Genomic DNA, 288358 nt, shown 5'->3' with positions numbered 1-288358 from the left:
ACCAACTTCAGTGCTGCAACTGAAGTTCTTGTGACCAAGAAATCTAACTGTCATACTTAGATTAGGAGATCTTACAATGCCATCTCTCAGTTTTGGGGAGGCTGGTGATATCTACATTTTAAAGTAATGCTAGCATTTGAAGTGACTTTGATATGAAATTCTGCCCTCAGGGGCAACCATATTTCTCCATTTGTAGTGTCTGAAGGACTGGGCCTTTCATCTTTCTGATTCATCTCTCCTTAACACATGGCTCTGAAGCAGTTAAAGTCTCAGTCTAGCAAAGAGTGAGTTCTTGCCAATCCCTCTTTTTTTTTTTTTTTTTGCAAGCTGCCAGACATAAAAATAAAGGAGATGTATCAGCACACTTCCTTAGAAATTGAGCTTCCTGATTAAGAATAAATGCAGGATATACAGTGTATTTCATGCTGAAATGCATCCCCCTCTAGAATTGCATGAATACAATTAGCCATTAGCAACATCTTTACACTCAGGGAGGATTTAGATCAGGAAATAATAGAAACAGCCACATACTGCTAGAATGTGGAGAGGGAAAAACAAAACAAACAAAACAAACAAACAAACAAACAAAATCCAGAAAAACAAGAGCCAACTGTTGAGTAAGTCCTGTCCTGATGCTGCTCCATTTCTGTCTCTAGTCAGGCTGAGGAGAATGAATGAACAATCATGTTGTAAAATGCACAGCAGGACTATGATGCAGTGGTTTTCTCTTCATTATTACTGTGCAGTAGTGATGTTTAATCCCAAAACACTGCAGTTTACCAGCTTAACCCAGGGTATCTGCACACCACTACTTCACATTAATTCAAATTATTTCAGTGACAGGAAATCCTTTTATTTTTTTGATGTCCAAGTGTAATGAGTACCAGTGACAAGCCCAAGCACCTATGTGTTAAATTTAATCTGAAGGTCCTCTACATTTGGTGCTGGCAGGGGCCATCTCAGTGTAAAGGAAACTTTTCTGTTTTGTTTTGTGATGCTAAAGATTTCTTTTCCCTTTTAGCATTTCCTTGTTGGGTGTAAGTCTTCCATTTGATTGGCAAATGCAGCTTTTGCATCTGTGTCTGGTTCTGAGCTTCCCACATCCGTTGTGTGCGGTACAATGAACCATGTACTGTCTTAGCAGAATCTTTACAGTTATGGTGTATAGGGAACCTAGCTGCTACTGGAATTAAGAAAAAAATTAAAGTAACCAAGCATTACTCATCTTTCCTCTACAAGTGGGATTAGCTTGGGGTTACCTCAGTTTGGGTCTTGAGAAAAAAAAAATTGCAATGTTTTCCATTTTAATACATAACAGAAGTACAAATTGTCTCATCTAACAGTACTTTCAGGTATTTCTGACACCCTGGTTAGGAGCCAGATTCTGTGATGTTGCAGCCAAAATGAGTTGAAACAGACATTGGGTCTGTGTCTTTGGTGGCTGGATCTGTGAGGTAACATCATAGCTTGAACTGAGTACTGTAAAAGGAAAGCTGTGACCACTTATGCCCAGAAACTGATGTGAAGCATCCACTCCATTTATTTCAGGTTCAAAGAGGGTAGTTCCAGAGGTCTTTCTGATGGGCAAATAAAGACCAATCCTCACAGGCCTATCACACTCATGCCCTAAGCTTCAATAAAACACCTCCCCACATACTTATGATTTTTATTTATTTATTTTTAAACCAGGAATTGATATTATTGTCCACATCTTAGTTGTAGCAGTTGGTTCTTATGGATGAGGAAGTTTTTTCATCCCTCACCAAGCTGAATTTCCTCAAAACTGAAAAAAATCGTGCTGCAATGATGTCATGTTTATTTTAATCTTCTCTTGAACAATGCATATTAAATAGTGAATATGGTAAGATTATTGAATTTAGACTTAATTGACAATCTGAAACCTACTTTTTTCTTTTTTTCTTTTTCTTTTTTTTACCATTCATTGTAGTGGCTTCAAGGTGTACAGTGCCTAAATGTTGGGTTCAGTCAAGTAAGGAACAGGGTATAGCTCTAAGAAAAGAGAGAGGCCTAAGGAGAAAAGTAAAATCTCAAGGTAGAACCTGTTTGAGATCCAGCCATGTTCCTATGATGAGGCAAGACTGGGAAGTTTAATCCCCAGTAACTAATTGCTATGCACAGTCCTGAAGAGATCTCTGGTGGACAGATCAGCTGAACAGACATTGCAAATATCTGGGAGAGTTTGTGGATTTTACCAAGAAGGGAAAAAAAACCTGCCATGCTGCAGAGTAGAAATGTAATGTGACCATATATTCTGAATGTGTCTTTTCTTTCTCCTTTCCTTGGTGAATGGGAAACCACAAAACTTTAACCCCGCTTTCATAGTCTAATATCAACTAAAGAGAGATCAACTATGCCATCTGTGCTAAGAAAGCTGTCAACAGGCTAGTAGTGCCATGCCAATATGCACAAGAAAAAACAAACAAACAAACAAACAAACATTAAATAGGATGTGAATTTCTCTGTGGAAAACCTCTACATTTGAATTGTGCTTTAGCCCCTTCTGCCAGAATTAGCCCCCACTGACTTTTCTGACTCCTTTCCAGAGCTGAATACTGTGCTTTACATGCCCACTCCTGCCCAGATCACATTATTGCCTTTGACCATGGGGCTCCCAATCTGATGCTCTCTCCATACCAGAAAATACAGAGCTCAAGGTCACTGTGCAAAGCAGTTATGATTACATCTTGAATAGGAACATCTCCTTGTTTAAATGTTCAAAACATTGTATAAATATGCAAAACTGGGAAATTGCCTCTCCCGCCTCTCCCCACAGAGATCAATGCACACCAGACTGGAGAAAACACTGTTGTTGTTGTTTTTTTTAAAAAAAAAAAGTTCAGAATTTATGCTGAAGTTTACTTCAATGTCTTAATTATCCTGGTCTTGGAATACCAAATCCCTCCTTGGTTCGTTCATTTGACAGTAACATAAATTCTCTCTGAGGATTTCTGAAATATATATATGTATAATGCGGTACATATACATACTTAAATGAAAGAGAGAAGAGACAAAATATCTGATTTAAGCTGGCCTAAAGTAAAGTCATTGTGCTACCTACAGGTTAATTTGTACAATGCCAATATATATGCATTTAATGTTTTACTATACTCCAAGACTCGGAGTCTTATCAGCTTCCTTTGTCCAGCAGCATTTGCCTAACTTTATGAGAACTACTCAAAAGCTGAAAAGAGCATCAGGGGTTAGAGAAATCTGAAATTCATCATCTACAGCTCCTCAAGTGTGAATTTAATATGAGAGTAAAGATGACAGTATTATTGCTGCCAGGGTGCATGGATCTGAAACCATTCAGCAGGGCCAGAATGAATTAGGTTTCTATCTGAAAAGGATGTCTATTGACAAAAATGCTTCAGCCCATTTCTCAAGGGAAAATCAAAACCATTCTTTTCCAGGATTCACATACAGAGCTTTGGAAAGCATTTACTTTAAAAACAAAACCAGACATATTGCTTCCTCTCTGTGCTACACTCATCAGCTTAATATTCTAATAGATTTAACAAGAAACACTAATAAAAACCATGGTTTAAGCTGAGAAAATGATTTATAATGAATAACTTACAAACTAGATTAATTTAGTCTGATCCCTGTTAAATAAACTAGTTTCCCATTCCCTATGGTAATGTTTCACCTTACTTTGTAAGTGGTCCCATGCTAACAATAAAAAGCTGCCTTTCAGGGTAGCTATGAGTGATCATCTCCACCAGAGTCATGATCAGGTAAGAGGTATTCATCACACTGCTTCCTTCTTCTCCGTTCTCCTATCGGAGTAGTTACCTTAAAGTACTTGGGATTTTATTATCTGAACTATGGGATCAGTTAAAACTCATGTGAAACTGTTTGTTTCCTGGCACGATGGTGCCATGTCTGAGGATGTGGGTAGACTGATTGCAATGACTGTGTTTCTCCCTTTGGATGAGGAAAAGTTGGAAGTAAAGCCGAGGAAGCCGCATACACTTTGGTTTTCGCAGTAAATGATGGCAGTGTAAAGCCAAGTAGCAGAAAGAGTTACAAAGCTTAAACTAATAATATTGATTTTCATTTCTGGAACACAGAGTCCCTCTCCAAAGCATTGTTCTGAGAAAAATATTAGGCATCTACCTCTATATCTGGGCTTAGCAGAAGTGTTCGTGCTACTCGTATATTGAATTAAGCAGGGTGATATGTAGCAAATACATAGTAATGATTATGCAGTTTACTAATTTTCAGCATCACTACAGTTATTCCTGTCATCTTATGCATGCTGAAATTGCAGCGATTTAGCCTTAGTATTGTCTTTTGAGCTTTTATAAGCTACTCTTCCTTGTCTCACAGTCAGTTGGCATAGTTACATATATACATGTGCATATACTCGTATGTTGTAACTAGAAGTTTATGTATTTTAAAGAAAATGGATGAAAGAATAGTATAGCAAAGAAGGACCCAATGTCTTTTTGCATTTAAGGGGATACTGTCAGAACTTACGGAGCTGTAATGTGGGTCAAAAGCAACTGCAGAATTGCATGTAAGCCAGGGATCACAGTTCCAAGGACTGACATCTTTTACCTTCTTTTATCTTCTCTGAGTTAAGTTGAGGAGTACCCAGAACAGTGTACTTACTCTCAGTGTGCTCCCTCAGCAAGTTTGCAATGCCACAGAACTGGGGCAGAGGGCCACTTTGCCATCCAGAGAGACCAGGACAGGCTGGAGAAGTGGGCTGACAAGAACCTCATGAAGTTCCACAAGAAGTGCAGAGTCCTGCACCTGGGAAGCAACAACCCCAGGCCCCAGTACATGGTGGGGGCCACCCAGTTGGAAAGTAGCTCTGGAGTAAAGGATCTGGGGGTCCTGGTGGACACCAAGCTGAACATGAGCCAGCAGTGTGCTCTTGCAGCAAATAGGCCTAATGGTATCCCAAGCTGCATTAGGCTCAGTGTTGCCAGCAGGTGGAGAGAGGTGATCCCTGAGCACTGCTGAAGCCACACCTGGAGCGCTGGGTCCAGTTCTGGTTTCTGCTGTGCGAGAGAGATGCAGACATACGGGAGCGCGTCCAGTGAAGAGCCACTGAAATGATGAAGGGACTCATCACTCACCTCTCCTGTGAGGAAAGGCTGAGAGAGCTGGGACTGCTCAGCATGGAGAAGAGGAGGCTCAGAAGGGATCTCATCAATGTCTATAAATACTTGAAGGGAGGGTGAAAAGACAGAGCCAGGCTCTTTTCAGTGAAGCCCAGTGGCAGGACAAGAGACAGTGAACACGGGCAGTTCCCTCTGAACATCAGGAAGTACTTCTGTGCTGTGCGAGTGACTGAGCACTGGCACAGGTTGCCCAGAGAGGTGGTGGAGTCTTCCACCTTGGAGATCTTCAAAAGCCGTCTGCACATGGTCCTGGGCAGCCTGCTCTAGGTGGCCCTGCTTGAACAGGGGGGTAGGACAATGGAGGACACTGACCTCCAGAGGTCCCTTCCAACATTAGCCATTCTGTAATTCTCTGAGGAACACTGTCCGGACTGACCCTGTTAGGGTGACAAGAGGGCCCCTTGGATACCATCTCATTTCACCAGGTGAATTCTGATTGAGGACCCAGAGACAGAGACAGAATGGGAGAGAGGAGGAGATCATTCTTTGCATGAATGTCTCTATGTTCGAGACACTAAATGGTGATTCTAGGAGTGAGTAAAAGAAAGAAGTAAGATCCTAAAGAAAAGAGTAAGATCCTGGGAGATATCACAGCCAGCAGCTCTAAAGAGACAATAAAAAGAACTGGTAGAGTGTGCCCCAAAGGCTTATTTCTAAATTATATTCTCTTATGTGGATGGCTCATTGAAATCAGACACCTATCCAAACAGCACTATCTTGCTGCTTATATTGTCCCTACTTGAGTGATCTCTTTGGGCTCACTGCCTTTACAGTTACCATTTCTTCACTATATAGATTATTGGAGAGGAATAAAGGGAGCAGCAAGTGCCAGAGAAAAGACGAGACTCGTGGGTCATGTTGTAGAAGCACTACTTGAAGGAGGAGACAGCAGCTTGTACACCTTGAAAACACGATGAAGGAGATACAAGATTTTCTTTTGATTAAAAAAACAGCGATGTACCGGTTGGACTGAGGATTAAAAACAAACAAACAAACAAAAAGATCCAATTCCAGGACCCCTCAAGGCAGTTGTTTTATGCTGATCCGAAACCATGTTTAACAACACCAGATTTCAAAGGGTCAATGATATGAGGGTTTCATAAAAAAAAGGTTCTACAAACACACGAGAAGACCTGTTTCAGTGAGGTGATTAAGAAGAGTAAAACAAGAGGAGAAAAATGAAGCTTTTATATTTATCGTGATATGGAAAGAAAAATTTTGCTGCAAACTTTCACTACTTGGTACTTTATTTGCTTGGGTTAGGCTTAGATGTCTGGTAAAACATGTGATTTGTGTTTCCACGGTTATCTAGTATTGCTACAACTAGGGGGGAAGTTCCTTGGTGAAAGTATTAACAGTGCAGAATATAGATCAAGCTTACCTTCGTCATTGATGCCTGTGTAGAAAGCTGTCCCATCAGAACTGCATCTTTTATATCCAATTCTATTGATATTAATATATCAAAGGGGAAAATGTATATTTGAATTCTGACACACCAATGTTAGTATTGAAATTAGGACGTAGTCTGACATTACAACATTCTTTCAGTGTTCGTACATTTACCCTTGGTGTAATAGACGATATTGCTAGTCACAACATAAAGATTCTGCAAGATTCTTCTAATTGGTGGAACAGAAAACATGCCAGTAACAGTCTTGCAGCCCATGAACTTTGGGAGAGAGGTGAAGGGAATTGGAGAGGGCCTACGAACTGCCTTTGGCAATTTAAGATTAAATGAAGACACATGTCTTAATTCTGTATAGATTTTATCAGTTTACAGGATAGCCCAGCAGACTGCATTTTCCACATTTTCACCACTCTTACACATCTTTTTGCAATTAACACATAGTTCAAAGATTGGAATAAAAAATCATTGATATTTTACGTTTATGTCAACTGGCATTCATCCATGATTTCTCACTAAGCTATTCCATGTTGGCTGGGAACAGTATTTGACAAAAGCGGTCTTCAAAGGGTTAATGCTGCAGGAGCTGCGTAAAGTAGATTCTGCAAACTCTTACATGGGTAGCCCTGGTTTAGTCAGATGGTGATTAGCAGGGAGAGCTGATCCAAAACAATTAAAGTCATGTAATGTCTTTTTAATGATTTCAGGCTGTTAGGCTGAAATACATGGTGTTAAACTCACTGGTGTAATGCCTAAGAGCTAGGTGGCCATCCAACAAAGCAGGATCTGCAGCATGCCAAGCAACCTTTTTACATGTATGCATGCTTGAAAAGCACTTCTACCTAAAAGAGACCCTTCTGCAAAGCTGCAGCACCTGAAGGTGTGGGAATAACGAAAGCTGCAATTTCCTTAATGTCAGTCACAATTAGACTTTCAGTGTGTATGAGCTTTAGAGAAATTTTATCTTCATACCAAATTTTGATTTTTTTTTTCTAATGAGTTTAGGTTTTAACCAATTATAGCAGTGCAGGTTCTGATATTCCTATACCTGTTGAGTCGTACCTTTTTCTAACAGTATTCCCAAATGAAAACATTAAAATAAAATTGAAGAGATTTATATATATGTAATATTTATTTATTTATTTATTTATTAATATTTTATTAAATTAAAAAATAATTTTAAAAAATTTCAGAATATGAGCTACCCATTGAAATAGCAGCAAAATTTTGTTCCTGGAAAAATAAAATAAAATAAAATAAAATAAAATAAAATAAAATAAAATAATAAAATAAAATAAAATAAAATAAAATAAAATAAAATAAAATAATGCACTATTGCATGTTTTTGAGATTATAACATCGTGTTTTTACAAGCAGGAAAGAATTTATGGAAGGTAAAAATCTGGTATAATGATAGTGGCTTGTTAGTACTTTACCTAAAAAACATGGCAAATATAAACAGGACAGGTCCTACATAAGCCACATATAGTCATAATTCAATGTTTATGGAAGCACACTGATTTATATCAGCCTCTGTCAGAGCATGACTGATGTGAATGGCTGCCTCAAAGAGATTAGGCACAGGAGAAAATCTGTGGACTCAATGCCCAAATCTCAACGGCCCAAAGTCCATTGTACAACTCTGCTGAAATTTCATCAGCCAGTTTTGTATGTGTCCTATGACACAAATGTGCTATACTCATTTGGACCCAGACAACTCAACTAACAAAGCTAACTATCAGAAGTCAATCAGCTGTCTGATGATGGTGTACGTTCATGGAGTTATGAGGTTCCATAGGTAGAACCTCACAGACTGCATGAGCATATGCACATCAAACATGCTGATGAAAGCTGCCTTTGAGAGGGTTTTTCAAACTCTGCTAGGAACATGATAGGCCATTCATGACCATTGCTTTACCCCTTGAATGGGACTGAGAATAGACTGCTGTTCTTGGGGCTGGGGACCTGGTAGGGGCAAGTTCATCAGTCCTCATGTAAGATTCACTAGTGAAGAGAATGCCACCAAGATGGTGAAGAGATGAGGTATGTGCAGAGATGAAGTGCATGCATGCTTGGATAAACTGTGACTTTTTCCTTCTCACCTTCTTGCAGCAGAATGTAAGTAAGTATTCTGAAATAAAATGTATTGTGTTCCTATTCTCTGCTACCACCAATTTGAAAATCTTAATGTAGCACACAGAAAATTTAATTCACACTCTTAGTAACTGCAGTGATCACAGAGAGCACATTTTGAAGGCTGAAGGTAAGGTGGTGTTTCCAAAGTAGCTGGGGTGTGAATGTTGCAAACACCTTTTTTTGTGTGTGTGTGGCCATCTGTCCTCTGTGCAACATCTGTAGAGCTATAAGTGTCTCCTTCCATATGGTGAAAGTTCTGGAAGTCCACAGACTAATTTGTACAACCAGAAAGTACCCATATAAATAATATTAGTCTAGGATCTGGGGGCAAGGGAAATTTGCAATGCCATATGTGTTCATTTCTATGCCAAGTACAATGATTTTAATGAATAATCCATTGCAATTGTATGTGCTTTGCCCTGGAAAATGATACTCTTGATATCTTATTCTCTCTGCTGCATTTCTGAACTTCTCAGACAGTGAGAGTACTAATCTCTACTTGAATAAAATCTCGTATATTATGTTAGCCTCCCTGCTTGCTTATTCAATTACATCACATGCTGCATAATCAGCTCTTGTAGTATTTGCTTGTATTTGCTGTTTTCCAGTATTTGCCAAAGAGGATAATGACTTTTTTTTTGGGGGGGGGGGAGGGGTGGGACAGGATTGGATGGCAGATTTGCTATAATTGTAAGTGGAAAGCGATCACAGTTTTGTGTTCCTTGTATAATTTCTGGAAGGAAAGGAAAAAAACAAGGCAGTCAAATCAGCTGACTGCAAATAGTAATGAGTTGTGCTTTTAAAGTAACAAAATGCAACCTGTAAAACATATCAAAACCAGAAGACAAGCAAAATCAGTGGTGTGGTGCCCATCTTATTTTCATTTAATGCTTGTTTCTCCTGATGTGGAGTGGAAACTGTGGAGTGGGTAAGGTCAGTGTCTGCCCAGTGGCAGCTGGTGGAGTTGCCTCTCCTGGGGAGCTAGAGGGAATTCCAGACTCTGACCAGGCTGCACGTGTAGCTGAGCAGGGGTGTGAGGTAGCAGTGAGCTGCAAAGTTCGTCAGTCTCAGTAGACATTTGCAGAGAGGACTGTAGTAACAAGGCTCTCATGCTTGCATAGGCATCATCATCAAAGCAGACATCCAGAACTCTGGGACATCTGAGTGTCAGGACTCACTTAGGACCTTTGTTAGTGGGTATGAAGAATACCCCAGTCCTTCTCCATGGCAAGCATAGCTCCCATTCTTCACATTCTTATCTCATTCTTCTTTAATTCAGTGCTGTTCTCTGGCACCTTTCCAAAAGTGCTATGTTTTCATCTCAGTAACAGTTTCTGGATGAACTACTAGGTAGAATGGCTGGACTTTTGGATTCCAAATATCTGTATAAAGAAATAAATCAGGGTAGTTCTCATGGTAGTTCATCAAAAGACATTGTAAGAAAAATATGCAAATCACAAATCCTGTAACTCTATTAGCTAAATCTACAAACAAACAAACAAACAAACAAAACCCTTAAAGAACAGCTCTAATGGCCATAAAAGTTTAATTTTGAAATTTCCAGTAATTTTCTTGCACGTTTTTCTACATCCCGTGCTGACGTATGAAATGTAAATGCAAGACACTCAGCAGCTGTATCATCTATATTAGTGTGGCCATACTCTACAGTTTATACAGCAAAGACCCCATTCGTTTGTATAAAAATGAATTGTGAAGTCACAGGCAAAGGACTATGAGAGAACAGTTTCAATTGAACAAGAAAGGCATGTTAAATATAGGAGGGCAAATCTTTTATTCCATGAAGTTCTTATTGTAAGGCCCCTCCTGATAGCTGAGCAGATATATGCAGATATTTGGCTATTAGGCTTGACAGGGTATGCTGTAGTCTACAAGATGTTAAGTACAGCATATTCTTGAACATTGTCCACGTCCCTGTAAACAGTTTGAAAGTATTATTGAGGTCAAAATGAGATTTGTGATATGTTTTCCCTCAGACAAATGAAAATGTCTTGACAAAGTCTATTTTGACAGTAAGTGTAAAAGTATCTAAAGTGAAGACTGCCAAGATGGCTGAGACCACCTCTAATTCATTGGTTTGAACAATCTTCTCTCCAGCTGGCCACCTCCAGAAATTCCTCAGCTTGAATGGATTATTTAAACAACATGCTGTTTCCTGACCTGATTTGTTTTTCCATATAGGTGCAAATACAATAAGTTCAAGTACAATGAAATGAACTGGTACTTGAGATTAATGTCAACATCTTCATGCAAATACTCACCACTGCTGGATACTACTATTTGCTGCATATAGTATATTTAGATAGCAGTATTTAGTACTGCACATTTCTCTATGTTGCAGCTGCAGGCTGTTACCCTGCAACAGGAACCCTATTAGCTATTAGTTAAGGCAGTAATAGTAGTGATACAGCTTACAGTGAAGATCCCTTGAGAAAAAAGTGCAGTAATTAAACTCTGTCACTAGAATTTTGTATGTCCTATCATGAAGTCAGTGTATTTATGAAAATTAAATGTTTAAATAAATAAATAGGTGGATACCATGGAGAAGTACTTAGCTAAAGGAATCTCATTTTATGGATTGACTTTTCTCCTAAGTATAAAGATGATATTAAAGGAGTGTGGTAGAGAACAAAAGAAGAGCAAACTCCTATTAGAGTGACCTAGGAGAAAGCAAACCTAGTGCTTTAGGGCACAAACAGATCACCTACATGACTATCATTTGAGCATACATTTTTACCCAGACAGGCTTGGCCAAATATGGAAAGAATCTGTGTATTCTTTCCTGGAAAGATAATTAAAGGCCACTGCCAGAGGGGGGACATGTCAGCATTTAGACTCCTGACCCTTCCCGGCTTGTTGAAACCTACATTCCTATGAGTATTTGAAGATACCATATGCTTCTGTTTGTATACTTGCCCTGGAATTTCTTACAGATTTCTACGCTTTATTTTTCATAATGTTTTTTCAGAATCCAATATCAATTTTGATTAAAAAGTCAATAATGGTATGCGATCATAAAGGATTGTATGTACAATATTTTTCATTTGATATCAAAGTTACAGGTGAATGTATAAGTACATGGGGAGATAAGGCACATACAGACAGGAGGATCAGTTAGCTACAGTTGTAAACATAGTTTCCAGGATCTGGAGCTTAAAAGTGCTAATTAAGGTTAGCTGGTAACTTCTCACATCTGTATCAGCTATTGTAACTGTCAATTATTGCAAATTGGGTATAGATCCCAAGGTGACATTTTTATTAAAGATGTTAAAACTCATTTTCCCTGTTATTCAGGTGAACATGACCCAGGCATAAAAAGATAAAAATTATTGGGTGTAACAATGCACTCTGGACTAAATCATCCATCTCACTCCACCCTCTGAAAGATTCATTGCAATGTTACCGAGAGAGCTGGGAATGCTTATTACAAATAAACAAGGGCAGATCAATTTCAAAGGAGGCAGTGCTGTCAGGAGTAGCATCTATGAGAAGAAAATAGATAAAGGGATGAAATTTAAGTTACATATTCAAACATATTTCTTCAGTTTTTAATTAAACATGCAGGCTTATCTTTCCAGTAGCAGTGTGTGTCAAGCAATTTGGCTGAAAAGAGACAGGAGGCTCTGGAACATGCAGAATATGAAAGGCTCAGAGCCGGTCATGTAAGCTTTATAAAGGTTGCCCTATTTCACCTGAGGACAGACACAGCCACCCACACATATTTAAGCATTCTAATTCAATAAGGGATGGTAATTAGTTATAAGTATGTACACCTCAAGGATGCCTCCCTTCCTCTGAGAGCATAATGTTCTTCAGTTAAACAAATGCCACATGTCCATCCCCACTGCAAACTTGTAGTTAATGCTAAGGCATCCAGCAGATCGCTTGCTTTGTAAGTATCCCCCATCTATTATAGCAGGTATAAAAATAGACAGCAATATATGGTATAATACTTCCATACTGCCTTGTGCCTACATACATACATAACATAGCTAGAGCAGCGTATGGCTGCCTTTAAAACCAGTGAGAAAGCTACTTTCTTTTCCCGGAATAGGAAAAGTTGGAAAAAGAACAGTTTTCTGGTTGATTCTGTAGCTTTCTCATCGCAACATGATTTGCTACTTTCCAAACACTTAAGATGGCTCCCTGAGAACAGCTGCCCTGCAGGGTCCTTTTACCCTTGGCAGCACAGCTCTTGAAGATGCTGTGCTGCTATTTGTGGCTTCCTACCACAGCTGCACATCAAATATACAAAGAAGAAGCCAGACAGGCTTTGGCAGTGGAATTGAAATTATAATATGAGGACTGGGAGAGAAGTGACTAGTTTTTTATTGTTCTGGTAAGAAATTAGTAATCAAATGTACAGAAGAAAGTAATTGCTCGCTGTTTCATTCACTTGTTCCATAGATACGTGCTTGTTACCAGGAGAACAAGGGTCAAGTTCACTAACAGTAGGTTTGTTATTAGCAATAGGCTTAATCTAAGAATGTTTTGAAGTTTCATCCAGGATTTGTTCATCCAGTTTAGCATTGTCCACGTATCTCTTTATCTACCATCAGCACCCCAGAACATTAAGTGACAGAGAGAAAGGGAACTCAGCCAAACAGAAGTGGGAGTGGCAATACTTCAGTTCTCAAGGAGGCTAGAGAAATAGTTTGAGAAGCATTTAAGTGCAGTCTGACTTTGCTTCACTTCTATTTCTCTAGAGATGATTGACTTAGGGTTTAATTAGCTGCAAGCACATAGGTGTTTGATGCCATTTCAAATGTGCTTAGGCATTGTGTTGGATCTCCAGTTACTGCCCCGGAAGGGTACGGGTTTCTTATAGGTCCTGTGGCCTGTCTGCAAGCTGTCTCAGAGGAATGCAATGGTAGTTTGTGTCCAAAGCGCACTGAGTCCAGATAAACACACTTAAAATTTTCACCAAAGTGTCTACCAATTGATCTGCAGCTATTCCTGTCCCAGAGTCTCCCCAAAGTCCAGTATCAGACATGTTTTATTTTTGCAGTTGTAGCAGTCAGTGAATTTTCAAACTGGTTGCAGGACTAACCTGCAGACTATCCTTTTCCTGCATCTGTGTTTCAAAAGGTTCACATATGTGCTTAACACATGCCTTTATCTCTGGAAGAGATTTTATTCTATTCCATGTTCCTGTTCAGGCTGGACAACACACAGTTCACCAGGGAGGGACGGTTAATGAAACGTTAGTTCTGCAGCTCTCGAACGTATTTTGTCCCATTTTTCTTTGCAGCAACTTTGCAGACTCTGAGGGTGAAGCTCTGTCTGCTAGCGAGGACACTCATCTTTAGCTTGCCTTCCTGTACTGAAAGAGACAAGTGCAGTGAAGAAGGTGGGTATCCAATGGATTGGTGCTTCACCCTCAGTGTGCTGGCAGTACATGAATGAAAGAAGTTCAATGAAAGATGACAAATCTTGCCACATGCCAGCTCTGGGTGTTAGTGGTCTGTTAATACTAGTTTTAAAGTCCAAAAGCATTGCAAAGTCATCAATATTATCATGACATAATCTTTCCGCCCCATCATCGGCACAGTTTGTGAAAATATTCCTTCAAATACCACTTCTATAAAAAGGACCCAGCAGTCCTATATACAAATCTCCTTTTCTTAATGATTTCTTCTTTACCAGGAGTTTCACAGAATGTCATAAAGGCCCACATTCGTCTGCATATCTGCAGAGTCTGTAGCAAGTGCTCATGTAGCAGGAAGCAGAGGGGGATAGCTGATTTGTTGACAGTGATTTCCAAATTGAAAAATGATAACTTGCAAGTTAGATAAATGGATCTAGGCAATTATACCTCTGCACACAATCCACGTGGTCCCTCTGAGCAATGGGCTGCTGCTTCTCTGATCCAGTCCTGAGAACAACCACAATCAGGAGAGTTCAATATTAGAGGATGCACCAAAGCCTTGAAGCAGGTGAATCATTATTACATACAGTCTCTAGAGAGGAATTCTCTCTGCGTTTGTAAAATTTCCAGCTCTGCATTACCACCATCAATAGGCACCTCCATGATTCCATCTTCTGTCCTTGCCCTGTCCTACCTTTCTTGCAAAGTATCACAGTGCCATAAATAAAGAATCCTTCCTCAAAATTATCCTTTATTTCTGTGCATAAACCCCTGCTCAACACTCACTTCTAGGACTGACCACTGATGCACATGAAATCCTACATTTCTTTTCCTATAGATTTCAGGCCACAGACTTTGATTAAAGACGTGGCAGCTTCCACCAAAAATAACCATTTCCTTTCTTTTTCCACACCAGATGACATGCCCCTGTATTACCTCACATTTCTTGCGAGTGTCTTCAGAGGAAGAAAACGAAGACAAAAAAACAAACAAACTACAACAAAAAAAACCCACACAGATTTAGCTAACATTTCATTTCAATAAGGTAGTCGTCTGGCAAGACTGTGGGATCAGCAGGAGCGGAGTGTTTACTGTTTCCCCTTTAAGAAGTATAAAAGATGTCACTTCTGGTTTATGTAACTATCTGAAACAAGATAATTTAACTGGCAAGTACAGTAGACTTTATAAGGACTAGAAGACCCTCTTCAGTGATATAACACCTTCCTAATCTAATCCAGCATGGCCTGTGATGACTGCTGTATATTTTCATACAAATTTATCACAAGAAGCAGAATTTTGTCTCTTGATACACACAGACAATTTCATGAAATAGTCCTTTTTATTATTTTTGAGAGGGCTGGTGGGTGGCATGATAGAGAGTACAAAAGATTATTTCATAGTAAACCACATTCAAGCTGAAACCTTGAAATTACAAATTCTGTCTCCAGTTCTTCTATCATCTGACATTAATGTCTTGGCACCCCTAGGAGGCAAAGTTTCACATCTCCAGGAACTGGTCTCTTTTTTCAGCAGATATGTAGCAGATAACTGATAACTTCCACAGATCACTTTCAGTAGAGATGAGAAACTCTCAGTCCAGCAGAGGCAAACCTGGCAGTCTGCATTTTTGCCATGCAGTTTCTGAGAAAACACTTACCAGATTGGGTAATCCTGCAAGCTGCACTGATTCATCATAGCTAGGACACCTTCTGTGACTCAGACCACACAGAGAGGTTTACAACTGCTTTACATCACGGGGAGAAGATCTGGTCGTTAGTCCAAATTACAGGGGCTTGTATTTTTACTTCCAGAATAAGTCTGAGCTCTGAGAGATGAAGCAGTCAAGAACTGCCTACGGTATGTGGAACAACCAGACCAATGCTTCCTCGGCCAGGAATGAGCAACTCAAATCTGGATGCATGCCCTTTTTCTTCCCCCACATATATAACAAAAATATTTCAGCAAAGTAAATATGTAGCTGCCTCCCGTGGTTTGGATTATGAAGAATTATCTCCATGCTTACTAAGTGAGTATCTGATGTCAGTTTTGACACCATGATGTAAGTGTGGCATGCTCCACCTCACCCCTCACAAACTCGCTGTTTTGTTTCCTTCTTGCCTGCAACTACCTAGGGCAAGTTCTCTCTCCTGCCTTCTGTGAACTGAGGTGCCCACCACTTTGGGTCCCAGATCATGGTGGTGTCCCCAGAAGGAGGTTCAGTGGCAGTAGCCAAATTTCACTGCCTTACTACAAGTGTTGGACAGTTTGCAGCTTTTTAAGTTACCAGACATACACTGGCAGTGTACAGAATGGACTAAAAACCAATGGGTAAGGATTTGGGGAGTTGAGGCATTATTTTTGTTGTCTCACCACTACTTTTCAAGAGTTGAGGTTGCCTGTACTACATATTACAGACATTTTGATGCTTATAGATAAGCAAATCCAAGGAAAATGCTTACACACATACACACACACACGTTTATTTTTCTTTTATTTGTAAACAGATTAAAAGTGATCTGTACAGCTGATACAAAAATAAATTCACTTTGGCCTCGCTTTTGTTCATATGACATGTAATGGAAAAGCTAATTGACATTCTGTCATTTCTGCTTCAATAAACTGAACTCAGTGATGCCGTCCTCTAGCATCCATGAATCTATGACAGCTGATCATTTCCAAAATAAACCAAGGATCTAATTTTATTTCTAAACAATGATTACCTCATTCTGGAAGCCATGTTAAGCCTCTTTTTCTGTCTTAACAACTGATACAACAATATTTAAAAAATAAAATAAAATGAAGATTAAAAGCAACAACAAGAACTTCCAAACAATTAAAGATCAAAAGGGAAACTGTATTTCACCGGAAACTATATTTCATGGTGGAGAAAAACTAATCATAGATGCTACCAAATGTTTTAAAAATAAATTAGTGGCTCTGAAGAAAAACAGCATGCTGGCAAATAAGGCAGGAATTCAATAAATAAAACATAGTAATTATGTATGGTATGAGACTACTCCAAGAGGAAAAGTTACATCAAAATAAAAAATTGAAACTTTGGTATCATCAGCCACGCCAGGTTCTGAAAGCACATAAAAACAATTAGTAGGCGAGTGTCCTCAGAAGGCGGGGAGCTGTGAGTCAGGCGGGGGCCGAAGGGCAGAGGTTCAGCTCGAGAGCAGCTCCCACAGCCGAGGCTGGTCCTGCTGTGACTCTCCCATGGTGAGACCTGTGCGTGCCCTCTTCTCAGCCACCAAAGGAAGGAAGGGGACAGCCCGCAGCTCCCTGAGCCACAGGAGCCGGCCCTCCCACAGCGGGGATGCGCTCAGGGCCCCGACGCCAACGGGAAATTCCTGTGGAGTTTTGAGGAAGGAGTATGAGTAGATGCTCTGCCTGGAAGCTTTGGTATTTGGAGATCTATCCATGTGGAGCAACGCTGGGTTGGATAGGAACCTGGGTACATGTTTCCAAAAAAGCAAGAGAGCAATGTAAAAACAAAGATTTTCATGAGACAATAGATTTCTGTATACACGAGATTTTTAATTGCTTGACAGAACTGTAGAAGCTTCAACTGTGGGAAGAGCGTGTGTTCATAACAAAAATCAGTCACATTCAGCGAACAATCAAATAAATACATAGTCACTAGCATTGCTATTAACCATCTGTGCAGATATTTTAGTGTTGTAAAGCGGATCGTGGAAGTTTAACAGATGGGGATATTACTCAGAAGCACATTATGTCTTGATTGAAACATGTAAAACATTAAACTGAAGCATTTGCTTACAGTCAAAATGCTTTATTTTTGTTACAGGTGATGTCCAACACCTGTGGAGAACTTTACTCTGAAACAGACATATACGTGCTATTTAGTAAATGGTATTGTAATGGTTCTGTATTAGTATTTAAATAGATTTAAATTCCTATCTTCTTGGTATTTTGTTTCACATCTAATATACCAGCAATTGCTCTCTTTACTCCTTTGTTAATATTTCAAAACTATATTATATTGTTTCCCTTAGAGATGCAGGAAGTAGCAAAATGGAACAAACCCATAAAAGAGCTGTTCTGTTACTGTATTTACAGTACAGGCTGATGTATCAGGGAGTTTTTGAGAAAAAGGTAGAACAGGAGTTGGTTTCTAATTGTGCAGTAGCACAGTGCTTCCCATATATCTTCAAGTAGTTTGTTACCTATATCCATTATTCCTGTGCAACCAAGATAGAGGAGAGACAACTTTCATTCCCTTGGGGACTGTATTTCTGCCTTTTCCATTGCCTGCTGAAAAAGCAATTCATTTCACTGTCCCCCAGTCTTATTACTTCGCTGTTATTTTTAACCATGTCATTGTTCCTTATTATTTGTGTTGCTATAACTCTTGGATGCTTCGGCCAAGATCAAGACTGTACAAATGCAGCCCGATTCTGCCAGTAAAATATTACAAGTTTTAATGGAAGAGGCGGGAACGAGAACAGAGGGCACAAGCATTATTGCTTCAGTCATGTGCACAGAACAGGACAGCGAGAGACCAAGGGCGACACGCTGACACGCAGGGATCTGGTGCCAGCGGAGGCGTCCTGCTGCCCCAACAAGAGATGTCCACCAGGCAGGGCATGCTGCAGGGTGCCGGTGGTGCCCACTTGAGGTCACTTGCTCCAGGCTGTTCAAGGGGCACGTGGCAAAGCTGTGCTTGCACATAAATCCCGTGAGATGCAGTTCACTGTCTTAATCACAAATTAATTCTTCCTGTTTTCAGCTTCTTTTCCTTCTTCTCCCAACCACCTACACTACTTCTGTTATGAAGCTGAACACCCTTTTCTGCTTAAATTTTTCTTCTTTTTGTTTCAAGCGTTGTTTTTGGCTCTTGTCCCCATCTCTCACTCAGCAGAAGGCTGAATGTTACTTCGGTTGGAGGATGTGTTATATAATGTTCTTCACCCCTTCTGCTCTTTTGTTGGCATCTCCTCCCACCCCTGGCATGCTGAATAACGCTAATATACTCTGAAACATGGGGATCAATAGCCTCTGCAATTTTTTTTTAGCTGGTGTAAGAGTAGCTGTTGAAAGGCAGGCAAACAGGTGATGTATTAAATCTCATGTTTATGAAATACCCACTCACCGTCAACTCTCCAAATTAATCACATATATGTGAAAGAATTGTTCTTCCAATTCATATTGGATGTTTTCCCTTTTACTTTTAAGAGTCACTTTGCACACATATTTTGGGCAAGATTAAGTAGAAAAGACTGACCTTCTTAACACAGTGTATTATTCTCTATAGCCAGATCTTTCTTTCTTATTCTGACATTAAGTCGTCATTCCGTTTCTGCGCTGACATTTTTAACTTCTCTTTACATCCTTTTCAAAAGCTGTGCTATTTACTGAATTTGTCATGACACACAAAGGGAAAGAAAAATGGTATAAAACACCGCATATAACAAATAGCAAGGGCATGCTATTTTTCTCTCATGCAGATGAGTAACTTTTTAGCATTCATTTCTCATTACCTTAGTTTCCCTGTCTTTTCCTCCTGCTTCTCTTTTACTGAGCACTCTGGACTCACCTGTTTGTTCTGAGATTTCCTGTTTCTTCACTGTTTGTGATTGCCCCTTCTTTCTTCAGAATTAATCGATTTGGTTAACACTGTTTCCATCGCCCTTTAGTCTCTCTGGCAACCAGCTCAGGTATGACTTGGTTGTGAGAAAATTAAATGTAGAAGTTCCTAACTCCACAGCATCCTCAGTTCATCAAAATGTCACCGTCGATGTGATATTTTTCTTTTACATCACCAGATCTGGACAAAGCCATGTTACTTACCTACTTAACCACCTCGGAACAAAAGCAATTTAAGGGTTGGGGTACCTTGCCCTAGCCCAAGCTAAATGGCCGGTGTTGGCTTAGCTAATACAGAGCCATCAGAACAAGCATTTTCATGAGGATAGGAACGAGTGGATGACAAGAAAAGCTATAATGATACCTGTTTTTTTCACAAAGGCAGCCTCTGAATATGCACCTTTTTTTAGAGCAAAACTGTAAACAGGTGCCTTGTTCTTTGGCATTGGTGTACCTACCACACAGCCTGTTACAGACACAGTCTATAGGAGGACCGAGAGGGCTGTATCTGTGGCCGGCCCCAATTAGTTTGAATCCCACTCCCCTGCAACACACAACTGCATGGTCCCTACAGACTGCATTTTGCCTGAGCTGGTCTCCAGCCGGGCCAGAAGGCTGGACCAGCTGCTGGTGAATATGCAGCCACTCCAGAAAGTCTGACCCCACACGGTCACCGAGTGAGGAGTGCCGTTTTGGCTCAGAGCACTGCTTCGGCCTCCTAATAAAACGTCCACATCAAGAAATCCGCTACTGACAAAACCCTAGGGCTGCTCAGCACTCCCTCATCTCGGTAGTAAATATGGAGCAGCCAGTGAAGGCTGTAAGGCCCGGTGAGCTCATCACCCATGGAGTCTAAATTTGGCTATAGGAGAGCATATGGCTTCACAATTGTCTTCTGCGGGCTTTTTCTTTCCCCATGCAGACAGTTGCTGGTTTTCTTCACGAGCTGAAACGCTCACTGGTGTTAAGTTTGCTGCTGAAATTCACACACTCTTTCCTTCAGCAACCACCTCCCCCCCAGCTGAAGTTGGAAGAATTTCTACCCAGTGTGGTTGTTGTTCCCCCCCCCCTTTTTTTTTTTTTTTTGAGGAGATATTTGATCGTGATACTTTTAGCAGATTTAATTTTGGAAACAAGGTGATGTAATGAATTTGGGAAAGAATTTAAAAAAAAAAAAAAAGGAAAAAAAGCCAGCCACAGAGGATGAGGTGAACCCCGCGGACAACTGTTGAACGTTCCCGAGCTCTTCCCAGCCCAGCCTTTTGCGGCGGGAGGCCGCTAGAGCCACGGGCTCTGTCAGCGCCCCCAAAAATGTCAGCGCCCCTCAGGAGCCCCGCGGCCAGAGGCGGGCGACAAGAGGGCGACCGCGGCCGACAGCTCGCCACACGGCGGCGGCGGGAAAGGGAGGGGAGGAACACGAGGGGCTTGGGGGCGAGGGGGGGCCCTTGGTGCTGAGGGCGGCGGGCGGGGACGGTGCCGCGGCGGTTGCGGTGGTTGGCTCGGCCCCCCCGGTAACGGTCTTCGGGCGCTGGGGGCGGCGGTTGGCGGCGGGACCCGCGTCGGAGCGGCGCCTCCACCCCTCCCTGCCTCCCTCCCGTCCTTCCCGCTCTGCCTCCCCGCCCCGCCGCCCTCGCACACCCGCACACCCTCACGCACCCGCACACACCCGCACAGACTCACACACCCGCACACGCCGGCGGCAGGGGGTCACCTTGGCGGCCGTCGGGCGCCCTCTCCGCTCTCCCTCCCCGAGCCTCCTCTCGCCTCCCCGCCCCGGCATGAGCCGCGCGGCGGGGAGCGGCGCCCCCCGCCCCGCCGAGCCACCCCTGGAGCACGGCGCCCCGCCGGAGCTGCCGCCCGCCGCCGGGGCAGGGGAGGCGAGCGGCGATCCCCCCGCGGAGCCGGAGAGCTCCGGCCGCGGCCGCTCCCCCAGCGCCGCCGAGGGCCGGAGGGGCGGCTCGGAGAGCGGCCGCGGCTCGGCGGCGGCGGGCGACAAGCCCGAGACCCGCTCGGTGTGCAGCAGCGAGAGCGGCAGCGGCAGCCAGCCCGGCGGGGCCGGCCCCATCTGTAAGATCTGCTTCCAGGGCCCCGAGCAGGTGAGGCGGGACGCGGCGGTAGCGGGCGGGCGGCGGGTGGCGGTCAGCACCAGGGACAGGGCTCGGCGCCGCCGCACCGCACCGCACCGCCGGCACCGGCGGGTGATGAAGGAACATAGGAGCTACCGGGGGAAGCATTCGGCTACGTTATGTTAGGTCCTGTCAGGCAGCTGGCTGGCTGAACGACATAAAGCTCCGCTCGAGGGGGCTCACAGTTCTCTGTGACGACATCCATTTCTTTCCTAGTGATCACTGTCAATGCTGGAGAAATGCATTAGACCGCGCTCGGTACCGTTTGAGGTGCCTGAAAGGGCTGCTGCTGCTGTTGGATGATGCGCGGTAATTTTCTGCTTTTTTTCACATACGTACACATGCCTGCGTAGAGAGTTATCTGGCTTTCTATCACTAGGAGCACTTACATGTTTTTTGAGACAGTTTAGTTTTTGAGCATTATTATAGCCAAAAATACATGTTTAGTATTTCATGGATTGAAATCGAGACCAGTTTGCAGTTACAGACCTGTAAATATTTTGGTAGTGAATATACATATGCATAAAATATTTCTTTAAAATTAATGCTTTTGTGCTGCCTTTTCAGGGCGAACTGTTAAATCCTTGCCGCTGCGATGGGTCAGTACGATACACACATCAACTTTGCCTGTTAAAATGGATAAGTGAAAGAGGGTCGTGGACCTGTGAACTCTGCTGCTACAGATACCATGTTATTGCAATTAAAATGAAGAAGCCTTGCCAGGTAATTTATTTGTTAGTTTGTTTTTAAGAATACACCTTTGCAGTAATTTTTTTAAAACACAAAATAGTACTTGCTTTTGTTTCTAGGTTTTTGGAAAATGCAGAGGAAAACCATATATACTTCACCAGTTTGCACCTGCATCCACTTGAGTTAGGTTTTAAGAGCAGTTACATACTAAAACATGCAGTCATTTGATTCTGGTATGTTCTAGCTTTTGTCTTGCCAGAGGAATAGTCTTCAGAGGTTGTTAAACCCTATAATTAGATATTAGTCATACTGAGACATGGCAGAAAAACTTGGATCTCCCTGCTTCTCTTTCTAAACCTTAAAAATGTTTTTATAGTTCCGTAAAGACTAAGTCAAAGGTTGATTTCATTCATTCTTCAAGCATGGGGTCCACAAATATAAAAGGAGGTGACTTTTCAGTCCTGGCACAATCCAGAGTAGCAGAACAGTGTTTAATATTTGTCCACCGATGGCTGATTCAGAAGTTGAAATGTGCAGTAATGTTTTTCACAGCTCCCTTTTATTAGCATCACAGCCTGCAGCTGGAAGTTACAATACAATAGTGGTAGCATGTTCAGGGAGAGGGGAGGGGAAACTCAGATGAGATCTGTTAGGGAAACCTTAATACCACTTTGCATATCAGAATTCTTTAGAGACTTAAAGTTCCAACCTAGAAACTGTATTTCATACATCTGAGGAACACATTTAGTAAGATAATTGTAGCATTCTTTTGGTTTCGATCTTATGAGCTCAGAGTTGATGAAACTCCTGAGGGCCAAAGCACTCGGATCATTTTTCTGCACCTGAGTTTGATAGGACGTTAATAGAAAAGACATGCTTGGATGGCAACAGCAGTTGTGTGTCAATGATAAGCATTCCTTGGATGTAGGATAGCTGGAATTTGCTTACAGCTGTTCAGATTAGGTGCAGGTACTTTCAGAGCCAGTCGTGACTTCAAGTTTTTCCTTAATGAATCCACAAAGGGAATTTTTGATGAGCTCTCCTGGATGGAACTTCTATGTAGAGCCTCTATGAGTTAAAAAAGTTGTGGATTTATAAAAGCCTCCAGAAATTGAAGGTGGTAGACTCTGTTGCTACATAGACTCTGTTGGGTAGTTTGGCGGCTCAGCATGAGATTCTGTTTGATCCTTTTGGCTTTTTTTAATCTTTTAAAAGTCTGTATTTCCTGTATATCCACGGCAATTATATCATTTTCCTAGCAAGGGTTATATCATTATAAACTGTTTGCAATGACGGTCTCTGAAAATAATAGTTTAACGGCAAGGGCATGGCCGTTCCCTGCAAGCCAGCAACTAGTACAATTTGAGATGCCCAAAGGTAGCCAAAATATCTATACAAGATGTCAGATGTGACACAACTTAGAAGAGACTCTGGAACTGCTGCTGGAGGCCAAGTGGGATACCACAGTACATCTGAAGCATCATTAGACACCTATCTGTGGACAACAGAATCAAGCTCCAGTTTGAAGAACAACTATTCACATTCTGTGAAAAATAGAAAGAAAGGAGAAGGTTTCAGTGGGTTACAATGATGTTTGGCCAAGCTACATGTGAAGTAGATGCAAACTGAAGAACCAAAAGATAATGCCATTCTCTTCATTACTTACGGCAGATTTTTTCTTTCTTTTTTTTTTTTCTTCTCTTTTTTTGGTGCAGGGAGGGAAATAGATTGAGGTTTCTTCTTCAATAGCTTATAAAAATACTTGTCTTATTCTTAACTCTATTTTTTTTATAGAAATGACCTTTTTTAATTCTTGACAATATAGGATACAAAAAGATTTCATGGAGTTGCCTACTCAAATAACAAGTTATATCACATTCCTAGAATCAAATTACTGACACTCAAAAGGTTTCACATCTCTTTGGAGGGACACAGTAGTGCCTTTTTCATATTCCCACACTTAATATTCCTCTTGCAGTTAGAGAATCTAAAAGGAGCCCTCAATATCGCAGTCATCTATGTATTTGGTTAAGGGTGATCAGTCTTAATATGTCCTCACTCCACTCCCACATTAATGACTATGATAGTATGGACCATTTTAAACAGCTGCTCTAGTTTAAGCTTTTGGCCAGGTTCTGGATCATTTGCTTAACTACACAGAACCCTTTTTTAAGGTAACTTTTTGAACAGGTTTTGTAAAAGGCTAAGGGTTAGACCATTTCAATATAAAGGTAGTTTACAACATCTTCATTGAAGCAGTGAATGCAGTTAAAAGTTCTGAAGCAAGCAAGACATTACATTAGATAAAATACTTGGACAGGAGTTATTCACTGTCTCTGGAGCAAGTAGTCTCAGTCCATATCCTCAGAATTGTCTCTACAAGTCTTTTACAGATTAGACCTGTGTAGGCAGTGTCGAAGAGATAAAAAGGTTGCTATCTACCAAAGTAACTTTTTCTCAACTAAATCATCCATGCAGATTTACACCAGCTCCTCAGGTTTCCTTTTACTTCAGCTCTTTATGGAATGTTACAATGCTTAGGGAGTTAAGAAAGAATTTTCTACATGTTCTTCCAGAACATTGGAATAGATGTGAGTCTTCCATTTAGCATGTAACATTTTCCATGGTTTCTGCTGCTTTATGGCAGGGAAGATAATCCCAATGGGGGCCTCTTTGGAGGCAGTACATTCAAGGAATAAAATTTACTATGGTAAGTGACTATTCCAGTAGATTTTCCAGATATTCCAGAGTCGCTTTGTACATTGCAGCAACTATTCGTTAACTCAATTTTAAGAACCCAATCCTGGAAACACATAGAATTTTAATAGAGAAATAAAACTTAAAACATAAAACATAATTAAATTAACCAATGGGCTAACAGCAGAAGATGAGCACACAAACAAATGGGTGACATTTGATATGATGTTTCACAGAGAAATGAAACTTGATCCATTTTTTTCAGCATCCTTCTCAGGATCGTATTGAAGAGACAGATTTACCCTTGCACTAATTCGTTAATGAAAACACATGTTCATGTTGCTGGACTTGCTTCTCACAGCAGAGCAGAATATGATCCAATAATAGGCAAGGTTATGTTAAAAAATAAGTTAAAAAAAAAAAGAGTAATTAGAGGAGATGGAACAAATATTGTTTCGGTCAGGGAATTTTGGATATTTTGTGAGACAGCTTAAAAAGAAGGGAGAAACCTTAAATGTCTGCCTTGGACATTAAACCACTTAGAATTACATTTTAGATTAACAAGCAGAAAGAAAGCACAAGCAGAAATATTGTTGGTGTTTTTTTGTTAAGTGTTATAATTTCTAAGGATTTCCTTCCTAAAGGAAATATAAACAGATTGCTTTATTTTTATTGGAGCTGTATAATTATTAAGCTGTTACTAAATTAGTTCACTAGATTTGCAGTTAAACGTGAATGCATATTGCAGAATGGTAATTCCCTTGTATGATTCAGAAATAATGTTTAAAAGTGGAACAGAGTCATGCAAAGGTTGAGATAATATACATTGGTGCTAAAAACATCATTTCTGTAGAACTTAGTAATTAATGCATTTAGAGAATGGGCTTTTTGTAGACCATTACTGCAGTCTGTCATAAAATACTATTATGTGAGATGTTCAATATACCCTGCATTTGTATTCATGAACACATGTTCTGGTACTTTTGGTGAACTGGACTCGCTGCAGAAGTGATACAGTAAATCTAATTTAATTTAAAGGTTAATTTAAAAGCTAATTGCATGGCAATTCAATATTTATTTATTTTTGAAAACAATGAACGATTATTTTAAAATGTAAATTCCTATTTGTTAGGTCTGATTTTTGAATATAGACACCTCCCCTCAAAAAATGAAGGTGGTAGTTACTATTATTTAAGCAAGTATGTAGTTACTTGAGCAGCAACGTGACTCATGAGTTCTGTACTTTTCAGTGGCCCAAATTGTGATTATTAACATTTGAGATATACAGCATAAAAATTCCTATGTTCAATAGTTCTCATGAATTACACGTTCGATTTTTCAAGTCTTGCTAATGTGAATCGTCCTCACTCATCTGAGGAGCATCAATTAGATGAAAGACTTTGTAGCAGATGTGGGTAGATTCATGTAGGTAGATGTGTGTGCTTTATATTAAAAAAGCAAAAGCTACCAAGGTCTTCAGATACTTCAATATGGAAGCCAGTGTCCAGAAAAAAATGTGTAGTAAATAGAATAGATATGTAGTAAAAGTTATCTCTAATGACTCTGCTCAGCTGGATGAAAGCATTTGTTTTTCATAAGGCGTTAACTAAGAAAGGGAAAGGGAGAGGGCTCAAATCTCCAATTTTGCTTTTCAAACTACACTATCTAACAATAATCTGCTAATATTGCTGCTATTACACTGCCTCTAATGAAGATGCAGAAGGATACACCATGATATTCACTATGTCAGCACACATGAAGAACAAAAAGAATAGTCCCAATCTTGGGCCAGTTAACTTAAGTTAAAATAACAGATAAATCTGTGGGATATATAAAACCTTTCAAATAAGCAGTAGTCCCTCTACAGTAACGATATTTAAATATTGTTGTGGTTTTGGCATCTCAAATAGGATGAGTCTTAAGATGCTGCTTGAAAAGAAAATAATGAGGCTTTGCAGGCACCTTTTGAATGTGAAGGTAGTAAGGAAGGGCTCTTAGAAAATAAATACATGGATGGGATAGTATCATGAACTGAACAGAGATGGGATTCAATGTCTGAGTAGTCATTAGAAGATGAGAAGATAATTAATATGTCAGTAGGTTAAAAATCAAATCTATTTATTTGATGTGATGGGGAAGAGAGGAACCAAGACAGCAGTGATAGAAGGACATTAATATGTTCAAAGTAGTGGACTAAAAAAATCATATCTAAAGCAGTCTCATAGTTGCTGAGAAAATTACATTTGTCAAGAACTTAAAAGCCGTATTACAGCAATTGGGACCTAAGATGAAAATGATAATGAGAAATTAAATTTTTATATACGGATAGTCTTAGATACATCATATAGAAAGCACCTGCAAGTTTTAGAAACATTGTGAACAGAAAGATCCGAACAGATATTTAAAGTTAAGATAATACTTGGGTTACAGAACAGATTCACAGGTTGGAGAACTAATAATCCATTGTGCTTGAGAAAGGCTGGAACACGAAAATCTTGAGATTTTTCATGAAGTTTAGTATATAGGAAGAGCCATACAAAAAGTGGTAGAAACAGGTGATTATTTTAGTTTTGGCAGGGAAGAGAGGTCTGAAACAGAGAAGATTTGTCATTCATGAACATAGACATAGTAGTTGTACTTCTCACACTCTTTTCTTTTCCTAAGCATCTACTTCTAACCACTTCTAGGGAGAAGTTACTAGACTAAGTAGACCTTTTCATTTTTAACCCTCTGAGCAGTTTCAGTGATGTGTGCTGGGTGGAAGCTGCTGATTATCGATACCATTAATACCAGATCTGAAAGTCAGATAATGACAAACAACATGTGAGTAAATGGACTGATTCTATTACAGTGATACCATAGTAGGAAGGGGTAGGGTAAGAATAAAGGTTGGGTAGGCTGAGTAGGAGTAAAGAAGAATTAATGACAAAATACTGGATATAGGCCTAGGAGAAAAGCTAATAATCAAAGCAGTGAATGGCTGGTTGAACACTGAACCATGTTTGTAAGTCCAATGAACAGAAATGATACTCATCTAAGAGGTCAGAGTGGCCATCTGCATGGGATCTGAAGCCATCAGGAAGGAGCATGGGAAATGATCAAAAGAGACAAGAACTGAAAATGGAAGGAGAGGTTGAAAAGGGTTAAGTGAATAGAAAATAGAAGTTTGGAATAGGGGAAGGAGGTTGATTTAGTTCTAGAGAGTCCTATGAGAGAGCTGAGAATTAAGAAGAGGGCAGATTTAGGTCAGAACTGCCAAAACAATGCTAAATCAAATATTTGAAACCTATGATTCATCTCAGAAACTTGCATATTCCTAGTCTAGAAAGGATTTAAAAGGTTTGTGGTGCAAAAATATGCTTTCTTGCTGGTTGGAATGGCTGAAGATTGAAGTGTTGATCCAGAAGGTGTAATTAATATTTGGGATTTTGCTAGAATGGTTGTAGTGCCACCAGCAAACTCCTGAGATCAACTTTCCTGATTCTCTGTGTGCTCATGCTTTGCTAGATGGAACATTTGGTCATAGTTGGCATCTTAACTGATAGAACTCAGGACATCTGTCATTCTTGTCGGAGCACCAGCAATGGCATGCAGGGAGCTAGACAAGCCACTCTGGTGCTTACATCTGTCTATTTAAGATAGGGGATTGGCAGTAAAAAATAGATTAGGCAAAGAAGTGGTGATTATAGCATAGAGAACAATTTTGTACTAACGTGGATAGTGAATTAAGGCTTACCAAATCTAGTTCACTCAGCCAGTTCTGTTGTTATTCTCAAGTCCGCATTATAGCAATCAAGTACCTACACAAAATAAATAAGACATTTTTTAAAAATGGAATTGCATCCAAGCTGTGGGGGTGTGTTCCCCTTCTATGTTACTCTTGTATTTTCAATAGCTTATTAAAAAAGGAATTGTTTTCTCGTTTTATTTTGTGAAATGTGTGAATTGTGCTCAGGGCAGTTTGAATGCTTGCATGGTGTGAAACAGCAGTAAACACTATGTAAACTGCAAACTGTACTTGAAAATAAAGTTCTAATTACAGGTGTCATCCTGATTTAGTGGTAATATATATATGTATGGTGTATTAAATAGTGAGTTAACTACTTCTAGGGAAAATAGTGGATTCCTTTGATACGGCAGTTTACATGGGGCAGGATGTCTAGCATGAGACATGGTGTTAGGTAGTTTTTCAGAGGAAGTATCTTGAATAGAAGTTACTACGGCAATTATAAGCATAAATTACATCTTTTCAAAAGATTTAATTAGAAAAGTATTTCCAAATGTTAGGGGCAATGTGAATGGGAGTCTGCTTACCTACATATAAATAGCTACTGCCATTTTAGGTGATTAGGATAGCTAAGTAAACAATGTAAGACTTAAGGTACGGTGTGGGACCTGTGTTCAGGAATCTTTGAATAACTGTTTTTTGCCTTTTTTTTTTTTTGCCTATTTGATAGAATTCCCAAATAGCTTGATATTCTAGCCTAAAACTGGTGAGATTTATTCAGCGATGAAAAGTTTTCTAAGTTTTTCAAAAACAATTTTTTATCTTTTCTCTCATGTCCCAAATCCTGATCATTTGAGTCTTTAATTCCCATCAACAGGCATTAGTGAAAAAATGTTACAACCAATTCCTGATTGATTGTTTCAGCAGGCTTTTTCTATTTCTTGATGTGGAAACCTGTTAATAAATTACAGTGTACTTCTTTTATACCTCTTGTCTGTGATACCTTAGTTCATGCTTATTTAGTGGTATAAGTAGCCTGTCCTGGGTAAAACCTCTCAAGACCTCCCCTGGGTTCTCTACAACCTTTGCTGTGTCAACTGTGAAATGATACTGTAGTTTTTTTCCACAACAGAAATCTGCTGAAGAAAGTTGGCTTTATTGACTTTGTTTCAAAACTTCCTTATACTGCTTCTCATTTTTGAATATTTGTCATTTCTGCTGAAGTCTTCATGCTGTCACTTTTGTTTACACTTCAATGAAGCCAGTATAGAATGAGTCTTACAGTTTTAGCCACATGCTGTTTTCTTTCCCCTTACTAGTTTTTTTTTTCTTTCTATGTTTTTACATATTTTTCTGGCAGTGTCTTCCCTCCAGGGCACTATTAAACTTTGCCATTTCTGTGACAAGTGTATTCCCAGTACAAGAGTACATTGTACTGATACCCACACAAACTATACTATTGGAAGAAGGCCATATTCTGAGCTAAAGGCTCATTTTTCTGATCTTTTATGCTGAAAGTAATTTCTCAATAGTTTCAGACAGTCGTGAACCTTACCATCAAGATGGTATCACTTGCTGGCTTCATGTGTTTGTAGCTACTCTGCTAACACTGGAAGAAGAGACTTCTAAGCACTACAAGAATATTGAAAAAAGCAAGATGATTAGAGGACTGGAGTATCTGTCGTAGGAGGACAGGCTGAGAGAACTGGGCCTGTTTAGCCTGGAAAAGAGAAGACTGAGGGGAGACCTCATTAATGTGTATAAATATCTGAGGATGGAGCCAGTCTCTTTTCAGTTGAGCCCAGTGAGAGGACGAGAAACAACGGGCACAAACTGAAGCATAGGAGGTTCTGGCTCAATATGAGCACTTCTATGAGCACTTCTGGCACTTCTTTACTGTGAGGGTGACAGAGCATTGGTACAGGTTGCCCAGAGAGGTTGTGGAGTCTCCTTCACTGGAGATATTCAAAACCCACCTGGATGCCGTCCTGCGTAGTGTGCTCTCAGTGATCCTGTTTGGCAGGGGGGTTGGAGTAGATGATCTTCAGAGGTCCCTTCTAACCTTGGCCATTCTGTGATTCTGTGAAGATCCATAAAATTGGCATCCAGGAAACTATCCTGAGAAAATGAGAGCATACTTCAGTATGCCTTCTCTTCTTTGATGCTAAGGAAACTCCCTCTGCTCACCAAGGAAGAACAGACAGGGAGAATCTGCTTCTTAATGGGACACTTTATATATCTCTAATGGCTATTATCTGAGCAGTCTGAAATTTACAGTCAACTATACCTTGTGGTTACTCCCTGTACATTGTGTTCCTCCATGGATGACAAGATTAAGCATCTCAATTTCAGGGCTGCTGTTTCATAGGAGGAAAGCAGTCTGATATATTTTGCTTGGAGGAATCAGCATAACATAGTTGCTGTCTGGCTCCTGCTAGAATAACATGAATATTGGAGTCTTACACATGCAGCCTTTTCCTGCACTTGCAACACTGTCTTCCACATAACCTCTTCTTTAGTGGCCTCAAGAATCATTGGAAGCTCCCATCATTTAACGTCATTTTCCAAAAAGGACACTTTGCCTATATTGAAATGTACAATGATGACTTAAAATCATCATTAAAATAATAATTTTAAATTATCTTAAAATTCCCATGAGATTTAATAAAGAGGGTCACTTTCTCTTCAAACAGCATTTACAGAGTATTGCGATCATCTCATTGCTTTCTGAAAGTTTGTATCAAATAGTAATTTGATTAAGTACTGTCTGCTTTTTGTCAAACTTAAGCGGAAGGTCTTCATGTCATCCACTGCTCAGTATAAGGAGAAGGACCATCAAATGCTTCTTAGGGATTTCAAATTTCTTTACTTCAGTCTTTCTTTTCTGTGGCTTGGAGTAAAAGATTTAGAAATATGTAGAATAGTTGATGATTCTCAGGGAATACATCTACTTCAGAGTTTTTACATCAATAAGAGTTGATACGATTACCAGGTATTTGAATGTGTTTTAAAATTGTAGATTCCCTGGGAAGAGTTTATGGCTGTGGGGGTTTCAGAAGCTCATCTACCTACTGGGGCTTCCGTTCATACTTTTGTAGATCTCACTGATATGATTGCTGTAAACCTAGCCACAGAAATTAGGACCTACAAGATCTAAAAACTTCAGTCTTCTAGACCAGATTATTTCAGAATAGATGCAATCTGTATTTCAGTTACTTGCAGATGTTTTGGTGTTTACTTGACACAAGGGAATCTTTGTCTTCATTGCACAACTCTCATGAACTAGCTCCTCATAATAATCTCCAAGAGATTCCTCTCGTCTTTTTTTGGGGGTTCAGAGGTACAAAAATCAAGTCTGTTTACTTAACAATCACCTAGCATTTCCATGGTGCTATGTGTCTGACCTTGAATTAACATATCTGAAGTGTGAATATTGTCTTTGTCCACGTGTCACTGTCTCCCACTTTTTCATCCTTCCCTAACTTTGCTAATGAATTGGCCAGATTAAGTACTGAGCCATTGTTGCCTCTTACATATGAATCCCTTGGCTATGACACTGAATTTGTCACTCCACTGTTTCTCTACTCCCCTCAGTCACTATGCTGACTACCCCTTTTCCAGGATTCTGACAGAAGTAGGGAAGATTCTTGGGACAGAAATCTCTTTCAGCAGGACTTTAACTGTCTTTTTTTCTTCTGGTAATCAAATGCCTAATTCTCTTTCGGGGAAGAGGATTTTGTAGATTTTGTTTTATGATATGAAAAGGAAAATGAGTTTAGAAAGTCAAATAACTTCCTTTACAAGTTCAAATTCATCTGGGGATTTGCATTGTTCCAAAGGGGCGATTAATTTGCATCTCTTGTATTTATTTTCATTAATCAAGAAAAACACTTTCGGAAAAAATTCTGTATGTGCTGATAGGCCATGATCCTACTGCTTGGTCTGTCTGCAGCACTCATCATCTCTGCAGGGTGATAAGAGATCCCGAGTAGCATTTGCTTAGGTGCCTGCTGGAGAATTCTGCATCTGGACTCAGCATCTTGACTGAGAGACTGAGCTGCTTCCCTTTGTTTGGCCATGAGTAGGCATTGAAAACTGACATTCTAAAAGCTGTTCTTGTGGAAGCTGGAAGGTTTGTTTTCATAGTCATACATGGACACACAAAAAATCAATCTTTTTCTTACAGTGTTAGGGCTGCACAATCATTCCTAGTCCACCTAGTGGAGAAACTAGAAGAAGGATTAATTCCTTCTTCCAGTCTCTTTTCTCCCTTAAAATCCTCTGTGAGTTAAGGCCAGTATGGCAGAAATGGTCCTTTTCACTACATTGCAGAAGCTGTCTGGTGCCAGTGTCAGAATACTGGCCATTTTCCTGATTTTTTCATACAGGTTTTTGGGATATTAGGCCATAGTCAATATTCTCTACTTCAGAGTTGTTCTTATCAGAGTAGCAATAGTTGAAAGAGACCTAAGTAGTTCTTACTGCCTTCATGATTTAGTTGTCTGAACCTGTGAATGCCTTTTTCATTTAGGTTTTATGGTTTTCCGTGGCTATCACCCATGCCATAAAATAAATTCCACTAATGTTCCTGACCAAGGAAATGCCAGATTTCCATCTGACATGCTTTCTTCATCAGTGCTTGTAGGGATGAGTTGCTTACAAGCTTTGGATATCAAGGGTCATTTGAAGATTTTTCTTGTCTGTTTCTATACATTCCAGAGAGGTAAAACAGAGTACCATCCTATGTAGATAAATTTACCAAGTGAATAACAATTTGTCTCAGGACTTCCTGTAGGATCATTAGGGTGTTTTTCCAAGAGCACCCTAAACTATTGTCACCAGCACTCAGATCCTATTGTTAATATTTTTAAGGAAACTGGAAACAGTGCTGACTGTGAGACAGAGCAATTTGACAGTTGCTGATGTGAAAAGAAGACTGACACCTCTGTCATATGTGATTATTGAATTTAAAGAAGGGACTACTGTCTAGAAAATATAATAATTTGAAAAATAATTTGCAGAACAGTAAGTAGTTCTTTGATATGTTTTTTTTTTTTAATGTACAGCATGTGCTTATCCTTCCTTTTTTTTTTAGGTGCTTCTTGATTTGAGAGAAACCAAGGGTATTTTTATGTCCGTATTTGTACTGGAAGAGATGTCACATGGGCTATGTATGAGTCATATAAGCACCATTAAGCCAAGAACAATTTATAGTTTAAGGACTTCCAAGCACAACAATATGAATGGATATTACAGTCTTTGATAATATAACCACTGTTTCTTGTAGTGCTATGAATGCTGATGCATAATATAATGTCAGAAAGCTGTGTATTTTCAGCGGCTATCCCAAAATATTAGAAAAAAATTGTTTACAAATTCAAGCAGCAGCATCTACTAGCTTGTAGCAATGATTATGTAGCAATATCTGTAAAAGCTTACTAAGGCAACTGATTTTTAAAATTTTGCTGTTTATTATATTCTTATATTGAATAAGTTAAAATTTAACATATTACTATTAATAAATGTACCAAGCATAAATTATTATTAATATGTATAATCATAAATGTATTGTGTATCTTTTTATATCAAGTTTTAATTATTACACATTTTACATAATATATAAACCAAAAAGCATCATAATAAATAAGTTAATTCTTCCATTAGGCCAAATTTTCAAGCAGTATGCTGTTTACCATATTAATTTCCACAGTCTAAATTTTATAATTATGACTAAATTGTCTTCAAATGAAGATTTATTGCTAATGTAATTGATTATAGAATCAATCTAATTGACTTGCTAATCTAGTAGATTGCATTCTAATTGAGTTTTAGAGCAGGTTTTAACAGATTTTGTTCAAGCCAGAATCCAGGATTGTCTTCTCCATGATTACATGCTAGTTGATAATACCCTGGTATTTTTATCATCCTGCCTTTTAGCCCTCACCCAAGATACACGTATCTTTTTTGGGGATTAGGCAAGGCAACAACCTTACCTCCGAACTAAGTATATGTTTCTTTCGTCTTGCCCTCAAAATCTGAAGTTTCCTTGTTTTATATCTCACAAGGAAGCACTTGAAAACAGGATTGCGTCTTCCCTTATGCTGCATCTTCCAGATTTTCTGAGGTCACGTGAAAATTCTCATCCTATTCTGTGAATTAGTTTTGGTTAGGACCAAAAGGCCCAAGGTCAATATTTGTACTCAGATGTTTTCTTGTGAGGTACCCTTCACTACTGAAACACATCATTGCCATATAGCAATAGGAAGAAGACTGGACAATAAAGGTACTTCAGATCCTGTGCCTAATTGATGGTAAGGAGTTGCTTTGTGCCAGAAATATTGTGAAAGGCCTGATTCTCAGCTGTGAATAATGTTTCTGTAGGATGCAAAGGAATCCAGTGACAATAGATAAGGATGATATGGATTGATATTGATATGGATTCAGTCAGATTAGCAGCAAATAGTAGAAGGTAGTAAAATGCTGTGTACTTTAAACAAAACAACTTCTTAAACATGCTTTTCCAATTGATTTTGTTTGTACCTCTATGTTTTTTGGCTCCATCATCTAATCATCATCATGTGTTTGGCCTAGATTGGAAAAATACATTAATGCATTAATATAATACTATATTATTATAATACTATAAGATAGACTAGAAGACATCAAAAATGGTCAAGAACAGATGATCCTTCTGTACACTGACAGGTGATCAGGGTGTTTTTGTGAGAGAGGCTTGTTCTGTCCCTCCGTGCTGAGCAATTTTTTACAGACGTTTGGAATTGCATGATATTATCCTCATGGTCAGCATATTTTTTCCTGTTAAAAGTATTCAGTAGTTTTAGCTCAACAGGTTTAGAGAGAAGGAAAATGCATCTCCAGAACCCTTTTTGATACTGTCATTTTGTGTCCAAGGAGAAATAGATTTCCAGGATTTCCAGGCTTCTGGGCACTCAGAAATCTGAGATGCATCCAGTGGAAGGGCAGATGTTCTACTCAATCAGGTATATGCAATAAGCCAACATTTCTAGGAGCTATCAGCTTCTAAGGACTACCAGCTAAATTGCATGTATGCTGCATGGATGGACTGTACCTCCGCAGTGAAGGCTATGCTTTCATGATGTCCCAAGTAAAGTACTGGTATAGCCTTCCAAGCAGACTGAAAAATTACAAGCCAAATTATCTGTATTCATGATCTGACTGATACATAAAAAGAAAATATAATGGAAATTATGACTAGAGGCACTTTGTCTTAATAATTTATCAAAATAGGTAAGCATTAAAGGTGAACAGCAATTTTTGTGGCACCAGTTATTTTTAAAAAGGACATAAAAATGGAAGCCTATGGCCAAAAATGGCATTTCAAATGTTTGCGTGTATGTGCCTGTGCATTTTCTATCCAGGTTGGTCAATAGCTTGACAATATCTGCATATTAAATCACGCAGATTGTGTTCTCTGTGTACTGCAAAACACATTAGAAAAATTAATTATCTGATCATCTAGACTACTAGCAGGAACAGGCACTTTAAAAATGGTTTATTGGACCTAAATCACTGAGTACTTTTGCTTAAGTTTTATTCATAAACAGATTGAAAATCCTGTTATGCATAATGAATGACTGTTTAAGAACTTGTTCCTGTCAAAGCTATCAGATTCTAGCAGCCAGAGCAAGTAGACCAATCTATAATGACTTTTTGAAGTCTTATAATCAATACATCTTTGGGTAAACCATACTATGTTATAATAGGTCACCATCAGGTTTGTTCACTGCCAGCTATTTTTAATTAATTTTATATTAAATGCACCTTCCAGACTGACTAGAAGGAATGAGAGTCTACTGTGAGCAGATTCCATAATAAAATGCGGTTGTAATCCCCAACAGTTCTTGAATTTAAGCAATTTTTTTGGATTACAGACTGAGGCAGTTGAAGCATGTGCACATTTCCTTTTGTTACCTTTGCTACTGTGATTGCAATCGTACAGCATATCTGGAAGAGATAGCGTAGATAGCTGGCGGCAATCATGTCAAACTGACACATCCAAATCTAGTAGAGATTAGGAGTATCTTCAGAGTCTTAAAAAAAAATAAAATTGTCTCAGACCAGACCAGTTCCTCTAGTGTACTTCTATATTTTATTTAGCATTACACCAACATGACACGGTTGATCATGAACAAGTGTTCACATGTATGCTATTCTTACTACGTTTTTAAAGGAGATACATTTTTATAATGACTTTTTATTTGTTCTGGACCTAGAACCTTAGTAGTCACATTGATTTCTGGATTGATATGGATTTAAAGAAAGTGTATGTGGCCTGTTGCTTATGATGACATGCTTGAAAAACTGAGCACTAACTGAGTCACAAATTTAAAAAGTGGTAAAGGCATACATTTGCAAAAGATGTTGTTACCCTAAGAAACATGGGATAATCCTTATGTGTCTTCATAGAATCACAGAGTAGTTTTGGTTGGAAGGGACCTTAAAGATTATCTTGTTCCAACCCCCCTGCCATAGGCATCAACACCTTCCACTAGATCAGGTTGCTCAAGGCCCCATTCAGCCTGGCCTTGAACACTTCCAGGGATGTCTTCTGTCTCATCATCTGCTGCCAGTCTTCCTGAGTTGGTACTACACCAACTCAGTAGGAGAGCTACGCTCTGTCATCTAATGTGGGGAGTGATAAGCAATTTTCATATGTTCTTTATTAAGGATGTAAGAAAACCTGTAGTTTCACTGCAGGCATTTTTCCTATAAAGTATTCTAAGTGCAATTTCATTCTTAATCAGTGCTTTTAAGATCACATTGCTGCCACACGTTTTATAATAATCAATGGGCTTTAACAAGGCATCACTAAAAAAAAGTTAATATTGATTTATCACAAAGACAACAAATCTTTGAATATTGTGTTCATCTTTATGTTAGTAAGGAGCATATATAACATATATATAAGGAGCATATATGCGTATAATGCATATAACTGTATTAACTTTATTTTTTAACAGTTAGCCTTTCAAAGCAGTATATTTCTTTCAACTTCTGGAAGTCTCTACCTCAAAAAAAAAAAAAAAAAAAGAAATTATGCAGTAATTCTCCTTGACAGAGCACTTGGAAGAAAAGGGGAAAAAAGGTTTAGGGGGTCAGAAACAAAACTATAGGGTGCCATTAGTGTATCAGACTTCTGAATGACTCATGAAAGGAAGAGCAATGGTAAATAAAAGATTAAAAGTAAAACATAATAAAGTGTCAGTAAAAGTGAAAGTGTGGGACGTTCTAAAGGGACAAAAAAACAATGTTGTATTAAAATCAGAAGCATGACTTCTATTTTGTTTATGAAAGCACCATCTTCAAGGAAAGTTTTCTTTACTGTATATTAAGGTTAAAAAAAAAGTGTTCTTTTAATGGGCAAGAGGAATGGCATGGTACATTGTAACATTACAGATATGGTGGGAAGGAGCATGAAATGGGATCCTATTTCACAGAAAATTAAAGGATTTTTTTTATGAATCTGTCTGAAAAATAATTATTGTCATTGTTCAGATACAAAATATTTAAAGTTTTCTTTTATTTTTTATTTTTAAGCAAAAATTTTATCACCATATTTATTGTACTTTATAGAGGCTGACACTGAAAGGCTGTATAGATCTTTTCTGATTGGGTCAAACTTAGATAAAAGAACTCTTACTGATTACAGAATGTATAGTCAGCAAAAGACAAAAATGAATTAGGAAGTTATAATTCATAATCTTGAGCAATTAAGAGTTATAAGGCAAGTTATATGAAGAAAATGAGAAATACTTTTATGGAAATAATGGATTTAAATTATGGCATACTACTAATGACACGATTATTCAATTTAAAATGTTAAATAATTCGGACTGTTAAATTCTAAATGCAGTTTCTCAACATTAACTATCACTGATTTATTTTTACTACATTACTTTTGTGACCTCTTTATTGAAAGCAGTAATTTTAACACTAAAAGGTGACATGATTATAACAACATATAGCAGGGCATGCAGTAAGGTGAATGTTTGTAAGAAATCAAATAAAGCTTAAATGGCTTTTGGTACTATAAACAGAATCTTAGTCTTAGAAAAAGGTCTCCTGTTCTTAAGTGTTTGTCAGAGTGTATATTGACATGTATTAGCTAAACTTTGCATGAGAATTTGGACAGTAGAAAGCATTTTAATCACAACTGCTGTTCTTCAATAATCTTGTCATGAAATGCAGTGCCACAAAACAATACAGTCCCATGCAATTCCTCTCATTGCCTGATGGCTAATATTGTCTATGTCTACTTAAAGACCTAAATCTTTTGTACTTATTTACATATGAATATTCTTGTAACTATAGAATACCTTCTTCAGTACGTGAAAGATATGTCTGCCTCAGTCCGACCTGCTTGCTCTTTATAATTCATACCCAACTCAGGAAAAGTTAAGGGAAAAAAATGAAGGCATGTATTTCCCAAGAGACGGCCTCAGAATAAGTTTCTGAACCAAAATTGTTTGGGGGCCAGGGGAAAGGAAGTTTCAATTCTGGTAAGTTAGCCATTAGGAACACGCACAGTCTTGCCACTTGCACTAAGAAGGGACATACACACTAATCAAGGTCCCCAACTTGATCACATGTTAGAGCGTAACACCAATCCATCCCACTGTTACGGTGTTGGATTCTTATGGCAGGCTGCCTAGCGCTAGGAGACGAGTTACTAGTTTTGCATAAAACTCTCTGGACTTCTTGAATACCTTGTATCTTACACACACAATCGTTCTTCTCCTTTTACTGTGGAATCTCACCAATTAGTTTAACTTACAGATTATACTAATAAGAACAATAGGAACATAACTTTTATAAAATATATAATTACTTGGTAACTGCTGACCTTCATATTGAGGAAGGTGGAGGAGTATAGTTTCTTTAGTACAGAAAAAAGGCAGCAGATACCACAAAGGACAAAGTGGCTGAGTAGTAGAAGAAAACATCCAAGTCCTTTTAGAGGTTCTTGGTATTTTTTTTAAAAAAATGTTCTTTGATTTTTAAAGGCAAAGTAGTTAGGAACTACAATCTCTGGAAGGCTTGTGCATTTTCTCAGTAACTGGGGTGGCTCACCTTCCTGGTTGGTAGCATGCTAATATGCTGAATCTTTGGAATTACTGAATTTATAGAGGTTGAGGGATTCAGTTACTTAGATTCTTGACAGACAATTCATCGGATCAGGAGAATAGCAAAGTAACTAGAATACATTATTGAGAACATGCTAGGGTCATATCTATGTCTCTTAGGACTTTTCAAGGTCAAGATTTTCTATAAAGAAAAAGTTTGGGAAAATCAACAGATGCCCTACTGAGATCCTTCTGAGACCTTTTCATGAAAAAAAAGTGGTAGGAGTGGTTGATTCTGGTTTGGAATGGGTGACAGGAATAGAAATTGCATGCCAGACAATACCAGAATAAAGAGTGGGCTTTATATCTAGACTGTACTCTGTTACTCATCCCGCATGTTTGGACTACTTTTCCTTCTGCTATCTTTGAAAAATAATTATGAGTAACCTAAGAAAAAAAATACAAAATTCAAAATAAGCTGAAGTGAAGTGAGCTCAGGAAATTGCACTGTCAAAGATCTGCTATTTATTTTAGTGATAGAACTTTTTTTTTTTCAGTTTATTGTCAGCTTCTCCCATGAACTTGACAGTTTAACATTTTGCATAACAGTTAATGCATAAAACTAAATTTTACTTCATGTAAATATACTTTGATTTCAGGCATTCTGAGCAAATATATTATGGGTTTGTCTCAAACTAATAATGAAAAAAAGATAGAGATTCGTAACCAATAGCATTTTTGACAGTTTTCTGCCAGGTTATACTATGTGGCTTTAGCTGAGAAATGAAAAATAATTTTGTTGAACATATCCCTATGAGAGCTCTATGAATTTCAGTCCTGACATTTAAGTCCCATATACAAGTAATATCTGAGTCATGAGAAGCTCACTCCATTCTGTCATGCATCAGTTGTAATTGACCTTCCTTGACCTTATTTAAAAAAAAAATAAATCCTAGCAAAGGAAATGAGTATCCATAGTTACTCTACTGTAAAAAAGATATTATTGAATATGAATAGTCCCATTTCAACCTTTAAGTTTAATAAAACGGCTAGTATGTGTTTAATAAGTTAATTATAAATGGATAGTATTTCAAGATACATACTTCACAGGTCGTTGTATGGCTATCTTTTTGTACTGTTATATTCAGAAGGCTGCAAGAAGAGAAGGTAAGCAGGACCAGATGTGCAAATTAGGCAACAGCTAAAAAAGTCGATGAGAAAAGCTGAAAGAAATGAAAGGGCACATCGTTCACCCAGGCTCTTCGTAGTGGTACTTGATGGGAGAAAGAGAGCTTAAGTGGTGGGTCAGACTGGATATAAGAAGAAAGTTTTTTGACCTAAGGACAGTCAAGAAGTGGACCAGATTGCTCAGAGAAGTTCAGCTATCTCCATACTTGGAGGTTTTTAAGCCCTGAGCAACCTGGGCTCATCTCATCACTGGCTGTGTGTTAAGCAGCAAGATGAACTAGAGACCTCTCACAGCCCATTGCAACTTGAATTATTCTAGCATCTTACGATCATACACTACTGGGTACCCAACTGCTGGTTAAAAAAGAAAGGTTTTATAAAGTAGCAGAGAAATGAAAAATTATTACTAGATGGGAAAAGAGGTAATAAGTTCAGTAGCTCTTTCTCCACCTGCTCCCTATTGCAACCCTTGAAGTGGGCAGATATGTTCAAAATTAGGAACAAAAAATATGTCAGTCTAAAAATCCTGCCCTCTAGCTCTGGAATAGTTGATGGGTCTACAGTGTGGAGTCTACCAAACTAATTCAGACAAGGAATAGGCCAGGAAAGACCATATATAAAAGGGGCAAGCTAGAATGTTTTTTTTGTTATGCTGTATTTTGCTCTAGTGACTCTTTGTTTTAACAAAATTTCATTTCTGTTCTTATCTTGACAGAATTCAGTAAGCATACTCTTTATATTTAAATCTTTTCACATCATAAATCCGAGTCACCTCACACATAGAGGATACAGCCCTCCCAGGAAAGACAGGCATAATTAAGGTGCACTGGAAAGAAATGTGCATGCTACCTATATTCAGGGCTCTTCCTCAGATGTCAGGTTGCCTACATACTAGGCTGGGGGTGTCTCTTTGTACTGTTAGCATGGGTTTTTGCTGAGAACCCCAGCTCCCTTGGTATGCCTGGAGATAGCCAGGAGCTTCTTTGATGAGCAGCAGGAAAGTGGAAAATGGCTTTAGACTTTGAGGGGAGTGGGATGGAAAGGAAAGGTGCCACTTTCAACTTGTTACGCTAACATAAAACCAACTTAAGGTTGTCTTCCCAACGTTGTTTTTATCCTGCTCATTAGTTTACAAATATGAAAGACTGAGTTCAATTTCTAGGAGTATTTTTTGTTTTGTTTTGTTTATGTGGTCAAAACAAAAAAAAAACTAATAACTCTTCTGAAGTTCACAACTAGATGGTGATGTTAGTGATGCTGGAGGGGATGGGGAAGCAACTATTAGTTTTTACCTTAACTAAAAGTAAAATAGGTAGAAAAAAATATATAAAATGTCAGTGTCAAGAATATTAGTAAAAATCTATGAAGATATGTATAAATTTAAAAATAACTTCTGATTTCAGGAAAAAAAAGTGGCATTGAATGTACAATCAGAAAATAATAACATTTTTATCTTATACAACTTTGTTTCTCTTTTAGTGGCAAAGCATTACTATAACACTGGTTGAGAAAGTGCAGATGGTTGCTGTAATCCTAGGATCTCTGTTCTTAGTAGCAAGTGTGACTTGGCTTCTATGGTCAGCCTTCAGCCCCTATGCAGTATGGCAAAGAAAGGACATCCTTTTTCAAATCTGCTATGGAATGTATGGTTTTATGGATCTAGTGTGCATAGGTAAGCTCAAAAACTTTAAACAGCACAGACTGTGGTTTAAGACTGTGGCTATCTATTTTTCTAATTGGTCACTCTAATTGATCACTCCAGTTCTTTGCAGATTTATTCTCAGCTGGTGCCTTCGGCAAATATTGCTTTTTACAGTGTTACAAATACTGCAAAGAGAAAAGAACCAAAGACACTTTACTCTCAGATTGATCAAAGCATCTTAGTGGTGAGAACAGCATCAGGTTCAACTACTTGAAAATACAGACAGCTAGCAAAGTTCAGAAAGCTAAACAGGTGAAAATAACAATGACATTATTAAGAGAATTAGTAAAATTATGTGCTATCAAGTCTTCTACTGATGCAACTTTGTATTAGATTGTACCACTGTGAAGGACCGGAAAAGCCCGTGAGGATGTCATCAAACTGTGTGTCCAAAATTAATTTGTATGGACTTACATAGGTTGCTGTTCTAGTAATAGAAAAGAATGGAGAAGACAGGCTTGAGTTCTATGTACGTCATAAAAACAGTTATGAAGCACATGATACTACTGACTATAATAACTTACTACACTATTAAAAAGTCTCACATCATTTAGCTTTAGCTAAAATGTTAGAAAGGAAAATACAATTTACTGGAAAGTATTTTGACCAGTTTTGAATTTTCTGATAATATACTTACCCAGAAATATTTAAATAGGATTTTTTTTAGTATTTTGTAAAACAACTTTGAATTGATTGCTGTAATAGCTACAATTAATTGCAGAGAGAGTTTAGTAACTTGGAGTAAACACTAAACCACATTCTTAGAACTGCAGTTCCAAGTAAATGCAGAAGTAAAATGCTATATGATGCTAGCTTTTAGATTTCGGAACAATAAAGGTTGATGTTATCCAATCTCTTATATGGGAATAATGAAGGAGGGGGCTGAATTCAACTCAGTAAAGTGCGAAGAGACAGAGTGATTCCTAAAATCAAGACTTTTGCTCCAACCATAAAGCCATATAATCTTTTATTGACACCATCTCATTACTGTAAGAATATTTATTTATATTTCAGCTGGATCACCATTTCTATTTGTTTTGTAATTTTTATGAGAAGCCCACTCTGGTATATTTTCTGACACAGACTTTCTTCGGTGAACCCAGATCTTCTCAGACAGAGAAACAAAGATAGCGTTGGTCTGGACAGGTGCTCAACTTTTAATTTAAACAAACAAACAAACAAAACTCAGTTACAGGTCCTCCTGCTATGTGCTGATTCTTGAATACTGTTTTTTTCCTGCTGAGCACTTAATTTCTGAGTTTTTTGCCTTTGTTAAAAAGAAAACAAAACTCCAAGTGTAGAGAAAATGTGCTTCAGGTATTCTAAGCTTTTCATTTATATGGAATTCTGTTTTTTCACATAGATTCCAATTTTCAAAATCTACTTTGGTATGCATCAGCCAATTGGAGTAACCAGTTATTTTAAATGATGTTCATGTCTTTCCGTTTCTTTGGTTATTAAAACACCTGAATCAAATCAATCTAAAAATCAGTTGGGAATGTCTGTGGATGAGAAGAAATATTACTGAATTTATCTACAGAAGTAAACTATAGTAAGGTGTGCCTTCAGTAGATTGCTACATGAGCTAGGTGGCTGCCTTTCTAGTCAGTCAGGCTAAAGACACCTCTGGCCAGGAAGCTACTGAGCTAGCATGAACCTCAGACAGCTGCTGAGCGTCTATCTAACGGGCACCATGCAGGAACAAAGTGGATGCATAGCTATCTTCATCCACCAGATAAACTGACCTGCCTGTGAGGACCTAAATGCATCTTTTACAGTCCTATCATAAAGAAATACATGCAAACTTTTACATCACTTCCACTGAAACTGACTATAAGTAAACATATTTGAACACTGGTTTTGTAATTATGAAGTTTAGTGCTGATATGACTTAACAGTTAATTATATATCTGGAAATTCAGAAAGTGGCAGTTTGGTAATTGTAAAATTCTGATAATTCAGATTCATTCAGCCTACTCAATCTGCAAATAATTTAAAGTAATCTGCATTCTGCAGGCTTGTAAAACCAAGAATTCTTGTAACTTTTGAAAATACTTGTTAATATATTCAACTTAATCTTTTCATTTCATCAATAAATGATTTTAGATAGTTTTAATTTAAAATCTTTGAATAAAGTTCTCTAATAGATTAATGTAATTATTATTCGTGAATTATGTAAAAACACAACACTGTTGATTATGCTAATGACTTCCAAAAGGCATTAACATATGCTTTTACCACTGCACAATGCTTATGGCCAGACACAGTTCTTTGTATGTCCTCTGTTCTCATTTGTATTTAGTCATCCATGACATTCTCTCAGTTCAAGCTTAGTCTTACAAAGGACCTGCAATGAGTGGATATCTATACTCCCACTAGAATCTGTTTATTTCAATCAAAATCTGTGCATATATATGGATTTGCCTGTGCAGCACCCATTCCAAGACAAGTGAATGAGAGGTACAACCAAGATTTAGTCCGACTGCCTTCAGCTGCATCTCCTTATAGCTTTGCATTAACAATATTAATTTTTTGGTCATTTTTGAAATCTAAATAGCTCTATTTTTTGAATATATTTTGTTGTCATCATTTAAAAAGTAGTTTGCCCAAAGGTAACGACATATTCACAACCCTTTACACAATCAACTTTTTTTCTTAGCTTTTTTATTTTTCTCTGCCTCCCACTTATTCTTTTCCTCTCACCCTTTTTTAGCCTCGGCCTTTTAATTAACGTTTTTCTCAGCCTTATGACCCTTTTCAGCCTTAAATCCTATTTCAGCATCCTCTTATTCTCAAAGTCCAACTTTATCAGCCCCATACACTTGATTTCTGCTTCTCAGAATGGACCTTTTTCTCAGCCTCCCACTCTGTTTCTCCCACTACTTTTCTCTTATCCTCCCACACTGCTTCAGTCTCCAGTTTTTCTCACACTATGACTTTTTGCCTCCCAACGTTTTATGGCTTCCAATTATTCTCCTTTTGATCCTCCACTTTTTTTGAGTCTCCCATCCCTTTGGGTCCTCCCCTCCTTTTTTGGCCTCCACTTTTCTTTTTTCTTTTTCTCAGACTCCATTTTTTTAAGACTTTCAGCCAATTTCATGCTCTACTTTTTTTTTTTCACCCTCTCACCTCTCTTTGGCCTCCACTTTATTTCAGCTTCTGCTTTTTTTTTTTTTTCCACTATTAACTCTTTCTCAAGATTTATGTTTTCTTAATCCTGCCATTTTTTTTTCTCAGTTTCCCCAGCCTTTTTTGGCCTCCTAACGCTTTTTACCCCCCCACCCTTTTTCAGCCTCCCAATTCTTTCTGTCCCCTCTCCCCTTTTATGCCTCCAACCACTTTTTGACCTCCATGTTTTTTAAACCTCTGCATTTTGTCAGCCTCCCATCCTTTTTTTTTTTTTTTTAAATCTTAACGTGTTCTGGGCTTCCCACCCCCCCTCCATATTCCATTTTTTTCTCAGCTTCTACGTTTTTGTCAACCTCCCACTCCTTTTTGGCCTCCAACCTTTTTCAGCCTCTCACACTTTTTCAGCCTTCACTTTTTCTCGGCTTTAGTTTCTTTGTTTGGCCTCCGCCCCTGTTTTGTTCTCCTACTCCTTATTGGCCTCCCACTCCTTTTTCTGCTTCCAATTTTTCTCGGACTACTTTTCTTTGGCCAATGAAACAGTCCTCTTTCAAGCACTCTTTCAAGCCTCTTTCTCCCTGACTGCCCCAAATACCTTGCAACTCTTGTGTAACTAACTCACTTAGTTGTAAATATGTACAGGCAGAAGTTCTTTGTAATTAATATATTTTTAGAGCAGGCGTTTAACATTTTAACCAATTTATTGTTGTTTTTTTTTTTTTTCTCATTTGTGGACTCTGGCATTTTTGTCCAATGGTTGAAGTTATTTCTCAAGTGTTTTTTATTCCCCAGTAAAAGTTTTTATGCTTCTGGGAGTACCATTTCTAAAACACTGTAAGAGAAATTAGTGTGATAACTAAAACAACATAAGAACCTAATGCCACCCCTGAACAAAGCTGTGCCCTTCTTATACAGACATTCAGTATGAAAAAGCTCAAGTGTTCTTGTGACTTGGGATATGAAACCCTTTGGACAGAGCAAAAGGAAGAATTTCATAGTACTTTGCAATAAAAGAACAAAAATGATGTCCATGCAATCCTGTTGTCTGGCTCCCATCACAATCGCTACATTTTAGAAATAAATTGTGGAGGTAAAGCCTTCTTAGAGCCTTAGCACATTTTGCTAGGTCCCTCATCCCACAGACTCTGTCCCTTGTAGATGTTACTTGGACGGAACATCAGAACAGCTAACAGCACTGAATTCTAACACTTCCTCTTGGGAACGTATAGGTCAAACAAGGTATTCTGCTGATCTGTAATTTTTTCCTCTAGGACTGTACAAATATGTCCTCTGTGCTATTGAAACCATGGTATTTGGAACAAGTTAGTGTAATTCAAGGATGTATCATTTTTTTCTCTTCTACCCCATTCATTGTTGTGGAACTCTTAAGAAAAAGATTCTTTGCCAGTATCTTACACCTTCACTTTAGTGACTAACTGCACATATTCTGAGCATCAGAACTTCTCTGTAACTGGAAAATCACATCCAGCATTTAAACCTTACCCAGATTTCCTCTTGTTTATGCTCTCAGAACTTTTAGTGCAGAGTTTTTTTTGGTTTTCTTTTCCCCTGAAAGTATCTTTCAAAAGAGACAAACAAGTCCTGGCATTCTTTTGCCTCTTTGACATAAGTCTGTTTGAATATGTAGTTTTATCAGATAGGAAAGTAAGTTTTTGAAGAGACAAGTTATGAAAGCGTTTTTTTTTCCACCTTCAGCATTGCCAAATCTGACAGCTTTGTTTCAATCCTTGCAATATTTGCTCCTTTGTTCCTTAGCTCTTTTAGAGCATATGTGAACAACAGCTTCCATTTTAAAGACAATTTCTCTTCTTTACCATTGTTGAGAAAAACCTGAAAATATAATTTCAGTAAATCCTGAAAAACTCAAAAACAGGAAAAAAAGTTCTTAAAGAAACAGACCTGTGACTTTTCTGTCATAATTCTGGGGTGATGCTTCTTAATCTTTAAGTGTCTCAGTGATCCTTCCTCAACTGCTTCCTTCTGTGTTCTGAAATACATTGTTTGGGTTCCAGGGCAGAGTAGGCAGGTATCAGAAATCTTTAGATTGGGGTAAATAGGTTCTCTCAATTTTGCTTCATCACAATCTTGAGAAAGATTGGACTGAAAAATAGTATGATCTAGGGACAGGTAGGGGGAAGCTACAGTTATGCTCTTATCATTCCATAGGAAATCCATCAGGAAAAAAAAAAAAAAAAAAGGAATCTTTGTCACAGCAATAAAACCATGGCTTATTTGGTTTGCAGATTTTGTATGTGATCAAATGTCATTTAGCCTGTATCAGATGCTTCAATGAATTCTAGGCGACTTGAAAGGCTTGGAGGACTACTACATCTGAAATCATGTCCTTCTGCATCTTTGTGTTTATCCATCTTTCAATGTAATGCTCTTTAAAAATGTGTTAGGCTAGGCACTGCAAATCATTGCACTTGAATCTGCAGTTTGCTCTTCATATGCATTTTTTTATCACCCTTTCTGCTTGTGTCATCTTTCTTTGAATGGCTCTTTTCGTGTATCAGTTAGCCCCACTGAGAGACTCAGATGCTTAAATCACGATTTTGTTGTGTAGGAACAGGTAATATACAATCTCTTGTGATAAAGAACTGTAGCCTGTGGCACCACAGATGATAATAAAGATTTTGCAACATATAGGAAAATTTTAGGCAGAAAACACTCTGGACAATTAATTTATAAATGTGTTTGGGTAGGCAGACTGCTCTCCTCTCAAAGCAGAGAGTCAGAGTGAGCATATGACATTGCTCAGAACCATACATGTTGCCAGGCCTGCTGAGGAACAGAGGAAAAAACCAATAAGGCTGAAGCTCCATGGATTTCCTGAGTAAATCCATATTTAAATCACTTATGCACAAATAATGTGCATATAAATATAAAAAAAAGTAAAAATATATGCATACCTATGAAAAAAATAAGAATTTCATTTAAGTAAGCTAATTGCTTGCATGCTTACAGTACGTATTAGCTACACGGAAGCTCAGAAGCAGATTGGTCTATTTAGGAGTCCAGATAAATTATATTTTCCTCGAAAGGACCTTCTAAAACAATTCCTGAATCTCAACAAAAAGGGTGATTCTTGATTTTTGTCTACTGAATTTTGAAGCAAAAGAAGAATTCCCATCATCCTTGCCATGCTCATCATTGTTAATCATAACATGTAATTTCTTCTTGCTCTACTGAAGCAAGAAAGTCATTACTCTTGCAGCTGTTCAAGGTTGTTGCAACTGTTCCATGTTCCCAAATTGAAATAAGACTGTGAACACAGTTACATTTGTTTGTACTGAATTCTAAAAAACACTGTTGAACAAATGTAAGACTATTACAGAAGGTCTGACTTAAAGATCTACTTAAACAAGTAAAAATATCAATAAATAGGACTTACTGTGAACAAGGATAACACCAGCATAAACGATCAATTTACAAATCTGCTGGTCAGGTTGATTTATATTGGTTTACTTAAATCTAGATATATTTTTCAGCTAGGCATGCTCAGATAGTTCCAGTATTGGTCATGTTGAGCTTCCATTCAAAATAATTTTATTTCCTAATTATAATGACTGGGAAGTTTGTGTAAATTTTGGATTTTGGTTAAGTATATAATGGAAGGGTTTAAAATTGCTATAAATATACAAGGACACTAAATACATGCATGCTCCCTTCCCTAATCTTAAACACATTAATATTATATTGCATACGTATAATTTATTTGAATTATGAGAGTTACAAGCAATTTAATGGATTCTGGCAATTGCCAGATTCATTACAACATGGTATTATGAAGTTACAGCTTTATTTGCTCTCGAAATGATATGCAGTGACATTTTGTAAAAACTAATGCTTTCTTTTCTTAATTTCAGGACTTATTGTACATGAAGGTGCATCTGTTTATCGAGTGTTTAAGCGCTGGAGGGCTGTGAATCTACACTGGGATGTGTTAAATTATGATAAAGCTACAGATATAGAAGAGAGCAATCGAGGAGAATCCTCAGCAGGAAGGACATTGTGGTTACCGCTGACTGCATTTAGAAACAGAAATTTAGTTCACCCAACACAGTTAACCTCACCAAGATTTCAGTGTGGCTACGTATTGTTACATCTATTCAACCGCATGAGGCCTCAGGAAGATTCATCAGAGGATAACAGCTCTGGGGAAGTAGTGATGAGAGTGACCTCAGTGTAATGATTACACTCACTGTGCTACACAGATAAGGATAATGTGTCCTGATGTTACAGGGCTTTGGAATGTAGCTACAATGAATGGTGAAACCATTAACACTTGAAAAAAATACACATTTTTTAAAAAACTTAATGCTTTTTATATGATCAGCTAAATCACAAATACATTTTTTCTGAAAAAAACAACAACAACAAACCCTCTTGCTTTTTATATAGTCTGGTTTATTAAATCTTTTGTCACTTTGTTACCTGAGGTATATATGATATAGTTTAGCTCTTAGGTCTTTGAATGCTGAAGAAAGTCATTTTTAAGTAAAATATATATATATATTTAAATGTATTTTCTTAAATTCTGGCTTTAACCCACTATTGTTATTTTTCCCACTTTCATGAGGATTAAACTGGACAACCTCCTTTCAAAAAGGAAAAAAAAATGTTGACAGAAGTCAAGTATGCTTTTTTTTAAATGTCTTTATTTTGTTTCAGTTCAGGTTGATGGAAGTAAGTAAGGGATGTACTGTCCCATGCTGTTAAGTGGGAGGTCCGGCAGGTGTTCTAAAAACATTAGGGAAGATGCATACTCTTTTTTTAGCTCTCCCACAGGGATGTTGATGTCAGACACGAGCGTGACACAGACAGGGGAAGAGCCTTGCATTTCCTTTCAAGACTCCAAGATCTGCAGACTGCTGGAGCTGTGCCTGTGCACAGACATAACACTGTCTTCCAAGCAGCAGTGCTGCATTCAGCAGCCTGTGAGCTTCCAGTAGTATTCTAATGATAGGACATTGTCCACCCATATTCTTTAAAATAAAGAGGAGATTGCAACTTTGTATTGCAACTGCTGAAATAACAAATCCTAACTGAAAATGAAGTAGAATAAATGTAGAGCCTTAATTTTGCCAGGTAACAAAAGAGGATATTAAAAATAAATCAGTATTCATTTTTATCATGATAGCTAATCAGTGCCATGGAGTTTGCTTCTGTTTCTGTCTCATGGCAGAAATTCTAATATCATTCAATCAAGTAGAAATTGAAATAATTTCCAAGTGAATAATTAAGTTTACTGAAGATCAACAACCCTGGCTTGCTTGCAACAGTTTGTGGTGGGTTGATGCTGGGTGGCTGCCCTCTCACTGCCCCTCTTCTGTATGATGGGGAGAAAATAAGGTGGGACATACTCGTGGGTCGAGACAGGGAGATCACTTTCCCATTACCATCACAGGCAAAACAGACTCAACTTGGGGAAAAGTAATTGCTTTTATTACCAACTGAAGTAGAGTTGCAAGGTAAGAAACAAAGCTAAAAACTAAAACACCATCCACCCACTCACCTGTCCTTCCCAGCCCCAGCTGCACCCCTCCACCCCCACTCCTCTGCCTCCTCAGTCCTGTGCAGGGCAGGGGGCTGGGGCCAGCCCTCGCAGCCCCTCTCAGCCTCTCCCTTCCCCAGGCTGTCCCTGAGGCGAGGCGCCACCATCTTGGCTGCTGGGCCCAGCCGTGACCTGTGGCGGGGCTGGCACAGGGCAGCACGCCCATGGGCACTGCTGGGCTCCCACAGCTCATACAAAGTTAAATGTTTTTGTGTTCCAAAATATATTGTAACCAATGGGTGACTAGTTCTAGACATATCTTGTGCAGTACCTGGACTATTGTGCCTGGAAAATTCCCTTTCAGGGATCAAACAGGGTGGTGCTGGAATCGGTGTCAGCCTTGCCTTTGTAAGATGCCCACATACCAAGACCAGACACAGGACACTTCTGCAACTACACTTGAAAGGGAGATAGAAAATAAACACTGGAGTGAAGAGCTCTTTGTTTATTCATAAACATTTAGCTGACGGACTCTACAGAGGGCCCAGCATTCTGCATTAGTCTCACAAGCTCAAATTTACACTTACTGAATCTACAGATGAGTTACTTCTCTTTCAACAGTTAAAGTGAAAAGAAATATATCAGCTGTGATCAGCCAAATGGTATCTCAACAAAAGCCATTTAATATCCTCCATGACAGATTACCAACATTCAACTGGTAATCTCATTGAGAATGAAAACTATGAGAATTCCCTTCCATAGTAGCTTTCAAAAATTTCCCAAAGGAGGAATTTGTGGAGAAACAAGAGAAGCTATGACTGGGGAAGCTTGCTGTATCACCAGAAATTAATTATTCTTAATTACCACTTAAATAATGTCCTATTTCCCAGAAGGACTACAATTCCACATGACCAAGTAGAAATCAGAGTATCTCAAAAGCACTTTTAGTACAAGGCAAATAATTAATTCCTTGCTCAATATACTTAAAAGGTTGTCTCACACCTTTTAGGTATCCATGATCTGTGAGATTTAAGGCATATTTCAGCAGTCTATTTACACTATCCTAAAAACAAAAGTATATGAAAACATTTTGTTATAAAGAAATCTTTTCCATTCACATCCAAATGATTAGGGTGCTGGATGAAAGTGACTCACCAGAAAAGATCAATAGATCTAATTTAAGAGAGGACAAGATTTCTGCGTTACAAATGTTTGAAAGACTCATGTCCATAACACTTAACAGCTTCTGAGGGAAAATGATTCAACTAAGAGTAATGAAAATTAATGAGTTAGAAAAACATTTAGGGCAAATACCAGAAAAACCTTTTTAATAGCAAGATTTGTCATCATTAGTCATTTCTGTAGCACAATAATTTTGCATAAGTCTGAGCTTACATATTTCCATATACAGAAAGTGAGATCAGGAAATGATAAACAGCCACAGGGTTAGTATGGGCAGGACACAGTTGAAAAATAAAATAAGAAAGATCTATGCCAGGACTGTACTGCAGAATGTTTTCAGTAGCAAGTATAGCTACCACAGGATACAAATATTTCTTCACTGACCCTGTATTTGGATTTGTGCAGTACCGCAGTGCTGTAATCACCTACATGCAAGATAAACGAATTCAAATCAGAACAGGTGCAGAGAGGGGGATGCAAAGGGAACAGGGACTGTATTTCACATGAGGAAATTAGAAGAGTGTGGCTTGTTTGGTTTACCAAGTGTTGAGACTGAATGTTATTATTCTTAGTTATTACATTGCAAAATAAAATTTTAGGCAAAGAACAACACTAGGAAGCACAAGAACCCAAGGACACAAATAGATTGCAAATAAATTTAGCTGTAATTTCAAGGTAGTTTTAAAATATTCATAGAATGAATCACGGACAACAATTCAAGCTAGAAGGGCCTATGGGAGGACGTCTAGCCCAACCTCCAGGGTAAGCTCTGAGATCAGACCAGGTTGCTCTGGGGATCCTAGGGCTCTGCAGACAGCTCCCAGGCCCATCACTTCCCCTGAAGCTGTCTCTTCTGCCGGCTGAACGAGACCTCAGCCTTCCCTCACAGGGCAAGTGCTCCAGCCTTCACACAGCTTTGGGGCCTTCTGATGAACTTGCTCCAGTTACTTTATGTCTTTCCTGTACTGGGTTGCCCAGGACAGTGTTGGCCATCCCTACAGCCAGGGCATGCTGCTGGCTCATGCTCAGCTTGTCTGCCTTATCACAGAAATGCTCCCAGCTGGGCTCCTGCCTTTACCCTTGCAACAGAGCTTCCTCACCAGCAGCTGCACTTGATATTTGCCCTTGATTAATTTCATGAAGTTCCTGCTGGCTAGGTCCCTCTGGGCAGCTGCCCTGACTTGATTGTGTGTCACAGCAATCAGGAGTCATCTACAAACTCAAGAACAGCAGTGTCTCACTTCTTGCAGGTCTCTGATGAAGAGAGGCTGTCACATGGGACAGGGCCCAGCACAGACCACTGATTTATTCCATTTATAATTGGCTTACAGACAGCGTAGGTCCCATTACCACCACCTTCTGGACCTGAACATCCAACCAACTTTTTTGCTATCAAATTGTCCAACAATTCAGAGCATAACGTCCTGACTGAAAGAAGATGATTGTGGCAGACAGTGTTGAAAACTTTGCTGGGATTGAGCAAATTATATCCACTATTTTCCTCTTAACCACAAATGCAGTCTTTCAAACACAGAAGGCAAACAGGTAGGTCAGGCATAAGAAGACTTGCTCCATAATTTCTCCAGGGACCAAAGTGAAGAGAACCAGTTTTTAGGTTCCCGTGTTGTCCTCTGGGCTGTTGTCAAAGATGGGTGTGACATTTGCTGCTCTGTCCAGCCACCAGGGACCTCTCTGATCTCCATGAGTTCTTGCACATAATCCCTGCCTCAGTCTACAACCACTGCCAGTCATTCCTCACCTCTCTGAGCCCCTTCACTGAGCCTCAAGGCCTGTGAGACCTTGGTGGTGAAGACTGGTTCAAAGAAGGCATTAAGGACCTCAGCCTTCTCTGTGTCCACTGCCACAAAGTCACCCACCCCAGTAAGCAGTGAGCTCGCATTTCCTTGTTTGGCCTTTTACTGCCCACATAGATACTGAAGCAATTTGTCTTGCCCCTTGATGTCCCTGCCAGTTCAAGCTGAGCTTTGGGTTTCCTAACCCCATCCCTGCGTGCCCAGGCAGTATTTCTAAAGCCCTTCTTTGTAGCCTGGCCCTGCTTCCACCTCCTGTACGTGGCCTTTTTGCAGCACAGCTGCACCATGAGCTCTTGGTGTAGCCAAGCCAGGCTTTGGCTTTTGTCTGCTTGTTTGCCTGGGCATCAGGATGGACCATTCTCCCATCTGCAGGATGTGGTCCATACAGACCTGGCAGCTTCCCTCATCTCCTTTGCCCTTCAGAGCTGCTCCTGGGGGATCCCAGCCTCCTGCTCCCTGGACAAGACACAGGCTGCAGGCCTGACGCCCCACTCCTGGGCTCTGTGATTCTCCTCCCTCCCCTCAGGATCATCACCTTCAGTATTTCACGCTCACCGTGGCCAAGGCTGACACGGACCACATCTCCCCCACCCCAGCAGGGACAGCAGGTCCCTCAGTGGCCCAACCAGGCTCTGTCAAGAAGTTGCCCCTGACCCCCTCAGAAGTCTCCAGGACCGCATGTGCCCAGCCGTGCTGCCCTTCCAGCAGGTGACAGGGAGGTTCACAGAGCCCAGGAGTGCCAGGCTCTGCCATCCTCCGACTTCCTCGAGGGCTTTAAAGAAGGCTTCATCTACTCTTCACCCAGACCCTGAGTTTGGTAACGCCCCACACACACTGCCTCCCTCCCTGTCCTCCTGTTGGTTTGACCCACAAGCTCTCACCAGAACGTTGTCCACACCACAGGAGAGCTCTGCACATCCCAGCTGCTCCTTCACACCAAGGGCATTCCCCCTCCTCTCCCTGTCTGTGTTTTCTGACAGTGCCGCAGTGAGTTACTGGAAAAGCATCCCAATAAAAACAGCAACAACAAAACATCTGATCTGTTTCAGAGGGAGTTGGATGAGTTTATGAAGGTAATTAAGATGTTATCACTTGTGGTAGCAGAAGATTGGAATTCATTCCATTCCCTTTCTATGCTCATTTCTACGTAGACCAAATGCATGTATCCCCCCTTCTGAAGAATTTCAAGTCTCATCTGAACTAAACTTATAAGAAATTAATCAAGTTATGGAAAAAGCATGTATTTAAAGGGCACTGAGAAACACTTTTTTATACAACCACAGAACCAGATTACAGAGTTGGGTGAGGTCTTGCCTTAAATTACAGAGAGCCCTGCCAGGACCATGCTCCAGAGTAACAACACTGCAAATAAACCTCATATACAGCATGTATTTCAGTCACTATCCCGTCTGAATATTGAAACTGCAAGTGGAAGAGAACCAAGGTGTAGTACAAACTGAAGGTTTTGCACCACCCACCTCATCAAAGTCAGTTTTCCATTTGCCTTGCAGTGGTCCCCACTGGCAGAACAACAATGAACTACTGTCAGTGTAAGGACAACTTTTGAGTTTCTGTTGGGACACACTAGAAACAGCAAGACTTCTGCTTGAAATGGCCCGTGCATTCATATCAACTTTAAAGTGAGAAGGAATCAGATTTGGCTCACTGAAGAATAACAGTGTTTTCTGCTTAAACTAAAGGTGACTATCCAAAAAAATGTAAGTGGCGAAGCACAGTCATCCAAGGCTCTCAAGAACAGGGTCATTTCCAGTCACTGCTACACATAAAAGATTTTAAAATGGTTATAGTAAAAAAAAAAATATATATATAACAATCAGATTACTATTAGGGGCATATAGTTTAGTGAGTCAAATTCAGCAGATGTCCCTGGACTAGACACATGCAAGAACACTTCTTGAACATCAGAAATAAAACCAATAAAAAGCCCATTTTTACTTTAAAAATATAGAAACGATTATATGAAATAAAGTTGTTTCATAAACAGTTTTATGACCAGAGAAAACTGATCTGATAGGAGCTGTACCAAGTAGCTCCCTGAATTCTCAGTCCTTTCCTTTAAAATTCAATTCTTTGTTAAAGCAAGTTATGCAATATTTAAAGTAAACTTTTTAACCTATTCCCTTCTCAAAACTGCGTACCATCAGCACTAGCCTGCTCTGGTGCAGATATCAAATGGCGGCAACTCCACCAGCACTGAGATTAAATAGGAAGCATGCTCACTGAGCTCTGGTTATACTCCAGACCAAGCCACAACTGTTTCACAGAATTTTTTTGACTCAATTCATATGGTACCATTGAAACCAACATGATTACTAAGCAAAATGGCATGAGCTACTGAAGAATTGCATTGCAGCTTGAACTAGACTGCAACAGCAACTTTGAGAAAAGAATATACGCAATTTGGTTGTTGACATTTTGTTAACTTTTAATACTAGGTGCTGGATAATATTGTTATCTACAGAATATGTTAGCTTATCACAACTCTATTCTGTAAATGACATATCCATGGGATGATTACCAATATTGAGATCTACCTCAAAAAAATCCTGGGGCAGCACAGGACAAAACAAGCTGGTGCTACTATATGAAGGAAAGTAATCTTTTCACATACACACACACACACACAAAAAAAAAGTCAGAAAAAAAAACCTCATAGAAAAGTACCCTCTAAAACCTTGACAGGTATTTTAAAGATAACTCTAAAGATTTCTACAGGAGTAAATTTGAAAAATTAGTTAGCATCTGTCAGACCTCTGACCCCAATAATCATGTTTTAACAAACATGACAATTTTCTAATGCTTGGAAAATATGAACTGTTAGGAAGTTTTCTGGAGAGAACTGAAGGTACTCTTTAAACCATTTCATCTTTTTTGTTTGCCTTACATAAAAGAATTCATTTTCATATGCCTTGTAACAATTTCAAAATCCCTAGTGAGCTGCCATTTTTTAGAATTACCTCTCAGCTATTATCTAAGAAATAAACCCATCTTTATGGCTGAATTACTACCTTGGAGAGGATACCAGAGAAATCTTTAAAAACTGGTAAGAACTTGTATTTCATTTTCTTAAAATCAAAGATTAGGTTTCAGATCTTTCTGCATTCAGAAATTCATCAGTTGGATACTGACTGTTCTCCTGGATTTAAGAGAGATTTATAATGTGCTGCAGAATGCAACCACAATCTGAGTTAAAGGTGAGGCATATATTAAAACTAATCACATGGCAAAAAAAAAATAAAAAGGAAACACTGGGAGACAGACCCCTAAGAAGCATAAATACCTTTCAAAGATCACCCACAGATAATGGAAAAAGAGCAGTTAGTAGCATAATTTTTTCCTGCTGTGGCCACTCAGCTATCCTGCAGGCATGTGGAAACCCACGATCATCCTCCTACTTAATGTGTTCTCGCCTGACAGACTGAACATCTCCTTTTCCCTGGATCTCAACCCATACTAACTCTAGCCAAAGTTGACCCCAACTTGTTTCCATTCGCTCCCTTAGCTCAGAAGACTAGCAGCTTGAAGGGCTGTTCTTTGAAGGATAAAAGACGTATCAGCTGCCTGAACATGTGTAAAAGCCTCACAAAATGACATACTCAGCGTGAAGCAGCTGACTGGAGCCAAACACAGAACCTGTTTCAACACTAGTCCAAGCAAGCTGCATTGGGTCAGGTCCACCCTGGCGAACCTGTTGGTGCTGTCTGAGCACCAGGGCTCAGAACTGGCCCTGTGCAGAGACCAGAAATGCCACTGCAGTCGCTGCCACAGAAGAGTTAAGGTGAACAGAAGGGGCTCAGACAGTGGTTTCTTGGTAGCCAGGAGAACTTCCTCCAGGTTTCAGACTCCCTTCCTGGCCCCCAAACTAACTTGATCCTACACAGGAGGCTGGAAGAGAAACAGTCAAACTGGTGAAAGCAAAAATTATGTTGAATAACATTAGTCCGTAGGTCCCATTTTCTAGGTCTTGCTACCGCTGTTTGCCAAGAAAAAATTACTTTTCCCCTCCCTTCTTTGCATCTTTTGCCTTGCCAGATTTGAAATAGGAGGAATGGAAAATGCAGCCAAAACCAGTGAATTTTGTTTTTCCAAGGGATCATATCAAAGTTACCACACGCTCTTCATCCAGGCTTTGCTGGAATTCAACATGTTGATCCGGAGCAGCCAACTCTTTAAAGAAGGGAAAACTGGACGCTGCTGCGGGAGACGAATGAGATGTGAGTGGTGTCCCCCTTTCAACGCCCGTGTAGCACGACTTTACCTAAGGCAGCACTTTCTGGTAGCTGCCTGGGAACTGACCCAGTCCTTGGGAAGCCTCAGTGGGCTCCATGGCTGGCTCTGACTCTGCTCTCCATTGCAGGCAAGGGCCTCTTGTAACTCCTCACCTGCGTGCCTGCAGCAGGTCACAGATTTTTTTTTTCAATAATGCAACTAGTCAAAATGAGTAATAGCTAGAGTCCCATGTAAAAACAAAAATTCAGCACCAGCTGCGTTTCTCCTATCAGGGAGCATCCCTGAATGTAACTCTTTCATCTCCCTTATAAAGAAAGCAATTCAATCCAGAAGATGTCCAAACAATGTTGACAGAAGGTGTTTTGTCCACTCACATACAGCTTCCCAACCTGTGCAGTAAGTCCCTGATCACATTAGACAAAGAAATTTATCATCCAGACATAGCCTGGCTCCATCTGGGTAACGTTTCTTGTTAGACTTTGCTGTTCCTTGTCCCACGGAGATTCAGCTTGTATTAATGAACTTCAGAAAAGAATCTACAGAAGCTTTTACACTTTGAAATGGAAACTTTTCTGTGCATGGGCAGATACTCGCAACACATTTCAAGCCAGCACCTCACATTCAGTGTGCATGGGGCGGGGTGTTTGCACCCAGCAAAACACATCTGGGCTATCGCTCTCTCCAGGACATTAAGGTAATTAATCAACATTCCAGTTTGCCACTAATGACAATTTGGCATTTGCCCACGAAACAAGAGTTTCCAGGAGACCTGCTCAACATTTATCCTCACATCAAGTGTTTACCATCTTCATAGGACATTAATTTGGGGTTTACGTATTTAATAAAACACCCATTTATTCCCATGGAGAAAAGTATGCCTCATGTTGTTTGTCTATTAACTCCTCCCCCCACCCTTTTTTAAATGCAAACACAATCCCGTATTAAGTAACAACCTTTACTGACTGATCCACTATTTCCAGTCATTCATAAGGATAAGTTAGTTTTCCTGTCTTCTTCCCAAATTCTTTTTTGTGTGTGTGTGACAGTTTATAATCCATCACCCAAGAAAAAAATAGAGGCACATCATGCCTTACACACATTGGTGTATACTTTGCACAATAAGACAGCTTTAAACTCCATTTAGTTTCACCATTTAGGTGAAACTAGCATTCACCTTGATCTTGATCACCTTGATCTTGAGCCTTCACTTTATTGTGGAAGGGGGAGAGTTCAGAAGGACCCTTCCCAAGAGTCAGCCAGGTTGGCTAAATGCTGCAGTTAAGGACCTGCAAGTCAGGAGCTGCCCATCCTTCCCCAAGAGGCATGGACTTTGCTCATACCACATCAACCTCAAGAGCTGAGACACATCCTGACCTCCAAAAACCATCAGAGGCCAGCAGCTCTCCTCTCATCTGCACACAAAACTTGACAATCCATTACACAATTTAGCAGAATAGCCCTTAATTTGTTTGCCATGTCTTGTTCTGCCCTTCCCTTTCCATCAATACGCCCCATCTTGCACCATGGTGGAAAAATACAGTGGCCACAGCAAAAGGAAAAAGCAAAGCTACTTGTAACCAAATTTTCTGGAGGCTTTCTGTTTCTGAAGCTGTTTACTTCACTGCCCTGGGTCTTCATTACACACTGCCCTTCAGCAGCACAGCAGAGTTGCGATGGCTGGAGTGCTGCATTCTTTTACTGCCATGGTCCGTGAACCCAAAAACTCTCCTTGAGGATGATGCTTCTCAGCAGAGGGACTGCACGTAAAGCCCAGCCCCAGGGACTTTGCTGAATCTGATCGCACCATCGCCTTGCAGGAAGGACAGGCTATGCTCTCTGGCAGTGGATGACTGCTTCACACCTCCTTTTAGTGACTCTGCCACAGGGCAATGCCCCAGACTCCTGCTGCTGCACCACCACCCATCCCCCAGCCCAAACCTTCCTTTGCTGCCTCCATGCTCAGGCCTCCCCTCTGTTGCCAGTGCACCTCATGTCAGCTTCAGACATCTGCAGCCTCCTTGGCTGGCTCTCCACAGCAGGAGAAAAGCTTCACCTCTTCTAGCACAGCTTTCCAGAAAACACAGGCAGCACCTGCCAAATGCCCACCTGGAAACAAGTCTCCATGCAGAAAGGGAGAGGCAGGGGACAGCAGGGGGACCTGAAGTAATCCTAGCAGATGCCACCTCAGACAAGGCTGCAGTAGACTGGGATTAGTCCCAAGAGGAAACAGGTGGCGAAACAGCTTTCATCAGCTATTCCCCTTTAACCTGCTTGCAGGGCATCACAGACATCTTCCACACACATGCATTTGTGAGTATTGGACACTGCCTGCCCTTCCTATCACTTCTGGGTGGGGAAAGCATCAGCCAGTGCTGAGCACAGCATGAATGGCACATTCAGTGTAGTGTCAGAATACGGGCCTGGCATCAGGTCTCAGCCACAGCTTACTGCAGGCACGGTGTCTGGGCCCAGTGCTGTCCTACTAACCCCCTGACCCATTACATTTTTTCTCCCTCCCAGTGCCTCATCAGCATGCCAGCTTAGAGGGCTCCAAAATGCTGAAACACGTGGAATTGTCAGTTGCCGAACTGAGAGACCTCTGGGTACTCAGCATAGCTCTATAGGTATGTATATACACACTCACACATATATGTAGTGTCTTTTACCATTCACTGACCGCTTCCGCTCTTGAGTCCAGGGGAAATTTTACCCCCATGGAGAAAATCCTGGCAAGAGCAAAAGGCATTCCTAAGTGCAGGAATTGTTTCCCTTAAAAGACATCCTCCAGCTGTCTGAAATGGAAAAATTAATATATCTTCCACTCCTCCTTTATTGAATGAAAAATGTGCAAGAAGGCAGGAACAAGCCTCTTCCAGCAACCCATGGGAGGACATGAATTCTCCCATTGTTTGAGGCTTCTTGATTACCAGGAAAAGGGCTGAAGGGGGCAGATCCTGATGAACCTAGCAGACAGCCCTGCCTGACACCCTACCTACCTACCTCTTAACCTTGGGCTCAGCTCCTCCCTACCTGCAGTGAGATTGGAGAGGTTCTCCCGAGGAGCTCCATGCCACTGGCCTTACAGCGCATGGGTACACGGTGCGCCCATTCTTGTCTCTGCGCACAAAATGCAAGAAATCAATTCTCCTGGCATTTTCAATAGCTCTTACCTTAAGTGAAGGAAAGCTTCAGCAGCTTCCTCCACCCCCAGTGGTAACGTTTGCAAGGACATACATTTTGGCACCACTGGCTGCACTCATATGTCTAAGCTGTGATGCTGTTCTATGTTGACAATGCAAATCTCGCAGAATAAGAGGAACTTTAACTGACACAGCTCAAATCAAATTAAGTGTTACTGAGGTAAAATAGATTTAAAAAAATAATAATAAAATTCTTCCTAGGCAGCCATGGGAGGTGTGGAGAGGAGATATGGGAGCAGTGCGTGAGGAGCCCACCTGTGCAGGAGGTGGCTTGAAGAAGGTGGGCCCAAGTGGTGGTGGTAGGCAGTGGGTGCTCCATGGCACAGAGGACGGTGAAAAACCTGGCCTGAGACCTGGGGAAAATGTCCTTCCTGACCCTAAAGGGGTGACAGAGCTTTACACTGTGCATGAGATCAGAAATGGCTACTGGGTCTCCTGAGGGTGGCCTGTGTGTGAGGAGAATCAGGAGAACTGTGGGCTCAAACCAAATATCTCCTGACCATTCATTCAGCCTTGGCATACAAAGCAGCTATCACTTTAACAGGGTCTATTTGTTTACACTGTAATTAATGATCTTTCTTTGGGGGGGGGCACTGGCTATGATCTGAGGTTGCAATTTTGATTCTGAGAACTAACTTTGATTTTCTATCTGCATACATTGCACTTTATACATCATGTTATTTTTTACAACTGTTTCTTTTTCTTTTTCTAGTGTATTGTCCTTACATTTCTCCTCTTCTTATTTCTCCACTACTGCCCACAAGCAACTTCCTAACAACCAGCTTTCCCCTTTCCTTCCCTCAGCCTAATTTACCCCTTCTGTTACTCAGATTCATCCCAGACATGGTGGCTGCCAGCCCTGGCCTACGGGCGCTGCTCTACCCAACATATCTGAGACAGCAGATTTTAGTATGGCAGCTTACAGCCCCTGAGTACTCTCCCACAGCCATTTACCTTCCCCTCCTCACCTACCCTGGATGGCAGGGAGCTGCCTGGCCCATGTCCACCTGCTGCAGTGTCAGGGTTTGTAGGAAAATATCAGGTCTTAAGACTAACTCTTGAGCCTCATCTGTGGTGAAGGTAACCTGATTTGCGCATAGTGAGCTTTGAGAGAGTCTGCTGATTATCTCAGGTACCTAAATACTGCCCTGTTAGGTAGTTAAGTCCTTCCTGTCATTTTAATACCACTCTAAAACATTTCTGTACAGCCATCATGCAAGGGATGTGAGTCACTTCGGTCTTTGCCAGGGAGGTCCCATTGCTGTTGAACATGCTGAGAGTTGCACAGATCTCATCACACATAACAAACAACACAGCAAAGCATACACATAATTCCCACCACAAACTGCAGGTTGCTGTTCCTCTCTCTCCCTCGCACATTGGGCTGGCTGCAGTAAATACTCTCAAAGTCTCTCTGCCAGATTGAGCACGACAGGAAACAGTGAAGGACGAGGCACCCAGCAGCTCCATCATTAGTGCACTCGTCCATGCCATAGGAGGCTGGGATTCAATTCTTTCTTAAACTGACAAGTCTTGAACATGCTGTAAAGCTTTCCCTTTTGCTCTGGAGGTCGCGAGGCCATAAAGAGGATGTGTGCAAATAGTGCAGCTACCAGTATTCAGCCACAAAAAACAAGTCTATGTATGTCATGAAAAAGCTTTGTAACAACTTGTTTATTGCAAAATAATTGTTTTAAAGATTTTTCAATTCATTGCTACCTTCACACTGTATAAAGCTCTTGCTTGTCTCTTTCCAAGTATATCAGAAAGGAAATGAAGCTTTGCTAAGCATTCCACTATAAAAGATTTTTCCACGGCAAACAAATGCAAACTACCAAATCACACCCCTTTATAAACCAGAAATTAGTTTTGAGGTGAGGTTTCCAGAGAAGAATCAGGTTACAAACCTGATTTGCTGTCTGGCCCTAGCTCTCCAACCTGTAGTACACATTAAAACACAGAATTACCTGTAAAACACAGCTTTTTTCATATCAATGGGACATCCATTTCTTTTGAGTAGGATATAAGGCAGCCCACATGAGGAAGCTTCCAGACTTCAAAGATTCTCAGTCCTTTATAGTTGCATTTTGTATTTCTGTATTGACTTCCCCCTCTCCTTTCTTATTTTCTCTGTTTCCTCTTCTTATATGATAAAATAAATCCTTTGGAAGGCAGGGCGATTCATCTTCTAGACTAGTTATAATTCAATTTTTGTCTTCTGATGGTTTCTTTACCTACAATTTATTTGAAACTGAGGAACGTGTGCTAACCACATGGTGAATAATATTTCCTACATATCTTTCTAGATAAGAACATTACCCAGAGGAGCCACATTATTGATTCTGGGTATTTATAGAAATTGTTATAAAGATTCCCAGATGTCAACACCACAGAGCTGGAAACCACTTCTAAAAGCAGTGCCTGAGTGAAAAATACATTGACAGTAGATGGTTTAAAATAGACACTTGGAATGATCAGCACACCCAGTTTTAGAAGATGTATTTTTTGGTGAAGTGAAATATTAATATTTAAGTGTACTATAGAGCATCTTCTTGATTACTTCACTACATACAAAGAATTGGACAGTTTTAGAGATGGCATCCCCATTTCCACTTAGAACTATTGTCTTCAAAATCGGCACATGTAGTTTTCATCAGGGTCCATAATACAGCTTACCCAACACATCCAGGATATGATGCAAGAAAGCATGTGAAATTTCTTAAGCCTGTAGTGTACATGATCTTACCTGCTAGCCATGCAAAAATCCCCCTTGATTACATGAGGGACCAACAGGAGCTAGCTTCTTGGTTATCCTCACCTGAACTCAGAAACTTCCACCACTTTAAATTTGAATCAGCTGAAAGAAAGCAGCAATTTATTGAGGGGAAGGGGGATTTTTATCAGTGCCAGCCTTTCCTTGGAAAAAGACAAGGATGCCTTTTCTGGTTTTCATTCGTTTTGGTTGCAATTTATTTCAGATATACTTTTCATTCGTATTCAAAGATTATTTGATGCCCATCACCTGATGACTCTTTAAAGTATATATAGTTCCATTCTTAAGTTTCCAGTAAGGTTTGTAATTGAATATTTACAAACTAACAACAAAACAAGTATGCCGAGAGTGTGAATCATTAACTAGTTGAAGAAATCACAAATAAAGCCCAAAGTCTCTTCAGTTCTGCTGGTAAGTGGCCAAGGCAGTGCAGGGAAAACAAAGCTATTGATGGAAAGGGACACTGGCAAACAGGAACAGGCTTTCATCCTAGCTTGGCTGACGACTTTTCACTCACTTTGCTTCTCTATGCCTGAATCCCCCTCACCCTTTATGTACTTTGATTAAATTTTAGATTCTTAGACTTTTCTTATTTGAAAATACAGCTTCCTCACTGTGCATATATAGCATATCACAAGGGGCCTCTGCTCTCTAGTAGGGCTTTTTAAAGCCTACCTGAATCTAACAATGTAATTTAGCAGCATCCACACTCCAAAGCCCTGGGATAGTATTGCACTTTTACTAAACAGGGATCTAATATTTGATGCGTGCTTGAATTCAATTAATTCAATAAGCAATTTATGAAGATAGAGTGTAGCGAAACATAAGCAGATCCAGCAGAACAGACTGGCTGCAGGAAGGTTACAGAAACACACTGGTGTGCTGAAATGCTGTTTCTGCTGCACAGATTCAAACATGATTGTTGTGATCAAGGGGGAAATTTACAGCATGTGTGCCTCTCAAAGCTGGCAGGCAGACGGACACCCCGCTGTCAGTGCGGCCCCAGCACTCAGAAGAGCTCAGCCATGGAAGAGAGCAGGAGTTCAGACCAACTGCTCTCCCACGTGTTTCAGAAATGGAGGCAGAGAAATGCACAGCCATATGTGCCAGGTGTCTGAGCTAATAGGATGGCTTGGCAATGGAGTTTTGGCTAGAATCTCTAGCTTCTAGACTGCTAGAGTCAACCCAAGACCTTATATTCAAACCTAAAACTGCCTAAGATTAAGTTATTCCCCTGCTATATATACAGTAACTGTAGCTGTATACAAAGTCTTAAAAAGAAAATATGAAGCCAGTGGTTGTGATTTTGAAGCCAGCTTTGGTAAGGTAAATTTTACATATATATGCCTATAAGTATAGGCATTTTTATAGAGCCTTCTTTTATAAATCAAAATAAGTGTTTCTGAAAAACAGTCATCCAGGTTTTACACAGAAATTTAAGAGCCTGTAGTATTTTAGCTTTTGCTAGCCTGGGCCTCTGTGCTTACAAGAAGCATCTTACAAACTGAGCTGCCAGTTGCTCTTTGGGATTTTTGTTTTTTCCTTTCGTCCTGTTCAACTTGAATTCTCGAGTGGTTTCCCAATGACAAAACAGTTTTACTTAGCCAAAGTGGAGGACAGCCAAAATATCCAGATAAAGAGATTTTCAGATGAGCTAGGGGAAATTCATTATGCTGAAGGTACGTCATTGTTTTCAGTAGCATTTGGTAATGTGGAACAGGTAGTAGGTGATTATTAATCATAGAAACATTAGCACTTTGGCTCCTCTCTGCAACCTTTCATCCTCTCGTAGAAGCTTCCTCTGGAAAACTAAAGTGTGTGATGCTGCTCAGGAACACAAAAGCAAGCCGTAACACTATTTTAACCCACAGCACTGAGTACTACAACCCACAGAGTAGAAGTGTGCTATGATCAAGTATTCTTCTGCTTGCATAAAAGAGAAACCATTCTCACTTACTGATATATAAAATAAAAACAAGTACTTTGGGGAGGGATTATGGACACAATGGAGGAAGGGATGTGCCAATGGATTACTTGCACAAGGTCTGCACCCACGTGAGTGGAAATCAGAGCTTTGATACAAATACTTCTACCTGTTTTAGCAGCTTTATGGCACAGTATTTGCAATGAGTTAAAAGATACACTATGAGAACAATAACTTTCTTTCCTGCAGGGTTATATGAAATGTAACCTTGGTCTCATCTGCAAGATAGATAAATAAACCTTGATGATATCTGGAAAATGGAACAACATTTTTTTTTTTTTTTGTGAGCAGTCACTTTTGTTCTCTTCTGGAGTTCAGAAGTCCACAGATTAATGTCAGTGAACTGCATGCTGTTATTTAAAGGAGAAGTTAGAGCAGAAGAGAGAAATATTGCATAGGAGATACTACTTCCACACACACCCCCCCACCCCCCCAAGAGCTTTTATGAAATCACAGGATATTTAAATGCAAGGTTTATTTGAAGAGGACTAATACAGTAATTCAGCCATGGATACCCGAGCTTAGAGCCACTCTCTGCTTCTGAGCATGACAAAAACGAGTCAAAATGATTGTACTCCAAATTTCTCTGTGTCACCAGTTAACAGTGGACTGTTGTTTTCGGAGGAAGCTAAAGGATTAAAACAAACGAACCTAGAAGATCATAATGGTGACACAAGTGAAAAAGAAAATGACTTTTGGTGGCGATAAGCAGGGCACAGTTGTAGCTTATTTAACCCGGAAAATGCTCCTTTTGTGTTGTCCCTGGTAAAAACCATGTCAACCAGCTCCAATTGTCAGAGAGAGCACCAGTTGTCCCTGTTGCAATGAGTTCAGCAGGTCTTAGCAACTTCTGTAAAAGTCCATCCTTCTGTATGCCAGCCACTTTGGGACAGTAAAATACTTGTGCTACATCAAACACACGGTATTTTTTTAGGCTATTTCAACCTACTTACATTAATTATCTAGAAGTCGAAATTTATGGTTTTGGTCTAATAATGTTTCTCTGCCACTGAAAGTCTGTTCTTTCATAGGCAGTGCTCAGAGCTGCCCCTGCACAGCTTGAGTTTCAGTAGAAGAGAGAAACTAGCACACAGCAAGAGACAACCGTGTCAGAGGCCTAGATGTGTTGCTGCCTTCCTCCCTTTCCCCCAGAGGTCAGCTGCTTTAAATTGACATTTGAGGACTATGTAACATAAATATGAGCCTCACTACAGATAATAGGGGAATGGGTAAGCTCCCACAAAGGAACTCCCTTTGCTGACATTAATTCCAAGCCAAAGTTCAGTCTTTGCAGTCCACCAGCAAATCAGGTTACTTGATGATCATGGAGTTTTCATGAAATCTGGACTGGGATCCCACTGTATATGCACAAATTTGTTTATCCCTGATACCTGAATAAAATCTAACCTCAGTGAACCACAATATCCCCTGCATTCCTGAACCGTTTTGTCTGAAAAGAAGAACTAGATCACTACCGGCAAGGAGAACAATCCTAGGAACAGCAAAATGAAGCAGCACCAGATGAGCTGGTTCATAAAGTAAAATAAAGCACGTGTGTGCTGGGCTGCTGCTTGATAAAGGGGCTGAAACTGAACGTCTGGGATTTAGACTCTCACATCACAGCAGGATTATCTCAGTTGAGACACAGAATTTGTTCTCCCCCACCAAAAAATAAATGAGGAAGAAAGTTTTGGTCCTTTTCAGATGTCACATCTGGATGACAGGTTTGTCTGTGCTCTCCATATGAAGAATGGAGCGATGAGTACTGATGCAAACACCTCCAAGGAACCGGCTGCCCGCTCCCTCTCCCCACTCCCTGCAGCGCATCAATAGCCATGTGCAAAGTGATATCCAATTTTTTTGGATAAGTGTTTTCTCCTCTAGAGCCAGATGTAATTGAATATTGGGCACATAAGCAGTTCCACTACCTAAATTGCCTATAATTTCTTCTTAAAAAAGAACATCCCTTTGATTCCGCTGTTGTGCTGTGCCCTTTTCAAGTTAGGTTAATTAAAGCAGTGCCATTAGCTGCACAGGAAGGCATTTTCAGTATAAGCAGGGCAGGGAGATCTGGGCCTTACACCTTCCTGGGATGATCGGGTAGAAATGTGAGGCAGAGGTGAAAAAAAATAAATAAACAAATGCTGCCCATCACAAGGCAGTTAACGCTCCTCTGCTGTGATTGAATTTAGCTTGACAGCCAGCCAGCCTAATGGTAATGCTCATCATGATAAAAGCAGGGTAATTAATCGGACCACTGCAAGGACGAAAAGTTAACAGTGCTGCAAGCAAGCAAAGGAAACCTTCCTGTATTACAATACATGGTTTTCTTCCCTAGGGAACTTTCGTGATACCTATTATGGAAATGTTTACTTCGGGAACGCTGCAGGGGAAATGGTGCAGTGACCGCTGCTCACAGCGATAGCGTGGATGTTTCACAACATAAGCAAACAGTTATCTATACAGAGGGACAGCAGTTACAGTCTTTCCTACCTCTTGTGAGTCTCAGCATAACCTACAACAGAGGAATATACTGTGTAATTCATGAACTGACATATATTACAACACAGGAAAAAATTTCCTTATTAAAAGGCAGGAGGAATTGGATGTGGCTAATGATTAGGAGACACCTTTTGGTCAGCTGTAGTAATCCCCAGAGTTAAAAGGATTGGTGTTAAGGCACAAAAGCTTCCTTCTAACCCTCCACACAAAAAGCTACCACTTTTCTGCCTTAACCATGGCTGCTTACCAACTCTTTTCAATATCAGCAACACCGTTACGGTATAGAAATTGAAAAAAAATCCTTGTGAAACAAAGGCCTGGGGAACCCAGGTTCAACATCCAGCCCCTGGGCAAGCAACCGGCATACTCAGAGAAATACCTGGCTGGGAACAAACCATGTGCTGAGACCTTTGGTGCACGCCTGGAGGCCAAGCATGACTCAGCTCCTCTGCAGATCGCTGGGGTTCTGCTCCACAGCTGACAAAGCACTGGCAGCATCACCAGGCTGGAGAGAGAGCACCGGTGAGGAAGAAGAGCAGCACAGCTCCCAGCAAGGGTACAGGGGAGAGGAGCAAGCTGGTGATTTCACAGCTGATTTGGCATCTGCCTAGTGGCTGATCCTTCTCAGCTGGCACAGCCCTGAGTAAGAGAGGGTGTGTTTTGAAAATTGAGCACCCTGCATGTATTCAATCAATCATGCTAGCTCTGTTTGGTTTTGTTTGTTTTTGTTTTGTTTTGTTTTGCCTGTGGCTACAAGGATATTTCCTTCCTTGTTAGTTTATTTTTTTTTTCTTCTGCAGAAAGCATACACAGCCCCAGACAGAGCAAGTTTACAGCGGTGGTCGTGTTTCATCCAGAGCCACTGGGCCTTGTGTTCATGCTAAGCAATTCACCAAGCTGTGGGAGGATTCTCATGTGATGAGATGACTGTTACAGATACATAGCCTCCAAGGCCCAAAGGAATTATTTTCACAAGCCTCATGGATATCCTGCAAAGCCCAGACTGCAAAATGCAGTTCCATGTGTGGGGACCTCGAATAAAACCTCCTCTTTTATTAATATGTAACTGAGCTTAGACCTTGCAAAGAACAACAAAAAATGCCATTAGGCCCATCCAGCATGGTAGGACGCAGGAAACTTCACTAGCTGATGACAGAAATAATAGACAACATCTATGGAGAGGAGGCCTCTGTCACAGAAATAAATCACCATCATTTTCACAAGGGCAGAGCAGACCCCAGCTGTCAGTGAGCCACATTTTTCCCTTGCTAAACCAAGACATTGCATCTAGCCCTACCTAAATTCAGATGACAGCTCACAGACAAATTACATTAGGTAATAAATAATGATAATAAAAAATGAATAGGTAACTGTCTGCCTGATTATCATGAGGAAGAGCTGTGACAAATCACTCATCCTGCTAGGTGTTTCCAGAAGCATCACCACTCAGCCCCTCTCCAGGACTGTTGAGGAATGCCAGCTGCTGCCGCAGCCTGATGGCTTTGAACAGGCTTAGGCAAGGGGCACGAGCAAGAGCTGTGTTCCTCCTGACAGGTACAACACTGGATGCTAAAAAGTAAAGAGAGGGAACCCAGGTGGAGTTGGAACAGCACATGCGTGCACACACACACACACGACCACGTACAGGAGCGTTCCCAGTTTGCATGAAATGCTCGGGTGGCCCTTACTGGTTTCGGTTCCAGGCAACCCCTAAAACTGCAGTAACTCAACATAAGAGAAAACAAGACCCTACCCGTCAGTGCCCCCACTCAGCAGCACATGGCTTTCTTTGCTCGGAACTAGCACAGGGACTCACGCGGCCCATTTTCTGTGTGGGTTTACCAGGCACTGCATGTCAGCCACACAGCAATTCGCAAGAAACCTGGAGAAGGAGAAACCCCGGAGGCTTTTTCCCCTCTTCGTACCAAGCCGTGGCATTGCCTCGGGAAGGACTTCAGTCCTTTTCCCTTAGGCGGAGCTCTTGCCCAGCGCAGCAGCCGCGCAGCCCCAGAGGAGGCTTGCTGGACGGCTCCAGCAGCCAAGGCAGAGGCAGGCTTCAGCTGTTCCTGCTGTCGGTCTTATCAGATTGTGATTTTTCACTCCGGGAGATTTATATTAAATGAGCTGGTTTTATTAGCAAATTCCAGGAGAAGCCAGGATAGTTGGAAAATGCAGACTGAGCCCGACAGCTCGCTGCTGACCTGGTAGGGGATCAGGATCACAGTGGGAGTTGAAAAGATATTAAATGTATGTAAGTAGAGTTGTCAAGTAACCATGGGTTTTGCCAGGAAAGGATTATGGTCTACAGGAACCTGTAAAACCTTACAGAGTTTTGATCCAATTTCCTAGCGTTGCTTCTGACTATCGGGACGATTAGCCACTGACCTTTCTGTAAGACTCATTTATAGATGTTCAAATACTTGCAAAGGTGAGTTATGCCTTATAGGTTGCCATCTACACAAGAGGAATGGAGAGTGGTAAAGCTATGTCTCCTGGAAAGAGCCAACGCAAATCTGCAAATGCCATTTTCCCGTTAAAGCACTGTAGGTTTCAAATTTTGTTTTATCCTGAACTAGGAGAAAACAATTTAAAAAGTGTTCACAGAGTGCAACCATACATCCAAATGAATCACGCTAAAAACAGTGAAATGATACATGTTGATGAACTCCAAATGTTTTATTTGGAAGTTTCTATCATCCCATTGAGTTGTTTTTAAGTGTTTTTGTTCAAACAGTGAACTGAAGCATTTTTGGAAGGAGGTGGGGCAGGTTGGGAGGAAGGGAATGTAACACAGGTTGTATCCAACCCAAGATTTAAGAAGGCCAATATTAAAAACAGTTCTAAAATTGTTTTGAAAATACTTTGGTTCTGTGTCAGTGCAATTGATCTCATTTCACAATTCATGGAGATTTAAATAGTTCCATCTAAAAAAAAAAAAAAAAATTTTTTTTTTCAAGAATACAACCAGCAATAGTTTTGATCCCAAAGCACCACATTTCTTGGCTTCCAGTGTAGCAGAGAACTAGATTATAATAACGAGACAGATGTTATCAATAATAGTAGGCCAAGAAATAACTACATGCCTCAGTATGACAGAGTCCTCTGTATTTTGAATCCAGGCAGGCTATAAGGAAATACAACAGCATTCCAGGAAAATCAAGCATTGTGACACTAACTGAGGTTGCTACTTGGATAACTGATGAAGATAAGTGCATGAACTGAATATTCTGCTTTCACACTGGGTGAGCAACGAAGCATGAGTCCCCACAGCCTTAAGACTTTATACAATACAACAAAAATATTCAGTTATTCATGATATAGAACCAGCAACTTTTCATCGATTGGAAGTGAACCTACCTCATCTTGAGTTACCTGTACCAGGGTGTATCTGACAAAAACAGCATGCTCCTTTTCTTTGAGAAATGAAGAATTGAAATGAATTGCTGCATGTCAACAAATCTTCAGCAGAGGAAAGGTTGTTCAGACTGCAAGGACCAGCCCAAGAACCACTGTTTCCAGACACCTGAAGAAGTCTCCTTTGCTCTCATAAAAGCTGTTTTCATTTCAGCAAGATGCAGGTAGCAGAAGCCCGCAGACCAGCTTTGTGAGGTGAAAGAAACACAAACAGCAGAATCTAATTTTTCAGAATTGTCACGAACACTTAGGAGCTATGCAACCAGAATACTTATTATATGTGTTATACATACTATTTTGCATTTGTGCAAGTTGGTATCTTAAACATAAGGTATCTTGTAATGGATGACATGATTTTTCCTAATGATTTAAATTGCCCAATGTGAGAATGGACTGTTACAGGAGCCACAGCTTTTAATCTAACTGCTGTGACAATACGTGGCTTCATTTAGGGTAATTTCTACTACTTAAGTGAAATAGAAATTTGATCTTCTTATTCATTAGGAGGGTTTAATCTTATTAAAAAGGCTGGAGAAGGAGAGAAGGGAAATTTTCTCTGCATAATAAATGCATTAACACCTCCTTCTAACAAAATAAAACCAGATAATCCTCCTGCATGTTACGAGGATACAAAAGGCATCCCTACCTTTTTCTTTTTTTTCCCTTTCCCTTTCCCTTTCCCTTTCCCTTTCCCTTTCCCTTTCCCTTTCCCTTTAATAAGTGTCATTGCTTAGCAACTATAACTGATATTGCTTTCAATGTATCACAAGCACCACAATTCAGCACAAACATTTATCATTTTCACATGAATCATTCACCTTGGGTAATGATCCAGGATGACTGCTTTGCAGGAAAACATGCTCAAAACAGAAGTGAATTAATTTCATGCTGTCATCAGCCACCAGTTTTTTTCCACACAAAACAGCCTTTACTTGTGAAGAATCTATTGACTGTTTAGCTACTGAAAATAATACCATTTAGTGGGTAGTTTTCAGCATTTAATAGTCTGAAATCATGGAAAGCAAGGCTGTTGATCCTCTTTTATGCATGCAGTTAATGCTTTATGGTAACATTTTCCCAGCTTGGCCTGCTGAGGGAAAAAATAAAGAACATCAAAGATTTCTGAGAGACCTTCAGAGCATCTGCTTGGTGGAATAAAAGTATGATGATTTTAAATAAAAAATAAGCACGTAGGATGTGAAAGCCACCGCAGAAGCAGGAAAGGAAAAATGAGGGGGAAAGGGAAAAAAAAAAAAAAAAGGAAAAATAGCTAGGGAACAAATAAACAGAACAAAGTGACTGTTTAATAGTGGATTATTTAGTGCTGAAAAACAGGCAGCAGTGCACGCTGCTATTACCTCGCAGAATGTCCTGCAGGCAAAACAACCTGGGCAACTCTTGTGACACCCAAAGCACCCCGGTGTGCTGCAACCAGGCTTTCTGCAGCAGCGGGCAGCGGAGGCCCTTCAGCACCAGAGCCTGTGCTGCTGATCCCTGCCTCACAAACTCGGCTTCAGGTCTTCATCCCTCCTGTCCTCTGCTCACCGCTCAGACCCGTGATGTGCAGAGAGATGAGAGGAAGAAGGGGACGCGGAGCCCTCCTGGTGCTGGCCCCGTGGAAGTCCCCAGCTCCCCACCCTGAATTAGGACTGCTCTCGCACGAGGCTCTGGGGCTGAAGCCCTGCAGCTCTTGCTTCTCCTCAGCCCCAGCTCGACACCCCATCCCTCGCACCACTCTCAGCAAGGCACACCAAGATAGAAAGTATCTCCTGTGCAGGGCTGCAGAGGAGCCTGAGCCTAATCGCAAGGTGCAACCAGCTCTGCATCCCCTCTGGGACTCAACGTGAGACGCTGTTTCTTCAGCAGCTGAATGACAGAACCTAAAACAGAGCAGAGCTGTATCCTCACAGCTATTTTAGGTGTTAGGATATCCTCAGCGATTCCTAGACTATGACTCAACATCTCCTCCCCTTCAGCTGGGGATGGAGCCAGTGCTATGGTTTCAGATGACTTCTTCACTCAAATCCCAGAGAGGCGCCTACAGACCTCCAGGAGGGGCTAAGATGTCTGACTTTTTTTTTCTTTAAAACATCAGAAACATTTTGGTTTTGAAAAGGAAGCCTGAACTGTCCTTCCTCTAAGAGTAAATATTTGCATAAAAATTGTTGCAGCCAGCTTTCCAAAATGACCAAACACTCATATGATAGTCATTTCTATACTTGCCTGCATAGCCAGTCATTTGTGGCTTTTCTGCGTGCATGTTTGTGGCCCAGTGAGAAGCCTGCCTGACATAAACCACAAAGATCTTCCCTGTAACTTTCAGAAGCATGTTTGTCGAGATAAGGACAGCTCAAGCCATTGAGTTGAGGCACCTGCCTGGGCTCCCTCTGCCAAAGCAAAAGGGCACGAATCTTCCTCAGGGTCTGCCTCAGCCCTGCCAGTCTTCGCGGATGTCTTGGACAACCTACTGGATCTGTAATGGCAATGAATACCCCTGTTTTGACAGATAAATTGAACCCTTGGTCTAACGCTTTTCCTGAAATGCCAGCTCTGGTAGGGAATAAATACAGGCCTACAGATGTGCTGGGAGTCCAAAAATGTGTAGATTCCTTCAGAGTGACAGATCTCCCTGCAGACTGCTGCTCCACACTTCTGTGAGCTCCTGCAATATGAGCCTATGTTTATATTAAGCTGTAAGGGCATTGCAGGAAGAACACCTTATAATAAAAAAATAAATAAATAGAAAAGAAGGACAGGCTGAGAATACATAGCACAGAGTTCTTATTGATGAGCCTGGAGAAGACATAGGGTATATTTAAACATCAGCACTGCTGCTTATACATTTTATCTGTACACTGTGCATTACAGGGCAAATTGTATTAAAGTATTGCAGGGCTGTAGGCACTTCTGTGGAGAACATTAAGTGAAGAACAGGAGCATTTCAAATAGTGTCGCAGTACCCTAAGATCAGCACAGTAATTATGAATGCACTTTTTTTCCTTGCTCTCATCTTAAAGTGTGGGTGATCTCAGCCATCCTCAGAGCAAGGACTTGACCCCACTGTATTATTATATTATTGTCCATCCTCCTCCTTTGCTTTCAAGTATTGCCAATGCTTTGTGCCCCACAGAACAGCACCCTGAACAAATGAGTGTGTATTTTGGCCTCAGAACAGAATGATTAAAAAAAGACATGATTTCCCTATCTTCTTAGATGTATTTTAACTTAGGTCAATAATGGTCTTTCCTTTCCTATTTTTTCTCCAGATTTCCTAAAAACAGTATTAAAGAAAGAGTTAAGTTCTCCAACACTCCAGTCTTGGTCCAGTCTTTCATTTAAGTGAGAGCATTTGGGGCATTTGTCTGAAAACCTTGGTGTACTTTGACATCCAACCGTGAAGAGAATGGACTCATTTTTTCCAATCTTGGCAAGAAAAGCACTCTTAAATCAAAACAACTTAGTCATATTATGAAAGCTAAGACCCTTGTGAGTTTATATTCCTTGCTGTGTTTGGGTATTTGTGTGGGCCCAGGGCCAGTAGTAGGCAAAAAGGTTTTAAGAAGCAGAGGAGTAACTTTACGTTGCTGATTTGGACAGCACCTCCGCCTACTTCAGGCAAGTGTGGGAATCATATAGCCATGAACTGCCATTTGGTGCTTGCAGTTTGTACCAAATTTGTGTTCACTGGCCATGTCCTGGCTTCCAGGCATCTAACTGGGATTAGGTTTTGTTGTTAAGCACCAGAGCCAATTGTTTAATACTGCTAAATACCTGATGGAGCAGTTAAGTGCCCTTATTTGGCCTCTTATGTCTGAAATTAGCAGAGCAACTGAGTTGCCCTTTTAAAAACTGATACAGGAAAACAGAGACGCTTAAACTTCTTTGGCTGAGCAGAGGCTGCAGGCAAATTCTGGTGTCAATTACAAAGATACAGCACAGCCATCTTAAAGAAATCAAGCACTTCAAGGGGTCCCAAGTTCTCCCTGTAGGTGACAGGAGTGAGCGAGACCTGAAAAAGCAGCGTGTCTTTGTGACCAGCTTCCCAAGTCTCATTCCCAACTTGCGCGAGTCCACCAGAGTACAAAATGCTTCAGCCAGTCTCTCTTCTGGGCTGGTGTGAGCAGGGACATATTTGCCAGCTCACACCAGATTTGCCACAAGAGATACCTTTGTTGGAGAAGGGGGAAGGCAAAGTCTAAGACTTACTTTTAATGGCTTTGTTGACTTACTCACACGGGCCCTTAAGCTATGGAGAAGGGTTATGTCTCCATTACATTTGTCTTGAGCTTGGAAACAGGTAGTCTTTCACTATATCAGATTCCTTGATAAATAGCTGGGGGCTATGAAACTGAAAACTAAAATGCATCACTGATATTTTAGTGCATTATCACAGCTTTGCATCTGAAAAGGTAGCAGGGCTCCTCCATAAAGCTATAGGTGTTGTCATGGCATATGCACTGGAAATCATTACAACACTGGCTGGGACACAGAACGTATAGGCAATTTCTTTCACATTCATATTTGTCAGATCACCTCTTCTGCTTGTAATTTTCTTGCCCTTTGTCTGTCTTGTCTCTTTTAGCTATGATTTGACATGAATATTCTGTAACTACATGTTTACAGAGTGTATTTCCATTGGCTTTAAAGACAGACCTTAGCTTGAAAGTACCCCCTGTCCCTGGCTCCACTTTGGGAACCTTGCAGATGACCACCAATTCTGCAAATGGCATTGAAAGAGCAGATCTCCACATGCTGGAGCCCCCATTAGAGATGATCCAGAAGCCCAACTCAGCTTCCTCTTTATTCAGGGGCTAGTAGGTAAGAGATATAAAGAACGTAACATGTACAGGGGAAAACCATACAGAAACATTAAGCCAGCAATGTAATGACTTAGGACACAAAGTACCGGCATCCTTTTTGATCCAAATACAGAGATACTTTTGTTGTGGTCCTGCAGCATTAGGGCCGAAATACGCAGCATACCCAAGCCCTAGGAAAATTTCAAGTGCATGTTTCCATGAAAGTCAGTAGAGGAGGATGTTAGCTCTTGGAAAAGAGCGTGCCAAAAATATTTAATTTGAAGGACCTTGAGCAACTCTGACTAACAGCACGGCAACCAAGAAATAAGCGTGTTCTGCATCAAGGATAGACTGAGACAATACCAGAATATGAAAACAGATGCTGACAAAAGGTCCATGTAGCTGAATGGTCTGTCTGACAGTAGCCAAAAAACAGATGCCTGGAGAGAAGTGTAAGAATAGAGCAAGCATATTTTCCCAGAATAGTCTGCCAGCCTCCAACACTTTGTGCCACAGGCATTTCCTGAGCCAGAGGTTGTCTGTTTTATTTAATAGCTGCACATAGACTTCTCCTCCATGAACTTGTCCAGTCTTTTCTTGAACTGATGTGAACATTAAGCACCCACAATATCCTATGGCAAGAGTCCAAGGCCTTAATAAACGACAGGCAATAAACTACTTTAATTTGCTTTGAATACACAACCTGCTGGCTTCCTGTGATGCGCCCTAGAAGTCATGGCAAACATTCAGTCCCCTTCATCCCTTAAGCTGTCCGTGATTCAATGACCTTCGTCATATCTGTCATATCCTCCCCCAGTTATCTGTTCTCCAGACTGAGGCGTCCCAGCCCACATTGCGATGCTACATGCAGAAGCCATCCTCGAACCTTTTCCAGCTCTGGTGCATCCCCTTCACAGACGGGACACAGCGCACCTGAGATGAGGCCGAGCCATGCAGAGGGACATAGCGATACCCTGCTTTGTTGTCTGTTCTTTCTGAACAAATCCTCATATTTCACCTGGTTTTTTGACTGCTGCTGAGCATTGTGTGAATGTTTTCTGTCAGCACCTCAAGACCTTGATCCTGCCACAATTGTCCAACACAAAGCAAGTGGTTTGTTTTCTCTTTGCAGTGTGGCACCCTGCTTTCACACTGTGTTTAATCTGCCATTTTATCATTCGATCACTCACTTCTGTTTTGCACTGCTGATGCTTCTCTCTACTACCACCGTTGTCAAAAAGCTGCATCTCCTCACTAATCAGTCCCTTTTCCAGCATATTTATGAATATGTTGGAAGGCTGGCGACCTCTCTCCATTGTGATAACTTATCAGTTATGCCTAACTTCTCTTTGTTTGTTTTAACCTGTTGTCTAAGTATCTGTCCATGAAAGGGCTTTCCTTCTTATCCCAGGTTCCCTAGAGCCTTTGCTGAGTCACCTCATTAAAAGTCTTCTTGAAAATCCAAGTAGGCTGATTCAGGTGCCTCCTGTCATGGCCAAAGGGCACCGCCAGCCCCTCCTGTCCCTGCCCAGGCCCAGACCCCACAGCAGCCCCAGGGCCGCCAGCCCCTGCCCCACTGAGGCCGCAGTAGGGCCAGGCTCCAGCTCCCCATAGCCCTGCCCTGCCCGGCTATGGCCCCTGCCCAGCTGGGCCCACCTGCAGGCCCACAGCCGGGCCTGGCCTCGGCCCAGCCCCAGCAAGGCACCAGGGCTGTCCTGGTGCCCCTGGTGCCCTGCTCCTGGTGGGCCCTGCCTGGCTTACCCAGGGAGCTGCCAGACTTCACAGTGCCCTGCCAGGTCACCCCCACATATTTGTTGACTCATTGTGAGGATTTCTTGCAAGAAAGTTCTTTTTATTCTTCCCTATTGTCACATTTACCCATGTGCCCTCTATATATAATCTTTATGATAGCTTTTAATTTACCCTTCAGATTTACTGCAGCACAGTTGAGTCATAAGGGAGTAAATATTTTTTAAGTACAAGGTCACACATTCACACATTACCATTGGCAGCACAGCTTTCAGCCCTGAATTCTTTTACTCTCTTTATTGGGAGTTTTGATACAATTTCCCCTTGCTTTTTCTCACTATTATTATTATTATTATTATTATTATTATTATTATTATTATTTAGCAGTGGAAGGGGAGGCCAGATAATCCTACTCTCCAATTTAACCTGCCAGAGGTTTATGAACTCTGAAGGCTGCAAAGCCTTCTCGTTCCTTCATGAATTTGCATTACAAAAAGAAAACCAATGTTCAGAAATCAGATGCCATTCTGATTTAAAGATTAGCCAGCCTCATAATGTTTTTGAATGAGTTTTACATACAGATTGTAAATAGCAAGCAACTCTAATAGGAAAAGAACAAAACAAAACAAAACAGAAAACAAAACCACCCCATCTTGTGCATTACAAAGAAAAGAGAATTTAAACTGTATGCAATTTTTATACAAGGGAGTCAAGCTGCTGTTAGGGCAGATGAGATTTGCTTGAATTTATAGCTGCATAATATTCATGTTTCTGATGATTTAGCTAAAACCATTAGAACCAAGTACTAGTCCTGGTATTAGTGCGGATGCAGCAAGTCAAAGGAAGATGCATTTGTCCTGAAGGTAGACGTGGAATGGGCATGTGAATGGGGAGAGTGTCAAGCTTTCAGTCACAAAAGGTCACTGGACCTTGAACTTGTACTGTGCACCATGCTCCTTGGATGGTACCCCTGAAAATTTGCAGGACTGCAGGCTAGGCAAGGAGATGTTGACAAGAAAACAACCTTTTTACAACCAGAAGATAGAAGTTGCTAGAACTCAGTACAACACAGGTAAAGGGCTCATTTACTTCATGCCCAGAAAACTTCCATACAGTCTACACAGGGGAAGCCTTGGCTGTTTCTACATATAAAAGTGCATGTGAGGTACATGAGAAACAGCATCACTGTCCTGGCTGGCATAAGAAATGTAAATGTAGTTTCATTGTAAGAGCCTGCTACCTCTTGCTGAAACCTAGGTCACTGTGGACTTCGCTCAAATAACTAAGATGCTAATTCTTAGCATCTTGGTGGCACCAAGATGCCACCACACATTGAAGTTGAGGCTGCTGCTCCTGCTGCTGCTGCAGCAGGGAGAATTTCTGTCAGTTTTGGTAGCTCCAGTACAAGCCGTCTCAAGCTCAGGTTATCACAACATGGTTGTCTCTGCCTTGTCGCAGCTCCCTTCGCTGCTTCTGAGCTGTCTCTGCACAGCATAAACTGGAGAAAATCAGACCCATACAGATGGTGCTGCAAAATGAGCATTTTTCAGAGGAACCCCTGTCACCTTTTTTCCCTCTCTCTCCTTGCCTTAAGATAGAGCTGACAGGCCCAGCAGCGAGGACCCCTCACCCAGCCACACCACACGAAGCAGACTTACCACTCATTTGCAACTCCAATAGCCAACAAATGGCATTTAAGTGGCCCCATCTGTCAGACACCTGACAAGCACCTGAGGCACAGCATGGTCCAGGGCAGGAGGGCCAGAGCTTCCCTCGCCGTCAGACCCAGCTCCACTGGGAAGGACTGCATTCCTTCTCCCTTCTTGCTGATGAGATGCCAGCAGTGGTCTCCTTGCTTTAGGACTCCAGGTCCCTCTGCACATATAACCATGCAAATGCCTTGATGCCATGGTGGAAAGCACATTCTGTTGCAATGCCCTCTCCATGTTTTCATTGCATCCCAGGCAGTTTCAGGCAGCTGCATTGCCAGGACACTCCTTGCTGTCCTGACAGATGAAGTACCTCTCCGCTGCTTCCCTTCCACAGCTGCACAGCTCTCCTGCTAATGTCATACTCCAAATCATGAACTTTCTCTTCCTTCTGGGCTCTGGGAAATGCAGCAGGTCACACCACAGTGGCACTGCTCCTCTGCTGCCAGTGTGAAAAAGGAAGGTTACAGCGGCATGTGTATTTCAAGGAAAAGAAAATGGAGAGGCGGCCACACTTCAGAGGGAATGCTGGTGAGGCTTCAGGTTGAAGCAGCGAGAGAAGCTCTCAGCATGAGTGGGGAGGGGGCAGCAGCTGAGATACATCCTGGCCTGAACCTGCTGAGAGCCCTGTCATGGGCCCCCCCAGTGTCAGCTCGTGAGGGGGAAGGAGCAGGATCGGAGCTGGGTGGGTGGAGATTTAAACGCAAAACACAAAAGCTTGCCTGTCACTTGGGAGGGCAGATATGGAGAAAGAAAGTTTGGATCATTCCTCTGCTCTGGCGGCACAGAAATACATCACCAGAGAGAGCAAAAGCCCTGCCAGCCCTGCCACAGCAGTGTCACTGAGCGATGACATGCAATTTTATAAAAACTCACCAGGAGCTCAATCTTATACTGGACTCAGTGAGAGCTGTTTTGGCTCATCATAGACATGCACCTGATTTTCTACTATGCTACTTTGACAAAGGATTTTAATTATTTGAATATGCAGACCCACCTCTCTGCCCCCACCTGATTCATCCTGTAGTTTTATATCATGATAAGAACAAACATTGGCAAGCATCATATTTACTGACATTCATGCACGTACTTTCTGACTCCACCGGGAAATGTGAACAAGATTTGGCCACTGAATGGTCATGGACTTTCAGTCAATCACCTCAGTCCATCACCTGGACTGCCTGCCAAGCAAATGGTCTTACTCATCTTGTTAGCACTAATCCATTCACCACCTGTATTATCCATGTCTACAGAGGTAGAATATCTCAGACTCTTGCAGGAGCTTGGATTAGTCCCTAAGGCCAGAAGAGAAAAGGAAAGAACATGAAGAAAAGGTCACAACTCTGCTTCTTCATCAGAAGTAGTGTTCAAGTTAGAGTTTATGCCTATAATTTATCTCCAATAAAACAGAAGAAGCTTCACTCAATCAAAGAATGAATCACTATAATGTACTCACGCTGCTGTGGTTGGGCACTTCCAGGGCCCCAGCAGCCAGTTGCACAGGACATCTGAGCTCTGCTGTTAAATGTAGCATATGTATTGCGTTAGGCAATTCTGTTTAAATGCTGAAATGCAGCTAGCCACTCTGCAGACTCGTGAGCTATACAGTATGATTCCCACTTCCCACAGCTGAGGATTTCTTCCTCTTCGTGCAGTGAACACACAGCCTGTCCTGCTCCCCCATATCTCCTCCCTTGCCCATCCTGCCCCGCTGATTGCTCCTCACACTCAGCACAGGGACAAGCACTGGGCATGCCAGGTGGTGAGTGGGGACCAGCAGTTCCTTACCCATGGGACTTACTGGCAGATCGTGCCTCCTGCCACCAGCCTGGTCAGTCTCCGATGCCCCCACAAGCACAGGTGAAAAATGATCACCTCCCTGTCCCCGTAATAGCTGTTGGTGAAGCATTTCCCAGTTATAAACACAGGAAAACAGAGTTCTCTATGAACTTGCCATTTCAGAAGCTGCAGAAGAATATGAAAATAAATACCTACTTTTTCTTCTTTTTTTTTTTTCTTTTTTTCCAGAGAATCTTACTATTTCATAGCAATTGCACTGCTTTTACTCAGTGAAATAACCCACTCTAATCTTCTGCCATACTGAAGATTTCAGTAACACTGTTCTGGATGAAGCCATGGATTCCAGAGTACGACTGGGGTGTTCAAAAACATGACAGCTCACTGCACACGCTGAAAAAAAAATCCATTCAAGTAAAAATTTGCCTTTTTAGTGAAGTCCATCAAGAATTGCCTTCCTAATGCTCATGCCCTTTTCCTCCTTTAGCGCAACTCTGAATTTAAAACAGCGTTATTCATGCCTTCATCCTAATGCAGGAGCATGATGGCATTCTGTGGGTATGTGTACTTCCGATAAGCAACTTCAAAAGAAATTGAGAGGTATCAGGCTATGACTTTAACACAAGGAGAAAACAAGCAAAAGGCACTCCCCCCACCCATCAGGCTGGGCTCTCCACCTGTTTAATTTCCACAGTGCAAGGAAGGCTTAGGATAAGAAATATTTTTCCTGCCTTGGCAGGGGTGAGCTTGTATGCTTCTCTAGAGCTTTTCAGCAGCGCAGGCCCTCTGGGACTCCACGTTCGTCGCACATCTCTACAGACAGAGCAGAGGATACAAACGGGCAGCTCAACTCGGTGTCGGGCTGTAGGGACACACAGCCAGCAGTAGGAAATAAAACCAGTTAAGGACGGACATTTCAGGTTACTAATCTACAAGCAAGAGTTCATCACTTCCAAAAGCCTCATCGTAATTCAAGACCAGAAAAAAAGCTGTTTTCCTCAAAGTATTTTCAAAGCATATATTATGATCAGAAAAACAGAAAAAAATGGGTGTAAAATAAATACAAATTGTGATTAAAATATCAAAATATTTTATCAGCTATTTTATCAGCCTGATAAAGGCTTAGGATATATCTTTCATATGAGACAAGTGATAAAAATGTGAAAACACTCAATAAAGAAGAAAAAAAGTATAAACCATAAGTTATCTATTATTCATTGTAGCTAGAAAATCCAGCCTTCTAAAAATCAGATATATCTATCTGCTGAGGCAATTATATAAATGAAGTATATTCAAGATGTAATGGAAACTTCTCAAGAATGGCCATTTACTTGATTTTTAAAAAATATTTTAGGAACCATCAAAAATAGATAATGCAACATTAAACTGTTAAAAATGTTCATTCCTTTTGGCATAAATCCCTCTTTCCTCCTCTCTCATCTTTTTTGAGATGACTTTTTCCATCTTTACCATTCATGTGAGCTTGAGCCTACAGCATGTAATGTTTCTTTAAAAAAACAAATGAAAACTAATCCATTCTAAACCAAAGAACACAGTATCATTAGTCCCAGAAACAAGGGTTAAGGTTTCTGTTCTGCATTAAAAGTATCAGGGACATTTATACAAGCTGTTTTTTTTTTTCTTTTTGATTTTCCTTTCTTTTTTCTTTTTGATTTTCCTTTCTTTTTTTCTTTTCATTTTATCATTTTTTAGAACAAGATCCCTCCTTCTGGTCTCTTTGGTTCTCTCTCTGGTGTCTGCTTAGTAACTTTTATATTTATAATGGCTTAATTTGATACATCTATGGCCAACTGGATCGTTGCACTCATAATATTTTTTTAAACTTGTATTATCAGAGCCTACTTGGAAAAGATTTCCATTAACTAGTGTAAATCTAATACGCGCCTCCATGATCATCCAGAGGACAAGGGAAGAAATGACCTGATATTTCTGTCCAGTTCTTACAGAAAACAAAAATAGAGGAAAAACCTGCTCTGAAGCATACAGCTATACAGCAGGGGTGCATGAAAATAAACATCCCTCAATAGTTTTATGGAGAAATTGATTTAATCTGTTTAATAGCATGCAGCGATGCACTTCAGATAAATGTATTTTGTTAAGCTAAATTTGAATTCTGATGTCTACTGCCTGGCAGTAACTTGAACCGATTATTATTATGCCCTTTAACAGTCATCAAAAGGACAGGAATTTGACTCCACACTGACGCCTGCACCTTGGCAAAGCAGAACAGCTGGTGTTGCTGAAATACAATGCAAAAGGAAGCACTGAAGTTAAAAATCTGCCTTGCCGTGTTATTCTCAGTGGAAGACCTTGCACAAAGGTATAAAGGCAGCAACAAGACACTGGGATTCACAGTGTTGCAGAACCCAAAATGCATTTGCAAAGGCAGAAGGTCTGCCTATAAAGTTTTTCTGGCTTCATAAAGTATTAAGAAAGGGTAGATATTGGATGCATTAAATCCAAAATTACTATTTAGTTTTTGAAAGACTGTTTCAAATTTGAGACATAGCAACAGAAAGAGTTTGCCTGCCCTTCTCTGAGCCTTCCCTGGAGAGAGTGTACTGTATTTACATAATGTTCAGGCAATTTTCTTCATGTTTCTGCTCCTGCCCCAAACTTCATTCTTCGGTACTTGACTCACATTTTCTCTTGCCCAAATCTCTCTGTCCAACAAGTCATACAAACCCAGATCTCTTAACCCAGCTCCATTTTCTTTACTGAAAATCATTTAATCTCTTTTCATCTCAGTCCCAGTCCCCTGCCTAGGAAATTTCCTTCATCCCTCTTCTTGCTCCAGTTCTCCAAATCTCATTTTTCAACCCTGCCTTGACTTTCCAGGCAGCTTCCATATAATTCAGGTTGTTTCCTCCTTCACACTGCCAGAGTGATAAACGCCTCCTAGCTTTGCCAAATCTCAGCCTTGCCAGACTACAATCTTGGAAAGATCTAACCATGCCCCTCTCCTGATTATGGAGTTGGATATATTTGAAGACATGCAATGTAGCTAAATTTGGGTGAATTTTAATGGGGAGATTAGTAAGACATGTCCTTGTCCCAGAGCTGACCTCCTGGCAAGGCTCACACTTTCACTCCGAAGGCCGTTGAGGAGATGGAGAGCAATGAACCGTTTCCAATGGAAAGGTCACCAAGAGTTCAACATGAGCAAAATGACATTTCCTCCTAGCTTTATTTACAGAACCAGATGAACCATTTCAACTAACACTTTCAAAGCCCAGCATGGGAAGTTTCAGCCTGAACAGCTGAACTGAGAAAACTACAAAAACCTAAAGGCAGGTTACTTTTCTGGGGAAGGCTGGGGAAGAGAAGCTTGCTACCATAGGATTTTTCCCCTTTTAACTAACACTGGTAGTGATGGGGCAGCCAGCCTGCAGTCCAAATGGTCACTATATTTCTTTTTAATGAGACTTTGGACCTGCTTCAAGCCTAGTGCTAAAATTAGTTTTTTTACTAGCTTTTTAGTTTTCCAGTTCAAAGGCTACAAGTTTTCAGAAACCACAACTGAAAGGTTGCAGCCTGGACCAAGGTTTTGAATCCAAGACAACCAACAGAAGCTGTTTCAGATTTTGTAGAAAGCCAAACATGAGTTGAGCATAATTCAAAAAGACAAAAGTGTTGCACTTCAGATCAATCTCAATCCATTACCACAGGGAAAACATAGTTCCACTTTTATGAAAACCAAGGGAATGAGAAGAATAAATGTCTAGATACATAGCTCTGGCTGTAATCACAGTGTATGGTGATTCTGATGTGCCTTTTCTAAGAGACCTCTTTCTACACGACACAAGTTATTCCAGAGTCATACACAACATGCCAGCCTGACTGATGTGATTCATGGTTGCTTGCTTTGATGAGACCACTACATGCTATGGCAGAGCAGAAGAAGCCTCAGTGCCTGAGCCTGAATTTTGTGGTTCAAGAATCAACAATGTTTTTGCTTAGGAAATTTAGTCTTTGCCAACCCCAAACTGGAACGAAAACACATCACTCACGTGTTGCAACCTTTCCAGCAAACTCAGCTCCACGTGCATTATTTCAGTTTCTTTTCTGTTCGTGTCATTTTGCAAGTAGACATTGAAAAAGGTTAAAAGTCAAAACAGGGAAGCCATATCCTTAAGTTAAATTCAAATTTTCTTGAAATAAGTAGCAGTCTCAGAGTAGCAAATCAGACTATGTAAAACTATATACTTAGAAATGTCTGGCTTAAAAAAAAACAACCTTTATTCATTCTCCACTAGTGCCCCCCCGGAGTGGGTTTTTTAGAACATTCACAGGAAACATTGCACTAAGTGCTCTACCCTTGCAGTCATTCCATTTTAATTTTCACATCAACTATGTTAACTTGCTTTTAAAACAGTGCAGAGGTCCTCCTGAACTTTTTATATATGTGCTTTTTATATGCTGTTTTTTCTTTTACTTACACTTCCAGTTACTGATTATGTTTCAGGGTCAAGAAGAATCACATGAGGAAAATCAAATTTTAAAGAGACAGATAGGCAAGGTCATAATCTATAAAATTTCTTTTTTTTTTTTTTTTAAATAGTCATCCACTTACTTGATGTGATGATGCGCTCGTTCACCTGCCTGGTTTCAATAAAACAAAGTTTTACAAGTAGTTAATCTTTTCATTTTCACAAGAAGTTAATCAAACAGTGCAAATGATGATGCATGCTCATCAGTTACCAATATATTGCTTTATTTCTTGGTAGCAAATTAAGGCTTTATAGTGAGATTTGTACAGTACAGGCCAATTTAAACATTAGAAACCTTTAAAACCATGTAGCACTATTCACTCAATTTAGCTTAGCCAGAAAAGTAGCTTTTTTTTTTTAATTATTATTAAAAAGTTAAATGTTACTAATGAGGCCATATATTTCATGAGTGCAAATGGCTCAGAATCCCACCATCCTCAGGAATGGGCTTAACATTACAATTTTTGGGGCCATTTTCAGATAAAGGATAAACAGAGAGTATAGCTGGCTCGGATAAATATACTGTAATACTTGCTGGAGAAGAATCTCTAATTTTAAAAATACAGAAAGGAAAACTAAAGTGATGTTAACTGCTCAAAGGATGATATCACCCCTTACTAGCCACTGGCCAGTAATAGTAGCAATGACAAATTCATTTTCCTTGGCCCTCCTTGCTTTAGGACAACCTTATTTATAATTCAGAGGTGATGACATCCCATAAGTTAAGAAGCTCAAAATTGGAGGAACATAGATACATTACAGGACTCTTTGCACAAGAACGACAAGTTCCCTCTGCAGGGACATGTCCAAAGCACTGCTTTTTTGTAATCTGAGAGAGCATTGCTACAAGTATTTCCTCAGCAATTATGTATTTTTCACGAGCATATGGATTTTCACTTCATATCAATGATTTTATTAGTGTTGTCTGGAGATGATGGAACTACTGCTTATGAAAACCAGACACGGTGCTTCCCTTCTTATGTTCTCTACCAAGACATTTATAACATTTGAGCTGAACGTATGAATTCACCTGTCAGTCACGCACAGGGGGCCTGCCTGAAAATATCATCACCCCTAACATGTCTGGCTTTCAGATCTGAGCATTACATGTGAAAATGCAGAGAAACGGCTGCCAGAAAATTCTGAAGAAAGTAACCATGAAATGACCGCATGCTCTGGGGAAGGAAGCAGCAGATGGGGGAAGCTCCCAGCCATGCGTGCTCTCGCATGAGCGAGAGCAACCATGAGAGTACAATGTGCTTCCAGTGTCACAGGGCAAAGCTGGCTTGTTGAACAGCAGCCATTTCTCCAGCTTATGGGAAAACGCACAGACAAGGATTCACAAAATATAAATCTATGATATGAATAACATTCTAAGCCCCTCTCTCCCCCAGGGTGTTATCTAATGTCAGGCTAACACCTTTGAAGTCTCGAGATCAGCTGTCTATCTGTTAAACTGGAAGGCCACAGAAAAGGGTCAGGTTTCCACGTGTACTAAGGCACGTATTGAACACACCTCAATGCACGTGCCTGGTTTGCTCAGGGAACATCAGCTGCAGTGGTGCCGTGGCTGCTGAAGAGGTACCACGAAGGAATGAAGGCAGACTTTCTGGTGGCAGCAGTACAGTGCAGCGACTGGGACTGCCTTGTGCAAAGCTCTCCACAGCACCTCAAGGTCCCTGGTGTACTACAGCGCTAGCTCAGCCTGCTGCAGAATTACAGTGGCCTCTCAGGCGGATTTGCTGGCTTTTCCCTTTGCCAGGCCATCAATCTCTCTATTTTCCTTCACTAAGGTGAAAAAGTCACTGCTTATCAGACCCTGGAGCCCCTGTCTGCTACCAGAGGGTGGTACTACACACACAGGAGAGGCAGATCTAGAGTTGAAGGCAAGTAGTGATGATGCACGAGTGACCTGGAAGTGAGCTTCCCAGGAGAAACCATGCCTGCGCACAATCTCCAGGTTCACTCCGCAGAGTGCTTGGCAGTGACCAGCAGGTCTTATTCTGCCTCTGTGAAGCGTATTTAAGAACATCACCCAGTATTTCCTGAAGGATTACAATGATTGGCTACCAAGGAGAAACTACTTGGAGATAAGGGGATGCTTTATCAGCCATGTTGGAAGAAGTTGGGGAACACAGACACATATTGCATAGTCAGCTTCAAGAGCACAGCTGGAATTCAGATGTATTTGACACAGCTTGGTAGCCTTTCCAAAGGAGGATTACGTGCTATTTCCTTTGGAGGTAGCTACTTTAGCCTGGGACAAGATCGCGGCTGTTACAGAAATGGCACCCCAATAGGGATGCTGAGCACTCACTGCTTTTGCATTAAGGCAGCCTCTCGACGGAGACCCACCGCACCTTAAAAAGTGATCATACAAAAAGCAAACAAAATAGTCCTCTAGAAACGCCCCCCACCAACAACATACAAAAAAAGCTGACTCCCGTGAGCTATAGAAAAAACAGCATTACTGAATAAGGGAGCATGTGTTTATACATCAGTGTTTTTAATACTGCATTGCAACAACGGGTGTGTGCTATCCTTTCAGAAGAAGGCGGGGTTGGTGTGCTCTATAATACAGCGCTTGCAATGTCGTTTTACAAATCGCAGAGCATCCACGGAAACATCGCAGTCCTGCACATTCAACATCTGCAGGTCAAAACAGTTGGCAGCTACAATCTGCAGGCCTTGCCCAGTGATGCTCTCACATGACTTCAGGCTCAGGCGCTTCAGGTTGAAGCAGTTGAGGGCTAGAAACTCCAGGCCGGTGTCTGAGACCAGAGGGCACTTGCCAATATCTAGCGATTTGAGTTTTGTGCAATTTTTGGCGAGGTACTCCACACCGTGGTCCGTGATGCCCTCGCAGCCCCGCGCGTTGAGGTAGCGCAGCTTGCTGCAGTATTTGGCTATGTAACGGATGCCCACGTCGGTGATCCGGCCGCAGTGAGCGATGCTAAGGTATCGCAGGCGTGACTCCAGCTTGGCAATCTCCCGCATGCCGAAGTCACTGACGAAGCGGCAGTCGCTCACGCTCAGTTCCTTAATGGATGTGCAGTAAATCATCAGGTAGCGGAGACCCTCGTCGGTGATGCGAACACAGCGGCGCAGGTACAGGTGGGTCAGCTGAGTGCAGTGCGCAGCGATGGTGTGCAGGCCTTCGTCCTCCAGGACAAAGCAGTCTGTCATGTCCAAGTAGCGGATGGAGATCTGCTTCCCGTGCAAGGGAGACAGCTTGATGGAGGCTTCGCGAGTCAAACTGATGCATGTTACCTTGGAGCAGCCTAAGTGGAAAAACACAGTCAATTTAAGCAAGCAGTGAAAACAACTCAGACGGCAAGACCAAAAAGGTGGCCATGACATTATGTGCTGAAGATAGCTTCGCATTGCAAGAGTAGATACGTCCTGACTGACTAGTCTGGGTTTGCTGTGATGTGCACCAGGGGAAATAATAAACTCCATGGGAGTGAGTTTGCTTGGGGATTTTGAGCACCAGCAAAGCCGCAGACCAATTTTGTCCACATCCCAAATATAAAATAATGGCCCTAGGTTTACCTAGGGACACTCTACGGTCTATTACTGCAATAGAAACTCGGTGACAATTTGAGAAAACGGTATTACATGACAACCATGCAGCTTTTTGATCCGAGGCAGTCTCATTCCTGACTGGCTGAGTTTGTAAACCAACATCAGAGGCTCTTTCACCATCAAACCCCATTATAAAAGAGAAGGAAAACCCCACCCACCCTCCAAAAAGCATTTGGGGAGCAGATGTGAATCCAGCCCCAAGCCTGCAATGTGGGAATGATGCAAAACCATGGCAAGACGATGCGTTTGCAGAAGGGTGGAGATTTGGGTAACCTAAGGAGAATGGGGAGAATCAGCAGGAGCCTACAGACTTGTAAGGGCATGGGAGGACAAGGACAGACACAGAAAAGGACTATTTCAAGTGAGAAAGTCTGGCCGTGAATGGCTGTAACTAGACCAGTGGAGAAACACCAGACCTTGCAAGGAAAGAAAAAAAGCTAGATTAAAGGGAAAACCACAGTCACAGACTTCCTCCATTTTTGATCTCCACTCTGTGCATGGTGGTGAATGAAAGCTTTTTTGGCAAGTGCTGTTTCTGCTCCATTGCAAACTGTAGTCTCAGGGCTCCTGAAGGGAAATTCTTATCTGTGTCCGGTTTGGCTGGGTACATTGCATTAGCATGGCTAGAAACAGCTGCGAGGATGAAGGAGGGAAGGTTGACCTCCTAGTGATCAAGGCCCAACAGTTTCAGCCATAAATGTCTACCCAGGCAAATTCTGCAGCTTACACCTAAGGAGGTGCCCTCAGGTCAGCATAGAAGGAACTTTTCCGTATTGCTAAAACACTGGCCCCGACAGCAATGAACCGAGCCATGAAAAGCCAGAAAGGTTAGGATGACAACCTTAGACCTCCATGGATCATAAACGCTGCACAAATCCTGTAGTCTGGAAAAAAAGAGCATGCCAATCTTTGTATAAAGTCCACCTCAAAAACTTGGATGACCCAAACCCATACCACTTGATACAACAGGCTCTTATTCAGAGGCTTCCTGGAATGTTTGAATATGCTTCAGAAAAAAAGAAAAAGGAAAAAGGAAAATCCTTCAGATAATCCAGAAGGCCCACACAAATGCCCTAAGAAGCATGAGATATGGACAGCTTACAACCTACGATTAGATTTCTACATTCACCACTTGAGTTTGCAGCTGGAGTTTTAATTTAGACTTCAAATTTATTTGAACAGATGTAAGTTTACCTTAGGCCTCACAAAATGAAACTGGCGAATTGTCCACAGGTCATGCAGAAGCTCTGGGACCTTGAGGCAAAGCACTTTGTTCATAGAACGTCTTCTTAAAACTGAATGCAGCTAATTCCTCTCCAGACTGGGCTGTAGATCCATGCTCTGGTGCAATTTTTGGAAATACGTTTGCCTTCAAATAAATACTATATACACTTTCAAAAATACAAAGTGTTTTTACTAAAGGGAAGCAGTACAATTCAGTATTAATGGTTTAAAATTTCACCCCTAATACGCTCTTTGGAGTAGGTGATGCAAAATGCACAACCCGAGTCCCCATCCTTGAGTTGGGTTTTCACAGAAAAAACTGGCACCTAGGCATAAATCTGTTGGATCTGATATAGCTGTCGTTATTGTGCTAGCACAGAGAGGTTGTTGGACTAAGGAATCAGTCCGGATATTTCACATGCTGACCAGGATTCAGTTTTACAATGTGGTTAAGTGAGAATGAAGGGTTGATGAGGCAGAGGAGAATATTCTGCCTGCTGTGGATCCAAGAAAGGGGAGCACTGTAATGACGGCAATTAAAAAGTGAATAGGTCAGAAGTCTCTTAGCAGGGTTGGAGTCATTGCACAGAAGAGTGTGATCACTGTTTTGACAAGCTCAGCATTGTCTTGTCTAGTTACTTTGGCCACAATGTAAAATATTTCAGGGGGAGGGTATTCAAAATGGTTCCACCGGAGAAAGAGTCCATGTCGATATACAACTGGCTGATTTTTAGCCAAAATGACAGGTTTCTGGGTCTGTAACAATTCTTCTGTCCTAAATAATAAAAAATGTAAAAACAAAGCTCTTGTAGCAGGATTTTCCATAAAGGAAGTATAACTGATTTTTAAATGGGAGACGAAACTTCCAAACAGATTAAAAAATTGTTGGCAGGCATGTTAGATAATAACTTGCAGTCAAGCTCAACCAGCTTCTAGAGATATCTCCGACTTGCCCACAAAGTGGATGCTGAGAGTGACAGAACTTGCATTGTGGAGAACTCTGAAAATTAATACGAACGTCTGGTTCTGACATTAAAGATTTTGGTACGTTATTGCTGCCAAGTAACCATCCAAGGAGGAGAGGGATTCAACTAGATGTACAAATGTGAATTGGGTTTTAACCAACTAGCTGCAAGGACGGCGTTATACCCCAGCACAAGTACCTAATTTTTCTTGCTCAGTGTGAAACCAGATCATCAAACCACCTCAGTGCTGAGATTTACTTGAACATTAAGATGAAAGCCTAGTCCTAATTACTCCCTGGACTTGATTACAGAAGCAATTTTTTCACATGAGATCTCATTTTAGCCTCAAATTTATGCAAGGTCCTAGAGTGCAACCCCATTTCAAACAAGTCCAGGGAGAATCTGTCTGTACAGCAGTCAAAATTGCTGTTTGAAACCTTGTTGGAATTCTTTTCATAAGACACTCAGGTATGAAAACAAGTGTTGTTTTTCTTTCTTTTTCAAGTGTTTTTTTTTTCCCTTTTTTTTTTTTTCCTTTTTTTTTTCCCCTCCCCGGTCTCTTTTCTGGCCTTCCCTGTCCTACCTTCTATTTAACACTCAGTACCCAAGGGGCAGTAGAAGAGCAGCGCTGGCACAGTCTAGTAAGTAAGTAAGTGCTTTCAGCAATTGCCTTCATACCACAGTGCAGACTGGTGAAATCTGGGGCCCTGACCTTTGAAGACGACGACTTACAACCACAGATGCATGGATTGCTTTTCCCAATTTGTTTGTAAGCTCAGGGATCACCTCTTTGAGAAAATGGAGAGTAGAGAAAGAATGAGAGCAAGCAAATTCACTTTATAGGAAACATCCCCAGAGATGGACAAGGTGAGGCTTTAAGAAGCACTTTAAATCTGCCCAACAGCATCACTATATGCTCAGGCAAGGCTTTCTCTTGCTTTGGTCCTTGATGTTCACTAAACCAATTACACTTTTTTTTCTTCCTCAAATCTGTTTCCCCTCTTCACAGAATATCTGCTGGACCTGGCTTTTCCAGGTGCTGTAAGATACCTTTTCCCTGTCAATTCTGCAATTTGTTATTGAGCAGAGGTGCCTTTTTGGTGAGACTCCAAGAGGAGTTCCTCACTAAAGATCAATGCGCTGACAGAGGGGGTGTTCTGCCCTTCCAGCAAGGAAGAAAAAAATGGGGCATAATTGAAAGGATTAAACTAGTTCCTGTGGATAACACAGGTTTTTTTTTCAAAATGGAGAGGTCGGCATTATACACAGAGCAGTCTCCATAGGAGCCAAATCTTGTGAAGGTAATGCAATCATTGGCACACGTACTATGAAGACAGATCAGGCTCACCCTTCATCTGAGTACACTGCTGTGGTGTATTCACCACTGTGGGCTTTGCCACAACTGAGGTCACTCCTAACCCTATCAGATAGTGTTCAGTTTGATTAGAAGGGTTCATTTCCCCTCCCTCCGCCACCAGGTACAGCATTGTGTGTGAAGCACATGAAGAATAAATTTACTCTTGGATCATCACTACATATCCTGACAAAATGCACAACAACCCTTAAAAATGTCAACCCCCTGCCATAGGCAAGGACACCTCCCACCAGACCAGGTTGCCCAAAGCCCCATCCAGCCTGGCCTTGAACACTTCCAGGGATGGGATATCCATAGTTTCCCTGGACAACATGTTCCAGAAGAAGTAAAAAAAAACATCTTTATATATTTTATTTCAGCCAGACAGGAGTGGAAAATGGAATCCTGCTTCCAAAACATTCTCAAAAATTACCCACACCCTGAACGAAAAATGCAGGCTCAAAACAAGACCCCAGAGATTCACTCTCCTCAATTCACATGCAGGCACACGCTGCAAAAGCTGTGTCTGACCGCAAGCACCCTGACCTCTGAGACTGTTCAAAACTAGGATTTCTCTCCCGTTTGTTCCAAAAAGGAAGGAGCTTGTTCAAGAAAAACGTGAGATTAAAATTACTTTCCTCTCCCACTCTGAGACAAAATTTGAGGAAGACAGGTATTTTACACCACCCACATCTTCCCATCCTTGTCCCCTGCCCACACTTTGGGCCAAACCAACTATCCCTTAGGGACAGTCACCATCTTCGAGGTCTAAAAGTAACAGGCTTAGGGGAACCACACAGACAAACCTCCAAACAGAGCATATTTTGAGACTTGGTCTCATATTTTCTTTTCCCCTCTTTTTGCGAAAATAACCTTGCATATGTATCAGTAGAAGCTGTGGACCTAAACAGTCTCAGCCACTCCCATGGAAAGGCTTTGAGCCCACTCTGTGTCAGCTAACAGACTGGTCTGCTGAAGCAGTTCACCCTCAGCTCAGCAATTCTATGTTTCCTGCATCTCCAGGCCCAGAATATTTTGAGCTAGTCAACTCTCCATACGACCCTAGAAGATGATAGTAAGAAAAGCATAAATGTGCACAGGATACAGCCAACCTTCCACGTGATATGTAGCTCCAGGTCTAAATCATAGAGGCATTTACTCCTGATATTGGACACACTTCAACCTGAATATGTTGTAGCAACCCGCAGCTGATGTCTGTATGTACTGACAATAACTAATTCAAATGCAAGGTCACTGTGAATAGATTCCCTGGGGCAGAATTCCTAATCACCTGTCAACTGCGGACAGCGGTCACAAAAAAGTGAGTAATTCTGATTTGATGCTGTTTGTTTTATTGCTATCCATGACATTCTGCCATCCTAGGAAACACTAGGTGAAAGAGTTGGACTAATCAGTTAATAAAAAAGAAGGAAAGAAAGAAGAAAAAAACCCAACAACCCATAAGTAAATCAGTGTGCACCAGCTGGGCAGTCTTGGAAAAATCAGCTTATCTGGGCACAAATGACTCAACAGCATTGCTTCCTATCCCTGCTTTGCCCTGTTTTGTTGTGTAGCCATCAATACCTCTGCAATGGCAAATCTGGTCTAGCTGATTATGATAAACAGACTATTATTAGACTGATAACAAGGTGACATCACAAAATAAGTATTGAACATTAAATTTACTCTGGTGCTCTGCTTGGGTGCATCCTTTAAATTAAATATCTGTGTATTCACAGAGAGGAAAATGCATGTGGCTGACCTTGGGAAAAAAACAAACAAACAAACAAACAACAAAAAAAAAACAAACATCTTCTATCCACAGACACATATGGGAAAAATTGTCTAAAACATTTCAGCTGATCTAAACAGCTGCAGTGATATATTGAAACTGTGGTGAAAGAAAAAGGAGAAAGTCACTAAGCAAGTGTATACACTTTAAAAAAAAAGTCACAGCTAGCTACATCTGGTTAAAATAGGAATGGAAGCAAGAGGATCCTGAAGTTTAGCTAGCAATGACATTTGATATTTTTACCTAGACAAAAGCCTAGGACTGATTCTGAGCTCCTGCTCAAGTCACTCACTAGATTACAGATATACACATCATATATATAGATGATATACATATGTAGAGATGATATCGTCTACATACAAATTATATATATATATATACACAAAAGATTTTAAAACTTTTGCTCTTGCTCCAATAGCTAGCCTTTACCATGCCACATACTACAGACTGCAACATGGACCCCTGTAAGGCTGCTTTATGCAAACACCTATAAGGAGTACTCCTGCTGTTTGAAGGGATCCTCTCTGTCAGCTGGTCTCCATCAGAGGGGGCCAGTCCGCTCAACTGGTGCTGCTGGCATCTGGGGCATGGGGACTGACACGGTGCCTGGCACATCAGCACGGTGGTAGGAGATGAGCGCTCCTACCTTGAAAAACAGCGCAGAAAGGGAAAGAGTGCAGTGTCAGGGAGCAAGGGTTTGACTAGCAGGAGGCGTTTTGATGTCTGTGTTTAAATATTTCCTGTTACCTGACACATCCAGGTGTTCCAGGTTCGGACACAGTGACACAACATCGAAGACCGCCTCATTGGAGATGTTGTAACAGCCGGACACCTCCAGCCTCCTCAGTTCTGGGCAGCACTGGGCAATGGTGTAGAGTCCTCTGTCTGTGAGCCGCCTGCAGCCACTAACAATTACCGTCTCCAACATGAGACATACGTTGGGTGTATCCTGACAAAGCCTCCGGGTCAGCACTTTAAGAGCCCTGTCTACGTTGATCGTCTCGCCGGTCAAGCGTATAGTCCTCCAGAGCCGTGGGTCCCAGGCGAGATTATACCAGCGGCGGCACACGCGGGCACAGCGGCACAGCTGGTTGGTGGGCAGGAAGGAGAAGATCTGGATCATGGAGTGATCGGGCAGTCGGTCTATGTTGGCCTGTTCCTTCTGGTGCTTGGACGCCAGCCGGATGAGGGGATGAGTGAGGCGGGTGGGAGGCGGCGAGTGGACCATGGCAACAGTCTCCCCAGTGACTGAGGATGACGAAGTAGACGAGCCTCGGCCATTCTGGAAACCCTGGGTATTCGGTGGAAATATCAATGCTGGACTAGGCGTGCTGAGTGTCCGCATGCTCAGGTCGGAGTCTGGAAGACAAAACGGAGGGATCAGTAAGCGGCCGGTGGCTGCAGGGCCTATCCCGCTAGCCTGTCTGCTCATGGAGTGAGATAGGCTGTGGGGTTTTGGCAGGGGGGTGAAGCAGTCATTTTTAGCAGGTAGAGTGGGAACACATGCTCCCAGAGCTACCTCCGAGCACGCTCTGAAAACACCATCCCATCCACCCTGGTGCTGCCACACAGCAGTGACAAGCTGCACTAGCAAAGGGCAGGCTATGGGTCTGAGCCCTGCAGTGAAGAGGAGACGGCAGCACAATGCCAGGGATTTTACATCTTTACACCCTCAACTAAACAACACAGGAAACGAGGACAGTTGAATCAGAGGCTTGTTCGGTGGGGAGTATAACCCCCACCTCAGCATATAACCTCAGCAGCATCTGGGAGCTGCTCAGGGAAGAACACCGCGGTCCTTTGCCTCTCCGCTCTTCCAGGCATTCAGCGAGAAGCCAGAGAAAAGGGCAGAAGGCAAATGCTGCTTTGCTCAGCACACCTGGGCAGATGGGAAAAACACAATCCGTTGCACGCATCCTCATTGTGTTGTTAAAGAAGTTCATTTCTCCTGCATGCAAACGGGGACTCAGCAGTTCAACCGAGAGAGAGCCTGGCAACTGGCTCTTGAGGGGTTTGGCTGTGCTGCTTCTTGCAAGGGCACAAAGGCCCAATGGGATAAAGGAACTCCAGTCGGATTTTAAAAAGCAAGCCCAGAAAAGTAAGTGGCAAGGAAACAGCACGCCTGGAAGTTTGTTACAGAGCCGCTGTGCAATATTTACACCATCTTTTTCCTAGTGCTACTGCTAGGTTGAAAGCCATCAATCCAAAAAACACACAAAACTATTTGCTATTTCTTTACCATCTTGCAGGCACAAAAACGAAGGGCATCTGCTGCTAAGAAAGCTTGCCTTTGATGAAAGTTTATTTCAACAGTTTTTCCTTTCTGCTGACATCGCTGCCTAAGAGTCATTTCCAATCCTGCTCCCAGCTCTTCGGCTATGCGGTGTGACAGCAAGTCACAGACCGGAGAGAACAAGGAGGCATTTCTGACTGTCAAACAAGTGCCATGGGTGATACGTTTAGAGACCCTAGGACATTTCAGCAGTATGCTACACAAAATGCAACCACCATGTGAAAGATGGATGCTGGCACAGTTCGCTCATTCCCTCTCTGACCTCTCCATACCAATCTCGACAGAAAAGCTTTATGAAGAAAATCACTGTCCAGATGAACACAGGGACCAAAATGCAGCACCCAGCAGAATAACAAGTACCAGGAATGGAGTAAGAACAGAGGTTTCACAGCATCAAGATTTCCTCCATGCAGCAAATTTTGCTATCACTTTAGTGTTCAGACATTTCAGGGAAGCATGCAAAGCTATCTCCTTCAGTAACGCCAGCTCTACAGCTTTTTAACTGTGGCTGTACAGAAATGGGCTAAGCAGGGTGCACCCAGAAATGCATTCAACACACCTATACAAATCTGGGTTTAGGCAGAGTTTTCAAATAAACTAATTTTTAGATGAACTGGATCAATGTTTTACACATGAATTTTCCCATTTGGCTTTTACTTAGTCCAGCACAGGCATGGTCTCACCTCACTTAGCTGCAACAGCAGCAAACAAAGGGTTGCATTTTCACAGTGGGTCTGCAAGGGAGAGATGCACAACTCCTTAGGTGGAGAAACCAAGGCACAAAGTCCATCAGTTTGCCCAAGACCACCTAGTTCAGGTGAAGACAGATCAAAATCATCATCTCACTCTGTGAAGAAAAAACCCATACTACACAACTCCTTCCCTCTTCCTTTTCTGTATCTTGTTTCACTCAGACAGAAACTCAGTATTTCAGCTAGTGACAGGAAAAAACATTATTTCTTCAAGGCTTTTGAGTCTATTCTATGGCTGTGTGGATCTAACCCAGGGATTTGTAAATTTTTGAGCGAGAACCATATCTTAACACAGAGTGGGTTTTGCAGACACTCTGCTCCCCTTTGAGACCTCCTAATACCCCCCTGGCAGCTACAGCAAATAATTGCACGGAGGAGTGTTATTTGGAGAGCGCCTAGTGTACTTTGGTATTTTAAAAATGAGATTTACAGCTGTAGAGGAAAAAAAAAACACACCAGCAGCAGCCAGGCTCCTGCAGACAAGTACTAACTCCACAGACCACTTAGGCAACAGTCCCCTAGATTAATTCTTGCAAGGCCTTACCATATGTTTGACCTCCCTCACATCATCACCAGTGACAATGCCTGAAGTTAAACATGTGCATAAGATGTGGCAGATCTGGAGTCTTTACTTTTTGTTCTTTTCTTCAGATTTTAAGACAAAGAAGCTTCTAATATAAAAGAACATGCATTTTTTTTTTCAAGTGCTGGATGTACTTCCTACTGCTACATAAATTTGGTATTATGAATTCCTCCCCTTTCCTTTTACTTTTTCATTTGCTTTGGGGTTTATTTTATTGTTGTTTTGTTGTTGTTATTGTTGTTTTTTTCTTAAAGCAGTACAAAAAGGAGAAACAAACCAATAAAAATAAAACCCACATGAGAAACACTTGTTTCTACACAGCAAAATAGATAGATAAAAAATCGAAATCAAAAAGTTTCATTTTTTAATGTTTGCTATAAACAATTTCTACTACTGTGAGAATGTGATTACCTCCTGTAAGACAGTCTCCCAGCACAATTTGAAAACATACATTTTTAGTCTGTGATTGTTGAAAACACCAAAAGATCTCTACAGGGTTACATTCTTCCCTATGCTTATACTTAAGTATAAAAAAGCTTTTAATGCTCCATGATGCTCCCCGCTGTGATCAAAGCATCAAGCTAATATGGATAATCTCCATTCCTTTTGGACCAAAAAATGGCATTCCTTCCTCACTCCTTTGCTAACTGTGCATAATCAATACCTTAGACATTCTGGATGCATAATATATTACTAAAATGTGGTTTTTAACTTAGATCTAGAGCTAAAAAAATGTGACCTTCTGTTTTATGGTAACACTCCGTGCTTGCTTCATGCTCTCCTAATTCTCTCATTAGTATAGCTGTTCCAGATGTGCATCCTGTATTTCCTTTACCTCTAATCCAGAAGGTGCTCCACATGAAATTTGCTCCCCCCACCTTCAGGACATGGACTTCCAAAGGGATACACACACATGTGTATGCACGCACCCTCTCCCCCACCCCTTTTTCTTTTTTTTCCCCTGAAATAGCATTGTCATTATGTTCAAACAAGAGAGGTGAGGGAGCATTAGTGGTCTGCTGAGTCTGTAACGCAGTATGCTCCTAGGCGGGAATTTTGCCAGTAGCTTAGCTGAACTCCTTACAGAGGTATTCCCACTTACTGCTCATCGTACACCCCTGAGGGGAAAAGAAAAAATAGCAGGTGAGTTCAGGAGGTTTTTGCCAGTAAAAACTTGGAAAGTTTTTTGCTAGCATTGAAAACTTCAGCAAAACACTTGGTCTATTGTACATTTTCCAGGCTTTTCAAGTATTGTTGGGAGGGACTTCCTGCATATCCGAGCTTCTAAGACTTTTATTCAAATTTTGTTCTTCACCATTTGCTGAGTGCCAGCTAACAGACAGAGCCGGGCTGAGACAGGGCAACCCACTGACCGCATGCCATCAATAAACACCATCCTGCAACTGCAAACGAAGTTACTGATTGCAGTTCTCAGTACAATCGTTCCAGACACATACTGTATACAAGCACATCTTTTCCTGAAAACAGCAACTGTTTAAAAGCCCAAAATTCAGCTTTACATTTTCGTGATCTTCAAAAGTGAAAAAAAAAATGTACAGAGCAGTCCTGTGCTTCCCTCCCTACAACCTCTTCTACCCCTCTTCCTCTCTGATTACCAATACATTTCTGCAAGATGCTTTTTATTATGGTTTTGTTCAGGCTCTGAAAACTGTTTGTTGATGTAAGAGAAAATTTCTTAACAATCTTTAAAGAAATCTCAAAAGATGCATGCCAAAAACAGAACTATAAAAGCTGACACAGAGGGAGAAAATGCACTGGAGGGAGTTTTCTTATTCCATTAGGAATCTGGTTTATTTCAAAGTTGTTTTTTTTTTTTTTTTCCAGTTTGGTTTCCCAATGCGTACGTACATCTGGGGAAAAGGAGCCTTACCTATATACCACTCAAACCAAGACCAGGTCTTTGTGCATTCTGGCCTTGACAGCAATACACAGTCTCTGATTCCGGAACCAGAGAAAGAAAACAATGTCATGCTTTTGTTAGACCAGCAATGGACACAAACACAGGACACCTGATGTCTGGATCCCAACATGGACTTTTTGAGATTGAACCACTGCCTGTGTTTAAAGTGTGACTCCGTGTAACCACAACTTTCACTAGGGAGCTGTGTGCACCTGTTGTAAAGTGAGTTCTATACCGAGCTCCTCAGACTTACAAAATTAAAATGAAACTTTCAATAAATATCAACAAAACTTCAAGTCCTTGTCTGACAACTGAAATGCATCCTTCATGTTGACCTGCTGTCACTGCTGAGATTTTTAGCAACACAAAGGAGAGAGTTAAGCCAAAATATGTTTAGGCTCTGAAGAGTCAGTATAGCTGAGAAAACTTAAAAGAAATTGGCATTTTTATCACAACATTAGATGCAAAATAATGTGTGCAAAAAAAATTTAAGCATAGTACAGACACACCACATACTCTCTTCACCAATAAAAATGGTGCATAAATATTAGCTATTTTACTAAATGCAATGTTGGTATAGACTTCACGTTTTTACTATGATACCATCACCCTTGCCCATGCCAAAAGTACTTGTTTTACTGAGTGTGTGGAGAGTGGGAGCCTATAGCGGCTGTCAAAGCTGTAGAAACGGGGACAGAAGTGACCTGCAGCAGGAACACTATGAGCTGGTTCAACAGGAGACTCCTGAATGTGACAGACTGATGCCAAACACGGCCGTGTGCGCTTTGAGGAAGAAATCAAAGCACGCAGCTAACACAGCAGGATGCAACAGGGGCGTTTGTGCTCCAGGGCCCTGGGCATGGGGAAGTCCCAGAAAAACAGGCACCTGCAAAAGAGCGTCTTCCACATCCAAAAAGTCCTCACACATTTCCCTCAGGCTGAGGCACCACCACCGACCTCGCACCCTCCCAGCACCAGGGGCCAGGAGGGCTCAGAGAGCCCGTGATAGCAAAGAGGCAGCTGGATCAAAACTCACTGCATGACCTCGCACGAGGCTGCAGCAGTCAAGCCCGCTAGCAAGGGTTGCTCAGCAGAGATACCGACGTGATTTTGCAACTTTTTATGACTGAGAATGTACAGAGCGAGAAGCATGGCTGGATTAGCTCTCTTGAGGTCTCTCTCCAAGAACACTTAAACTGTCTCTGATGTGTATGTCTGCCCTGTTCTTAATTTCCAGGGAAAGCTATAACTCAACTCATTGAGGTGCCTGTTCCAGTGTTGTCACCTTATCGAGTTTCTAAGTTTTTCCTATTACCCAACTCATGCAAGAAGCTGTTACTTCCCTTCTCCTAGTGCTTGTGAACAAGGAGAGATCTCCACTCGTTCAGCAAGGATTTCTGGCAGGTACTTGCTCAGACTTCAGTCCTTTCCTCCCAGTCACATCACCAACATTGGCAGTGTCTCCTTGTTTCTCCTTTAGACTTTTCCAACCTGTGCGTACATCTCCTTAAGCCCAGTGCTCCAAACTGACCACAGCACTCCAAGTCAACCCCAGCAGTGGCTACGGCAGAGTCCTTCCCTCCTGTATTTCATGGAAATCACATCGTCAACCTTCCAGATTTTAACAGTCTCAGAAGGATGATGCATTCAGTTTGTGATTCAATGCATCGCCCAGATTCCCACATGTCATACAGCTGCCTGGCCAGTTATTTTCTTCTATATACTCTATTCCTCCTCACACCTGTTTCTTTTGAGAGTGGTACTTTTTCTCTCCCCTTAATCTTTAATATTTTCAAGAGCATTTTAAGTCCAGAGCAACCTTCTCAAATTGTGCTCATTCTCAGTTTTTCAAATATACCACATGTTCAGTGTCATAAATTTTAACCCATTCCTCCAGTTTTGTGTGTCAATTTAATTCAAACAGACGGCTTCTGGAGAGGGATGGAAAACTGAGTAAATTATTAAAGAAAACTGTAAGGTATGGCAGGGCAGGTCCCTACAGGGCTCTCTTTGAAACACCATCACAGTCGACAAATATGCAGTGATAACTATGCAATATGCAATTCCCCTTTGGTGGCCATGTTTTGATGATTTCACTTAGTCGGCATTGTTTCCTGGCTCGTTTCCAGCACAGACATGCAAAAGTCTAAATAACCCTGAGATGGGTTATATCTCCCGTTTCCCTCTCATCAAACTATTTATCCTTACTAACACAGAAAATCAGCCTGAAAATGTAAGTAAGATGAAGGGAACAAAAAAACTTCAGCAAAGTTGAAAACTTATTTCTTATCCTGTGAGAACTTGGAGGTCACGCAACTCTCTTTTCGAGAGCAAAGACCTGTGACAAAGCTCGATTTTTCAGTGTAAAAACAAGCAGCATCAGAGCTCACGAAGTAATTGCATCCACATGCTCCTGGAAGGAATGGTTCCATGGAACTTAAAATAACCATTTATAGTTTTTAAAAACCTCCCACAGAATGCAGTAAGAATTTGTACCTATTGTGCAAGACTAGAGACAGGGTTACAAGGCCACGTGGAAGAGGGATATGTTAACTTAGATGTGAAGCCACCTCATAGTAGTTTCTGTGTGACATTTTACACCTTGGATTATACTGGTGTAACTTCCCGTCGATGTTGAGCTCCAGTTTTCTTTAGTCTATAAACTCCTCTAAATACCTTTAGAGACCTGATCTTGCATTCCTGGCATATTCACACTAGATACTTAAAGTCAAACAGCACTGCAAGTGAAATAATCGTTATGGTTTTATTAAGCAAATAATTCTTCCTTACAATGTATTTGTCGAAAGCTGGAACTAATTTGCCACCTATTGATTTTGTCCCTTGCCACTTGGCAACAATTAAACTTATCCCCATGGTTTTGAACAGAGCCAAAAAATATGAAGATTGAGAGGAAAAAAAAGGAAAAAGTAATCTTTCATCATATTAATTTTCATTGTATTAATTCATCATTTTAATTTCTGAAGTCAGAGCATCTTAATTTTGCCTTTGGTACCACCAGTGATACTAGCACATCAGTTTTGAGAAAAGGGTTTGTCAGTGTGTCATTTCTGGGAAATAACATGGTGATAGATGGGATAGTGTGTTTTTTCCACGGTCAGTAAATATCTAACCCCAAAACGAATTCCATACATGCTTAAGAACAAGCTCTTCTTAAACCCCTTAAGGTCAGATACTTTCCTGACTCCTTGCTGTACGCCAGGGAACTCCTCCATCAGAGTCAGTTTGTATCTACATTAGCGAGGAGTGCAGCCCAAGAAGAGGAGATTTACAGAGCAAAACGGTTACTGCTGAGAACCTGACAGCCACGGGCCTAAGAAGTGGATGTTAGTTTTCAGACATCTAATTTCATCCCCAAACCTGACTGCTCAGTAGGTGTTGTCTCTGGTACTTCAGGTGTTCTGCGGAGCATATTTTTTGCCTTAGTTTCACCTGAAAGTAACTGTGTTCATACACCTGTGGTGGTAACTAAAGATGGTAAGCAAGGACTAAGAGGAGAGTTGTTTCAAAATTGAGTGTCTGACCTACAAAATGCAGATGAGACAACTGGCCAGCAAAGAAGTACCAACCATCCATCTCCTCCCGACCCAGAGTTACCACTTCCCAGCGTAACCCACACCACTTGGAGGAGACACATCGTGTTCCCTGCTAGGTTCTCAGTACTGGATTATCAATGGACTGGACATGTCGTGTTTCATCGTTCCCCATTTTCAAGATTACCACATCAACAGGGATCCAATTCTTTGCTGTTAAATGCATTGCTTTAAAATATGCAAAATATAACTGGTTAAAATGGAAATAGGCATTTACAAAATCCCAGGCTATAAAGGTTTAGGATAAAATCAGGCAGCAAAAAGATGGCAAGTTTGCTTAACTTCAGTCATACTGAAAAGCCTACCATCCTCTCTCTCTCCACCTGACAAGTTGTTAGGCAGGCATATTTAACCTACAACTCACAGAATCATAGAATCACAGAATCACAGAATCATCTAGGTTGGAGGAGACCTCCAAGATCACCTAGTCCAACCTCTGACCTAGCACTAACAAGTCCCCCACTAAACCATATCACTAAGCTCTACATCTAAATGTCTTATAAAGACCTCCAGGCCTAGTGAATACAAAACACCTTCGCAAATCATCCAGAGAACACCCTGGTTCAGTGAAACGGGTTTACAACTATGTTCTGTCTTTCCTTTGAGTTAGTCTGAGATGTCTGAACAACTGCAAGGTCAAGATTTTGTAAGGTAAAACATTTATCTGCCTGCCTGACCAAGCAACATTTACACTTCCATGTTTCACTTCTTTATGTATTGATCTTTGGTCTTCATTTCAAACCTGCTTTACATGAATATAGATGAGTGCACATTATTCAATACTGGCTCTCAAGCTACAAAGATGTGGCCAGAACCAATCACTTGGAGTGACACTGAGCCAGGGCAAACAGATCCTACTCTGCCTTTGAACGATATGCTGACATTAAGTTCCTGTTGATACAAACAGACCTTTGCAATTTACATGGAAAACTTGAACAAATGCCTCGTGACTCCCAACTTCAAAATGCAGAAATCCAGTCAGCTGTTCCAGTCAGTTGTAGCTGTTCTAATACTTCACTTCTTAAAAATTGGAACATTTAGAATTACGGATTTATCAGTTTCCATTATTATAGAGCAACTTCAAGCCAAGTTGCTGTATATAAGTTTATAGGAGAGAAAGATTTTCAAAAAACTTCAAGTTGCTCACATGGATTAAAACCAAGTAGACCTGCAGAACCTGGAATTTAGTTCTGTAAGATGTGCATTGCTCTAAGTGGAAAATAATATACAAACCAGAGGAATGCTTTCCTTGGGGAACAGCTGACAATAGAAAGATATCCTCACTTTGTTGACAAATCAAGACGACTTGTGTCCACAGTTGGTAACCAAATCTACAGCAGACAAATAATTCCCCAAGAATGACTGTTTCCAGCATAACCACCAAAAGTTAATTCTTTGTGGAACAGAACATTGCTTGTCGTAATCAAATACTTGCATTTTAAAAATGCATGACTCTCAGAAATGATGGACTAAAATTAATAGGGGGTCCATGATTTGACCTCCAAAGCTGCAGAAGTACATGATAAACAATAGGATAAACACAAGATGGAACAGTAGCAATATATTTATAACCACAAATTTGTGCTCCTCTCTTAACATTCAAGTTTCAATGCTAAAGATTCATTAAATCAATGTAATTTATAATAGTCCAACTATCCTCCCTAAAATAAATTCAGGCTTTGTAAACATAGGCTTAACTGATAATCTGTGAAGAGACAACCCTCCAAATTATGGGACAGAATTGTACACAGCACGAGAAGAGGTCTCTAGATTTAAAGGGAAAAGAGAGAGAGAGAGAGAGGAAAAGTAAAGCAAATCCCAACTCGGCTTGGTTCAGCTCAGCTCCCACTGGATTCTCATGTCAGGCACCTACAAAGCACCCAGCCTGTGTCCCAGATGAGGATTCATATGCTAAAGCAGATGAAGCCTCAACCCTCCAGTGCAGTGCAATGAACAGGGACACCTCTCTTCCACTCCACCTCCACATGCCTCTCCCATCTGGGTTATCGCTAAGGGAGTGGTAATAAAACAAGAATGAAAAATGCTGCTGATGGAAAAGAGAGCACAGCCCTCTCCTGTAAAAACTGCTGGATTAGTTGCTGGATATGTTGTTGCTCACTCCAAGGTGACCTTATTCAGGTGAAGTCTTCTGAATCCTGTAGAATTATTACACTGAGGTGGTGAGCATTTTCCAGGCTTTTAGGAATCGGAAGTAGCGTTTACTCTCAGGATAATGTTTTTGCAAGCTCAAACGGGTGCCACCGAGAGCCCAGCCTAGGTCTGCTGTATGACCGCGGATTGCAGAAAATCAGCTGAGTTGTGCAGAGTGTAACTGAAGGCTGACCTGAAACACCTGCTCCTGATCAGCTCAGATCTGTTTATACTTCAGTTTCCAAAGTTTATTTTCTTTCCTACAAACGAGATTCCTCCAAAAACACCTGCTAGCATCCTGGCAAGCATTCTCCAATTTTGCGGGCAAATACCTCATTTCTAGGGCTGCATCCCTCTCCCTTTTGACATGTGGCCAAACTGAGAAAGCAAAGCTGGTCTCCAGGGCTTTTCAGGGGAATGGTAGAAAGCTCCACTTAATCCAGTTTTATGTTTCTTACAAATCCACAATGCTACCACTATGCTTTCGGACAAAGGAATAAATTCAGCAAAGAGCTGGCCAAAGCCAGTCCCCCAAAGCATCAGCTCTGGGACCTTAGTGACAAAAATGCTCTGGAGGGGAGGAAAGAAAAGAAATGTAGGTCTCTAAAGCAGAAACCCGGGATACCAGCACTAACTTATCCAACACCTCTCTGCCAAAGACATGGAAACTTAGGATTTTTTATAAAAGACATTTCACATCATAAAAGTACTAAAATGATAGTCAGCAGTCCCCTCTTCTGTTGCACGCACATGCGATATTCATACAGTGATGCACTGAGCATGCACATAATGCTTATTCAGAACCACAGGGATTAACATTTTGTTTATGGGAAATTCGGGAGTTAAGCTGGGAAAGAGACAGGGCCACTGGCAGCTTTCTCCTACTAGAAAATGTAGCTGGCTGCAGCCCAAGTGCACTAAGTTGCGTGGATTCCTGACCACCAGCGCGATGCAGTCCCAGACTATGTCAAAACAGATGGTACTTACAACTGCGAGAGCAGTACATTAGCCATCCCCTAAACCCAGCCCTGCTGTCTGAGTTCCCACTTGCTGTGTCTGTGACTTGTGATGTATAAATTGTAGATTGCTATTTATATGCAATAGCATATGGTACTCTGACATTTGAGGAGTATCAGATGTACGTACGTGTAAATAAATCAAGAATTCTGCGCTCCGTATTTATGGCAACTTCAATAACTTCCCAGTCTACTAGAAGCCATAACAAATAGTTGCCTCATTTTGCATAAAATATTAACTGACTGCAATTATTCCTTTTCAATTTAATTTCAATTTACTGAAATGAGACAAACAAAACTGTTCACTGATTGTTTTTATGTTGTTTTGACATCATTAAATCAAAATCAATATGGGGAAAAACCCCTGATGTTTACATCTGCACAATCACTGAAACAGTTATTATTCAAAGCAAGAACTCTAGAAAAAAAAGCATTATTTAAATCCTTCAGCCTCTGTTTTTCATATTAACCTAACTGTATCAACCACCATTGCTGACTTCCGCCTTTATATGCAATTTCACATTTATCATCAGATTTAATATGACCAGTTTATAGAGACATCTTAGATATCTACTTTCTTTTACGAAGCCCACAGAAAAGAATCATGCTGAGGAACCTCATCAACTTGTAATACATACTTGAAGGGAGGGTGCAAAGAGGACAGAGCCAGGCTCTGTTCATTGGTGCCCAGTGCCAGGACAAGAGGCAGTGGGCACAAACTGGAACCCAGGAGGTTCTCTCTGAACACCAGGAAGCACTTCTGTGATGTGCGGGTGATGAAGCACTGGCACAGGTTGCCCAGAAAGGTTGTGAAGCCTCCATCCTTGGAATTCTTCAGAAGTCATCTAGACAAGGTCCTGGGCAAGCAGCTTCGGGTGGCCCAGCCTGAGCAGGGGGCTTGGACCAGTTAACCTCCAGAGGTCCCTTCCAACCTCAGCCATTCAGGGATTCTGTGAAATAACTTTAATACGCCTTCTACAAAGAGCAAATGAAGCGTAAGTTCCACTTTCAAGCAGGCACTGTATGAACTTTTGCACTGTGATTCCAGTCTTATTCAAATCTGATCTCCCCATCATGGGAGTCTTGCAGAGTTTGGGTTTTTCATTACAGTAACTCTCAAGCTCCAAATTTAACTGGTGCCTAATTTTCCTGTTCAAAAATACCTTTTGTTACTGAGAAAATAAATGATCACTTTCATCGGTATATGCTATAGCTCAAGCAGGCACGTATTGTCAGCTGATAACACAGCCATTAGTGAGAACTAGCTAAAGGGTACTTGTTCTGCAGTATTTTCCTCCAAACTAGAGAATTCCCTAGAGCTCAATCGTGGATCTTGATACCTGTAGAAAGTATGGGTATCTTTTTGTGAAAATTCACTGAAAAACTAGTCTACCTCAAAACTTCCAGTAGTAGCCCCACATCTGACAAAAAATATCAGGTTGACTTGAACATAAGGTAAGTGACTTATAGGTAGAAAATCCTCTTTGTTAAAAAACAAAGAAACAGACAAACTCAATATTACATAGACATTGTCTCCCATAACTTCCTTATCAAAACACTGTTGAAGCACAGACTAGAAGTGAGCAGTAAAGAAGGACTGAAAACTGGCTGAATTGCTGGGTTCAAAGGGGTTCTCATTGTCATCAATGAGACAAAGTCCAGCTGGAGGCCAGTCACTACTGGTACACTGGGGCCAATACCATATAACCTCTTCATTAATGACTTGGATAATGGGACAGAGCACACCCTCAGCAAGTTTGTAATGACACAAAGCTGAGAGCAGTGGCTGATACACCTGATAGGTGTGCTGCCATCCAGATAGACCTTGACGGGCTGAGAAACGGGCTGACATGACAAGAACTGCATGAAGTTCAACAAAGCAACACGAAAAGTCCTGCACCTGTGGAGGAATAACCCCATGTACCAGCACTGCCTGGGGGCTGACGGGCTGGAAAGCAGCTTGATAGAAAAGGATTTGGGGGTTGTGGTGGAAACCAAGTTGAACATGAGCCAGCAATGTGCTCTTGCAGGAAAGAAGACTAAAAGCTTTCTGGGCTGCATTAAGAGGAGTGTCACCAGCAGGTGGAGGGGTGATCCTGGCCCTCTGCTCAGCACTGGTGGGGCCACACAAGATGTGCTGGACGCAGGTCTGGTCTCCCCAGTACAAGAGAGACATGGAGCTACTTATGAGAGTCCAGTGAAGGGTCAAAAAGATAATTAAAGGACTTGAGCATCTGAGACTTTTAGCTTGGAGAAGAGAAGGCTCAGGGGCATTTCATCACTGTGTATAAATACCTGAAGGGAGGGTGTAAAGAGGATGGAGCCAGACTCTTCTTGGTGATACCCACTGAGTGGACAAGAGATAGGGGACATGAAATACAATAAATTCCCATTTAAAGGAAGATTTTTTAAATTATTATTATTATTTTTTTAATGGCAAGAGTGGTCAAGCACTGCATCAGAGTGCCCAGAGAGGCATGGAGTCTCCATCCTTGGAGACAGATACTCAAAATCTGACTAGAGAGTGTCCTGGGCAACATGCTCTATATTTGACCCTGCGTTGAGCAGGGGGTCAGACTCCAGAGGTCCCCTCCAACCTCAACTAGTCTGAGATTGCCAGTTCAATTGAACTCATGCAGCCTCTTCTTTTTACGACCTCACACAGAGGAACAAAATATATCTCATTAAAGCAAATCCAAACCTTATGAAAATATAACAATAAATGTGTTAATTCACAAACACTGCATGAAGAGGTTAGGTAATCTTGACCTGTGCAGCTGAAGAGTGAAAAGGACATGCTAATACATACCATTATCTACAATGTATTCAGATAAGAGACAGAGGTGATGGAAAGGTTACTGTACTTCAGATGGCATGCAAAAAGGAGCAGTAGCAAAGTTTGAGACTAAGAGAAAACACTATAGTTGAGAGCTAAAAATTATCATAAAACACACAGTCAGGTTAAGGTATAGGCTGCCTGGAATAGCATTTGGGATTGACATCTTGAGCTTCCTAGGAAACAGTACAATTAAGAAGACAAAAGAAGAGCTCATCAACTCATCTACGAAGAAAATTCTGCTTTAAGTTACTGTTTTGACAAGGTGACCCAAGAACCTTCCCACCCTTTACCATCTTTAAGCCCCGATTTTTCAGTCATCCTTGCCTTTCTAAAACAAATTAGTAAAACTCCACTGAAAGAATTTAGTGCATGCTGGCAAGGTGCATGAAAAATAAGGCAAAATAACAGACCATAATCAATGCTTATTTTCAGAAATGAACCTCTGCTACTCTTCCATCAGGTCAGTACAAGGATGCACAACTTTTTCAAGGTCACTTCAGCACATACTTTACAGATTTTGCACTTATGATTCATTCTATACTGATCAATCTCCATTTTAAAAGAGGATGAAGTTCACTGCAATGTACATGATCCACAGAAACACATTAAGCCCTGCTTATGTGGGCTTACGTGACTGCTGAACTTCAGTGAAAGTTCCTCAAGAACTTTTTTTCCTATAATATGATGAATACACTGAAGATAACTTATAACTTTAGTTTGAAAGACAGCATTTACTGGCATCAGTTCTGGGACTCTGAGTAGCACATATCATTGTTAATCTTCCTCCTCAGTGCAGAAAAAGTACTATGTTCTCCATCTCCATCGCTTTGTGGTAAAGGTAGAGCTGAGGCTAAAGACTTCTTAGTTGGATGGATTATTTTAAGCTTGTGGACAAGGACTACTTACACTGCTAAATTTGTACTGAAGTCCCAGGAAATTCTAAGAGAGGCTCCCTTCAGTTCAAACAGCACTCTTCCTGTGAGAGAGACTTCAGAAGTCATGCTGATTGACACGAACCACAGGTGAAAGTTGCGCTCTGTTCAGCTGCAGAGAGAGCAAAACAGTGCCCTACTGACACAGCACTACTACATTTAAGCAGTAAAGTCATGACAGGGTTGTATTTACAGGATGTGTGATGTAAATTAAGGTGTATGTAATGAGCCTCAGGTTCTATGTAAGGCATTTGATACTGTGCTACAGTTGCACTAGGTACTGAAGTTTCAGGACAACTATAGTAATGACTTCATCTCCTTCTCAGTTGCAAAAGACTTCAAGAAAAAGACTTGCACAACGAAGAAATCATGTAAAAATGTATTTCTAGCATTTTTTCAGTATACTTTGGAAACATGGAGCACAGCCAACAGAGAGATCAGTCAGGCACATTTTAAAACTTCTAATGAGGAGGTTGAAAGAGTTTATAATAGGAAATGTTTTAGAGACCCACAGTGACTTCACATTTTCCAGCTCACTGGATTTACAAGCAAAGAGGCTGATACTGCAGTATCTGGATGCTGAGTACTTCCTAAGATGTGCAGAGTCCCCTGCACTACCAGAGACTACCATAAGGTTACAGCAGTCAGCATTTCAGAGGATCACAACTCCCCCACCCACACTAACTCTGAAGCACTCCCGCCTTGGTTCACTCTCTCTGTGCTATTTGTGGCGGAGAGTCTTTTTTTTGCTAACATCAGTAATTGCCTGGAAAGTATTCCCCTCATTTCATTATGCTGAGCTACACTCCGCTAATGCTGGATTAGTGACTATTTATAGTGTGCCCCATGTATAGTAACATGTCACTGTGAAAGTGTCAGTATGAGAAACGCCGATTTAAGAAATGAGATCGCTAACACTGGTCCACTAAGCTACTACGATGCAGATGAAAAGTTACAGTGATTACCTACTTGTTCCTTCATTTTAATTCCATTTACAGCAAGTGTGAGCCATAGACAAGGCAGTGATAATACTGCTATTACACACAGTTCAGGAAAATACTTGTGTAGCCCTGAGGGTGATTCAAGAACTACTACAAAAATGTAGTCTTTCACTATTTAGTCTTATCTGGTTTGGAAGAAAGCACAATCTGTTGCCAGCTCCTCGTTACTCTCTAGTTTGTGGGTATGGATGTCTGCACCAGAAGCCATCTCTCTTGTTCACTTTGGCTTCACTGTTTTGACACTAGACATGGAAGGAGATGGCGGTGGCAGGGGCACTACTCCTTCTGAAGGAGGACGTTTTCACTGACAGGAGTGCTGATGGCAGCTTGTGTCTTACAGAGGTCTCTGCAGCACAGAATTCCTTCCATCTGAATTTTGTGCTCTTTTGAGCAATCTCAGGAGTTAAACTCTCCCCAGAAGCATCTCAGTACCACATGAAATGGGCCTTCTGTTCACTACCTGCTGAAATCAGATGACTGTACCTCAGCCAGGAGCTGGAAAACAAGCTATCAATGGTCACAGAACTTCTCTGCACATAGGTTTTGTAGTATCTGAATTCTGCCAGCACAATGTCAGGTTGTGGTTTAACTGCATAAACCCGTAGCATGAAAGTAGTTCATACCTCACAGAAGGGTGCCTGCTGCAGGGCCTGCACCAGCAGCAAGCAAGGCCGATGGTCAGACAGCCTGTTCAGCTCACTGGGAGCTTTCCCTGTATCGAACAAAACCCCATCTCAATCATCCTGCCTTTTCAAGGAAAACACCTCATGAGGCTTTAATTTTATTGAAATGAGGTGACAAATGCATGTTTCTGAAGTGATATTTGACTCACAAGGCTTTTACAGTGAATGGCCTCCATTGATTTAGAAACCTCTATTTCATAAACACTGAAGGAGAGAAGCCTACGTTCCCAAGTGATCTGCTGCCTTATAAAATAGCCAGAAGCCATTTGAAAACCACACAATGAGAAAAGGCACCAGAGAGGTGCACAGTGCCCCTGCTCTGAGAGCTGATTATTGCGCATGGACCTGAGCTTTTCCTTCCTCCGAAACAAAGGTGTGATGCCTGCCTTGGGACTGAGCCCTGGTCCCGGCACACCCCGGCCAGTCGGTCATTTCTCTTCATTACTCTTTGTATCTACAGCACTCACTGGTGGCGTGATGGAGCCTTCTGTACCGAGTATGACAAGCTTCATGCAAGTGCAGCAGTATTTGGGGAACAATTGAGGCAGAGTAAGTTATTTTAGCTGATACTAGTGGTGCTGATCCCTGATGTAGAGTTCACTGACTACTGATTAACTTCATGTCTTTACTCAGTTCATGTATTTTAAGCTGAAATTAGGATGAAAGCAGTTTATTAATGCAAGCTCCGCAGTGGCTGCACAGTCCAGCTCTCCAGCAGGGAGTCACAACCTTGGTATAATCCAACTATCTCTCCAGACATCTATGTATATTATTTCCATATAAAGCTATATTTGGCTGTATTTATAGGCAGATCACTACGATTACAGATGGCCAGTAATAAAACAGCGGTTCTGAATTTTCTTACTAAGTATAGAAAGTACTGGAAGCCACAGAGGTGCTATGACTGAATGAAAAGCTTACCTTTCATTTATAGAAGTGTGCACCAGGGGAAACTTAATATTATATAACTACTATGACTAGAAAACCAAATTAAAGACAATTAGATATATTTAAATATCTTGCGAGGGAGAGGTAGGTGTCAAAATCCTTATGAGGATATTCCAATCTCTCAATTTCAACAGAATGATTTTGCGCTATTAGCTTAGCTCTTCTCTCGTTTTTTTTTTTTTTTTGGTCTCAAAATACTTATGATCAAGAATTGGCATGCTACAATAGAAAAGTTTCTTTGTAGAATTATAAAAGAAAATGAACCAGAGGTACACTGGAAATGACGATTTGAAGCTTTAGGTTTAATTTAGCTTATTATGGTAAAATGAATCAAAAATTAATTAGATAAGCCACAGAATATTTTTCTGAAAAGAATTTGATAAATCTTTACAACAAGGGGCACTTACATAGGTTTCATCTATGTAAAATGAAAAGGAGACACTTTTCCACAGCACTGCCCAAAGAACAGATATTCCCTGTAAAACTTTTAGGAGACTCCAAGTACAGAAATATTGTAACTGTAAATTTACACCATGAACAGAACAGCTTCCAGGGTGTGTCCAGCGCAGCTCCTTCCAACTCAGCCAGGCAACTAACCATGCCACCATCTTTTCGAGGTTCCTACCCATGTTTTAACCGAATTCTCCCATATTAATCTCCCCTTTCATCAGAGCAGCACAAGCAAAGGGCCAAGAACCTAAAAATGATCTCAGGTAGCATCTGGTCCTCACCTGAGCTCCAGTGCCACCAGCAGGGGATACACAAATGCAGGACCAGAACTTCCCATCACAGGAAATATAGAGCCGGGGACGGCTGCAGACAGCTCAGCTACTGTTGTGGAAGACATGCTGCAGAAATGGGACACGTTCCCAAATTATGGAAAGCATAGTGGCTTCTGAGGATAACACACAATGAGCTGGCTTCATTATGAGGGTATAAAAGTGCTGCCATTTCACTCATTTCCCTTTTGTAATCCCTCTCTGTCCGAACTCACAACTCCACTGCACAACACAATGTCAAAAATGTCTTACAGATAATGACGAGTGGAGCCAGAGGACTAAGCCAGACGTTTATTCTTATGTTTTATCCAATGCAAAATGGATTAGGAAATTCAGTTTATACTTAGCTGTATATTTTAAAGTAAGCTGCTGTAACTATTACACTAACCTACAAGGAATTCAGATGCTGTTGGCTGTCTCGGCAACCTTGATGTAAATTCATATTCTGCTTCTTTTAAAAGGCTGTATCCAAAAGAAACACTGCATCGACATTCCTCATATATGTTGCAAAGACTTACCCCAGCACGTGCTTTGACATTCAGGCATAATTTTATGATTCAGGGTGGTTGAGAACTTAGGTAAGAGACCTGATGCTTCCGCATCTGACAGATTCAGCACTTGGAGAAAATAAGTTGCCTGTCTTCTTTTGACAGCTGACCAGGACACCTTCATGGCTTGGCTTCATGCTGCCCGCTAACGCACTCACATCAGCATTCTCCAACTGCAGCAGCCAGCCAGGGCTGAGGGTCTCCCAAACCACCCAGCAGGGCTGAGTGGCCTCTTCTGCAGCTGGCACTTGTGCTCCTTGTAATGTGGGAGGAACAATGTAGCCCCAGTGCACTTGGAGAAATCTTTGCTCTCGAAGCCAGCTGATGGGCACCTAAATGGTATCAATCATCTCCAAGTCCTCCACAGTATGTATTGCCACATGCATTCCCCACCACAGCTTTGGCAGCTTACTTCAATCACATCGAATTAGTGAAACCAATAGTCACTCGGTAGCCTGAGGAGCAGCCCTCAGATGGGAAGCACAGGCTGGGCTCAAAAGAGATCTGTTTCCTTGCAATTGTGCATTCTGGTGCCATGGTGCCAAGGCAAGTGAGGCTCACAGAGCTGAAGAAAGATTTTTTCTCACCAGAGTGCCATAGGTATGACTACATGGGTCCCACCAACCTGACTGTGTCAGCTATCTCCTGAAGGCAAGGCAGAACATGACATATTGGACACCACAGTTAACAACACAACTGCAGTTAAAACACAGTTAAAACACTTCTGCTCAGCCTGCTATGCTTCTTTCTCTGTGCATCTCTATGCATCTATTCTTAGCTGCTACTGCTGAGATGCAATCTGTTGTTTCCCAACACCAGCAGTAAAACCAGTGCAGCTGGAGCTGGACATAACTTGCCTACCATCAGGAGCAGTAGTTGCAGCAGCTAAAATCTGAATATACAGATATAAAGTGCTTTAGTTTGAAGGAAAAAAGCAGATTGTAGATGCTTGGGAAAGAAGCTGATGCATAATACAGCACAAACTTCTCAAAAGCATAACGTTAGAGATGCTAACACACTTAAAATACAGCCCTCTGGACACACCATAGTACATGTAAAACTACGCAGCTTGCAAGCAACTCAGAAAAACCCGGGAACCCTAAGGCTCATTATTTGATGTACGGGAGATTTTCAGCTCCAGCTTTGTTCACCTGCATGGCCGAATACATCCAAGATTAGATGTGATATGAAGATCCTGCTAGTAATTCAATACTCATGAACAGTCTTCCTCTTGTACAGACTTTGTTAACACTCACTCATGACCTGTTTCAAAACCTTATCAAGAAAGACTAAATGGCATTTTTAAAAGATGAGAAATCGAAACAGGCAAACTGACCTAAACCACGGAGTTATCTAGTGTCAGGGGCCTGTGGTGAGAAGGCCAACTCATAGCTTTTACTACTGGTTTCCACCATCTGGCCAAACATGACACATTTAAGTTTTTTATATATTGTACTATAAACACATACTAAATTTAACTTTTGTATATGAGCCTTACACCTGCAAAATCCAAAGCATGGAGCTGTGCGTAGTAACAGAGATTTACCATCCACGGGAGGGTTTGTCTGTGCCTCTGCCTCCTCTCTCAGCACCACCACCCATTACCATGGCTTTCTGCAGAGCATCTCCCAGAGCTTGCTGCTTCGTGCTGCTATAAACACACACGGCAAAGCGCTGCTAGCAAGTAAACTTGGCGGAGGCTCGCCAAACACACAACTTAACAATCAAGGGCCTTGTTGAGTTGGGGCTTTTATTGAACACAACCATGGCCCTTGTCTCCCCTCTCTGTTTATAAGGCTTACCAAGTATATAAACTATTGCTCTTAAATTATGAGGACCCACATTTATGAGAGCAATTATCCAGTGTTTGTTTAGAAAGGCTATTTGTCTGTCTCCTGTATTGTAAATGCCTCCCTGCCTCCCTTGCCCAAAGGGAAGCAAAATGTTTGGATTTTTATTTGAGGGTGGGCTCCATCTGAAGTTCCCTTAATGAGAGGAAATCTCAGCCATAACCACGGGATGGGGAAGGAGCAGAGGGGAGAGATAAAGCCCTGTTCCAGCTCAAATGAAAGCTGGGCAAGGGAGTTGTTTGGAGGAACAGATAAAGGTTTTGCTTTTATACCTCTATAAAGTTCATTATAAAGTTGGGCCGGTTTTGTTTAAAAAATTCATTCTGCAAATCAATGAAGAAGTACCTCGCTGTCCCTGTGCACTAGGGCAGGACGAGGACTGAATGTTTGCCTGGTCCTTCTACTGTGTGCGCAGATGAGATGAAGAGTGAAAATTCACTGCTGGGGGATTAAAAAGAGCATGCTATCCCTAGAGGGTGTGTGAAACTAACTTCCAAAAGAATAAAATATATCTTTGTAACACTGCTCTCTACTCAGAATTAATACTGCCAACATAAAACACATTTGAGGTCTGCAAGTAGTGCACTTGGCTGACTAACTATGATTCCCAGTGAGTTGTCAAGTACCTAGCGTAGATGGATTTCCTTTAACAGGTTCAGAAGGATGATCCTACATATCCGCTGTGTTGTTCCTATAATTCCAAGGAGCCTTTAGACCTGAACAGCCCTGTGGCCTGCAGCCAACCCCGAGGAATGCTGCTCTTCCTTCCTCTCCAGAGCTTGCATCACACACCCTCTGCTACACAAGGCAACACACAAACCGAGCCTTTGAAACCGTCTCTGTAAAGAAAAGGCAAGCTTAGCTGCCTGTCCAACAGCAGCAGCAGCAGGAAAGGTGTCCTGTGCAATGGGACCCCGCTTCCTCAGCCGCACACCTTGCAGCCAGCAATGACCAAAGCTGTGTTTTAATGAGATGCTCTGGGAAGTGGAAACCTTCCACTGTATATATGTGTGAAACTCAGCAGAGGTCCTTCTAAGAGAGGAAGATGGGGCAGATCTAGAGGAGCTGAGCTGTCATCATCTTGGAAAAAAAGAGTTGTTTTCACACGTGCACTGTAGAACCGCATCAGCAGAGGGGAGCATGGGGCTGGGGGTGCAAGGAAAGGCGGTCAGTGCACAGAGCCACTGCACATCCACCAGCCACTGGAGCACGGCAAAAGTCTTACAGGAAAGCTGCAGTTGTTCTGATCAACAAAGCCTGATGAGAAGATAGCTCGGAAGTGAAATATATTCATACCTATTTATATTTATGTATATCAATACATACTATTGTTGCATTAATGTGTTATATATATGTATTTATTATACGGGGACTCTTAATTAAATGACAAGGAAAACTCATGCCTTTAACTACAGCTCAGTGCTGGTTTTGTTTTCCACATGGCAGTTGCCCATTGCCTAGGAGACTCTTATTCCCTGAAATTCAGTGTTTTAAAGCAGAGAGAGGAAAACACCAGTTGCTTGCAGACTGCAAGTACATTTTGAACTTTGTAAGCCAAAAGTTAGTGACGTTCTTTAATTCAGTTTGCACATCCAAATACAAGATGATTAGCAGAGATCTTGTAATGGGACTTTATGATACCCTTGTCAAAGCATAATAAACAAGCTTATCTTCTATGACACAGGATAACTTACATTCTCACAAGACACCTCTGATATAAAATCCAAGTTATCCTTTTTACAGAACCTGTTTTCCAAGGCTAAATGATTGCAGTCATTTTTCAGTAGAAATATGAAATATTAATCCTGAAAAGCATAAAGATGAGATCATGCAAGAACTAAATGCCATTCTACTTTCCAGAAGTGGTCTTTTTACTCCCCTAGTCCTCAATTTAAGATTTTTTGTGTGTGTGTGTGTTTTTTTTTTTTTTTAAACATCAACAACTGTTTTTATGGAGCAACTTTACGCCATGTCCTAAACATGAATTTTATAGAAAGCTTTTGCTGTAAAAGAGTTGTCTGGCTTGATTAATAGTCATCTTGAACAGGAAATACTTGCATAATGTGAATACATCTTGGACACAGATCTGGCTCACAGTAGGTCTTTTGTGCTGCAGAGGCTAACCTGGAACCGTTCCCACTGATACTGCTTTAAACAATCCTTCTGGACTGCAAAATGCAGGAGACCAGCATCCCCTTCTGAAGATTTTAAGCTATCCAGCTTCAGGGGGGGCTTTATGCAAGTTCCACCTACCACGGACAAAGAAGAGAAACTGCCCCATTACTGAGCTGTATGAAGTGGTCTTTCAGCCAGAGCTCTGGACACAGAGGGGGAAAATATGGAAAATGTAGGGTTACTTGCAATCTGGCAAACAAAACCTCTGCAGCTAGCAGCCTCAACAAGAAAAAGTATTAAAAAGACAAAGAAAGATCTGGTGGATATAGCCCACTTGAATGTCCAGATGTTCAGTCTTCCTGAAGAGGTCCTGAAAGAAACTGAGCAGCCACAAGGAGAAGTAGGAAGATCTCTGAGACAGAGTTTTTATTTATGAGGACAAGAAACAGACTAGGACTTGCCATTAAAGGAAGGATCCAGACTGTTCAATATGCTCATACGTAATCTAGACAATGTATTTAATGGGAAAATAATGAAAATGATGGTTGATTCTAAGCTATTCAAGGAGATAAAGGTAAGCGCTTAGTCTAAGAGACTGCAGAAAAATCTTAATCATACTCTGTTACTAGACATTACATTGACAAGCAATTTAATGTAGATACAAACGAAATTCAGTTCGAATAAACTTACAAGCATGCACACAGAAATATACAGTTTTCCATATAGAGTGACACAGCTTGAGCTGACAATTGCTGCTCAGGAAAATGATCTTGGCATTACTATAGACAGCTACATACTGTTGTTCCAAGCAAACGTTCTCTCAAACAAACAAAAAAGCAAACCCAAAATGCTAACAAAGGAATAAAAAAGCAGGAAAAGAAAAATCCATGTTCAGAGTGACAGTACAAGTCAGTACCATGTGCAGTTCTTGTCCTTTCCCCTCACAACAATTTAATATAAGCTGAAATGGTCCAGAGAAGCACACTGAGGACAATCAAAGGCAAGGAACAGCTTCTGCATGTGAAAGAATTAAACATTCTTCAGTCGGATAAAGAGACAATTGACAAAGAATATGCTGAAGCGCTGTACAGTCACAAGCAGCACTGAAGAGCTGTACAGTGTTTATTCTCTTGCACTAGAGAACAGAGGAATCACATCAAACTAACCATCGACAGGCTCAGAACAGATGGCAGCGAGATGAGACTTCACACAAGCTGTAGTTGGATGATGGCAGCATTTGCAGAACAAGACCCATCACCTGTCCTCCTATCCTATTCATAACGCTTGTACTTCTTGCTCAGCTCTGTCACTGTTTTACATCTCGCTCCTTCCCCTCCCACATGGTTTTTAAATCATGCAAGAATGCCATATAAGCACTTCCAATAAATGCATGGCTGAAAACACATTATATTGCAAAGTGTAAAGATTTGTTCCCTCTTCTATAGATTACTGCAAGCATGATTAAAACTGATGAGTGCTTTCAAGCCCTAAGGCTGACCAGAAAGGGCAATTAAATGTCTCTTTTTATAAGAACAGCTGGAGCCAAATGGTGGAGAAAAACTGGTGAGGGCCATAAGTCAAGTAAGTAAGCTGTGAACCAGGTCAAGGAAAGGTTAAGCTGTAAACAGACAATACGGCATTTAGAACTAAAAAAAATAATGTGTGGTCAATTGCTTAAGCTGGTAAATATTAGGCTTCCTAATAAACGTCTGAAGGTAAGAGAAGAAAGCACAGCACGAGATGGGCATTTTCTGACAGCAGCACAAAGGGAAGGCAGAGCGAGGTAGCACAGAAGCTAGTGATGTGACTCAGAAGAATGGCATGTATAGACAAGAGGCAGGGACACCTTTGGCTTGCTAGCACCAGTGTGTTAAGGCCTTCCCGAAGATGAGAGAAGTGGGACAATAATTCTTAAACCAATCCTACAGCTCTTCAAAGAAGTTCTTCAAAGCTGATGGAGCTTTCTGGTTAAAGTTTTTAAGTTTCAGCCAAAGACCACCTGTAAAAATCACACAGGAGAGTTGTGATTAATTCCTGACCACCTGCAGTGCTATACCAGAACTCTGGTGGAAACAATAGAAATTCTATTTCCTCAAGGCCCTGCAAGAAAAAAAAAAACATCCAGAAAATTGTTGGTTTGACACTGTTTTTATTACAATCCAGTCAAAGAGGAAAGGAGAATATTTTCCCAGCTATCCAAATCTCAAAATGAGTAAACAGAACTGTAGTAGGTATGTGCCAAGAAAGGACAATACTGATTGTTTAATACTAAAGACAATATTAAATGTTTAAATACTAATGTGATCTGAAAGTTACTGCCTATTAATTTCAAAGAAAAAAACAAAACACAATGCACAAGAAACATAGCTCATTTCTGCAGGGCACAAGAGGCAAAAGAAACTGAAGAACAAGCTTACACAAGAAGCTCTCATTTAGAAGCCCCAGCCTGGGAAAACCTGATGTGGAAAAAGCAATTCATTTCCAGAGAATGAAGCAGCAAAAGCTGGTGTAGTCACCCGAGGAAAGGAAAAGGGCACTGGTTTGGGAAGGAAGAGTGACCTAGTGAAGTCCTTGCATCTGCTCCGGGACTGCAGACCGAGTTATCTGGCAGCCTAAGCCTCACTTGTGCCATTTCTGCACAGGACATTTACAGAGTAAGTGTGCAGCGACATTTGCACAGAATATATTTCATCCCCTTCGGTATCTCCCCACCCAGGCACACACACGTGCTCCTGCGGTGATCAGATGCCCCCAGGACACCGGACGGGCTCTCAGGGAACAAGGTGCCTTGCAGTTAGCTGTACTGCACACACAAATACTGCCCAGCCGAAGCACCAGTGATCTTCCTTCGGTGTGCTCATGTTACGGTGCCCTCTCAGTCCCGTGCAGTTACACCGAGCAGCCCTAAGCAGTGCCAGGTGCAGAAGAAAGCAGCTTTTGCTGTCCCACAGCTGCAAACGCTGCTCTCACGTGGAGCTGGACCACTGCTGAGCAGTGTAAGCAGCTGAGGGTGAGCCGAGGGCGCAGGGAGCGCACGCCTGTCAAGGGTTTTAATGCCAGGAAGGGAGAAGTCAGTTTTAAGCGAAGCTGATTCAGTGAATTGTTCACGCTGACCTTCAAGGCTGCCCTAATTTTACCAGTGCAGAAAGGTCACTTGTGCAATTATGTGCAACTATCAAAAACATTATTTTAACAGGAGTGCTGAGAACATAGCAGCTTTGTAATTGGTAAAACAAGGAAACTCCACCAAGGTGTTTTCAAAGGGCTTGGTTAGAGGAAGAAGGTAGAGAGAACAACTTAATGAAAAAGCAGCAAAACAAAACGCATAATGCACAGAGTTCACTGGAGTTCAGTTTCCATATTTTAAGACGTTTTTTTCAATGCTATTACTGTTTCTGAAACGATCTGCTGTATGCAAGGAACAACAAAGAGTCCCATAAATAAATTAGCTTAGAACCAGATTTCCTCTAGGCTATTTGAAAAGGAAGAGGTATCATCTAACAACTTTATTATAGTTGGGCTTTGTTGTTGTTGTTGCTTAAGTACACTGAACACCTGTAGGGAACAGATACATAAGGAATCATAGTTGGCTTTTACACTGGCTGCAACAAAACACTAATAACTTGGACTTTAAACCGGGGCTCCAAGAGCCTGTACACCAGAATCAACCACATGTACAACCTTCCTGTGCACGGTGTATGGGCGGGTTTAGCACCAGAGCTCATAAGGGTTGCATCTCATGAGAGTGCAGCTACCTGATCTTCCGACCCAAAACATTCTACGATTCAGTGATACCACAGAGAAGAACTGCACAGGTTTACCTGATGTTACTTAGTTACAGGGAAAAAAGAAAAAAAAAAGGAAAAAAAAAACAATACAGGAAAAAAAAAAAAGATCGATACAGGTAAGTTTGCACTCACCTCTAAGTCATCGCTTGCTTTGAGCCTCATCCCTGCAATGGCTATCTTTATTCTGCATGGTTATTTAAAAATAGTAAACTATTTAGTGTGTGTAGCTCACTCCGCTTCATTTGATTATCTTCATCTTCTGAGCTTTATGCTACGTCTGTTACTTCTTTCTGAAAGACTGCTGTTGCACTGTTTAGTGTCCACCTGATCATCGAGTGTAAACATTTATGCAAGAGACTAACTCTACTGGTGTGCTTACCAGCAAAACCCTGCTCAGCCCTACCTTTTGATTTCCATCCCCTCCTCTACCTGAGCAGTATGCATTTTGAAAGATCTTACCTTAAGAAGATTTTGCACATTGCCCTAATCTTTTGCAGTGTTTTCTACAATATTTCTTATTTTTCTATTAACTGTAGGACCCTTGCTTCAGAACTTGGATAAATACATGCTTATCATAGCTTTTATTTCCCTACTACCTATGGTAATAGGGCACAGCACCGCCTAATCTCTTCAATTATGGATACAAACCATAATAACAACTACTTCAGCAAGCATCAGTCACTCAGAACAAAGGATAAAAAGCCATGCATGTGTTACCTACTGCTCCGTGCTCCCTGAAGCCCCCTAACCCTTTTGCTGTTGCCCTTTACTCAGTTGACTGCTACCCGAAAAAGCAGCCCCATCTCACCCAGAGACTCTGTCATTTCACTTGAGCCGCAGGGAGGTCACTGAGCTTCTCTCAGACTCTCCTCCAGTAGTTTCTCCCAGCTCAGGCAAAACCCTTTCCTCTTTTTTAACATTTATACATTTCCTTTCTTCTCTGACCCCAGGTCTGAAGAGAGTAAGTGATTCACAGCTGGAGGGAAACGTGTTCCTGCTCACCTTCGAAACCTCCCAGATACAGAGCATGAAAGCAGATCTGTATCACTGTCTTATATTCCCAGTTCTTTACGCTAACAGGCTTTTTATAGCCTCCATCACCTTTGCACATTCAGGAAGGAAACAGTACCGAACTGATCAGAGAAACAAAAATGCTAAAGAAAAAAACAGACACTTGCCAGCTTGTGGTAAAACACTGTTAACACTTCTACTTCTACAAACCGTGTTAATTGAGCCAAATTATGAGCCAATTATGAAAAAAAAAAGTGTCTTGTCCTGTCCTCCCTCCCTCTCCCCCTAACACACCCTCATGCTGGAAAACCTTTTCCTTGTCAGAAACAAAGAGAAGGAAAACAAAAGCAAAAAGTGTGTGGCGTAAAACACTGGATTCAAAGTCAAACAGCTGCATCAGACTGAAACACTCGTGCATGCAAAACCAGGTTCGACTCTCCTATGTGCCTCTTTGCAGGAAGAGGTGGTGTTAAACAGAACATTGTTTTTTAAATGTCTTTCAAGAGACATACTTAAAATTTTAGTTTTTACCATCAAAAGGTTTACTTTGGCTACTGAAGAAGTTAAGCATTCATTGCATGCAAGCCTCTACTAGGTAGCTGGATGGGAAGCACATTGCAATGTCAAATAAAGTGCACCTGATCCTGCACGTAGGACAAGAAAGATGTTTCATTGACTGAGTCATGTTATATTAAAACCTGCAAATATAAAAGAATCAGGAGTTTAAGGCTGAGGAGAGCAAAGAATTAAAAACAGATTTTTTTTTCCTTTTGTCTTAAATACAAAAACCAGGGCCTTGAAAGGAGGTTACAAATTTATAAACAGCTCGGAATTTAGACCTTGTGTTGGTTGACCTGATTTGTTTTCAAAGAATTCAGACTCAATCTTTATGCGATAGGCTAGAATTACTTAGAAATATTTGATTTTATTATTTTTATTATATTTGCACAAGACCCACTCACTGCTAATGTAAAACATTATTTAATCTGGAACTCAATATTTATACTTACAACTTCTTCCAAAATTACTCAAGTTTACGTTCACATCACATAGCATTCTGAAGCACTGCTTGTACTAAAGAGTGGCAAAACTATTCCATTTTCACTCTGATTTGATGTGACTATAAAGTTTTCCTGAACGTAGGCCTTCACTCCAATACAGAAACTTTTGATCTTCATAAAAATGTAATGATGAAAGGAAAGGACCTGAACATATAATGGTCTTAACCCAGCCAGACCAGTATTTAAATTTTAATGTATTTTACTTTAACAACATGTAAGTGACTCTAGGGAAAGCAACGTTAATAAACATGATCATATAAAGTTTATAGTGAAAATTCAATTTTACCTTTAATAGCGTCTGTCAAACAGTAAACTTTATTATAAGACCAATAATTCTTAATCAGATTCTACCACCAAAATCAGGTGTTTCATTTGCAATTTTTAATCAGTTTGTCCAATTGCCTCTTGGAATATTTCATGCCCCGAATAAGATAAAAAATGTCAATGAAAGCATCAGATTCTGATGGAAACTGGAACGCCTTCACTCTTCTCTGTCCAGGAAAATTTTTCTTGACCAAGAAAAGCATTCCTCTTTGCTTACTCTAAGATTCCATATCTGAGAAGCAAAGATACTAACATAAGAGGTAAAAGACTAGAATTTGTCCAGAAAGCCATTCTGAAACTTGGGTTAATAGCAATTTCAGATTCACACTACTCTGAGATGAGAATTTGGCCCATATTCTATCAAATGACAGTGAGAAAATAATTGTGATAGAAGTTGATTGTAGCTCTCTTGTTTGCTTGTTCTGTTTAAGTCTCAATAATGCCCTACACTGTATTCCTCTGCACTATCCTCCTCTGCACTTACTCCTCATCTTTCCATTTGAAGTTTCCAGAAATGCTCCAGGGCATTTTCACTCTGCCCTCATCACAGCATTTGCAGCACACAAATGTGCACAGCCTGGATTTTCCCATAAGTCTACTTCATGTTTTAAGACACTATTGTTCTTTACATGCAAACCTATAATTTGCCAGACACTAATTTCTTTCTCAAGCCATAATGTCTTTAGCATATTTAAAGGCAACTCCACAAACTTTATATGCTAGGTTTGCGCATCATTAACTTTTTCAGGGGTGCTATTTACATCTCTTTCCCAAGAACACATGGAAGAGCTCTTGCCTATTTGGAAATTCTGCATGGAGCCAAGCTTTCCATATCTAATGCAAGCACTCAGAGTTTTGGGAGTCACCAGTTCTAAATGTTCTGTTCAAGACACTACGCCCAGACTTGCCATAAACAGTTGCCTGAGTTTCTGCAATGTGGCATAGGAAAGAGAATGAGGATGCCAGCATAATCTGCTCTACCATTGTCACATTTCAACCATACCATGGGAAAAAAAAAATCTCCTTGACTTTCAACTGCAAGTAGCTGAAGTGTCTCAAGAAAAACAGTAGTCTGTGATCCACATGTGCAATTTGAAGTCAAAATTGCTGTAAAAACAGAAAAAAAAACCTGTCCCTGCTAAGTCAATGCTGAACATAAGCACCATATATACAGCTTAGGAACAAGATACTTGGATTTTGCATGCTTAAGATTTTTCCAAAACACAGAAATACCTGACAGGAAATAAAAGCTGTCTTATACAAAGTAAGTCTTTACAGTCCTATAGACTATCAGGAAATCATGAAGTACAAGAAGCTTCTTAGAAATATAACTTTGTTATGACCGAATCTTACACTTTCGTCTGACCACCGTTTCTGATAACGTTGAAAAACAATGGTACAGACTGACTTTGGTATAGTTACACCCAAGAACCTGCCATAAAATCATTACTTATGCTATGGAAATGAAAAGACGTGGTGGCTATAAAATGTGTACATTTTTGTAATGTCATAAAAATATCCTTTTATGTACATTTCAGCCAGTTATAGCAACTATTTAATTTTTAATGACTTGTAATATATATCGTACCGCTAAAGGTAGGAAAAAATGCAAATCAATTGCGTCCTCCTCCTCTACGTGCTACTGTAGTTGTAAAAGACAAACCTTGCACATGCAGTACTATATGGATGGGCCCATCTCTGAAATATAGTACATCACCCACAGGCACAAACCAACCCTTCCATGCACTCTGGAAAGAAAAACATGACCAGTTCTTGAGAAATTCCTCCAATCCGTTACCTGAGATTCTGGACAACAGAATCATTTCCAATGCTCACTCCTCTTGCAATAATTTAACAGGATCACATTCTCTTAAGATAATTCAGACCTGAGAAACTACGTGCCAAGGTGAAGGAACTGCAATGGCATTACTTGGGCATGCATGTAGACAAAAATGCTCCCCAAAGTCAGAAGCATTAAGGAGCAAAGCAATTATTCTTACAGAACACAGCTCTGCAGAATTTAACAGAAACTCTGAGGAACAGATTATTTCGCAAGGTAAAATGTGCGTTTCTCACTGCTTGCAGAACACTTTTAAAGTTCACAGACCAAAACAGCAGCTGCCCTTGATTAACAGCTTGTTTCTGCTCTTCTGGAGACTGCAGACCTGTCACACCACCAGAGGACGGAGTTGCAAGATACAATTTTTTCGATGCCAAGCCAGAGGCGGGAGATTCCACCCTGTCAACTGGGTTGATGTGACTCCAAGTGGAGCCGCATCGCTCACTAGACTGCCGAAATGCTCGAGCTGTAAGAGCATCTCATTGTGGTGTCACAGCACTGCACGACTCTCACAGTTGAGTCCCTCCTCTCAGAAGTTTGGCTCTAGCTCACGTTTCAGGAAGGCACCACTGCAGTCTCTTCTCTCTCATGCCAGAAGAAATGGATAAATGAGCCCCTGGTGGGATGTGCTGTACTGCAGCCTGGTGGGATGTGCTGTGCTGCAGCCAAAACGAGGACAGTTTTAAGAGGCCAAGAGCAGCCCTCAGAAGTGTGGAGAGGTGTCATGCTCCCCACCACCTCACACGCTCTGGAGTTTTCTGGTAGGGGCCACAAGCTAACCCAAAGTTTGCTATAGAGAGACATAGGTAAGTAATAAGGTAAGTAATAATAAGGTAAGTAATTTTTTGCTTGTCATGAACTTGGACAAAGCATGACAGCCACTGCACCTTCAATACCAGTGAGGCATGTTGAAATTGGGATATACGCAGCAAGAAAGAAAACAGATACAACACCAGACGCACAAATCAACTAAAAAGACCTGTGGCCAGTTAGCTTCATGACAGTGAAAGTGCAACGTGAAGATACTTACGGAGGTCTGGCAAAGGATTTCCAGTGCTTAACCTTTGCTTTCAAAAACAGAATATCCAGACATTGGAAAAGAGATGAAGGTATAGGTTCTGCACCACTCGCAGCCTCTGCAGACTTGTAAGATGTATGAAATAATACACTTTTGTTCCCAAACAAATGTCTTTTAAATGAATAGTATGGAACCACTGCAAACTCTCCATGGGGAGAAATGTTTTAAGTACTCACTGCTCTTGCCATACAACTACCCCAGACACTATACTTGATGCTCACAGATGAATTCAACTGTTTAGTGAGTTTAGATGAGTGTTAGAAGCAATTGTTTCTGCTGCCTTTATTTTTCAATCTTTATAAACTTTTCTTCCTACACACCTCCTTGCTATTTTATTACAAAACATGCTCCCATTGTGAATTTGACTGCAAAGAAAATGACATTGTTTACAACAGGATTAATTCAAAATATTTTAACAATTTATAAATTGTGTTTCTCAAAACACAGTATACAAAATCCCAATTGCCTCAGTAGGATTAAAAGAGAACATGGAAAACGTGCACAAAAAACTTAAGTACAATATGCTTAAATCCAATCTTATTTAGTAAGCACATGTTCCACACAGCTGGATGGGTTCCAGAATGAAGCTTCACACTACTTCCAAATAATCTTTACTGCACTATAAATGGGTCCATTGTATGAACTTTTTGGATTGGACACATAAGCAGGTAACACAGACGCATTCATTTAATACTGTAACTAAAACCAGGCATATATTCAGTACAAAACTTGTCCCAAGGTCAAGAATTGCCCAAATGTTTTGGCCAAACTAATGAGAAAATAAGGCAATAAGAGTCCTGAGAAACTAGATCGGAAGGCTCCCAGTCCCCTTCCCAAGGCACAGGACATATCAAACTACACCCCTGAGGGAGGCCTTCCTCAGTTCACTTTTATCCTGCTACTGACTGGGCATCTCACCAGCTTTTTTTAGAGATGCTACAGAATAAAGCAGTTGCCCTTTCTGCCTGATGCTGTGAAGAGGGCTCTGTTGCATCCATTCTCCTAGGAAAATTTCTCTTGGTCAATGCAACCGAATGGCATGGCGAAATACCTCAAGTGTATTTCTCTACAGTAGTGTTGCGACAACAAGAAATGCTCAAGTAGTTGTCAATACTTTTCCTGCGAGATGTCAGGGTGCAGCCACTTGTGCAGCCTTGCACAGAGGCCACATGACCCACACACCCCTGAGTTCTGCTCCTGGTGTATTTTGCATTCATGCTGCTGCAGGTGCTGGCTGAAATGGCAGTCATCTGCTGGACAGGCAGAAGCTACCATAGCTGGGGGCTCCTCAGCCAGCAGTGGCTTGACGAAGCCCCTCCATAACTTAACTACAGAGAACTGAACAGAATACAGGAGAAAACTTAGTTTTTGCAATAAGTTAATACAGTTTAATGCTATAATTTATAATATAATAATTTTATCTATAGCACAGAGGTGGGATTGATAGATTTTTTTTTCAACCCCACAGTGCAATACTGTTGTATCAGTCGAGTTAGTTCACAAGGCATCCATTTATGTCTTCATAAAATGAAGACTTAACGAACATGGAGAGCTGGAAGACTGTTTGCAAGACTAAAGTTTGGAGCTCAACTTACAAAAAAAGTGCAACGCAGGGACAAGGTTCTGGTCTTATTCACACGAACGTAACATGAGAGAATGAGGACAGAGTCTAAACATTTTGCTTGTATCTCTCCGTGCCAAAGCACAGGTACGGTCCCTGCACGCCGCTGGACAAGTCAAAGGAAGTGATGGCAGACAAGAACCGGACTCCACATTTCACCCCTGAGTGGCAAAGTGGCGATGTGCAGCCAGATCACCTCAGCTAAGTAGAACTGCAACCACAACCCATACTGGCCTCAAAGAAAGGTTTCCCCAGAAACCTTCCCCCATCTCTAATTACACTTTTAAACAAGCCTGCAACTAGCTAAATTCGTACAATATCAGAAATGAATTAATGCTTTTAAGTTATATGAGCCAAAAGGAACTAAACCATGCTTGGTCTAACACATTTTTCCAACACATTTCCACAATCGTGGTGGTAAATCCCCCTTGCAACACAATCAGCAACACAACAGGAGCCAGGGCTTGTGCATCCCAATAAGCAATACGTGTCATCTGGTGGACGAAACACTCTCAGGGAAGCTCTGTGGGTAGGAAACAGCTGCCAGTAGATGCCTGAGTGAATTCATAGTCGATAAAGGGCAGAAATATCCAGTTACCAGAGAGAAAAAACACACACACACGTTCACTCGGTCTGGATCCTCTAAAGAAATGTGTAAAATCCCTTCAGAAGAGAATCTGGAAACTAAAATTCATATAGGTTCTACTGGATTCCAAAACATAAAATAAACAAAATTATGGACTCGACAGGAATATTGGTTTTAGGGTATTTACAAGTCCCTCTCTCCTCTCAGCTAGCCTCTCCACTATCCAGAGGCCAGGTAAGTTTCGGGTCATGCCATTTTCCATACAAGCACAGCGTCTGTCCATCTGGCCTCCTGCTCTACACTCACTGATCGCTGCTGTGTCAGGTGGTTGGATCAAGAAGCCCAGCTACACTCCGAACACTTGTTAAACTGTTAACGAGCTGTGAAGACGGCTGCAGCTATTTTGGATCCACAGAAGGGCTTGTGCATCCAAAAGCTTATCTTCCCTCCACCCATTATGTTATATTATTTGGGCCAAAAAATAAATTACCTCTCCTCACAAATCCTGCTTGTGAAACTTGAAGCACACTGCCCACTGCAAAGCGGGGTGCCTGCCAAAGCTGCATCAGGAAGACGCAGCTCAGTGCTGCCCTTCAAGCCAGCAACATCCTCACCTTTATCTGCTAACAGTCACCTTTAGTTGTTTTCCGTCCCTAAGTCAAAGTACTTCATGCTGCTGGGCAGGCCCTCCTCATGTGATTTACTTAAGTAATACTAATGATTCATCCTGGACAAGGTCTTTAAGGAATGTGGGCAATTTTCTGTGCTTGTATCTACACTAGAAACTTCTCTCTTGTTTGTATTTCCTTTCACAGCCCCCAGACTGTTTATTAAGGCATCAAATATCAGTGATGTCCTCCAGACTGGTAATGCTCTTGGCTAACCACACTGATCAGACCAAGGCCAAAGTGTGACTGAATTGTCAAATAAGTCTGCGGTAAGAAAGATATTAAACCCCTTAGGGAGAAGCACTTTATCCCAAATATGCAATAAATAAATATATGTATACATTTAATACACTATGTGATTGCTTGGTTTCATTTAACCTCTTAAAAAACAATGGTTTAAAAAACAGTGGTTTACGGGAAAAAAAAAAAAAAAGATTCTTCCAATTCTTTCTCCCTCATTCATCTATCTTCTTGTTCTATTGTGCTCCAAGTGTTTGCTTCACTTGTTAGCAATTAAACTCAGGATTTCCACATTTCTACATGTTAAGCCTATGCAGTGAGGTAAGATCCACATATGTCAGAAGACAGTGGCTTGTACTGTGACAGCAGGAGAGGCAGTTCCTACATGGCAAAGCTAATATAACCCACTTTGGAGGTGCTGCAGGTCCTTCTGGACCCAAGTGAGATATTGTCAAGGCGCTGCCCTTGATCCAGCTCAGGCACCTCTGCGCTGCACTGCCAGGTTTACCTTTGTTCTGAAGTCCCTGCGGTACAGAATCAAGTGAGTGTTGAGACACTGTCTATGCCAGGTGATCAAAATCAACAAGATCTCGAAAAGGCATAGGAAAAATCAAGTGTTGCCCGAAGAAGTCCAGTTGGGAAATGGAAACATCATACATATCAGCATACACTCTGACATGCAGGATGAGATGCAATCAGGTTCTGTTTGTCTATTTAACTCTCTACATCCCATCTCCCCACCCCCCAAATCCACAGAGAGTCTCCACAGCTCATCCTAGAGCTTGTCTTGTCAGGACAGGAAAAATACCAATTTTAACTCTGGAAGTTCCTAGTCCCTTTCATCAGCCTAGGTGGCAGCTGTTATAAGCGGTCCTCACTAGGAGTCGAACTACACTGCCTTTCATGTATCCTAATACCCTTCTTGTGATGTCCATGGAAAACAACCCTGTAAGGGTGCACTGCAGATAGCCCTTTCAACATAACACAGACAAGAAAAGCATCTGTTACAGATTCCAGTTCAGGGTTCCTCTGTTCAGCCAGAAGGCAATTGCAAAGGTATTAGATTTTTATTTCCCAGTTCCGTGGAAAAAGTACATAATCCAATATTACCATCTTCCATGAGTAACCACAGCAGAGTTGTGGTTTGGTGTGCGGATAAGGAAATGCCAAGCAGGAAGATGATACTGCCCCTACTTGGCAGTACAGCAACCTCTGCTAGCATATCACGCTGTTCTGTTGTCCACAACACAAATAATATGGAAAAACTGGAGAGAGATCAAAAAGAGCCACAAGAATGACTAAAACATTTTTCATCAGACCAGGAAATTTAAGCAGCTCAAGATATTTATCTTACAAAAAAGGTTCAGGGTTGCTGTTTCTAAATGCTACTAGGAAAAAACAGATTTGATAGAGGCCTGCTCAGCTTTGGATATAAAGCGTATGATCAGGTGTAACATCTGGAAACTGCAGTAGACATTGTTATTAGAAATAAAGTATTGTGGGTTTTTTTGTTTGTTTTTAATTTTTATTTTAAACATCAAGTCCGATGAAACTCTGGAACAACTTATCAAATGTTGAGATTGATTTCCTCCAACAACTTTTTAGTTGATATGTAGGGTTCTAAAAAACATCTACACACATATATGGAAGAAAATGCACTCATGACAGTCCCTTCTGGTGAAATAAATGGCTTCACAGAAGCTTGAAAGATATTTTGCAACATCTTTAAAGAGATTATTATTCTTTTGGAATCACCACTGGTTAGGTCTGGAAATAATTACTGTTATGCAGAAATTTGGTTTCAACTTTTAAAGAAAAATTATTCTGCCACCACCTTTGCAACCACTTAAGCAATACCCCTGAGTAAGTTCAGAGAATGAAAGATGAATGCTGGAGAGAAGGAAAGAAACCAACCAACCAACCAAAAAACCAATATATGATCATTTACCTGCCTAACACAAGAGCTAGCACACAAGGAGAGCATCTCCCATAGAATTTAATCACTTCACTTCCTAAATGTTCCAAAAAAAATGAAAGAGCACCATTTAATTCTCATAATTCACATTAGAGCCCAGTAGTATCTGGAGCCCTTGGTTCCAGGAGCCCAAACCTCCCCTGCACAGGCGCTCGGATGCCAGAGTGCGTCTTTTCATCAGCTCTTGCCAAGTGCTGCCTTCCCTGCTGCGGTCACCAAGCTGCAGCTCTGGAGTATCTGGAGAGCTCTGCCTGCTGCTTATGTACCGTGTGCTCGCCCAGTGCCATCCAAAACCACCATCTGGAGACTAACCCGCAGAAAAGGAATCTGCTTTTCTGCTTTGATCTCTTCCTTCAACCAAGCCGCTGGCCGGTGACGGGCCCGCGCACAGACTTCCCAACCCTCCTCCTCCACGGCGCAAGACACCGTGACATGTGTGCGGCACATGAGCCGCCTCGCCCTGGCCTCCGGCGGGGAGGGCAGCCTCGCTGCCACTAGAAAGCGTGCCTTGGGGCCGGCAGCTCCGAAAATCGGCCAGCTCCAGGCTCCTGTGCAGTGGAGAGGAGATGGTGACTGCTTTGCTCCGCCACGCAGAGGTGCTCGGGGTGGCCCTCAGGCCTGACGCCTGAGGGAAGTAGCCACCTTCATAGCCCTTTCCAACCGGGGGAGCCTCTTTGCTCCAGCACGTGGAAGGACGCCGGTGCTCGGTGAGGCCTGTCTGTGCTTGAAGCTATCCGTGGCTATGGGGGCCTTGAGAAGACTCCACTGGAGTCACATGAAGCCAGGATGAGCCCTGCAAGGTCCAGTCCCCGCCAGCACTGCGCCAAGCGGGAGAGGTCTGGACAGGCCGGAGAGGCTGAAAGCGCTGCTGGCTTACAGCTTCGTTTGCTTTAGGAATCCGGAGGGGAAAAGCAGACCCATTTATGAAGGCATGAACCATCTGCATGTGGAAATTACTTCACCGATTCAGAATCCGATGGACAGTTTGAAGAATATAAACTTTAAACAAAAAAAAAAGGCCATGATATAATCTGGCAACTTTCTGCTCAGGAAAGAGCTGGGGGAAACATATCCCTGCTGATTATATGTGTAATAGCTCCAAAAGCTGTGTTCTGTATCAAAGAAAGCTGTACAGCACTACCCTGTCTGCAAAAGGGAGAGCAATTCTTTAACAACTGTCCACCTTAAAATGATGTAAGACTTCTACAAGTGAGTGAGAGAAAAGAAAAAACAATACAGCCTAATTTGTGAAATTAAGACATAAGCATTGCAGTAATATATATTAAAAAAACATGCTGTTAAAACCTACACTATTCCTTTACCACAGCACTTGTATGTACCAAAGCGTGAGACAGTATGTGATACTGTTGAGCCATGTGAGAAAAAAAACATTGTGCCATGAAAACCAAAATTAGGGAAAAACACAATGGATGTTTCCCTACTATTGCCCAACAGACTGCTACATTAAGCACTTACTGACATAAGAAAATTATTAACCAAGGTCAAAGGCTTCAAGATTTACTTTGATGGTTTTAATCACTGTGAGCAAAAAGCCAGAAACATTCATTCTAATCCCAGTTCTGACAAAGACCACTTTGTAATGCTAGACAAGCCATTTAACTGCCTAGCCAAGCTACACTATCAAAAGCCTGGGTGACGAGTCAGAAGTTACAAATGGAATACATGCATATTTAGATTTTCCTTAGGAACCAGGCATAAGCACCTGTCCTTGGAATATATAATGGTGCTAACTATTTAATCATGGTGACTTTTAAAATACCAAACTCCATGTACCTGAAATATTTGTGGTAAAACAAAGGCAATGTTTTAAGAATTCAGACTTCAGCTTTGTCCCATGTTTGAACAAAATGTAAGCCTATTCTCTAAGGAAAGGCACCTGAAGAGGTTTTTTCAGAGGCTTTTGATTATTATTTTTTTTTCTGATTTTGACAATGTATTAGAGCACAGATCAACAAAAAACATGAAGACCTTTCAAAACAAACTTTTCTGTGGGAGGCAAATATGGCTCAACATGCATTTTCTAGTGTTGTGGGATGTGTATTCTCTTTTGCTTCCCAAACTGAACTGTGAGGTAGGGGAGCACCAGCACCTCCTTCTACACCTCAGTTTCAAAAGGAACACCATCACCCAACAGCAAATGGGAGGATCACTATGAGCAGTGCTTCAGAGGAATGTGTGGTTTGCTTCCTGCCAGGATCAGGAGGCCTCCTGGCTCATCCAGCTCAGCAGCAGTAAGTATTACTACTCATCTCAGTGAGCCTAGTCACACTTCCACTGCACACCTGTGCATTATCACAAGCTGAAATGTGTCTGACTGCACAGGTTCTAGAGGTTAAACAACTGGTTCTCTTGCAAATGAATGCACATCCAAAATCCTTTAAAATCATTAAGCAGCTGTCTCCTAAAGTCCCTAGAGGATCAAGAGTTTCCGAAATCAGACAATTGGCGGACCTGCGGTTCTGCTCTAAGCGGATGCTGGCCAGCTGGAATGAGATGGAAGAATTTCAGCTGGATCCCTAACTTGGCTGACAGGGAGGCAAAACCTGAAGCAGTAAAGAAACTGAGGTGATGTTCTTTCTTTCCTTGGTGCTACTACTACATTGAGGGGAAAAAATAAAAAATAAAAACTGATGAAAAGCTTCTACTGCATTTGGGAGCCCTGCCGCCTAACCCATGCAGATTTTGCATGGGTTATACATTATATCCATCCATGCGAGAGGAGTACATATCTGCCCTAAACCTTCCTCTTCTCTGTAGCTCCCACCAGCTTTGGATTTGTTTCAGGAGACCAGGCATTTCAAACAAATTTAGGAACTGTGAGCAACAGTCACTGACTGGCCCCAATGCAGGAGTCTGCATGGAGTTCTTCAGCAAGCAGGCTGATGGAACAAAACACAGGAATGCAGGGGATGGACTCCAGATTTAAAATAAATAAAGGGTGGCCCTCAGAAAGATCAGTATGTCTGTAGGTCACTAAATCTTAGACCACTGAGGATAAAGGTCTCCATGTTTTAGATTCATTATTTTCACGATCAAGCCTGCAATTAACCTGCGGTAATTGCAATAACTCCAGTTAATATTCTATTCAATATTTCACATCTTTTGTATTTTAAACAAGTTCTGAAAACAGCAGGGGAAAAAAAACCCAACAACTGTTCTTTTTATATTTATCAACTACATATTAGCTGGCATACAGAAAAAAGTTAAAAGCCCTGTAGCAACTAATGCAACTTTTCATTTAACTCTCTTTAAGCATACAAGTTCTTCAGTCATGAGGACAACTGTTTCTAAAACCAGATGAGCAAAGTGGTTTTAATCCTTCATTTTAAGAACAAAGACAGTGTAATCTACTCATTAAATATTTGATGATCTAGTTTAGTCACATGTGAAAAAAGTGCCTTGGAACAGACTGAGGAACATGTGCTAGCAAGAGCAAAGATTCCCATCTTGCTGTAATAGAAGAAAACCCATGCCAGGCCACTAAGAGGCACTTGCAAAAATTGAGCCTTTAACAACAGAGATCAGATGGCTGAATATCCTAAAGTACAGGATCTACATTAGCAACAAAACTATTCGTGATAACTTGCTAGAGAGGGGAAACAAACAAACAAACACAAGGCAGAGACATCCTAAGTACACAGTAATCCCAGAGACCTTTCCCTTTGATTTAGCATTAACTGAAGTGAATGGAAATGGGGGGATGGGATGGGGAATATAAAACAAGGAAAGCTAATATACAGAGCCGTTGTGTCTACAGACCCTATTCTGTAACACTGCAAATGGCAATATTTGTGTAGTTTTTTTTTTTTTTTTTTTTAAAGAAGCAAGCAACAAAACTAAGAAAGCAAATACTGGCCATTGAACAATAGCTGAAGGTGCTGTTTCATTAGAAAAATCTGTCAGAGATCTTCTAACTGCTGACCATGCAACTATACATTCTGTTGCAATTGCAGCCTCATCAGCTGTGTAATTCTGGAAATGAAAGCTTTGGGGATGTACTAAGAACACCATGAGAAATGTAAGCAGCAACCTAATCTAACACAGATCCACATGGAAAATGTGAAAACACTGAAATACAGAAATATGCAGATGACAAAGCAGGGGGAATGTTGATTTGCTTGCAGAGAGCCAGCATTGCCCAGAACACTCCCCAGAAGACTGCTGCCCTGCACTGAAACCTGCCTGAACTCAAATGACCGCCCGTACCCAAAATACAGTGTTAGCACTTAATTACAATCTTCTACTATATTCTGTCTACGTCCATGCCCCCTGCAAGTTAAACGCTTGCAGGACAACCAGGGAAAACGTTCGGGAAAGTTTTAGATGCAGAAGTCACCCACTGCCTCCGAGAGGCACTGAAAGCTGCGCAGAGAAACTCCCCAGCACCAGACCCAACAAAGGCTCCAGTTCCCTCATTCACTCCCAGGTCAGACACAAGAGGGAGCCAACAGTATTGGATCGGCAACACACCCCGCCCCGACAAAGGCGTGCAGTGAGCAGCAGAGTTCAACGAAAGCACATCCTCAAGCCCCCGCTGAGATTTTCTGATATGCTTTTTACGAAAATTAGGATCGCTAACCGAAGGGAAGGCTGCATGTGCTCGGCTGCGTACGGCTGATTATATGCCAATCCCAATTAGATGTAAATGGCCTTATTAAAATCATTTTAATCCTCACTATGCAAAATTGAATCCTGCAGGTAGCTGCTTTAAATTTGAATTAGTTTTCAAGCAGAGCAGATATAGTACATTCTTCCCTTTATAATTTGTCTACAGAATTTGATTTTTGTTCCACCCATTCTTACAACCATACATGAGCTCCTAAAAAACGGAGGCACAGCTCACAAATATCAATCACTGCCTCAGTGACTTTTCATTTCTTACACTTTGCCTTTCTAATACTGTCATGTCCCATTCCCCTCCCTTCTGTATTTATAGGAAAGGTAAAAACACCATTGTCATTATGTAAAATATCTATATTCATGTGATAAAACAGCCTTCCCAGGTTGTCTTACAATCACACCTCACTTTTACTTTCTACATTTTCTATCCAGATGTTTGTTTTATCCTAGGCGTCTACAAACCACTGCTACTGGAAGAAGCACCGAAGACGAGTTTGCTTCAAACGTACCAAAGGAAACAAGCAAACAAGAAGAAACAAACATCCCCCTCACACATACAATACCAACCAACAAAAAAAAATCTGTTATGAGTTTCTGCTGGCTGAGTCAACAGAGCAATTTTAGCACTAATATCAGACAGCACCCAAAGGAATTCTGTATGTAATTGGCACTTTGAATCGCCTACTAGTCTGGTAATTTATGATATAAGATTATGGTTTTATGTCCAGATCCCAATGAAAGACTGCTTTCATAATCATGATTTTTGGTGTTGTGAAACTTCTAAGTTCTCCTTGATACTCAGTACAGCTACAATAGAAGCTATTAAAAAGTAAAGATTTATCAGTTGTTACTAAGAAGTTGCCATAAAGTATTTTCTCTGTGTGGAAGGCTCCTGCAACACAGCCCACAACATGTCCTCAACAACAGTGAAGAGAAGGGTTTGATTCCCACACAGATGCCTCCACTGCACGTAGAAATCCTACGACACCATATTCAAGCAGGAGAGGACCAAAGAGGTATGGAGCAAGATGTGGGCAGCACCCTTTCCACCTGGGCCTTCCACTCTTAAGCCTGTCTTAGCTTTGAGTAAGCTTTGAGCTGGCTGTCAGCACTGAAGGAGCCCTTTATCACCAGAGTATGGTCTTTCTGGGAACTTATTTACCTACTCATTAATGCATTCCTAACACTCGCAGATGAAGACTACAAGAAACACTACCAAATCTCATGTTTTCTGACATCAAATGTTCCACTAGGTCAGCTAGGAACAGGCCTCTTCCCCAGAGGGGGAAGCGTACGTATTGAGCACGTTCTCTCTCTCAGACCTCTCCGTCAGGATACATGAAAACACTGTGCTGGAGACAGAAAATACTCCTCATGTGCCTATCTAGTGCATTTTTCTTGTACCATCAGGGTCATGGCTCCAGGAGGAGTTCCCCTCCCAGGTCCTGTGACACTGGAGGACACATACCATGACAGACCACGGTGTTAGCGGGAGAGTCGACTCACCCTCCTCTCCTGGAAAATCTGCCCTTAGTACTCTAATCTGTTTGCCATGGGCTCTGAAATAATGCCCCAGAAGGCCAAATAAAGACTATAAATACAGATTTCTTTTGTGCCACATTCAAGATTAGTGATTAGCATTGCCCTCTCCTCCATGGATCTGGTGCAAGACACCAGAACCTGAGTCACCTCGGACAAGGGGTTGGACCACGCAAGTGAAGTGTAGGAAGCAGGCCACACTCATTTTAGCTATATTACTCACTTGGATCTTAATTCAACTTTGAATTTTTGCCTGGCTAAAAAGCTGAAACCACGTAAAACCATCAAGTTTTACATGTTTCCATCCACAAAGAATAAACTGACCTAGATTCTCTCATTCTTAGATTCCCTCACGGTTCTGGCCAGATTTTCAGAGGCTTGCTAACCTTGGCTGAGTTAACGGTTTATAATGAAACACTAAAAACCAAGTATGTTTGAGCTGGTTTGGATTTTATTATGAATGTTTTGGATGGCTGTAATATTAGAGTCAATTCAGACATTCTGGATACTTTTCATCCAAAAAAATTGCTGCTTGGAAAAAAATCCCATGTTTACAATAAATTACAATCAATCATTATTTTGGGCCTGATTCTCCACTGCTCTATTCCAGCACAGCATCTGGTTTCAGATTAGGCTCCTGCAGTTGCAGTGAATGTACCTTGTTTTTATATCCTCTTACTCACTACAATAACAAAAATAAAACATTCATGGAAAAAGTTACTTGCAACTTCAAAAGTATAAGGTGGCAGACATAAGGGTGATGAACACAGAAATAAAATGCTGTGAGAAAATTCGGGCAGAAAAAATAATGATGGCAATTCAAAATATATAAGTAGTAGACAAAAAAAGTGTCTACAGTTAAAAGGACAGTATCTTCAAGCTCATAAGAAGACTTAGCACCTTGAGACACCTACAAAGACACCCCATTAAGGTAAGCTTCAAGGAAATGGCTTCTGATTTAAGTAAGAGCTTCATCCTCAAAAAAATTAACTCAAGACATACCTTAATTGCCAATGTACAGCTCTGAAAGAAGTTGAAAGAATGTTATCTGAGGTACTGGTATTGCAAAGAAGGATTTTTAACATGCTGTTAAAGCAGACAGGGCCCAGCTCAGAGGGCTCAGGCTAAACTAGACATGGTGTATGAAGGAACATAAAAGTTATCATGAATACGCCATGCTACAACCTAAATAATGAAATGAGTGATTTTCAACACCTGAAGATCTCCCATTCTTTAATTCATAGGCTGTGAAGTTCTGTTGGTGTGTAGTGTAGACCAATTTTTCCCCTTCTTTCAGAATGGTGATTTCAAGCAAAGACACAGTAGGACATAGAAGAAAAAAGAGGTGAATGATGCTGATACTATACCCTAACTTTGGAGACATCAGGCCATGCATATGCTACCTTCACGGACTTTTAGCACTTACTTTAGTTGTTCTTTCTAAAGCAAAATTCTTTCTCCTAAAACAAACAGATCAAACCAAACCAAAAAACACTTCCACACTCAACTCCTCAAAAATAAGGTCGCAAAAAAGAGAACAGTTTCATAGCAGGAACAAAATATTCTGTAGTATGCTAACACTATGCTTACCTTAACAATAGACAGCAGAGATGCCTGTTTTCATTTACAAACGAGGACAGAGTAATTCTTAGTTAATTTTGTCTGCGCTTTATTGAAATAGTTATGAAAGGAAGAAGAAAAAGCATGCTTCAAACTTTGCCAATATCTAAACAAAACAAACAGCAGCAGGGTTTTGTTTTCACTTAAGTTTCATTATACTTCATATATAGGGAATTAGCGCAACTTAAAACTGTTTTGTATTTAAACCCATGTGTACAACAAGAGTCGCCAACACACTTATTTGGGAGTGGAAAAGTCTTACTCTTGCCATTATTTCCTAGCATAATGTGTTTTCATATGTTCTGGGAATCTTCTTCCTAAAATACAAGTAGACCTTAACAAATTAGCAGACATGGACCAAAAGCCCAGTCAAGAAATCTGAACTTTGTGGAGTTTGCAATTGTTTTTACAATTTTATGGCTGATTTTCTTCTTCTACGATAACTGAACTTGGGTAACAGTGGCAAGAGAACGCCAGTCACACAACGTTGTCTGGAACAGAGCAAGCAAAAAACAACCTTGGCAGGTCTTTTGCAACATTCTGAAAACCAAACAGCCAGCCAGGAGCAAGCTACATTTTCCCTAAGTCAGTAGAGGTTAGTCAACTGAAAGCTATTTCTCTTCCTTGATGCTGCTCATGCAGTTTGGCAGCTGAGTCATGTTCTCTTGATTTGTGTTATGGCCCACTACAGGCCACTGATGTATACAACTTTAATTATTTATCTTGCTGACAGTCATTAAGATCAGCAAAATGCACCAGTTGTAGGTATCTCAGATGAAAACAACTCTCAGCCAAAATGCAACTCATGAGTTGGATAACGTACCTGTGAAGGCTTGGAAGTTACCTGGAAAACATTACATGCTGGGAGACAGATTAACCTTGCAAATGTTAGTTTCTAAACGGGAATTCAAGATGTCCAGTCATATATGGGTGATGGGCACTTCAAATAAGCAAGCTTGGAAAGAATTAACTTTAAAGAATTAACTAAATTAACTAATTAACTAATTGACTAATTAATTAATAATTAATAATTATAATTATATCATAATATATATTAATATATAATATATAAATAATATATACATTATATTATATATAATTATAATTAACTAATTAACTAGTAATTACTAATTAACTAGTTGCTATTAACTAATTAACTTTAAAGAATTAACTAAAGCTAATGCACACACATTAAACTTCAGACAATTCATTAGACAAATGCATGTTCAAACAGTACATTTTGCTTCTTTGTTACCCGCTTCAGTGGCATACTCATTCTTCTTACATCATAAAGAGGAAGATGCTATGAAGTAAGGTAAATGAAAGGGCAATTAGGTTTCCAATTAGTAGAGGGAGCAACAGGATTTTCACTCCTACTGAAGTGGAAAAGACAAGAGCTCTCCTGAGCCAGCTTCTCTGTTGTGTGTGTTAGCGCTTACTCAAGAACTTTGAAGAAGGAATCCATCAAGAAGCCCCTATAAAGCAACCATGACTTCATGTAATCTGACTTAACAAGGAATCAGAGGACGGTTTACAACAGTTTCCAAATGGAAATTGCTCAGTGGTATTTCTGCCACCAGTTCACTGCTGAGTCATCCAACAAATATTAGGTCTCTATTACCATATTTTTGTGCCAATTTCTCAAGCAAGCAAAATATTTCTCAAGCTTCCTCCACATTCTGACCATCTTTCTACCAGCAATCGGTCAGTATACAGCGTAGCCAACAGATATGATATACAACTTGTGACACAAGTCATCACAACTTTTCTAATGGTCATAGGGTGAACAAGAGCCTATAGGCTAAAGACAAATGGCTCCATGTTTCATCAGCACTCTTATAGCACCTAATTCCCATCTCATTGATTAGCTTTAAAAATAGCAACAACAGCAATCTCAGAAGTACCTTACGAAGGCAGAGTGGCCATGAAGTTTCCACTGCACATGCTTCAAAATGATGCCTCCCTTCCCCTCCTGTAAGCTAAATGAAAAATCTTAGAAGCATAACTTAGAAAGTAACCACATTTTCCCCTGCAACTTGCATGGTGGGAACTCCAAAGAGTTTGGAAGGAGTGATAACAAAAGTGGTCTTCCAGTTGGGAAGTAACGGGTATGTTGCAAAGTGGATGGATATCAAACATAAATGATGCAGAGTGTTAAGACAGGAGAATTGACCAAAGAAATGAATTAAAGATTGCCAGAACTTTCACAGGCTTTTCAGAGATGGGAATAAATTGAGAGGATGAAGAAAAAAAATTAAAATGAGAAAAGGTCTTATAAGACTATTGGAAGCACAATACAGTTGAAAAATATCGCTTAGATCCCTAGCATTTAACATAAAAGATTCAAAACAAGAACAAAATCATCACTTTGAAGATACTAAGAAACCCTTAACAGAAAGGAATCTCCAACTGACGAAAAGTGCAGGTGATGCTCTGAGATGACAACACGCACTATTATAGTCCATAAACATTTAGGAAAAGCTATTTGGTCTCATTTGTCCCAGTTCATTTAATATCTAAACACAGAAGCTCATCTTCTCAAGTTAAGACTAATGAAGAAAGAATTTATTCAGCTTAGAAGGTCAAATGTAAACATGTTTATAATTAAACTATTTCCAAAACATTAAAAATAACCCTACCCACGCAGATGTTCACAGTCATCCTCCTTGTCTGAAAGAGTCAGTCCAGACCTGACTCAAAGTTACTTGCTTTGAGTTTTGTTCCTATCCAACGCAATTACCGTATAACTGAGTATATGCAATCAATTTACTGGGCAGATTTAAAAATACTGAGTGGTCTCACTGTGACTGAAGAAGAAGTTGATAATTTTATATTGCTCAGAGAGCCTTAGATAGCAAGAATCTCCTTCCTGGGAACTGATTAATGAGTGTGTTATTAATACTGTTTCCAGCCATACTCCTGCTTTCCCTTTACCATTAGATCCTTCTGTACAATTCTAGAGTTTTACCAAGGGTTGGGCAAAGTATGTACAAAAATTCTGGAATAAATCTAAAAAACCTACCACCTCCACCAACAATAATAACAAAACAACAAAACTACCACCACTCAAAACAAACAAGCAAGAACAAAAGAAAATAACACAAAAGAAAAAAAAAAGCCCCACAAACAAACCAACCCAAACACAAGCAAAAAACCCAACCTCAAACCTACCCAAATACTTATTCTTTAGAATTTTATACATAGCATTTTTAAAAACAAATTTTGAAAAATCCATAGTGACTGTAATGAATACTGAATCAAAATCAAATGGCACAAGCTTTCAGTGACACTTTTTCAAAACTACAGAATGAAGCACAACTAGTGCAAAATAGTTAACAGCTGTGATAGGTATTCACAAGAAAAGGTAAGGACCTGAACTGTAGCAAAGATGAGCTAGTTTTGGATGAAATTTTACCCAGAACCCTTTTCTCTGGATCTTCTCCTAGTTTTGTAGAACCTGACATACTAGTTCTTGGGCCATAATATTGCTACCAGAGATTCAAAGCCTGAAAATTTCATTGAACAGTACAAGCAATAATCCCTACTGAGAAATAATGAATGATAGCAGTTCTTTCCTCAAGTCTCTGTACACTCCCTGCATTTCTGGATAAGGCCTTCTAACTGCCTGTTATTAATAAAATGGTATCACCTCACATTACAGTAAGTTTACTGGCTTCAGCATACTTAGCTACAGGTATGCAAGCTATATGCAAATAGCCTAATTACTCTCCTTTATCCATTAAATCTAACCTGAACAAGGTATTTTATTTTTCCATTTAATTTACTTCAGCGTTTTTGGAGGACTTCTATTTCTAACCAGCATGTACATTAAAGCTATCCTCTCATGATGCAAATACAAGAGTGTAATAGCTCTTTTTCAGTCAAGTTTAGCATTACCATTAGCAGTAGTGCTTCTTCATGTAAACTGTGAATTTCAAATTAATTTAAGAGTCACAGTAAGAAATGCATTTAAATGTCTCACTGTTTATCAGGTCAGCTTCAAAAAGCTTCCAGGGACCATCTAGGCCATCATCTGAATATGCAGAATCTACTTGAATAATGTGACAATATCAGGAGATGTTATATGGCTGCTATTTTTATGAACATGCCACTGAACATGCGTTTTGCTGCGTTTCACAATACTTCTGTGGTAACCAGTACCACACAAGTACTGGGAATAGCAATGGAAAGTTGGGCAGTAGGGCATAACCTCTGCTTCTGAGGAAACAGAATTGCCAAGCACCTGTCAGGCGGCGTGACAGCACAAACTGAGGTTAATCCACCTTAATCACAAAGTAGTCATAGAAACCTATGGTCTCCTTCATACTACAAAATGTATTTCAGGTGTTTAAGTTTTTCTTAAGTTTTTCTTTATGAGCTGCTTTGCAACATCTATGTTGATAAGCCCTCCACTCACTACTGTTTTGCTGTCATTCAAATTAAACAACAGCGGCCTTCCAATTTCTGAGCATAGCTTCTGGGACAAAAGCATTCATTAGTATGGCAACTGCCATTAAATCAGGGTCTTAGTTCTTTTTGTACATTGGATATTCATATCGCCTGAAGCAAAAGTAAATTCTAAAGGAATCAGAACTACATCTGAATTAAAGCTAACGAATTACTATCCCACATGATAAATTCAGATGCCTTTAAGTGGAGGCAATTCAGTGGGTACTTCATCAACCCCACAGCTGATAAAGTGGAGTACATAGGTCAGGATCCTAACTATCCAAATCCATGACTGAGGCTTGCCCCTTCCCCACAAGCAGGATGTTCCACACACACAACTTCTCACGATACCAAAAAGTCCTACCCCTCCTCAGTTTCATTTGCTGCTATCACTGCTTGGGAAACACCTATTTGATGGAAAGTACAAGAAGTTCTTGCTGAGAAGAAACTCATTTAACAATGCCTAAGTTTTTAATCTTCATGAAAATTGACAGACCATGCCTGCAGGGGGTGACAGGAGTTTATGAATTATCTGCTAAGAAATTAAAGCCTTTCCATTTAAGCATTAAATTAAATTTCCTAATCCAGCCCTTCATATGCTTATCCTGCTTGTGAGCTTCTCAATGGGATGAAAAGTTATTAATGTTGATTATTACTTGTAATAGATGTTTCTATAGAAATAGATTTCTACAACAGGCAAACAGCTTAACTTTGAGAACCTGTGCTATTAGCAAACACTGCTTCCAGCAGCAAAGAAATACTTCAGAGGCCTGTGCCTCCAGCAGTGGGAGCAAACAAAAGGTATTTTTGTCTTTGTGGTTCAGTGGGCCATGAAACAGCAAAAAGAACTGCAAGGAAGACAGCATCCCCTAGAGGAATCCCAGTCACCTCTGAGCAGTCAGTGACCTTACCTTTTCTTAAATCCCTGCTTACCAGGTTGGTCAGGAGAAGAGACAAGTGTAGTCTCAGCTTTTAGCTATTCTGTATAGCAAAGAGGGAACTCCAAGGGATCTTTTTCAGCCACGCAGACAGAAACCTGTAATTCCCTTAGAAGGGAAAAGGGAGCGAGAAAGGTAAGCTCCTGAACAGTGTTAAGTTGTGAACACTGACCTGACTCTCCAACGGACTGGAGGAAAAAAACGAAACAAACCACCACTCACTGTTTTTGCTTCTTTCCCCATGACATGTGCTTGGCAGTTCATATAGATGAGTCCTATTTTTCAGCAGGGGCCCCTGAGCAATGCCACTGCTGATAGAGTCACAGAACAATACCGTATGTTCAAAACACTCTGCATGTTATAGCTGTCACTGCAGTTCTGAGCAGCTGATAATGGCATGACAAATAGAGAGCACAGGAACTGATCAGGTAGTTGTGGTAAAATAGTGAAGCTGTTTACATAACACCAAGGCAAAAGCATTAGGCAGGTTGAAGGTAAAGCCTGTACATGGCCTCCTCCAAACCTGCTTTTTTTCTTCCTGCTGTCATTAGCTTCAACTAACACTTAATCAACAGTGCTTACAGCTCATTTATAGTGAGACAGTTCACAGATATGGAAAGGGTTTTCAGTATTATAAGCAAACCCATTTCCTCCTCCTCCAAGTCATTTAATTGCTTTATGAAAAGAGCATGTTGGCCACAAGCTGGTAGAACCTCTCTGTTCAGCATGCCTTAATTTTTACATCCACTATAGAAATTGGGGGAAAAAGGTTACATATTTAGCACAGCAAAACATCTCTACTTCCAAATTCAGCAACAGAGCACAGCCTCAAAGGAGATGAAACAGCTGGATTTAGAGCATATCTCCAAATGAGGCAATATCAGCCTTTCACTTAGAGATAGCAGGATACATCAAAAACCAAGTTACAATTATAGTTCTTTACAAACAGAGTCTTAAAGGACCTAGAAGAGAAATTTTACCAAAGTGAAAATCACTTGGTAAAACATATTTTTCTATTCTTTTTTTTTTTTTCTTTAGATGCTAGAACTGGCCAGACAACCTTTTCCCCTTAGCAAGCTATTTAGGCAACTGAATATTGATCTACTTAACACTAGGATAAAGACATGTCTCTTCAAAGATGTTTTCCTGAAGACTGGGATTTGCCTTACTCAAAGAGAGGTCAGATTTGGGTGCACATGTCCCATGTCTCAGACAAATACCCTTAGTAATTGAGCTCCTGGCTACTTCAAAATCGGATAGTACCTCCACTTCTGCAGACACACACATTCCTATTAAAAAGTTTTGATTCCAACAAGTCAGCATTTTCCAAAGAAAAAAAATTCTCTCCTCAGAAACATTCTCATTGTCAATTGGCAGAATAGTGCCTTTGACATCCATCTTTGAAAATATTAGGCAACTTAAGTGCTTTGTACTCCCTTATTAAATTTCAAATGATTAAAGGGAATGGAAAAAGGAGAGCTCAGTCCAGCAATGCAGACACTTTCTTAGAATAAAGATGCTTCAGTTTACCTATGGCCATGCCTTTGTGCTAACCTTTAGGATCAAGCACTGTAACTCTGCGTCTAAATCTTGTATTTGTTAAGCTCATCCAGAAGGCAAGAGGCATTTCAGTGCAAACCATCTTCTCTTCCCTCTCCAGTTCCACAGTATATCACTGACAAGTCCTAGTGAATTTTGAAAGCACGAGCAATTAAACATATACAGTGTGCATGTAGGTAGTGTTTATTTTAAACATACATACATGTATACACAGTTTAAAAAAAATCCCTAGAAAAACAGGAACAGGGGAACATGGATTCTAGCAGTATGAAACTGGATTACATAGATGCCTTTGAATTCATTAGCTCTGTCAATCTCTGCCACCACAGACAGAAGAGGGCAATGGGAACACTATTTACAAGCAGCTTAACTCACTGCCTGCTATAAACAGATCTGTGTCAATCACCTGACTTCTCTGTCAATCAGTATGTTCATGGAAGCTTTCTTACTCAGAGCTTAAGAAAAAAGAAAACAAAAATTAAAAACAAACAAAAACCAAAACCCTACATCTTTGTAACTCTGCAGGAAGACCTGGGCCAAGCTTAAACACAGCCCAAACTTCCCAGAGACCTTAAGTTTTGAGCACATTGGAGAACTCATTTAGGAGCAGATGTATTATGCACTTTGTGAAGTTTGAGAGAAGGCTGAGAACTTCCCACAAATTTTGCCACCAATGCCCAAAACTCACCTAATCACTCCCACTCACGTAACACTACATAAAGTCCATATTCTTCACCACAAACCCATTTTATTTCTCCATTTACTTCCATCCTACCTGCTAGAAGCTGCCACTTAAAATATATTGATAAACTCATTTACTGAGTTTAAGCAGTGCTAAGTTGATAAACTCAACAACGTAAACTCAGTAAACAATGTACATTTAGCTAACATGATTTAGCAAGCTCTATGTACAGCTAGGAAAGAGATACAACCATATTTCCACTCTCACAGAAAAATACAGGATCTGACTTTTGTGGGCTTAACTTCTATGATCTGCAAGATCTAACTACCACACTTTTATAACAAGTTATGCTAACAGCATATCTTGCTGCTACTGAATCAACAGAAGAGCCTTTTTCCTTCCTCCCTCCCATAACAGACTTCTGATTAGAGAACAATTAATCCATCTCCCACTTTGCTTAAAACTTGCATTTAACATGCTATAGTTACATGAACACTGTTAACTAACTTAATAAACACACCAACATTTCCTGCCCTCGTTGACTAGGATCCCTAATGCCTCCTGCAAGCAAGCAACACCTGCTGTAACTTGCCATGACTTCAATACCAATTCACAGCAACAAGCACCTCACAGGCTTGGGCCTTTCAAAGAGCTCAATAAGTCTGCAGATATAGTGGAGTTAGTGAGGAATGCTGTTTCCATGGAGCAAAGAAAGTTATTCGTCAGCTGAAAACTGCTCAGAGCTGTTAATTACAGTTTTTTCCCTTCTAAGGGTTATCTTGCATCTACTTCTCTTCATGCACACAATGGGGTAAGTAGCTGCAGTGGCCATGAATGCCAAGGAGGACAGGGTGCATTCTCCACCCGTGAGAGGTGGGCAGAAGACTCTATGAGGCTTTAGGAATGGAAAGGGCACATCCAGCAGCAGTGAAAAAGTACACACAGCTTTTCTACACAAGAGTACACACTGGTGCAAATTATAGTCCCATAAATACATACTTTATTGTTATCTAAGATCAAATAGTCATGAAAAAAGTGGATGATTAAACCACGTGCATTTTCCAAAGTGATTCCGTCTCAGGGAATGCAGCAGTGTAACAGAATACCATGCCCACAAAATAATCAGATGTGGTGGGCTAGTGGTCAGGGGTTTTTTGTTTGGTTGGTTTGGTTTTTGAGAAAAGAATGGCAGAAGAAGCAAAATAGAAGTGGGATCCTGCGACAGACTTTGAGGAAGACTAGAGGGAAAGGACAATAGTCTAGGGAGAACAGAAGGACCATTTTGTCTGATGCTTTGCCAAGCCTGCATTAAATAACAAAACAATAAGTCCTAAATGAATTTGTTAAAAGGGCAACAAGTCCGTCCTGATCTGATGAAAGATAAGGCTACGTGAAGCACCGCTACTCTGTTTGAACACCAGTTTCTGCTACCTGAGCTAAAACCACAAAGCCTGGCTGCTGGAAGCCTGCTCGGTCAAGATATGCCTCTCCACCACCAGCTACCCCACAGTAGCCTGGAAGCACTGGGAGTTCAGCCCAGCAATTTTCAATTCTTTTTGGAGGACCACTGCTTTCTAAAGCCACAAATGATTATCTGCAGCAGTTTCAGTCTGCAAACCAAAAATGACCAGCTGGCTAGAGAAATCAAGCTACACCTTACTAATTTGAAGATGACATTTTTCAAGAGAGCTCTTAATACCTTCTGATCCCACTCAAACACAGCAATCAAATAGAAAAAACTCCTTCACTGAAAGTCTCCTCTGCCCTGTAAGCTATCCCCAGCCATACCCACCTCCCGAGTCAGGTATTTACGTGGCACCTCTTCTCAGTGCAATAGGTAAACACACAGGCTCTGCCCGCAGAGAATTTCGCCTGTTTAAGACAAGATGCGATGAAGCGAGATGGGACGACTAACTGTGAACACTGCATTGGAGCTATATGGTTAAGGGATGGTGTAAAGTGCTTCGATAAATAGACACATGAGGTAGCCAACTGATACCTAGTAAGATGCTACTTTACACAACACACTGCGAGACACTAGATTGAAAAGATGACTGTCAACTTGAGAACAGCACCTAGGGAAGGATTTCTACATGCAACTGCTTCCTGTGATCTTCAGCGTATGGTTATTGACAATGAGACTGTTTTTTTCCCTTCCTATAGTACACGCTTCTGATTATGTTTGCCTTCTCTCCTAAACCAGAATTTTCCATGGAAAAAGTCATGAAAAAAGTCATGAAAAAAGAATCCTGCAACCAGAAAGTGTTACATGCTCAAAGCAGCACCTCCCTCCTCTCCTATGAGCATCATAGCACAGCTTGTACTTATCTCAATCACCAGCGTACACATGCAGCTCAAATCAAGGCTGCAAGGAACTTCGCAGCATTTGTCTTCGCAGGCTTGCCACTCCCAGGATATTCTTGTGTTCTGACCACAATTACAACACAGAAGCAGAAGCCAGAAATACCTAGTTTTGTTTGACTCGAGTCACAACGATGTGAAAAAACACAAATTTGTACAGATAAGGTGGAAACTGAACTAGCCACTTAATTTATCAGAGCTTGACTGAAGTACAGATCCCATAAAAACAGTTTGGAGAAACTGGGATTTTCTTTTCCTAGGACAAACTTCAGGTCAGGACTGGAGACCACACTGATGTTTGTATTCAGTTCCTGATACACAGTTCCTTTCAAGTACAAGGAGAGACAAAAACACCTACTACTACTGCATTTAAGTAAGTTTACCAGAATTGGGGTCTTTGCTCGTTATAGCCTATGAAATAAAACTATAAAATATATAACAGGATTTTATTTTCTACCATCTAAGGAAGATAATTATAGGATTTCAGTTTTAACACTTTCAAACTTCCACTGCTGTTTGCGTGACCTTCAAGACTCCAGCTACCTTAAAAATGCAAAAAGAAAAAAAAAGTGAAATTGTGGTCAGCATTACAGAACTGCTGCTATCACAGGTCACTAATGGCTCTTAAAAACCTTCCAAAAGAGCAGAGATGCTGGGAAAATGCTTAAAAAAAAACAAACAAACCTGGCCCCAAAATAAAAACAATACTTGATTAAGACTAAAACAATGCAGTGGTTTCAATGTCTGTTATTTGCACACAAAAGTCCAGGGAATTATAAACTGAGCTAGGAAGGGAATATGACAGGACAAGAAGAGGCATAAACCCAACAGCTCCTACCCTAAACTGTCCATATATAAAAAGAGAGAAAGTGCTTTAAGGCAGAAATGTGTTTGTGAATTTTGGCTACAACCATTGCTGCAGCACACAGACAGTTGGGGATCTGCCATCACAAATAAAACTCACAGTTTGCCAACAGCATACCAAACATTAGTGGTCTCTAACATAACTACAGGTTTTGCTCACGATAGTGCTGCCAAATGACAGCAGGGTTTTTGTTTGACTGCTTGCTTCACTTTTTCACTGGGAAACAACTGCTTGTCTAGCAATTTGAAACTATCCATCAATAAACATGTTTTGTTACATGCATACATACAGTGAAGCCACGAGGTTTTTCAGTCATTAGTGTTCAGCTCCAGAGCCTTTAATCACACAACTGTTTATTAAAACACTGCGTGAACAGTAGAAAGAAAATGCTGCGTTCTCACAATAGAGACTAAGCAACCCAAAACTGGAGAAGATTTCCACGGCAATACTCAAAGTACACAGCAGCTCTTCAAGTTTGTTGGCTTCCTTTGATTGTCATTTTACAAGCAATAAACTCTTAGTTTAAGCATGGTCTTTTTGTTTCAGTGTGGTCAACCCGTACAGGATTGGTTACAAACTCTTAAAGGTAAAAATGGTTGGGAATTCCTGTTGGTGTAAGAAGAACAAAATAGCACCCTGTTCTGGCCCAAGACTAGATCAAAGTTAAAGTGAAAGCACAAGAACTTCTCCAGTAAAACACACAGAGCAAGAAGTCAGGTGCCTTCTTTAGTCAGCTAAACCATGTTGAATTCCCATTGGAATAAGAGCATGTTATGGACAAAGTGTCTTTTTGTGGCAGCAGCATCAGTCACAAATCCTAAGCAGTCTCCTGGTAAATGCTATCAAAGGAAACTAAAGGCCAGCTCAGCACTACTGCTGGCAACGTTCATTAGTCCACACACACACAAAAAAAATAAAAAAATAAAAAAAATTATGCAACCAGAAATATTAATGTCTTGCCTTTGTCAGTCTAACAGAGTAGAAAATTCCTGCATCTGTCTTCTCCTCCTCCAAGTGGAGACACATCCCGCAGTCTGGAGGTGACCCCTAGAAGCTGTCATGCCACAAATGACACCTCTCCACTACTCAAGCCTGTCATAGGGCCCCTCTGAAACAGACTGGGGGGAGGAAGGAAAGTGTAAGTCTGACAGCAAATGAAAAAATAGGGTCCAGCCACTCTTTTCAGAACTTTGCTGACCCATCAAAAGTTATATATGACATTTGAGGTATTTTATTATATCATTACTTTTCAGGAGTGGATTTTCCTAGAAGTGGCTTCATACCTTAGTATACTTCAGCAGAACATGTCTCCCAGAAAGGTCTATTATGTACTACTTGTTATACCTCAGCAAGTCCCTAAGTATTTTCTTACTGAGGTATGCTGCTCCTACCAAGTGTCTGAAGCCTCCTCAGTCAGACAGGAGAGCGTACACACAGGGAAGGTCTGGTTGCTCCTCCCACTAGGATTTAAAGATTCTAAAAAATCTAAGCCTGAAAAAAAAAAAATAATAATAATAATAATAAGTTTCCAATGCTACACTAGTCATAACATCAGCTCACAGTCAGAAATCTATCCTACCTGACTTTGCAGTTGTATCATGGAGTACATTCTCTAGGCATCGGTAAAAGACAGTGAAATGAAAATGCAAACTGGTGAAGCCATTTCCAGAACAAACTCTTCATAGTTCTCTCCCGCTTGCAGCTAAGCCAACCTTCTATCTAGAGGAAAGACCTTTGTGATTTTTTCCTGCTTTATTATTAGGCTGGAAACAATAGCCTTTTTGTTCTATGGCAAGAATACAGGAGCCGAAGCCCAGCGCACAATTGTGTGATCATCGCGCAGCCCCGTGTCCCAACCTTTCTGAAACCCTGCAGGCACAAAGCTAACCAGCTGACTAGTGAGAAGATAAAGGAGGGTCCAAGGAAAACAATGAACAAAATTGTCACTTTGAACAATGCAGAAGGCCACTTCAGTATTCCCACAACCTCTTGCCAATTTTTCTTTCCTTGTGTGATTTCCTCCATCAAACAACAGCTGTCAGTTTTGACTGTTTAAATGATTAATTATTCTTACTGCAAATATTCTTAGGAGAAATGAGAACACTGACCTAAAGCCAGAATGTTTGACACTTATTTTTAATATCTATCCTCACTTTATGTGGTTGAATATGAAGGAGGCTGAGACACGGAGCAGTTTACTCCCCAGGTTGCAAAACGCAGCCCCTGCCCTGCTTGGCACCTCCGAGGTAGGTTCAGCTTACAATGGCCAGTGTCCAGGTCACCTAGTCACTGCAAAGGATACCCACATAACAAAATTACTTCACAAGCCAAGGCAGAAGTATCATTCCAGAGACAGAGAGACTTTTCTAGAAGTGTTTCTGGCTGGTTAGGATCTAATTAGAGCCTGCTGGGCGTGCAGCAGCAGTCACTGTGCAGATTTTCAGCTGGTTGACGGCTGTGTCTGCTCTCTGCAGCACTCCAGGGACTGATGGCATCAAAGGCTTTCAGTTAGCTGCTTCACACAGCCATGCTGCCAGATATCACGATAATAGGCTGTGCCTGAATTGTGTGTTTTCAGTAGGTCTGAGTCTCTCAAACAGCTATGAATTTTTTATGTTTGTTCATAAGAGCAAATTGTCCTATCTTGGAGAAAGAAAAAAAATCTATCAAGGGAGAACTAGATTGCCTCTGCCTCAGAGAACTTTTCAATTCTGCAACTATGGTACAACTATGGTACAACTAATAGACCAAATGTAGTGGCAGAGCTGCAAAGTGCTTCTGGAAGTCCTTCGTATCCACTTTGTAAAAGTAAAACACACACAGAGCTTAGTGGTGAAGTTATGCACAATTATAACCTTTTGCTGAAAAACGCATCTGCTACTTCTAGGTGAAGAGATGCTCCTTTCAGGCATATCTGTTTTGCACATGGTGGCCAGTCAGTTTAAGCACATTATGTTCAGCAAAGCCACACAGATTACATAGCCAGCAACAACCCCAAATACCCTATGAAAACAGTATCACAGAATGACTGGGGCTGGAAGGACCCCTGGAGATCATCTAGTCCAACCTCCCTGCTCAAGCAGGGTCCCCTAGAGCACATTATCCAGGGTTGTGTCCAGGTGGCTTTTGACTATCTCCAGGGAAGGAGACTCCACGAACTCTGTGCAACTCCTTCCTGTGCTCAGCCACCCTCACAGTCAAGAAGCTTTTTCTCATGTTCAGGCAGAGCTTCCTGTGCTGTAGTTTGTGCCCATTGCTTCTTGTCCTATCACTGGGCACCAATGAGAAGAGTCTGGCCTCATCCTCTAGACAACCTCCCTTCAGAAACTTACAGACATGGATCAGATCAGATCAGATCCTCCTGAGCCTCCTCCTCTAGGCAGAACAGGCACAGCTCCCTCAGTCTTTCCTCATCTGACAGACGTCCTTAACCATTTGAGCAGCCCTTTGCTGGACTCGCTCCAGGAGCTCTGTGCCTCTCTTGTACTGGGGGCCCCAGCACTGGACCCAGCACTCCAGGTGAGGCCTCACCAGTGCTGGGCAGAGGGGCAGGATCACCTCCCTCCACCTGCTGGCAGCACTCTTCCTAAAGCAGCCAGGATACCCTTGGCCTTCTTGGCCATGAGGACACAGTGCTGGCTCATGGTTAACCTGCTGTCCACCAGGACAACAGGACCCCCCGTTCCTTCTCTGCAGAGCTGCACTCCAGCAGGTCAGCCCCCAGCCCATACCGGTGCATACGGCTATTCCTCCCCAGGTGCAGGACCCTGCACTTGCCTCTGTTGAATTACAAGAGGTTCTCCTCTGCCCATTTCTCCAGCCTGTCAAGACTCACACTGCTGTAACTTGACAGCTCAGGTGCTTGTGATCCAAATTAGTCTCTTATTCATGTGCTGGAGAGGAGAAAACTCATCCTAAATTCGTAGAATCACAGAATCATAGAATATCCCGAGTTGGAAGGGGCCCACACAGATCACTGAGTCTAACTCCTGGCTCCACACAGGACCACCCAAAAATCAGACCATGTGTCTGACAGCGTAGTCCAAACACTTCTTGAACTCCAGCAGGCCCGGTGCCATGACCACTGCCCTGGGGAGCCCGTCCCAACGCCTGACCACCCCCTTGGTAAAGAAGCTTTTCCTAACACCCAGCCTGAAAATCAGTACAGTTCTATAATAGATATCATTCAATCTCAGACTGATTATTTTTCGTTGAACTCCATGCTTCAGTCACTGTCTCGAAAAAAAAAAAAAAAAAAGAAAAAAAAAGGAACAAACACTAGAAAGGAACTAGTTTTTTCTTCACATCTGACTTCTTTCCATTGTCCAATGTAGTACTCCTGCTATACAAGAGCCTTGTGGAACATTTACCTCTTGTATTGTTGATGTTCAGCTACTAAATAATATCTCATTTAAAATGCACTACTGATCTGGTGGTACACAAACCACATACCAGTAGCATGCAAGCATCTTTTAAACAGCACTAAAGCATCCCTGTTCTTAAGGCAAAAAATCTCCTTCCAGGCACTGAGATAAAGATAAACACTCTGTATTTGGGAGAAGCCCCTCCACTTGCTTCACACTGTAAGTACATGATAAATGTTCTGCGATTCATTTACTTGACTAAAAATATACTTGACTTGCATAGGAAAACCAAAGTGAAATAACAGAATGTAAACTTGATAAAGAAAAATATTTCATGTAACATATTTCATTTTTTAACATAATACTATATACAACAATGTATTTTAATGTTACAGTAATAGATACTATAATTTTATATCAACATGATAATTATGGAAATTGCAAAATGCTTTTGATTTCAAACGTAACATCCATTTATTTTCTAAGCAACACACATTTAAGGAATTAACAGCATTACATTAGACATTACCTACCGCACCTTAGACATCAGGATGCATGTGAAGAAACAAAAGAGCGCGTGTTAAAACTACATGCAAAATGGTCAGTCCAGAAAGAATTTCAAGTGACGTGTCCAAAAATGACACAACTCTTAAAAATCGTGTAAAGTCACATTACAGTAAAATTATTACAGTAAAATCATTACTTTAAAATTATTTTATAAATTTATTTATAAATTTATTTATAAAGGCAGGAAGTTGCAGGAGTCACTACAAGGAAATCTACAACCAAAAGGCAGGATCTTTGGAGAGGCTGTGCTACAGTAAGAAAACTATATGTAATGGAGGTTTAACTGTGGATATTTTTGTTTCCCCTCCTCACCTTCACCATCTGAAATAAAAACCATTTGGGGAAACACCCTACCACTTATCTTACACAACACCTTCCACAACAGGGCTCCCAGTACATTTGCTGCTTTCAGGTCCTGTGAAAGTAAGTGCTGCAGTAAGAAACAGATGAAAGAAAGCATTTCCTCAGATAGCTGAAAGCTAACTTGGCAAAATGGTTACTTATTCTTTATGCAGTGTTCCCTCTAATGACACAGGGCAGAATTTATGAACCTGAGGAACAGTTATAGGGATCTCACTGGAAAATGAACTCAAAACACTGGAACATCCTTTTTCTCAAATAATATTAGAGTACCTTTTCCTTAGAGTGATGACTTCTTTAATACAGTCCTTGGCAAGAAAAGTAACTGGAGAGCAAACAGCATTTTTTATATGTACTTGATGCAGTAGGATGTCCTAAGAAACATCTGCACAGCTTCCCCTATCAGCCCACTCTGAAAGAATTAATATTGCAATTAAACTTTACACAGACTAATGTTATGAAGTTCAGTTATAGTTATGCACACCTGAATGCTATATGCAAAATAAAAGCAATTCTCAAACTCCAAGAACACAACTGGATGCCTGCTGGTTCTCAGCCTCTCAACTATTTGTTGTCATGAAACTCGTAACAGTCACTGAATGAAAAGCTTTTCATTATAAGATCATCCTATTTGAAGTCTAGAGTGCAAAAAATATGCTGGAAACACTCCCTCTAGTTTAATTTTAAATGACTCCAGTATTTATGTTTCTACATTTTACATAAGCAATAGTTTTAGCAATAGGCTCCAGGACTCAGCAGCTGCCTTTTGCCCTCAGGTAACGTTTTCTTGGTACTGTTTTTCATGGGCATCATCTCACTTTAGTACTGTTCATATCACTCGTTCATTAGTGGCCCTGCTAAGTCTTTGCTTATCGTGACAGAATATCATGCCAAATTTTGCCTAATTTGGTCAGGTAATCATTACCTCCATAAAGCACAGCAAATGGCAGCTTTGTGAAGACAGAGCACAAGGAATGGATTGCAAGGACAGAAGCTACAGACAGGAAAAAAACAAAACCAAAAAAAACCACCACGTATCTGCCAGCTGGTGCGTTTTTCCCATTTACACTGAGCAGGCAGAGAACTGATTATTTTGGGGTAAAGTCCTAATGACACTGGCACAAGGAAGTCTACTGAGAAATAAGAATGCTGGTTATAACAACTTATATATCACAACAGCTGAAGGTGAGAGGATGACTTCATTGCCTAAGAAAAATAAGCTCATTGTCATTTACTCCTTGGCAGTGAAACTAGAGCTAGCAGTACCTTGCTTGCATGGACACTGGTGACAGTCAGGGAAGTTTAATAAAGACACTTTTTCCTCACTCATTCACTCTCTATTAAATTTTAACCCTTCTATAAAAGCGTAGCCTGATCCTCACCATCACAACTATCTATACAGATGGGCACAAGCTACTGGAAATGGCTGCAGGACAGCTACGACACCAAGGCACAATGCATCACCGGAAGCTCTGCAGCTGAAGTGTTCAAAAGGGAAACGGAACAAAATAAAAGAACTCAGTACATATGTCAGAAAGGCATGGCAAAACAGCCCAAAGCTAAGCAAAGTTTTCATGCTCCTCTTCTAGAGATGTAAGCGACAGGAAGAAGCAGCAGGTCACACAAATCGAATGCTGAGCCTAAGGATGCCAGTTTGCAGCCCTTCACTACAGAGGTGTCGGGCACTTATTTTAAGTTAATATTTTAGCAAAGTCCGAAGGCACTATGTAATTGTATAAGATGACAATGGAAGCCACAGTCTTTGTACAAAGATTAAGTCAGTTTAACTGCTGCTTGCTACAGAAAAAAATTGAATTCCTAGAAGTTTGATGACTTCCTAAATCCTACCGTACAGTCAAATGTCAACCACTTAAGAAAGCTGGATTAGCTTCCTCATTTCACTGTAACTTCATGTTTCATGCTCATGTGCACAGATGACAAAAAGTTTTACTAAAAAACAAGAGTTGAATGGTAAGGAAGAAGACAGATGAAACAACTGGAGTATGTTAAATGTGATCTTTCACTTCGGGATCATCTTCTTCCCATCTGACTACCACTGGGTTACAAACAGTAGTCATTTTATTAGGTTACACTGCTAGATATGTGCTGCAAAGTATTTGTAGTATTTGCGATAGTAGCTTGTGTTGATACCAGAGGATACACAGTCATCCTCAAAATAGCGTAAAGTAATTCTGACAATTCATGACATATATTTAATTGTACTATCAGATTGCAAGGGGTTTCTCCCAGGCTCATCAGCCTGAGATTTAGTGGTCTGACTGTTCTGCACTGGATCCCTCAGCACACCAGCTGTAGCACTTACCACTGCAGCCTAATAGACAAAGCAATAGGAGAAAGTTGGCAGGCAAAAGCAAGAATGTGATTTTATGGGCTAGCATATACCCACAAAACCAGTGGTGGAACACAAGCCCAATCAATATAGGACCGTGGGGACCCCTGTTTATGTAACGTGAAGCCAGAACACATTAAACTCTCAAGTTCTTTCCAGTGTTAGAGGTTTGCAGCATGCGTTGTACAGACCTTGGAACGATAGCTGATTTACTTTGCCAGCAAAAACATTACAGATGGAACTGTCAAGTCTTCTTGTTTAGTGGCGCCTGCTTTTCTAACACGTGACTCTTTTAAATAACAACCGTCACTCATCAAACAAGCTCAATGTCTTTTCCAGCACCTGCAAAAAATGTTTTGAGGACAAAGAAAGGACTTCAAAAACTGACAATCTACAAACTTCCCTTCAAAAAGTCATTCTAGACTGTTTTAAACTTCATGCTTTTCACTAGTATGTTTCTGGTTTTATTGCTGGTGTATAGGACTGTATCTGCAATTACTTAGCACACATTTCGCTATTTCTTTGTTTTTCCACAGTAAGCAAATAATGGGCATGTGCTAGATGATGTGATCATTCTAGAGATAAGTCAGGTATGTATATGGTGCAAAAATGGCTACAACGAGCTCAAGTCTCCTGTCCTAGAAATCCTGTCCATAATTTATTTACTCATACAACTCAAGAGTCAGAGAAGGCTTAAGGGTATTCTCAGTCCTGTCAATGGGAGTAGAGGAAAACCATCACAAACAGTATTTGAAAGCCTGCCTTGGAAGCAGGACATAATGAAATTTCACTGGGATCAAATCCTAAAACCAGATGCTAAAAATGAGTTCAAAGTTGGAACTCGGAGTCTGGCTCCTGCTGCTTTCCTCACTTGTCCTTAGTGCTACACCTTGTGCTACACCTAACCTGGGACTTCACTGTGAACTGAAGACTAAAAAATCATTAGTATAAGTTATAAAGCAGTCTTTTTGTTTAAATATATTACTAAAAATTTACCTATTTTATAACAAAAGAACACTTATTTCATAACACACACACACACAGAAAGAATGCTTCAGCCATACAAGCAGAGAAAGAGTTAATGAGTAAAACACAATAAAGTTTTTTGGGGCTTCCCAAAATTGTGGGAAGTTTGCAAAAAATCACTGCTACCAAATAAAATCATCTAACAATTAATTTTAGAGTATAAACCTTCCATTATGAAAACAGCAGCAACAAATGCTGTTAAAAAAACAAATAACCCCCCCAACCCCCCCCACACACACAAAAAAACCACCAGCAACAAAAAAACACCACCAGTAGAGCTGTAATTAACCAGAATACCAGGAAAGAAAAAAGCAAACTTGGAAGACTGACATCGGCAAAACCCTTACTGATAAAAAGGAAGAAGCAGGCAGTTTGTGCTATATGGCTTAAGCAGTACACATGCAAAGACTTAAAGATCTACATGTGGAAAAATGTGTACGTGGTATGAAAAATACACATGACACAAACAGAACAGTAGCATTTATAGAAAGGCCTATTCATAACAGGTACTTTGCTTTTTTAGGATTTAATTGGTTGTTTCTTGTGTCAGACTTGTATTTTTGCAAGTTGTTTCTTGTAGTTCAACCAGCTAAAATTTCACACTTCCACCACAGGTGCAGCATCAAGACCTGAAATTACTTTTTTCTTGTAAATTTAATTTACAAGTACTTAAAGAGTACCACAAAAAAGTTGAGTACGAGGAAATTCCTTTAAAAAGCTTTTCTAATGCTAAGTCACACTGATTGTCCATGCTAAATGTACGGATATTAAAAAAAAAAAAAAAGTCTTTGTTAAAGATGAAGTTATTTTGCTCAGGCTGGTAGGACTTCAGTCTCTCTCTGTCCAGCCTGAACTTTGATGCATTAGGAAAATGCATCTTTTGCCAAAACTACATTTGGTATTAGCAGTAATTCTTGGTGGAAACAGCTGAAACAAACTTTATACCATCAACTTCCGTCCAACAAGGTAGCATTTAGCAAAGCTCACCTAAAATGTAATCAACAAATAGAGCTTTAATACATATATTCTAACTCTGGCAGTGAAAGAGAACTGCAGCAACATGTCTCTGTAATAGAGATAACCATTTAATAGGAAGCAACTGTTGACAGTGGTCCATTAGATGCTTACATCTAATTAACTACACACACTAGTCAACACTTCACTCAAGTGCTCAATATTAATCAGAGCTGCTGGCTAATAAGAGGCCTATATGCATGCACATCCACACTTATATAAACATGTGGTGCTAAACATGATACTGTCAGTCTCCTTTAAGAGAAGATTTTAAGTTTGTCAATTCATTTCATGTTTCTTGCAGATGTTTTTAAACGAGGGGTTTTTTTTGCTGTTTCTTTTTTGGGGGGGGGGAGGGGCTTTGGGTTTGTTTCTTAGGGAGTGGTTGTTTGCTTATGATTTTTTTAGACTGTTCAGTCTACCAAAATAACGTTGAGAAACTCTGTTCTGTGGAAAATCTGTATGAAGACCTAAACAGAAAAAAAACAAAGACCCATCTTCATCTTTTCTACAACAAAAAGGCAGTAACACCTTAATCACAAACTGCCTATTATTCAACCCAAATGAAGATCAGAGACAGCAAAACAAAGTACTTCCTTTCTTGCAATCCTACATTGAGGAAGCTCAAAGATCATTCTTGCTTCCCAAGAGACTAAATTTAACATGTACTTCATTGGCAGAAGGTAGTCACAGGAGTTTACTGTAAGATTTTCATTTTAATTAACTGAATCTCAAATGTTAAGCTATACTCCTTTTACTTTGTGTAATGGAAGTGGCTGGGAAGTTTCAGCAATCCACAAAGCATTTCTTGAAGGTCCAAGACACTGCAGCTTTATCAGTTATGATGGATCTGTCGGATCTAAAATATTAATGAACACAGCAGCCTGACAGAGTGGCCAAACGAGCAATAGTACACCTAAGGCAGCAGTGAGGCAGTTGCTCTGCCCAGAGCTTCCTGAGTATGCCTCAGGATGCTATGGAAAGGTGCTGCTCTTGGGCAACCTAGCGTCCATTTTGCTGTAAGGAAACAAACACAGAACAAAGTCACTTTTCCACTGAGAATTCTGCATTCTTCTCCCCACTCTATCTTATGCCAGGAACCACCCTTATTCTCCACCAGCTGAGCAAAACAAATTACACATAAATTATATTTAACATGTGCTAAGTCAACAACAGTGTTGAGAGCCATAAAACGACTGCTCCATCTCTCCCCAAGGCCTTTCTCCCTCACGAGCCTCAGAACTCCTTGAGCAGCGAGAGAGAATTTTTAAAAAGTTTTAAAGGTTTTGAAAACATTGCCCAAGTCATCTCATTCTTGTGAAGACTTAGCTGTAGGAAGGGAGAAGCATCCAAGAAGACTCAGCTTGGTTCAGACACTCCAACATACAGGTCACAAAGCTCTCTCCTTTGTGCATCTAAGGGGGCTGCCATCAATCAGCCACCAACCTGCATGCTTCAGGCGCTGCACCTCTGTCACTGAGCAGGCACCTGGACAACACAGGGCAAAGCAAATCACACCCTTCCAACCCAACCATACAATGCTTCATTAAAGGTAGACAATGAACCTTGTGGTATCAGTCAGTAGCACTGACTCTGGCTGTTTGGACTAGGATCCTCACATCAGCTACTCCCAACTCCGCTCCCACAGGAACAATGACGTATTGCTGTGCCTACTTTTGACAATAAAGCTGTACACAGCTTCTCAGAAGCAGAAGGAAAGCCACTAGACCACATTGCTCTCAGCTGAGCAAAGGGCAGTACTTGTAGATGAAATGGGAATATGCCTGAAGCAGCCTGCTGTGGCCTACAGAAGAGGCTGGAAGAGTGCCTCTGCTCAAGAGGCCTGGAGCGTCCATCGTGATTATCTTGCTGAGGGTCTGAGCAGGAACCAACCACAAATACTAGCTGGCATCTGCAACTTCCTTCCCTAAAGGAGGCCAAATTTCTAATACATTCCTGTGCCAAAGCATCCTCTGAAAAAAAGTGGGGTTTTGAGAAGGGTTTTTAGAGTTTGGGTTGTTTTTTATTGTTGTTTGTTTTGGTAGCTTTGAGTTTCAGAAGGCAGAACTACAGTCAGGAAGTAAAGCAAGGAGTCTTCTAGATAGTCTAGATGTTCCTTCAGTAAAGAAAGTACTCAAAGAGTGCCATCACTCTGAGGAAGCACGGGAATGGTGTATGTGAGATACGATCACAGTGAGGTTGAGATCTCTATGTGTATGAGCAGAGCCTAGCATCCCACGATAGGTTTAAATTTTCATAGTCTTACGATGTGAAAGGCAGGAACAATGTTGCACATCTGAACAGAGAAATGAGCCTTGTGGCAGGGGTAAGTTTTTTAATACACAAACATTAGATTTCATGACTACAGGAAAAATACACCTAATACTGTATCTCTGCTTCATTTCCATTCTCCTTTTCTAGTAAGATTCAATTCTTGACTGCCTCTGGCTAGCTGAAAGAAGACAGGCAGATCACCAAACTGTTCAACTACCAAAACCAGACTCAGTGGAACACGATTTTTATTTTTTCCCTTTATAAATGGTTTGAGATGCATAAGATCACAGGTACCTAGGCTACCCTGTTCTGTGTCAAAGCAAGGACAGAAAAATATCCTTTCCAACTTGTGTACATATATGATGTGTTGGCTAAAGGAAGATGCCTCAATTCTTCTCCCGTGCCCTTTTGGTCTCAATGCCTTGGCCACTGCCTGATAAAAAACATATGAAAGAAGCAATGCAACAACAAAAAATTCTCACATTCCAGGCATTAGCATCACATATGCTGAGCACCAGACTCAATTATACTTTTAAAATGCATTACAGATGTAGCTCAAACCAAATGGGTGCAAGATGTACAGTGAGATATGAATGTACAGACGAGTGTTAGCTGGCAATAGGCAAGCAATGTTGCTTACATGTTGCCAACCCAAATCTTCTCCCTTTTTCCTTCTCCCGCCTCCTTCCTCTTTAGGAGTTTTGGCAGCTGTGTCTCAATCTCTTCAAATTACTCTAATTGGATGTTTCTATGGAAACAGACTAGGAGACACAGTACCTCTCAATTAAAGAGCTATAAAAACAAGAGGTGCACCATGAGAAAACAACAACAAAAAACTTCTTACCAACAATGAGAAACTGTACAGCCTTTAACAGTTTAATGGCACAGGGCAAACCAGGACCATACTGGTGCCGCCAAGTTACCGTGTAACCAGCTGGGATTCTGCAAGGATCACTTTTGACTGAAGCAGAGCTTTTGTGTTGTTTTCTTCATGAAATCTCTGCAGGCCCCAAGTACCTAAACTGGTGGCCTGATTTTACTCCCTGTCAGATCACGTTCTCGGTAATACTAGATATGATCCTCTCGTGACTCCTCTGCAACCATTTACTTTGACAGCCAGTGCATTTAGCATCGTCTCAAAATGGAGGTTTCTTGCATGGTGTAGCAAAGTGTTTGCAAACTGTCAAGAAGGCTTACTACATCCAACCCCTAATTATCTAAGGCACCTAGGTCCAGTCAGTGGGAGTTGCATTACAGAAGATGAGCACAAGACTGCAGTCTCATGGCTTTGTAGGTGGCAGGCCTTTCCTGACTGCAGCAGTAGCACAGCCCCTCTTGTTCCTAATACCCACACAGCAGAGAGCTGGCTGTCCACGCTCCGATGATGGCTGTGAGAAGCTGCAGCATGTTGCTGAAAACACACCAGGTGCCAATAGCCCAACAAGGGAGTGCCAGATGGGATCCAAAACAGGTGTGCTTCAGCAGCAGGATTTCCATCAGTTCAGATCCTGTGCCTATTGTGAAACGATTGAGATGCACTGTCTGCTAGTGAAGGAATGTCACAGCTGCCACAGCTGCAAAGCAAGTGAATTCACAACTTCATTAAATTACAGCATTCCATAACCACACAGCCCATAGCAGGAAGGGACCAGATGAGGAAAAATAAACAAATAAATAAATCAGTTCAGAAGAATAGTACAAAATTAAGAATGAAGAGGGAGGGAGGGAAGAAGACTAATGCTTCATTACTGAAGAGGTCTATTTTTCTGAATTTTTTAGCAGGAGGCTAGGAGCATTCAAGAGCTTTGCCAACCAAACTTACTGTAAGACTGGAACTGTAATAGCAACACCAGGCCTTCAGCACTTTCCAGCCCTGGTCACAAAACATGGTAATGACACCTCATTTTATTTATTTATTTTAAAATGATTCTTCAAACATTCCTCTCTGCTTTTAGAAGATATTGAGGACAATGACACTTGGTGAAAATTTCTCCCAACCCCCCAAATGTGATACATGCCTTTAACACCTTTAACATCTGTGTTTACTAACTCCACCCCCCCTCCAACTGTTGACCAAAATGTGTCAAAAAATAAGTCCTGCTAAAAATCCAAGGAACTTCTGTCTTTAAACAGTGCCAGCAGCTGCTGCTGAGTTCTGCTCTCAGCTATGTTGAAGCAATTGAATGCTGCATCTTCACCAAAGTAACAAAGTCGAATACATCACTATTTTTTCAGGGTAAATAAAGAAGAATTGCACTTATATTACACGCAAGATTGTAATTTATGGTAAAATAAATAATCCCTACACCATAGCTTTTTAAAAAGGAACGTATTAATTTCCAGCAATCAACAAGATAAAGGCAGAATTATTAAACAACCTTTGACATGAACAAGCAGTACTTAGGACAAGTCAGGGATTTTTAATCTTGAAATATAAATCTGAAATCCACTGGAAGTTTTAAGCTATTGTAGCATCAAGGAGTGAAACAATGAAGTATTTTTGTTCGAGTTCGTTGTGTTGGCTTCTGGTCGAAAATCTTACTAGAAAGCTACACTGAAGACTGCTGTACTTACCAATGTAGTGACTTTTAAACAATATAGTAGTTTCCTAATCTGATTTTGCTGCTGCCAGACTCTAGGAGCTCAAACTGAGGTCCAAGGCAGACAACAATAGGTCATGAAGGAAATAAAACATTAAGTAAAGTGTCCAGCTGCCAAGTGTTGCGTTGACATCAAGAATTTGTTCTTCACCCTCATCCTACCCCACCTTTTCCAAATAATTCTCTTGAACAGGACAGTGTAATTTCACACATGATTAGTTGATAAACCACCCCAAAACTTCCATACTGTTGGGACAAGCTTTCTTCTGAACTATAACAGATCGCTGCCCTCTTCCATCCTCCCTCCAGAAATTTCTCTACTATATTCAGAAATATAATGACACAGGTATTTGGTTAATTCTTCTGTCATCCTACTTAGATGATCACAAGCTTGTCTCCCAGAAGCATCAGTTTCTCCTGTCTTCCTAAGAAATGTAAAAGATGGTAACAATTGCCCTGCCACCACAAAGGATGTTCACATCAGGGAAAGGATGCACCAGATTTCAAAACAGAAAAGACTTTCAAAATTAGGAAAAGCTTCTTTTATTCATCAAGCAAATGCATTATGTATGACAAGAATTCATCTTTTCTTACAGTGCTACAAAGAGTCCATATTTTCATCAGTTTCTTGATTAGTCATCTGAATTTCCCCAGTGTACTAGGAACTCAAGTCCTTAACATCTGGAGTTCTTGTCTTTATACTGTACTGCAAGCTGTCTCTTAAGACAAAGGCTGAAAACAAAACCCCAAATAAGACAGCTAATGATTCATTTTTAAAAACCCATTGTAATATTCCTTTAGTCAGAGAATATTCTCACGCCACGCTCAGGAAAATCAGTAGCAAAAAAGTACATCTCAAGGACAAGTTCCCCGGTTCGCACTACCAGGAGTAAAACCACCTGGTATTTCAATAGAATTGAGAAAAAATATCCATTTCCTTTAAGTGGACAGATTAAAAATGCATGACATTTGCAGAAAAATTGACAGCTTCCCGACTTGAAATTAACAGCCTATAAACTTGCCTTTGAACAAGGCAACATAATTTTCATGAAGCCTTGTGCAGCTTCACACAGATGAGAGAAGTAGTAGGAACTCGTACTGCTGAGCGCATGCACACAAATTGAAGAGTTACAGGGCCCTCACGCAGGCAGTAAGCCAGTTGTACCTAGATACAACCTGAGCCAGGCTACTAATTTACTACAAAGTCAGCTGGGTTCACTGTCTAGAAAAGTGAGCGTTTGCATGCACATCCCAGACAATTCCAGCTATTTCCGATGTAGAAAACAGTTCCCATATAACACAACTCCCACTTACACACAAGTGATTCTTGCTGCCACTGTGCTGGACAGCTGTGGTATGTCATTGCCATTTTCCATCTCAACCCTAGACAAAAAGCAGTAGTAATTTTGCTGCACACACTGCTACAATTATTTTAAAAAGGAGAGAAAAGGAAATTACCTACTTAAAAAATTAACGCTGCATATTACTCAGCAGTGCACTGAAGTAAGGGAGAGGAAATTGAAGAATCATGTTCTTTCCAACAACAACGCAATACATTACTTCTCGTAACATCTCAGTCCTCTCTGCATGCACCTTCTGCTGTACCTGCCCAAAACACTGAGCAAAAGGGGACAGCTTCCAGTTCCAGCACTTTGAAGGGTATGTGTAACTGCGTACAAACCAATACTGTTTCCCTGCTTTCACGATCAGCAGTTGTGCACTTTACGTTGTCTTGTGACATCTCTGCTCATCTCCCAGCTTCTTCTGAAAAATGCGTGGGGAGCAAGCCATGGAAAGGGGAAAATTCGGTTTTGGTATGAGCCAAAAATAAGCAGCTTTTTGGATGATGCTAGCTCTCAAATTGGACTTGAGACTAGCTGGTACGTCTTTGCAAAGTTCCCATACAAACCATTAATTCTGGTCTATTATTTATTATTACATGTTTAATATTATTTAATATACATTTAATATTATTATACTTCTTGCAACAGGTAAATGAGATGCTTTTAGCAAATATTAGCAAATAAATCAATACATGCAGAATCAAAACACTAAAGACCAGTTTAATGGAGGTTGTTTCCGACTCATTAGGCCTAACAAATTATGGGTACTGCTTTTAAACTGCCATAAAGTTTGACACACCTTTCCTTTCTAGAGCGCTTAAAGTCATTTGCTTCCAACTCTAGTGCACCAAGCTGTATTAAATTTTTACAACAGAACTACCAAGTCTACTGCAAGTGTTACCTATTATGTTTGTTTCTAAAATGCATCACTGACACTTTCTGCCCATTCCAAGCCCTATACAATTGTCATTCAAAGCAGTGACATTATGTAGCTTTATAGAAGTCTGACAAAAATTTGGACGACAAAAATATTCAGCCTTCCTAAAATTAAAAATAAAATACAACTACCACCGAGGCAATGCACATGAAGACAACTGAGTGTTGTGTATTACCAATTTTAATTTTTATTCAGATACCTACCATCGCATGTCTCTTACACTAACTGATGTATTTATTCAGCCATCTAAACTTTAAGTAAGCTAATTCTATCATATGAAACTGTGGTTGAGGTGGTGTGAAAAAAAAATCTTGCTTTGATTGTCCTATTGGCTTATATGTCCTGGAAGTACTTGGGCATATCAAACCAAACTCAGCACAGCTTGCCCAGAACCACTTTTTGGTGTGAGCACAGGCATATCCTTGTTCAGATCTGATATTAGCTTGCTTTTAAAATATATATATATCTCCAGAGACATCACACCATAGCCTTAAATAGGCCACCAATGGTCACTAAATTGATCTAGTTTACTTCAAGTTGCAACAGAATTGCCTAGGTTTCACTAGGGTTGTTACAGGAGCATTGCTCAAATAGGCACAGTTGGCACTGAGGTTTAAGCCTGGGTAGGGCTAAACCAGCAGCATCTCCAGACTGAATGCTGTGAAAATTGGCATTTTTCTGCAAATCCAAGTATTAAGCTTGAAGATAGTATACGGAATTCATGGAGATGGGCAGAGGGATTTTCTGTTACAGAAAATAACAGAGAACAAGCATAGCTTACTCACTTAAGTGCATTTTAAAATCATGCATTACTTTTCGTGCAGAACACTGCCATCTCAGTCCTCTAAGCAACTCTGAATAACTTGGCTTGGTATCTTTTGCAAAAAGTTATTGTTGAACATTTAGAAGGACTGTGTGTACACGTGTGTTGTTTCCAAGGGAAGGAAAAATGGCTGGGCAGGGTGGGAAAGAACAGTTTCCTTCATTTCCCCAGAAGGCAGCAAAGAGCGAGGAACACCCTCAGGCACAAGGTGCCCTATCATACGCTGCCTAAGCAATTTCATACTTGCTTAGAAAGTTAGAAGGAAACGTCACAATTCATCTGATGGAACAGCAAACATAAACCAGCACCTGCCACAGCTTAAGTGATTCCTCTAAACCCTGGATGGACAGGAAATGCCTTTTGTTCACTCCTTATAAACACTCATTGCTGTGATGTCACTAAAAATGTGATAATATTTTGGCAACCAGCTGGCTCTGACTGATGGTGTAATGCAGTTTAGTCACTCAATTTATATTCATTTTATGCTTCATCAGTACTTACATGGAGCATATCAATTCCTCAGCTTAAGCCAGTTAAATAATTTAAGATTAAAACTCTCAAGGGTCAATATTGAGGTCAGTACTGTTTAACATCTTCACTAAGGACTTGCATGATGGGACTGAATGCACTTTCAACAAATCTGTGGTCAGGACAGGGCAGTCAGCACACTGGGGGTTGGGCTGGTATTCAGGAGGATCTTGACAGGCTGAAAAAAAAAAAAAGGGCCAACACAAATCCCATCAACTTCAGGGGCAAACAGCAGGTCCTGCACCAGGGGTATCACCCGTGGCCAGGGCCACAGCTGTGCAGAAGAGGACCTGGGCAGCCCCATGCACAACCAGTTCAACACCAGTCAGAGGTGCACCCTTGCAGCAAAAGTGGTTGCCCACAGACACTGGAGCTGGCACAGGAAAAACACTCCTCCCCTACGGCCAGTTCTCACCAGAGCCCACCAGGAGGACTGGGCCCACTTGGGGGCAAGGAGGATATGACCAAGCTGCAATGAAAAGCCAGGAGGACCTTCAGGTGAGGAGGCAGATGGAGCACAGGGCCTACAAGGGCAGACTGACACAGGCGGCTTGGGCCTCTCTGAATGAGGAAGGCCAAGGGAACAGCATCCCACTCCCTTCAGCTATCCCCAGGGAGACTCAAGAAGAGATGCAGACAGACTATCTTCAAAGGTGTGTAGTGACTGGATGAGATGCAAAGGGTATGAGTAGCAAATAACAACATTTCAAATAGGGAAGGAATTATGCTTTTTCCCCACCACCTTGAGGGTGGTCAGATATTGGACTAGGTGTGAAATCTTCATCTTTGAAGCAAGCTGATGTAGTTGAACCTGATTTGTGCAGGAAGTAGCACTGCATGATCTGCAGACTTCATTTCAACATAAGTTACTACTTGATTTTTGGTAAAATGGTACCTTTTATCAAAACAACAACAAAATAAGACCGATACATTTTTCCTTTTTTTTTTTTTTTTCCCTCGCCGATAAAGCAATCACACAACTGCTGTCTTTAGAACTTTGAGCAACCTGGTCCTCCAAAACCTCTCTTGTCCTTGGCTTTCATTTCAGAGGACACTAGGAGAGCAGCATGTACAATAAGAGTAGCCTTTATAGAATGGATAAAACCAGACAGGTACAAATCCATAACAGTATACCAGAAAATCACCAAGTACATTTTAAAATTAGAAGCACGTAGCTAATTTTCTCATAGAAATAATTTGTGAAGAAATGCAAGCAAGGGTTACCACTTGGACATCTGATGTATCAATTAGAAGTAAGGCGTCTGAATACTCCTTCTGATAGTCAACAGATACACAAATAAAAAAAGAAAAGCAAAGATATTTCCTTCTAAGGAAAGTAGTATTATTTAGCCATGCGTTCAGATCACAGGATGGTTGAGTTTGGAGGGGATCTCTGGAGATCATCTAGTCCAAGTCCTTGCTCAAAACAGGGCCAAACAGAGCAGTCTGATGTGTTTTCTGATATTCTAACAAAAATACACCTTTAAAAGGATTAGCCTAATTGTTTTGGTAGTACATTAATTATGCTTAAGGGTTACAGTGGTCAAGTAGTAAACTTGACATCATATTATCCAAGATTATGACATCATATTATCCAAGATTATTATGCAAGACAAGGAAGTGACCCGTGACAGCCAGCATGGCTTTACCAAGGATAAATCATGCCTGACCAATCTGGTGACTTTCTGTGACAGAGTGACTGCATCAGTTGAGACAAAGGAAAACCAACCAATGTCATCTACCTGGACCTTTGACAGTCCCACGTGACATTGTGGTCTCCAAATTGGAGAGATATGGATTTGATGGGTGGACCATTCAGAGGGTAAGGAATTGGCTTGAAGGTCGTACCCAGAGAGTGGTGGTCAATGGATCTATGTCCAAGTGGAGGACGGTGATGTGTGGTATACCTCAGGGGATCAGTACTGTTTAATATCTTCATCAGTGACACAGACAGTGGGATCAAGTGCACCCTCAGCAAGTTTGCAGATGACACCAAGCTGAGCAGTGCAGTTGATAAAACAGAGGGAAGAGATGCCATCCAAAGGGACCTGGACAGGCTGGAGAAGTGGGCCCATGTGAACCTAATGAGGTTCAACAAGTCTAAATGCAGGGTGCTACAGCTGGGCTGGGAAAAACCTGGACAGGAGTACAGACTGGGAGAAGAACTCAGTGAGAGCAACCCTGCAGAGAAGGACTTGGGGGTTTTGATGGATGAAAAGCCTAACGTGAGCCAGCAGTGTGTGCTTGCAGCCCAGAAGGCCAACTGCATCCTGGGCTGCATCACCAGAGGAGTGGCCAGCAGGTACAGGGAGGTGATTGTCCCCCTCTGCTCTGCCCTGGTGAGGCCCCACTTAGAGTACTGTGTCCAAGTCTGGAGCCCCCAGCACAAGAATGTTGTGGAGCTGTTAGAGCAGGCCTAGAGGAGGGCCACAAAGATGATCAAGAGGCTGGAGCACCTCTCCTACGAAAATAGGATGGGAGAGCTGGGGCTATTCAGCCTACAGAAGAGAAGGCTCCAGGGTGACCTCATTGCAGCCTTTCAGTACTTAAAGGGGTTTTATAAAAAGGATGGAGAAGGACTCTTTACTCAGGTAGATAATGATAGGACAAGGGGAAATGGTTTTAAATTAAGAGGGGAAATTTAGATTCAAGGTTAGAAGAAAATTTTTCATTCAGAGGGTGGTGAGGCACTGGAACAGGTTGCCCAGAGAGGTTGTGGATGCCCCATCCCTGGAGGCATTCAAGACCAGGTTAGATGAAGCCCTGAGCAACGTGATCTAGTGCGTGGCATCCCTGCCTATGGCGGGGGGGTTGGAACTACATGATCCTTGAGGTCCCTTCCAAGCCAAGCCATTCTATGATTCTATGATCCAACAAAACCAACAGGGAAAAAGCATTCTTAGGTTGGCAGGTAAAGAAATGAAAAGGAAGGCCTTTTGAGATGAACTCTAACGGAAGTTAAATGCTGCTCTTTATTTTCCATTAGAGGCAAAAGACATAGATGAATCCATAGTTAAAAGCTGCAATAACATTTCACTCATGATACACATCATACTGTCCGTCACAAGTTTCTCGAGATGCTTGAAAAGGGTGAGACTGGTCTTAAACTCCAGCACTGAAGACTCCCAGCTTGTAGTTGGGAATGCAAATAATCCAGAATGAGCTTCACAACTCCAGCTAGTCATAATTTTTCTGATCAATTCAGTATTATTGGAAGTGAGTATTTGTTGAATATGTTGTTTGAAATATCTGATGTCACATTTATGTCTAGCATATGGAAGGACTACTGAAAATCCCAGTGAATCTGCACTGGCTCCCAAAACTCTCTGGCCATAGGGGTTCCTCTGAAGGTCATGTTCCATCCACACTAGAGCCAACAAGGTCCTACAGCCACCCAAGGAAAAGTGACATGTCATAAATTGACCTGGAAGGAAAGCACTCAGTTTGAAGAGTAGCAAACAATGACATATTAAGTACTACTTAAAGACAACTAATAGAGTAGGAGGAGGGCTGGCTTAGCATTCCAAGTGCTTGAACTCAAGAAGTTATCCCACATGAGAAGTGCTCTGGAGGGAAGGAAGTCTGTAAGAAGGGACCACTGATTTCCTTGAAAAGTGACACCCAGCTACCTTAGAATACAAGGGGGTGCTGTTAGAGAATATGAAAACACCAAAGGAAGTACTGATGACAGGTCAAGAAGCAAAGGGATAAGCAGAAACTGCCAGAAGTCAATTTAGTTAGAACTTGATTAAAAAGATTAAAACATCTAGTAAAATGTTCAACTATATATATGTATATATATTAAACAAACAAACAAACAAACACCTCCCCTCCACAGAAAAGGTAAGGGATGCTATCCAGAAAGAACTACAGATGAAAATCATTTAGGAGCAGCCCAAAAACTAAGATACAACAGCAAGAGAAGAACTGTTTTTACTAAAGGGTATTGCTTAAGAACAAATGGACATTTTGGCCCTCAACAATTTTAGGCTTTGAATGAAAGAAATATTCTGGATCCTTAGAGAAATAAAGCTTTGAAATAATTTCCCACAGAAATGGAGGGGAGGAGAAGTACTTTCAAGAAGGACTCAACAAGTTAATGAAAGGGATTGCATAAAGCAGACCAGTTGGCCCAAGTGTCCCAAGCCATCCCTTTGAATTCTTTGTTCTCCTCCGGAAAAAGCCAGTAAAACCCTTGCTCACCTTTACTACAATAGTCAGTATGACATTAACACAATGAAGTGATTTGCAAACCTTTTTTTAGCTGCATAAGTGTTATTTCTTCACCATGTGCAGAAAAAAAAATCAATCTAAAGAAGAAAGAACCAAGTATCACTGCTAAAGTGCAAAAGCTTTGAGGAATTATTCTGCATAACCTTTTCCCCTCCACATATAGTTAATACATTATCTCCAGAAAATGGATCTGTACAGAAGCCAATCAAAAGGTTGCTAAAATCCCAGATCACTCTACAAGTAAAGAGACACTAAAAAGTATTTTTTCCATCCCTAACAACATTGGTCCCAATTCTGGGATATGCTCAGGGCAGTCTGTTAACATGTGCAACTGCTAACTCAGTTATACAGAAAAATGTTTGGAAAACCTTCAGGGGAAGCACTTTGGTGAGATGTAGTTCTCTTGAAATGAGTGTCTTTTGGAACAATGGTCAGCCATTTGCCCAATTTTAGGAAGAAGGCAGCAGAATGGCAGAAGACTTTCAGAGGTAAATATTTTTTCATTGTGAAATGAATACTTTCTTTTGTATCAGGTATTAGCAAAAGCAGTGTTAAAAGTCAAAATAGAAAAGGTTTAAATTGACAGGAATCAATTCAAAATTCTGATAATCAAATGAAAGAGTATTCCTTTTTGGAGTAGTTCTATAATGTGAACTATCTTTACAGCGAATTTTGATCCCGATCTTGCTCTAGCAACTCTATTCCCATACTGTATAAAAACGCCACATTTTCTAAACCTGTACTCTCTCTCATCCTGATGACAAAAGACAAAAGTTTGTTTTTATAAAAGTTTACTAGATATATTAGAAAGAGATTAGAAACCGAACACAGAAGAGCTCTCCCCTCACAATAAAGAAACTTGACTCTCTCAGTCAATTAAATACAGACTTAAATTGCTCAGCTGAATGCAGAACTTAGAAAAAAAGCAGAAGTGGAGCAAGCCTTTGGGAAAGTACTATTGCAGCAAAATGCTACAGGCACATGCAATCGCAATGCAAGCTTGGGGCAGGACGATTTGGGTCTCTAGATTTACAGCACGCTTGCAGAGGACTTCTTTTCAGCTGCTGGAGTGTCAAGTGAAAAAGGGAACAATGTAACTTAAGCCTCCATAAATTAAATACTATTCTAAACTGCAGCGAAGTTGTTCACTGCTACTAGTTTAATAGTCCCTGCTTGGTTTCATCTTCAGCTTTCTGTGGCTTACATTCCTTGCCTGGATACGTCAGTCTGTATAAACCACAGCAGAAATTGTTAAAACTGTGGTGTCTAGGCAGCTGCACATACCCAGCCAACAGCAATCAAAAGCATATATATAAATACAGATATGAGGAAGAGAACACTATATATACGTTTAAAAAAACAACAACAGACTCAGCACAGCCCATAGAGGAGTCAGATTAAGTCAGTCACTCATCTCTGCTGGAAACATCAAGTACCATTTCAGGGCACATGAGCACTACGGTGAAAACTAGCCTAGGCCCTGGGGATCCCAGAGCGCAGAAGGGCAAAGGCAGGAGGGCTGGCGGGGCACTAGGGGCATCGGCTTTGCTGGAGAGCCGCAAGTGTGTGGAGGCCGCAAGTGTGTGGAGCCGCAAGTTGTGTGGAGGCCTGCTGGGCCACAGCCGAGGGGGGACAATACAGCTGATACACTCAGCTGGGGACAGGGGGTTACGGGGAGCTGAAATCTGTCATTTCCAGGAGCTTGTGCTGCATTTAAAACACAAGGGTGCCAATGGAAGAGCCCCTTTTCCTGCTGCTGGAACAGAGCCACGAGGGAACATAGATGGAGCTTGGCAGGAGCCGTGTCGAGCCTGAAGGCCTGCGCAGAAAAACAGCAGCCCCACGCAAGCAAGCAGACAGCAGAAAGGGTGAACAAAGCTGGGGATGCCAAGCACTAAGTAACAGCACTGGAGTTACTGCTGGGGAAATTCTTGATGCCTCCTCAAAGGCAGCGGGAACATCTCTGCCAGATATTTAGCACCTACTTGGCAGTTAGGAAACCATGGGCCAATTCAGTAGCTGTTTTGAAAGTTAATCACAAGACTATTTCTTACACCCCACAAAGCATCTTTAAAGTGACACTCTACTGAATGCTTCAGTCAGCCCGGGGTCTGGTACCAGGGTGATGCTTTGTGTCAAAACAATTTGCCCGTTTAGTATTCAGTCCTACAGTGTTGTTAATCTGTATTAGCACCATCAGGCAGCAAAATGCACAGAGTTTTCAGCTTTGTCAATGAAAGTCTTTACATGGCAAAGCCCTTGGTATGAGAAACTGCAGCAGAATAATCATCCTGCAAGTAACTAACTTCCTGAGCTGAGCCTATCCAACTCCCACTCACATCACCTCTCCCATCGCAGAAGTGGGACCAATTTCAGAGTTAACATGGGTCCCTCTGGAACCCCTGTCTGGGCACAAGTAGTATAGGAGCACAGCTTTACCAAGGGTAAATCATGTCTGACCCACCTGACTGCCATCAGTGACTGAACAACTGCATTTGTAAACAATGGGAGAAAACAGATGACATCTACCTTGGCTTCACTGAGCCTTTCCATGCTATCCCCTTTTATAGGGAAACACCACTACAGAGTTATTGCTGCACCCAAACACAAGACGGATCTGCTAGCAGAGACCTACAATAGCTATGTGTACACAAAATTTTCCCAGCATGAACAACTCATATTCAACCCAATGAAAGAAATATCACCCAAATTTTACAGAAGGGTCTATGACTAAGAAGCTCAAGAGTGCCTCATAACATAAAATCATTCATACTATAGCCCAATACTAAAATTGTTACAAATATTTTGTACAAAAAGAATGAAACATCCCTGGTAGAACAAAAAAGAGGTCTGAGGCCTGTCCCATCCGACTAGATTCCAACCTCTGTGCAGCATTACAGCCAGCTCTATCCAAAGGGTTACTATCAGCAGAAATATTAAGAGATCTCTCTACAATTTGCTTTCATCAATGACAAGGTCAAGGCCTGGCACGCACCTCACCCATGCACTGGACTTTACTCAGTACTTCTTCATTCTGCCAACTACTGAATGTTGAGGTCTCAGTCCCTCAAGATGCTCTCTATAACAAACTTCATACCACAAGTATCACAACATCTATTAACTAAAGATACCTACAGCACATATAAGTACCAAGTCACTAAGGCCAAGTCTACACTGAAAGCTACCTACAAGCACATAAAAAGTCAGCCAAACTAGTCTGGAAGAGACTAAAACAGACTGAAGGCATTTATTTCTAGGTATCATCCTACTGTACTACTATATGCTTCTTTGATTCTTATGACATATATACAATAACAAACCTTTACGATAGCATTTGTTGATATACTATGCTATTCTAAAGCAGAAAATAAGTGTGAAAAATCTTACTCTCACAGTGAAAGCGTTGCCTTTGGGGACAGAAAGTTTTATTTTTACTGGATGTAGAGAGAGGGAAGAAGATCCAGATCAAAGACTTTCAAATGATTCCTAAACCCACAGATTTTTCACCTCCATCATGTGGAATCTTTGACCAACCACTACAGTTTGGAAGCTATCTAAATAATTACTCACTTTTGGAATACTCCAGCTGTCCCTGATCTCCTAGAAAGATGTCTCAACAAATTAAAATGCTTTAGCATGAGTCTGATATCTCCAGCCAGAAAAACCCCTCATTAGTAAGTCAGTTTTATTGCAAGTCTCGAGGTACTGCTAATATAAATGCATTCTGTCCCCTGGGTATCAGTATGTCTCAGATTTTGGGAAGGTTTCTACTTACCATACCGGACAACACAAATTCATAGAAATTCAAATAGCTAGCACTGCTCCAACACAACAGTTAGCACATACCCACTGGCAGTTCATAGAACCCCAAAATTATTTTTAGAAATCTGGACTCTGAAAGCCAGCTTCCAGATATTACTTCTGGAATAGGACCAGAATTGCACTTTTAAGTGCAGGTAAGAATAGCAAAAACTTTTTTTTTTTTTTTTTGCCACTACTGCATTCAAGCTTAATACTGTAAAGCTGCACTTCTGAAATAACATTTAGCTCTTCTGAAAGGTGACAAGGTGCCTTTATTTCAGAGCTGCTTACTCTTCACATAAAAACATTCTAAAAGCATTACTTCCATCACATGGGAGGGATAGGGAAGCTTTCAATCATCTGCAGATTCAAGTTACTGCATATACTTAAACACCTGATTTATGGGTACAGGCACTATTTGCCTCTGCACATTATGGTAGGAGGACTTCACATTTTATTTTTTGTGGCTCCAATTTTGCTTCAACAAGTCAGTTGTGGGTGGAAGTAACCAAATAGCATATAAGATGCCAAGTAGAGGCCTCTGCAAACTTGGCCCACAGTGTACATACTTGTTACAGTCTTCGGTTTGCTGTTCTCATTTTAATCCCCTGTGCTTCTAGCATCTGCAAATTGTTTAGCAAATTTAAATCCTTCATTTATCTACTTACAACCCAGCCTACTTTCCTATAATATTTTATCATCAGATTTGTGGAGCTGTTATCTTTCCACTTGGATGTTAAATGAAGTTGGATAGCGAATGATGCTAATTTTCAAACAATTGCCACCAGGAAGTTGCAGGTATCAGCAAGAGCACACTCCTCATTTGAAATATTGCTGCCACAAGAGAAAGGGCAGTATGAAACACTAGCAGCATGTTTGAAAGGGCCTTAAATACAGCTCCATCGTATCCCTAACCATTTTATTTTACTATTTTATCCCATCAAATTACTTCCTCGTGATGCGTAAATATGAACTGCTAGGGAGATGTTAACTACCCTACAGATTAAAGATTTCTTAAGTTTATCTTTTTTTCCCCTCCCCAAACACAAAACAGGGGAAAAGATGTGCTTATCTTGTTACGTTTTTGACCAAATTTTGTACGACACAAAAATAAATGCTGGAATGATATCTTATACTCATATGATCATTTGGCCTATACTTCCATGTAATATCACTGTAAGGAATTATTGCCTTTTTTTTTTAAATGTATTAATGTTTTTCCCTTGTAGAAAGGAACAAAGAATAACATGATACAATTACAGCAGAGACGGTGGCATTTTTCTGGAAAATATGATGCAGAACTGTTCTTAGAAAACCCCACATGAACACTGAACAAAGAAGAGTAAAGCTTAGAAGCAGCTCCCCATTGCACCTACAAAAAAAAATTACAAAAGGTGTGGCATACAGCGAAGCAAAAGGAAAAAAAACTAAAAAAAAATCTTTCCCTCACTTCAGATGTCAATGAGTTGCACATTTCCAGACAGCTGTTCTGCTTCAAACAAACAGGCTAAGTCTGCCCCTGCATATGAATGATTTTCTATTAACATATTTTCAGCTAGATAGGGGTAATCGGCCACTAGGCACCTATATCTGGATATCCTAATGAACCAGAATTACGCCCCCATTACTCAAAAAAAAATATCTGTCAGGAAACAAATTTGTACTGTAAGTAAGAAATGCTATGGGTAGCTTTATTGCCATGGCATAGCATCGTTCCTCAAGAGTCCTGTCTTGCACCAAAAGCTTCTCTTGCCTTGCAGATCTGATTTCCAGTTCCTAGATGGATTGCAAAAACGAGTCCCATGGAGTTCTGGGTAATTCACTTGGCTCTCACTGCTCTTCCAGCCCTTCCAAGACCACAACTGTTCCAAGGCAAGCACAGAAACCCAAGCATACTTGCCATTTGATGTACTATGTAAGCAAATAACATGTCTCTCTTCTAGAAAGAGATGCGAGTCTGACAACTGCATAGGGGAGGTAGCCTTGCTTCATGCTGCTTAATTTATTTCAGACCTGAACAGCTAAATGACTTAATTGGTCTCAGCAGCTGACCGCTATGATTTGATGATCACATATGGCCAAATATTGAGGGAAAAAGAAGGCTTGAGTTAGCAGTTCAGCCAGAGCTTTTAAATGCACAACAGGTGAGAATACAAAAATCATCTGGTTACCCAAGACAGTCAGCTGCAGACACAGAAAAACAGGACAGCTGCTTCCAGTTGGTAGTGTTGACTGCTAGAAAACTAATTTTCCTCACAGACTTATACATTTGTAATAGATATCCCCAGTAAAATGACTAGACAGGTACATAAGGATTTTAATTCCCTTAAAAAAAAATCCATAGTAACTCAGAATATCTGTAACTGATATTCATTTAAAAAACAAACAAACAGGAAAAAAAAACACACGCGGAGCCCCCAATCAAATTTTTTCACCTGCAAGATTTGAATGAAAAAACAATAATTACATTTAATGCATAGCATCCTACATGGACACTTGCATAGCATAGAAGATGCTGGTTGACACAGATGCCAGCTGAATACTGCCACTAGACAAGAAATTTGGAAATGCGGACATAAATCTGTACTTTAAGACTTGAAATCTGCAATTGTTTTGGGTGGCAAAGCACCACTCTCTTCTTTCCATAAAAGCGCGTGCTACAAGTCAGAAAAAACTGTTCATATGACAAAAGGAACAGTAGCTGACTAGTGGGAGAATTAGAGAGTTGCAGTGTGCATAACTGATGTCTGAGAAGGAGAAAGCATTGTGGATATAAAAAACAAACAGCTGCAAAGTTACTTTTTTTCTTTTTTTAAAGATTTGCCAGAAACAACTTTCCAATATTGAATTACACTTTTTTTTTTTTTCTAAAAGAGTGAAAGAAAACACAGAACAAGAAAAAGACTTGAGAAGATTCACCAGTGGGGTTTAAAACAACACATAATAGCAGAGTGAAGAAATGGCTTAAATATGGTAACATGCTGGAGAGAATTTTTCTCAACCATGAAGTATAATTTGACATGACTATTATTGCTGGCAATAGGCATCCATAAATAGCATCATCAAGAGCATGCTATTGTGCCAGAAAAAGTCATTGCCAATTAAACAAATTCAGTCTCCCCTTCTTCCCCCTTTCGCTCACTATATTCAACAGCTCTGCAACACGAAATACACAGCTGAATTTTATCTAGTAGCAACATACTTAGAGCAAGCCTTCCTGAAGCATGGGTTGAGTAAAAACCCAGAGGTTCATCAAAACTGATCTTCCATGCCACTTGGGTGAGAAACACAGGCACTTGCAATTTATTTTTATTTCATCCACCCTGTCCCACAGCTCCACATCCCATCTCGTACAGCAACATTAGTACAGACCTTGAGAAGATTTCATTGCAACTGTGCTGCCATAAAAGAGCCGAATTTACCAGCCACAGAAGTTGACCAGCCTCACCTGAACCAGATTTAAAACTGCATGCACTAGTACAGAACCAGATGACCTCGCACAGCAATCTGAGTCCTGTCTTGGTTAGCAATTATGAACTCACTGAAGTGCCATGGGGGTTAAAAAAAGAAAAAGAAAAAAAAAAAGAAGTGGGGTTTTGCCAAAAGATGTTCCAGTTTGCCTTCTGTGTTTCTAGGCTGGTCTGCCTAGTTGTACCAGATAGAGTTAGCATTTAATGGGTTAAAAGTCAGAGAAAAGTTTTGCTAGGATAAAGAAAAATGTGTGCACTGGGGGTTGGAATGAACAATATTTCTGTACTGGAGAACAACAGGCGCTTTTTGTTTTTTTAAACACACGAGTTAACTCCATACAGGAGCAGCACATTTAGGTGAGGATTTTTGAAGCAATCTAAGGTCATTAAATAATCAGGTGAATTATTATCATCGAGACTTTGTAAACAGACTAATTGCACGCTTAACGCTTATAAAGATGTTTTTATAACAGTTAACTAACATGGGCAAAAAATTTTAAGTGATGCTCAGAGTTTACAAACATATGTAAGGGACTTAACTTTTGGCATAGATGAATGAATCGAGTACTTCGAAATGTAATGTCAAGGCTAATGGATGCCGAATCTAAACGCATTCAAATGGAAATGTACTAACACTGTAAGAGTCCATTTACTTCTTGCTTCTTTTACCAGGGTAAAGAAAGGGCCTGGGCTTTGGTTTTCATTCAGTTGCACTTCTTGCTGAATAGCCTGAGTAGGCAATACTGCAGAGTAATATTTCAATGTAAGGAAACCATTGATCATACAAATATTTGTTAGGTCATAAAAATCCGATTATACTGCAACAAGCCTGTTCTAAATCAATGCTCAGTGCTGGATTTTAATACTGTGTGTGCGGCAAACATATTCACTGAGAATTACGATCTACTTTGTTTATGCCCATTTTGAATGCTTTTCTCAGATGATTTATAGTTTTATTTTTTCTTTCAAGGCTCAGTTCCTAGAATTCTTAAACAGTTCCATCTCAACCACTTCCAGATTGTTCATTAGCTGTTCCATCAATTTTGTGATCTTATGGTGCCCCTTCAGCATTCCTGTCACTGTCTCTTTTTCAAACGAGAAGTGAGTTTTGACCAGTAAGTAACTCGCCCCAAAGCTGAGGTTTAGATATCTGCATAAGGTAACATCCCAGTGTGCATGCTGCCACCAAACGGGTATTTCTTTCACAGTATCCTCCCCGGGGCCACTTTTGGACTTGTTCGGAGATTGCAGACTTCAGTCACGTTTAGCCCACAAGCATCCCATCTCCGTCAAATCCCACATCTATTGAACCATGTCAGAAATGTAGTCTCCCTTCATATTCCCTCCTGACTTATGCAAAATATCCCTGCCTTCATGCAGCCTTGCCAAATCTACTCCTCCTCAAGTTGCGAAGAACTTGGAAACAAATCTCTCTCACCCTGTGAGGGACTGATTTAGAATAGCCCACTCATGTCCAAATCAACACTGAAAAAACACCTCTTCTTTCCAATACAGCGGCAAGGCTTTTGTAGAAGGCACTTGAGAAGCCCAAGTATCACCAAGCCTGTGCGAGGCCAGTCTCCACAAACCAGGAAGGCTGCTTTCAGTAATAATTCTCTGTAAACACAAGCAGAAACATTATCGCCTTCCCAAGAACACCAAAAGGGGATTGCATAGTACTCTCTGTGTTCCCTGGCTATAACAACCGGCTAGTCACAAAGAGGATCGATTAAATGCTCAAATGTGCATCACGAGCTCTATAGGGAGACTATGAAAAAAGCCTGCTAGAATCAGAAGACTTTTTTCCTCAAAACTTTAATATTGTTTCCTATAGATAGTTATTCAGAAATACATCCAGAATATCTAACTTCTAATTTAAATTCAGGTCTATATTTAGAGCGGGTCACTACATTTTGTTTGTTGAGAACAGGCTGCAGTTGCAACAGTTGCTTTTAAATTAACTTTTAAAAATTGCTAACATTTTTATTAGCTGCTTTTTATTACTTATAAAGTTCAATTATACATAGCTTAAGAGATCATTAAAATGCACGTTACTAATGAGTACAATTCAGGCTTGCACATATGCTGTATCACTTGAAGGTGTGATAACTTGTTTCGAGTAAGCATTATAAAAATCCACTGATCCACCAATATTCCAAAAGGATCCTTCTTGAATTTTACATAATTGGCATGACCATACAATGTAGAGTAACGCCTGGAAATAAAAATGCAAAAAAAGTAAATTAGTGCTATTTAAGCAATCCTAGATAAGTAGAAAGCTACTTTGTAACATCATATTCACTTTGTTTGACTGTCTGAATCCCTCTGGACTTTTATTTTTTTTTAAAAGCAAGTTGTGTGGATAGCCTTTAGATGGAGCAGCTTTTACTCCTCACACTATCTATCGCTCATCCGGTGATTCACAGTTAAGTGCTGTGCTGAATTGCTGTATTACACTTTTTTTCCCCCCATTTTTCCGAATTGAAACATATTGTACATTCTTTTAGGTATCAGATGCCTCCAGGAGACCAATAAACCAGCATTTCAATGGGAAATTCCTGGATTAACAAAGTTATGCACATGGAATACTCCTCTTGTGATCACATGTTGACTGTAATGCCTCTGAGAATGTTATATTTCATTGTTAAATAAATCACTGCTCATTACCGAGACACATCATTCACCTTCACGAGAAAAAAAAAATGTCATGCACTAGAAAGAATAAATCTCTTTAATAAGTCTGCCTAACAGTACTTTTCCTCAGCACTACTGTGTTTATTACTCATGATTCCCATACAATATTTATCTCGTACAGTAGCCAATGTTTAGGTACACCTTAATTCCTGCAGAGTGAGTGCCATCACTCAAGGGGTGAACTCTGCTCTCGCATCAAAGCAATGCTTTTTGGAAGCCCAGAGTTAAACTGACATAGTTTGAAGAAAACAGAACCATATAACTTCATATACTGGTGATCAGCCAATAGTCTGCCCACTGTGCTACTGGAAAAAAAGTTATCTGCCAGCTTTTGAGCAGGTAGGCACTCTCAACCTGAAGAACCAAGACTCTTGAAGCTAGAGGATTACATTTAGATGGCTTTCACTAATGTACATTTTCTCAGGCAGATTATAAAGGGCCAGAGAGCATCATGCTGCTGGTGCACATTTTGTAACCTAGGTCTCCACATTAACACAAAAAGGTTTGGTTTGGTTTGGTTTTGTTAGAATCAACACTGACTGTACCCACTCAGTTTGCTGGCATGTTTCAGTCCAAGTAGGGCTGAACCCCACATACCAGGACTCCATGGGCTTAGTGTCTTCTGTAAAACACTGAACATCTTTTGCAAGTTGGAGGTGTGAAACTAGAGCCCCGTCAGGAGTTCACAACTCCTCATGATCTCAGAAAAACAAAAGCGACAGCCACTAACTTCTCTTCACATTTCCAGAACAGCTAACTCCGCCAAAATAATCTCAATCATTTCAGAACACTTCCCATTTCTGAACCTCCACATTTACAGAGAAGGATAACTTAAGATACTGCATTGAGGGACCTCCTCCCAAGCCCATGGACCAACATCTTGAACACTTCCACCACCACCACCAAGTACAAGACTGGTGTCACACCAGTAGCTGGAATGCAGACAAGCAATGTTTTTGACATTACAATGTCACGTTCAGCTGAGGACTTGTTTAAAGAGAATATTATATTTAAATTATTTCAATCTTCATCCAAAATAAGAATTTAGCTTATTAGCATACAAAATTTTCAATTATTTCTTCTGCTTTGAAAAGCTGCAAGATTCTTTTCTCATCAAGCTAATACTGCACCAGTGCCCGCTGTCATATTCAGAAAAATTAACCCCACTATGCTATGGTTAAGAGAACTATGTCGGTGATAATAATCCAAACTTAAAAGTTGCTGCTGTACTTTTAGAAAACAAATAATGCTTGCTTAGCACCATACTTAAAGGATAAAAATAGGTTCCAAACCAAGCAACACTGCATCAAACATTTCCTGTACAATATTTTATCCATTAAGATGTGTTTATTTAAAGCAAAACATTTTTCTAGTTGCAAAACTAAGCCATGACTTTCAAAGCCATAGGTAAAGCCCTGAGTTTGAGTTGGGAGTCTTCAGAGGCTTGTTTTGAAACCTGGCATGCAGATGGGCGCTCAAGACTAAAAGTTGCCATGTAGACATTTTTGAAAAGTTGTTCTGTATCACTGGGAGTCTTTGTTTTTCGCCCTACACTCACTGAACATAACAGTCAATTTGATGCATATGAGCACTCCATTACACTCTGTCACTTCAGCAGTTTCAAGTTAATCATGCTGCTTTCCAGTGGTTCAAGCACTAGAGCCATTGTTAGCTGTCAACTGCAATTACCACTTCGATCTGCACCCAAATAATGACACATTTTTACTCCAATATTTCAAAGGTCCCTCAAAGCAAGGCTCCACCATGAAAAGCATCCTCAATTCATATGTGCAATGGTACTTAGGATGTCCACTACTGTATAAATGAGATTTTTCAAAGAATAAAAATTTCCTGAAAGCTTAGACTCCAAGTTGAACTAAAACCCCTGAGTTGAACTAAAACCCCAGAGACAAACTACAGGTTTTAGTTTGTAATGCACCACAAGAATGTCTCATCCTTTTCATTAGGAATATTATCTGAAAAGAGATTTCAGAGAGAGCTAGTGGCTTCCAGAACACAAAGCACTTGACTCCAAGAACCTACTGTTCTGTCAAATCTCTTGGTCTCCTCTAGGAAAGATGTAAGAGCAGAACAGCTTATTGTTCCATGTCAGAGCTGCTCAAAACTTTACATTTTCCTGGCATGCACGTTTCCTCCTTCCTTAATAACACCCATGGATCTGAATCTAATCTCAATGGGAAACACAACTGAAGCTGACAATGTAACAGCTTAATTATTGCTGCCTGCTTACCTTCCAAAACAAACTAATTCAAAAGAAATCAGAGGAAAACTGAAAGCAACTGATTGTGTCTCATGAGCCAGAGCACAGAAAACAGAGGAATAATGCAAATAGGATAATGACTGAAGGATATTTCTGTAGTAATATTAATTGGTATAAATTTTGTTCTGGTAAAGCTGTAGCAACCATGGATGTTATCATTCACCCTTTTAAACTGATGGTGTAAACAGACACTTCATTCCTAGGCAATGTCAGTAGATTAATTAATAGCTGCTACCGCTTTACTGCAAGTCTTCAAGCACAGCAGAACACAACAGGAGCAGTATCTCAAGTTTACTTTCCTTCCATCCTGAGAGAGGAACCATGTTCAATCACTACGCCTGCTGAGGCTGAAGCCGAGCCAAAGCATGCTTCTTTTGGGCTGGGTGCTTCGGGGGGAGCAGCCACTCGCAGCTTTTGGCCAGCACTAGTCTGGGCTAAATTTCAGCTGCTGTTTTAAAGAAATAATTAATACAAACAACAACAAAAAAGCCATAGTTTTTACTATTTCTTCAATTCAGTTACACAAGGAATGTAAGCCCCCAAATTGAAAACTGGACTCCTTATACTTTAACGTGCAGGACTGCACTGAGCATGTCTTTTTCCCCTCTCCTTCCAGCATGTGGAAGGCATTACCTACAGTAACATTTTTTGAAGTGCTGCTGTTTACAGAACCATTCTCATATAACATTTTATTCGAGTTTCTAAAAAGAGAAACCACGCTGAGAATTCTTCATTCTGTTATCACACGCACAGGTTTAAGGTTTTCAAACAGTCAGCTCAGAAAACTAAGCCTGCCTGAACATCAAATTGCATTCAGATTTTATTGTACATCACCTCCAGGAAAGGCCATGTAAGCTAATGTTGTGCTCCAAAGCAGTACTTCTGCAACCCCACAGAAAGCAGCACTCATTGGCTAAATGCTAGTAAATAGGTTTCCACCAGAAATTGCTCCTTTGACTAGTACAATAAAAAATGGGTAGCACATGCCTGATTAAAGCACCTTGCATGCAGTACTTTCACTAAGCCATACTTTGGCATGAGACTTAAGTTATCTTTGGAAAGTGAATGATAGTCTTCCTTTAAGCAAAGCTGCTACTGCCACCACCCAGGAACTGGCAGACAGCCTAATGGCAACATGTTTTGGTTCAAAACAGCCCCCGCACCAACACGTGTCCATCCTTGCTGCCTGAAACAATATCAAAACCACCCTAACGCTGGACCTTCTCACTAGCAGCTGGCCCTTCAAGATAGGACGGGGGATCAGGGAATCATTTAGGTTGGAAAAGACCTTAAGATCAACAAGTCCAACCATTACCTAACACTACCAAGGCCACCATTAAACCATGTCCCTCAGTGCCACGTCCACATGTCTCAAACACCTCAAGGGATGGCGACTACACCACTTCCCCAGGCAGCCTGTTCCAATGCCTCACCACCTTTCCCAAGAAGAAATTCTCCCCAATATCCAATCTAAACCTCCCCTGGCACAACTTGAGGACGTTTCCTCGTGTCCTATCAGTTGTCACCTGAGAAAACCTACCGGCACCCTCCTTGCTGCAGCCTCCTTTCAGATAGATGTAGAGAGCGATGAGGTCTCCTCTCAGCCTCCTCTTCTCCAGACTAAGGTCCACATGTCGGAGGACCAGCAGGTAACGCTGCTGCTCAGAGCAGCATGCCCGCGGAGATCTCAGGCTGAATTTGACCCATTCCTGGGGGTGAGGGGGAAGCTGAAGAAACCACACAAATGGTACTCTGACCTTTGCTCTTAAAAACAGACAAAAAAAACCATACAAAGGCCTGAAATACTCCCTGGGTGGCACATGTGGCCTCTCATGTAGCCTCTTCACACAAAGGTTTGTTTTTCTCCTTTGATAACACTCGAATGGTCAGAGAGCAGCATTGCCGGCAAGAACCTTTATTGTCCAACTACCCCGTACTGCATGCTTGCTGAAGACTCCAACTCAGATTCCCAAGTCTTGCTATGTTGAGACAAAGTTCTACAAAATATTTGACTATACTTGGAGAAAATCCTAAAGACCAGTTGTTCTTGCCACAGAGAGAAGGTACCATGAATTAAAATCGAATAGCAGTGTTTTGAAACATCCTATCTTACAATAGAGTGGTGGTTCCCACTCGAACACAGCAAATATTACAAAGCACTCTGCAGCTAGCCAGCACTGAGATAATTATCGCTGCTAGATTATGTCAGTGCAACCAATAAAATAATTTTATTTGAGGCTTCTGTTTACATACAGCCCCTAAGGTATTTTCCTTGTGTATAGGTTGCATTAAAAGGGCTTCAGCACAGCTTCAGCATTATGAGCTCCATTTTCAAACAGGGCTTCTCTGACCTGATCTAATGAAATAATTCATCCACAGATGCAGGCAATATTTATGGAATCCCTGTGTGATCTTAAAACAAGAGTCATTTTCCTTCCACGTTTGCAAAACAGTACTGATATTTATTTTAAAGACTCAAATGCATCCTCCCTCCCTCTTCTTTTCCTCTGCAAGAAGAAACCTATTATTTTCACAGCTGAAGGCAATAATTTCTAAATGGGAAAACATTAACAAATTAGAAACTTCTGATTATCACCAAGGCTCTCAACTGTTATTTTGTCTTTTTTTTTTGTTTGTTTTTTGGTGGTGGTGGTGCTTGTTGGTGTTCTCCTCCCCGCTCTTGCCAACAACCATCTATAAAGAGGGCAGTGTGTATGTAAGAAGACATTTACAGTGAAGCAGCTCTTCAAAGCATTTATGCTTTTTCCAAAAGCACCACTAATACAGTTCACATTCGGCACTGCAGTTGTGCTCTGCTAATCTTAGGATAGGAAAAGCACTTCACTCCTAGCACTTGGGATAGGAGCATGAACAATCTTTCAAAATCTTACCTATTGAGTAGTAGCAATTTTCAGACTGTTTTTTAATAATTGTCACAAATCAGAGGCTAGTTTCTGCATGAACCATCATCTTTGCCCTAAATGTTCTTAAAGGCTGAATTCTGCGACGTGAAAAGAGTAGTTCTGGTTTTATACAGACTCTCCTCCACTGCTGGTCCCAAAGCTACCACCAAGCAGCAATCATACCAAGATTACCTAAAATAAGCCAAATCTTTGTTCACAAGTCCTGTGACCACACAGATGTAAATGTACTGAACCCCATTCAGTTTGAAAGGATTCCAGCACCAGCCTAGTACTGAAATTCTTGAATAACATGGACAACGTGTACTGGCAGAAAGGCTCAAAGGATGGAAGCCTGTTTGGCTGGGCACAGATGATCATAAAACACAGATCAGTTAATATCAATGGAAAAGCAGAGTACATACAGCTCTCCTGGAAACTGTCAGGAGATTACATTAAATAGAGCTCTCTCTTCTGTCCTCGGCATTTCACCACAACGCAGAGACTACTTTTATAACTGTTGGTGGGACTTAAATTTGATTTTCTTAAATTGATTGAACTGAATGACAGCAAACTGAATTCCAGTAACAGCCTACAGAACCAAAAAGTGCTCCTTTTCAACCAGATGTCAGCAAAGAACACAATCGCATCTTCACAAAAGGTTTTTAGACCTTCCACATACAGCCAGATAGAAAAACAGTACGGATATGGCTGTTACTCCTTCCTTTCTAGGAGTAACCAAAGGAAAAAGAATTAAATGGTTCGCCCATCAGAAATCATCATGGCAAGCTGGTGGACTGAGTCCTTGTGGTTAAGTCCTATAGATAACAATTTACTTGTAAGTACTAGCATTGACAATGACTTAGAAATATGCAGTGACAGAAAATGGAGTTGATTAGTTTTCCTTTCAGCTCAATTTTATAGGCAAAACTACCATCAATAAGTCATGCCCGGTAAAGTCTTCTACTGTTTCATCCCCTTCTCCTGATCACTACACAATGGTTACTGAACAAGAATATATGTTATCTCAGGTTAACAGTAAGAAAAGTAATGTCTCTGAACTAATAACTACAGTACACTCTTTATCAGGTTATATCAGATTTTTTTCCCTACAGGATTTCAGGCTAAAATAGAAAGCACATCCTTCATGAAGGAAGCTGTAAGAAGAGCATCATGTGTAACCAGGGCTGACCAAGAACTCAAAGAGTTACTATTCCCAAGAAAACTGCATTTTTACACTTGGCTTTACCCAAAATAATTATTCAAAGAATTAAGTTTTATAAAGTAGATTCTTCAGACACCGACACACACTTCTTCACTGAGCCGTACTGTCTGTTTCTAGAGTCTTTATCCAGCCACGACACTAGCTGCAATCTGTAACTCACACACCTATTTTAAATCCACAGCAGACCACAGTCTACATAATGGGACACTTCCAGCACAGATCACCAGATAGAACAAAAGTACAGAACATTGAACTGTAACTCATTGACTGTTAATTATCAAAATTCTTAGTTCAAATTATGGGTAAGCCTAGTTTGGAAGTACCCTCTTGTGCTTCTAGCCACATCCACTCCCTCTAAAACGTAACAAACATGAACAACAGTAAAGGCTTCAATGTACTAACCCAGTTACCCACAGCAGAACCAGACTTCAAATATTGGGCTGTGTTTTTGGAAACTGCTCTACAGATACAATATAAACAGGGAACAACTTGATGGCAGGAGCCACTCTGTAAGTGTGATAAAGACAGGCTTCTCTAGCACACAAGTGTATTTTCCAATGGTATAACTGAAACACTTCAGGTTTGGTTGAAGTTACTTCACAGTCAAATCATTTTGTCTTCTTGAAACATCAAACAAGATGTTTCCATAGTCATTTTGCAACTATGCTGTTGACATACTTTTCATACGTTCTACCTGCTAAGGCATGTCCCTCCATTCAGAAATGCCACAAGCACCAAAGCAAAACATCCTCTGCATAGGTTACAGAGAAGGGTTCTTGAAGTACCGATTAGGAAACGGATATTTAAATGCATGCAGTCCCTAGTACAAGTATAGCTCTTAAATACAGTGTGCACTGTATATACTGGTATAAGCTACATACTAAAGTTCTTCCTTTCCAGTCTGCTTGCTGCTCACCTGGGATCGTTCCTCCTTGAAACGTGAGAAGTTTTTCTTTTCTCCAGGCTAAAATCATCTTTGAATAAAACCTGCATCTAAATATAGCTGCCACGCTGCTCTAGCTGGGAGTTCATCCACCGAGGAGCTGCTGTCGTGGAAGCATCAAGCTCCTCATCCTGGGCTGATGCTACATAGCGCACAGGAATGCAGATGCATGTTCTGTGAGAACGATCAATTTTGTGTGCAAACCAAACGAGGGCTTGGATGTATTCTACAACTGGAAATTTCTAACTGTGGCCTTAATTTTTCAACGCAGGTATCAAGCAGCACCTCAAAACTTTTGGTAGTGAGTTAGTTACAAGGAACAATATTCACTGAAATTGCTCCAGAAGCATCTTCTGTTTCTACAACCACCAGGCTTAAGATTCCACCTATCAAATACATAATCCCTCTGCTGCTATTACGCGCAGGAGACACTCATAATTTCAACATGAAAAAAATAAACTAGTTCAGAGGGTGACTCAAATGTTTGAAAGATCACAAATAAAATGTAGGTGGTTTTGAGGTTTGGATCCTTAAGCCTGTCTTCCACCTATCTATTCATAAATACATTTTAATCTTCTGAAGGACTTAATACTAGTAAAACCCATTTGTCTATCAGGAAATTTAGAAAGACTTAAGTGGAGACAGTAGTGCTTCTTTCAGAGAATGAATTCCAGCCCCTATCTTTTTAAAATAAAACACTAATACTCCCTCTGCTTTCTTGGCCTTTGGTGTATTCTCAATATTGATTACGATTAACCTGGGTTACTCATGAGGCCATTAATGAGATTCATGGATTCAGTCTACAAACAAAATGGCTTTTCAAAAGCCTAACCTTTTACATTCTTAATTAAGAAAAGCCTGATGACCTTCCATTCTAGAAGCATGCCCATTTCAAAAGCATACCTTTAACAAGTGGTCCCCAAGAGAGGGAACATACTCACAACTGGATGTCAACTCATTCCACACCTGGCACAAAGATGCATCACTGCAGGAGGCAGAACAGCTACAGACATTGAACTTGCTACTGTGGCTATGACAGTGGTGCAAGTTCACATGGAAGATGCTTAACTAACATGGAAATTAAGAGAATGAACCAAAAATTAAATTATGCTATAGAACCTGGTAAGAAAACATTGTTTTCCCTGAGATACCGCATACAATCCCACAAAACTGCCACCTGCAAAAGAAAACAGTGATGGTGAGGTAACACTATGTTTGTCCTTTCATTGTGACATTGTCGCTACCTAGTTTCACAAATTCCTGTACAAAGGAAGCAATGTTGAAGAAAGAGAGGCAAAGAACAAAAACACCATAGGGAAAAGACTCCCTCTGCTCAAGCACCAGCAGTAACTAAGTTTTGACTTTAAAAGTTAAAAATAAATAAATAAATTAAATATTTGTCCTTGAATGTTAGATCACAGTTAACTGTTTAAATGTCTGTTAAAGAAGGGTTGTACTTTTTGGGAGGGGGGGATAGAGGGGAAAAATACTTAAGAGGATTAAGCCCCCTCAATTTTGTAAATTTTCACAAAACCTCACAGCAAAGGATAATGAGAACCAGCAGAAAGTTGTAGATTGGGGAAAAAAAGGGGGGGGTAGGTATGCACAGGAAATTGAATAATTTCTATGGGTATAAAATGGAATGCAGACAAGAATAAATAAAGTTTGGAGTTTTAAGGATCCAGAAGGACACAACCAAGTACTGTAAGCACCTGAGATTTAAGGGAGAGAAAAATACAGGCAAAGACATGAAGACAGAGAAAAGAATGTTACATTTTTCTTCTCTGAGCCAAGCCTAAATACCTGAAAGCAAGGGTGTGATTGCCATAGAGGACATTTGGTGGTGATGTGAATGAAAAGGGGAAGGAAATCCAACATGTGGAACCACTCAGTAGTTTTTACACAGTAACAGTCTTCCCCACCCTAAGTACTCTACCCAGGGCCCAGTGGAGTTAATTCCAATGTATTTACAAGCAGGTTACTAGCCAGAGGATGCATCCCAACTGGGTTAGGATAAAAGCTGGACTTGGGGAGAATTTCATTCAAGCCTCCTCCACTCTGTACTGTAACAAATTCTCTGTAGGGCTTTGGAGCTCAGCAGAAGCATCTCCATCCTCTTTGGCTTCATACTGCTGAGTCCTGAAGATGATCATCACTCCTTTGCTTTCCCTGCATACTAAACAGCACAGCAGGTTTGTCAGTGGGCATCTAGCCATATGTTTTGTGGCACCACTACAGTGGTGCACTTATACACACATCAGCAAAGAAACATCTTCAAGTAGAGAGGAATGCTGATGGACTATAACCTACCCTATGACATAAGCATGAAATGGTACGCTCCGACAGGACAGCTGACCCTCATATTATCAACCAGATTTCATTAAGCCTGCAACAGCAATTCCGTACTTTACAGTGAGCCAAGAGCCCTGTGCCTGCAAATAAGGTGTTATGAGTGCCTTTACTGCTTCCTCATAAACCCATGCAGGAAAGTAAAGATCATACTCTAAAGAAGTGCAAGTTCCTTAGCTGTAAGTGAGGCACTGACTGCTACTTACCAATGGGACTCTCTCAGACTGGAAAATGTGTAAGGGGCCCAATTCTTAAAGAAAAAAAAAAAAAGACCCCCCCCGAAGCCATCCTCGCTTTCTTCAGATCCTGATGGCATCGAAAAATGAATATCCATGCCTTTATCGCGTTTGAGGAATCTATATAACATATTAAGCATGTGTGGTGAAAATTCTACTTTTCATTTTGTCTTTAAATGAGGAAGTGCCTTGAAAAGAATAGTCATTGTCCCTGTTGCACAACGTGACTCCTTGCTATCTTGTAGGTGTGATTTATGCAACCATGAATGTGATCATCTGTGTTCTTGTTCTGGTCTCTCAACTCCCAGTTGCAGTGTGTAAACCTTTCCCCCAAAGTTAAAAAGCACATCTACTTACTTTTACATTTCTTATAGACAAGACATGAAAAACTGCTAAGAAATTCAAAGCCTGACACCTGTACTTCAGATTTATTATTGCTCTGAGTCAGCTTTGTTCGTTTCAGTCTCCAGGACTGACTGAGAAACATACAGTTGTACTATATTCTGTGGTATTCGTGGTGTAAGGTCTAAAGATGACTTACCTGTGTAGAGTAAAAAGATTTTGCGTCTTCTCAGTTGTACCTTTGCCTATTTAAGTAAATGGTTTTTTTCCTGGTCTTCACTTACATGAAATGGAAATGTAGTCATCAATATCAGGGCTGAATCTTGCACTGTGAACAATTAGTTGAGAGTGTAAGCCATGCCAGCTCAACGCTAGAGCAGAAATTTCCATAAATGTATGCTGCAATCTCAATCTTACTCAAGAAAGAAGTGATATTGCGATAATAATAATAATTACCTGATCAACTCTAAGATGGATGCTGATGTGCAGAAAAGGAGGTTATATTCTGTTTAGCTGACTGTTTTCTTATCAAGTATAAAGCATGACTTATTTTATTCACTGGTGTTAGTGATAAACTGAGCTTGTCTTATGCTTTGCACCTTTGTGTTTTGACAAATGCTTTGGGGCTGCTCTTTCAGTTGTACATTGATGTCTAAAATATAATGTCATGGCTAAACCACGTAGATGTGAGTCTCAGTACACAGAATTGCTGGTTCAGACAGTTTAGGATTATTCTGCTGCTGTAATAGTTTAAATAACATTGAATTCCCCTTAGACTATGCTCATTAGTGAGACAAAAAGAAATTAAGTAGATGTTCTTTGCATAGATAAAAATACATTTGTCTTAGCAGTCCCACTTAGAATTTAATTCATGATGCCGTTTTACTGATGTAAGCACTAATCCTTTTATTTTTATGCTTCTGTTAAGTAACCTGCTACATAGTGGTATAAAATAATTTAAGGGACAAAAACAGTATTTGTAAGCTTTCCTTATGAACACTCAAATTTAACAGTTTTAACTAGAAAGTGGAAAATACTGTAGCTGCACCAAGACAACACAGCACATATATTCTATGCTAGGGTTTAATCATGTGCTTGTTTTTTTCCATGAATTTGCCTCGTTTATTTATCATCCACCTATTTAGCACTATGGATTGAGTTTCTGTTCAAAACATGATTTGTTGCACTTTGAAGAAGTATGCTAAAATACAACATTTTGAGAGTGATACCCCATGCTTAAAGTGTAATATAGATTCCCGAAGTGCATTAAGGGCATGGATAGTTCTAATTCATCACTTCTCATTTTTCTTGGGGGTTAAATTAAAACCTCTCCTGCTAAAAAGGGAAGAGAGCTTCCCTTGCTCCCTTCTTATCTGACAAAGAAAGGACTCCTCAGTTGACTGGTGGCTAGCAAATGCGATGCCCATCTATAAGAAGGGCTGGAGAGTAGACCTGGGGAACCAAGTTAATTTGACCTCAGTGCCAGAGAAGCTCATGGAGCAGATTATCTTGAGTGTCATCACGCGGCACTTGCAGGGGAAGCAGGCGATCAGGCCCAGTCAGCATGGGTTTATGAAAGACAGGTCCTGCTTGACGAACCTGATCTCCTTCTATGACAAAGTGACACGCTTAGTGGATGAGGGAAAGGCTGTGGATGTGGTCTACCTTGACTTCAGTAAGGCTTTTGACACCGTTTCCCACAGCATTCTCCTCGAGAAACTGGCTGCTCGTGGCTTGGACTGGCATACGCTTCGTTGGGTTAAAAACTGGCTGGATGGCCGGGCCCAAAGAGTTGTGGTGAATGGAGTTAAATCCAGTTGGAGGCCGGTCACTAGTGGAGTCCCCCAGGGCTCAGTACTGGAGCCAGTCCTCTTCAATATCTTTATCGATGATCTGGATGAGGGGATCGAGTGCACCCTCAGTAAGTTTGCAGATGACACCAAGTTAGGTGCGTGTGTCGATCTGCTCGAAGGTAGGAAGGCTCTGCAGGAGGATCTGGATAGGCTGGACCAGTGGGCTGAGGCCAGCTGTATGAAGTTCAACAAGGCCAAGTGCCAGGTCCTGCACTTGTTAGTGTTAGGTCAGAGGTTGGACTATGTGATCTTGGAGGTCTCTTCCAACCTAGATGATTCTGTGATTTTGTGATCAGTGGAACCTTTAACAGTTGTAACATCTTATTTGAAAAGAAACAAACCCACTGAGAGAAGCAGGACTTTATTCATCACTGTCGTAACACCTGACCAGGGATGTGTTGCCCCAATTTCATCCTTTTTTCCGCATCCCCCCCCAGTTGCTTGTGTTAACGATCAAGTAGAAAATAGATGCTGCTGTGCCTTACACACACATGCATGCACAAACATATCTGACTTAGCCAATACATAGATTGTTTTAAGTTATAATAAGTGGATGCACTCTCACCTAAGATTTACAAATAGAAGGTCCCATACAGAGTACAGAGCATACACTGAGATTTCAGTTAACGTACAGCAATAGTACATTCCAAAAAATGCTGACAGGATGAATCCCTCAGCAAATACAGCCATGGGATCTTGGATCTACTTGCCTTCAATTTTGGATGCACTGATGCAGGTTAGTGTGTTTGTTGTTGTTTTATTTACTTATTCATTTATTTCCAAGATCACCTTTCTCGATGGATAAGTAGTTGATCATTTGGAAGAGACAATCATTCACCTCAGCCATCAATAAGTTAAGCCTTCAAACTTACGTACCCAAATTTTTAACCTTTTCCTGCTTCTAAACTACCAAGAAACATCACTGACCTTGACATTTGAACTGATGAAATACTTTCCTCCTTTGTGGACAAATACACTTCATTCAATCATACCAGTTTTCCTGGCTAAAAAACAAATTTATTCAGAGCCTATCAAAAGGGCTTTTTCATATTTAAGAAATAATTACTTAACAAGTAGTTATGCATCTTTGGGCTTTTTTTTTTTTTTTAAGCTTCAATATTTAGAGTTTACATATCACACAGAGAGAACCTAAACTTAGTTTTTTGAAAAAAAATATTTCAAATTGAACTCTACAACCCTGATGTAGGCTACCCGGAGAGTCACAGACTTGCTACAATACAACAATTTTGTGGTGTATCATGGTACTAATGATTAACACGTATCTGTATTGGGAATAAAAATAAATTTTTATTTTCTTTTAAGAAATTTTAGCAATTATTTTTCCCAAAGAGGTTGTACATCAATTACAATACTACAGAAAAATCAAGACTTTGCCAATATAGGGATCTCAATTAATCTTTTCAGTTAGGTAACATTATTACTTAGTGATTTGAAAAAGTGTTGCTTAGTGACCTTACAGTGAAAACACCCTGAAAAGGAAGTTTTAAACATTCAGGTTCTCTACATTTACTTCTTGAGCATGGTATGAAACTTTTCTTCTCCAATAGAGTAAATCCTTCTACCACTGTGCAGAGTTTGAATACTCTGAAATGACGAGTTCACTATTGAAATACTGGCAGAACCATACCCACAGTTGCACAAACTATGTGTTAAAATGTAAAATATTAGTGTATTTATTAGCTTTCAGCTATACACTTAAAAGGATATTGCGATTTTGAATTTACACATGGCATATTAAAGCCCACAGTGCAGCTGTGTAATTTTGACACCTCTGAGCACAGAAAGCAAAACTTCAAACTTCGTTTTAATTTCTTACCAGGATACAACGAACAATGGTCTTCAGACAATCCATACAAACACCCAAGATAAAAAAAAAAAAAAATTTTTTTGATGTTTTTCATTAGCAAAGAAAGCTTTCATTTGATTTAAAAATGGTATCTTAAGAAACCCAGAAGTTTATAGGCACACATGCATTCTATTACATTGGTGTCCCCCCATCTTTGAATTGATTCCTAGTTTAATATAAAGTAATGGCATTAATAATTTAACCCTGCTTCTTGCATGTTCTCAGGTATGTGTTTAGTCTTAAACCGACTGCTTCTGAATTATGTGAAACAGCAGCAATGTTATGGAGATGCAAAGAAAACGAATGATGAACAAGGATTAACTTGGTTTAAGAGTGATAGATGATCTCAGCATTTGTTTAAAGTCGTGCAGTGGTACATAACTGCAATCCCCTTCTCCTGTTTTTAAGTGAGAGCAGCGAGTCCTTTAAAGGAAACATTTGGCCTCAGCTTTAAACAAGGACAGCTAACTCTTCACAATCAACTTGATACTTCACTTTTCAGCTAAATATGAATTCCCATTTCCCCTCTTCCCTTTTCTCCAGTGAAGTCCCCACAAGGAAGCACAATGGGCATCCAAAAATGTTGCCCCTCCTCCCCCCCCTTCCCCAAAACATCAGGCACATTTGGAGATAACAGAAGGGTCGTGAGCAAATGACTTCAGAAAAAATAAGCTTTGAGCCTCCTTCACTCCAGGACTGGAGAACAGCAAACTGGGGAGGGGATTTTGCTGTCCACAGCTGTGAAGTTTCAGTGGTCAATTGACCACATGAACTTCAAGCTGTCAAATTTACCTTCTTGAACAAACCTGTAATATACAGGTAGGGAGAGTCCGTACAGGTTATAAAACAATATGACAGAACACCGGCATTAAGGGAAAGCATCTCACACCTACTTGTATGTCCTTACGCAGCTTACTGTAAAGCCTAGCTCCTGGGAGACAATTACCTGAAGAAAAAATTACAAGGATAAATGGTGCTTAATTTTAAAGAACTCACGATGAATGGGCAAGGAACCACATTTAACATGTTCAGGTAATAAATCAAAAATAATCCGCATTCTCTTTTTGGAAAACATGAAGTTTTCTAACTAGCCTGTGTTCCCAGAACTCTAAAAGCAGGCATCCGCAATCAGAGTGAAACAGCACTGTTGCTGATGCTTAAATTCTCTTGTTAAATCTCTCCCATTTTATAGCTAATCACATTTTTATAGCAGGCATGAAGCACTCTACAAGGCCCTCGCTGAGCTGTTCCTGTAAATCAAAACCTTATTCCATCGTTCTGCTCGCTGGCAGCGGAGCAAGGTTACTTTTACCATTTATGGTTGTAAAACCCATCCAGCTTTTCCTCTTCAGTTGCTGCCTTTTTTCTACTATTCTCTCCTTCCCCGTCTTGCTCCAAGAAGGATATTCCAAGCTCAGCTAAACAACTTTAGAACTCATCTTTAAGCTTCTTCTTGTCTTCCAGTACACTTACAACCTCATGAAAACATCTAACAAGATGACAAGTGAAATATTAATACAGTATCAGGAGCCTCCTTTCCCAGCTTAAGTCGCATGAAACAAACCAAAGCCACACAAGAACAGCAGCAACTCAAAAGCTCTTTATGCTGAGGTATCACTACGTGCCCCATACATATACCGGCTCATAAAATAAGCCCCAGATCGGACTGGAGGTGCTCAGAACCATAGTTTAGCAAAAGATACAAACACTCAGTCCAATGTACGAGTGAAAATAAAGAAGCAACACAGTTAAATCTTGCTGTCAGACCACCTCGAAGCAGCCGCCACACTCTGGAATAAAGCAAGCTTAAAAACAAGGAAAAAAATCCCACCTTTAAATATAGTGTGCATGCACAATCCTGGAGTACCAGGTATTAAACTGAAACAGCCTCTTCTCTATTTACTATGACCACAGACCGAAACACCAGATTTGGTTTTTGCCAGATCTGGTTCTGCTCTTCCCCTCTCCTGCTCATAGCCAGAACATCCTGCCACAGAATCAGAAGACTGAAAGGGCTGTCTCTGCCCTTCCCCAAGCATGAGCGGTGCACTTGTCAACACCACTAAATAAGAAGCTTCCACTTCACACAGAAGTACAATGACGTAGGTTGGAAACTCCTGAATTCCCAGCTAGAAAGGACTCTAGCCCCCAGTGTGTATGTGAGCAGTCTGTGCACACACACCATGACAGGGATGTTACTATAGGGGGACGTATAGCCGGTTACAAAAGCAGAGCAACCCTTGCTGTTCAGCACTAGAGCACTTGAATTCATTGCTTTTTCCACCTGACTTGAAAGCTGCACCACCTCACAGAGATAGGGGTAGGTTATATAGACTGAATCTGATTTCAATCTGATTTGACCATAAGGAACAGTCTTTTTCCTCCAAAACAGCACTTCACACATAACAGCCTGTTGTTTAAATTGTGTTGTTTGAAAGAAAGTTACGCATATCTCATTCCCATTCCTGTTTTCATCTCAGCATGGGATGTGCTGAATCTCTGAGATACCAGCACTGAAAAGTTACTGACCTTTAAGTTTACCACTTCCTGAACCTTATAGGTGAAATGAGCAAGCTAGAGAGATTGTAATGTACACATGTACAGAAAAGGGCTTTCCAAGGAGACCGTTCTCACATTAACTGAATGGCTCAAGACAGCAAGCTAGTTTATGAACCCCCACTGCTCTAAATCTGCCTGCCTCAGCAAAAATCTGCAAGCAATCAGTAGAACTGATGCAACTACCTGCTTATCAAGTGGGTTCATTTTTTCTGACTTCTGGAAGCATGCCCTAAATAACGTTGCTCATTGAGATGTTTGATTTTGTATGTAATTTGTTGTATATATTCTATGCAGATGCAAGAATAACTAAGTGTTGTTACCATTTTCCACCTGGAAAAGCACAGTGACTGTACTGATTAATGGTTCCATGATGATTACATCATTCCTGACTTTGCCCCTTATAGTTAAATATATTTTCTGAATAATGGAACAGTGCTTGATCAAAGGAAATCAGTTTGCAAGGTCATAACTTCTTGATGTATACAGACCACCAACATGTGGTGCTCAAAATATCTTTGCATCCTTAACTCTTAGGGGCAGGATGAGGGAGCTGAAGTGTCTCGAATAAGAACTGGGTGCCTGGCACTGGGGCAATGGAGACACACAATGAGCAAAAGGCATCCACGCAACACCCTGCTCTGTCTGCAGAAGCCACTACTCAACTCCCTGGGCCCAGAAGACAAGATACCATGGAGAAAACTTCCTTTAACCCAGAGACGGAGTCCCGGGAGAAGAGCTGCAAAGAATGTAGACTTTACAGATATTTCCATGCTTGCATTTTCTCTTTGATATAATAATTTCTCTTCTCACATAATTTACATGACTACTGAAGATGACTAATGCAAACACAACCACCTCCTCTGGTTGTGGTCCTCACAGCTGCTAGCTTTACCTTCCTGCCAGGCAGAAAGGGTATGAGAACGTTCACTAATGTAGAAAAAACTTCAGAAATAAGGTTGCCTACAAAAGCTGCACTTTCTGGTAAGAAACTTCATGACAGCAGTCCTCTCTTATGCTTAACTTAATTAGCTACAGATGAATGCCCTTGAGAACTCATCAACAAAATGGAGAGAAGGAACTTGCTGTAACGTTCCAGCTCCACACCCCTCCTATCCCAATGGCAAACCAAATCAAACAGGGTTGTTTGTTTGCTAAGAGATCAGGTTACAATCTCACAGTGAGATGAATGAATACCTGAAGTTACTCTGTTAAGTCAATGGAGTTACCCTGGGTTTGCACATAAGTGCAAGTGAAAAAGATTTGACTCATTATATCCCAAACTGCTTTAAAATGTGGCTGACATCACAATGTAGCACAGTAGCTGAAAGTTTTAAAGAAAACTCTGCTTCGATGTGCTTGAGCAAAAAGTGCAGAAGGTTAGATGCAAATCCTACCATCAACATAGCAAGGGTCAACATTAATATTTTCTTCTCTTATGTAATGAATTGTCAGACCTTAGCTACACTGCTGTCCCATTATCTCCTGGGAGGAAGGATAAATTGGCTAATAAAGTTCTTTCCAAAAAAGCCTTCAAACGTAGAAACATCTGCTATGTTCATTAGTCACTACTTGGCCTCAATTCAGCAGCAAGGCAAACTACAAACTCATTCCCTTCTGCTACCTAAAGAGGTCACAGTAAACGGGATCCTAGGTTTATTGGAATGAGAGCTGACTAGAAGGAAGATGGCTGTGAAGCTTACAGATACACTTTGCTTCCAGTTTGGGCACAACAGCATAAGAATGCATTCACACATGCTAGCACCTAATGGTCAATCAGGAACTCATATGATTTATGGCAGACAGAGAGGTTCAGTCACCCCCAAAAAATCTTTAGATGCAGCATTTAACAAACAGAATATATATTTAAGTGTACATTAAGAGCTGGTTCAAAATCTAAGCCTGTAACACTGAAAACTGGGAAAAGTTGCAGAAATCAGGCAACATGAATCAGTCTGAAGCAAAGCTGGGAGTTGAATTCAGATGCCAGAAGCTTAGGTTTAACTCCGCTATTCACTTTAGACAGCTGAAGAGTGCTGCCATAACACCAGCCTCACGAATTGCATGTTTCCCATTTTCTGGGTGCCCAATACACAGTCTGATTTCCAGACATGATGCTAAACTTTGGCCAATGGATCTGTGCTTCACACAATGTGGTTTTCTTTGAAAAAGCAAGCCCTGCATGTCTGGACACGAGCACGTAAAGCTCTCTTGATACAATGGAAAGAAAGGTAAATACCACCCCACCCAAAATATGCCGGGAGGACTACACATGAAGTACTGGTAACACAGTTAGAATGACTGAAAAAAAAAGAAAAAAAAAGGAAAAAAAACACTACCAGCAGCTTCTTGATTGACCATTGGTCTTAATACCAACCAAGACAGAAAAGCTCTGAAATATAGATTGTTAGAATATATAAATATGACAAGAGTAAGCTGAAGTTTTACAGAATTTGCTAATTTTTGACTGCTTGAGTTCAAAGCCATGACTGTCATTTGAACTTGTGGCATATAAATTCTAAATTTTATTTTTAAAAAAGACTAACATAAAAGTTTAAGTTGCAGTCTTGCATTAAAATTTGCTTGTTTCAACAAGTGTTGACCACCTTCTGATCCACTACACAAACCTTTGCTATTCAAGCAAGCAGAGATTCAAAAAGAGCAGTCATCACATACCATGGTGGAGGGCAGCAAACTGGAATGAGAGCTGGCCAGTGTTTTCTATAGCCATTTACAAACATGAGACACTAAGAAACCCCACCATATAATTTGGAGGTTTTCTACCCTGTCACACTCTTCCTGACCAGGCAAGAAATCTTACTATTTAACCTTTTGTTCTCATTTTTCTTCCCCTTTCAAATAACTGTTCAGCCTCCTTTTCAGAGATGGCCATAAAACACACACTTCCTAACACACTGAATCTTCTACGGTTTATAACTCAGCACAATTTGGATCAGGCACCCCAAGGATACATGCTTCTGACAAACACTACTCTAATTCCAAACCAGGGACTCCACATGTCCACACCTAGAAAAATAAACAATTAACTTCCAGTTAAAGTTTTATAAAATTATAAAATATTCTTCCCACTTAACCTTGTCAGAAATAGTTAATCTGTTGCAATAAAAAAGGCTAAAAAAAAGATAGATAAAAATCAACAATACATACCGCAATCACACACTGTCATTTGTACATAGCACCATTATGAACACGTATACGTGTTATGTCTGAGCTGTAGAAGGTAGCGGGAGAGAGATTCTACATCTGGCCAATACTCTAAGCCTACAGTCTTATCAATTCACTAAGAAACCTGAGATGTTTTGAAAAAAGCTACTACAAAATAGTAATAATTGTCAAAACAAAAAACAAAAACAAAAAAGAACAGTTACTGAAGACAAGAGGCAACCTACTGTTGTCCCTTCCTAAACCAGCTATCCTCTATCAACTAATCAACATCCTAGGGGTTAAGGAAAAGCTTTGATCTATTAGAGAAAGAAATGACGTTTGATGTCTAGAATTTAGAAATAAGTTTTAAGTCAGCTAAACTTTACAGTGAGGTCAACACCCCAAATCATACCCTAAAATAGGGCATGGATGTCAGAACCTACAAGCTTTGACAAAACAACTATGCAGATTTTATTAGATTTTATTAGGGTAACACCCGACCTTTGTATCTATAGAAAATAGTGAACACTATTATCTACGCATATTTACTCTCACAAAATAATATATTAATTTACCATGCATCAAACTTTCAGTGAATCAACACATTTTCACACACGTCACTCCTTCTCATGAAGAACAGAATATCTATGTTCTATCTATTGTGTTTTTAGGAAGAGACGCCAAATCATTTTTCCATTTGCCCTTCTGCTAGATTTTACTATTGTTTTAATACCTATGAAGTCGAGCCAACAGCAGAACAGGTAGATAAAAGATACCGAAAGCTTCCTGGAGCCCCTTTACAATACATCTCAGCCACCTCAAAACTACCTTGGAAGTTACATTGTCAGTGATGCTTTCCAGTCCATGAGGCAACTCAAATCTATTTTTTCTTTAGGCTGGTATTCTCCAAAGGCAAAATCCAAAATTCTGTAGTAAAGCTGGAAGGATGTCATCTTCTACATAGCCCAAAAGAACCCACAGTATGAGTAATCACAGTTTATGAATTAAGAGTGTAATGTTCAATTTACAGGTTACAATTAGCACTACCGTAAGGAAAATGTTCATTTGTGAAAAAGCCTGAAAGGACAGCAGATAAGAGGTGGAGGTGCAAAGGTCTTCAGTAGTCCCTTTTCATCATCAGCTACTTCACAGCAGTATTTGCTATGAGAGCTTAAGTCCCACAGATATCTAGGCCAATCTTTCCTTCACATCTCCAGCAGACGCACCAGAACCTGCCACAATCTAGTCCAACACATACAGGAAAGTTTGATCTAGTATTACATCTAATTTTTCCTTTCAGATCTAATTATCTTATCCATAGCAAGCATGAACAGATCTTAATCCTTCCTCCTTTGCAATAACCATTTCTGTACTCAAACACACCCTTGTTTCCTCTTCTTTTGCAACTTACCGTAGACTAAATAAATACAGGTCTTTCAATTATCACAATTTTGGGGGGCTTCTGTTCATTCTTGTTATTTTCCCTTAAATTTACTTTAATCATTACAATTCTAATGAAATATGCTCATAAATCCTCAAATCAACCACCAAGATGCTTCTTAAAAGCAAACGCGCCCCTTAAAATGCAAAGTACTCAAATTCAGTCATAAGAGAAGGTTGTATATTTTATCTTAGCACTTTGCAAGCTGAAGGAAGGCATTTGAAATGCCAATGTGAAAGAGTATCATTTACATTTGCTTTTCTTAAAACCCTGTAGTGCTTGTTGCCACCTAAATTGCAGTTTTTACTTTAAATACAGGCAAGCTTCTAAGGTGTCAAAGTGTATAGCTGTGCCTAGCTCTGTCCCTTCTTCCTTACCAAGATGACTGAAATCCCACCTACGTGCTGCTGCAGGACATGGAATTCATTCATTACAAAGGTACTTGCCTCTTGTGACACCCGATGGACCACATATATCTGAGAACGGAAATACCTCTAAAAAGCCCCATGGTGTTAGAAAGTGCAACACTGGACAAACTAAGCTATTCCACTCAAGTTTGTTTTGGCAGATTTTCAATCCTCTAGTCTATCCCTGCCTTGTTTTCACACACAAGACTTGGAACAACTCCATTTATCAAGTCTACCTAGATGGAGAATTAAGTTGGCCTCTAAAATGAAACAGGGAGGAAAAGAGAAAAAAGTAATGCAATTCAATACTGTTGACAATTTTCTCACTATGGTTCTATGTATGCAGTACAAAAGTGGAAGGTGGACATGAAAGAAAATTTGAAATCTGAAGACTCAAAAGACTACTTTTCAAGTCATGCCACGTGACATAGGACAATGTTGGCTAGGTATGACCTTTCTCCACAAAAATAGGTTTTCATAACACACAAATAATGCCTCTGAATTGTTTTCTGCTAAGGACTTAAAAGGAAAATATGCTCATCTTCCACAGTTTAAGGGTTTTACTACAACTGCCCAAAATAGATATTTGCTAAAAGTTCATATAGGACTGAAGAGTTTCCAGTCATGCACACGCTTTATGTATATCTATAATATAGAGATAGATATATGAATTCTAAATTATTTATATCATATAATGTCAAAAAAAAGCAGCTTCCATTTTATTCTCAGGCGTTTCAGTAAATCAAAATCAAGTTGTCACGAATAAAGATTTTAATCATGACCAACTGGCTTTGATTTAAATTAATTAAATACTTATGAAAAGTAAGCTACCTAAAGATACACTTTTTTACTGTGGCCTGAATTTGACTCCTACAAACCAGTCTACTTTGGAGGACATTCATATTGACAAAATGAGAAGCACAAGAATACAGAAAAAAATGAGGCAGCGTTGCTCACAGGCATGACATTTTTCTTCTTAAAAATTCTCTAGTGATCTTGTCTTGTAATAATTTTGCTGATTAGTTTACAGACCTTTAAAGAAGCTGTTATTCTTACGCTCACACAGTTCCTAAAACAACTTTGCCAAACCTATTGAGCATGTTTAAGTACTGCTCCAGGACACACTACATCCTTGCTAGCGTATTTTCTCCTATGTGACACAGCTAAATTACCAAGTAGACCACATGCTCAAAGTCATCCTTGTGCTCCAAGCTTTTGCTAAATATTACAGTTTAAGTTGGAGCCTTAAATTTGTGTCAGAGCCTTTGAGTGTCAAACCAAGGTATCCTTAATACATGTTTACTCAGATTAGAAATAAGTTTATTACATATAGGACAAAACAGACTATAATTAGATAAGTCATTAACATTAACAGATTAATATTAAATAGATTAACATCAACATTTAAAGAAGTTTACAAAACAAACAAAAAACAAGCAAAAAAAAAATCTGTTGCTATGGCAGATAACTGTCCTGCTACTTTCCCAGACCACAAATGGACTGAAATGATAAATGATGACTTCAAGGGATGGGTTGTAAGATACGCAAGTTACCTGATTTTAACCAAAGTAACTCCATTTTCAGCAGGGATCTCATTGCATCAGAACTTTCTCCCTGATTTGGAAATGACAGGGCTTCAGGACTTTGAGTATCAAGGATGTGAAAAAAAAAAAAAAAAAAAAAAAGCCGACCTATTGTCAGCACACTTAAATTCACAATTGGACTCCGTACTCCATGGAAAAACGTTGAGGTCTGCAGATCAACAAGTTGACATTCACAGTACATTACTTCAACTCTGTTAACTGTTTTGGCAAGCAGTGACTCCTTGTACAGTCATCAAGAAGTATGGGCAATAATTCTTACATTCTTCCTTCTAGGTCTACACAAGATGCTTAATTAATAGTGTCTGAGTTGCACTAGTAACCTAAATTGAAATATGAAGTAGGAAAGCCATGGAAAATTGTTTGTCCATCAGTAGGAGTTAATCACACAGGTCTTGCACAAAGATAAAGCTTACAAAAGATGGGGGCAATTTGCAGAAGGACAACAGACTGGTAACTCCACACCACAACAGATCTTCAGGGAAAGCTTAACTACTCCTCTGCAAGCCTCATCTCAAAAAACAAGGAATAAGCAGCAAAGTCTCAGTAATGTAATATTGCAAGACTGCGCTTTCCTCTGTATTAGCAGAATAAACAAGGAACATTCGCAACTCCTGAACTCATTTACTTCAGGTATGTTCATTTTCAAAGTGTTTCCCACAGAACAACTGAGATCAAGCTACTCGGTTACAGCTTTGCTTCTCAAAGCAATTTAACCAGACATTTAAATGACCCAAGACAACAGTTTAACCACTTCTAATAATTTAATGAACTTCGGAGCAGGCTGCAGGTAAATCATGACAATCACTGAGGACGTTTACAATCCTGAAGCCTTACAAAACTTTTAGATAAAAAAAACGAGCAAGGTTTTCACGCCTTCCTTGTATGACATTTTGTGGAAGAATAGTTACAGTTGTCTCTTCAGCAAACAAGCCTATCTTTCTGCTTTTTGTAATAGATTAAAAAGCCATTACATTTTGACAGCCGTTACGTTTTTGTTTGTTTGTTTTGTTTTTTGAAATGCATATGTATGGAATGTCAATTAGTTTCAGGTGAGATTATCAAAAATTCAAAGCCTATAACTCCAAAAAAACTAGATAAGCATTTATTTTCTGGATGAAGTGGCATTCAAGTCTACTTTGCAATTGCACAAAATTCTGTCACGCAATTCCATTTAGTTTTTGTCTCCTGCAGGCAGCCACTTCTCACTCCTTTCTCCTATGTCTTCCACATACCAACAGGCCAAGTACAACCTATGAGTGTTTCAAGAAAAGCCATGGGCCACTACTCCACGCCTCTGTCCCTCATGCCAGCTGAGGGACAAAAGTCCAGCTGGCCTCAAAGTCTTCAAGAGACACTGAATCCTCCTGCTGGCCAGCCCAAACCCAGCATTAAGAAGGAAAGTGGCTGTACAACAGAACTAGTCACTGTCCCTAAACCAGCCCTCTCAAACAAGAACAGCAAGAAGTAGGTCTCCAATCTTACTGCGGTATCATGTCCAGAAGTGAAACCTCCAGAGCTTTGCTCAGTCTCAGCTAAGATGCTTTGACTACATGAACACACTGCTCTGAGGACTCCTGAGAAAACGGTGACTCATTTGTCTTTAATCCTGTAATTGAATACAAACTGCCAAAAATGCCCCATGGTTCTACTGTTAACTAAGCTTTTGCGAAGTCATTTGTCTAGCTATCATTAAAAGAAAAACCTTAAGGTCTTCATGCTCAGCAATTCCAGCCCAGAGAACCAATGCAATAGAAAGGGGCTGTGCATACCAGTGGCTTCTGACACACACACAACCAATGGTCCCTCTCACCCTCAACTTGTAAACCTCAGTGCAACCATACTTTATACATCCTTGGAGAGGATTAATTTAATTTTGATTTCCTCTCTGTGTTTGCTTTGGAGGTTTGCAGCTTGAGTAATATATATATATGACTAAAATTTGGCAGCAAGCATGTAATATGATGTATATCATTTCAGCCTGGCCAGCATATTCAGGAAAACAACAAGCTGGCAGGGAGCAAAGCCTCATCCCACATTCAGAAAGTGAAAGACTGATGCAGGAATAAGGAATGGCAAGACACTTTCAGGAGCTAAACTTAAGAGGGATGGGGTCCAATATTGTCCATGTGGCTAAGAAAATACAGCGCCCAGCAAAACAAGTTTGGAGCATGAAACAGAGAAAGAGGAGGAAGGCATACAGGTCTATAAACCTGCAGTCTTTCCATCATCCAATGGAGTTGTTAGCATTTTGGTTACTAGTGTTGTCCAAAGCTTTCCAGAATGATGGTAAAACTAGGGACATGAAAAGAGGTATTGTGGCCACCCAAAAGCAGACAGAAATAAAAGGATTTCGCTGGGCTGACTTGTATATTTGAGCACCATGCTAGATTAAAGAACATATAAACCATTTTCTTCAATGAGAGAAATAGGAATTAAACTATGAACTGTGCTGTTTCCAATGTAAACTTCTGTGAAACACGACAAGTTTCAGTCTCAACTTTTACTCCATCAGTTTCTTTATGAAGAAGCTATAGCATGTGTAATACTGAACCAGTAATGCTCTGTGCACAACAGAAAGCAGCTTCTATTGTATTCCAAGCACACAACAAGACTTTCTTTTTTACTCAAGCATGTCATTTTTCATAGCTGAAATGTGTTTGCTGAACTAATTCAAATACTCAGGATGTGGTTCTTGGCAAATACTGTCATAACCTTGGCATTTAAAACACTTGGTAGAGTGAGAATGTTTCCCAACGTCTATAATAGACCATCTTTAAGGACAGGCAAGCTTCTGACACTAAGTGCAGTGGTACATACCTACAGCTGTAAGCTCCAACCAATGCATAAAGAAAGCAATTATAGCCGAGGGCAAAACAATCCAACCATCCTGACACAGACAGACCTTGCTCCAAGGATAGCACAGTGCATGAGGATTCTTCAGTGAGTATAAACTCAAAATTATTCATCACCACAAGCTATCATTGTGTCAATAAGCTACTAGTCTTCTAGCATTTCCAGATTTCTACTCACCTAGAATAGATAAGGTTCCTTTTATTAGACCACTGATATTAGTTTCATATAATGGTTGTACGTTGGAAGGGCCCTTTGGAGGTGATCTGGTCCAACCCACCTGCTCAGTCAGGGCCACCTAGAGCAGGTTGTCCAGGACCACGCCCAGGCAGCTTTTGAAGATCTCCATGGACGAGGATGCCACAACCTCTCTGGGCAGCCTGTGCCATTGCTTGGTCACCCTCCCAGTCTTTCTGGTCTTCAGACGGCACCTCTCACGTTCCAGCGTGTGCCCATTGCCTCTTTTCTGGCACTGGGCACCACTGAGAAGAGCCTGGCTCTGTCCTCTTTCCACCCTCCCTTCAGCAATTTATGGATGCTGATGAGATCCCTCCTGAGCCTCCTCTTCTCTAGTCTGAACTGTCCCAGCTCTCAGCTTTTCCTCACAGGAGGTCCTCTAGCCACTTACTCATCTTTATGGCCCTTTGCTGGACTCTTTCCAGTACATCTTTGTCTCTCTCATACTGTGGGGCCCAGAACTAGACACAGTACTCCAGGTGTAGCCTTATCAGTGCTGAGTAGAGGGGAAGGATCACCTCTCTTGATCTGCTGGTGATATTTTGCCTAAGGCAGTCAGGAATACCATTAGCTTTCTTAGCAGCAAGGGCACACTGCTGACTCATGTTCAACTTGGTGTCCACCAGGACCCTCAGGTCCTCTTCTCCATAGCTGCTTTTTCCAGCTGGGTGGCCACTGGCATGTAGTGCCTGGAGCTGTTCTTTCCAGGTGCAGGACTCCACACTTCTCTTTGTTGAACTTCAGGAAATTCTCATCAGCCCACCCCTCCACCCCGACGAGGTCCCTCTGGATGGCCGCAAGGCCTTCTGGTGAGTCAGCTGCTCCCCCAAGTTTTTTGTTGTCAACACATTTACTGAGGTGTACTCTACCCCCATCATCCAGGTCATTAATGAAGATGCTAAACAGGACTGGACCCAGTATTGACCACTGGGGAACTCCACTCGTTACTGGCCTCCAACTAGACTTTATCAAGATATGTTGTTGTTTCCACCAGAACATTTCTATAAAGGGACACCAGGGTAGGATACAATGGCCTTCATCTGCCTTAATGTCTTCCTTAGCAGTTTGTTACTCCTACATATGAGATCTGAAACTACATCTACCTTTCCATACTATACAGCACAGAAGCTTTGTTTTTAGCTTATAGCTTGCTACCTTTTCTGTTATCTTTTGGCATCACTATTTCATTTTCCCAGTCTGAACCCAATGCCTTTAGTTCGAGTAGTCCCTTCTGTCTACAAAATAAAATTCAGTTTGGTACTTCTAATATGGTACCAAACTAACTAGGGGCAGAAATGGCAAAAACAAAACCAAAAAAAATCATAGTCCATTCAGACTCATTAGTCACAAGCTCAATACTAAAGCTAAGTATGACCATTCAATTCAAGATCAAAAGTTAGACATGAAAGAACAGGAGTTATCAGATTAAAAAAAAAAAAAAAAGTAACAAATTAGTATGTAAGTTTCCTACACAGTATTTTATGCAGACCCAATATAAAAAATGTAATCTTCAAACACCAAGAATCAGACCACGTATTTCATTGCCTATATATAACTCCCTCTCCCTCCCCCCCCCTTAAACCTTTTTCACAGAGTGCTTCATTACCTTTGTTTTGGTTCAAATTCCTGTATGTGAAGACTACCACAGTATGGTTATTTAAGACCAGATGATTTACAAGATGGTGTGACAGAGTTAACAAGCAGCTGGTTTTCCCTGGCCTTGTTCCGTTAGCCTACAATTCTTTCCTTGAGGAAAATCAAAAAATGCTGATTTTTCTACTGCTTCCAGATGTTAAACGGGAATGCCTTTGACCAGGATACCTGAAGCTCCAAAAGCTTCAGCTAATCCGCACATCTGCATTAAGATGAATCATCCTAAACGCATCTGACTGGGTGAGCAAAGGCATCATGGTACACTTTCAGAGTGCTGCATAGGATGCCCAGGCAAATCTGGGGGTGCTCTTCATTTGGATGAAGTCACCACAGACGTGATGTACCAAAGAGAAAGCCACTAAAACAACAAAACAGTCCACAGGCCAAGGATTTCTGAGCCTGGTAGAAGATTTAATCCTGAGCTAAGCAAAGCTGTTCACAGAACAGAAAGGTGCCCACAACACCAAGTCAGAATTGAAACAGCAATTACTGTCCAAGGAGAAACAAATTATCTCAGTTGATATCTAAGACACACTAGTCATTAAAACATACTCAGAATCAGAATAGAATTGCTGTTTTATTTTCAAGAAGCAATGGAGGCAAAGTCTTTTAAACTGTCTAATGAGCAAGCATATACCACAGAATGGTTTGGGTTGGAGGGGACCCCTAGGGATGACCTGATTCCAACCCCCCCACCATGGGCAGGAACACCTCCCACCAGACCAGATTGCTCAAAGCATCCACAGCTGCTCTGAGCAACCCGTTCCACTCACCACCCTGAGTAAAGAATTTCTTCATAATATCTAATCTAAATCTCCCCTCTTTTAGTTTAAAGCCATTCCCCCTTGTTCTATCAACGCACTCCCTGACAGAGTCCCTCCCCAGCTTTCCTGTAGGCCCCCTTTAGGTATTGGAAGGCTGCTATAAGGTCTCCCCGCAGCTCTCTCTTCTCCAGGCTGAACAACCCCAACTCCCTCAGCTAGACCTCATTGCGGTCTACAGCTTCCTCAACAAGCGGGAGCGGAGGGGCATGCACCAATCTGTTCTCTTTAGTGACCAGTGATAGCACCTGAGGGAATGGTGTCAAGCTGTGACAGGGGAGGTTCAGGCTGGATATAAGGAAGAGGTCCTTCACTGAGAGGGTGGTCACGCACTGGAACAGGCTCCCCAGGGACGTAGTCACAGCACCAAGCCTGTCGGAGTTTAGAAGAGTTGGGACTGTGCTCTTAGTCATGTGGTCTGAATTTTTGGGTAGACCTGTGTGGTGCCAGGAGTTGGACTCGATGATCGTTGTGGGTCCCTTCCAACTTGGGATATTTTATGATTATCTTAATAGGAGAGGTTCTTCAGCACCTTGATCATCCTCATGGCCCTCCTCTGGACTCATTCTAATACATCCATGTCCTTGTGCTGAGGGCCCCAGAGCTGAGCGCAGGGCTCCAGGTGGGGTCTCACAAGAGCAGAGCAGAGGGGGAGAATCATTTCCCTTGTTCTGCTGGCCACACTTCTGATACAGCCCAGGAGATAGTTGGCTTTCTGGGCTGCAAGTGCACATTTCTGGCTCATGTTGAGCTTCTCACCCATCACATACTGCACACTGCTGCAATGCAGCATGTAGAGGTGAGGACTCTCCGAGTGTTTTCATCTGAGCATCCTCCCATACCAAGCTTTTTGAACATTCCAAAACACTCACAGATGGGAAGAACTGAAGCTCATCCGGATCTTTAATTTAGTTTAACACAAGATAATGAACATGAACTTAAATAAACAAAACCATACACGAAAAGCACCTAAAATAGACACATTTTTCTTGCTATAGAAAAATCCATCAGCACCCAAATGGAAATTGGTATCACTGACAGCACTCCTTTTCAAACCAAAGGTGACCTTGGTCCTGAGGCTAAAAGAAGCTGAGAAACAGGCCTTATATTTGCACTGATGTTCCAGCTCTTTTATTTCTGTAGAATTAGTAATAAAACATTACACAAAGCCTCTAGGGATATTATTTTTATACATCCTTTTAACAAAGGAGTAACTTTTTGACCAGTCCATTAACAACTTCATAAAAGGATGGGTGTGCTTTTCATCCATGAGACCCCTACCCTTGTGCAAATGAGTTCTTACAAGGAAGGCTCAAGCAGTCAAATAGTTCTGTTTTTATGGAAACTTACCAATGGAACGTATCCATAAGATTACACAACACCCTTCTTAAACATTGACTGAACTCTTTCAAAATACTGAAGAATCATGGCCTCTTAGGGCTTGAAATTAGTAACTTAGACACTTACTCTTGAATTTGTTGAGATTAAAAGTAATTCAATCCAGAATGATAAGCAATATTGAGACAGATATATAAACTATTTTTTAGAACCACACTCAATCTCAGGGTAAAAATCAGGAAGTTTCACATGGTTTATAACTTATATTTTGGATTCACGAAGACTATCTGGTTACTGAAGCAACATGATACACCAGTTTTTCCAGGAGTCACTAAATGCCAGAGGTTCACCAGGATTACACGTGTTGTTAACTAAACCATCCACTACAAAATGCTTGTTTCTCTGACCTAAATTGGCTAAGCATTCAGACAAGGAGACGCAATTTCTACAAATGGGCCCAAAGGAAACAATTTATCCTTTCAGCAATATCAGCCTGCTTAGTTTATAAGCATAATACATCATATTGAGCAACAGACAGTAGGATACAAATGTTTGGTTAGTCATACTTTTAACCACTTTTTTTTTTTTTTAATAACTTCACAGCTAATATATTCTGCTTTTCAGTTTCTTCCACCTAACTAGCTTTACTGCTTGCAGTTCCCTGCTATGTTCCCTTTCCCCCTCAACCCTAATCAGACCAATATTTTAAGCTACTGTTTCGTTATTGTTCTTTCCTAAATAGCATAGTATATAACACACTTGAATAGGGTTGCTCTAATTTAGAGCTCATAAATATTAAAGGATAAGAGTTCACGGCATATTGTCCTTCTCTGCTCATCTTATTTTGAGGAAAATATTTCTGGCTTAGACAGGAATAAATAAGGAATTGCTCTAGAATTATTTTTTCCGATTTCAATGAAACTAGCAGATGCAGAACTGAAGCAGCATAGAGCCACATAGAATTCTGAAATGAAGCATGCAGAAAGAGTAGCAGAGTTACAAGAATAATCTGGGCACTAATTTATCAGCAAATTTGAGAGGACATCCCTGTGCTTCTCATTTGCCACATGTCCAAATCAGACCTAAAATAACTGATAACATAAATCAAGACATGAGGTAAGTGTCATGAGTTCTGAGTTGGTTTGTTTGGTTTTTGAGTTCACACATCGTTTTGACATAGCAGACAAACACTGGGCATCTATAGGTAACCATGATAAATACTTTATTAGCTTCTCACAGCAGAATTGCATGATGTTTACTTTTGCAGCCTCCTAGTCTCCTCCTTAGGAATAATATTCTTCAAAAGTCTGGTATCATCACAGTAACACAGGAAGATTAGTTAAAATGTCAGGTTTTGAGTGTTTCAAGTCTCCCTCCCCCCCCCGCAAAACACACATGCGCATTCTTTAAAAAAAAAGTGTACAAAATTAGTAAATCAGTATATGAAAGCATTAACACATCAGGCTGAAAAAAGGACCAATTATCCCTCGTTCCAAATAGCCATTAAATGTGATTGGTAGAGCCTGAACTCAGCAACTGAATGGCAGTGCTGTTACTTTGATTCAGATACAATTTCATCAGGGATGACATATTCCTAACAGCCCAGCAAAATATTTAAATTTCATGGAATGCTGTGGGAATCTGTCTTCCTCAATTAGATGCTGATAGAAATGATCTTTATTAAATATTGAAGGACAGTGTATTTATCACCCATCCAATGCCACATCAGCAAAAACAAATATTCCTCTAAAGATTTTTTTCCCCCCAACATAGATTAGTCAAGTCGTCTGACAAAGCAACAGCACCAATCAACACCTACTGACACCAGTTCTTTTATTAGAAGCTGTTAAAGCAGATTCAGCGTAGTGAATTTCGGTTAGATCCAGAATAATCTCCCGTTAAAACCAGATACATTGTCTACTTGATCAGTCAGATTCACATGCTTAATATTGCAAAAGCCTTCCAAACACAAATGTGAGGCAGGACTAAACATGCAGTATAACTGTATCTGAGACACTGAGACACAAGGGCATAAAAAAAGCACTGTGAAAGTTGACTCTACTAAAACAGCAAAGAGAAGGCCCATTCACAGTTAAAATCAGATTGGACTGTAATTTTGGCTGAGATTACAATGACTAAAGTCTTGTTTAATAGCAAAAGGGTCAGCAGCAGAGAACACGGTCATTTCAGAGAACAGAGTTCAAGCTAATGGTTTATCTCAGACCACAGTAAAGAAGGACCATGTAACCATCAGTCTCCCAAACTACAGCCAACTGATTACAGTCCAATTATGCTTTTATCGTTTAGATCACATTTGTCCCTGGCCTAAGGAAAAAAAAAAAAAAAAACACACACCACACACCCACAAACATACTGCTGAAAGAGTCCCTCCATGTGCCAAGTAAACAATTACTCTGCACAGTGCAGAGCTTCTGAAGGTTCAGGTGCCACACAAAGTTTTGATTGCTCAAGCTGGATCTAAAAACCTAAACTGTCAAGGCTTACAAATGTTTATCTCGCCAGTTAGGGGAAATAATTATATATATAGGCTATAAATAACTATTCACATGTCTGCATGAACTCAAATATCTTCAGATTAAGCACATCACAGCGAGGAAGAAGAATCTGAAAAGACTTCCCACAAAATACCCAATAGTACTGGAACATCTCAAACTTTTATATACAATATGAAAACTGATTTCAAGTTAGGGAAAAACAAAAAAGGTATAGGTTAAATTAGGCACTGGTAAAAACTGAAATTTCACTATCATGACTCTGGTGATAATTTACAGTGGAGATTTATGATTTATCTAAGTCATCACAAGCAGCATGTCAGGTTACAGTCATCCAATAAAGCCATCAAGCTTCTTCCTAATCATGCATTCACATCTGTAAGGCAGCCTAAACACATCAAGGTACGCTTGACTTTGCTGAAGGGTAGTTCAAAACTAGCTTCTCTAAATAGATTACCAGACCTTACAGAGGAGCATTTGCAAGTATCTCTAAAGAAATCTTTCCTGTCTTCTGGCAAGGCCTCATGTACTGACTAGATGCTGGAGTAGATCAGCAGAAGTCTCCCAGCTCAGCATAGTTATCAGCTGCCACAGGTACTCGTTTTGCTGTATCAGAAAAAATATTTTATTTAAATCATTAAAATGGCAATTATACTTTGATCTTCAAGGGGTACAAACTCCCAATCCATCATCACAGTTAAATACAAAACTAAGTCTTAAATACGAGAGAAATACCAAGATGGGCAATTGCTGACCATGCAACAGGCATACCACCACAACAACACAGAAGTTAAATGTTGAACTGCAGCTGATTAATGCTCGAGGAATATGTAAACTACTAATCGCCAGATTATACTCATGCTCATAACTTCTGCTTATACCTAATCTGCTGCAATTGCCTAAAGCTATAATGACCCACCAGTCAGAATTAACAAGAACATGAAAATTACCGTTATCCGTTCTTGAACTGCCATTTTCATCAGACAATCTCAGAACATACTTCAAGGGAAATGTGAAGCAGCAGAAACAAGGCGATGCCAAACCAATAATGTGAGAAAGCCACTATGGTACAACACAACAAGAGGAGAAGAACAGAATGAGTCAGCAACTCTATGCAGGTATTTCTCTAGTTTTATCAAATTTATTTTAATATAAATTATACAGCCATTTGATAAGCTGACAAAAAGATAAGATATGAGAAAATGGAGGCAGGATATTTTATGTAATAAATTTAAGCTACAGTTTGGCATCTTAACAGAGATTGTCAAGTTAAAGGCAAAAATGTGCTGTTCCAATTTTATTTCATTCTTTTGGTCAAGTTCTAGAATTAATCTGGAGCAACTTGCTAGTATCAGTTCATAAATTTTGGAAAACTGATAGCCCCAATATATTTAAGTACACATTATTAGGTTATATATATACACTCTACAAACAGTTCAGAGACAGTCTAGCATTTAAGAAAGATAGTTTATTAGACTAGCAAATGTCAAAGAATCATCAGATACTTCAAGATGACTTCACTTTTCAGAGAAGGAAACTACTTAACGGCCAGCATATGCAGTAACAGACAAAGAACAGTTTAGGGTCAAAAACTCCCCACGACAGCAGTATACAAGTAGGTTGGTACAGAATTTTACAGAAAGAATTACATTTGGGATCTTGGATTCCTTAAAATCAGATTTACAGGTAATTGAGTAGATTGTAATCACTCCTAGCAAGCATCATTCCTTACTTTGGAAAAGCTAATGCCAGGTTTTTAAATTGGGGTCATTTCTCTCTGACTATACTGTAAGTGCATTTGCTCTGGTAGGTCTCACATTTCAGGCAGCAGATCAAGTAAGACTGCAGTTTTATGTACCTTTCCAATTTGTTCCTAGTATTGTTTGGGCAAGTTTTAAACATTTGGCTATAGCATTTCAGTACAAATTAGCCAGAATAACGTAAGGTTTCAATTTACAGTTTTAACCTTGCCAACACCGCAACCACTTCTGCCTCGTATTTGAACTCTGATTTAAATGCCGATTGCAACGGTATTGTTATAATTAGCAGAACAGCTTTGCAGGAACACTGCCTGTTAGATAGCAAAAGTACAACAAGATGTGGTTAAACATGAAAAATAAGGGCTAAGAACAAGCCTCTATACTACTTTGTACCTCTACATGCTGCTTGAGGTGGTTATATTTGCATATGCATTCAGATATGTTGGTTAAAGGAATTTAAATAGAGAGCTCTGTTTATTCTGCCAAAGTGTTTATAGTTTTGGATTTATTAACTGTCACGCCTTCCACCCCCCCCTCTTATTACTCCCCAGTTTTTTTGGCTTCAAATGATTCTGTTTTGGCACATTCAGTAATGCAACATTTCACTTTTCTAGAAAACTCCACAGTTAGAAAAGTAACACAAAACCCTGGGAAGCTTACCTGGTCTCCAGTTTCATTACCAACTCAAAACAGCCACAGTTCACTCAAAGCCAACTGAATCTCAGCCCAGTTCCGAGCAAGCAGGGGCAAATTCAGGAATTTGTATCAAATTCAGACATGGTTTGTTGCTCAGAAACTCTGCTTAGACAGCACTTCAACAGGAGAACCAAGAGCATGAACTCCCAGTCAAAGACACTGCAAAGACACGAGGACAGAAAGAAACAGGGAGAGAACTGCCATCAAAAGAACTAGGAATTACGCATATGCTTACATGCATCCAGAAAGAATATAGATAGGTTCCCAGTTCTGATACTACATTAGTAAGCTTCTAACGTTAAAGAGAAGATGAAAGGAAAAATATTAAAGAACCAAAGTGGGAAAAGATTTCTTAACAGGTATTAGATATGGGAATGGATCTAAAGAGCTCTTCCTGCCAAAAAGACAATCAAGAAAAACTGGGTGAAAAACAGCACCTCTTTTAAACAACAATCTTTTGTCACAACACATAATTAGTTCAACATCCAAAGAGGATACATGAGCCATTCAAATTCTTCAGTGTATTGAACATAGCTACGTATCTTACCACATGAACACAGAGGAGCTGTCTATTCATAAACTGATTCTCTGGGATTTATCTCCCTTTGAAATAACATCAGTATCATACTTACCTGAATTTTCAGGCTCAGATGCCTCTCCCTCAGGAAGCCACTTAAAATATCAAAAGGATTCAATATCAAAAGGACTTGGTTCCATCTTTCCATTTTTTTCATAGTGTCCATCATTGTGTAAAACAAAGATCCCCTTAAGCTCACTGAATAAGTTAAGAGTTATTTGGAGATCTAAAGACACACAGCCTTTTGAAAGAATGTGATTATGAAGCCAAGAGAAATTAACAGCATGACATCCTCCCTGAAAAGATCCTATAACATGTACTTTGTCTAACTTTCTTCCCTCACTGGTAAGATGACATGAAAGGCATGTAACCCAAATGAAACTTTCCGCGTTCAAGAAATGTTACTTAATATATTCTCACATAGAGCAGTGACAAAGGTTTTCTGATCCAGAAGTCAAATTTGTCTCGGCAAGGAGATTCTATAAAATTATCTTGGAAAAGAAATATAACACTAATTTTCTACACTTCTGAGTATGAAAGCAAGGGACAAAAATGTCTACCATTCATGTCTACCATTCTTAGATAAAATAAGTGAGGGTGTGAAACTACTGCTTTGAAAGTTCACACATTGATAAAGCTCAGGCTGTCTTTCCACAGTTCATAAAAATTATTTGAAAACGAATTGCTTGTTCCATTATTTTCTGCAGTTCTCCAAAATAATATTTTAGGTGTCAAAGTAGGAATGGTATGACTGAACATTCTCTATTCCTACGTTCCTCAACTAGGTATTAATCACACATTAATTCACTTGCAGTTCATAGAATAAATTTGCTTTTTTATTTGCTATTATTACATGAATAGAGGCTCATTTCTCTTGGAAAAGCTTATCCAACTGTGCTTTTTTCTTGTTAAACTGAATATAAATCCAGTTTCAGCGACTTAAGTAGCTGATATTTCTATAATTAGAAGGAAACTTGAATGAATACCTGTAATTCTATATTCAGAATAGAAGTTTCACTGAGAACTCTGAAATTCAGAAAATTTGCAACTAGCTAGAACTCTTTGCACTACTTTTTATTTTTTTTTTAATTATTTTTGAAGGACTTCAGCAATTACAGACACAGCAGAATGAAAACCACTGCTAAGAGAAAGGTACTTCCTCATTCACAGCCATCCTTTCCTCTGGAACTGACTGTATATGCCAAGGGGAAGAAGACAAAGGAGAAATTCCATAGCATAGACGGACTCGCTAACACACCAGCCGCTTAAGTTTCAGTATCAGGAACCCACAAGAGGAGGACGCTGAGGGACACAGCAACGTAAACTGATTGACTTCATCTATGTCATCCCAAGCAGGGTGTTCAGTAACACTCTTACATGAGTAACTAAGGCATTAAATATTTGCAAAATGCTACATTTTCCCCATCTTTGACCCCCAAGCGTGATTTAATGAAGGGAATGATTCCTAATGCATGTAGTTATTCCAGTCATGCCATTGAGCCTGCTTCTCAAATAAAACAGAAAGGAGGGTACAACTATCAGAACTGTGACAGTGCATTTTCATGGCAAATAAGGAATTAACCTTTGGAAGAAATACCTCTTTTGCTGAGATGCATACAAACAGGCACCGCCAAAACAAATGCATTTGGTCTCCACACTAAATATACATATCAGTGCTAATGCAGAAAAAGCTGTAGTCTCTTAATTTGCCTGTTTTCCAAATTAAGTCATTTGCAAGCACATTTAAGGTACACAAAAATCATTTGATGAAGACAGACTCTGGAGTTCTCAGGGTACCGCAGAACGGAAAAAAAGTTAAATAAATTTTCAAAGTCCCTAGAAGTCGGCATCAATAAAAGCAGATATAAATTTAACTTCTGCAGAATACAGCATCTGACTTTACTGTATTTCCACAAAATTCTAAATAACAATTAACAGACTATATTCAGAGGTATTTCAGCACTTAACCCTTCTGCTAAAACAGTGTTTTGTTTCAGGCCTAACCCTCCAATTTGATTTTACAGAAACTAACAAGTAAATTATAACTCATCCATGGAGCTCACACACGAGCTCTCAATTTAAAAACAGCCTCTGGATTACCATTTAAAAGCCATCTAGACATGAAGTGCAAATAGTATCGACTATTTTTTTTTTTTTATCTGAAAAACAGTCAAGTTAATACGCAGCATCCATCCTGGACGTAACATTCCACACTCTGCAAGTAAGTGTTAGAAGAAAACTCCCTGACCAAGGTAAACCAATACCAAAACATTCGGTCTAATCTTCTAAATCAAGCTTTAAACAATAATATTCCAGCTGAGACTGTGTCTAGCAAATTGCATTTAAATGGCCCACAAAAATCCATTTAGTCTTTCACTTGCCAGAACAGCAACGGGGGGTAGCAAAAACTCATGTGTTCTCAAGTTTCTAACTGTAATTGATTGATGGGGTAAAGAATTGCAGACAATGTCTGAAACTGGAAAAGTAGTAAAATGTAGTGTATATTCAAAGCTAAAGAAAATTGCATCCTCAGAAGAGGAGAAAGGGCAGAAGCATCAGCATACATGCACATCCACAGTCTACTATGCTTTCTTCCGAGCCAAGCTGTAGCCAAACTTCCCCTATAGCATATTCAGTTACTTACAGAGAGAAGACCAGACATCTGCTTTTTGCCTCCCACCCTCCACTGAAATACAGAAAGTAAAAGCCACAATGAGAGCAACTTAACTGCAGACTGAACGCCAGCACAGCCTCATTGCTGCATCCTTCTCACATGCATCACTGGCATCTCAAGTTTGGATTTAGGAAGTTGAGTGGTCTGCCAGCTACTGTCCACATTCATCCAGGTAACAGAAATAGAGTACTTGTTGCCATCTCCGATGCATCGCTGAGCAAAACTGGTTTGGCTAATAGTGCTGGTAAGTACTGGCAGCTCTTCGCTGGTAGAGCCTGTGCAGCTCACCCAGACACAGTTGATAGCATGACATGCATCTTGCCTCTGTGAAGCATAAGATCACCCCCCACAACTATACAGATGTTCACAATCTACAGGGTGAAGGAGGACACTATTCTGGCCATAACTGCATCTATCATTCCCATCAAAAGACTTTAGTGCTGTCACTTCAACAGCACACATATGACTGGAACACCACATAAGCCCTTTCAAGCCACCAGTTAGTCATTTCTTGAACTCATCCTCCATGGAAACATCACAGCACTGAAAATTCACAAATAGAATGGATACAGCAGACAAGACTAAAAGTGTAGTTCGTCTGATTGCTCAGACAGCAAGATAACACCTGCTAGGAACCAGATAGTTCCTGAGGTGTTTTGCTCTTTCAAGGAAGAGCCCTGCCTTTTTGCATTCCTTGGGAATCTATACCTGCCTGAGAAGTATTTTACGTGACTGCTTCTCTAATGTTGAGTGCCACAGACCTGATGCGGATCAGCCTCACAGACTTCCTTCCTAGTCGTTTCAAGGCTTTTCATTGATTCAACTTCAATAAGTGTTGTGTCAACCGTCTTAAGGAAACAGAAAAGAAGACATGCTGTGCAGAACTGAAAAGAATTAGGTCTGTTTGCAAAGCTGGAAAGGAGGAGACAAAGGCCTTCAGCCTCGCACACAAATTCTGTGCTCTCCACAGAGCTGGGCACCCAGGAATTCAGCTGCCACTAGAAACTGAAGGGTTGCAAGGGAGCTGTCTGCAACTTGTTAAGAGTATTTCATGCACCAGTGAAGGTGAAGAAAAGTTCACCATTCAGAGTCCTTCCTACTCTAGACCTAGGACACACACATCGCACCACATAGGCATGACTCATTCATTAGACAGCATAGAGCACTATGAATTCACACTACAGAGTTAAAGCAAGCGGCAGAATTAGAGTTTTTTTGTCCCTGCAATAAACCTGCATGAACTTCAGCATCATGTTGAAGAGCAAGATGTGCGTATCAGTCTCTGGGGCAGGCAGGTACTACTGTATCATGACAAGCAAATACTAGAGCATTGAGCACTATAAAGCTGAATTTAACTAACGGTTATAAAAAGTTATGTAAACACCCCAAAGAAAAGACATAACTGCTACTGCTTGTACAGTGTACAACACAATCCAGCTCCTGTTCTGAGCTGGTCCCTAGACACTGCTCCGTAACTGAATTGTATGAAAGCATTCGGTCCTGTAAGCTCAGAACTCTACTCATCTTGCAGAAGTTGTGAGTCTCTCTTTTCACTTGAATCCTCCTACAGGGTAAGTCTACTGCACATAGGGAAAAGATGCAGCATTAGTTAAAAACAACAACAAAACAAAAATCCACAGACGCGCTGGTTGATAAGCACGCCTTTCAGTAACAGCACTGGTTCATACAAACCCTGTTCCCCCCCCTACTTCCACTTTTCTGTGAAGGCAAGTGAGAGCAGAGCTCTCACACTCCCTGGTTAAGTCATTTCAACTATCTGACAGATTAAACAGCAATCCACACTAAGGCAACTTATATTAAACTGATACACATTAACTACTCAGCAGAAAATCTTGGTAGCATAGCAGTAGTAGCACAGGCAATAGACTACCACTGCTGCTATCAAAATAAACATCATATGATGACCCTCCTATTTACACCCTTCTAGGGCACAGAAAAATTAGGCTCATATCTGAAATTGCCTCCAAGCATGGAAACACCCAACCTTCACTGCTCTGAACTCTTTTTGAATTTGCACGAGAACTCAGAACACATCTTTACTACAGCATCTGCTGGCCTGCATTTAAATTTAAGCCTCCTTCACTAATGAATTAATCAGCTGCAAACCAGTGGTAAGAATTTCACAGCAAACATTGGTATTCACTGGCTTTATAATGGGCTAGATAAAGAACATAAATCTCAGAGATTAATAAAAGATTATTTTGCATTATCCGATTTGAAAACATGGGGGAAAAGCACGTTTTACTGATTGAAGTAAAACAGAAATTTAAAGCAATTGTTAAGGACTGACATCAAAGTTTCCACTACTCCTTTACGATTTTTTCTTCTGGCTGTCATACAGAAAAGCTAAAATGCTTTTATATGTTTCCTGCATTTACTTGGCATCTTGGCAATTCACCTCCTTCATGTACCTCAAAACTTGTGGATCTAAGGCTTAGAGAAACATGAACTCTACTATCCAACTCATCTTTATTAACCATATTCATTTATTGCTAAATTTATTGTTCAGACTGAAAAGCAGAGATTCTAGAACTGAATCTCTCATGATTCACAGGTGCCAGATCTTCCTTCTTTATATGGGATTGTGCATGCCTAACAATAAATTCTTCTGATTTACACAGTCGTTTATTACATACACAAACTGTTTTTACTGTACAGGTTCTATAGTCAGAGCCAAACTTGCCAAACTAGAACTATTCAAAGCCTAAGGTTTTCTCTAACCATAAGAAATAAAGCCAGACTGAGAGCAATCAGAGTTTGTAACTTAATTTGTAATTGCAGAACTGTAAGAAATCAGAATTAATATTTGATAATTACCAAGTACAACTGATATATTATGACTGTGTTGAGTAGAAATGGTAGTTATGGTGTATAAATGCATCATTTACCAAAAAAAAAAAAACAAACCACCTTTCTGCTTACATTATTGAACTACATACAGATTTACTGGTTTCCTCTCAGCCTTCGAAGACACTCTTGTAAAAACTAGAGCCAATATGCTTCCATGTAACAGAGCATACCTACTCATATGTAATAAGGCAGAAGGAGAAGGATCAGCATTTCTCTTTTCATAGGTCAGTTAGTGCAATGTTACATTAATACTGACCCATAAAACATCTCCTTCCCCTACACATTAAAAATCTAAACCCAGGTAATCGCATACTCTAGTAACTGCAGGTGAGATGCATCAATCTAATTAAATCCTTGTCAGCTCTTCATGTCCGTAATTACACTTCTGAAAATTCAGTACAAACAGCTTGCATTTTCATGATGTTCATAGTATGAAAGTACGAGGCTGAGTTTTAACCTAGAACACATGCCAAAAAAGCCTTCTATCAAGTATACTTTTCAGAAATAAATTCAAAATCAGATCACATCAAATCTTAAGAGTAAAAGCCTTTGCTGAAAATGTAACATGAAATATTAGTCAAAACCCTCTACACTTCTGTTCTGCAGAAGTATCTTAAATCCTTTCTCACAAGCTTATACCAGGGAAAACAGCAGGTAGGAGCAGAAACAAACTTTCTTCATTTCTAGTATGCTGATAGCACTGTACACAGAAAGAACGAGGAGGAGGGATTCCTTTTCTGAAAATAGCCAGGATTATGCTGGGGGGCCCGACCTGGATAACGAGTACCAGATGCCTACCTTCACTGGTAGCTGCATTCTTCTGGGCTTTGGTGGGCGTGTGATCTGTACTTGAACTCACGTCAGATGAGATGCTTGAGCTGCCTTTGCCTGCAAAGGAAGAAAGGGGTGGAGAGGGTGAGAGGGAGGAAGAACAAGCATGAGTATCAACAGTGAAGAAGACAGAACTTCCATATCAGAACCTGGAACAGTTCCAGGAAGCTTTAAAATAAGTTTAAAGCAAATGATGTTCATTTTGTACACGAGGGTGGAAACTAACTGTGCTGCAAGTTATAGCATGTGCATCTTTATGTGTACTAAGGCTGCAGACAGCCTCCTGGGTTAGAGGGGCTCATTACGTATTTGTAAAGCTTTGTTTTAAGTGAAAAGTTTCTGATTAACATTAAGAGAATTTTCATAACCAGTTTTCTCATTCAAATACTTCTAAAATAGACCAGGAGAAACAGACACTGACCCTCACTAGCACTAATGATGAAATTCAGGATGCATTAATGGAGTTTTCATCATGTCAGCACATAAAACAGAAATCTATTCAAGTCACTTGCTCATGTGAAAATGAAAGCAAGGTAACTGCTGTTTCCTCCTACATTACATTCACTGCTTGAAATAATAAATCATTTTGAAAGCAACACTTTTATGGTTGCTATTCTTCACCTCCACTTTTATGCCCTATTTAACGGGAAATCAGAACAATGGAAGTGTCTTTTCTTATTTTCTTTTCTAACATTTTTTGCTGCATTTTCTACATCAGGTTCCCCAATCCTCTGTGTAAGGTATCAGACCAAGTAGAAATTAACAACAGAAAAAATACCAAAAAAAATCTTAGGTGCTGCAACAGAACAGAGGGAGCTAAAACAAAGTTGTCTTTTTGTTTACCTCTGAGGATCAAAGAACGATTTGTTCCCCTTTCCCCTCACTCACACTTCTCGATGCCAGTAACTACTAGCAGGGATACATACACTCTGCTACCACAGCAGGAACCAGAGCAACCACTCCAAGCATTATATGAAATAAATCTAGAGAGAGGCAAGGTAATGACTGCTGTTACATTTTCAGATGTTACCTATCCCCACACACACTGCATCGGTGAAGCCTTTAAGAGCTACGTTAGTTTTTGAACCAAAATTACACTGTAGGCAGAAAGCTAGCTGACACCATGTTTTTGTCACTTGAGTGAACCTATAATCACAGGAATGTTAGCAAGAGATTTTCTGATCTGTTATTTCAATCAAGCATTCCTCAGGGTTCTGGGTTATAGTATGCCTGGTTTTCATAACATTTAGATGTAAGGAGGAGGTCTGCTTTTTAAAGGTGCCACAACAGAACAAGGATTTAAGTTTTAATGGGAAACGACTGGAGAATGTGCAAACGTAGGTTGCTTCACAACCAAGGTACTGCCACTTAATCTGTCAGCCAACCCTAGAGAATCGTTCTCCACATAAAGTTGCTTAAGTTAACATGCTTAGATTTGAGAGATGATTATAGAGCGAAAGGATATTAAAAAGGCCAGAAGGAAGTGAAAAAAAGAAAGAATGGCTAAAGCTAGTAGTTGGGTGGGGTGAAGAGAAAAAAGCGCACATTCAGTGATTCACTAACTGCTTTTTACATTCCTTTAAAAAGTTAAGCAAACCCAAGAAGTAGTGCCTCTAGAATATCACTCAATTGCTTGCAAGCTGCGGCACGAGTTGGAGTAATGCACTGTGGTCTTTCTAGAAATGACTGCCTCAAAATAGCTCTCCAGCTAAAGGCAACCAGGGCTGTGGTAGTAGAAAAGCAAATGAGAAAAGAGAAGAGTAACTGTAAAATGCTAATTCCCAGGAAAAGGCCAGAGAACTTGGAACACCTGCAGTAGCCAATAAGCAAATAATTATGGCATGTGTATTTAGATGGTTTTGCTGCTACCAGAAACTGCTCATTTGCCAAACATTAGAGCTGCAAAAGCAGGAAAACTTCCAAGGAGTATCAGCTGCTCTCCTTACAGAAAGGAAAGAACAAAGAAATCAACTCAAAACATGATTTCCTCAAAGCAAATGAAGAGGACTTCCTCTAAAGGGAAAAAAATCTTCTGGGGGGAAAAGGAAGTCAGTGATACCAAACAATAGCAGAGTTGCTAGCTGGGCAGCTGTAGCATGGGTCATTTTCACAAAGTCATTGTTTCCTGCAGCTACGTATCTCCCCCACTAACATCAGTAATATTTACATTTAGACTGCATTCAAGTAAGCCTCCAAGAGCACAACAAAAATGTTTTACCCACTGTAGGGTGCTGATCACCAGTACATCCCATAGCAACAGATTTACAAGAGCACGCTTCTGTAGTAACTGTGAAATACCAAGATATATGTCAAGGCAATTACCATTTCAGTCTACTTGAATATTAAAATATTTTAACTCCTTGTGAGAAGTTAAAACTGGAAATTAAGAAGAACAAATCTATTCTTGTTACTGCTTGCACTGTATACAAGCCCTTCCTGCAACTATACTTTTAATATTTTGTGATAGTTTTAGAGTCTTCCCTTACTACACACAAACCCCAAACAAGCCTCTTCCCTGTCTACACTGAAACACTCCATTTGGGTAGGCGGGGGAAGCAGGAGATGTTTTCTAGTAAATTTTCAACAAATGTTTTAAATAGATTAGCAGGCCCTATTCTTGTAGAGCAAAACAAAGCTGTTCACTTCTAATAGCCTAGATTTAGCTGCTGAAGCCTTACGTACACATGCAAGAGCTAACATGACAGCGTATAAGCATTCTACAAATGAGTTTGATAGTTGGAAAAAATGCATACTCAGCAAGTTCACAAATGCCACAAAATAAGCAGTTGTGGTTCACACACCAAGATGTCACTGCCATTCATGGGACCTTAACAGGCTGAGAAACATGCTGGCAAGAGCCTCAGGAAGTTAATTGAACAAAAGGAAGTACCAAGTACTGCATCTGGGCAGGAACAACCCCATGCACCACAACATGTTGAGAAAGAATCTAGACAGAAAGAGACCTGGGGGGCCAGGAGGACACCAGGCTGAACACGAGCCAGCAATGTGGCCATGTGGCAAAGGGGAATTCAGAAAGCACCTGACTTCATGGAGAAGCCTTTTGCTATGCAGTATCTGATGCCTGAATACTCCTATCAGGAAGTGCGCTGCAAGGCAAAAAGGAAAGAGGCAAATTATGATTCAGCATACGGGACTGGTGCTGCCAGGCGTTCAGCAGGTGGTGTGATTCCCAGGTCCCACACACCCAGCTGAGCTCATCTGAGGCAGGGTTCTTCTGCAGCGCTTCTCAGGGCACGATCTGCCGACTGCACTGTGTGAATTTTAAGACTGCTCCTTTCCCCAGTGCCACAGGAAAACCTGACACGTCGTGTAGCACTGATCAGTGCATCTCTTCAAATCAAAAACTGCCCTGAGAAAGTCTTAGCAAGCAAATACAACCCGACAGGGTTTCTAATACGGTGACAACTAGTAGGACCAAGCAAGGAGCAATGTAGCCAAGATTACAGAAATAAAGACTATTTGATTCTTTGCTTTCTTTATGTGACTCTTCATAAGACAATGACCTGCAAGATGTTTCCCTAGCATGACTTGAGATTGTCTGAAGTTTCCTTTATGCATTCCACTGTTTTTGATTTCAAAGCCAGAATCACAACCCAAAAGAAAGCACATTCCACTATGGAAGGAGGTAGGTAGGGTGGAAGAAAGCCATTTCCATACAACATAACATAATGCACAGCAGGAGCAAAGGTAGGATGGACTTCACCACACCTAGAAGGAATCATACAGCTACACAGTTGCAATTCAAATCATGTCTGACCTGCTTCTGAAGAATCAAGAGTTTGCTTTTTTTTTTTCCATCTACTAGTTTCCAAAGCCTTACAATAGTTGTAAGAACAGCGCTCCAGCCATATGACCTAGTATCCTATTTCCTATACATTTTATTTTGATCCCGCTGGAAGGAAAATTAAAACAAGGCAAGCACGTCACAGATGCTTCCCCTGAACACTCTGCCACCAGCACTTTGTCACCAATGGTTTTTTTTCAGTCATAGATGTTTGTGCTTAATAGCCCTATAACCCTACTAAATCTACCTGGTCTCTTTTTGAATCATGATATTAAAATAATGTGTTCCAGTTTCTTTTTTATCACAGGTGGCTATATCAACTAGAACATTAGTTTATTTTTATTAAGTGTTTACATCTTCTGTTTCACTAGAGCAAATTTCTTATTAATCAAAATAATGCTACAGACTATCCAATGAAATATTACTAGAAGATTATGCACAGAATTGGTTGGTCTTATTCTGTATTTCAGTATTACTGCAAAATAAAAAAAGTTTTTTTCCCCCAGCTGCTTGCATAACTATTTTTTTTCAAGAGCACACTGACTGGGGCAGTATTTCTCCAAACACCTCAGTCCTTCAGGCCAAAGACTTGCAGGATGTAAGACTCACACACACAAGGCATCTTAGCCAAATGGAAGCATTTAATAAACACTGGAAAGGAAAAAACCATGAACTCATGAAAAGTGAACTTCATATTCTGCCAGTCATGCTCACTGCTGAAAAGTGTTGAGGCCATCACAAGTCTGTCAGGACAGAAGCAATGCAATTTAAACCCATCCAGGGAAGTACAGTCTGTAACTGTCCAAGACTGAGAGAAACACTTTTTTTTTTCCCCTAAAGCATATAAGCATATATGCAAAGCCTGTCCTAATATTAGACAATGTTTCTGACTGCATTACTGTAACCTTTGCTTTTGCTTTTTTTTTTTTTTTATTTTGCTCACTGTTACTGAACACATTGATAGCATAAATAGAGGCTGAGTGAATTATGTGATGCAAGTCATAAGATACATGAAGATCATTGACCTGTATGATAGAAAAAGGAGTGCCCTGGCTAGTAAGTCCCTTTCATTCTTCTTTAGAATAGATTTACCACAGTGGGGTTTTTTTGCAGCACAGCCAGCTGCTCTTGGATTCCCGATGCACGTTTCCATCTCTTTGGGGTTTCTTTGTTGGTTTTGTGCTGTATCTTACATGACTTTCTAACACCACACAAACAGGCTGTCTTCTTAGAAGCTACCCTGGGAAGACAACAGCAACATTGACCTTGACAAGAAGTTTTAATCCAATGACACATCTGCCTTCTCCAGATAGTGAAAGAGTTAGCTCTGGACTTAAATGGAAAGTAGAGCCAAATCCATAATTTGTCAAGTTGACATGCAACAAAATGCTAAAACAAAAAATATCAGAAAAAAAAATGATCAAAAAGTAGCAAAGTCTAAAATAATAACAGCCATTAACTTTTTGAATTTCCAAAAAGCACTGTATTGCAATGACTTTGATGTGAAAAGCCTGAAAGGTTTACTTGAGAAGTCAACAATTCTTGATGAATGATACTATTCAAATTCAACTCTACAAGGAAAAGTGTATGTATATGGCTTTTCTACCATATGGTCATTACTTTCTCTTTTACAGCTCCAGACAAAACTTTTTATCAAACATATGTTAACTACATTAAGAAGAGATCCAAGGAAGAAAAAAAATAAAAGACAAAAAAACACACACCAAACCTCAAACCATCAGAGACCATGGGAGGAGCAAAAAAATCTTTCCCATCACCTATTTCCACAAAACACATTATCCTGATCCAAGTCTCCAAAACTTCAAATGCACACTTCACAACCCGCACACCCACAGATGGCAAATTCCTGGTATGTTTTTAAGTATCCCTATGGAAAATCAAGAACCTATTACAATACTTAGACTTTGAGGATATATGGCATCCTTTAAAGATGCAACACCTCAATTAATTTATTCAAAGTAAATGCAGAGTTGGACTACACGCTTCAAACAATCATTCTGCTTAGACTTTGCATTTCTATCAGTGGAAATTATAAACCATAAAACTGGCTGGTTTCCATTCTTAACTTTTAATCACCAAGCAGACTACCACCAGTCTATCATTGAGGTTAGCCATCTACAAGCATTGTCATTCACTGAAGTGCTTTCAGGATGGGTTAAATGTTATTTTACAAATCCATCCAGAATCTTAAAAGCAAGTGATTTTTTGAATCAAAACATGTGCCAGAAGGACACACACGCAGGTTACAAATTTCATTCCAGGCAACATTTGTCAGGATGTGATAAAACAAACAGTAATCTGAACAAACTCCAACCCTCAAGAAAGGATATATACCAAATGTTTCACAGGATACATTGTGACAACTGAAGGTTTTGCAGATATTTGGTAGCACCAGCACTTCAGGACAGTATTTCTTTCTTAACATTTTCATAAGTACCATCACTGTGCACTTTTTTTTTTTTTTTTTTTTTTTTTTTACACACACACACACACACTTTCTTTCAAAACTCCAGCTACCAGGACTGATTAATTTGGCTGTCAAAATTGGCATAACTTGGCTATGAAATAATATACAGAGTTTAACATTTCCAAAATACTGCAGAACTAAATTCCACCTTAAGCTGTGTAGGCCAATTTGGGCCTTGCTGTTGTTGCTTGTCCAGTCCCTGTCTTCCTGGCCATTTTAAGTGCCACAGTATGTTACAAAATCCCACCCAAATGCATTCAGAACATAACTGCATGTACTACAAACGAATACAAAATACACTGAAAAGCAATTAACAGAGGCAAAAAAAAAAAAAAAAGTGCTTAAGAGTTCAGAGAATTCACACACCCAGCTGGCAAGACAAGAGTCAACTGGTTACTTGCTGCTCAGCCAACGGAGAAAAGAAACAGTGATTAATTTAATCGCCATAACTGAGGCAGCTATATGAAAGCAGAGATGGTCTTGTCAGAGAAGTCACACAGTTGAAGTATCTAATAATCTGTTCGATCTTTCTTTTCAGTGGAGGAGTGTGTTCCTTTAGTTTAAGGCATAGAAGTACTTCTACCAAATTCAAACTATTTAGCAGCTGAAGATATCCACATATCAAAATCTCTTGTATGGCCTCTGTTACCTTACTCATTTTCAGTACCCTTAAGGAATTCACCCCAGGTGCAGGTGGGACAGCGTACCGGGGGTGCAGACAGGGCTGCCCCATGCCGACCCCACTGCAGGTCACAGCTGGGCCCAGCAGCCAAGATGGCGGCGCCTCACCTCAGGGACAGCCTGGGGAAGGGAAGGCACAATGCTGCCAGGCAGCTGGGGGAAAATGTGTTGGTTTTATTTCATCAAATGGCTGAAGTTGGAAGGAATTCCTGGAGGTCACCTGGTCCAAGCCCTCTTACCAAGCAGGGCTCCCTAGAACAGGTTGCCCAGGACCATAGCCAGATGACTTTTGAAGATCTCCATGGAGGACGACTCCACAACCTCCCTGGGCAGCCTGTGCCACTGCTTGGTCACCCTCACAGTACAGAAGTGCTTCCCGGTGTTCAGACAGCACCTCCCATGTTCCAGCATGTGCCCACTGCCTCTTGTCCTGGAACTGGGCACTGCTGAGAAGAGCCTGGCTCTGTCCTATTTCCACCTTCCCTGCAGGGGTTTATACACACTGATGAGATTCACTCCCCACCCCACACCCTGAGTCTCCTCTTCTCCAGGCTGAACAGTCCCAGCTCTCAGCCTCTCCTCACAGGAGAGATGCTCCAGGCCCTTCATCATTTCATGGCCCTTCACTGGACTGCCCCAGTCTGTCCATGTCTCTTTGTACTTGGGGGCCCAGCACTGGACACAGTACTCCAAGCGTGGCCTCACCAGTGCTGGGCAGAGGGGCAGGATCACCTCCCTCCACCTGCTGGCACCACTTGGCCTAATGCAGCCAGGATAACTCCGGTCCCCTTTGCCACACAGGCATGTTGCTGGCTTGTGCCCAGCCTGCTGTCCTCCTGGACCCCCAGATCTCTTTCTGTCAATACACTTCCCAGATACCCAGCCCCCATCATACATTAGGGGGATTTGTCTCTGTTTCTCACTATCCAATTCTATTTTAACTGACAATACATCGGTCTTCCCCAGGTCAAGTCTATTTTGCCCATGATAGTTATTTTTTCTTCCAGTCTATCTCCACCCATGAGTTTTTTCATCCTACATTCTCCCCCTGTCCTGGAGGAGCTGGGTGGGCATCTGGCAGCTGAACAAGGTCAAAAAAAACCCACAGAATTAAACAACTGTTTCAGATGAGAAATTACATGTAGCCAACAGAGTGCACACTTGAGAACCAGCAAGCACAATATTTCTATCACTGCACTGTTTTTTCACATCAGAAGACACGAAAAAGCTGTTTTTCAAATTCAACAGTCTTGTATTAACAGAAATCAAAAAAGCAGTATCCTCTGCTCACAATTCCTATTGTTCACCTCCATGCACTTTGCAAGCTTTCCTTATACAACCTCTTATACAACCAGTCTTCGGTTCACTCTTGTGAACAGCGTCTGCTGGCAGTACTTTGTTCACTTGGCCAAATACCCTTCTGGAGTTTCTTTATATCAAGATATCCTGAAAGAGACAACAGGACAATGGGTGCACAGTACTTATAAACTGTAAATTGCTCCTTACAGCAAGCCCAACAACCAGTAGTTAGTGGTTCTCCAACACAAATCAGATTCTTAAAAGAGCATTAAAGATTATACAAGAATAGGACAATACTTACAACCAATTGAGAATAGCTAACTCTTGAGATACAGCTTTTTACTACTGCCTTTTTTAACCAATGTTACAACAAGATTCAACAAACCACTTGCAAGGTGAAGTTGTAATAACAAGGGCAATAACGATTGGTTTAACTCTAATGTAAATACAACTGCAGAAGTTCTGCAGCCAGAAAGGCAATGATTTATCCACTATACTGTAAAATGCTTTGAAAACTTTCATAAAAATGGATGCGTTGGACTGAATTTTTCAGAAGTGTTTAGCAGTTATGCCTATTGCCAGGAAGGCAAACCTGTTCAGAAAGGCTGGATTAAAGATGTAAGGCATAAGTAGGATTCCTGGTATAGAGACAGTTAACTAGCTCTAGGAGATTCTACTTGCTGTGCCTTGATGGAAGCCTACTTGGACTGTAGTTTTAAATTCCTTAATGCACATCTTACTGCCAAGTTACTCACTATGATTTCAGAATGGCTAGAGACTTTATTTAATGAAGTCTTCAAGCAGACTCATGTAATCTAATCTAAAGGGGCAGGGCACTCAATTTAGTTTTCTTAAATAACCTGTCTCACTCCCGTGCCTTTGCTTCTCCAATGTAATTAATGATACTGAACCCTTTTCCTAGAGAATTTCAATGCTTACTGGGGGACTTCTTAACTAAAACCTGTTAAATGGGACAGTATACTAAAACCACTGTAATTTCTGAAGATAGCATGTACTATACTTATGAAAGTATTTCACAATACAGAGGGATGAATAGCACATACCATCTCTGAGTTTATAAATAAGTAATAATGTATAAAACTTACGGAATAGTTTGGTTAGAAGAGACCTTCAAAGATAATCTAGTCCAACTGTTTGACCTCTACAGGGCTAACCAAATGTTAAAGCACATTACTGAAAGCACTGTCCAGATGCTCCTTGAGCACTGACAGGCATCGGGTATCAGCCACCTTGATAGGAAGCCTGTTCCAGTGTTTGATGACCCTCACGGTAAAGATATTTTCCAGATATAATGGAAAGCCAGAAAAAACCTGCTGTCACACAGCATCTGGGAGAGCAAGGAGTGACCACCAGCCCTGCAGCCACCAAGGCCAGTGCAGAAGGAGGGGGAGAGGTGCTCCAGGCATGGAGCAGCAGTTCCCCTGTGGCCTGTGGAGAGGCCCCTGGTGGAGCAGGCTGTCCCCCTGCAGCCCATGGGTCCCACATGGAGCAGATCTCCACGCTGCAGCCCGTGGAGGAGCCCCCGGTGGAGCAGGTGGATGTGGCCTGGAGGAGGCTGCAGCCCATGGAGAGCCCCCGCAGGAGCAGGCCCCGGGCCGGAGCTGCAGCCCGTGGAGAGGAGCCCACGCAGGAGCAGGGGGTCTGGGGGGAGCTGCCGCCCGCCCGTGGGGGACCCGTGCTGGAGCAGTTTGCTACTGATGGATGGACCCCGTGGTACGGAGCCACGTGGGAGCAGGTCTTGAAGAGCTGCTGCCTGTGGGCAGCCCCCACAGGCTCAGTTTGGGAAGGACGGCATCCCATGGGAGGGACCCCACATGGAGCAGGGGCAGAGGGTGACTGTGAGGGAGCGGCAGAGACAAAGCGTTAGGGACTGACCGCAGCCCCCATTCCCTGTTCCTCTGCACTGCTCGGGGAGAGGACATAGAAGAAGGTGGACAGGGGGAAGGTGGATTTTTTTCTTTGCTTTTAGTTTCTCACAGCTCTAGTCTGATAGTGATAGGTAATAAATTACATTAATCTCCCTATGCTGAGCCTGTTTTGCCTGTGACAATAACTGTTGAGTGAACAGTTGAGTGAACTCCCTGTCCTTATCTCAACCCTTGAGTGCTTTTCATCGTATCTTCTCCCCCCTTTTACTTTGAGGAGGGGGAGTGAGAGAGTGGTTGTGGTGAAGTTCAGCTGCCCAGCTGGGTAAAACCACCACAACACCAAAGATTCTGAACTCAAGTTATCCACGATCACTGTGGCCAAGACACCCACCATCACCTTTCCCACAAAAACTTCCCTTTTCTCAAAGAACAGGTCCAGGAGGGCTACTTTCCTGGTTGGATCACTTGGCACTTGTGACAGGAAGTTATCTTCAACGTGCTTTAGGAATTTCCCAGCCTTGTCATGGCAGTATGATATTCCCAGTTTATGTCTGGGAAGCTGAAGTCTCCCATAGGGATGGGGGCAACCACTCACAAGAATTCCCCCAGTTGCCTATAGAATAGCTCATCTGTGCCATCATCCCAGATGGGTGTTCAACAGTACATACCCAAGACAACATTTGCTTTGCTATCCACCCCCTTAATCCCCACCCAGAGGCTCTCTGTCACAACATCCCCAATGGTAAGTCTAATCAGTCTAATACTCCCAGTACAGTCTAATCTCTCCCTTACATACAGCACAATGCCTCCACCTCACCTGCCCTGCCTGTCCCTCCTGAACAGCTGACCACCCTCCATCCCAGCACTCCAGCTGTGGGACTCACCCTACCAAGTCTCACTAATACCAATGATTTCACAGATCTGGGAAAGGACCAAAGCTTCCAGTTCATCCCATTTGTTCCTCAGACTGCATGCACTGGTATACAAGCAGTTCAGATGTGCTCCTGAACCTGCAGTGCTCCCTGGAGCAGCACAAATGCTCCCATCAGCCTTGTCACCCTCAGACAGTGCTGCACCATCCCTTGTCATAACCTTGGTGTTCCTAATGGTACCCCCCCTCTGACTGATCCTAGTTTAAAGCCCTCTCCATTGGTCTTGCCAGGTTATGGGCCAAGAAACATTTCCCCCATTGAGACAGGTGGGTCCCATCATGCTCCAGCAGACCTCTCATCTCAAAGACTTCCATGATTTTAAAACCCCAAGTTCTGATGAAGAAGTCAATCTCGGAGCCAGTCATTGATGACCTGGGCTTAACCGTTTTTCTGTCTCTCCCTATTACTGGAAGAATTGAGAAAAACACTACCTGTGCTCCTGAATCCTCTAGCTGTCTTCCCAGGGCCCTAAAATCTCATTTAATAGACTTCAGGCTTCCTGTACTTACACCGTTGATACACACTTGAAAGAGGAGGAATGGGTAATAGTCCAAAGGCTGTATTGTGCTCAAAAGCTTGCTGGTTACACCCCTGGATCTGAGCCCCAGGGGGACAGCAAACTTCTCTGTGAGGAGGGTCTGGCCTGCAGGTGGGAGCCTCCCTTCACTTGAGGAGGGAGCCACCTCTGTCTGCAACCCACTGCCGTTTCTTCATGGCACTGCTCTTGATGCCGCACTTGCTTCAAGGCCTTGGTTGATCTGACCTTGGAGGGCGAACTTGCATGGACGCCTCTTCTTCCCTCTTTTCACATCCCTTGTCTGCTATACCCAGAGCCTTGTACCCACCCACCCAGCAGTGGAAGCTGAGCAGGCAGACAGGGGCTCCTCTTTTGGCTCCGTGCAGTAACTTGCTTCCCCTCCTCAGTGTCCCTCAAGTTGCTGCCTTTATCCCGGTGCAGATCAAATGCCAGGCCTGCCTCAGCAGTGGCCGCACCAGGTTAGCTGCATGTACTCTAGAAGACAGTCCTGCTCTGTAGCCTCCTACTCCACCATAGAAATGAGGAAATACAACTTTGTCCTTCTAAGAAAATTCAGTGATTTGTAGGAAGCTCTTTCATTTATTCGATGTTGGTCTTCTCAGTACAATTTGTCTTCCAATCACCAAAATATTTTGAGAGGGATATTTACTCATGATACATTGTTCTAAAGTTTGCTGAAAAACACTTCCTTAGTGCACATCTCCCAAGCACCACCTAACCTTAACTTTATTCTTAATCCAACTAACAGGCCAAATTAGCTATTAAACCAACACAATGAATTTAATCAACATGATTGAGTCTTAAACATCATTTCACTTCATTGCCAAGATCTCCACTGATTTTGTTTGTTGCCTTCCCACCCCCAATTTTCAACAGAATTCTGGTCTTTTGTATTCAGAAAAGGCAAAAGCTGTTTAGTTCAATGCCAAGCATAAATCAGCAGACTTCATTTGTACATTACCGTAAGAAACATGCCAGTGATTGGAGGTAATCTGAGAGGATGAGCTCCAGCAAAGATTCTTAGTGACTGCAGAACCTACTGCTGCACTAGAATGCATCAGGCATTTGGTACAGGTTTGAGTTTCATTTGGTAGTAACATACTGTTATGAAGTCTAAAACTGAAAACACTAAATATATGGTTGTCTTCCACAATAATACTATTAACATTTAAAATCTGTATTTAGATTTTCCACAAACAACTAGTCTCAGCATTTGAAAACAAGAGGTAATATTAAACTTCTAAGGATCTTTACACTCATTTCACTTAAAGCACAATCGTTTCACTTGGCTTTGGTGAGGCCGCACCTCGAGTACTGTGTTCAGCTTGCAATATGTTCATCTGAAATCTAGCAAAGTTTGGATACCATACTGAAAATGTTCACACAGAAGCTTTTGCTAAAGGTGTTTTGCTTTCCTGGTCCAACATTAAAATGGCAAAATGTGGTATAGCATAAATTGCAGATCTGAAAAAATATGTATATATTTTCCTCTATCTTAGCCCTAAACTTGATCAGTAAGCTAATTAGATTCTTCCTATAACTTCATGACTGCTAAATCAGATATCCTGGAAGCGCAAGGAACCCACAGTTAGAGGTAGCTGCTGTGGTGGTACTGTCAGAGAGGCTCTTCTGGCATAGTACATAATAACACCAAACAACCAACTTTCAAACTGGAAATTTGGGAGCCATTGTAATGTTGACACCTGGTGAAGTCAGGGTAAAAACAGACAAGGAAGTGAAATACCTTTCACCAAGACAGCACAGAAAAATTATTCTGGCATCAATGTACACAGTGAAAAGCAGTGCAAAAAGCTTTCACATCACAGTACAATGTGAAAGCCCCAAATTTTTTTTTTTTTAAATACAGTAAAGAAGAACAAAGGAATCTGACAGCTGAGGAGAAACAGACAAGGATCACTTTACTCCTTTAGATAAGCACAGTCACTTCCAGCTTTTCTTCACTGACAGACATAGGGAGGGGAAGTGAGCGAAAGGGAAGTAGCTGACTAAGTAGTAGAATGTAAGTAGAGTAGTAGAATGCAAGTAGAGGGAGATCTTAAAAATTATGGGATTTTGAAAACTAAGTAAGAGTTTTGTGAAAAAGGTATAGTGATACAAAGTGGTATCTTAAAGGCAATTAAAAGGAGGTGATTAGCACACTTGAGAAATCTCTTATTTTTTTCTATAGTATCAAGTATATCAAAGTTAAAAGCCAGTTTTAGGTTCAGAAAGCAACTCATCAGCATAACTGAATTAAAAACAGTAAGAGTATGAGAGACAATGCTTCCAATGGCAAAATGAATCATGAATCAAACTTCAAAGTTTCACACTATACATATGACTATCAACTTTGAATTTTCAGAATGCAGAGAAAGAGGAAAAAGAAACCTAAAGAAGCTCTAACTCCGCCGTAACCACAGAATGTCTGGCAAAGTTAGCAAACAAAACTTAAAAAATCTTTTAAAAGGAACAGGCCTGCATATTTTATTTTTACACTCATTTTCAACTAATAAAGTATTCAGCATCAGTTTAAAGTCTATCAAATATGGTTTGCAAGCTGCCAGCAATGTAAAACTGCATCATAACAGATTATTTTATTAAAATAGAAGTAATTACATTATTCCTGTTGAAAACTTTAGTTTCAATTGCATAACAATCATCTTTTGGTTTTTAACTCTGTACAGAGCCTGCATGCAACACAGCTACATAATTTGCTGCTGTGGTCACTGCCTGAATACTAGGACTGACTTGGGAATAGATGCTTATCCAAAACAAAACAGAGGCTCATCTATCCCCATAATATGAACAGGACAGTAACTCTCCATTGAAATTACATAGCTTCCAGGGCTAATTCAGCATTTTTGTTTCCTCTGAAGTATTATCAATTTTTCAGCTGTTTTCCATATAAACCTTCCTTTCATAGAACACACTATGGCAAGGAAACTCTCACAAGAGTTAACCGCAAACGTACCAGTCACAATACATTAGAACTTCCTCATCTATTTTAAGCACAGTTTACTCCAAGATATCCCAACAGTCTAGCAACAAAAAGACAAAGGACAGTTTTTAGCCTGCCCTACTACCTTCACCAGGGCACAGTTATTTATAACCCACATGGGCATTCAACATGGGAAGGACACATTAAGACAAAATGAAGGTAGCCTGCATCTAGCCTGTTGATTAATCAGTAATTCAGTTTTGTTCATTGATATTTTTTCCATTCTTACTAGGTAGCAGTATATGTGCTACTGACATAAAGATTGTTTGGTTATAGCCTGAGGATAAGAAAATCCCTTCTGAAATATATCCATGAAGCTCAGACTGAGCTAAGTAATTCTGTAAGAATTTCGGAATGGCACTCCTTTCAGAAGTGTTTAGCTAGCATCTCCATGAAAAGACATTCTTCACTCCTTTCTTTCTGACATTATGGACAAGAAATAATTCTGTCCTTAGGAATAAAGAAAGCAAGCTTTAAAAAAAAATCATATTCCTTCAGCAGTATTCAGTATTAGCACCTCATTAGAAAGAAAAAAAATGAAACTAGTGTAACTTCTGCAGCAGAAGTTGAATGAACAGAAACAACTGGACAGCCACTTAGAGCCACAGCCAAGATAAGCAGCTGGAAGAAGGCTAAGGACAGCAACTGCTTAACCTTGGTTTAGTGCAGCCAGAGCAGCTCACACTGTTCTACTTTAACCAGCCTAGATTTCTTACGTTTAAGGCAAAAACAAAAAAAGACAATGAGAAGTAGATTGAGTCTGTGAAGTCACATGGAAGCCAAAGACATTGGCCAAATTTATATACAGCAGGTATGCTGGTGACTATTACACAGGTCAGTACAGTCTCCATCTCAGGATGTTCCTGACTGGATGGTTTCAGGAACCAAAAAGCATACCAGGACAAAGTCACTCCCCTCCCGGCCCTGAGGGCACTGTTTGCCTGCCCCAGGGCCTCCGTTTTCCCACCTGCCCAGGCCCCCACACCAGGCCCTGCCCCAGCAAGGCCACAACAAGGCCCAGCAAGGCCACAACAAGGCCGTGCTCCAGCCCCCACAGCCCTGCCCTGCCCCACACCGATTCCTACAATATTCATTTAACTTCTGCCAAGTTACTCCTCTGACCCACCTCATCTGTACAGAAGGGGGGGCGCCGCCATTTGACACCAGATCTTCACATTGTCTCACAATGGCATGTGCGCACCCTGAAATGCTCAGTGTAACCTCAGTGAATCATCTCTGTTTCTTGATCCTATTTTGATGTTTTAATCAAGCAGCACTGGTAAAAAAATGAACAAAAGCCACACCAAAGATAAATATCAAAAGTATTCTCTACATTGACCCAACAGATGGAAAAAAAAACATGAAGCTTTATAATAACAGAAAATTGTTGAGCAGTGCATAGATGGCATATAAAGTGGTGCAACTGCCTATGGCAACATAACAGCAACAAGTACAGAGGAAACAGTTCATTATCTCGACAAAATGCTATGAAAACAAAAAAAAAAAAAATCAAAAGGTCTCATAGCATGTCAATGAAACTAAAAATCGAAACAGGACTGTCAACTGGTCTGAAGCTAATGGAAAGCACAGACCAGGCTCTGTGGTCTATAGGCTGAGGTCCAAGCATGCTATCTGCAAGCTCCTTCTGATTCTTTCCTTACAAAATCTGCCACTCAGTTATTCAGTGTGGTGGTTTTCACATCATCCTGAAACCGACTATGCTCGCTAAGTAGCACAATGAAGGGAGATGGCCCAGTTGGCTCTATTTAAGGGTTAGCACCTTGTTCCTTGCGACTTTGAAAGACGTGACCTGATGAAACAAATGAAACGAAGCACAGTCCACAACAGCTTTTATGGCAGACCTGTTAGGCCAGAGTATCCAAGTATGAGTACTTTCATAATTGAATAAAATACAACTCATCTTCCTCCAGTTCTTTCAGTCTCTCTAGTTAGCTTAATTCTGCTGAAAGCAGTCATCCACAGTAAATCATTTCTGTGAGAAGTACTCTACTCCTCGACTGCAATCTTACTGACGAGAAACGTTCTCAAAGCAACCTTCAAGTGCGGAATCCAAACGCTGGACAATTTAGCTATTCAGGATTTATTCTGCTTCTTCCTGCCTTTGCTCCAACTTGTCTGATGATTTCTAGCAACTAAGTTCACTAACATAATTTCTAATTTTAAGTTTTTGGTGGCAGACAGAGCAAGTCAGGACTTTTGCATGCAAAAGCAGAGCACAGAGCAGTAAAGTTATGTCCTGGAAATTAACTACAGTTACGCATTTCCTCCCCGTCCCTCCTTTTTGAAAAAACCTTGTCTAGTGCCATTTGGCACCTTATATACCTAAGCACTTCCTTAATTAGTGAGCATCTACTCTTGCAGTTGTAGGTAATAGCAAGAAGCATTTAATTTCCAGGGAAGCATAGAATTTACACGAGCCAGAGGGAAACACCTGCATCTCTCGGACTTCATATGCCTATGCCTGCTCATCAGATCAAAACATAGCTGATGTCAAAGAGACACAGGTGCAGGAAGCTTGCTCCAGTGTTCATTTCCACAATATCCTTTTAAAAGAACAGCTTATCCTTTGCTAACTACACTTAAGAGAGCTGCTAACTGCTCTTATGATTTTTTTCTAACATATATTTTAACTAAATGCCACTAAAAAATTACAGTTTGAGAAATGCTGCATACTATGCCAAGAACCTGACTTACTCCTCATAAAGTTTAGTCTTCAAAAACCACCTGTACTGTGACAATACGGAGCCATACATCTTGTCCAACTTAACTAGAAGTTTTGCTGATTTACCCGGTTCTCCACCATGTTATTCAACGCTACATTTGGAGAAAAATCTAAGAGCTACTCCACCAATCTAACGGAGAAAGGAAGGGCCTTCGGGAAGTTTTAAGATATTCCTCGACCAGTTGACTGGTATGTAAGACAAAACATAACTGAACTGAAATGCAAAAGTGATCCTATGTATCATGGAGTAATTGCCAATGGGATATGCATTAATACCGAAGCACAAACACGCATTTGCTAAAGCTGACTTCTACAAAACTCTAAAAGATACTGAAGCTAATAGTGAAGCAGCAAATTCTCACTTAAACATTATCTAAATGTTTCCTGAAGTAGTGCCTTCATTAAAGAAAGTCTGAAGCTAATGTTTTTCTAAACTTTCTAAAACTTAAGTACTAGCCCTACAGCTGCAGGAAGACCACCACAGCCCTACACCAGACTGGGACAATCAAGCCCACTAACTCTGTCCAGGGAGCACACTGAGTACCCTGACCATGTCCTGGTGCAGCAGCAGCCCACGTTTGATTACCCTGTCTTCAGCTATTATCTCGCCTGTGCTGATGGTAAGCAGTGCTTGCAACACAAACGGAACAGATCACATCTTGCACAGTAAGATGCCTATTGTCAGAAAACAAGTAGAAATACATGTAAAATGTGGGGTAGCAGAGATGAGATTGTATAAGCAATGTTTTCTAAAAAAATATGCTTTCAACAATGTGGAACAGATGTTTGTACTAATGGAATGATCATACTGTACCTCTGAAATAAATGAAAATCTACCAAGGGAAGTTGCTGTAGGAAAATAACTGAAAATAATTATGTTTTTAGACTGCAAAAACACCACTGTTCCTTTTCTAGAAAGATTCTCTCTGCAACCATTTTACTAGACATAGCACATAATAGATAAGGATAGCACATCCAATAATTCATAGATAACTCCAAGAATAAATGCTATTTGATCCATACTGACCTGAAAACTCAGTGAGGGACTTTATTTCTGCATATAAACGCGCACATGCAGATGCATACAATCAAAGAGAAATGTAATAACATTTCCATTTTTAAAACTCTTCAAAAACCAAAGTCTTACAATGCAACAACTGCACCAGTATTACTTCTCTGAAATTCATGCTTTGTATTTCCAATGTCACTGAACATCTCACAGCAAACTACGTCAATGGTTGCTTCTTAAGATCTGGCAGTAACTTCTTTTGTAAACCATCACATTTTCAGTTAGAAAGAGTAATGTGAGCCACAATACTAACATCCAGCTTCAGAAAGCACTACCATAAAATCAGAAACTGTAGAGACAGGCATCTATTAACGGTGCAAACATCTTTGGTAAGTCAGTTCATTCACAAATGACCGCATACATTCAGAATCTAATAACTACAACATTTAAAAATGTACACTACTACTGAAGATCCTTTGCCAAAATACCTCTGGCACATAAAGGAAGGGATGTATACTGCACATGCGTCCACCAGACTGGGTCAGACAGAAAGGTCAAGCCGTCTCACAGTTCTGGCTGACAATGCCAGACAGCAGACGCCCTTTTGGCACAGTTATCATGTTTGACTGTGAAGAAAAGCACACTTCTCCCAGAAAGGACTACCATCACACCTTTGCCATTTTTCTTACCTGAAAGCCAAATAACAACTGTTAATATCTGGTTTTAAATGAATGTTTTTGAGGAATTCATTATGCAAAACTTGATCTGTCACCATGGTGACCTTTCTCTATGCAAAACATGCAGAGGGATAAAGAGGGATAAGCCTCAGCCTAAGCATTCATGCACCCCCCTCCGCTGGTTTACAGCGGTGCTGAATAACCTTCCTTAAGCATTTTGGCAGTCTCCATTTCCAAAATAAGTATTCTTGTTTCACACCACCAATATGAACTTATGGTAAGAACTAACACTGCATGCACTATTCACATTAAAAATAAACACAATAGAAATTATCCCCAGACACAGTGCCCAAAGGAGAGGTACCACTATTTGATTTAGACTCATTCAGTTTACTATAACATGCCAAACAAACATCTTTCTCCACAGTCTTCAAGTCCACCTACTCCCCAGTGACATTCCCAGGCCACAGTCACTCTCTCAAGATGCCCTTAAAGCCCATGAAATCTCTTCAAAGCTACGTCCCCCTTCAAGTCTCTCAGCTGAAATCCTTGACTTAAACAGTCTGCCAGTAGACAAGCAAATGTCTACCAAGCCATGTAGTACTAAATACTATTTGTTTCCTTAAATCTGTCTTTCTATAGCCATCTGACACACTCACAGGAGTGGAGGAGTGGAATTTTATTCTTTCCTTGCAGTCTATCAGCAGGAACAACCAACCCAACCAATGTTTCAGTTCTGGAAGAGACCATGAAAAGCTTTTTCTCCTCTTTGCTGGTAAGGGCAAACAGTTAATCTTCTAATTCTCTGCTGAAAAGAACAGCAGAGAATTAAAACCTCTCTGCAAGTTGATCAAGTACCCACCACAGTGGGTAAAACAAACAGCCAAGTGATATGTAACAGGATCCCTGCAGAGGAATGTAGGGTCATGACAAATGTTATCTTCCACAATGATTTATTCCTTCAAAAAAAAGCTGTAAAATCAAGGGATGAAGTAGGTGGTCATGTCACTCTCTTCATCTAACAGCGCTGCACTGATATAGCGCACTGAACTCGGCTGGCTTTTGTGGCAGTGTTGTAAAAATATGCAGAAGTATCTGTAACTGACAGACAACTGAGCTGCGTGCTTTCAAATAGCTACTTACTGCTTCTCCTGCACAGGCAGAAGGAAGAGACTCAGCTCACTGAAAGCTTTTCAGTACTGCAGAAGAGCTCATTTGCTCCCCCCATCTGTTCATCCCTTTCCAGTCTCCATCTGAAAAGAAGAATATCCTCTGGAGAACAGGATCCCCAGGACGCATCAGGTTTCTAATCAACACTGACTGCCTGGTCAGAGTTTGCCTGTGGAGAATGTTTCAGTTACATCATGCTGGAATTTGGCAATAGTCCTGATGTTTAATTAAACAGTTGTTTTTTGAAGCAAAGCCCACAGTAGGGCAGACCAAGAGATGCAGAGGCCTAATCACACGCCTCTTAACAGCTCTGTTGCTGCGGCACAGTACAGGCTTTGTGAGCAGCCCTGCTCTACCAGGCACGTAACTTCTCAGATAACTGGGTGCCTAAATCAGGCTACAGGGGGTTATCTATAGCCAGGAGTATCACAGACACTCACATTTCCAAAGACCAGTGAAAACTGTATTGAATCTGACTTCTGGCAAGTGTGATCTGTACAGCCAGCACTGGGAGAGGTGGTCTACATCCTTCCAGATTTCCTTCTCATAGGAGAAAAGGTCCATAGAGTAGCCATGCCACTGCATTTCCCTACACACAAACTTAAGACCCAACAGGAAGACAATGAAATAGCTAGCAAGCACGATGGTTAGGATTTTCTAGGCATTTTTATTCAAAAAATTACTTTCTCCCCAGATTATACAGAAAGCTCAGCACCATGATAATGGTTTAAAGACCTCTTGCTTTAACTTAGCATCCCTGCTTCTGCTGCCCAAAGGTCAAATTTTAAACTTCATTTTCACAATCGGGTATTATGACTTCTAGTTTCAACCTGCTTTTCCATGACTGATTTTCATCCCCCTGAATTTTCAGAGGGGAACCAAGGATTACTTCCCAGCAGCACACACAGAATAAGCATACCCACTCTTAGCTTTGTTCTACCTCTGGGAAACAGGGGCCATTTCTCGTTTCACAGTCCCAAACACACCACAGTTTTAAAGGAAGTCTACATGGAAGGTGGAGTTGCCACTTTCTCCAAGCAATGTAATAGCACTTTGTGGCAGTTGTTCTGGTTTATATTAAACTGCCATTTGAGCTCTCCAAATAGGATCTTTTAGAGAGCCTCTAGTATTATTTTATCAAAAATACTTCCCTGATACACAGTAGTGTTTTCCTTGCCTCCAGCTATACCATGCTGACAATCTATGGTCAGTTTACACTCAAGCAACACACTCTGGATCCTTCTCAGCTGCCTCCAATCAATGAGCTGCCCAGTAAAAGTTTTATTGGGTTGGTCTCCATGCATCACTCAGCATTTTGCAGCACTGAATTCATGTCATTTCTACTTTCCTACTCCACAGTGCAGTGTTACTGTAGTACTGTATAGTCCTTTTGCAGTAGGAACATTGCACCATTGTTATTCACAAATTGCCAGAACTCGTTAGTTCACAGTCAATAATGAAAATATTAGTCAAGATAGGTCTCTAAGGAAACATCATTAGTAATGTCTCCATTGTGGAAACTCCCTCTTGAAAAGAACTTATTATACTCGTCACATCATCCAAGTTTTTGTTCACTCAAAGATGAGTCTCATTCCAATGCCTTTTTCTTCCCCCCAACAGGAAGCTGTACCAGAGGATTTAATTAAATCTACATTGGTAAGTCTAATGCAGTGGATACAATCGTCTTATTTTTCAACACGAAAAAAAAAACACCTATGCCAAGATAATGTCTCTTGTCTGAGTTTACATTTAACTCCTGTGCTTGATCCTTTTGCTTTCAAAAAATAAAAAGCACAGAACTGGAAGGGATGTGAATCAGTTACTTCCCATCAGCACTTAATTTCTCCCGACCACTCAGGTCACTAACACTGTGCCAGTATCTTTGCAGGTTGAGGAGCCCACGCCACTATAAAGCTCTGCACAATGAAGATACCCTTGGGCCTCTACAACAGGATTACCACCCTAGTCAGGAAGATGATTCTGAAAGAGGGCTGAAGGGTTACACAGATAAATAAAAATTTACACTTAGTTCAAGTCCTTGAAAGGCCTGCAATGGGCAAGACCTCCAACGGCAGGACTCACTACTTGAGAAGATTCAGACTGTTAGGGCAGCAGCACTTGCATACTCAGAGGCCAATGCCACTTGCCAGGAACCAGGTTTGTAAGGGCTACTGGTGAGAGAGGAGGAACAGACTAGGCAGCAAAAAGCTGCAGAGACCCTGCAGGTTCCGGCTAGCACAAAAAATATGCTTCTTTGCAAGACACGCTCCTTTTTTGAAGCAGATATTAAACATGGTGTGGTGGTATCACCTAGCTGGGCAGCTGAACTTCACCACAACCACTCTCTCACTCCTCCTCCTCAAAGGAGGGAGGGGAGAAAATATGAAGAAAAGTACTTTAGGGTTAAAACAAGGACAGGGAATTCACTCAACAGTTATTGTCACAGGCAAAACAGGCTCAGCATAGGGAGATTAATGCAATTTACTGCCTATCACTAGCAGGCTAGCACAGTGAAAAACTGACAGCAAACTAAAAACACCTTGCCCACCCATCCACCCTCTTCTATGCCCTCCCCGCAAGCCGTGCAGGTGAACAGGGAATGGGGGCTGCAGTCAGTCTACAGCACTTTGTCTCCACCACTCCCTCACAGTCACCCTCTGCCCCTGCTCCACGTGAGGTCCCTCCCATGGGATGCCGTCCTTCCCAAACTGAGCCTGTGGGGGCTGCCCACAGGCAGCAGCTCTTCAAGACCTGCTCCCACATGGCTCTGTACCACGGGGTCCATCCATCCCCCCGGAGCAAACTGCTCCAGCACGGGTCCCCCACGGGCGGCAGCTCCCCCCAGACCCCCTGCTCCTGCGTGGGCTCCTCTCCACAGGCTGCAGCTCCGGCCCGGGGCCTGCTCCTGCGGGGGCTCTCCATGGGCCGCAGCCTCCTCCAGGCCACATCCACCTGCTCCACCGGGGGCTCCTCCACGGGCTGCAGCGTGGAGATCTGCATCTGACTCATGGTGCTGATTTACAGCCAAGCCCCACAGAAGTGAACTTGAACTTCTTAGATACTTAATTCCATATCTAACAATTGCATGATTCCATGAGCTCCCACAATATTCATTAAGAGCTCTAACACCTACAGCTACAATAGCTGAAATGCTATGGAAGTCAAGCTACTTTCTTAAAGCATAAACCATTTTTTCTAGAATATCTAATCTGGTTACAAACACTGCAGTGTTCCGTACACATTAAAAGGTCTATATGTTTGCCTATGAGAACTCTTTTAAGCAGTTTCCAGACAAAGTACTTTACAGGGAAGATGTGAAGTTGCACCGACTTTAAAAGCACTTTTCATGTTCAAATGAAAGTTTATAGGAATTAGGGACCTTTCAGAAGTTTTTCCACTGTATACAATAACTGCAGTATGGTACTGTAAATTGTTCTGATGCCAAAGTTGAATCTATATAGGACACAGTAGCAAACACTAAATTTCAAATTTAATCCCATACAACATATCAGATTTTAGTTTCCTACACGCATTGTCTTTTTTACTCTGAAGCAACAGACATTTACAAAAAAGGGAGGCTAAAATTCGCCACAAAAATCCACCTATGTATAGGCTGTCAAGATTCATTTATTTTTAACATAAAGAGATTATATGCTCATTTTTCAAGTCAAAATTTCATTAAAGGAAAGCAATTTTTAACCAGACCTTTCTAACCCATAACCGGGCTACTATATGCCTATTATTCTAAGTACTATCACAAACACACAATCTGTATATCCTTTGGGAGCTCTGCAACACCACTTGCATTAAAAGCTACCATAGGACACTCATGTAGAAGTGAAAACTGTTGTAATGAATACTAGAAGTTCCCTGGAAATATTCTGACTGCCTCACAGACATGCTTCAGAAAAATGTACTACTAGGCTAGAGCTTCATCTTGTATGTAAATGCTTGGGTCCTGTGTGGTTATCTATATCACCTCCTGATGTTCAGGCAAAACCATATTAAAGAAGAGGGACAACCATAATTACTAGCCAACAACTTATTTTCAGGACTTAATATAGACTTGCTGCTAGTTCAAACAGCAGAGCCATTAAAACAGCCTAGACATCATGCTTTAACTTCTGGGTCCTGCGCCTGCTGCAGATCCCCTGAAGATCTGGAAGAAAATATGAACAGAAACAGGAAACTCATGACAATAGCAAGCCTTAGCTCACAGACCCTATAACAGAAGGCATAACTAAGCAGAAAACTAAAGATGGATTTTATATTTTGCTTTTATTTCCAGAGTTACAAGATCAACATCATACCTGAAATTCAACACATGTAGGTCAAAAAGATTTCTCAGGATTAAGTTTCCTCTCTGCTTATGCTGCCCCGAAACACATTTCCCTGAAGTGTTTCCCCCAGCTTGTATTGTCTATTACAGTCATTTGCTAATCTGACGTGGGAAGGGCCAGGGCATGCAGAATAGTTGGAGTTCCTAGGCACCAGCTACTCTCTTCAACCCAGAGTATTAACACAGACTGCCCTGAGTGGAGGCAGAGCCATGTTGACATGCCTGCAGGTATCTGACATCCAACTACCAGAAGCTGTTCCTGACAGGTGACACAAAACATGGACAAATGGACCAGTAACAAGAGTACTCCTTGGAGAAGAGCAGCAGATGCTAGGAGTGTTCAGCTCTTAGTAAAGTACCTAAAGTATTTAGAGTACTTGGCACTCTTCTTTTAAGATCACAGTCCAGGAGAGAGTAACAGACCCTATTGGGTCTAACGAGAAACATGACCTACAGAAAAAGTTCAACCATTACCACCACATTTATTGAGATATGGAGCATACTACCTTGTGATGGGAAAGAACCTCTCAAAACCCCTTTTTAGTCCTGTATTGCAGGAAGCACTCGCTATACAGAAACTAGTATTGAGGAAAAGAAAGCCTAAGCAGGATTAGATAATTACAAACAGAGACACATGCAAGTTATGCAACTTTGAATCAGAACTGTTGTCAAGCTACAAAGCCCACTTTTTGCAGGATTCAGCCAATAATCACATATAGTAAATGTGTCCATTTGCCTGTCTTCTGTTCTTACCAAGGAGAAAACAAACCCAGCAATCCTAATCCTCTTAAACCTTTGGAATTGTTTCAAGTCCATAAAGGATTTCTGCACAAGTTATTTGAAATTCACAGGCTTGATCAACCATAGAGACCTTAGCTGAAGTAATGATGTCCATTAGCACCATTTCTTCCCATGGTAAGCTTCTATATGGACAAGGGATCTCAGTTTAAACGACTGTACCAGCAATATAAGGACTCTCCAAGGGTACCTCACCAGATCTCAAGAAACCTTTACACACTATATTCAGAAGTGTCCTTTTCCCAGTATAAGCCAAACTTAAACTATGAGGACTTGCAGTTGTGCCTTGCTGACTCAGTCACGTAGCAGATTCTCTCACTAATGTTTTAAAGGCTGTCTTGCTTTTTCCAAGCAGAGCAGAGACTTCCAGAAGAACAAAGCACACCTTCTGCATGCACCTAGAAGCTACACTTGCAGACAGTCACTTTCAGTGAAAGTCGTCCCAGTTGGACTCAACAAGTCCAAGCCATGGCTTGGAGATACAGCAGTCCCATGTGATACAAGCAAAGTATTTGAGGAAAAAAGCTATTTTAGAGTAAGATGAACTCAAGCAACGATACGCTTCAAAGCTTTTATTGTAAAAATGTTTTCTAAAACCCATCCCTTATTGAGAGCTATTGAAAACAGATGAACAATAAAAATGCTTATGCAGGAAAAATAAAAAGCTTGGAAAAAGGCAGCTTTATTTCTTATAGTCCATAAATCCCATAGTTAGGGATGTACTATACACGTGATAAAATTGGATTTCCAGAACCCTAGAAGGGTCCTTCATAGTTCAACACAAATTCGTGGAGCTTCAATTAATTTTCTTATCCTGAAAGGAATAGTATAGACAACTAGGTAAACATACTGTCACACAACAAGGCTGCGCTTTTAGAGTAGACTTAGAAAAGCAGCATTACACAGCAAGGAAAAACAGACTCTCCCTCTCTAATGAAGTTTTTCCTATTGCTGCTGATGCTGTGGGGCTCAACCACAAGGTGTCAGAAACAAACATTTTTAATAACGGTAGGAGATGCATGATCTCAATGTGCAGGATTTAAATACAAAATATGACAAGCTTTTCACACATCTAACTACTTTAGCTTCAGTCATAAAAATAAGGACCAATTAAGAACAAGCAAACAAAGCACACCTGTATGTATCTCAAATTCCTGCTTCAGATACCAGTCATACCTCTAACAAGTATTCTAGCTTAGATTCTGATGCGCATTGTATTCTCAGGCTCTGTGTGAAGGTACTTCCAGAAGTGTCTTTGCAGAGAGCAATATCACCCATACAGCCCTTTTTTTTTTTTTTTTTTTCCAAATTCTTACCACTGCCACCGGTAACAATTGCAGTAAGACTTCAATTTAAATCACCCAGTCAATGGACACACACACAGTTTCTATGCAAACCCTGAGCTCTCTGCCTTGAGATGTGAATACCGCCTGCATAATCAATACACGTTTCTTCGGATAATAGCAAAAAAAATAAAAATAGTAGTAAACTCCAAAAAAGAAACAAAGCAGTGTAACACACTGAGTCTCTCCCTGATGGAAACTGACAGAACGGCACCACTCTGAAGGACTAACACTCAAAAGCCCACATATTACAGAAGAACACAAGTAGTCCCTGCAGCAGCAGCAGCACGCTTTCATAGGTCAAGTACATGTTTTGGGTTAGCAGAAAGCACGCTAATGAATCCCAAGGAACCAACCACCATTTGAGGTTAGTGTCAACCAAAAATAGAGGCATTCAAATCTAAATAGCATTTACACACCACACATGTGCAAACAACACTTTGAGATAAAAGTGGTACTTCGCTACAAATGAGGCATAAAGTACTTTGTAACAATTTATTTTATTGTCATTAAACATTCAGAGAAGCAGCAACTCCTAATCTGTTTACTATGGCCAAATGCCCAGATTTAAATTTTTAAATTTTTTGCATGCTTCTGTTTAACCTAAAGACTGAACGGTTTCAGCTGCAAGAAAACAGAAGTCAGAAAATATGAATGACTTCGCCTTGAGGCAAGGGAACTTAGCAAACCTGGTAGGTCATTTATCTTTACAGAAAAGTAGCTGAAATTTTGCGTAGACTGGAGATTCCCAATTAGTTGAGGCAATACAGGATCATCCAGTATTCTACATTAATTTCCTCACATTCAGACAGACATATCCACACGTATCAGTCCTGAGCATCTTCCATGATCATCTTCAACCCTTAATCACAAGAGGAAATCAAGATCATTTACTCTAAGTGAAAGTGGAAGAAAATCCTGCCTGCAGACTTGCCCATAGATCTGGTACTTACTTGAGAACTCACCTGCAGAGTTGGGAGATTTTGGAGGAGAGAATGGGAGGTTTCTTCCTTTTCTACTTGATAATCTGGCTCTGAACTTCAGGCTTCATTTTCTCCCTCTGGCTTTCTGGAGTAGAGGAGCCCTGACCTAGTTGTGTCACTAGATTTACGAGCAACATGCAACAGAGACCCAAAGGGCAGCAAGGCTGTTCTGTCACTCTGAAATTTTCCTTTGGTTCAGAGGAGTTTGCTGGCTTCTCTCTCTTATTTCCTTGTGCCTCTCACAGACAATAAACAGAAATACTCCAAACATTGCTTCTTGGGATCCAGACAAAAAGTATTTTCAAGCCACCACCAGTACTTGCAGTGCCCACTTCTACACCTCTCCTCAAACAATGTAGCAGAAGATAAATCTTTATATTCCTCTGAAGAGAAAACTAGGCCATTAAGCAAGGGGAGAACAGCATCTTGACCACTTTGCAACTTACTCAGAGCAGTCAGAAAGTATAACCATGGGGTATTACTTCTGGATGTTAAACATTAACGGTGTATTTCAGACTGCAGAACAGAAAAACACTACCTGAGCTGCAGAGTCAAGCAGCAGTTGCAGTCAGCCAACCATCATCACACAGGGACATACCCAATGCTTTATTTGCTTTGCAGGCTGTCATTGAACTATGAAGGAACTGTTGTCAGACTTAACAAAAGGCAACTGAATTAACAGTGAAACCAGGGATCAGAGAATCAGAGACAGCCAGTGATGTCTGGCTCTCAAAATATAGTCAGGTGAGTCCCGATTAATCTTAGATTGACATTTGCTTTCAGCCGCAAACAGACAATTTGAGAGCCAGGTCTTGAAAGAGCAATATCAGATTTGACCCAAGAACACAAACTCAAATTCCTTTGAGAACTTCTGCGTGGATTCTTTACCTATTTTTTTTTCCAGCATCATTCAAACGTTCAAAGCCCTACCTGGAAAAGTGACAACATCTTTCTTACCTCATCTTAACTCCAGAGCTTTAGCACTTCACATATCAAGGTAGCACAGGAAGTAAATCAAAGTGGGAAGCTTTCATATATATATACACACACACACATATATATAAAAGCAAAACAACAAGCTTTTTGAAAGCTTTTGTCACTTATCTAAATGGTGTTCTCTACCCATACAATGTTATCAAAGCATAAAACCATTATACTTCAGAATAAATCTTCATGTAAGTGGCAAAGTAACTAAAAAACATAAGAAAAGTTCATTTACCTCTCACAACTGATATGATCTGTTCAGATGAGAGAAATTAAACTGATGAAACTCTTTCCAACTTAGATAAAAACACTTCAGGACTGTCTGATGTGCCAGATCCTTGAGGTTTCTTGGACTACAACCAAACAGGAAAGATAATACTAAGCTACTCTAACTCGTTCCACATATTGGGAAAAGAAAGACGAAAGTCAGTTCTTCAGACAAGGAAGGAGAACTACAAATTTGTTTAAGCTTACAAAAGCTATGATTGTACAGCTCCACATTGTAGGAGTTACTCTGCCACTGCCCAGATGCAGCATCCCTGTCTCCATCATTGCAAAATACCCCACCAAAAAGTCCCAGGGGAATACTCAGCTTACTACATCTGGTGTCTCATCCCATCTCCATCACAAGAGCAGCAAACAAGGAACACATTACATCAGTGAAATATTTTTAACCTACAACTTTCCGAAGAGGATAGGACTACATAAAAAGACTACGGCTCTCGTGGTTCGCTGGGTCGATTAAATCCACTGCATTAACATATCTTAGTGCAAAACAATTAGTGCTAGCATTGTTTGTATGCATTGGAATGGGAGTCACATTCTGCTTTTAATAAAGATATTCTTAAAGCTTTTAATGTGTTTTTTTTTTTTCCACCCTGCTTTGGTGCAGGGTGAAATCAACTTGTTTAAAAACCAAGAAACACTAGTGAAGAGACAAACACCCCTATATGAAGCCCATCAGAGTCGAAGAAAAATGCATCTGTTGGAAAGCACAGATTTTGCCATGCTTTCTCTGTTACTCGATCTCACATAAGAAAAGTCAGAGGGCATACCTCTTCCTTTCCTTCTCTGCTGAATACCAAATACATTATGGTAAACTGTTTATGAAAAATGCAATCAGTTGGTTTCTGGTCTGCTGGCAACTAGAATTATCAGGACTCAGCTGATGCATTTCAGAAGACAGCCAGAATTTAATGACTTTCCTGTGTAACTGATGTGGGATAGACAGCCTCAAGGAAAGTACTGAGTCTGGTTTCCAGCCTCCTCAACACATTTCGTTCTTTTATCACTTGTGCTGAGTCTCTCCCCCCACATACCCATAATGCACAACTCAGTATGTTTGAGTGTCCCTATCAAGATATTATTGTATTAAAAAAAAAAAAAAAAAAAAACAAGAAATAGTTCTATTACTCAAATTAAGTATTTCAAATACAAGCCATCCATTTCATATCGCAAAAGTCAAAGCTGATCACAGAACACTGAAAATCATATTATCAGCTTTACCTCCTCAAAGCCAAAGCATTGAGTATTCTTAGCGGAATGTCTATGGCTTCAAATTTTGTAAGTTACATTAATTTAGCAGGTATGCTAAGAAGAACTAGGGGCTTGAAGAAAGTTGTGAATGCAATTTCTTATAAATACTATACTACTAAACTAAAAGGACAGAACATCAACAACACAGTATGCTGTCAATGCACAACATCATTATACACATTGACATTTTAGAACTTCAAATTTTAAGGTTAGTTTCCTAAAGAGTTTTTTTGCTCGGGTATCTCTATTCTCTGTCACACAGCTTTGCAGAAGTCCAAAATGTATTACCCACATTACTCCCAGTATCATTAAGATAGGACTTTAGCTGTCTGGCAGGTAAACTTAAAACCTAAACTCAAGAATTAGCATGTTATGGTACTTTAATTTTTATTTTTATTTTTTGAATCTTTTCATAGCTCCATCTTGAAGGTTGAATCAGAAGAAAAAGTTAAACCCTTTTTTTAAAAAAGTATTCATCTGAAAAAAGCAGTCTCTCGTTTGAGACACAATAGGTTCAGCCATACCAAGAGATAAGGTCCCATTCTTCAAACTGAAGCAAATTCTGCTTCAAAATTGCTGTGGCAAAGAACATTTGATGTCATTTGCTAATCCTCCAACATTTTCTATCATCCAGGCATACACATAGTTAAAGATAGGAACATCATGGTTCACTTGATAATTCACTTGTGAAACAGACTGACCTCCTATCTGTAAGACACTCATTCAAGCAGTATTTCTGTTAATTTATCTTCATCAGGAATCTAGCAGGGACATCCCTCGCATAGTCCAGAAAAAAATTCTTAACCTTCAACACATACATACCCTTTCTGTTGCAACCACACCTCTGTGCTTTTAGCTGTAAGATTCACAAGACTCCGAAATCTGTACTTAAGATTATATTGAACTTTTTCTTGAAAGTTCCTTTCGTCAAGTCTACAGAAAAAAAAGCTTTACAAAAAACCCTCAGATTGGACCAGTGTATATTGTTACAACACAATAAATGATGGGGAAGAGTGATCTTTATCTTCATATGAGCTTAGAGTACCTACCATTTGTAAAGTGGGGGACAGGAGGTGGAACAGTTCTGTTAGCCTTAGTTCTGACATCCAGCTGTTGTCAGCAAAACGCCAGTCCCCAGTTCTCCTATAACCCTACCTGATTTAAGGTATTGATCGCCTTTATTGGCAACATGCATCCAAATTGACGAGGACTGTAAATACCTAAGAGCTCATCTTGCTTTTAACCAAAAAGATTTTTTCATTATACACTACAGAAACCCAAACAGATCAAATCCCAACCAGGTGAAGTGTAGCGCCTGTGAAAACAATTAAGATGAAACTATGCATATTTTTTGCTTCTGTAGAAAAGTAAAGCTCAAGAGAGATGAAAAGGAATTGCGGAGGGCTCCAGGAGCAGTTCGAAAGTGTTGAATGCAAAGGTGTGACAGAGCATCATTGTATACTATGTTACAGTTTCTGGAGAGTATACTAAAACAAAGCAGATTAGAAATCAATAACTATGAGAATTCTTTGAACTTGCCTTTGAGCTCTCGCATCGATCATCCTGTACCTCTAACACTGCTACATGTTACAAACACAGAGACCGAAAGCATATTTGTCAGGTATGACTGAAAAAACACAGCACAGCACAATTGCTTAAATTTGGTCGTGCTGCCTACAAGTTAAGGATGTGTGTCAAAGACTGAGAAGCTCCAAGGACACCACCCTTGCCCTCACCCTGCCCTTCCTTACCTGGCCACATAAGACAGGCTTCCTGACCAGCCACCTAGGACTACAGGGCTAGATTATTTCATATCAATGAGTGAGCTTGGTCTCTCCTATTTGTTACAGAGATTTTTGTGCTAGACTGTTGTCGTCATTTCTGAAGAACACTACCCACTGAAATACTTTAGCATGGAAAATAAAGGACTTTACCCATCATGTCCAAAATGGTTGCTTCTGAGAATGAGCCAGCAGCCGCTGGAGAATCTCTCAAGTCTGAGAACCACCACTTCCAGACCTTGGTAAATATGGGATTTGTTTAACTATCAAAAGAGATGCTTAGAAGATTGAGTTCTACTGGTTATATGTGGATTTTGTCCACACTCCACTTGCTACCACTTGCATTTACAGGGTTAAAGCAAGAACGTGTAAGAATTCTTCTCCTCTTCAAGTGCACAGTTAAAAACCCAGTCTTGGCTCCAAAATACCTCCTAAATTTTCAGAATCCTTCACAATTTGTCTTACATTTCCTCCCACAGTTACTCAAAACCATGGATGGCTATCCTTAGAAACAAGCCAATTAATTGTATGGCTCAGCTCACAGAAAGACCAGCCTCTGGGTCCTACCTACCACGTTCCTTTCAGCCAAGTGCTGATACCTGAATTAGGAAGAAAATCGAGGAAAACATGGATAGGATTACAAGGAGTGCTTAAAAGGGACAAACAGACAAACCACATAGCCACTAACTGCCAGCACTCCCGCTTGAAAGGCTCCTGTGTCTGACCAGGCTTGTTCTGGTTTAGACACTAATCCTATGGAAGCTGAACTTCACTTTCTAGCAGTGCTGCTGCTCATGTAGGGACTTAATTAAGAAACCCTACACTTCAGTGAAGGACGTGGTGGTTGGCGGGGGGAAGCAGGAGGTCTTATCCACAGAAAGGCATGAATTTTTTAATAGCAAATGAGGCCTGGCAAATGAAAGCAGGAAACCCAGAAAGGAGAAAGTCTGTGGCACTCACTTTTGCCCACCTTCTGCTGCCAACATTGCTTCCTGTGCTCAATGCCGGTAAGCAATAGGGCAGTTTCACTCCACCTTGCTTGCTGGTCCACAGCTAATGAAACACGTTCGGTTTTAAGGTGCTGGGCAGTCATCCCACCTCAGCTGCTGGAGACAGAAATACAGCTCAGCATTCTGTGGACTTTCGTGGTGAGAAGTAAACGACATCACTGCCAAAGCACTAAATTAAAACACAATACCTAAATCAATAAATTCGTAGACAACCAAGCAGAAACTAACCCTTCCGCTAACTCCCAGTTCCTGTCTTACTTCTCGATAAGCTGTAAGCTCGTTCACAGTTGGGTACCTTCTCAGATGTGAAAAAAACCCTTGCATGCAGCCACTCGGAACCAGAGTCAAAGCTGGAAAGATCAGTAATTGTTTGAGGGAGAGGAAGTTTCACATTCACCTTTGTTCCAGCAGTTCCTGGCAAGGGAAAAAAATACCCACAACAAGCATTCATGTTTCCCCATAAATACAACCACATAGCGCAACAAGGAGTACACCCACAGAGGAATAAATAGGAATAATTTCCCAAGAGAGATGAAGACATAAGCAAAATACTCTGCCCCTGCCTACGGAGTGCCAATTAAAAGTTCACATCAGACTACACTGTATACTCTATATACACACTAATGTAAAGAAAATCTGTTTTGAAAGAATTTAAGGGTGACATTTTTCACGTCTGAACCTTAAGTCAGGCACTGGGTATAGTTCTGATCCCAACGATCTTCATAGACTCGATTATGGCATAGGACATCCAGCCTTCCATCTCACTGGAAAGTTACCTCCCCTCCCACAAATAACAAATGTTCAAGGAATTGATAATACCAAGTGGTGAATTAAACCTAAAGGTAGCTTTTCGGTACTAAAATCAAAATGTAAATTCCATTGCCAAGTAGTATAACGTACCAATACCCAAAACATGTTCTTTAGTGTTGTGCACAACTTCAAGTTTAAATGGAAAAACGCTCAACTGAAAAGGATCTTCTAGGACTTTATAGTGCTAAATTAACTGCATCCTCTTGTAATGACTCCTGTTTGCTCATCTGGTCTTAGCAGAAAACTGAAGACAAATATTTCATAATTTTAATTATGGAAAATATGCTGCTTATTCTAAATTTGAAAGTTAAACCTGTTTAAGTTATGGTGACATATGTAGGTGTGTTTGTTTTTTTTTTTTATCCAACTCTAGAATATGTAGAGAGAAGCAAATCTTGACTCCAGCAGACTTTCTGTCCAGTATTTCTAGCAGGAATCAATGAAGTCATGGCTATGAAGAACTTGAGAACTGCAGAAATTATTTCCTACCATGACTAATGCAGAAGTAACTTCTTCATTAAAGCAATGATCTCCACTTTCTAGGACAGTAAAACACATGAACCTGGGCTAGTTATTACTTCTAAGACAGGCAACACTTAGAAGCAGCTTTTCCTGAAGGCCATTCATACTGCCAGAAACAACAACGAAAACAGAGCCAGATTCTACCACCACAAGTCTTAAGAGAAGCTTTCTACTTCACCTGTTCTCTGCACAGAGAAAACAAAGTCGGTCTGAAGTGCAAGTTCCTTTTAACAGTGAAAAGGATGGCTTTCTTTTTACCTTAATAATGTAAAAATAAATTACAGCTGAAAACCTCCAAACTGGCTGCAGACACAAGTTTACAGAGCAATTTTAGAGATAATCAGCTACTTTGAGTCAGCCTTAGCACTTGCCAGGACTTGCTATAGTTGAATGCTCTTTCTGAAAGCCTGGCAGCATCTTTTGCAAACGTAAGCAGCCAGTACAAGTAGAGGAGGATGGAGTGGGGGAACATTTAAACAACCTGAACAGACACAGATCCATGAGACCTGACCAGATGCACCTCTCAGCACTGATCAAACTGGCTAATGCTGTGGCAAAGTCACTCTTAATTATCTTAGAAAGGTTGTCACAAGTGGGAAAGGTTCCTGAGGACTGGGCGTAAGCAAAAGGCAGCCCTATCTTCAACAAGGCAAAGGAGAACAATCTGCGGGACCACAGGCTGTCCAGCCTCACCTTAGTCCTAGGAAAGTGACAGAGCTTTCTGGAACTGTTTCCAAAGATATTAAAGTCAAAAACGCGATCAGAAGTCATGAGCATGTATTTACAAGGGAAATCCATGCCTGACCAAGCTAATGGACTTTCACAGTGAAATAACTGACTCCATAGACAAGAGGAGTACAGCGGATGTATTTTCCCCTGACTTCAGTAAGACTTGCCAACTGGTTTCCCCAACATCTTCATAGATAAACTGATCAAGTATAGACTGCCTAAATGGACACTGAGACAGACTGAAAAATGACTGATGTTGCCAAGCTCAAACTGTTGGGAGGAGCAGCATGAAGCACACCTGGAGCCTAGTCACTAGTGGTGATCTGGATGATGGGACAGAAGGCACCCTCAGAAAGTTTGCAATGATACTAAACCAGGAGGTGCAATCGATACACCAAAGGGTTGCTGCCATTCAGATAGACCTCAACAAGATGAAAAATGGGCCAAACAGAGCCTCAAAGTTAGTTCAACAAAAGGAAATGCAGAGTCCTGCATCCTGGGAGGTATAATCATCTGGAAAGTGGCTTGGCAGAGAAGGATCTGGTAGACACCAAGTTGAACATAAGTCAGCAATGTGTCCTCATGGCAAAAATGCCAACAGTACCCCAGACTGCACTAGGAAGAGAGTTGCCAGCAGGTGGAGGGAGGTGATCCTTACCCTCTGCTCAGCACTGCTGAGGCCACACCTGGAGTGCTGGGCGCCCCAGTACAAGAGATACAAGAAACTCCTCAAGTTAGTCCAGCAAGGAGCCACAGACAAAGTGAAGGATTTGGAGCATCTGACAAGGAAGGAGAATCTGAGACATGGGACAGTTTAGCCTGGAGAAGAGAAGGTAGGTCTTGTCAGGTAGGGGTCTTGTCAATGTGTAAAAATACATGGGAGGGGAAGATGGTGGAATAAAGACGACTGAACTGGATTCTTCTCAGGTGATAGCCAGCGAACAGACAAGACGGAATGGGCACAAACTGAAATACAAGCATTTCCATTTAAACATAAGAAAACATCCTGCCCTCCTCCCATCCCACCCCCCTTCCCAGTCAGAGTGACCGAGCACTGGCACAAGCTGCCCAGGGACACTGTAATGTCTCCACCTCTCCAACTTCAGATATGCTCAATATCTGCCTGGACGTGGTCCTGGGCAGCCCGCTCTAACTGACGCTGCTTTGAGCAGGAGGTTGGATCAGACTTCTCCAGAGATGTCATTTCCAATCTGAGAGTCCGTACGCTTCAGGCTTTAAAGTGTACATCAAGATATGGCCAGGAGTTGATTGGAAAATGTCCTAATGTAATTTTACTGCCTGTACTGATCCCCGCTGGCACTCTAACGATCCAGAGCAAGAAAACAATTCCTCAGCAAGAGGCTCTGCAGCAGGAGCACCTATGTACTCAAACCCTGCTAAAAAACAGATGAAGGCCCTCAAGCTTGTTGGCTACAAAAGAGCACAATCAAACATGAACTCAAGAAGGAAGGTCAACTACTAGATCTTCTTGACATACAAGAGCATATTGTTAGTTTCAACTTAATGCTAGCACTGCTAACTGGAATCAAGATCTCTTTGCTCTGAGGCTTTTATTTATACCTCCTTTAGTAAATCCTGAGGTTCCAAAAATTCTAAAAGCATGAGTCGTAGTAGTATAATATCAACAATTTTCACCACATATTTCAGCAATAGCTTATTGTTTCCATCATCTTAGTCTAAGGAAAAAAAAAAGTTATGTTGATGCCACAAGCAATTTCCTTATAAACTGTCAGAGAAAAGGCAAATGGAAAATGGAGAGCAGAAATATGTTTTTACTAGGTACTACAGAAAAGATCGTCTGTTCAGTACTTCTGTTGGCGACCAGCTGTTGTCTTTAGCCTTGCACTCCAGCAGTGAGTTAGATCAAGTACTACCATCATGGCACAGTGAGAAAGCAGTGACATATTTCATGATAAGCACTCGTGAGCACTTTAAGTAACCCTTAAATGCATGCACTTCCTGTTCATCAACTCTCACAATAGCTTTACAGCCTCACAAGGATAGGATTTAACTGAAATACTAGTTCAAGTAATTCTTTACACAATTTAAGAACAAAACTCTTAAGCCCCTCCATCCCATCCAGTCACACACACAGTATGCAATCTGGTAACAAACATGAGAGCCTTAAACAGACAGTCTGCTTCAGAGTACAGGCAGCCACACAAGCCATGGAAGTGCGAGCTTCCCATACAGACTACAAGTGTAAGTAAGACTACACGTGTAACGTGACAACTAGACCTGATCCAAGATCTTCTTTCACCGCCATACATGACTGTTTGACTCTTCATCGAAAGGGGTTCTTCTTAGTTAGCTATCAGTGATGCTATACCAACTTTTTCAGCTTTTCCTGACATTTTTTGTTTCTTAAAACAAGACACCTGAGCTCATGACTGCCCCTTTCATAGTCTATCGCCTCCAAATTTCATTCGCTTGCTTGGAGGAACAAAGAAGGAAATTGAGGAAGAAAAATTTTAGAATACATTCACTGGAAAAGATTACTAGAACCCCGACCTCCAAGTTAGCATGCTGTTTCAGAAAACTTCCATATAGTACTCCTTCAGCTAGTGTACACATTTGTACACAAATCCCTGAGAAAGAAAAGCATCATGTGATTTAAGATGTTGATATGACAAATTTATGCATTGTAGACAGGAATTTCCTGATTCAGAACACAAGCATGAACGAGAGCTTCCTGTTTCTCTCTTTACTCCAAGAAGGTTCTTCTGAAGGATTTACTGCCACAGCATGCCAGTAATGCTTTGCAGCACTGAGCTCCAGGTTAAGTACTATGCTAACATGAACACTACTGGAACAAGGATATGATGGCAACATAAGTCTAACCACGTGACTCCTGGGCTCAAAAGAGTCACTACCTCACCCCTTTCTGAAGGCAAGTTGCTATAACCATTACATTTTTTCACACATCAGTTCTCAGAACAGGTGTGTTAGAGCAAGCTCACGGCACTGAGCAAAGATCCTCTAAGATCAGTGCAACAACTGATATTCCTCTGATTAAAAGGAGGAGAGAAAATATCTGGGGTTGCATTTTCAGCCAGCAGTCCAGCTGAGCACAGGAAGGAAAAATTTCCAATGCCATGCTGACCCCTGCAATTTTATCCAGTTCACACACAGACCCGTGTGTTAAACATCAATTTGCATGGACATACAGTCTTAGAATAGATTTCAACTTGCTGGCTTAGGGGAAATGCACATGGAAAAATACCCAGCAAGTTTTTCTCCCCATTTACTTGTTTAAGGCAGAAGTCAAAAAACTATGTAGGGTGGCGAGACCTATTCCACTAAGAAATGACTGTTGTTGAGCTTGGCTACTGGTACCAAGCTGAAGCTTTCAATATCCAGTCAAACACAACTAACTGAAGTCTTCCTTCAGGGCACTACTTGAAACTGCACACGTTCCAAGCTCTCCTACAATTCAGCCTATGTGGCAGAGCCACAACAGCAGCACTTCTTCACACCTCCTTATAGGAGATACTTGAGAGCATTTCTCCAGTCAGCAAAGCCAGGTTCTGCTTGCTTCTGCTTTAGAGTTTCTTGGAAGTAAAACCCATCCTTTGGTCAATACATAGACTTTGCTAACTTCTTCAGAAGAATGGCCATGGTCTCTGCTAATTTCTCCTTCGTATGAGCAGACATCTACAAACACCACAATGGCAAGCATATAAGGGCTGCAGTCTAGGATAACAGGAACTTCTTTAGTGATCTACAGCATGTAACTTCAAGATCACAGCACCTCCTCCATGCTTCAGCTCCTCCAAGGAGATCTTGTAAAATTATCCTTAACGTGCTATCTTTGCTGAAAGACACACGGGTAGACTTGTAACTGAAGTGCAGGACATATTCAGACAGAACTAAAAACTTTTCCCTGAGGTTACCTACAGCAGTACTACCAGCACTCACCCTAAATAGCACATCTATCCAGTCACACTTTGAACAGCTGTACTCCTAGAAAGTGTTGCACATTTCATTTTCGTATGAAGGAGGAGCAGATTCTACTGAAAACCCACCACCCACTTTTAAAGCTCTGAAGGGTTTTTACTCCTTAAGGTTGCCCTAATGCAACAAAGCACATCCTGTATTAAAGTACCAGCATAGCTTGCTACAAAACAAAGAGCAGAAATAAACCACTCGTTCATTTCAGCCTTCAAGTGTGACCCCCTGCCTTCTGCCAATCATTTCCCTAACACAAACAAGACCCACAAAGAACCAAACCAACTCCTAGTTAGGAATTGTTAGCAGAAGCAAGAAATCCACAAGTAGCTGAAGTATTGAAAATGCCAAAAACCTAAGTTCTCTGAGGAGATTTTTTGAGTAGAAACTTAAGACTTAAAAGCACATAGCCAATTCTGAATGTATGTCAGTGTTTTTCCACAAGTAATATGACAGCATCAGCTTCAGCTTGGATTTATGAAGTTCAGTCTGGCAGAAGGACAAGCTTGCAGAGACTACAAAAGAGGTACCAAAGCACCCTCCTTTCCCTCCTCACCTGTGGGGAGAGGGTAAAAAAGGACTAGGACGTGCAAATCCTGGGCTCCTGCTACCTTTGTGGATCAGCTCCAAAGTTTGTTCAAGCCTTCCACTGGCACCCAATCAATATTTTTTATTTTTGCAAACATACAAGAAGAAATAGCATCCAGTTACTTTTGCACTGGGCTGGAACAACCATCCTAGAGTACAGTTGGCTATCTTTTATTTGTTATTTTTAACAGATATAAGACCCAGCCTTCCTCCTAGAAGGATTTTAAGAAATGAGCAACAGTTTATGAAATAACACACGTAAGCCGCTGTTACTTTCTAGAAAGCTACAGGTTAACATTAGCAACTTTAAAGCCTGGATCCACCACAAATATTTTACCTTTTGTGCATTCATCTATAAACATACATGCACACACAGAATTCCAGTTTAAGAAAATACTGTATTACAAGAAACTGGAAGTAGGGCAGCAGCTCAGTTAACTGCAGCAGGCACCCCACCACCATGGGATCCAGAGAAGCAGCAATAATGTGAGCACGCAGCTTACAGCAGATTTTCTTTTTGGAGACAAACTGAGTAAACACAAACACAATCCTTTTGCATCACTCAGTTGAAAGTTGCATAAAAATCATATAATAAGCAGCTTTCACAAAGGTTACTTTAGGTTGGCAGCAGTTGGCCACTGGCAAAGCAGAAGTTCTGGAAATTCACTATTTAAAAAAAAGAATCAGTGCTGCTTGCAGGACTGACATTTTGAATTTGGCTATCTTTCCTGTCAAAATCTTGCTGTTAAGAGACAAAACTCTTCACTCCCTGAATCCCAGAAGAGCAAAACAGCCACGGGTAAAACGCGAGAACCAGCCCTGACCGAGCACAGTAAGACAAGCAAGCACAACACAAGAAGCGCCACTGAGCGGCACCGTAATATTTACAGCAGTCCTACGGAGGGTGTTAGGGTTCAACGGCAGCAATCAGACACTGGGGAGGTGTAAGAGATAGGAGAAGCCAAGCCGGGACAAAAACACTTATCTAAGAACAGCAAGATCAGCATCTCAACAGATCTCCTGAGAAAGGATCGAACAGCAAGCAGGACAGTGCTAAGAGCTATGTGCTAGACTTCACATCCGATGTTTGTATGTAACTGCAACTCAGACATCGAAACAAAGCAGGAATAAATTGCACAGCCTAGGAACCACTTAGCACCTAACTTGATAAGGCTCTTCACTTCAGCCTATGAAGTTCATGGGGTGGAAAAAAAATTAAATACCAGGCTCAAAAACTGCCCTGGTTGCTGAAGATGCAGTGCACATAGAAGACACCTCGGAGGGGAGGTCACAATTTCATAGTTAATTAATTCAGTACAAACTGATTTACTGTCTTTTCCATTCCCTTACCCTCATTAAAACATCCCGTGATGCTCTTCAGGTTCTAACCACCAACATAAGCCATCAATAAAATCTGATGAACTATTATGAATTTACTCTTTCAATAAAATATCTTACCCATCACTAACAGAGCTTCTCTAGCACAAACCCACCACGTTATACTGCTGTTCAGACATGATGTGCATTGCTTGTCAGGTTAATCTACAAACACTTCATGAGGAAACAAATCCTAACAGACCTATAGGTCCTGAATAATAGGATTTGGGGAGTAAAAGATTTCTATGTGCAACATCTCAAGTGTCAGAACCCTCACCAGCCCCAAATTAACAGAAATCTGGTTTGTGATCAAATGGCAGCATTCACAAGGAGATAGTGTCCAACAGCAGCTTCAACAAAGAGGACACAGACATGAAATATGAGGACTGTGCAGCAGATTTTAACCATTCTCCTCCTCCTGAAAGGAAGGATTTAAGAGAGCAACCCACTCTAAAGCAAACACAGGCTGACCTCTTTTGCCACAGTGCTACAGGCTGGGAAGCAATGCAATTCCTAGAAAGCTCCAGCTGCCACAGGGCAGCTCGCATGGCATCAACAGTTAAAGCCAACCTCACAAAGCATGCTGTCCATGTTTTGGGGCACCTACATCCTGTGACAGAGCCAGGCTTCTGCACTGGCACTTCACATCTCCAGGACGCTTGGATGCAGGTGGGAATTCACCCTCCAGGCAGCTTGAGAACAGAGAATGCCCCCCCCAAAAAGCTTGTAGGAGGAACATTTCCAAAAGCAGAACTGGGTTAAAGTTACTCCCAAAGAGTTCCCATTTAAGTCTTCCCAAATTATTTATTTCTTCTTGGATATGAGCAGGTAACCAGTTTGTCAGCAAGGCTTCTGACTGAGGATGGACATCGATCTCCTTGCCTACACTGCCATTTCTTCTCTTTCTCCCCTTGCCATCCTCTGCTCTTCACAGCACCAGCCTTCCTTCTTGCATCAAGTCTTCCACAACACATTTCAGCAGGTCAACCAGACCTGCTGCAGGCTGTCAACAGCCCTCTCTAGACCAGCCCCTGGAAGGAGAAGGGGCAGGAGGTGGCCAACTGCAGCCACAACCGACCATCTGCAGCAGTCTGGAAGGTAGACTCATTAGTAAGACGTTCCTATACACGGTCTGAACACTGTTACTGACCGCGTGTTATAACACCACTTACCTGCATTAAATTTGGCTGGTCCCAAAGTCTCACAGTCTAATGAAGTCATTTGGGAAGAGGACAAGCACTGAAAAGTTATCATTATTCTGCAAGTCTGACATTCCACCCATACACCACAGCTTCCTTTGGACGTAAGGACACACAGAGCCTGCTCTTCTGGCTCATCTCAGAAACCCAACTGCCTCACAAAACAGAAACCTGCAGTTTTTAATTCCTCCCCCTCCACTTTTTGGGTGCAAAAATGTCTCGGGTTGTAAGGTCAGCGCTTGGTGCCCTTTTCCCAAAGAAAGGAGGTCGATTTCACCCACTCCCCACTCAGCACTGGGCCCTGCAGCCAGGCTTTGGTCCAGACCCCTGCCGAGCACACGTAAAGCTATTTACGTGCACAGAACAGTTACAGAAAGTGAGCAGCATGGTACAGACAGCAGCTGCCTAGGTGTCTAATCGATTCGGCAGCAGTTAAAGGGTAGCACAATTCAGCCTCCTCATCTGTGGCGACGAATCATGTCTTATTTATTCAGCTGCGACTCTCCTCGCAAATATATTTTAAACAGAAATCCTTGAATATAAAAACCGGATTTCAATAGCTTCTACAACAACAGGCTGCTCCTTCCACTATCAGATGTAAGCTCGGCAGATCTCCGCTTACTTAAAAATCAGATGGGGAATTACACCAGTGACAGAAAGGTGAAGGATTTATTCCTAGGGCAAGAAAGCAAAGGACAACAACAACAAGCACTCTCACAAAGGTGCGAGCCATGCTCAACTGCAACTGTTCCGTGCTCAAATGGATTTCTTGCTCCAGTAACCTGTTGGCTTCAGTCACGCCACTGAAACCTGACTGCTGGACACATTCACAAGGAGTGGCTTTAAGCATTAACACTTCAGCCAGGATCTACCGCACACTACGATAAGCCTAAACTCTCAAGCTCTGTATTTTTCTAGGGAAACAAGCTCTCATAAGCCATCTCCCTTAAGGAAACGTTTGAAAAGACCAAGTGATGACCAGCAAAATAAACTCTATTTAATAATTTACTCTAAAAGCCAGGTAAATTCCTGTAGACAAGATTTGGTATTCTACAATTTGTTTTTTTTTTCCCTTTGAAAATAAGAGTTGTGTTCATACCCCACTTGCAGTTCATGAATTTTCAGAAAAGCGATCCTACTGACCTTCAAGATTGGCTGTGATCCAGTTTTCTCCTGTCTCAGAATTAAATTTGTAGAAAACAGATATACTCATCAGACATGCCAGGAACTATTTACTCAGACTCTGACGACAAATTATTTTAGACTATTCAAACATCCAGCTCTCTTGTCTACTTAGCATGCCAATTTGTAGGTTCTAATAAAATTCTATTCAATAAAGCCTTGGATGAGCAAAAAAAAAATGAAATAAAAGGAAATATAGTGTAGCTTATGTGATTAGTCACAAACACTTTGGATACCTGCCTGAGATTTTACATGTATACAACATGTATGTGATTTTGAAAAACTGTCTAGTTCTGACAAGCATAACAAAATGTAGTAATCCATGCAAAATATAATTTCCTATTAATAAATGTTATCTAGTGCTTTCTTGTGTGGGAGTTATCCCTGCCATAATGCATCTCCTCATCTTCAATTTTAGAAGGAATTTGAGCAGACGGATTCCCGATTTTCCACATTCTTACAAGTGGGAAGACTAGAAGATAACATCCATTTAAAAAATAACTTTCAGTTGTCCTCTTGAAATCTCAGTTCAGGTATCAGCAAGCACTAAGCAAGATGACAGCATTTAGCTTTAGCTAAGCAAAGGTACCTTCTTCCATCCCTAAAGACATCCCTGGTTTCAGTCCCTAAAACAGCACACTGCAATACATTAGTCTACAAAGCAGACAGCTGAAAGTAACATACTTTTAACTACAAGTGCCACTTTATCAACTTAAACACAGGTATTCAGGTTTGCTTTTAGGGCACAGAAGAACTGGATGTAAGGACAGTCCTACCCTTCCACTGAGGATCGCAATCACATCCTGTTAAAAGCAATTTTTATGGCAATTGGGTAGTTCAGTTGCTAAAGGTACCAAAAGCCCCAGCTAGGAATACAGAGTACCTTATTAAAAAAAAAAAGCTTCCTTTTATCAGATTTAGATTTGCTCTCCTCCCCATCACCCCGAAAGACAGCAGTGATCAAGAGTAAGAAAGCGGTGATCAAGAGTGTCTGTAAGTTTCACTGTGATTGATGCTGTACAGAAGCTGATGGGTGGAGCAAGAGACCTGAATTGAAAAACCAAAGCATGGGCCACAGTTTTGTTTGTGGTGGTTTGTGGGTTTTGTGTTTTTTTGTTTGTTTGTTTGTTTTCAGTTGGTTGGTTTTAAACCAATATACTGCCTACTATTTTTCAACTCAGGTAATGGCCTGTGCTGCATAAACAACTTTGTCACATGTGCCAGGAGCTGCCTGCCTTCCCAGTAGCTGACCTCCACTCTACTCTGAATGCAGGGAAGAGGTGAATTACTTAGGAACATCCCAGTCGCACCGATCTGCCTCCTCCCTGCAGTTACTACTGGGCTGTCTGAGAACATTAAAGCTCTCCTCCACTTCACTCAGGGCTGCAGAAGATAACCCTAACCCATCACTTCAATCCCCAATGTTTTGAAGCAAGCATTCCTATGGATCCACGAGAAAGCTCAGGGACACAGCCGTGCCTTCCTGTCATTGTGCCAAAACCCCTCAGCAATGACTTCTGCACAGAACCAAGAACTGTAAGACACTGACTCAACTCCAGGGACAACCTAGGATTTCCCGTTTCAGGAGGAGCCCAAAGAGGCTTTGATCGCAGCTTCCAGGCTGACCCCATTTACGCAGAGGTTATTCTCACGACGGCATCAAGTGAGCCAAACCCTGCAACAGGGAGAATGTCTTGAGCTTGAAGCTCCTGAATCCTTCAGCTCTTCCGAAAGCAGAGCTCATTTGGCACCAAATGAAAGGAACCACAGAATCTGTTGGAGAAGCGGTGGTTTTCCTTTCCTTTTCCACAACCTCCCCACATACTTTGGATGTGAGAGAGGTGTATTCTTTGGCAGTTGCCTTCCGGACCCCCGGAGAATCCAGCAGGTCGCAGGGCCGCCTCCCTCACTCCACCCTCGCAAAAAGGGGGGACATGTGGTGACCCCACACAACCGTAGGAGCACAGCAAGGGCAGGACAGGCAGTGACCCCCGAGCCCGGCGAGGGCAGGACGCGTGCCCCACACGGTCCCATGGATGCTGTCGGGTGAGGCGTGCAAAGGACGGCTGGGGGTTGAAGGAAGCTTTGGGCGCGGGGGGACAGAGGAGACACCTCCCGTGCTCGCTGTGGGTCTGCCGCCTTCGCTGGCCCCTTTTTCTCCGCCATCGGCCGAGACCCATCCCCCTGCAACTCCAGCCAGACCGAGGGGCTCCTTCCCCCCGGCAGGACGGGTTAGGCCCCGCGTACCGAGCACCAAACCCGGCGGAATCGCGGGAGGACCAGGCTCGGCTAGCAGCTGGAGCGCATTAACTCCCCCTCCCCTGCTGCCCGGGGCTCCTTTTCCCCTTTTCTCTCCCCTCTGCTCAGACAGGAAGCAGCCACACAGCAGCCCAGCGCTCCGCGGGCGGGTCGCAAGCCCTCACAAAAGGCGGCTTTTCGGCAACAAACACCCCCCTGACACCCCCCATCCCCGCGCCCCCCAGCCCCTTCTCCGCGGCTCACCCTCGCTGCCGTACTGCTTGCCGTTGCTGGCGCCCATCCCGCCGGCTTCATGCCCGCCGCCACCCCCGCCGCCGCCGGCCCTGCTGCCGCCGCTGCCCGCCGCGCACCATGGCCACCGCGGGCAAGGGCAGGGGCGCGGCGCCGCCCGGCGCCCCCCAGCTCCCGGCCGGCTCCAGTTGTAATCCACGGGGCCCCGCCGCCGTGCGCGGGGGCTCCTCCGGCCTCGGTCGGCTCCGCTCCTCCTCCTCCTCGCAGCCCGGCTGCCTCCCCCGGGAAGCCGCCGCCAGCCACTTGTTGCTGCCGGGGAGGGACGGAGGGAGGACGGGCAGCGCCGCCGCCGACTTTTGTTAGCGGCAGGCGCCTCCTCCCGGCGCCCAGCGCCGCCGGGACGGAGGGAGGAGGGAAGGAGGAGGGAAGGAAGCGAGGCCCGGCCCCGGCCGGGAAAGACGCGGAGGATGGGCCGGGGGGAGGCTGGGCCTCCGAGTCAGCGCCCTCAGCACTGCCCCGCTGGGCCCCGGGTGTTCCCCCCGGTCCCCTCCCGCTGGTCGTGCACCTTCAAACTCGTTAATTGCCAAATGGAGACTCCTCTTCAGCTCTCTTCGCGCTCCCGTGCCCCAAGGGACAGGCTGCTGGGGGGGCCCAGCTGCTGCTACCAACTGCACCTAACAGAGCGTGGCCCGTCATAAAGGGTGCTCAGCACCACTAGTGACACCACAAGGGAGCCCACGTAGCAGTCACACACAGGAGACAGAAGAGCGAGGGGAGCCCACAGCCCCAGGAGAGGGACGCCTGTAACCTGCGGGGCCTGGGGAGCAGCGTGCCCCCAGCCTTATATATGAAAGAGCCCATCTTCCTAAATGTCACAGAATCATTTAGGTTGGAAATGACCTCTAAGATCATCAGGTCCAACCATTAACCTAGCACTGCCTAGGCTACCACTAAACCACGTCCCTAAGCAACACATCTAAACATCTTTTGAATACTTCCAGGGATGGTGACTCCACCACTTCCCTGAGCAGCCTGTTCCAGTGTCCCACAACCCTTTCAGCAAAGAAATGTTTCCTAATATCCAACCTAAACCTCCCCTGGCACAACCTGAGGCCATTTCCTTTTGTCCTATCACTCGTTGCTTGGGAACAGAGACTGACCCCACCCCAATACGGCCTCCTTTGAGGTTGTTGTAGAGAGCAAAAAGGTCTCCTCTCAGCCTCTTTTTCACTAGGCTAAACAACCCCAGCTCCTTCAGCCACTCCTCATAAGACTTCTTCTCTAGACCCTTTACCAGCTTTGTTGCTCTTCTTTGGATACGCTCTAGGACCTCCATGTCCTTCTTGTAGTGAGGGGCTCAAAAATACATCCCAACACACACTAGACAAAAGATAATATATAAATAATTTTGAGCAAATACTCTTTGTCAGCATTTGCAAATGGAATATGAAACTGCAGAGCCTAAACCATAAACACTGACAGCACTACGAATAAAGTTTCTAAAACCTGAAGTTTTGTGGGTATTTAACTTCAAAATAAACATATATATATATATGCATTTTCAATAAGAGGTGAGCTAATTACCTGAAGCTGAAATGAGTGCTGTTAGCACTAATGACCGAGAAGTCATCAGGCAACTTTAATTATACTCTAATCCCATCAAATACAGGTCATTAAGGCTTCTCCTTGCAAAGAAGTTTTGGTCCTGATTCAAGATGCCTACACACACCCCTCAGTTCTCACAAATCAGTGAATGACTAGGAAAATCATGCCTTCTGGGGCCAGACTCATTAGATTACCATCTGAGCTTCCTTTGAAAGACAATGTGAATTAGCCTGAAAATATAGTTTTCTTGACTCAAAGGTTAATTTCTAACCACTAATATTAAACCAGCTTTGTCCTGTGCCAAGGCGGGCAGGCTTTGACACAAGTGTCTGCTTTGAACATGCATTTTGAGCGTTACCTGTTGAGGCCATGGGGAAAAAGCAACCTGCCTTCAGATCTGTAAAGCAGTAAAAGGTAACGGTGCACGGTTAACGTTTGCTCTACATACAGGCCCACAGCCTGCCAGCAAAGTATTCCTTCTCCTGCAGTATGGCTTGTAGGGTTCAAAAAAGCCCTCCCGAACACTTGCTAAAAACTCACCCAAGCAGAGTTAAAGAAGAAAAGCTTTCTGCAGGGCAGCAGCCTACCTCCAAGTCAGAAATGGGCAGCTGCTGCTGCCGTGCCCACCATGTCATCCTCTCCCAAGCAGGCACGGCTGGGCAATGCTAGTCCCCAGCTGTGCTGAAACCAGCATGTGTCCCAGCTCCATGTGCAGCCCAGCTGTGCTTAATCTTATCCTGAAATGCAGTGGTGGGAATAGCCACTGCAAACTGCTCCCTAGGCAACCACTCATCTCCTCACGTCTTGTCATGTGCTGTGCATCCTGTGGTAGTCAACCACCTGAAAGCTTTCCTGCAGGGTTCATAGAGCCAGGAAGGCCAACAGTCCTTCTTCTGACTCCCAGAAAGTTGTACAATGGTTGCAGCAGTCTTTCTTGTATATGAGAGAAATTTCTTAGACTGATAGGGTACATAAACTTACATAGACCCAAGTTCATAGCTATACTTAAATATTTGTTATGCTATTCAGAAAGAACAGAGCTGCTGTGAGGAGAAACACAACTTTTTCCCTCCAAACTCAAAATACGATGCAACATAGTTGAAATGAATCCCTTTGTCAAGAAGCATTTTTAAGAACAGCATGGAATGATGCTTTTTGAGACATGTTCAGCTGTCAAGGGAGCCCTGTAAAGAATAAAGACATTAGACAAACAAATTACCACTCCATCAAGTTTATGGCACAAAGCCCAGGAATATTCTGACGTGACCAAACTAAAAGGAAAGAAGAAGAAAAAAAAAAAAAAAGAGAGAGAGAGAGAGAGAAAGGAAAGGACATCTTGGTTTAGGAGATCTTGGTTTAGGAGCAGCTTTCAGATAAAGAACTGAATATTTCTGCTGTACATCCCATTACGCTATTTCCAGAGGAGAATGAAATGAAGGGCATGTGGAGAAGGAGTAAAGTACAGAACTTCTTTTGGTACAAAGACATAAAACTCTCAGCAGAAACGTGTTTGTCACAGATGATACTACTGAAAATGGGTAACCCTTTTGTGCTAGGCATTTAGGACAGTCAATCTTGGAGCTTCGGAAGATCAAAAGCTCCCAGAGAAGTTGGGAAACGCTAGTTCAAAGAGGACCTACACGTCTTAGCTAGGGCTGAGTCATCTTACAGCCATCCAGTATTTACCAAACACTTGGTTCATTCTGGGATACACTGTGGGAGCCTGGGAGGCCTATCACCCGTACGCATATGGTTTGGGACTCAGGGCCATTATGGTGCCTGTGGATGAGACCTAAGAAGATTTTTTTTTTTAACAGTTTCAGAGGTGTTTCACCCCTTCTTGACAAAGTTACAGAGTAGCCTTCTTCTTGTGTGGTTGGTTTGGTTTTTTTTTGTTTGTTTGTTTGTTTGTTTTTTAATCCTTATCTTCCAGTTGGTCAATACCTTGTTTGTGAAGAGCTTACTTATTTGGCTCAAACTACAAATACAGTATATATGTACATAAATACAGCAGACTGGTCGGAGTCTCAGGGCTGTGACTGAGCTCATCTCCCCGAGCCACATGGTATAATTCCTTTGCAAAACTCTTTATAATGACCCTTTAAGATACCCTAGCCTTCAAAATGGTACAAAAGATCTGAAAGCACATCAGTTCTGCCACATTTTCAGCAATCAAAAGGAGAGGAAGTACTTTCCGTAAGGACAAGAACAACTTTGTGGTTTGTTGTCTCTTAATATAAGCAGTGTGTACCCACCAAAAAGGGGAGGAGATGGAGTACTATCAATAGCTATTCTTACAAGAGTGGGAAAGATTTATCATTATATGAGATGTGTCTTCCTATAGTGCCATTTTCCTTCTTTATGAGGAGACATTAATGCCTTTTTCTTAGACTTGTATCCCATCCCAGTGCAAGGAATTTAAAAATTAATAGGGCTGAGAAAGAACAAGAAAGCTATGGGCCAAAATGTTTCTATTTGAATGTGTTGCTACAATCCTTCCTGGGAGTGTTTGCATTACATCTCTATTCATTATGGACCTCCCTCTGTGGTGCATTACATGTCTCATGATCGACCATGTTTCTATTCCATGAATAAAACCACAGTGATTTCGGAAGAAGTAGCCAAAGAAAGGGTTCTGAATAAAGGAAAAATAAATAAATTTGAAAGCAACTGAACTATTTCCATAAGGCATCATCACAGCAATTCCAAGATTAAATATTTTGGCTCTGGAATTTTTGCCACAGTTGTGGTGTTTTTTTTGTTTTTTTTTTCTTCTCCTTCAGTTCTAGCCTAAGTTTTCCTTTTTGAATCCCACCCCTCCCCCCAAAAAAAGAAAGAAAGAAAGAAAGAAAGAAAGAAAGAAAGAAAGAAAGAAAGAAAGAAAAGGATAAAAAAAGAAAAACTTCCATCTACTTCCAACTAGCTTTATGTTGAACTTCAGTTGAAAAGGCATTTGTATCCCAGGACTTCAAATTTCAGCAACAAAACTAAGACTAGTTTTCTCTAAGACTAGCTTCCTATTTGTGTAGGAAGCTTTGATTTTTCACACTTGAGACATTTTAAGCATTTGTTTTCACACTTTGTATTTAAATAAAATGATGAAAAAAATTAGTATTTTTTAAAGACAGCAGAAGCCAAGTAGTATTTTTCTAATTAATTCTACTTTTACATCAGCGTGTTCATATGGCTGCATATATTTTGTGAACACTCCATGATAATATCTGTGTTGACTGCTTTTGGGCACTCTAAAGTGAAAAATAATCCAAAAGAAATTTGACTAACAAGTTACTGGCAACTTAAAGCAGTTATCAAAAGCATATTGTTTTATTGACTACAAAATGATCCATGAATATTACCTGCCTCCTGAAGGAAAGAAATGTCTACCTTATCTTCATTGTTACACATAAAAGTTAAGGCCCCATTGCCATATGACCTGAGATTGTGTGTCATTTTATTTGTCAGTAGCCTTACTACAGAGCTGAGTGAACATGAGAGCTACATGGCTAAGAAGCTGCAGGTTCTAAGGATAGCTGGTTTGTATTTTAAGAGGCAGGACTTTTAGTGGAGTCTGCTCTGCTGGCTGATAACTCTCGCAGTGTATCCTCACATGAGGTCAGGCTACTCCAGCCACGCAAGGGCTCTGCTCCCACAGTGACTTCGATAGGTTTTATTAAAATGCATTAAATCAAGGTGGTGCTCCAGTTCTAGGACACTTTGGACTTGAGCGAGTTTGTCGTATGATTGGTGCTGATGGAATCACAGAACAGACGAAGTACAGGCAGTTCTACCAAGTAATGATCCAGTTTTATTTGAAGCTCCTTTCAGATGTTCAACTAATTTAACTCTTAAAAAGTTTGCAACCCAGCTGAGATTTTAAGGTATTTTTGCTGATTTTTCATTTTTACAGGAGGAAATCCTGACTTGGACCTGATTTTTCCCTTCTTCCAACAACAAAAGCAATAAATAAACCTCAGACTGTGCTGAAACATGTTTTACATTACATGTAAAATCTGTTGAAAAGAATAGCGAGCTTGCAAAGTCAAGCTCTTAAGTCTGAAGTGTTAGAAAACACAAGAATGAAAACTGTGCAACTCCAGAACCACCATCCTGAATTCCCGCCTTGTCCGCAGTACACCTTCCACAACAAACAAGGCTGCGGCCCGCAGCCAACACTGCAAAACCACTTCATTTCCCAGAAGCAGTTTGTGATTATGTAAATTATGGCATTATAATGCATAAGCACAATGGAGACATAGTAGGGCTGTACAGGCAAAATTAATCCTGGCGTTTCATAGCTTATGTCTGACCTTGCAATTTTAATATAGGGTTTTTTTGTTTGGTTTGAAACACAGGGTTGGCTGGTGCAAGCTCCAAGAACTAAGCAAAGAATGAACTCGTGGAGATACATTGCCTCATCTCATTGACATCTATAGCAATCATTTGCAGGGCTGGAAACCTACGCTCTGCAGAGCAGACTGCTGTTAGTTGGACTAAGAGAAGAAGTGATGGCAACAGAAGATTTTCCGAGTGCCATGGCTATGTCTACACTGTCCTCGTTGGGAACCCTGCTGCAGCACACTGTCCAGCTGCTGTGGCCAGGTTTCCTCTCTGCAAAAACAGGGCAGGGTGAGGTAGGTTTGTGCCTGAGCTGACAATCATGCTGTGGACACTCCCTGAAGAGGGACTTGAACAGACTGAAAGCCCCTATCTAGAAGCAGCCTATGGGAATCAACGGTGGGGAGAGAGAAAGCATAATTTTAGAGATCTCTAAAGATCTTCTTCTCCAAAGAAGCAGCAGGTACTGCTGGAACATGGGGTGCTAGAAAAAAGATGCAGCATTAGAGCCTACTTTTTCTGACTATCTCTATAAGCACAGTTCCTTCTGCTTTGACCTTGGTCCAGCTCTGGTACAAACAGTGCCACGGTCAAAAAGGCTGGTGCCTCATTTCACAGGTTGTTCTTCACAATTGGATAGCTGTTGTCTCAGCTTCTCAGGCCCTGTTTTCCCAAGACACTTCACCCAACAAAACTCCCTGCTGGTCTTCCCTTCTGCTTCCTACCTGTACTGTCTTCCCTCCCAAGGTGGTAGCCAGTAACCTCTTGGATTTCCACAGGATTTTTCTCCTCAGCACCAGTCTCCACTAACTTCTCTATGTATTCAGGCTTTATCAGTGTGCCCTGAAGCAATTGTTTTTTTCTCATGGCCTCTCTCCTCCACCACCACCAGTTCTATTCTTCTGCCTCAGACTGATGTTAATGCAAAACATCCTAACAAAATTCACAGGCAGTGGCTCTTGAATAGTTCAGCCCCGATGGGCTCCTTCCCAATTCCTCTTCCTTTCATAAAGAGAGGCAGCACAATTTAGCAACACAAAGAAGAGTTTCACCAAGTTTCTTTCAGAAAGTTTTATTCTATTTCGGAGCTTTCTGAACTATTGCACCTGAGTTGTCCAGCCTGCAGCCAAAATGCCTCATTTTCCCTCAGCAGTGTCTCTCCCTGCACACAGCCCAGACTTCATTAAAAAATAAATAAATAAATAAATAAAAACCTCTCTGATGCCCTTAGATCTCTGCACAGGCCTGGCAGATATCTTGACCAGTTGCTGGTCGCCCAGTCACAGGTGAAGCTGAGCTGGGTTTCCTCTGTCAAGGCAGCTTGCACCCACTGAAAGCAAGCTAGGCACCTTCTCACAGAGGTAAAGCCAACAAATGGCATCCCTGGTGGCAGTAACACCACTGCCTCTCTGTCACCACATCCTGCATTCTTTTAAACAAAACCCATAACTTCATTTGTTACCAACAGTATGATGCTGTTAGAAAAATGAAGAAGCATTAACAAGAAGCTCTTTCAGTACCCTAACCTGGACTACTGTGCTACAGCGCAGGAAAAGTGCGTGTCTACACAACCATCAGCATGTAGCTTTTGAAACAAGGCTAAGGCATGAACGCCAGAGGATGCTGAGGATGCTGACGGCAGCTGTCCCAGTGCAATGGGACAAAGAGCATGTCTGCTTCCCCTTGCACAACAGGACAGTCTTGTTTGTGTGCTCTGCTAGGAGGCTTTTCAAGTAATAGCGGAGCACATTTTCTCTGCCCGTGGCAAATGTTCCAGCAGAGCGGCTCTAGCACGCAGAGCATCTAGGTTCAGCAGAAAGGCCCCCTGCCTCCTCCAGTGCTCATCCCCCAGCAAACAGCCTGCCTTGTCCCATGTGTCCATGACTAATTTGGAAATTTACCATAAGGACAGTGTCCACATGTAAAGCCAGCACAATTAGCATGAAGTTGATATTTCCAGACGTTTTATGAGCCATCATCTAGCAGGCTAATTTCTGGCTTAATTAAAATCAGCCAATTGCTTCTGGGAAATAAAGTGTCATTGCTTCATTTCTATCATTCAGATCTATTATTCTAAATATTTTTGCTCATACATATTAAATCACTTGCACATGTCCTTCACAGTTAAGAAAACTATTACAAGGATCTTATCATGAAGTGAGCCAACAGCTGAAGCATTGCTATTTCAATTTTATTTTCATTGATACTTCTGCTTTGTGAGACTATGCCCTTCAGAGCACAACGTGCCTCTCACTGACTGCCTCAGGAGCAGTCTGCCTGTTTCATTGCCACAAAACCAGGCTGAAAGAAACACCTGATGACAGTGCAAAGAGTGTGACAGACAAGGGTAGGTCCTTTCTTCAGGGTATGATGGAATGAAGTGAAGAGCAGGCCTTCATCTCAACTGGCAGATTACAGGAGTTGGGATCAAGTACCTAACTTGCCCCTTTCCCACAGGCAGATCAAATAGATCAAGCAGACAGCGGTAGCAATCGGTACAGGAGTCTCTGACATAAAACTGTAGATCCTTCATTGAACTGTTGTCTGTCACTTAGGCCCTGAATATTTTCTCTTTAGGTATTTTCTTCCACCCAACTGTCTTCTCTTTGTATGTCAAAATCTGGCATTATACCTCTTAAAGGAATATCAAAATTAATAGCATAAACTTAAGCAGTCCATTTTCAAAGCTGACACATTGCATCTGCTGGTCACATACTAAAAACTGCCACAAATTGTTTAGAAGCCTTTAGCAGATTTCGTCTGGTAGATTTCGCTCTGTAAGTACTGGATTTTCAACATCCCAAGTTGTGTCCCCTCCTGTCTGAGAAGTCACTGCTCTGTTGCCAGCAGGGCTTAAAATCTGAGCACTACTCCTCAGCCACGTCTGGTCAAGGTGCCAGGTATTCGCTTAAACCACTAATAAGTGCAGGTTTGTCTTAGCACACTGGAAGGACAGGCACCTGGTCAAAACTTCTGCTTCACCCCAGCTTCAGGGGTGAGGGATGGACATGACAAATACATGCAGGACAGTGGGATCTTAAACGACCACAGCCCTTTGCTGGGGAAACATGAGCCAGAACCTTATCCTAAGGCAGCTTATAAGGCAGGAGGAACAGTGAACTTCAACTTTCTCCCTCAGGTCACAATACTGCAAGATACTTAAGATACACATCACAAGAACTAAGGCAAAAACACAAGCTTATGATGCCTTTAAAGTAGATATTCTCTGCAGAAGTGGTGGACCATCAAGGCATTAGCAGCTAAGGTCTACTCCAACAGGGAGCACTTAAGCCATCAGTCAGCCAGGGCTCAGAGGAATTCCAGACCCTGACAACGTTGCCAGCACTACCTGTTGCTCCACAAAGCCACAAGAAGCTGCTACAAGGCCTGTTGCAGGGCTACACATCCTGTAGCACATTTGGAAGCACATCCTTGTGGAGGTTGTGGATTTTCCTTATATCCCTTCCAGTCTCAAACTGTGTAAACAAAGGTTTGGGGATGCCTACAAAAAAGCCACTCTTACTACCCTGTTTGCTAGCCATGTTCATGAACAGCTGAACCATGACCCATGGAGCCATAACCCATGGTGTTTTCATGGGACACCTCCCAGGAGAGGCAGCTAATGAAGACAGGCTCCCGGTACTGACTGTGAAGTATCTGTCCCTCTGGCCCTGCCCAAGAAGGATGTGCTTTGCTTCTCCATGTTCTTCGCAATTCCTATTTCTTCCTTCTTGCCCTCCTTCCCACCAAGTCTTAACACCCAGACTAAGCACAATGGGTTAATGTGGTCATTATTATAACTCCTTGATTTTGTAACCTGCTAATTTTAGAATTTATCAGATGGTGCACTTGGCTGCAGTCACCAGCAGATTTTCTATGGAGGACAGACAAATCAATGTTCTTTTAAGTCATTTTTTCTAGTATCACCACTAAAAGAGAAGAAGCTTGGATGTCCCAGTCTTAGAAAAATTATTTTTTATGACCAGCCTTAAACCCTGTCCCACATGAAATGAGATACACAGTTTATGTACTCTATTTATGAGGTAACGGGATGCTCAGAGCTGATAACAATCCATATACTGCCTCTCTAAAGGACTCAAAAACCCACTTCAGAGCCAACGTACTTTACAGTTGGTGACACTATTCACCAGTGGAGAGGTCACTCCAGACTCTCCTGGACAGGAGGGTGATCAGCGAGGACATGGTTTGTACAGCTGTTTGCAAGAATAGCTTAGTGGGTTCAAGTTCCTGCCTAGTAAACAGGAGAAGTCAAGTTCAAGTCCCAGATGCACCTTTCAGCCAGGCTTTAGCCTCAGCACATCACAGCCACAGAATACGTATGTTTTCACAGCAAGGGAGACAATCACGTTCAGGGAAGCATGCTACCAGGGTGATGGAGCTCATCTGAGATTCTCCTCAGTTTGGGGAACTGGACTGCATAGTTCGTGGCAGTAGGGAAAATGTGTTCACACTCATCCCCAAGTAAGAAAATAAACCAAATAATCCACTGTATGACAGTTTGACAGATCTAAGTGGTGCTTTTTTTTTTTTTAACTTATCTGAACTAAAATGTAGACAGATGTATATGTTACCAACTGCTTGTCCCAACTGCTTACCACAGCTATATTCATATCCTCAGTGTCACTGTTGAACAGGATCATATGCCCATTCCATGAGGTATTTCAGTTTAAAATCAGCAAAGGGAGCTTAAAAACCCACAAAAGTACCCTAAGGTCAACCCAGGCTTTGCCTGAGGCTAACTACAGAGCACCCACACAAGCCCTTCCTTGCCTGGAGCTGCTCGTGCAGTTTTCTAGCACAGCTTAAACACTGGAGATCAAAGTAATTCGATCATGCCCACTCTTCCCCATACTGGAAATCCAATTTAGAAAAGGAAAATCTCTCCTAAAGTTTCCAGTTGCTCTTGCACCCATGCTTATCTAGCCATAATGAGAGGAAAGGTGATTACTGGAGCCCTCCAAGAGCTTGAGTTGAGAAGTCATGCTGTGTGACACAGGAGAAAGTTGAGGGAAAGGTAGTCTCCTGTTCTCTTGTTTACATGGCAGGCTTTTCCTCTTCTTCCTGTATGACAGTTTTTCCAGCCAGGGTCTTCTTGCAGTAAAAGCTCCAAGAAGCACCAGCTATATCTGTTTATACCCCAGGTGGATCAGTGGTTGACAATATATTCATGCTACATTTTTCTTCCTGTCCTATGGTTTCTGTACAAAATTGCCAGCAGTTTTCAACACAAAGACAGCCCTATGTCTGCACTCAAGTCATTTTCTGTATGGTATACATTTCATTTAGGACAGCGATTTTTCAACGTTTCTTTGTATGGATCACCTTTTAATGAGGGTTGACCATCATGTCTTACTCCATTGCAGCAACTCAAGCAACAGCTTAATCAAAGGTAAACAGCTCACACTGGTATCTTACCCCACCTGACTCCCTCCATCCCTCAACAACCCCAGCCTGTCCTCCCGTGCCCACAGGTTGCCATTATTTTTCAGTAACAGGGAGCTGCAAGATGTATTAGCTACAATCTTCTTTTTGCCTAGATACTTTCCCTCTTACTATGATAAAATCTGGTAGCAGACACATATTGTATGTGGCACAAGCCTTGACACTAGCCCACGGCCTCGCCTGCATCTTTGAAGGTCTCAGCAGTCTGTGCAATTCCCCCAGTGATGGCTTCACACCTCAGTATTTGCCCAGCAGGGCACATCTGGGCTGATGGCCAAAATTAACTTGGTAGGGCAAGCCTGTAGCACACACTGGCCTTACTTGAATGCCAGTGAAGGTACTGGATCCTCAAACACCATAATTTTTAAGACTTTTTTTTTTCCTCTGAATGTTTGCTGCCACCAGCAAGGCTTAACAGTATCCAAAGTCGCATTTTCTAAAATGGAGGCTTCTGTGACTGTCATATTTTAAATGCCTCTTTCACTGATAGGGATCAAGTTAAAGGCTGAGGAACTTAAGGCATTTCTAAATCCATTTCTTGGCATTTATGAACTCTGGTGGCTGGGCTCAGAATGGTTCATTGTAACGAATAAATTAATGAATAATTCAGAACCACTCATGGAAGTCTTGCTCGGCAGTTTTCCTTCTCATCTCATGTAGCAAGCAGTGAAGACAGCTACAGCAGCTGGCTTTATCAGGACATTAAAGCTTCTACAAGGGTTTAAAAGATAAGAATAGCACCACGTGCAATCTCCAGTAGAAGTTACAAGGTACATGGTGATATCAAGCCAATGTTCTCATGAAAGCATTCATTTAGTGAGCTTAATGAGGGCAATTTGTCAACAATTTCACACACCATTTGCCCAGAATTCTCCAATGTGGAATTTCACTGCACCCTCCTCCCCGCCCCCCCCGAATAAATTGCATGTTGTGTACAGTTTTGCCTATCATTAATCATCTTTTCAGCACTGCAAGTTCAATGCTGCTTTCCCAGTAGGGGACCAAGGGAGCAACCTAGCCAAAAGAGGGAAAAGTCATGGGAAAAGAAGAATATAAACGTTCACTTTGACAACAACACAAAAAGATGAGCAAAACCCCCAAGCCCTAGTAGGACCATCTCCTTCTGCCCACAGTAACTGCTTCCAACAGCAGTTTCTGGAGCTCCATTTCTCCTTGAGTCAAGAATAAAAATACAGCATCCAAATGAGGCTTCTTTCAGCTAAAAATAAGATCAACTCCTGGAATTATTACATTTTTATTTTTCAACTAGGTACAACTCAAAGATGATTCTTTCTTTAAAAAAAGGGGGGGGGGGGAAGGTATTTATTGAAACTGTATCTGCAAAAGGCTTGACAATAAATAACTAACTTAAGAAGCCATTACTGTTGATTGTCAGCATTTTTCTGCTAACCAAGATGCCTGAGGGAAAAGCAGATGGAAAGTAATTAATAAGACCAAGAGTGAGGTTTGCTGGATGTAACTGATACTGTTGGTAAATCTGGGACTCATAAATGATTCTCCTCAATGAAGGGAGACAGATGTTTCTGCTATTTCAGCGAGGAACTAGGAGAGAGCAAGTAGAAATAAAATAAAATAAAATAAAATAAAATAAAATAAAATAAAATAAAATAAAATAAACAATGAGCCCATAAATAAGCAATGCAACAGATATCGCACACTTCCTTCTTTTCTCCGACACTCCTCATAAGTTTGAAGAATTTAAGAAGCGGAGAAAGCAGATTCTCTGGAATAACTTATTAAAATAATTCAATATGGCAACAATTCAAACTTGCTGCATCTTACGTGGACTTGTCCGGTAGGAACATGAGCAAAAGAAAGCATTAAGTTTGCTTCTGAATATCTCCACTTTTAAGGCAGTGTCGGATGAATTGCCATTTGTGCAGTACATTGCATCTTATGCTTAAAAACAAAAAGGGAAATAGGTGGAGCTGCGCATTTACCCTCAGCACGGGATCCCTCCCTGTTGCATTTAGGAAGGCTGGGAGAAGGATGTAGGGGACAGGGGGAGCAGTACCGAGCGTGTCTGAAGGCATGACTCACACTGCAAACCATTTCCATCGAGACAAAGCACGTCTGGTCATCTGCACGGGCAGCCCTTCCAGCCCAGCGGTTGCTTTTGGAGGTGCAACAAATCAGGATTTTAGCCATTCGGCTTTAGGCAGTTATCAACAAGTAGGTTAAACAAAATGTGGTTTTGTTTACATGCGTAAGAATAGCTGTACATGTATGGCAGATAAACACATACTCTTTTTAGACTTTTTATATATCAGTTTAAAGGAGTGTGTGTACCTCTGAATACATAACAACTTAAAGAAATACTTTAAAAAATTCCCCAAATACATGTTGCTGCACCTGAAGGAATCAAGATGTTTCATCTCAGCTCCTGTAACCCTCCAGGCTCCTGAGAGGTTTTTGTCTACAGAGAGAAAGCATAAATCCATAATGAAAGTAATGAAAGTTCAAGGATATTTTTAAAATAATAAAAATTAAAAATCAAAAGATCAACCTTCTAACCATTCTAATATGCATAATTTTTTCTTTCTTGACAACTGTTTCTTGGAAACCTATAAACAGCTGACAGTGATTAGCAAAAAAAAAAAAAAAAAAAGAGCCTAAGAGCCTGCCTCTCCCAAACCCAGGTACAAATCTGTTCAGATCAATCAAATAAAATCCATCACAGGAAAAAAAATAAAAATAAAAAAAATAAAACAGCTGAGTTTTATTCTGTTTCCTTCTAGACCGAACCTCTTTTCTGGCTGCAGCAGTACCTGGTGAGCTACCACCACCACTCTCAAATTCAATAAAATAATTGCTTAGAAGCTCCAGATGTGAGCTTTGAAAATGCACCTCTGGCCATAGTTTACAGTGTAGTCAGAGTCAGAAAGGTATTGCAAAAATGACATGAAGAAGGCGTAGTATTGCCAGCCACAGAAAATTCAGTTTGCTCAGTTAACAAGGTGAAAGGCTTTTTCCTTTTCTTTCACTCCCATAGTATAAAATTCAGCATGGCTAAATGGCTGCAGGGTGCATTTCTGAGTCAACACGTACCAAGGGGAAGAAAGACAAACTTCACATTTTGATGGATGAAGTCAGCCAGTCACCATCTAAGGGCTCCCTGGAAATTACTGGAAGCCTTGGGCTGTACTCACCTTTTATCAGCAGAAACCTCCGTGTGCTTAAATCCTTCTGCAAGGAGGACCTGGGAGAGCCACAGGAAGCCTCAGTGGTTGCTCCACCAGCAGCCTCTCCTGCCACAGAGATGGGAGTGCACCAGGAGCCAGCAGAAAGTCTACAAGTATGTGCAAATTAAGGGGCAGAGGGAAAACTGCACCCCTGGCCCATGCGTCCAAGCTATTACTTTTATGTGATCAAGGTGCAGGAACCAAAACTTTCTAGAAGGAAAATCAGAAAGGCAGGCTCGGGGGTCCCTCTCATGAAAAATCTTACTACACCTCTTGCACATTTCGTGGAAATTGCTGCCCCAGGAGATTGTGGAGATACACAGTGTCATTGGATTCAGAAAGGATCACACAAATTTGTGGATGGTAGGTCCATAAACAGAAAGAGAACGGGATGAACATACCCTTTAACATCTCAAATGCAACAGGGGTGGGTCAGGGGCAATGCAAGGGGAATGAACCAGAGGAA

The 288358-nt window shown here is 41.0% G+C and overlaps 2 protein-coding genes across 6 annotated transcripts; one reads left to right on the top strand and one right to left on the bottom strand.

Moving 5' to 3' along the window:
• Positions 1–21468: 21468 nt before the first annotated feature.
• On the top strand, positions 21469–50573 carry MARCHF11 (membrane associated ring-CH-type finger 11). The gene is made up of 4 exons (XM_040546052.1): positions 21469–21786; positions 22384–22539; positions 42703–42895; positions 49942–50573. The coding sequence occupies exons 1-4, from the start codon at positions 21469–21471 to the stop codon at positions 50262–50264; spliced, it is 990 nt and encodes a 329-aa protein (XP_040401986.1). The 3' UTR covers positions 50265–50573.
• A 36892-nt stretch (positions 50574–87465) lies between these two features.
• Positions 87466–275499, bottom strand: FBXL7 (F-box and leucine rich repeat protein 7). 5 transcript variants are annotated; one of them, XM_040546477.1, is made up of 5 exons: positions 275479–275499; positions 275250–275288; positions 227385–227474; positions 96922–97533; positions 87466–90535 (listed from the first exon to the last, which is right to left on the bottom strand). In XM_040546477.1, the coding sequence occupies exons 2-5, from the start codon at positions 275260–275262 to the stop codon at positions 89799–89801; spliced, it is 1452 nt and encodes a 483-aa protein (XP_040402411.1). In that variant the 5' UTR covers positions 275263–275288; positions 275479–275499; the 3' UTR covers positions 87466–89798. The 5 variants fall into 5 exon arrangements, with proteins under 5 accessions (XP_040402411.1, XP_040402409.1, XP_040402410.1 ...); XM_040546475.1 differs by lacking the exons at positions 275250–275288; positions 275479–275499 and adding an exon at positions 273871–274001; XM_040546476.1 differs by lacking the exons at positions 275250–275288; positions 275479–275499 and adding an exon at positions 273299–273673.
• Positions 275500–288358: the final 12859 nt, after the last annotated feature.

This window comes from Cygnus olor, chromosome 2 (assembly GCF_009769625.2).
Source record: "Cygnus olor isolate bCygOlo1 chromosome 2, bCygOlo1.pri.v2, whole genome shotgun sequence".
Taxonomy (NCBI): Eukaryota; Metazoa; Chordata; class Aves; order Anseriformes; family Anatidae; genus Cygnus; species Cygnus olor.
This window is presented reverse-complemented; position numbering and strand designations above follow the sequence as displayed.

Coding starts and splice junctions, on each gene's coding strand:
- MARCHF11 (XM_040546052.1), top strand. CDS start 21,469: ATGAGCCGCGCGGCGGGGAGCGGCGCCCCCCGCCCCGCCGAGCCACCC. Junction 21,787..22,383: donor GCTTCCAGGGCCCCGAGCAG/GTGAGGCGGGAC, acceptor CTGCCTTTTCAG/GGCGAACTGTTAAATCCTTG. Junction 42,896..49,941: donor TATGGATCTAGTGTGCATAG/GTAAGCTCAAAA, acceptor TCTTAATTTCAG/GACTTATTGTACATGAAGGT.
- FBXL7 (XM_040546475.1), bottom strand. CDS start 273,982: ATGACGGGCCACGCTCTGTTAGGTGCAGTTGGTAGCAGCAGCTGGGCC. Junction 227,475..273,870: donor TGAAGAGGAGTCTCCATTTG/GCAATTAACGAG, acceptor CTTCCTTTGCAG/GCAAAGGCAGCTCAAGCATC. Junction 90,536..96,921: donor GGAACACCTGGATGTGTCAG/GTAACAGGAAAT, acceptor TTTTCCACTTAG/GCTGCTCCAAGGTAACATGC.